This window comes from Bufo bufo, chromosome 1 (genome assembly GCF_905171765.1).
Source record: "Bufo bufo chromosome 1, aBufBuf1.1, whole genome shotgun sequence".
Lineage (NCBI taxonomy): Eukaryota > Metazoa > Chordata > Amphibia > Anura > Bufonidae > Bufo > Bufo bufo.
This window is the reverse complement of record NC_053389.1, coordinates 176,419,840-176,708,197: the sequence shown is the minus strand read 5'-3', so window position 1 is coordinate 176,708,197 and position 288,358 is coordinate 176,419,840. Positions and strand designations below refer to the sequence as shown.

The 288,358-nt window shown below is 44.1% G+C and overlaps 1 protein-coding gene across 1 annotated transcript; it reads right to left on the bottom strand.

Annotated features, from left to right (window-relative positions):
- Positions 1-79,498: 79,498 nt before the first annotated feature.
- On the bottom strand, positions 79,499-279,978 carry PTPRH (protein tyrosine phosphatase receptor type H). Its single transcript, XM_040428959.1, has 23 exons — positions 279,718-279,978; positions 179,243-179,288; positions 177,239-177,496; positions 171,721-171,984; positions 151,185-151,448; positions 148,717-148,986; positions 146,012-146,275; positions 143,283-143,552; positions 141,164-141,427; positions 138,750-139,019; positions 135,806-136,075; positions 119,637-119,954; positions 118,007-118,267; positions 117,840-117,924; positions 116,701-116,751; positions 115,430-115,517; positions 113,649-113,739; positions 101,605-101,681; positions 101,272-101,406; positions 92,187-92,309; positions 90,170-90,330; positions 87,496-87,631; positions 79,499-85,277 (listed from the first exon to the last, which is right to left on the bottom strand). The coding sequence occupies exons 1-23, from the start codon at positions 279,769-279,771 to the stop codon at positions 85,134-85,136; spliced, it is 4,164 nt and encodes a 1,387-aa protein (XP_040284893.1). The 5' UTR covers positions 279,772-279,978; the 3' UTR covers positions 79,499-85,133.
- Between the last annotated feature and the right edge of the window lie 8,380 nt (positions 279,979-288,358).

Below are 288,358 nucleotides of genomic sequence, written 5' to 3'. Positions count from 1 at the left end.
TGGTAGATACTAACCGCAGCATACCAGGAACACCCCACAGGACCTGCCATTTTGGAGATGCCCTGACCCAGTCGTCTAGATATTCCTACTATTTATCAGTGGCTTTAATGTTAGGGCTGATCGGTTTATACTTCTTGTACGTCTAAGCACAAGCGCCTTCTATAAGATGACACAGTACTGCCTGAACAATACGTTTTATTGCCATCGACACAAAGATACAACATAACAGTCGGACTCTATTCTGTTCGGCTCCTCCAACATATGATTAATAAATTACATTCAGAGCGCATTGCAATTAGTGGGAGGGATAAAGTGAAGACTTCCTCACAATTAAAGAAGTGACATTTAAATTTTAATGAAATGCTGCCCAAGTGTCAGAACAGCAGGAAGAGGCGTCCTCCATTCCCCGCTGCAGCCAGAGCAGATAGTACAAGATGTTAATTACATCTACAGTAGGATGTCACCATTTACCGCGTGTTGGGTATTATTAAGAACTTAAAAGCCATTCTTAGCGAGCAGATCTGTCCATCCAACTTAACAGGTTGCTTCACTTGCTGTTCGAGATACAAAGGTCAGTGCAGGGCACACAGATGTGGTATACCCTGTATGGCTGTGAATGCATGGGCTCGATAGGGTAGGTTTCCATGCAGCCATGTACTAACATAGTTTATTTATTATATGCGACCAATACGTAGGCCGGAGTAAACCTCCTCCCTGCTATTTCCTACGTACACAATGGCAACTGTTTCCTACAACACTTGTGTAAGGTCCCGTGTGTCATGGAGTTGATATTGACTCACTGTCACAAAGACAAAGCGTTGACACCTTTCAGGGGACAGTACGCTCACCTTGCTTTTGTTATACAGCGTGCAGCTGACTACATGTGCCCTCTAGTGGTGATAGCTCGCAGCTGCAAAAACATTTGCCACGTAGCTGACTCTCTTGGTAGCATACAGTACATGAACTATCTCTGCAAGTAAATACAGCTCTAGGCTACTTGAGCACAGTACCTATCAATTAATCAGCTCAAGACCGGGCCATTTACCTTCCTGACCAGGTTAATTTTTTTAATTATTTTTTTGCTTTTTTTTTTTTTTAGCAAGTGTCTTTGAAAGCCATAACTTTATTTTTATTTTTTCTGTTTGGTTACATAAAAAATTCTTATGCCTTTTTTTCAGTGATACACAGGGCTGTCATTTTTATTTTTTTATTCTTATACCGATGAAAATGTAAAAACAAAGGAAACCATTGTTTTTGCATTAGTTAATTTTTTAATAGCACAAAGGGCAACTAGAATATTTTGTTAAAGTATGACACTTTTTCATAAGGGGCATATATTGTTTAAAGGGGTTGTGCTAAAATGGGGGAGGGGGGGTTGGTCGGGCCTGTAAAAGGAAGCTTACTCACCTGCTTCTGGGTGTCTCACCAGCGTTAGGAATTCCATTGTAATGTTCTGTTAAAAAAAAAAAAAACTAACCGTTATATGTACCCAGAGAAATATATTACGATGGAGCAAAACAGAATTGCCCTTAAAGGGTTCCATTTTTCATTCCTAATGAAAATCAGTCCTAAACTTCCATTATAACTCTGTTATAACGGAACACTATAACGGAATTTCATATCGCTCGTGAGAACCCGCCTGTCACGGTCTCTAACGTGACAGGTGTCAGAAGATCTAAGAGACTGGCAGCATGTGATGTGATCTGACAGCCTCTTTGATTTCATTTGTTTCAGTGTTGTTGCTGGTAATGACCACACCTCTTGTCTCAGGTGTGGCTTAGTGGTCATTCCAACTCCCCTATTTAGTCTGGCTTCACCCATTATGCTATGTGGTTGATAGCTTCAGTTTTGTATTGGAAGAGCTGGTGTGTGGTCCTCTTCTGAGTTCCTGCTCGTCTATTTACTTCAGAAGTTAAGTGTTTCTTCCCTTTTATATTTTGTTGTTTCCCCTCTGTCTTTTATTACTAGGCCTCAGGGAGACGCTTTTTTTCATATTGAAAGGAACAGGTCGTCTCAAGCCCTGACACTATTCCAGGGCAATTCAGGGTTTCCAGGGTCATAGGTTCCAGTGTATGAACATTCCTACCCTCAAGGTCCGTTCATACGGATAGGAGTCAGGGCTAGGATTATGGTTTACATAGGTGGTGTCCGTTTCCCTTTCTTTAGCTTGGGGGCCTAGTTCCTTTTCCCTTCCATTCTGTTGTCGGTGTGGTGTTTCCTCCCACATCACTTACGTGACACCGCCCTTAATGGGGCTGACATATAAGCCCCAATTATAGGGGGATTACAGCCCTCAGAAATGCTGTACAAAGATGTATACCCTCACTGCAGAGCTGATCTGGTTCTGCTAGAGGGGCGGCCTGGGAACTTAAAGTGGCCCTGGAAAAAAAACAAAAAGTGCACCCGATATTGTAGGGAAGTCCAAATGGGGGCAACGCAAGTAGGCGGGGTCAGCAATACCAAAGTGCAGTGCAAATTACTGCCTCAGCAGAACCAAATACCATAGTGAAGCACAAAATACTGCCCCAGAAGCTGCCCTTCTGTAGTGGCCAGCAACAGCTGCCACATTCTGTCCTCCTCCTCCAGTTGTATCTAATTAAGATATGGGGTTCAGGAGGTGAGATACAGGCCACAGCAACAAGCCAGCCCTACCATCAGCGAGATGTCTGGACTGCCTCTAGAAATTACCCACATATTGTCTGTAGTAGTATGCTCCACGAGTTTCACAGGAAAGAAAAACAACATATATACCTGAGTCCTATTGCAGGCCTCCTGTGTCCCAGCGCCATTTGTACAATGCCTCATATAGTGGCATGTGACCTATGAGGGTAAACAGCAGGTACTCATGGGTTCCCATGTTCTGCTGTAGTATTCAACTGTATCACCATCCTGAGGATGATGAAACAATTACATTTAGGAGACACTTGTGGCAGCCAGCCAGGTATTTAAGTACTTGATGCACAGATTATGTACCCAGTCAGGGGCAGTGGGGAAGGCTCATGTGGAACCCTGGGCATTGGCCCACTAAGAAATTTCCCTGTAAGATCTATGGCCAGCCCGCCATTGGTCTGCTAAGACCCAGCAGCTTGTGCAGTTACCAAGACCCAAGCAATCACATTATCACTAGGACTGGAGCAGGAATCATTGCCTGATCTATTTATACCATAATCATTGCGCCCCATGTATACAGCACATGCAGTAGTAGTTGTTGGTGGTGTATTCGCTGCCATACCACTTAGTGGATTCTGCTGCCTTTAGGGAACTGATGGTGTGCACTCAGCTTTGCTGGAAGATACCTAGACACCATTGATTCTCCAAAGAAGCCATTCCTGCCGTTTACACCTGTCACGTGGTGAAGAAAGTATTACCCTTACATGCCTTACCCTTTCCACATCCACACCATACAGCTGCTGCACACTTGTGTGTGTATAAATAGAGGCATTATATGGACTGTATACGGAACGCAAAAAATGGCCCGTATACGGAACGCAAAAAAAGTTCGCGTGACAACGAGCCATTATAAAGTAACTTGTCCTCATGTGAGATCAGGACAGGTTTTGTGTGAACTGATGGGACAGCGGCCATATTGTTTCCCCTGATGATTGCTCCCCAGACAAAACGAGCCATTATAAATAATTAAATGTATCTGAGGATATATTTATAATGAATGTAATATTTAAGTATTTTCATTTTCTTAATTCTCGGAGAACCCCTTTAAACACTCATTGTTAGTGGCGTCAACCATAAATTTACCCATAGCCATGTATGTCAGTATCACTCTGGCATCATTTTCTATTGCTGTCATTGTGTTAAAGAGCTTAAAAAGGGGATGGGGGCAGAAAAGCAAGCATTTGTAAAAAATAAGTAAAAAGACATTGAAAAGATATAAAGAGTCCTAGGAGACCTCAGTGTCATAAACCAATTTTCAGCCCAAATGAAGCATATTTGATTTGAGCTAAGTAGCTTTTATTCTATATTATGCCAGTCATGTTAGCTGTAGCATGTAGACTAATGTTGTGACATCAGCCCGTTGTTTCCATTTTGTAACCCGCACTGTATTATATGTGTAAGGGGTATGACATGTAGGGTATGCCTGGTCTAATAAGAGAATTTGGCAAGGCACTATAATTGCAAAATGAAGACATGCAAGGGATTAACATCAAAATAATTAAGAGCACTCAGTGGGAGTTATGGTTATCCTGACAGGTACTGAATAATTCAATCCATTCTTCACAAGGGGCCCCATCACTGCATCGTTGTTGCTAATTACTGTATGATTTATAATCTGAAGTAATACATGTAGATAAGATTACTCGACAAGGTAAATATGAAATCGACATGTATGATGCCTGCCACTGAATTCATTATGTATCCCGGGGAATGGCTGTAGGGGGTACAGGAGTAAAGGTTAGACCTTGAGGGGGCCCAGAGGTGTGTATGTCACAAGGAGACGCTGGTAGAATATATAAATGCCACATGGTAGATGGGGGTCTTGTTCCACATTTTTTTATTGCAGCCCACGAACTGCTTGCGATCATTTACATACAGGTTGCCAATGTTACACCTATCTATGATTTGGATTTGGTAGTACAGCTCTGCTCTATTGAAGTGAATGGGACTGAGATGCAATACCACACACAACCTGTAGACAGGTGTGGTGCTGTTTTTGGAAGAAAGCAGCATTGTTTTCCTAATAAACATAGTCAATTACTCCATTTAATAAGTAATTTGGGTTAACCTGGGCAATGTTGCCATCATGCCATACATTATTCTGTTCTATACAGTGACTTCTCCAAGCCCCATGGGTTCTATTAATTGTCTTGTCTCATTTGTATTACTTCTTTTATATTTTATATTGTATTTATATCTTTGGAAGGCACTGGGTTATTGATAGTAGCTAGAGCATCCATGGACGGTATCCCATATTTCACAAAACAGTGTCAATGCTAAATTGTGTAACATTCAGGGCTCATTCCCCCGTGCAGTGTCTAAACGCCATGTAAGGGCTCATGCACACGACCATTTTTTGCGGATCGGATGCAGACCCATTCACTTCAATGGGGCCACAAAACATGCAGACAGCACACTGTGTGTCCATTCCGCAGCCCCGCAAAAAATTAAATAGAACAGGTCTTATTCTTGTCCGTTTTATGGAAAAGGATCGGAAAGTTCTACAGGGGACAGGATGTTCTGTTCCCCAAAATGTTGAACACACACAGCCGGTATCTATGATTTGCGGACCGCAAAAACGGCAAAGCCGTTTGCATGAGCCCTGAGAGTACTGCTGGGAATATCAGTTCTAGTGTCAAGATATCAGAAATGCATGATGTGCTGCGAATGAGGAGGGGTAGGGGAATGGAGTGCACTGTTATCGGGGAACTAACCAATGAAGTATGCAAATCTGAATGTCTAAAAACTGTATTGACATGTATTGAATACCGATATCATACTCTTACTTGAACAATGCTTAAAGGGGTATTCCGGTAAAGTAACTTAATTTTTGAAAAACTGCATTAAGACTGCAAGCTGTGACCCAACCAGAACCCATACATATAACCAGAGTTTCAATTTACCTTGCAATCCATTTGTCTAGCTCCTGTGTGAGCCTGCAACACACAGAGTATCATGGCGCCTGATCTTCCCTCAATCCCCACAATCCCTAGTTTTCATGCTGTGAATGTTGGTGTTTATGAATTGGCTGCTAGTGATGTGTGGCAGGGGCAATATTTGAATTTGCAATATTTCTTGAATATTTGGTAGAATATTCATCATATCTTCGCGAATTCGAGATTATTTTATTGGTCGCGAAAAATCGGCAATGTAATATTCACATAATGAGTGCGAAATACAGGCGTGGGTCACTATAGCTCTATTTTTCAAGTTGCTAGAAGTTTCCTGAGACTGGAGAAAATGGTTGGCACGGCAGAACATTATAATAGCTTTATATGCACATAGAGTGCTCCAATTGGCACTAATAATGCGAATATTTTGGTGCAATACGTGCAACTTCACATTTTAACATGTCTGACTACTTATTAGAGATTGGTGCACTAAGTATTGTTGTGAACTTGTGACATCACAGCACTATGTATGTAGCAGGGGCGGACATACCGCCTGTGCAGCTGGTTCAGCTGCACAGGGGCCGAGCAAGGGAGGGGGCCCATCCCGGGAGGGGGCCCATCCCAGTGCCAGCAGAGGTGTTTAGGGAGGGGGCCCATCCCAGTGCCAGCAGAGGCGTTTATTTTTTTCTTATCATATTTTTCATTTCCTACTTCTGCCAACAGGGTAACCTGGGCACCTTGGTGTGGAGGTCGGGAGGGGGCAGAGTTTTGGGGGGGCCTGATTAGCACTTACTGCGAATCTGCTGCCCATTTGTGTCTACACTCCACAGCTGAAGGACCTTCGATGACATCATAGTCATATGATCTTTTCAGCAGTAGAAGTGGAGGTAGGACCTGTGATGAGGTCACCGTCATGTGACCAGTGCAGAAAGAGGCAGCGCTCAGCAGTGGAGACCTGTGATGTCATGGAATGAATGTAAGTGCCAGAGAAATGCTGGGAGATGTGGTTCTCCCCTATATACTTCCTCCCTGCTTAATGGGAGGGAAATATGTTATTTAACTGGGACTGTATGTTAGAGGAGCTGAAGGGAGGGGAGGGGTGTCAGTTACATAGGACTGTATGTTATAGAAAACTATAAGAAAGATATGTTTTTTTACATGGGACTGTATGTTATAGAAGATTGAAAGGAGATGACTAGTGTTATTTACATGGGACTGGATATTTTAGAAGACTGGAGAGTAAGGAGTGATGTTATTTATATGGGACTGTGTGTTGAAGGGGGGTAAAGGAGGGTATTTAAGTTATTTACATGGGATTGTATGTTATAGAGAACTGTAAGGAAGAGAAGTTATTTACATGGGACTGGAGGGAGAGGACTGGTATAGGGAGGCATTATTAGTACTGAGGGCACTGTAGGGAGCCTTATTACCACTGGGGATACTATTTGGGTGTGGCTTCCGCCTGGCAGTGAGCCCGGTGATGTCACTGGCACTAATGGACATGCTTTAGCGCGGCCTTAGCCTGTAAAATGGCTAGGGCAGCACTAAAGCCACCCATCAGTGCTGGTCTGTGTTGGGCCCATGTTCATATGTGCCAGCATTATTGAGAAAAAATATGGATATTTGAATATATGCAAATGATCCTCTAGGAGCAACAGGGGCGTTACCATTACACCTGCTCTGCTGTCTCTGCAACTGCCGCTCCCTGTCTACTTTGACAGGGCCTGGCAGTGAACATGTCATCCCACTGGGCCATGTTAAAGTGCAGAGGGTGCGGCAGTTACAGAGAGAGCAGAGCCTCTAGGTGTAATGATAACGCCCCCATTTGTATACAAACCAGATTCCAAAAAAGTTGGGACACTATACAAATCGTGAATAAAAACTGAATGCAATGATGTGGAGGTGCCAACTTCTAATATTTTATTCAGAATATAACATAAATCACGGAACAAAATTTTAAACTGAGAAAATGTACCATTTTAAGGGAAAAATATGTTGAATCAGAATATCATGGTGTCAACAAATCCCCAAAAAGTTGGGACAAGGCCATTTTCACCACTGTGTGGCATCTCCCCTTCTTCTTACAACACTCAACAGACATCTGGGGACCGAGGAGACCAGTTTCTCAAGTTTAGAAATAGGAATGCTCTCCCATTCTTGTCTAATACAGGCCTCTAACTGTTCAATCGTCTTGGGCCTTCTTTGTTGCACCTTCCTCTTTATGATGCGCCAAATGTTCTCTATAGGTGAAAGATCTGGACTGCAGACTGGCCATTTCAGTACCCGGATCCTTCTCCTACGCAGCCATGATGTTGTGATTGATGCAGAATGTGGTCTGGCATTATCTTGTTGAAAAATGCAGGGTCTTCCCTAAAAGAAATGACGTCTGGATGGGAGCATATGTTGTTCTAGAACCTGAATATATTTTTCTGTATTGATGGTGCCTTTCCAGACATGCAAGCTGCCCATGCCACACGCACTCATGCAACCCCATACCATCAGAGATGCAGGCTTCTGAACTGAGTGTTCATAACAACTTGGGTTGTCCTTGTCCTCTTTGGTCCGGATGACATGGCGTCCCAGATTTCCAAAAAGAACTTTGAATCGTGACTCGTCTGACCACAGAACAGTCTTCCATTTTGCCACACTCCATTTTAAATGATCCCTGGCCCAGTGAAAACGCCTGAGCTTGTGGATCTTGCTTAGAAATGGCTTCTTCTTTGCACTGTAGAGTTTCAGCTGGCAACGGCGGATGGCACGGTGGATTGTGTTCACTGACAATGGTTTCTGGAAGTATTCCTGAGCCCATTCTGTGATTTCCTTTACAGTAGCATTCCTGTTTGTGGTGCAGTGTCGTTTAAGTGCCCGGATATCACGGGCATCCAGTATGGTTTTATGGCCTTGACCCTTACGCACAGAGATTGTTCCAGATTCTCTGAATCTTCGGATGATGTTATGCACAGTTGATGAAGATAGATGCAAAGTCTTTGCAATTTTTCGCTGGGTAACACCTTTCTGATATTGCTCCACTATCTTTCTGCGCAACATTGGGAATTGGTGATCCTCTACCCATCTTGGCTTCTGAGAGACACTGCCACTCTGAGAAGCTCTTTTTATACCCAATCATGTTGCCAATTGACCTAATTAGTGTTAATTGGTCTTCCAGCTCTTCGTTATGCTCAAATTTACTTTTTCCAGTCTCTTATTGCTACTTGTCCCAACTTTTTTGGGATTTGTTGACACCGTGAAAATTGGAATCAACGTATTTTTCCTTTAAAATGATACATTTACTCGGCTTAAACGTTTGATCTGTCATCTACGTTCTATTACAAATAAAATATTGACATTTGCCATCTCCACATCAGTGCATTCAGTTTTTATTCACAATTTGTTTAGTGTCCCAACTTTTTTGGAATCCGGTTTGTATAATAAAACATCATTTTTCTCAGCAATGCTGCACATAAGAACATGGGACCAACACAGATGCCTTCAGCTGCCAAGTGCACATGTAACAGGTCAGTCCTTTAATTGTCCAAGTGTATGAGGGAGTCCAGAGGGATAGCTGAAGGCCTAGGGAGCATTTTACCATCAGCTATGGACTTCATTGGGGGGAGAAAGCTGGCACTAAAGTGCCTAGGGCAGCATCAAATCTAAATATGGACCTGGCTCCACAGCCGTAGCAGGATGTAGTGTCACACATTGCTCTGCTGGTCTGTGTATGAGGAGGAATGGTGCGGCCGGGAATCTGCTGTGCTCCTCCTCCTACACGGACCAGCAGAGCAATGTGTGACACTACATCCTGCTACTGCTGTGGAGTGCCAGCGGCTGAACTGTGGTCATGAGGAACTAGGTGAGTGTATTTTTTTACTTCCTGTGAAGGGGGCACATATCTGACCATTACTACTGTGAGGGGGCTCATATCTGGACATAACTACTATTTACTGGCCCAAAGGGGGAATAATTACTATGTGGGGGCATTAAGGGAACTGGGTGTGTATAGTTATGCTTTGGGCAGAGTTAGAGGCGTGACCTAGTATGAAAAGAATATATACATATTGTAAACATATTCACAAGAGGTTTTTTATTTGCACATACAGTCAGGTCCATAAATATTGGGACATGGACACAATTCTAACATTTTTGGCTCTATACACCACCACAATGGATTTGAAATGAAACAAACAAGATGTGCTTTAACTGCAGACTGTCAGCTTTAATTTGAGGGTATTTACATCCAAATCAGGTGAACGGTGTAGGAATTACAACAGTTTGCATATGTGCCTCCCACTTGTTAATGGACCAAAAGTAATGGGACAGAATAATAATCATAAATCAAACTTTCACTTTTTAATACTTGGTTGCAAATCCTTTGCAGTCAATTACAGCCGGAAGTCTGGAACGCATAGACATCACCAGACTCTGGGTTTCATCCCTGGTGATGCTCTGCCAGGGCTCTACTGCAACTGTCTTCAGTTCCTGCTTGTTCTTGGGGCGTTTTCACTTCAGTTTTGTCTTCAGCAAGTGAAATGCATGCTCAATCGGATTCACGTCAGGTGATTGACTTGGCCATTGCATAACATTCCACTTCTTTCCCTTAAAAAACTCTTTGGTTGCTTTTGCAGTATGCTTTGGGTCATTGTCCATCTGCACTGTCAAGCGCCGTCCAATGAGTTCTGAAACATTTGGCTGAATATGAGCAGATAATTTTGCCCAAAACACTTCAGAATTCATCCTGCTGCATTTGTCAGCAGTCACATCATCAATAAATACAAGAGAACCAGTTCCATTGGCAGCCATACATGCCCACGCTATGACACTACCACCACCATGCTTCACTGATGAGGTGGTATGCTTAGGATCATGAGCAGTTCCTTTCCTTCTCCATACTCTTCTCTTCCCATCACTCTGGTACAAGTTGATCTTGGTCTCATCTGTCCATAGGATGTTGTTCCAGAACTGTGAAGGCTTTTTTAGATGTCGTTTGGCAAACTCTAATCTGGCCTTCCTGTTTTTGAGGCTCACCAATGGTTTACATCTTGTGGTGAACCCTCTGTATTCACTCTGGTGAAGTCTTCTCTTGATTGTTGACTTTGACACACATACACCTACCTCCTGGAAAGTGTTCTTGATCTGGCCAACTGTTGTGAAGGGTGTTTTCTTCACCAGTGAAAGAATTCTTCGGTCATCCACCACAGTTATTTTCCGTGGTCTTCCGGGTCTTTTGGTGTTGCTGAGCTCACCGGTGCGTTCCTTCTTTTTAAGAATGTTCCAAACAGTTGTTTTGGCCACGCCTGATGTTTTTGCTATCTCTATGATGGGTTTGTTGTGCTTTTTCAGCCTAATGATGGCTTGCTTCACCGATAGTGACAGCTCTTTGGATCTCATCTTGAGAGTTGACAACAACAGATTCCAAATGCAAATAGCACACTTGAAATGAACTCTGGACCTTTTATCTGCTCATTGTAATTGGGATAATGAGGGAATAACACACACCTGGCCATGAAACAGCTGAGAAGCCAATTGTCCCATAACTTTTGGTCACTTAACAAGTGGGAGGCACATATGCAAACTGTTGTAGTTCCTACACCGTTCACCTGATTTGGATGTAAATACCCTCAAATTAAAGTTGACAGTCTGCAGGTAAAGCACATCTTGTTCGTTTCATTTCAAATCCATTGTGTTGGTGTATAGAGCCAAAAATGTTACAATTGTGTCAATGTCCCAATATTTATGGACCTGACTGTATATGTTTATATTTGTATGTGTGTATCAGCTACACTATATCACTATCTAACCTACACTGACTATCTCCCACTAACTATCTGTATTATTTATATAAGCTAACTAACTAACTAACTAACTAACTAACTAACTATTTAATGTAATGATACAGGAAAGCACAGAGCACAGCAATGACACTGCTGTCTCTCTCAGATCTGCAAAATACTGCATACAAGGGCTGCTGGGGAGGTTCTTATATAGTAAGGGGTAGGCAACTTTCCTATTGGTTGCTAGGGATGTTGCTAAGCTCAGACAAAGACATTGCAGCCTTCTCATTGGCCCACAAGCAAGAAGGTAGGTTACTGATGAAAAAAAAATCTAGAATATTCGAAATTACGAATATATACCACTATATTCTAAATATTCGCGATTAATATTTGCAATTCGAATATTCGCACCCAACACTATTGGCTGCTTGATCACAGTTCACACTAGGGCCCCTTGCAGACGAGCATGCATCCCGCAGCGAGTCCGCATCGCAGCACCCGGCCTGACCTCCCATCGCTGCCGGGAGTCACATAGCATTATATTGATTTATGATGCTATGTAACCCTTACAGTTTCGGAATGTATTGGAGAATAGTGACAGCATTATGCCAGTGTTATCCAAAACATTCCAGAACTGTAAGGGTTACATAGCATCATAAATCAATATAATGCTATGTGACTCCCGGCAGTGATGGGAGGTCAGGCCAGGTGCTGCGATGCGGACTCGCTACGGGAGGAACGCTTGTCTGCAAGGGGCCTAACAATTCTGACTAGTCAACCGTCAGATGGTCAGATAATAGAAAAGGGGAGTAAAGAAAAGAGGAATCACCGAGAAATCACCACTACAACTTAACTTTTAATAAAAGTATAATCAATTATAAAATCATTAAACGCCATTTACTACCATTGCTTGTTAGATGAGGCAGGATAGATTAGGAAAATAATTCCCTGTCTCTCACCCTATGTCTATTTAGGCCTTACCTATAAACGGTTAAACCTATACCTTACCTATAAAGGGTTCAAATCCAGATTGCAGATCGATTTTTGAGATGAGATTTCTTGCAGGTACTGTAAAATTCTGCAGCCCCTATTTCAAGGACTGGGCTGGATTTATGGTCCCTCCTGCAATGACTAAAGGGTAGGTAGCACATGACTGAACTAGGTTTCATGCAGTTCATTCAGGATTTTTTTTGTCAAGCACACAATTACATATGTCTAGAATCATGACATGGTCACCAGCAGCTTTTTACGTTATTAGTATTACCGGTGTGTTTAGATGTGGGTGTATATTCCTTTAAAACAGTCTAAACTAATTTTTCGGCAAAAGCAACGCTCATTTTTATTTTGAGCAAAAATAAAGCAAAAGGGAAAACGCTAAATTAATTATCTTCATGGGTATTTGCAACTACCTTGGTAGCAAGTAGCTCCCCCAGTGTCCAGCTAAGGCTACTTTCACGCTGGCGTTTTGGTTTCCGTTCGTGAGATCCGCTCAGGGCTCTCATAAGCGGTCCAAAACAGATGCATTCTGAATGGATATGGATCTGCTCAGAATGCATTAGTTTTGCTCCGTTCCGCCTCCATTCCGCTTTGCTTGCAGCGTTTTGGTGTCTGTCTGACGAAACTGAGCCAAACGGATCCGTCCTGACACACAATGTAAGTCAATGGAGGACGGATCCGTCCTGACACACAATGTAAAGCCCCTTTCACACGAGCGACTTTTCCGCGCGGATGCGTTGCGGGAGGTGAACGCACAGCATCCGCACGGAATCCTGACCCATTCATTTCTATGGGGCTGTTCACATGAGCGGTGATTTTCACGCATCACTTGTGCGTTGCGTGAAAATCGCAGCATGCTCCTCTTTGTGCGTTTTTCACATAACACAAGCCCCATAGAAATTAATGGGGTTGCGTGAAAATCGCAAGCATCCGCAAGCAAGTGCGGATGCGGTGCGATTTTCACGCATGGTTGCTAGGAGACGATCGGGATGGAGACCCAATCATTATTATTTTCCCTTAATAACATGGTTATAAGGGAAAATAATAGCATTCTGAATACAGAATGCATAGTAAAATAGCACTGGAGGGGTTAAAAAAACAAACAAAACATTTAACTCACCTTAGTCCACTAGTTCGCGATGCCGGCATCTCCTTCTGTCCCCTTTACTGAATAGGACCTGTGGTGAGCATTAATTATAGGTCAAGGACCTTTGATGACGTCACTCTGGTCATCACATGGTACGTCACATGATCTTTTACCATGGTGAATCACCATGGTAAAAGATCATGTGACGTACCATGTGATGACCGGAATGACGTCACCACAGGTCCTGTTGCTGCACAGAGATCAGATGAAGCCAGAAGGAGATGCCGGGCCGCGAACAAGTGGACTAAGGTGAGTTAAATTTTTATTTTATTTTTTTAACCACTCCAGCGATGTTTTACTATGCATTCTGTATTCAGAATGCTATTATTTTCCCTTATAACCATGTGAAGAAGTTCGGGTTTGGGTACCAAACACGCGTGATTTTTCTCACGCGAGTGCAAAACGCATTACAATGTTTTGCACTCGCGCGGAAAAAACGCGGGTGTTCCCGCAACGCACCCGCACATTTACCCGCAACGCCCGTGTCAAAGAGGCCTTAGTCAATGGAGGACGGATCCGTTTTCACTGACACAATAGAAAATGGATCCATCCTCCATTGACTTTCAATGGCAGTGATGGCCAGTTCGCAGTGTTCGCCAGCGAACACATGCGATCTGCCATCCTAACTCACAAGTCCGGCTATGCACAGGTAAGCCCTTACCTGTGCCTGTGTGCGAGCCGGTCTGAAACAAATGCGGTCACCGGGAGCAGGCAGTTCCGAGAACAGCCGCCGGGGGCCTTCATCTGGCTATTCTCCGAACTGCCTGCTCCCGGTGACCGCATTTGTTTCAGACCGGCTCGCTCACAGGCACAGGTAAGGACTTACCTGTGCATCGCCAGACTTGTGAGTCAAGATGGCAGCCCGCATGGGCGAACACTGCGAACTGGCCATCACTGTTCAATGGTGTTCAAGACGGATCTGTTTTGGCTATATTAAAGATAATACAAACGGATCCGTTCTGAACGGATGCAGACGGTTGTATTATCTGAACGGATCCATCTGTGCAGATCTATGACGGATCCGCACCAAACGCAAGTGTGAAAGTAGCCTAAGGCTGCGTTCACACGGGCGAGATTTTCGCGCGGGTGCAATGCGGTAGGCGAACGTATTGCACCCGCACTGAATCCCGACCCATTCATTTCAATGGGGCTGTTCAGATGAGCGGTGATTTTCATATGCAAATAAGCAAGTTGGAGCACCAAGGGGTGGGGCTGAATACTTGGAGCATTGCTTTTGCAACACCCCGTGTGCTCTGCACACTCCCACCTCCCCTTGATTGACAGGGTTAGGCATCAGCATGCTGAGGGCAGAGCTGTGCCATAGAGCTGTGTTATGCATGTTCATATCATATACACTACTTTCTGTAGCCTTATCACACTGAGATATACTTAGAAAGCTAATATACATATTACTGCTTTATTCACAGGCACAATAAAGCATCATGCTGACAGAGCCTCTTTAAGTTTAAGGCCCCTTTCACATGGGCATTGCGGGAAAATGTGCGGGAACACCCGCGATTTTTACGCACGAGTGCAAAACATTGTAATGCGTTTTGCACTCGCGTGAGAAAAATCGCGCGTGTTTGGTACCCAAACCCGAACTTCTTCACAGAAGTTCGGGCTTGGGATCGGTGTTCTGTAGATTGTATTATTTTCCCTTATAACATGGTTATAAGGGAAAATAATAGCATTCTGAATACAGAATGCATAGTAAAACAGCGCTGGAGGGGTTAAAAAAAATAAAAAAATAATTTAACTCACCTTAGTCCACTTGATCGCGTAGCCGGCATCTCCTTCTGTCTCCTTTGTTGAATAGGACCTGTGGTGAGCATTAATTACAGGAACAGGACCTTTGATGACGTCATTCCGGTCATCACATGATCCATCACCATGGTAAAAGATCATGTGATGGATCATGTGATGACTGGAATGACGTCACCAAAGATCCTGTTGCTGCACAGAGATCAGATGAAGACAGAAGGAGATGCCGGGCCGCGAACAAGTGGACTAAGGTGAGTTAAAAAAAAAAAAATTTAACCCCTCCAGCGATGTTTTACTATGCATTCTGTATTCAGAATGCTATTATTTTCCCTTATAGCCATGTTATAAGGGAAAATAATATAATGATCGGGTCTCCATCCCGATCGTCTCCTAGCAACCGTGCGTGAAAATCGCACCGCATAAACACTTGCTTGCGGATGCTTGCGATTTTCACACAAGCCCATTCATTTCTATAAGGCCTGCGTTACGTGAAAAACGCACAAAGAGGAGCATGCTGCGATTTTCACGCAACGCACAAGTGATGCGTGAAAATCACCGCTCATGTGAACAGCCCCATAGAAATGAATGGGTCGGAATTCAGTGCGGGTGCAATGCGTTCACCTCCCGCATTGCATCCGAGCGGAATACTTGCTCGTGTGAAAGGGGCCTAACTACATAAAAAAAAATAACTTTTTTAAAAGATTTGCTTTGGTTCACCATATTCTGACTCTCAGAATTATTATTTTTTTGACAGAGCTGTGTGAGGTTGTTTTTTACAGGGCAAGCTTTCATTTTTATTGATGCCATTTTGATAATTTTTTTAACCCTATTTTTTTGGGGGGGGAGACAAGGCGACCACAATCGGTGATTCTAGTTTTGGATTTATTTTTTTTTGCGCCATTCAGCATGTGGGATAAATAACAGGATATTTTCATAGTTCTGATATTTTCAGATGCGGTGAAACTTTTAAGCTCTTCTCTAACTTTTAATGTTTTGATATGTTGCCAACCCCACTAATCTTGCACTGGGTGACCGCTGTAAGTGGGGCATGGTAAGCACAGACTCAGCTCAGTGCCCTCGTGACACAAACATTTCATGTAGTTTCTTAGCAACTATTGCACAAGTCAACAAAGCTCATGGGTCCATTAAATGGATGTGCAGTGTACTCAAGTTGTGCGTAGTAGGTGTTTCTGAGTGTAGTAGTGCAATATACACTAACCTGATACAGCTGACTCTCTGCAAGGGCAGGTAGAGGTAGGAATAGTTCGTGACGCCAGTGCCAAGTAAACGGTGGCACGCCGTTTGCGGATGCAGGAATAAATTGAGGAAACGTAGGATTAAAACAGAACTCAAACTTTAGTAGGTTTTCCAAGCAGAGACAATAAAGGAAATGCAGTTCCTCAGCATACAGTCGATTTTGCAATTCGGTCGATGCAGGCAATTCAGTACAGCAGGGTAATTACAGAGTGTTGAACACAGGACTTGCAGCAAAGGAGCTTGCACTCTAACTCTGTCTGATCCTGGAATGTAGCAATTCTTCACCAAGGCCCATTAACCTAAGTCTGGCTTTATATCCTTGATTATGGCTTAAATAAGTACCTCCTCTGTTTCTCTCAGTACCTCTGGCTCCTCTGATCTTTGCCTCTGTCTCTCTCAGCTTCTGAATGGTTCCTCAGGCTCTTAGGCTAAGATATTCCTGCTTCTGCATGTGGGAATTCAGGAGGGAATCTTCTCCTGAACAGCAGGCTTCAGGCCTGGACTTGTCTCAGACATTGTCTAAACTCCAACTGTAGATTACAGACACTAGACTCCGTCTGCCTTGCACTTCCCTAACTGGCCTTATATAAACTAGGGCTCCCTAGCTCCCTCCATGGACCAGAAGTAGGAATGACACCCCTAGCAGGCCTGTACATGCAAGTTTCAATGACAGGGAAATACACACATTACATTACATTTTATAAAACTGACATACAACAACTCCCCATAATTAGGAGGGACGACAGCACACCAAGTGACACTTTGGTAGTGACGGGTATTACAACTCCCGTACACTACAGATGGATAAAGGCTGATGTTGAGGAGCGGGCAGGATAGGGTTAGGGTTATTGTATATTTTATAATCTATTCCTTTATTGTTTTATGGTGGATATGACTCATCAGACATTTTCCCTCATGCTTCAGCCCAAGCCAAAATGTTATGCGTTTCCATTCCGGTTCGTGAAAGGCCAGTGCACTGAGCGGAAACCAGGTTGCCCTGGGGAGTCTCTGCTCTTAGGATGGCCTCCGGTTTGTGGCAGCTAATTCCAAAGACTCTGATGCCAAGCAGAATCTCTGATGATTTTCTACTGCTCTGCGAGCCTGTCCAAAATAGTTAAGATCTTGATTATTTATTGTGTCTTACCACTGGCAAAAAAGAGAAGATTCATAAAATAAATCACAAATTATATTTATACCGCTTCTTCTGGGCTTAGCAAGAAAATGTGTGCAGCAGGCAGTTAAACAGTGAAGAGGCCACAGCACCCGCACTAGCGCCATGGCCTTTTATACAGCTGATCGGTGGGGGTCCCGGGAATCGAACCCCTGACGATCTGATATTCCTGACCCATCCTGAGGATAGGCTGACGAGTGAAATATGGAGCATATTAACTCATTTGCGACAAAATAGTATATAACTAGAGATGAGCACCGAATGCGAATTTCCTCGCGCTTTGTGGTAACGAATCGCATTTTTCCTAAAATGGCTGCTGCACATGTGAGGACATGGAGAAAGGAACTCTGGGAAGGTGGGATCACCCATACTGACATGCATGCAGCCAATCAGCAGCCAGCCAGCCCTGTGATGTCACAGCCAGGGGCGTAACTATAGGGGAAGCAGGGGAAGCGGCTGCTTTGGGGCCCTGACCCAGAAGGGGGCCCATCCAGGAGGAGGAGGACTAAAGGATTTGGTCAGGGCCCCCTCAACAGTATTACACAATGAAATTATATACAGTGACAGTATAGACAGTGTAGAAAACGGATGGAACAGCTGCCGGGCCTGGTCTGAGAGAGCATCTTTACTAGCCACAGGAATGGGGGCGGCATGAAAGGAAGGGGTTGTGAAAAAATTACTGGGGGAGGGGGGCCCCATTCAAAAATTTGCTGTGGGGCCCAGTCATTTCTAACTATGCCACTGGTCACAGCCGTATACGGCAGCCATCTAAGATTCTGCCATTCACCACCGTACTTAGTGCAAGGAGAGACGTGTCTGCAGGCGCTAGGGACAGTGATAGAAAAAACATCATTGTGCTAAGAAAAAATTATTTACAAGTACAGGGAAAGATTATTCAAGGTGTAGGGAAAGGATAGGGAGGAATCATTCCACAGCATTTATATAGAACAGGGTTCAGTAGGGAGGTTACAGCCTGGGTAATAGGAACAATCCTATTACACCTTGCTGCACTGACTGCGGATCCAAATTTACATTATACAGCTCTGTAATTCCAGCAAACCGTTCTTATTAGGCCTCTTGCACACAAACTTTTTTTTTTTGTTTACGCTCCGTTTTTTACGTTCGTATACGGACCGTATACGGAACCATTCATTTCAATGGATCTGCAAAAATTATGGAAGGTACTCTGTTTCCGTTCCGTTCAAAGATAGAACATGTCCTATTATTGTCCGTATAACGGACAAAGATAGTACTGTTCTATCAGGGGCCAGCTGTTCCGTTTTTTGCGGACCGCAATATACTGAAAAAGCCATACGGTCATGTGCAAGAGGCCTTAGGGTGCAAGTGCTGTTTGCTACAGGCATTAACAGGGGTTATTACAAGGAAATATTTTTTATTTGCCCTAGTGCGGTGCAGTTATATTTAAAGCATTTTTTAGCTTGTATTAGTGGGAAAAAGGGCTTATTAGCCATTGTGTGGTTAAGTGCGAAAATTACAGCCCCGTTTGGCATGTATTACTGGCGAAATACAAATATATTCGCCGTTCATCATTGCACTTATCTGTTGAAAAGCCTTTTGTGTAAAAATAGAAAAAAATTAGGGCCTAATTGCCGTTCAACGGTGCAGTGAGATATTTTACAGCCCAGTTTGAAGTGTATTACTGGCAAAATACAAATATATTCACCTTTCATCGTTGCACTTATCTGCTGAAAAGCCTTGAGTAAAAAAAATAAAAAAATGAGGGCCTAATTGCCGTTCAACGGTGCAGTGAGATATTTTACAACCCAGTTTGCCGTGTATTACTGGCTAAATACAAATATATTCACAGTTCATCGTTGCACTTATCTGTTGAAAAGCCTTTTGTGTAAAACTACTAAAAAATTAGGGCCTAATTGCTGTTCAGCGGTGCAGTTATATGTTCTGAAGCACTTTTCGCGGGATGGGCCGAATTACGTAGTAGTAACATTTTTTTATGGGAAACAGGCTTTTTTGGGGAAAATTAATGGGTGATAGTAGACTTTCTTCTGTATGAACCGAATTCCATTATCCTTTCTTTTTTATTTCAACCAATTTTTCTTCGGAAAAACTGATGGGTGATTGTACACCTCCTTTTGCGGTATGGACCAAATTACGTAGTGGTGAAATTCCATTCTCCTTTCTTTGGTGAAAATTTTTATATCAACCAAATTTTCTTCGGGGAAATTGATGGGTGAATGTACAACTCCTTTTGCGGTATGGAACAACTTACTTAGTGGTGACATTCTTTATGTGACACTGGATTTTTTTTCCAAAAATGTATGGGTGAATGTACACCTCCTTTTGCGGTATGGACTGAAGTACTTAGTGGTGAAATTCTTTTTTTTTTAATCAAATCTTTATTTTCCATTTTACAGCAATAGAAGTACAAATGAAAAAGGAAGTAGAGAACAATAACTACTCCATGAACAAAAACACCATTCTGGTCACATGAATCATTACACAAGTTATATGCAAAGGATACATTACTATAAGCAAATGTACATATCAAAAGCACAGGCCCCTACAATTTATGATTATATTTATCATCGGTACATGGCATGGTAATTTATTAATAAAGCTTTATTTCACATATTACACTTATGCATCCCCAGTTTCAAAATCATTATGCAAATATGATTTACCCAAACTATCTATAGATAACCTCTAGATTGTTAAGCTTGGTTCCCACAAAACATAGGCACATATAAAACAACCAACCTTCTACTCTCCATTAGAAATAGTGGTGAAATTCTTTATGTGACACTGGATCTTTTTCGGAAAATGTATGGGTGAATGTACACCTCCTTTTGCGGTATGGAACAACGAACTTTGTGGTGAAATTCTTTATGTGACACTGGTTCTTTTTCGGAAAATGCATGGGTGAATGTACACATACTTTTGCAATATGGAACGACTTACTTAGTGGTGAAATTCTTTTTGTGACACTGGATCTTTTTCGGAAAATGTATGGGTGAATGTACACCCCCTTTTTGCTGTATGGAACAACTTACTTAGTGGTGATATTCTTTATGTGACACTGGCTCTTTTTCGGAAAATGTATGGGTGAATGCACACCTCCTTTTTGCGGTATGGACTGAAGTACTTGGTGGTGAAATTCTTTATGTGACACTGACTCTTTTTTGGAAAATGTATGGGTGAATGTACACCCCCTTTTTGCGGTATAGAACGGCTTACTTAGTGTTGAAATTCTTTATGTGACACTGGCTTTTTTTCGGAAAATGTATGGGTGAATATACACCTCCTTTGGCGGTATGGACTGAAGTACTTAGTGGTGAAATTCTTTATGTGACACTGGCTCTTTTTCGGAAAATGTATGGGTGAATGTACACCCCCTTTTTGCGGTATGGAACGACTTACTTAGTGATGAAATTCTTTATGTGACACTGGCTTTTTTTCGGAAAATGTATGGGTGAATGCACACCTCCTTTTGCGGTATGGAACGACTAAGGCTCCATGTACACGACCGTAAGTGTTGGCCGCATCCGTTCCGCAATTGTGCGGAATGGGTGCGGACCCATTCATTCTCTATGGGGATGGAATGGATGCGGAGACCACACTATGTGCTCTCTGCATCCGCATTTCCAGAGGGCGGCCCCAATCTTCCGGTCTACGGCTCAGCAAAAAAATAGAACATGTCCTATTCTTGTCCACAATTGCGGACAAGAATAGGCAGTTCTATGGGGGTGCCGGCCGGGTGTATTGCGGATCCGCAATACACTACGGACGTGTGAGTGGACCCTAAGACCCTAAGGCCTTTCTGTTTACGTTCCGTTTTTGCATTCCGTATAAGGAACCATTTATTTCAATGGGTCCGCAAAGAAACGGAATGTACTGCATTCCGTTTCCGTATTTCCGAATAGCCAAAATTTTTATGGCATGGTGGGAGAGGGGCTTTCTCCTCATCGACACCCATCCATTTTGTGATTGTATAAGGTGGTATGGTCGCTACATCGATGATCTGTTATTTATTTGGTCTGGGGATGTGGCGGCCATACCGCCTTTCACCCAATACCTCAATTCCTGTTTGGAAACCATTTCCTTTAGTATCCACCATGAACCACATGAAGTGGTTTTTCTGGATTGGTGCCTGAGGGGGGACTCCTCCACCGCTACGATATGTACAACTACCTTCAGAAAACCTTTAGCAGGTAACACCATATGTAACATCCTGAAGTATGTCACTAAACTTCTGTTCCCCTGCTTCATAATGTTAAGTGTAAATGTGTATTACCATCTTGTGTGATTTAACTGTGTATTTGCCAATATATGTATTCCTATGCCTGTTTATATATACATATACAGTACAGACCAAAAGTTTGGACACACCTTCTCATTCAAAGAGTTTTCTTTATTTTCATGACTATGAAGGCATCAAAACTACGGTATGAATTAACACATGTGGAATTATATACGTAACAAACAAGTGTGAAACAACTGAAAATATGTCATATTCTAGGTTCTTCAAAGTAGCCACCTTTTGCTTTGATTACTGCTTTGCACACTCTTGGCATTCTCTTGATGAGCTTCAAGAGGTAGTCCCCTGAAATGGTTTTCACTTCACAGGTGTGCCCTGTCAGGTTTAATAAGTGTGATTTCTTGCCTTATAAATGGGGTTGGGACCATCAGTGGCATTGAGGAGAAGTCAGGTGGATACACAGCTGATAGTCCTACTGAATAGACTGTTAGAATTTGTATTATGGCAAGAAAAAAGCAGCTAAGTAAAGAAAAACGAGTGGCCATCATTACTTTAAGAAATGAAGGTCAGTCAGTCAGCCGAAAAATTGGGAAAACTTTGAAAGTAAGGGCTATTTGACCATGAAGGAGAGTGATGGGGTGCTGCGCCAGATGACCTGGCCTCCACAGTCACCGGACCTGAACCCATTCGAGATGGTTTGGGATGAGCTGGACCGCAGAGTGAAGGCAAAAGGGCCAACAAGTGCTAAGCATCTCTGGGAACTCCTTCAAGACTGTTGGAAGACCATTTCAGGTGACTACCTCTTGAAGCTCATCAAGAGAATGCCAAGAGTGTGCAAAGCAGTAATCAAAGCAAAAGGTGGCTACTTTGAAGAACCTAGAATATGACATATTTTCAGTTGTTTCACACTTGTTTGTTATGTATATAATTCCACATGTGTTAATTCATAGTTTTGATGCCTTCATAGTCATGAAAATAAAGAAAACTCTTTGAATGAGAAGGTGTGTCCAAACTTTTGGTCTGTACTGTATATATGCTGTAGTTCTCAATGTACACCAGCAGGTGGCAGCAGTATGTAACAGGATCATAGCTAGTTAAGTATATCTAGGCTGGAATAGACCATTCCAGGCTAGCTTCCCCCTTTCTGAGGAGGAGTGGACTGTTCCCATATCCTACTTCAGGGGGAGGAAGTAAAGTTCTAGAGAGAGTAGCCAGCGCCCCTGCTGGGGGAAGGCTGTGTTAGTAGGAGCTCCCAGAAACAGGGATCCCAACCTAGGACCCAAGCCTCGGCTGAGGCCCAAGATCAACCTTCCCAGCCTGAGTCCCTTACCTCAGCTGGTGGACAAAGAAAGCAGCCCTTCACAGACGTATAGATCTCCAGGAAGACAACGCCATTCCCTGCGAGCAATTCTGTAAGTACAGATCCAAAGACAAAGAGAAGATAAGTACCTCTTCAGCTAGTCAGGCCCAAAGCAAGCAGAATAAAGACAGAGCAGAAGATAGATACCTGCCAGATTCTACAAACCGGATTCCAAAAAAGTTGGGACACTAAACAAATTGTGAATAAAAACTGAATGCAATGATGTGGAGATGGCAAATGTCAATATTTTATTTGTAATAGAACGTAGATGACAGATCAAACGTTTAATCCGAGTAAATGTATCATTTTAAAGGAAAAATAAGTTGATTCAAAATTTCACGGTGTCAACAAATCCCAAAAAAGTTGGGACAAGTAGCAATAAGAGGCTGGAAAAAGTAAATTTGAACATAACGAAGAGCTGGAAGACCAATTAACACTAATTAGGTCAATTGGCAACATGATTGGGTATAAAAAGAGCTTCTCAGAGTGGCAGTGTTTCTCAGAAGCCAAGATGGGTAGAGGATCACCAATTCCCACAATGTTGCGCAGAAAGATAGTGGAGAAATATCAGAAAGGTGTTACCCAGCGAAAAATTGCAAAGACTTTGCATCTATCATCATCAACTGTGCATAACATCATCCGAAGATTCAGAGAATCTGGAACAATCTCTGTGCGTAAGGGTCAAGGCCGTAAAACCATACTGGATGCCCGTGATCTCCGGGCCCTTAAACGACACTGCACCACAAACAGGAATGCTACTGTAAAGGAAATCACAGAATGGGCTCAGGAATACTTCCAGAAACCGCCGTTGCCAGCTGAAACTCTACAGTGCAAAGAAGAAGCCATTTCTAAGCAAGATCCACAAGCTCAGGCGTTTTCACTGGGCCAGGGATAATTTAAAATGGAGTGTGGCAAAATGGAAGACTGTTCTGTGGTCAGACGAGTCACGATTCAAAGTTCTTTTTGGAAATCTGGGACGCCATGTCATCCAGACCAAAGAAGACAAGGACAACCCAAGTTGTTATCAACGCTCAGTTCAGAAGCCTGCATCTCTGATGGTATGGGGTTGCATGAGTGCGTGTGGCATTGGCAGCTTGCATGTCTGGAAAAGCACCATCAATGCAGAAAAATATATTCAGGTTCTAGAACAACATATGCTCCCATCCAGACATCATCTCTTTCAGGGAAGACCCTGCATTTTTCAACAAGATAATGCCAGACCACATTCTGCATCAATCACAACATCATGGCTGCGTAGGAGAAGGATCCGGGTACTGAAATGGCCAGTCTGCAGTCCAGATCTTTCACCTATAGAGAACATTTGGCACATCATAAAGAGGAAGGTGCAACAAAGAAGGCCCAAGACGATTGAACAGTTAGAGGCCTGTATTAGACAAGAATGGGAGAGCATTCCTATTTCTAAACTTGAGAAACTGGTCTCCTCGGTCCCCAGACGTCTGTTGAGTGTTGTAAGAAGAAGGGGAGATGCCACACAGTGATGAAAATGGCCTTGTCCCAACTTTTTGGGGATTTGTTGACACCATGAAATTCTGATTCAACATATTTTCCCCTTAAAATGGTACATTTTCTCAGTTTAAACTTTTGTTTTCCGTGATTTATGTTCTATTCTGAATAAAATATTAGAAGTTGGCACCTCCACATCATTGCATTCAGTTTTTATTCACGATTTGTATAGTGTCCCAACTTTTTTGGAATCCGGTTTGTACTAGGCGTATGTACAAGAAGCAGAATACATATAAATTCCTGCCACATATTGCCACTACCTGCTGGGACCCTAGACTATTGCTGTACACTGTATGGATCAAAGCTGCATAGCATCAAGTAAAGACAAGTTGGACCCTATTATCTGTGTGGATTTCCATCATTCCTCAATTACTCCTATTAACCACACTCAATTTGTTGCATGTGAGCCGGGATACAGAAGTCCAGCCGTACCAAGGTAGGAGACACCGTTGACACTACCATATCTGCTAGACAGAGACATTATCCCCCTCTGGCATTCCTCACCTGGTACGTGAGTTATAACATCTTAAAGGGCCCTGCTACAGTACCTGCGCATGCTGCAACTGGCGTCACGAACTTATACACATATAAACTGACCCACTTCATAGCATTCCCACTGACCCAGTGTCCTGCTCATTGCACATACTACACTGATCCTCTTGTCACCCATCACATACTTTACATAATATACCTAAGGGTGAGATGATCCGTGCCAGACGGAACTGCACAGATGTGGACTCTTTTGTATTAGAAGCAGGGGATATTACAAACAGATTCGTACAGAGGGCTTATTCCCGAAAACATATCACAAGTTGCATGCGACATGCACTGGATATAGATAGAGATCTTCTGGTCTATCCTAAAATAAAACAGGGATCTACTGAGCCACAAGCGTCGTTCGTAAAGATACCTTTGTGACACAATTTAGTGCTGAATATCCTGAAGTTTGTAAGATCGTTAGAAAGTACTTCCCAATTTTGGCATATGATAATCAATGGGCAACAATAGCAGCGGGCGGTATAAGGTATGCGGCTCGTAGAGCCCCCACTGTGGCGACTTATGTTAGCCCCAGCCTTTACCAGGACAAGAAAATGTTGCAGCCAAATTGGTTAATAACGAAAGGCAGCTATTGATGTGGACATGGTAAATGTATATGCTGCGATCATACTGTGGTGGCTAAATCATTCAGGTCTGCTGCAAATGGTAAAGATTTTATGATAAGGTCATACCTTAATTATAATACAACCTATGTGATATATCTGATTACATGTAGGATCTGCAACTTGCAGTATGTTGGCTGCACCACCAATGCTATTAAGGTGAGAATACGCAAACACATCTCGGACGTACCATGGGAGCCGCAGTGTGTCTGCGGCTAGCTTATACTTTGCGGTAACCCATGGTGGAGACACGTCCGGTATGCAAGTGCAGGGGATTGAGAGGGTTAAAGCACCAATCAGAGGAGGTGACCACAAGAGAAAACTTTATAACAGGGAATCTTTCTGGAATTTTCAGTTGGACAGCCGTCAGCCTGAGAGACTCAATAAAAGATTGGATTTGATACTACAGCAATAATGGGATGTGATATAGTGATGTACACTGCTCAAAAAAATAAAGGGAACACAAAAATAACACATCCTAGATCTGAGTTAATAAAATATTCTTCTGAAATACTTTGTTCTTTACATAGTTGAATGTGCTGACAACAAGATCACACAAAAATAAAAAAATGGAAATCTAATTTTTCAACCCATGGAGGTCTGGATTTGGAGTCACACTCAAAATTATAGTGGAAAAACACACTACAGGCTGATCCAACTTTCATGTAATGTCCTTAAAACAAGTCAAAATGAGGCTCAGTAGTGTGTGTGGCCTCCACGTGCCTGTATGACCTCCCTACAACGCCTGTGCATGCTCCTGATGAGGTGGCGGACGGTCTCCTGAGGGATCTCCTCCCAGACCTGGACTAAAGCATCTGCCAACTCCTGGACAGTCTGTGGTGCAACGTGACGTTGGTGGATAGAGCGAGACATGATGTCCCAGATGTGCTCAATTGGATTCAGGTCTGGGGAACGGGCGGGCCAGTCCATAGCATCAATGCCTTCGTCTTGCAGGAACTGCTGACACACTCCAGCCACATGAGGTCTAGCATTGTCTTGCATTAGGAGGAACCCAGGGCCAACCGCACCAGCATATGGTCTCACAAGGGGTCTGAGGATCTCATCTCGGTACCTAATGGCAGTCAGGCTACCTCTGGCGAGCACATGGAGGGCTGTGCGGCCCTCCAAAGAAATGCCACCCCACACCATTACTGACCCAATGCCAAACCGGTCATGCTGGAGGATGTTGCAGGCAGCAGAACGTTCTCCACGGCGTCTCCAGACTCTGTCACGTCTGTCACATGTGCTCAGTGTGAACCTGCTTTCATCTGTGAAGAGCACAGGGCGCCAGTGGCGAATTTGCCAATCTTGGTGTTCTCTGGCAAATGCCAAACGTCCTGCACGGTGTTGGGCTGTAAGCACAACCCCCACCTGTGGATGTCTGGCCCTCATATCACCCTCATGGAGTCTATTTCTGACCGTTTGAGCAGATACATGCACATTTGTGGCCTGCTGGAGGTCATTTTGCAGGGCTCTGGCAGTGCTCCTCCTGTTCCTCCTTGCACAAAGGCGGAGGTAGCGGTCCTGCTGCTGGGTTGTTGCCCTCCTACGGCCTCCTCTACGTCTCCTGATGTACTGGCCTGTCTCCTGGTAGCGCCTCCATGCTCTGGACACTACGCTGACAGACACAGCAAACCTTCTTGCCACAGTTCGCATTGATGTGCCATCCTGGATAAGCTGCACTACCTGAGCCACTTGTGTGGGTTGTAGACTCCGTCTCATGCTACCACTAGAGTGAAAGCACCACCAGCATTCAAAAGTGACCAAAACATCAGCCAGGAAGCATAGGAACTGAGAAGTGGTCTGTGGTAACCACCTGCAGAACCACTCCTTTATTGGGGGTGTCTTGCTAATTGCCTATAATTTCCACCTGTTGTCTATCCCATTTGCACAACAGCATGTGAAATTGATTGTCACTCAGTGTTGCTTCCTAAGTGGACAGTTTGATTTCACAGAAGTGTGATTGACTTGGAGTTACATTGTGTTGTTTAAGTGTTCCCTTTATTTTTTTGAGCAGTGTATATTTCCACACTCTAGATGTTCTTTTGTGTCGAACATTGATATGTTTTTAGCAGATGGATTGTATAACTTTTAAATTGAAGAGTTGATGCATGTGAATGGCAGCATCTTATTTGGGTCACATGATAGACCAGATAGACCAATCAGGGGCACAGGTGTTGACCCACTTTATATGCTGCATTTAGTTATGTCTTTAGCATGTAATGAGTAAGGGCTTATATACCTGATAGCCCGAAACGCGTAGACTAAGACTGGTTGCACTGGATGCATAATTTTTAACCGCACAAATAAAGTACTGTTGAACCTTTGCGAGATTGAGCTGGAAGTTACCCGCATCCAAGTGCGGTCTATCTTCTGTGCTCATAGCAGAGAAGGAGCAGGTGAGAACCGTGTTATTAACTTGTTTCACTTGGTTTCCGTATTTCCGTTCCGTTCAAAGATAGAACATGTCCTATTATTGTCCGCATAACGGTCAAGGATAGTACTATTCTATTAGGGGCCAGCTGTTCCGCAAAAAATGGAATGCACACGGATGTCATCCGTGTTTTTTGGGGATCCGTTTTTTGCAGACCGCAAAACACTAAAAAAGCCATGCGGTAGTGTGCAATAGGCCTAACTTTGTGGTGAAATTCTTTATGTAACAGGGGCTCTTTTTCTGAAAATGTATGGGTGACTGTACACCTCCTTTTGTGGAATGGGCTGAATTACGTAGTAGTCAAATGTCTTACGTGAAACTGGCTTTTTTGGGGAAAAATGATGGGTGACTGTACATCTCCTTTTGCTGTATGGGCTGAATTACGCAGTGTTGAAATTTTTAATTTCAAAGTAAACTCCGCTGCTCTGTATTTCTTGTGAAGTCAATGTCTCCAAAGCTGCCCCTCTCGTGATTTACACCAAATACGTTATTTTCATGTAGAGAGCCAAGAATTATGTTGGAGGCATGTAGTGTATGCAAGCCATGTGCGACCCCTCTCATCATTCTCACGCTGTTCTGCACCTGGTTTGCCTGGGCGAACGGAGTCACACATGGGAGGAACTGCTCCGTGTTCTTCAACAAGAAATCGAATCCTTGCTTTCTCTGCGAATCATGGTGACTGACAACTGGAAAAACATGGTGTCGACACTGCATCAAGGAGGGCTGAGCCATGCGCCCTGCATGGCACACGTGTTCAGTGTGGTTGTCAAGCGGTTCCTGAAGTCTTCCACCCATCTGCAAGACATCCTAAAAATGGCCAGGAAACTTTGCATGCACTTCAGCCACTCGTACACCACCAAGCACACCCTCCTCGAGCTGCAGCGGCAGAACGGCATCCCCCAACATAGGCTGATATGCGACGTTTCCACTCGTTGAAATTCTACCCTCCATATGTTGGACCGACTGTACGAACAGAGAAAGGCCATAAACAATTTCTTGATGATCCAAGCGGACAGGAGTTGTCCCCTGTGTAACTTTGATGTTAGCCAGTGGCAGCTCATGCATGACACCTGCCGTTTGCTCAGGCCCTTTGAGGAGGCCACGTTATTTGTCAGTCGCCAGGACTACGGGATGAACAATGTCATTCCATTGCTTCATGTCCTGGAACAGATGCTGATAAATCTGGCTGGTCAGGGTACTGGAGATGTGGCGCCTAGAAAGATGGCGGCAGAGGTTGATACTTTGGAGAGAGTTCAGAGAAGAGCTACTAAACTGGTACATGGATTGCAGGATAAAACTTACCAGGAAAGATTAAAGGACCTTAACATGTATAGCTTGGAAGAAAGACGAGACAGAGGGGATATGATAGAAACTTTTAAATACATAAAGGGAATCAACAAGGTAAAAGAGGAGAGAATATTTAAAGGAAGAAAAACTGCTACAAGAGGACATAGTTTTAAATTAGAGGGGCAAAGGTTTAAAAGTAATATCAGGAAGTATTACTTTACTGAGAGAGTAGTGGATGCATGGAATAGCCTTCCTGCAGAAGTGGTAGCTGCAAATACAGTGAAGGAGTTTAAGCATGCATGGGATAGGCATAAGGCCATCCTTCATATAAGATAGGGCCAGGGGCTATCCATAGTATTCAGTATATTGGGCAGACTAGATGGGCCAAATGGTTCTTATCTGCCGACACATTCTATGTTTCTATGATATGTTTGTCTGTCAATATCTCTGTTTACAGAACGGGAACATCATTTATTGCAAGGATATGCAAACACCAACCAATGGGGTGTTAACCGCCAAAAGTAGGTCATCGGCACGAAGGAGCAGTCATTTTCACAGCTCAAGGTATCCTCCTGGAAGCTTGACCTCTGCATGTCGTCGGTCTGCATTGCGAAGCTTGTCTAAAAGAAAAATCCCAGTGCACCCCATTGGAGGAAACTGGATCTGGCACAGGCTGCTTTGCTCCTTCAAAAACAATGGACTCTGTACAGCGTGACACCGATGTATAATTTCTCATACACCAGACTGAAAGAGTATTTCAAGCACCTGTCTGCCCACATAGTTGCCGAGAAGCAGAAGGGTCTTGCCATTGATGTGGGCTTACAGCTGAACCTAAAAGCCAAATCTTCCTGTTTACCCGGACTCAAAGGAAAGGACAGAGATCCACTGGCTGTGCTCATACAGATTTCATCAAAGCCTCCACTAGCAACGTGCCGGTCCGCAGGGGAGAACACGTGAGGTTCACGGTGGGCCGAAAGGGTACAACAGTTCATCGGGTACTCACGGTTAGCAGATGCCTCCCTGGGCCAGCAGTGCAGTGAAGGGGAGAACAGCACTGGATTCTTCGGGGCACACTCTGATATGAGGGACACAGGCCAGATGGTGGCTGAGGTGCCCTTGGTCGTAACTTGGCTTTATGTGTTTATGGCTAGGTCCCTTTAGTCGTGACTCCAGTACCGTTGTGGTACAACAATGGTGAGAGGAGTAGTTGAATTAAGAAGTAAGACAGCAGTTGTATCCAACTCACAACTTTTACTGTTTTGCTGGTTCTCCGTAGCAATGACATTTACAGATAACACAGTCTCTCTCTTGTATGCAGAGGTAATAAAATGTAATCCAAGGTAACAGGATTTTTTTAGATAAAAACTTCAGATTAAAGTTCAGTTACGTTAGTGGAAATCAAACTGGCTGGTATCTAGCTCCTTGCCTTATTCTAATCCCAGTAATGGTGGTTTCTGATCCTTCCTTCCACATAAGTGACATAACAGATTGGCCTTTCTGTCTTCTATATAACGGTGAGGCTGCCTGTAGCTAGATTGTCCTACACCTAATTCAAAGGAGCTCATAAGCCTTCCTTTGTCTTTTCTGTAGTCAAAACACAATTTTCCATGTGTCCTCCCGGAGGGATAGACTGCAGAAGGAGGTCTCACCTTAGCCTTACTTCTTGGCCTAAAACTTGGGAAAAGATCACTTGGCTCCTCTGGACCATGGGGCCTCAGAGAGAGAGCTCAGAGGAGGGGGACCTCTATTTCCCCCTTCTCCTACTCCAGCATCTACTCAACACACACTCCTTCCTAGTAGGCCTGACCTGTGGTGTATATATATCCTAGTGCTATCCCCATCTAGTGGTGGATGTGGTGTAGCCTGTTAACAGAGATTTAAGAAGCAAATATATGCAGTATACAATACAACAACTTGGCAGTGCCCACATTCACTAGTGGGACGCTGCACACTCACCATGGCAAGCACAGAGGACCTGATTGTGTGGACAAGTTGGTTCTGTGTTGATCGTACACAGAGGACGATCTATTAAGGTGTTAACAAAGACATTTACTTGCCTCCCGCTCTTCCTGTATAACGGCTCCGAGGCGCTCACGGCTATCGTAGGGACGTGGTTCCAAAGAAACTTTGACTGTTGTTTGGGTAAGCTGGTGATCAGCTCTCAGGACCTTACTTGGCTAGCAGCGATGTGGACCTGGTATGACGTGTCTGGATCAGTGTCGGCCACAGAGCTTGTTTTTCTCTGTGCCTGTCAAACCTCGCATGGATATTTCTTATGCCATTAGGGTGGCCACTTGCAGAACCCCAAAAAGGAGGACATCAAACCCTGAAAAGGAGGACATCGTACCGGGGACAGTGGCACACAATAGTTCAATATTACACCATGCAAGATACTACATTATACAGCTGGTATAAGTTATACATCTTCTTGTATATAGTAATATGGAGCATGCGGGTATAACCTGGGCATCTCCTGTATATAATAATATATGTACAGCTGGTATAAGTTATACATCTTCTTTAATAATGCCCCCAATGTAGGTCCCCATCTTTAATTATGTCCCTCATAGTGTAGTAATTATTTTTTAATGCCCCATCTTAAATAATGCCCCCATAATGGCCCACTGCTGTTTTTGTTTCGTTGATTTTACAAAAAAAAAAATCACATCATCCACTTGCTCGCGCAGCAGCAGTCTCTTCTATCTTCACTGAACAGGATCTGCAAATGTGCGCAATGCTGTCACTGCGCGCTCCCATGTGGTTACGTCACCATGCACATCGCAGGTCCTGCTCAATGAAGAAAGAGGCTGCTGCACCGCAAGCAAGTGGATGAGGTGAGTTTTATATATTTTTTTGCTGCGGGACACTATTGGGGCATTATTTAAACAATGGGGGACAATTTTTTTAACTCCTAATTAAAGTGTACCTGTTTTTAACGGCTGTTAGACGGGTGCGCTCCTGTCTATCGTAAAAAAACGGTCCCATTGATTTCAATGGGGTCCGCATGGCCGTGGAAACAGACAAAAATAGGACATGTCCTATTTTTGGACGGACGCTATTCACTGGCCGTTAAAAAGAGTGGCCATGTGAATAGCCCCATACACTTTCATTGGTGCTAAAAATGGCCGTGTGACGGGCGTTACACACGGCCATTAGTCACTGTCACGTGCATGCAGCCTTAGATACTCTCAATCAGCACCTGGTTGCTATGCAATAATGCATCATTTGATTTGTTTAGACCCTCAGCATCTTCCTCAGACAAGTAGCTGCTGCGTTAACACCTGGTTGCTATGCAATAATGCATCATTTAGACCCTCAGCATCTTCCTGAGACAAGTAGTTGCGTTTAACACAGGTAATTGTCTCAGGAAGATGCTGAGGGTCTAAATGATGCATTATTGCATAGCAACCAGGTGAGCAACCAACCAGGTGCTGATTGAGAATTTGAGAGTCACCACCAGCAGCTCCTCCTGCATTTATATGAATGACACAACCGCAGTACACAAGTGAAGAAGCTCCAACCTGGGGAGCTGTTTGACTGCAGGAGAAGGACAGGAAGGAGTTACTCACAGGACTATAATAAAATTCACCTCCGGGCGGCAGGCGGCTCAACACAAGACTACTGTCTAGACAACATGAGAGGAGGTGGACAGAGACTGGAGCTCCGACAAGCTGCTCTAACCTGTGCTGCTGCTGCGTGAGAGAGAGTGACTTCTAAGTGGCGCGAAGCAGGCAGCGCTGACGTCAGTGTGGGATGTGACAAATTGAAATGTGAGTGCAGGCCGATTTTTTTTTTTGTAGGGTTACTTAAAGTGCCAGTACCTGCCGTCTGCCACTCTGCCAATAACCTCAGAAAAGGAGGACTTCTGGCCGTCCGTCCTGGCCTGCGGCCGGACGGAGGACCAGGAGTCTAAAAACCGGACGGTCCGGCCTAAAACCGGACGTCTGGCCACCCTATATGCCATCCACGCAGAGGACTTCAAGACTTTATGAAATAATATTCATAAATAAAAGGTCACACGAGGTCACAGGGGAGGAAGTGGACAATTTATTCCTATGTCTTTACTCGCATTTCTTCAGACACTTTATAATCCACTTATCAGCAACACAGCTCGTCACGGAATGAGCTGGAGTCGGCTTGTTTGCTGGACTATCCTCCAGTTATCAGCCATAACCTCATACATTTCTTGATCCGTATGCATTACCCTCGTGCATGGGTGTAGGAACCCCAAAAGATCTGGGGGGGGACAGCATTTTTGCTCGCCGGGTATATTCTTATTCAGTAAACTGCGAGTTGTTTATATCGTTAAACTTTAAGTGTGTGTGTGTGAACCCCCCCCCCCCCCCACCCTCCCACACTTACAGTTCTGAAGACTCAGGGGTGCTGGCTGGCTTGCCTGAGGTGCTGGCTGGCTTGGCCGGGCAGAAGGAGTGTGGGAGACTGTGAGGCCTTTTTCTCCAAGCTGCTCCGGATCAGTGCTCTGGGCAGCTGGGCTCCGGGCTGGAAGTGGGCACAATAATAAAAAAATATTTTTCATTACACCTCAGGTCAGACCACCAATCAGACCCCCAATGTTAATCAGACCTCAGCTAACAGCCCCAATAAGATCCCCAATGTTAATAAGACCTCAGATCACACCTCAGCTCAGACCCCATTATGAATGACCCCCAATCAGACCTCAGATAAGAGCCCCAGTGCCTCTCATCAGCCCCTCCGTGCCTCTCATCAGCCAGTAATAACAGCCCCCCAATCATGTGCCAGTAATACCAGACCCCCCAATCATGTGCCAGTAATACCAGACCCCCCAATCATGTGCCAGTAATACCAGACCCCCCCAAATTCCCCAATCATGTGCCAGTATAATACCAGACCCCCCAATAATGTGCCAGTAATACCAGACGGTCCAGACCCCCCCCCCCAATCATGTGCCAGTAATACCAGACAGACCCTCCAATCATGTGGCAGTAATACCAGACACCCCCCCCCCAATCTATGCCAGTAATTCCAGGGCCCCCCCAAATTCCCCAATCATGTGCCAGCCCAGTATAATACCAGGGCCCCCCCAAATTCCCCAATCATGTGCCAGTATAATACCAGTGCCCCCCTTTTATGTGCCGGTTTAAAAAAAAACAAATTATTGTATATAATATAGTAAAAAAAAAAAAAAAAGAACACTTATACTTACCTCTTTGGAGCGATGCAATGCAGGCCTCTTCCAGCCTGTGTCCTGACTCCAGCGCTGTACGGCTAAGGCGGTGCGATGACATCATCGTGCCGCCTATGCCGGCCTCTGATAGGCTGCCGGCCTAGTAGTGCCGGCAGCCTATCAGAGGAACAGGAAAGGGACACACCTCCCTGCCCTGCTCCTCCGCAGCCTTCTGTTTGTATCGCTGTCCTGAGGACAGCGATATAAACAGATCACCATGGAGATGAGCACTTCGCTTCCACAATGGAAGCGCTCATCTCAGTGCCTGCCCCACCGCCGCCTACACTGCCTTCTGCAGCCGCACACTGCCTGCCCCGCCGCACACAGACACTGCCGCTGGCCTGGCTGGAGCCTGGGGAGGATTTAACCAAACCTGTCCCCCCCGCATTATTTCCTGGGGGGGATCCGTCCCCCCCGCTTCCTACGCCCATGCCCTCGTGGTCACCCTGACAATGGTCGTCATTCCATTCTTGTTGATGAAGCACTTTGTTTTTCCAGTTTGTCTTTTAAATCTTGTGGTTTTGCACCTTCTGTGTTGTATTTGATGTGTGTTAATATCCTGTTTTTTAAATAAATGTTTTTTCTCCCCCGTTCAAAAAAATAAAATAAATTGGTTTGTGGGAGTGGGAACAAAACACAGAAGACATGAAACTATTCCGTTCACGTGTCATTTCTGTTTTGGATCCACTCCTGTGTTTTCTTAGGCATTAGCAATACTAATGGATTACTGACCAAATGCTGACCGAGTGAAGGCGGATGCTCCACAGACATGATCCGTATTTTGGGGGGTTATTGTTCTGACGGATCAGAGAAAGGGCAAAATAATCAGTGACGTCAACACAAACTTACTGCTGACACCCTCTCCACTCTGTATGGGGGCTCTACTTGTATACGCGTTTAATAGAACAGGTTCTTCTTGGCGCTAACATCGACCTGTAAGGCTGAGTTCATATGTGAGTTATTTGGTCAGTTTTGACCCCGGTGACTGCCCAAATAAGTGAAGTGTGCAGTGATTCTAAGAGCGACGCCTGTCATCTGCATGTCATACTGACTCACAGTATTATTTCACTACCACAGCAGACTCACTATGCGTGTTACTGCAAGGCACAGTGTTCTACACCACTACAAAGGCTCTCTGCAGCCAGAAAATAGGCGTTTTTTAGCGTAATTCGCCACAATTTTATTGGATTCAACCGGCAAATTGAATTTTTGAAAAAGAATCGTTTTTTGGCATGGAAAATGGCTTAAATGCATGCAAGCATGGCGCAGAATTAAGGCTGTCGCAAAATAGTGGCGTCGCTAGGGGGGGGGCGAGGGGGGGCAATCGCCCCCCCCTATGTTGTCCTTTGCCCCCCCGGTTGCCCCCCCGCAGATTCCCCCAGGTGAATACTAATGAGCGCTTCCTATGGAAGCACTCATTAGAACCGAGAGACCAGGAAGTGGTGAACGCTCTGTACTCACCACTTCCTGGTCCTCGGCTGTCGGCTGTGCAGGGCTGCGCACAGCGTGAGGGCGCTCTGTGACCTCACGCTGTGCGCGCCAGTTCAGAGCACAGAGTCGACTGAGGAGAGGCAGGCGGCGTCCAGGAGCAGGAGAGGTAAGTGATTTTTTATTTTATAAAAAAATGTGGCTGCTGGGGGCATAAGGGGGCTAATGGAGAGGCATATGGGGCTAATGGAGAGGCATATGGGGGCTAATGGAGAGGCATATGGGGGCTAATGATGAGGCATATGGGGGCTAATGATGAGGCATATGGGGGCTAATGGAGAGGCATATGGGGGCTAATGGAGAGGCATATGGGGGCTAATGGAGAGGCATATGGGGGCTAATGATGAGGCATATGGGGGCTAATGATGAGGCATATGGGGGCTAATGATGAGGCATATGGGGGCTAATGATGAGGCATATGGGGGCTAATGGAGAGGCATATGGGGGCTAATGATGAGGCATATGGGGGCTAATGGAGAGGCATATGGGGGCTAATGGAGAGGCATATGGGGGCTAATGATGAGGCATATGGGGGCTAATGGAGAGGCATATGGGGGCTAATGGAGAGGCATATGGGGGCTAATGGAGAGGCATATGGGGGCTAATGGAGAGGCATATGGGGGCTAATGATGAGGCATATGGGGGCTAATGATGAGGCATATGGGGGCTAATGACGAGGCATATGGGGGCTAATGATGAGGCATATGGGGGCTAATGGAGAGGCATATGGGGGCTAATGATGAGGCATATGGGGGCTAATGGAGAGGCATATGGGGGCTAATGGAGAGGCATATGGGGGCTAATGATGAGGCATATGGGGGCTAATGGAGAGGCATATGGGGGCTAATGGAGAGGCATATGGGGGCTAATGATGAGGCATATGGGGGCTAATGGAGAGGCATATGGGGGCTAATGGAGAGGCATATGGGGGCTAATGGAGAGGCATATGGGGGCTAATGGAGAGGCATATGGGGGCTAATGGAGAGGCATATGGGGGCTAATGATGAGGCATATGGGGGCTAATGATGAGGCATATGGGGGCTAATGATGAGGCATATGGGGGCTAATGATGAGGCATATGGGGGCTAATGATGAGGCATATGGGGGCTAATGATGAGGCATATGGGGGCTAATGGAGAGGCATATGGGGGCTAATGGAGAGGCATATGGGGGCTAATGGAGAGGCATATGGGGGCTAATGATGAGGCATATGGGGGCTAATGATGAGAGGCATATGTGGGCTAATGATGAGAGGCATATGTGGGCTAATGATGAGAGGCATATGGGGGCTAATGATGAGGCATATGGGGGCTAATGATGAGGCATATGGGGGCTAATGATGAGGCATATGGGGGCTAATGATGAGAGGCATATGTGGGCTAATGATGAGAGGCATATGTGGGCTAATGATGAGAGGCATATGGGGGCTAATGATGAGGCATATGGGGGCTAATGATGAGGCATATGGGGGCTAATGATGAGGCATATGGGGGCTAATGAGGCATATGGGGGCTAATGATGAGGCATATGGGGGCTAATGATGAGGCATATGGGGGCTAATGATGAGGCATATGGGGGCTAATGATGAGAAGCATATGTGGGCTAATGATTAGAGGCATATGGGGGCTAATGATGAGAGGCATATGGGGGCTAATGATGAGAGGCATATGGGGGCTAATGATGAGAGGCATATGGGGGCTAATGATGAGAGGCATATGGGGGCTAATGATGAGAGGCATTTGGGGGGCTAATGATGAGAGGCATATAGGGGCTAATGATGAGAGGCAGCATATGGGGGCTAATGATGAGAGGCAGCATATGGGGGCTAATGAGAGGCATAATAACAGTGTCATCCACAGATGCCCCCATAACAGTGTGTCATCCACAGATCCACCATAACAGTGCTCCTGCGCACTGACGAGAGACAGAAAGAAGGGGAAAGAATCCGCGGAAGCAAGCAGAGGACGGCTCAGCAGACGACTGAACAGCTTCTTTTGTAAGTAAATAGTTTTATTATAAATGTATCCCTGCATACCACAATTCTCTCATATTTTGTAATCTTATTTATATATACTTATTTTGTTTTTGCCCCCCCCATTTTTGACGGTGGTATCTTTGTGCCCCCCCTATATATTATTCCTAGAGTCGCCACTGTCGCAAAACCTGGGCAAAGCTCCAAACCTGCATCTCTATATAACTTGGCAGCACAGAGGAAGTTAAGACTATCGTGAAAAATGCCAGTTGAAGAAATAAATACTTAAAGGTGGTGGGTGGTAGGTCTCCTTGGCCACAGGGCTCCTGTTCTCAGACTGCATATTTCATATCTGTTCTTAAAGCCTTTTTTGGCTTTAAAAAGTCGCAACATCCAGGTTTTGTCACTTTTTAAATGCTATTGGGGCTTTGCAACTGACATTTTTACAGCAGGGTAAGTGCTCTGGCACATTTATCATTATTTATGCCAGAATTTAGCATACACAATTTTATTTTAATTTTTTTATTAAATATTTTTATTTTTATTTTAAAAACCACAATATAGATAAACAGTGCATTATAGTAAACAAGACAGTCTACACAGGATAGCCATTGTCAACAACAATCAACTACCCTATAAAGAAAGATAGAACCCTGCCTAAATTATACAAATCACTATACATTCAAAGTTGATATACAGAGAATAGAATTATAAACTCCCCCCCCCACCCCTAGTCGTCAAAGTCGCTCAATCAAGTATACCCACAGTGACAATATTAATTATAGCTAAGCAGTCATACGTGCCACTCTCCGTTTCCTTTCACTATCCTCAAACATTCTAATTTGTTGAAGGTACAGGATCCATTCATTTATCGAGGGCGGGGAGACAGAGCCCCAGTGTTTAATTAAGATAACTTTTGCCACCATCAGGCCCCTCATCCAGATCTGTCTGGCCTGTCTGTATCCCAATATCTCTGTCAACATCCCAGGGTTATATATCGTAGAAGACTCCTTTTGTAGGGTTACAAAGACCTGCTCCCAGTACTTTTTTAGTTTGCTACAATTCCAAAGTAAATGGCCATAATCCGCATTCACATATCCACATTTAGGGGAGCAGCAATCCCGGCCTTTATTTTGGGGGAATTTCGCTTGCATTTTTGACGTATAATACAATCGGTGCAGGATCTTAAATTGAATTAATCTATGAGCATTGGAAACTGTAGCCTTTCTCACATTCCTGTAAATACTGGTCCACTGTAGTGGAGGGCAATTCAACTCTTGCTCCCACTTACTTGGGCTTTTAAAGAGTTTTACAGTTGCCAATGACTAGTTTATCGTATAATCTAGATATCTTAACCTTCTCATCTTTCTGGGCATAACATTAATCAAAAAATTAATTCTCTCGTGGAAAAATGTAGCCTTTATTCCTAGAGGTCTCATATGTATGTTTTAAATGTGAATACATAAACAAATCTAATGGTGAGCTATCAGTGAAATTAAATTCCCAAAACGATTTAAAATGTCCCGAATAAAAAAGGTGACTCACATTACTAACACCCTTACGTAGCCAATAAACAAAATCTGTAATTTTGAAGAATTCCACCAGGCACCTGTTCTCCCACAGAGGGGTGAAGGCAAAAGGACAAGAAATTTTGAGAATCTCCTTAAGCTTGTTCAAAACCCTCTGTAGGGACCAAGGTATCAGCAAAGACTTCCTCAATCCGATATATACCCAGACTCCAAACATGTGAAAATATTCTCTATTGGTTTACCCATAACCTTAGTCAAGTATCGTGGAAGTGAACTCTCTTTAAAGTTACAACAACGCTGAATCTGTGCACATAAATAATATCCTTGAAAAAAAGTAAATGTAACCCGCCGTCTGACTCCGACAGCCATAGATATCTCTGCTTTATACGCACCCTCTTCCTTCCCCAAATTAGATCATTAATAAGAACCTCCAATCTATGGAAAAATATGTAATTGATCCAAACAGGGGAAGCACACATCGGGTACATCACAATAGGCAAGATAATCATCTTAATCAATGCTATTCGATCTGTCTGTGCCAATATCAATTTTTGCCAAGCGCATATTTTGGACTTAACTTTATTCAAAACCGGGGCCAAATTAAGCTCATAAAACCTATTTATGGGAACCCCAATCTTAACCCCCAAATAATCCAATGTGTTATTCGGGGCAAGCACACAAACTCCACTCCCCTCATCTACGGCCTTACGGTTCAGGGGGAGGAGCGATGACTTTGTCCAAATCCTCTATTGCTTCTATCACATAGGGAAGGATTTTCCATCCCTGATCCAGGAACAGAATCACATCATCGGCATATAAGCTTATTTTATCGCGTACTCCCACCACCCCTAAGCCGTCTATACGATTATCTAAACGGATCTTACAGGCCAATGGTTCAATAAATAGGGCAAAAAGAAGGGGAGATAGGGGGTATCCCTGTCTCATCCCTCGCCACATCCTAACGAGAGAAGAACTAATTCCATTAATATTGATACATGCCACCGGCTGTTCATATAGCAATGTTCATTGAGTCATTTCCATAAATATATTCCCCAGACCAAATTGAGACATAGTAGCCCACAAAAAAGGCCACTCTATCCTGTCAAACGCCTTTGCGGCATCTAAAGACAGGACGGAGTGGTCTATGCTGCCCCTAACAGAAAGATTCAGATACACCCTATAAAGGCTCATCTGTATTTGCCGGCCCGGGATAAAACCCATCTGGTTGGGGTGTACCAGAGAGGCTATAACCCTCTTCAAGCGATTTAATTATATATTTTTTTTAAACAGATGTTTTTTTTTTATTGTGACATCTGCCTATATACAGAATGTTTCCATTGATCAACCATGATACATATCAAAAGTATACAGACATATAGGGTGGGATAAATAAGTTGCAAAATATCTCTGATTGTGACTAATGGATATCCATTAGTCACAATCAGAGATATTTTGCAACTTATTTATCCCACCCTTCCCTCATCCCAACTCCCCCCTACCCTTTCCCAACCCCACCCCTTCTCATTCTCATTTTGGTCTCAGGTGCCAGCGTCCATCCCTGTCTCCTCTGTCCGACATGTAAGTAACTCTCAGTGTACGAGTAGCCAGAGTGCTATTGGTTATCCATGGCAAATTAAATTTATCAAATTTAAACACCACTCCCCTCTTCTGGAATACCGCCTTTTCTTGTATGAGCATAGAGTTCACCTTCCTCACAAACTCAACTGTTAATGGTGGAGATGTTTGCATCCAGTGACACGTTAGCCTTGCATGTCGGTTGCCAAGGGCAATGTGTGGTTGTCAGCATGTATGTGCTTTGCTACCCTTCTCCTGGTTCTTCCCCTGTCTGGTGCCGTAAGGGTTAATTCCCTGGCTGGGTGTGGCCACTTGGGTTTTATTACCTGTGGCTTCCTGCCTAGAGTCAGTTGTACTTCAGCCGTCGTTGGTATTGGAGCTCTGCTCCAGTCCAGGGTGTTCTATCTGCCCAGTCCTTGAGGGCTACCTAGTAGGACATACTGTCACGGTGGGGGGTGGGGGAAACTTCCCACCGTACAATAAAGTGGGTACACAGGGCAGCAACTAGGCCTGGATGCTGGGATCAGGGAACTGGTCACCTCCTAATGCATCCCTAATACTCGCCCTGACTCCTATCCATATGAGCCAACCCAGATGGTAGGAGGGCTCATACTCAGGAATCTCGGGCCATACTATCCCTAAAAAGTCACTGGAATAGGAGCTGGGGTGAGACGACCGATGCTTCCAGTACACGGATGCACAGAAGTCTCCACCGGCCTAGCTGCAAAGACGGCCACACCCAGCCAGGGAGTTAACCCTTCTAGAACCAGACAGGGGAGGAACCAGATGAAAGGTAACAAAGCACATACATGCTGACAACCACGCGTTGCCCCTGGCAACTGACATGCACAGCTAACCTTTCCACGGCGCACAGCACCGAGGTCGTGACACTCCCACCCCTCAAAGCCCTCCCCAACTGAAAAAGGGGAAACTAAAAGGAACACCCAAACAACAACGGGGAAAAAAAGGAAAAAAAACAATGTCTTCAGTGATATCTTCAGCAATGTCACTATGATGTCTGTTACCTCTGTCCTCTACCCATCCTCACCTGGTGTCTTGTTTGGTGTGGTTTATGTTATGGGTGTTTTGTATAGTTTAGTTTGGTGTTCCATGTCTGGTATGTTTGGTGTTGTAGTCCAGCATGGTTGCTAGACATTTCCCCTGTCTGTTCCTCCGGAAGGAGGTCTGGTTCCCCGGAGGGGGAACCACAAGTCTAGTCAGTGAGCAGTTGCTGGAGTGCTTTGTGTGTCAGTACTTACTGAGTCCGGTATGGTGTTTGGATTGCAGTACGTTTGCATGGGTTCCAGTTAATACTGGTGTGGTCTTCTGTTTTCCATCGATAGAGTAGGGAGATGCGCCTTAGTCAAAAAGCCAGATATCTTCACATCAGAGCAGGAAACTTTAGAGGTGTATAATGTGGAGTAAAATCTGCCAGTATTGTCAAGACACCCTCCTGATTAGACACCACCATACCTGACTCTGTCCGGAGCGAGGGTATATAGTTTGATTCCTGCTGCTCCCTTACCATAGCAAGCATATGTCCCGTCCGTTCTCCCTCTTCAAAGGGTTGTTGCCTATAGAACTGTCGCTTCCTATTTGCCATTTCAAGTAAATGATCATTCCAGTCATCTTGAGCCACCTTTAATGTTCCTCCATTATCAGACGAGGGGAGCTGAACAAGGCCTCTTCTGCCTTACACAATGACTGTTGTAGTGCCCTATCATTTTCTCTGGACTTTGACTTTACTTTATGTATGGCGCTTATATACAGCCCTCTGAGATATGCCTTCATGGCATCCCACACCATATGGGGTGAGGCAGTTCCCTTGTTGGTTTGGAAAAACTCCACCAGGCCCTCCCTAATTCGATCCTCGCCCTGCACCATCTTTATCCACAAAGAATACAGCCGCTGTTTTGACAGACCACAGGGCTCCTGCTCTCCCACCGACAATCTCAAGCTCATAGGAGTATGATCCGACAGGGACCTAGGTAAGTATTCCATAGTCCGAACCATAGGTAGAAATCGCTGATTGGACAAGGCAAGGTCAATGCGGGACAAGGAAGAATACGTAGAGGAACAACAGGAGTACTGGTGTTTGTCACCATGCTTAGAACTCCAGAGATCTATTAAACCCACTTCAGCTACTAAACGTCCAAATGAGGTGAGCCCCGACGCCGACCCCACTGCCGCTACCCCGTGTCTGTCCAAGTGGGTGGTAATCACATCATTAAAGTCTCCCACAATCAGACAGGGTACCTCTGTATATTGAGCTATAAATGCCATCATCGTGTTATCTTGAAACAAAAGCCATTGAAAAGCAATTGAAGGTGTTTGCTTAGTTTAGATAACACCTCAGAAATCTCAGAAAGCATGAGTGTTAACTCTACTACATCGGTACCTTACTGCTTCTTACTTGTGGGCCAATGAGAAGGCTAAGAAATATCTTTGTCTGAGCTTAGCAACATCCCTAGCAACCAATAGAAACGTTGCCTACCCTTTACTAGTGTTGATCGCGAATATTCTAATCGTGAATTTTTATCGCAAATATATTACTTTGCCAATTTTCGCATTTAAGAAAATAATGACGGGAGATCACGAATTCTAGAATTCTAGAATTTATGGCGAATATTAGGCCAAAAATAAGGGATATATTGCGAATGCGAATATTACCTATGCTGCTCATCATTACTAAAGATGGCTAGCACGATAGGTGTTGTAGTGCTGCACACCTCCCCAGCAGTAATGTAAAACATCCAAAGTAACATAAAAGGATATGCTTTGTCCTTTTAGGTAGATTCCATGTCGGTGTCTAATCTGTGTCTCATGCTGATCCAACCATTACAGTGCCGACATTAGATCCTCGAAGAAATGTGTTCCACCCGACGCCACTATCCTCAGCTTGGTGGGAAAAAGCATGGAGGATTGTATCTGTAAGGCCCTCAGCTGCTTCTTGATGTCAAGAGATTTTGCCCGTCGCTTTTGCACCTCCGTGGAGTAGTCAGGATACACAGATATTTTACTGCCGTTGATAGTGAGATTAGGGTGATCACAAGCTTTCTGCAGGATAGTGTCCCAATCTCTGTAATGTAAAATCTTGGCCAGTATAGGCCGTGGTGGCCTTCCAGGTGGTATGGGGTGCATAGGCACATGGTGGGCGTTTCATTTTTTTTTTTTTTTTGCGAATGTTTTTATTTTCATTTTCAGCATATAAAAATTTGAGAAAACAGGAAAACAAACAGGAAAGCAGAAAACATAGGCAATGACAATTCAGGAATATACGCAGACATTTGTTACATAATTATCATTAATCATCGGGAATCTATCCTTATCCTGTTTCTTTTCTCATGTCATACATATATAATAGCAAATTATAACACCCCCTCCCCTCCCCACCCCCCCTTGGTTGTCTTGGTCGTTTCTATAGAAAAAAATTGATTTCATGATCTCATATCGGGGATTTCAATCATCCCTCATTCATTTGTTTATTGATTCTACATTTTAACCACCTCCGGACCGCCTAACGCAGGATCGCGTTCCGGAGGTGGCAGCGCTGCGCACAGTCACGCATATACGCGTCATCTCGCGATGGCCGAGATTTCCTGTGAACGCGCGCACACAGGCGCGCGCGCTCACAGGAACGGAAGGTAAGAGAGTTGATCTCCAGCCTGCCAGCGGCGATCGTTCGCTGGCAGGCTGGAGATGTGTTTTTTTTAACCCCTAACAGGTATATTAGACGCTGTTTTGATAACAGCGTCTAATATACCTGCTACCTGGTCCTCTGGTGGTCCCCTTTGTTTGGATCGACCACCAGAGGACACAGGTAGCTCAGTAAAGTACCACCAAGCACCACTACACTACACTACACCCCCCCCCCCCGTCACTTATTAACCCCTTATTAGCCCCTGATCACCCCTGATCACCCCATATAGACTCCCTGATCACCCCCCTGTCATTGATTACCCCCCTGTCATTGATCACCCCCCTGTAAAGCTCCATTCAGATGTCCGCATGATTTTTACGGATCCACTGATAGATGGATCGGATCCGCAAAACGCATCCGGACGTCTGAATGAAGCCTTACAGGGGCGTGATGAATGACTGTGGTGATCACCCCATATAGACTCCCTGATCACCCCCCTGTCATTGATTACCCCCCTGTCATTGATTACCCCCCTGTAAAGCTCCATTCAGACGTCCGCATGATTTTTACGGATCCACTGATAGATGGATCGGATCCGCAAAACGCATCCGGACGTCTGAATGAAGCCTTACAGGGGCATGATCAATGACTGTGGTGATCACCCCATATAGACTCCCTGATCACCCCCCTGTAAAGCTCCATTCAGATGTCCGCATGATTTTTACGGATGCACTGATAGATGGATCCGATCCGCAAAACGCATCCGGGACGTCTGAATGAAGCCTTACAGGGGCATGATCAATGACTGTGGTGATCACCCCATATAGACTCCCTGATCACCCCCCTGTAAAGCTCCATTCAGATGTCCGCATGATTTTTACGGATGCACTGATAGATGGATCCGATCCGCAAAACGCATCCGGACGTCTGAATGAAGCCTTACAGGGGCATGATCAATGACTGTGGTGATCACCCCATATAGACTCCCTGATCACCCCCCTGTAAAGCTCCATTCAGATGTCCGCATGATTTTTACGGATGCACTGATAGATGGATCCGATCCGCAAAACGCATCCGGACGTCTGAATGAAGCCTTACAGGGGCATGATCAATGACTGTGGTGATCACCCCATATAGACTCCCTGATCACCCCCCTGTAAAGCTCCATTCAGATGTCCGCATGATTTTTACGGATGCACTGATAGATGGATCCGATCCGCAAAACGCATCCGGACGTCTGAATGAAGCCTTACAGGGGCATGATCAATGACTGTGGTGATCACCCCATATAGACTCCCTGATCACCCCCCTGTAAAGCTCCATTCAGATGTCCGCATGATTTTTACGGATGCACTGATAGATGGATCCGATCCGCAAAACGCATCCGGACGTCTGAATGAAGCCTTACAGGGGCATGATCAATGACTGTGGTGATCACCCCATATAGACTCCCTGATCACCCCCCTGTAAAGCTCCATTCAGATGTCCGCATGATTTTTACGGATGCACTGATAGATGGATCGGATCCGCAAAACGCATCCGGACGTCTGAATGAAGCCTTACAGGGGCATGATCAATGACTGTGGTGATCAACCCATATAGACTCCCTGATCACCCCCCTGTCATTGATTACAGGGGGGTAATCAATGACAGGGGGGTAAAGCTCCATTCAGATGTCCGCATGATTTGTACGGATGCACTGATAGATGGATCCGATCCGCAAAACGCATCCGGACGTCTGAATGAAGCCTTACAGGGGCATGATCAATGACTGTGGTGATCACCCCATATAGACTCCCTGATTACCCCCCTGTAAAGCTCCATTCAGATGTCCGCATGATTTTTACGGATGCACTGATAGATGGATCGGATCCGCAAAACGCATACGGACGTCTGAATGAAGCCTTACAGGGGCATGATCAATGACTGTGGTGATCACCGCATGTAGACTCCCTGATCACCCCCCTGTCATTGATTACCCCCCTGTCATTGATTACCCCCCTGTAAAGCTCCATTCAGACGTCCGCATGATTTTTACGGATCCACTGATAGATGGATCGGATCCGCAAAACGCATACGGACGTCTGAATGAAGCCTTACACGGGCGTGATGATCAATGACTGTGGTTATCACCCCATATAGACTCCCTGATCACCCCCCTGTCATTGATCACACCCCTGTCATTGATCACACCCCTGTCATTGATCACCCCCCCTGTCATTGATCACCCCCCCTGTCATTGATCACCCCTCTGTAAGGCTCCATTCAGACATTTTTTTGGCCCAAGTTAGCGGAATTTTTTTATTTTTTTCTTACAAAGTCTCATATTCCACTAACTTGTGTCAAAAAATAAAATCTCACATGAACTCACCATACCCCTCACGGAAACCAAATGCGTAAAATTTTTTAGACATTTATATTCCAGACTTCTTCTCACGCTTTAGGGCCCCTAGAATGCCAGGGCAGTATAAATACCCCACATGTGACCCCATTTCGGAAAGAAGACACCCCCAGGTATTCCGTGAGGGGCATATTGAGTCCATGAAAGATTGAAATTTTTGTCCCAAGTTAGCGGAACGGGAGACTTTGTGAGAAAAAAATTAAAAATATCAATTTCCGCTAACTTGTGCCAAAAAAAAAAAATTTCTATGAACTCGCCATGCCCCTCATTGAATACCTTGGGGTGTCTTCTTTCCAAAATGGGGTCACATGTGGGGTATTTATACTGCCCTGGCATTCTAGGGGCCCCAAAGCGTGAGAAGAAGTCTGGTATCCAAATGTCTAAAAATGCCCTCCTAAAAGGAATTTGGGCACCTTTGCGCATCTAGGCTGCAAAAAAGTGTCACACATCTGGTATCGCCGTACTCAGGAGAAGGTGGGGAATGTGTTTTGGGGTGTCATTTTACATATACCCATGCTGGGTGAGAGAAATATCTTGGTCAAATGCCAACTTTGTATAAAAAAATGGGAAAAGTTGTCTTTTGCCAAGATATTTCTCTCACCCAGCAAGGGTATATGTAAAATGACACCCCAAAACACATTCCCCACCTTCTCCTGAGTACGGCGATACCAGATGTGTGACACTTTTTTGCAGCCTAGGTGGGCAAAGGGGCCCATATTCCAAAGAGTACCTTTAGGATTTCACAGGTCATTTACCTACTTACCACACATTAGGGCCCCTGGAAAATGCCAGGGCAGTATAACTACCCCACAAGTGACCCCATTTTGGAAAGAAGACACCCCAAGGTATTCCGTGAGGGGCATGGCAAGTTCCTAGAATTTTTTATTTTTTGTCACAAGTTAGTGGAAAATGATGATTTTTTTTTTTTTTTTTTTTTTTCATACAAAGTCTCATATTCCACTAACTTGTGACAAAAAATAAAAATTTTCATGAACTCACTATGCCCATCAGCGAATACCTTGGGGTCTCTTCTTTCCAAAATGGGGTCACTTGTGGGGTAGTTATACTGCCCTGGCATTCTAGGGGCCCAAATGTGTGGTAAGGAGTTTGAAATCAAATTCTGTAAAAAATGACGAGTGAAATCCGAAAGGTGCTCTTTGGAATATGGGCCCCTTTGCCCACCTAGGCTGCAAAAAAGTGTCACACATCTGGTATCTCCGTAATCGGGAGAAGTTGGGGAATGTGTTTTGGGGTGTCATTTTACATATACCCATGCTGGGTGAGAGAAATATCTTGGCAAAAGACAACTTTTCCCATTTTTTTATACAAAGTTGGCATTTGACCAAGATATTTATCTCACCCAGCATGGGTATATGTAAAAAGACACCCCAAAACACATTCCTCAACTTCTCCTGAGTACGGGGATACCACATGTGTGACACTTTTTTGCAGCCTAGGTGGGCAAAGGGGCCCACATTCCAAAGAGCACCTTTTGGATTTCATAGGTCATTTTTTACTGAATTTGATTTCAAACTCCTTACCACACATTTGGGCCCCTAGAATGCCAGGGCAGTATAACTACCCCACAAGTGACCCCATTTTGGAAAGAAGAGACCCCAAGGTATTCGCTGATGGGCATAGTGAGTTCATGGAAGTTTTTATTTTTTGTCACAAGTTAGTGGAATATGAGACTTTGTATGAAAAAAAAAAAAAAAAAAAATCATCATTTTCCACTAACTTGTGACAAAAAATAAAAAATTCTAGGAACTCGCCATGCCCCTCACGGAATACCTTTGGGTCTCTTCTTTCCAAAATGGGGTCACTTGTGGGGTAGTTATACTGCCCTGGCATTCTAGGGGCCCAAATGTGTGGTAAGGAGTTTGAAATCAAATTCTGAAAAAAATGACCTGTCAAATCCGAAAGGTGCTCTTTGGAATATGGGCCCCTTTGCCCACCTAGGCTGCAAAAAAGTGTCACACATCTGGTATCTCCGTACTCAGGAGAAGGTGGGGAATGTGTTTTGGGGTGTCATTTTATATATACCCATGCTGGGTGAGATAAATATCTTGGTCAAATGCCAACTTTGTATAAAAAAATGGGAAAAGTTGTCTTTTGCTAAGATATTTCTCTCACCCAGCAAGGGTATATGTAAAATGACACCCCAAAACACATTCCCCACCTTCTCCTGAGTACGGAGATACCAGATGTGTGACACTTTTTTGCAGCCTAGGTGGGCAAAGGGGCCCATATTCCAAAGAGCACCTTTCGGATTTGACAGGTCATTTTTTTCAGAATTTGATTTCAAACTCCTTACCACACATTTGGGCCCCTAGAATGCCAGGGCAGTATAACTACCCCACAAGTGACCCCATTTTGGAAAGAAGAGACCCAAAGGTATTTCGTGATGGGCATAGTGAGTTCATAGAAGTTTTTATTTTTTGTCACAAGTTAGTGGAATATGAGACTTTGTAAGAAAAAAAAAAAAAAAAAAAAAAATCATCATTTTCCGCTAACTTGTGACAAAAAATAAAAAGTTCTATGAACTCACTATGCCCATCAGCGAATACCTTAGGGTGTGTACTTTCCGAAATGGGGTCATTTGTGGGGTGTTTGTACTGTCTGGCCATTGTAGAACCTCAGGAAACATGACAGGTGCTCAGAAAGTCAGAGCTGCTTCAAAAAGCGGAAATTCACATTTTTGTACCATAGTTTGTAAACGCTATAACTTTTACCCAAACCATTTTTTTTTTACCCAAACATTTTTTTTTTATCAAAGACATGTAGAACTATAAATTTAGAGCAAAATTTCTATATGGATCTTGTTTTTTTTGCAAAATTTTACAACTGAAAGTGAAAAATGTCATTTTTTTGCAAAAAAATCGTTAAATTTCAATTAATAACAAAAAAAGTAAAAATGTCAGCAGCAATGAAATACCACCAAATGAAAGCTCTATTAGTGAGAAGAAAAGGAGGTAAAATTCATTTGGGTGGTAAGTTGCATGACCGAGCAATAAACGGTGAAAGTAGTGTAGGTCAGAAGTGTAAAAAGTGGCCTGGTCTTTCAGGGTGTTTAAGCACTGGGGGCTGAGGTGGTTAAACACTTCCTTCCTTCTCCTTATCTCCCCTCTTTCCTCCTATCCATTTACATTCCCTATTCATTTTATCTTGCAAGCATATTCGTATCTCTGCACCCTATCACATAGGTTCTTCCACTCTTCAATATTTGGTGGTGCGTCCGCCCCCCACTCTCTAGCCACTGCAACCTGCGCCAGCATTAATCCTTTTGCCCATTTCCTTTCATTTTTTCTGTCAAGGCCTATTTTCCTAATATATCCGAGCACCGCTATAGAGATCTCCAATGGCGCAATGCACCCAGTTGATCTGGTTAGCTCCTGAAACACCTGAATAGGAGTACAATACCAGATCAAGTGGATAAAATCTGCATTGTTCACTCTGCACTTCCAGCATCTAGAGTCCTTTGTTTTATACATCCTACTCAACACCCAGGGAGTGATATAGGTTCGGTGGAGAATGAAAAACTGTATCAGCCGGAAATTACTCGATAGTGTGCTTCTTTTTATACTTTTGTAAATGCATCTCCAATCTAGAGTATTAGGCTCCACTTCTAGTGCCCATTTTCCTTCACTGTTAAACTTAGTCACTCCCCCTAGCCCCCTTTTAATTTTTTTATATATCTGTGAAATTGATATTTTAGTCCCATTACTGTGATAACAGAATTCTGCGAATTCTGAGTGTTCAGTGACTAAATACTCTTTGTTCTCGGTTGAGTCAAATGCGTGCTTTAATCGGAAGTATCTAAACCGTGTGAGGGTGTCTAGTTCTATACTAAGCCCCAATTCCTCTAGTGTCCTAAGCTTTCCTTTCACCTCAATCTGTGAAATAAACTCAATACCATTTTTTTCCCCAAAATACATAATCATCTAACCTCTGAAACTCACCTAAATTTATATTCCCCCATATAGGAGTAATCTTTAATGAATAATTTATACCTAGTAATTTTTTAACATTAACCCATATCAAGTGCATCATATTACTAATTGGGCACTTCCTACCCTTTATTTTTATAATCCCAGTTTCCAGGACACTAATAATATTATATTGGAGACCTTCAAACTCGCCAGCCAGAAAATGACGCAGTCTGTCGTCCTCTGTCATTAACCACTGAAGCTGGGATGCATAATAATAGCCTCTAAAGCAGGGAACGGACAAACCACCATCTTCTTCATCTAACCATAAGTATTTTTGTTTCAGCCTAACCCTTTTTTTCCCCATATGAGATCATTTATCAATCCTTCCAATACATTAAAAAAGTGATCCCCTATCCACACGGGGCAGGGGGATATGGTGGGCGTTTCTACCGCATACAAGACCGATAGGCCGCACTCCTTAAACTTTTGCCCCAGCCATTTTTCAATAAAGTCTGTGGGATTATTCCCCTCCGTCTGCTCCGGTACCCCAACCAGACGCACATTGTTACGATGCGATCCGTTCTCTAGTCGAAATCATCCATTTTAAGGAAAAAGGCCTCTATATCCTGCTCTGCTCTCTTTGTTAACTTAGTTAGGGGGGTAATCGCATCCTCCATGTGCAATGAGCCAGACCGGGGTATGCACTCTGACACCAAATTATGCAATGGCTGGGTCAGGTGAAGGTGATAGTCTATAGTTTTGTTCATGACGCCAATTGCAGCATGCGCAGGGTACTAACACAAGGCCCTTTAAGATGTTGTAACTCACGTACTAGGTTAGGAATGCCAGAGTGGTGTAATGTTTCTGTATGGTAGTAGTAATTGTGTCAACGGTGTCTCCTACTTGGGTATGGCTGGACTCCTGGATCCTGGCTCACTTGCAATAAAATGAGTGTGGTGCTATTAGGAGTAATATAGGAATTTGCAGCAGAAATTGAGATCCAGACCATGGGTAAAGTTCAAACTTGTCTTTACTGGTTTTAGCTTTCATCCAAGCAAGATACAGCATTAGTCTTTGGTCCCAGCAGGTATTGGCAATGTGTGGCAGGAATATATCTTCTGCTCTATGTACCTGGAGCTTTGCAGGAAAAGGACGTCTGCTTGTAGCTCTATAATGTGGCAGGAATTTGGCTTCTGCACTGTCTATATTCTGCTGTGTGGGGACTGACTAGCTGAGGAGGAATTTGGCTTCTCCTGGGTCTCTGGACGGTACTCACAGCTATATTCACAGGGTATGCTTCTTCCTGGAACTGGAGTTTGTCTGCTTGCTTCTTCCAGCTGAGGCTGAAGGGCTCAGGCTGGGATGATGATCAATTGTCTCAGCCGAGACAAGATCCTGGCTTGGATCCCTATATCTGGGAGCTCCTACACTCACAGCCTTCCCCTAGCCAGGGTGTCTGGCACACTAACTTAACTTCCTTCCCGCCCCATGAGGCAGGATGTGGGCGCAGCCCACTTCTGCTCACTGAGGGGGGAGCCAAACTGGAATGAACTATTCCAGTTCAGAAACACTAAACTGGCTCAAACTCCTTGCTGATATAGAGGTTTGGCAGCACTACTGTCCCACATAAGGAGAAGCCATTAAGAAATACCTTGAGGGTAATGATGGTGCACGCAGATGAGGACCCTGGCTGATGATCGGTGGAGGAAGCACCGTAATGACCAGATCAAAGAAACCCCCTATGGGTCAGAACCGGACAAAATGAAAGAACAAGCCATGAACAGACCGAAATAGACACGCTTGTGGTAAATATCTCCTCGTTTACCTTTACCGAGTCCGAATTGACTTTACTCAATAAGGGCTTATCCTATTGCCCTACTATGTTTATAGACTGGTTCGAATATGAGGTTGATTTGTATATGTTTTTTAGACATTTAAGGCTCAAAGGTTTCTTTTCTGAAAAGGATGGTAACACTATTAATGAGGAGAGGGAAGATAGGGATAATATTATGACCCTTAAAGAGTTTAATCTCTCACTAAAAAGCAGGTTCCAACCCCCTCCAAATATAGACGTTATTGAGGCTTATATCTCATTGGTAAAGAAGGGTATACAAAAATTGAAAGAACAATCTCAGATTAGATTTAAATCGAACCTAACTAAGACAGAAAAAGAAACACTCAGTAAACTTAGCAATAGGGATGAAATAACCATCAAGCCCGCCGATAAGGGCGGAGCTATCGTCATCATGGATACGGTGAAGTATGAACAGGAGATAAAAAGGCAACTTGATGATACCTCAGTGTATCGTCGGATCGACCATGACCCGAAATTTGAGATTTCTCGAAAAATTAAGCTCCTGGTCGATGACGCATACGCTGAGGACATCATAGACAATTCATTACATGATTACCTTATTGTAATGTATCCCGTGACACCGGTTCTGTACACCCTGCCGAAGATTCATAAGGACAGAGTTGATCCACCAGGACGCCCCATAGTGTCCGGGATCAACTCTGTCCTTTCACGATCGGCCATCTTTTTAGATGGAGTGCTCCAGAAATATGCAACAAATGCAACGTCCTATGTGAGGGACACTACCCATTTCCTACTCAAGCTAAAAGAGTTGACATTTCAGCCAGGGGATACACTGGTCTCATTTGATGTGGTCAGTCTGTATACCAGCATTGACCATGACAAAGGACTGGAAGCAGTTAGGTATGTCTTACGCAACTCAGAGTATACACCTGCCATGGTGAATTTTATTCTGGCGCTGTTGGAGATCATACTAACGTGTAATTATTTTAAGTTTAAGGACCAATTTTTTGTGCAAAACAGGGGGACCGCGATGGGGTCTAATGCCGCACCGGTGTATGCTAACATCTACATGTCCTATGTAAAGAGTTCGTCTGTGTATCCATCCAGCTTCTTTAGTTTGGTGAGGGGCTGGATGAGATACATAGATGACATCTTTCTTATATGGACAGGCTCTGAATCTGAATTGGAGGCATTTAATGAGCATCTGAATAACATCCATCCAGCGCTAAAATTTACTAGAGTCAGTTCAAAGACCCAATTGCAATTTCTGGACACACTGGTGTGTGTACAGGGAAACACATTGGGTACTGATATTCATGTAAAAAATACCGATAAAAATAACATCTTACAATATGATAGCTTACACCCACGGGCAATGATAAAATCGCTCCCTTACAGTCAATTTCTGCGGGTCCGCAGAATTGTTAGTGATGAAGAAAGGGTGGAGGTCAGACTACAAGAAATGAATCAGAAATTTATCAAGAGAGGCTATCCCCCACAACTGACGAATAAACACCAGGATAGAGCTCGTAGGATGGAAAGGGAAACGCTACTTAAGAAAAATGAAAATAAAACAAAAACACAAACTAGAATCCCCTTTGTCTCCAGATATACAGCACTGAGCAGACAGGTTGCCACGGTGATCAGAAAAAACTGGACTTTGCTTACCCAGGCATTTCCAGACACCCCAGAATTCAAAAATCCTCCCTTGTTTTCGTACAGAAGAGGTCCTAATGTCAGGGATAAATTGGTACATGCTGACAAACCCCTGAATATACAACAGCATAAACAAACTGCTGCCACTGTAATAACATGACAAAAGGTAAAACCTTTGTACATCCCCATACAGGGAAAAGATATGAGATCAGGCAGTTTTATACCTGCAACTCAACTTATGTCGTCTATATCCTTCAGTGTCCATGTGGACTCCTTTATGTGGGGGAGACCACACAGGAGGTTAAAAAGAGGATTACACAGCAAGGAAGCCCTAGATCTCCCAGTACCGGAACATTTCCATAAACTGGGACACAACGTGTCACAATTGAGGTTCCAGGTAATAGATGGAGTACCACCTCTAAGGAGGGGAGGAGATCGAGAAACCCTTCTCAAACAATTGGAGCTCAAGTGGATATACAGGCTAAATTCACGTGAACCAAGGGGACTCAACAGGGACTTCAATTTGGGAGTCTTCCTATGAGGGGTCCATATTGTCTTTTTCTCACAGTTTCTTTAGTAACTAAGTTTTGTGCCCAACAAAGTTATTTGTTGTGAGGATCTTATATAGACGGGTTTCACTAAACACTTCTTTTTATATATTTATTTTTGTCTCCCCATAGGATAGACCTCACCGGGACCCTCCTTGATCCGCAAATTTGCCCATGTTGTCCCCATTGCAACACAGCCTGATTTTTCTATATTAGTATTTTGTGGTGTCCGGGTCTGGCTGGTGGGGGTAAGTCCACTTCTTTGGTCCGTGGCCTCTAAATATACATTAATGTACGAGTGGACAGTCGCGGTGGGCCACTTGGACTGTTGTCACTTTGTGGTGATCGGTCCGTGTGGCGCCCGTGGCGACTGGAAAGAAAACCCTGAAAAGTGTATACATGTCTCATCTGATGGTACGGATGGGGACATGGGCACTTTTAAAGGGGGAAGTATGTATGGGTATGTGATATCCTCAGGAAGGGGGGAGAACTGAGGGAAATCGGTATTCCACCTGGAGGAACCACATATAATATTTAGGAATTTGAACCCGTTGTTTAATGGGGTAGTCTGAAATACTATCGCCTAAGGATCGGAGTTATTGGGGTGGCCTTTCACCCACCGCCACTTGCCCTTGAGCCACCTATACACTGAGAGGGTAGTACGTGGGGTAACGCGGACGATCCATGACTTAGTTGTGTGTACAGCCGCGTCCCCATGGCAACTACCTACGTCATCATTATGCTACATGTTCATCTGATGCAGTGCCGTGGAGCGCTTTTTGCCTACGGACGCTGGCAACAGCTGACGTCATACTTGGGAAAATTTCTCTATTGGCTGATGGCAGGTGGGGACGCATGCGCAGTACAGCTTCCGGGACGCTGAGTTCAGCGCGCTTTTAGAACACTGCGGACATGGAGCAAAATCCCGGGGACGCCACCTTAGGGTAGGAGACAATGTTATTATGTAGGAGTGTCTACTTTTATATGTCACTTAGATTATTCACTGTACACTGTATTGGATCGGAAGTGATCCTTATTATTATGATGACCCATGAATGTATATGTATTTGGATATATCACCTCACCTGGTGGAAGGATAGCTCCACCCACTTTGTATGATATAAAGCACATGCAGACTAAATTCATTTTGTTGCTTGAGAAAGACCTGGTTAGGTCGAAACGTCGCATCACCTTGCTGTTTATGGAATAAACCACTTTGGATTTACTACACTGACGAGTGCTGCGGATTTTTTGTATTTCTATTCAAACTCCTTGCTGACACATTGCTGCCACCTGCTGGTGAACATGAAGAATTACAGCAATATACATCTAACAAGGCTTTCAATGCACAGTTGTGAGAATATTATGTGAAATTACATAAGATGACAATGTAAAGGCTCTTAACAGGTTGTAGCAGGGTAAAAGAGTTTCGCAACACAACTCTGAGGTGTTACACATGTCTGAGACCCTTTTCTCCACCTCCTTGGTGCGCTCTGCCACCTTGTGCAGATCATGTCGGATAAGAGACAAGTCCGCTTTCAACCCCCCCCCATCGGTGTAGTGAGTAGTGACAAGGAGGAATTACATGTTGTCAGCGCCGCCATTACATCTTTAAGCGTGGGCTCCTTACCAGTCCTTTCAACAGAAGCATGGCGCCGGGGATGCTGTGGCTGCGGTGAGGATCTGTTTTGGGAGGGTATAGCCTCCTCCTCAGATGAGTCCCCATTAGGGTCTACACTACTGCCACCCTGATCACGGTCTTCCTCAGTGTAAATGGTGCTTGGTTCCTTGGCCTTCCGGCCAGCCTGCTCTTGCCACGCTGTAATGTCGCTCCGTGCGCTTTCCATGGCTCCCTCTTCACCGGCACCATCTTGGGAGGAGGCCTTCCTCTCAGGCCGAAGAGATGTCTTTCCTTTTTTTTTGGCATTTGGACAGAGCGTCTGCTGTCTCTGAGGTATTGCCGGGTTGTAGTACCCGTTAGGGTTCTTTTCTGTTGTGTTACAGGTGCGTGCGTGCAGCACATCAGGATAAGTTCAGGATCATGTGCAGGAGCTCCGGGCACAGCGTCCTAATCCATTGCTCATCAGGCCACGGCCCTGGCATACATAATTGGTGAAATCTATGGCAGCTCCAAGCTCTCATACATTTCAGGCTCCCTACGCCTCCTCTGGCAGCGCAGGTCGGCAAAGGAAACGCTGGTCTTGATAATTCAGGGCCATCAGAGTGAGTTCCCAGTCTACTCCACCCTTGATTAGGACATTTCAAACCTTAAATTTAGCATGTTAAAGGGGTTCTCCAGCCCTACCTTAAAAATTATGCCCGAATTGAACCTGTGGAGAGAAGATTAGGACAGCCATACTTACCCCCAGCAGCAGCAGTGTTCCGAGTATCTTCGCCACATTACTGCTCCTATGGTGTTTTCTGGTCTTCCGGTCCACCAGCAGGAGATGGCATGTCATCACTGACATCACTGCTTCCTGCCTGCCTTCCCTGGTCCCAACGCCAGCACAGTACTGCGCATGCTCCGGGACCATCGGCCGTCTTCTGAGTGTATAGGCTGTACTGACTCATACACAGCACGATGTGCGCGAGTCATAGCATATCAATCAGCATGTGGATTTCACTGGAGGGCACTGTGGATAGCACTAGGGGCACTGGATGGCAATGGGGACACTGTGGATGGTAATGGGGGCACTGTGGATGGCACTAAGGACACTGGATGGCAATGGGGATAATGTGGATTGCAATGGGGGCACTGTGGATGGCACTAGGAGCACTGGATGGTAATGGGGACACTGTGGATGACAATGGGGGCACTGTGGATGGCATTCTGTCATCACTGACTTCACTGCCTCCTGATGGCCTTCTCTGGTCCCGATGCCTGCTGTCACGTAGTGATGTGGGAGGGAACACCACACCGATAACAGGAGGGAAGGGAAAAGGAACTAGGCCTCAAAGCTGATGAAAGGGAAACAGATACCACCTATGGAAACCCTAATCTTAGCCCTGACTCCTATTCGTATGAACGGACCTTGAGGGTAGGAATGTTCATACACTGGAACCTAAGACCCTGGAAACCCTGAATTGCCCTGGAGTAGTGTCTGGGCTTGAGACGGCCTGTTCCTTCTAATATGAAAGAACCAGCGTCTCCCTGAGGCCTAGTAATGAAAGACAGAGGGGAAAGAACTAAATATGAAAGGGAAGTAACATTTAACTTCTGCAGTAAATGGACGAGCAGGAACTCAGAAGAGGACAACATACTGTACCAGCACTTCCAATACCAAACTGAAGCTATGAACCGCATAGCATGATGGGTGAAGCCAGACTAAATAGAGGAGTTGTAATGACCACTAAGCTACACCTGGGACCAAAGGTGTGGTCATTACTAGCAACAACACTGAAAACAAGTGAAACCAAAAGAGGCTGTCAGATCACATCACGTGCAGCCAGTCTCTTAGATCTTCTGACACCTGTCACATTAGAGACCATACAGTGTACAGGCTTCTGTGGATTTCACTGGAGGGCATAGTGGATGGCACTTGGGGGGCACTGTGGATGGCATTAGAGGCACTGGATGGTAATGGGGACACTGTAAATGGCAATGAGGGCACTGTGGGGGTACTGTGGATGGCATTGTGTCATCACTGACGTCACGCCTCCTGCCGGCTTTCCCTGGTCCTAACACCTGCGCACTACTAAGCATGCACTGTTCATCTTCTGAGTGACAGGCTTCTGTGTGTAGCCTGTACTGACTCATGCACAATGCAATGTAAGCGCTGTGTATGAGTCATAGCAAAGTGATCAGCTACAAAGGCTAATCGGTCTGTTGTGGATTTCCCTGGGAGATACTGTAAATGGCACCTGGGGGGGCACTGTAGATGGCAATGGGGTATTGTGATTGGTACTAGGGCCACTGGATGGCAATAGGGACACTGTGGATGGCACTAGGGGCACTAGGGGCACTGAATGACAATGGGAACACTGTGGATGGCAATGGGAGCAGTGTGGATGGCACTAGGTGCACTGGATGGCAATGGTGGCACTGTGGATGGCACTAGGAGCACTGGATGGCAATAGGGGCACTGTGGATGTCAATGGGGGCACTGGGGATGTCAATGGGGGCACTGTGAATGGCATGGTGGCACTGATTGGCAATGGGGACACTGGATGGCACTAGGGGCACTGGATGGCAATGGGGACACTGTGGATGGCAATGGGGGCACTGCGGATGGCTCTAGGAGCAGTGGATAGAAATGGGGGCACTGTAGATGGCACTAGGGGCACTGGATAGTAATGGGGACACTGGATGACAATGGGGACACTGGATGGCAGTAGGGGCACTGTGGATGGCAATGGGGACACTGTGGATGATAATCGGGGTGCTGTGGATGTCACTGTTATGGGGGGTGCTTGGAATGTCACTGTTATAAGGGCACTGGATGTCACTTATGGGTACACTGTGGATATCACTTACGGGGACGATGTGGATGTTACTGTTATGGCGGCGCTGTAGATGTCACTGTTATGGGTGAACTGTAGATGTCACTTATGGGGGGCGCTGTGGATGTCGCTTATGGGGGACGCTGTGGATGTCACAGGGAATCCATCTCCCTGTCCATGTGTCAGCCACATTTTTCTGGCCGACCACAGCTTCCCTGACCCGATCTGACTGTATGATAGAAATGTATGATACAGCCAGTGTTTATCTGACTGCGGGCAGTTGTAGATCAGATAAAAGACTGGCTGTATCATATATTACTGTGATACAGTCAGTTCTGTTCAGGAGAGTCCGGTTGGTCTGGGAGATGCGGCCTGCACACTGACCATATTCCCCAGGCTGTTCATGGTCGTATCACACTTGTATCACACATGATAGGCCAAGATAAACCCTTTAGCAGGCAGGACCAAAAAAGATAGGATTAGGCATTATGCACATGGCCGTATCCGTTTTGAGGTCTGCAAGTTGCGGATCCGCTAAATAAGGATACTGTCCATTTGCGATCCGCTTTTTTTTTGCAGATCCATTGACTTCTATGGGTTTGAGGTCTGCGTTTTGAGGACTAGAACAGGACATATTTTATCTTTTGCAGAAGTGTTTTCCACATCTTTATGTTAGTTTTACAAAAGATATAATGTGGATGAGGTGGTGTGTATGAGGCTCTAGATACACACTTCACCAGGCAGTATCATACAAGATAGGATTAGATACACACTTCAGCAGGCAGAATCATTCAACATAGTATTAGATCATACACAGCTCAGCAGGCAGTATCACACATGAGAATCTTTTGATACAGGAACCGTAGACTGTATCGCAGATAATAGATTTATATACAGAGACACAGCAGACAGTATCTGACATGATAAGCTTAGATACATACCAGGCAGTATCATACAATATAGGATTAGATACACAGCACAGCAGGCAGTATCACACACAACAGGCTGTGTATCAGGCACAGCAGGCAGCATTGTACATGATTATTTGGTTATTTTAGACCAGGCATGCTCAACCTGTGGCCCTCCAGCTGTTGTAAAACTATAACTCCCACAATGCCCTGCTGTAGGCTGATAGCTGTAGGCTGTTCGGGCATGCTGGGAGTTGTAGTTTTGCAACAGCTGGAGGGCCGCAGATTGATCATGCCTGCTTTAGACTGCACAGTGTGGAGGCGGGGCCAGCCTGTGACTCATCACTGTGCATAGCAGCTATGTAAACAGAAAGCTCTGAATAAAAACAAATCTGCCAAGAAAGTCTGATGCCCATTAAGGGGGAAGGAAAGTTCAGACATGAAAAACAGGTATTGGGGGCATATAGACTACTCACAAAAAGGGATATTTGGCTTGTGAGTGAAATTTTAGGATGAACCTAAAAGGCACTCTGAAATTTACAGGCGAACTTAAATTAATGTGACCTTCTCTATACTTTTGAATGCACATGTCCATCTGTTCAATGTTTCAGTACATTTCCGGGTTCAATTAGAATTGGTATTTAAACAGTCCTCCTCATCATGCTGTTCACATTTTGACATCATGAGACCAAGACGACACCTAACAATTGATCAACAGTACCTTGTGAGGCTTAATGCAGGATGTTCACCATGACGAAAGTGGCCACTGAGCTTAGAGTGTCAGAGAGTGTCATCAGCAGGTTGCAACAGAGACACAGAGAGACTGTGAGAGTCACAGAAGTGGACGTCCTTTGGCCATATTCCACACTGATGACCACTTCATTGTGAACAATGCCCTGTGGAACCGGATAATGAATGCCACACAAATCCGGGCACTTTAAGGGAGGTGAGAGGCACCCAAGTGTCACACCAGACCATTTGAAACCATTTACATCAGAGTGATCTGCATGCTAGATGACCTGCAAGGGTACCTGACCACACCACCAGGCACAGGCGTCATCGTCTTGCATGGGTCAAGGAGCATCTACAGCAGGTGAGGGACCAGTGGGCCTCAATGCTGTCCACTGATAAAAGTGAATTCACACTGAGCAGAAATGATGGCCGCCAACAATGTTGGAGACGTCAAGGAGAGCGCTATGTATCAGCCACTGTTGTCACCAGATGTGCCTTTGGTGGTGGTGGTGTTACAGTGTGGGCAGGTGTATCTGGTCAATACAGAACTGCCCTACACTGTGTGAATGGTACAGTGACAAGCCCATACTACATGAATAACATAATTAATTCAGTCATTGTTCCTCTGCATGAACAACACAGGCCTAATTTCATCTTCATGGATGACAATGCTGCAGTTCATCGAGGTTGCAACATTAGGGAACGGCTGCTGGAGACTGGGGTACCTTAAATGGAGTGGCCTGCACTTTCTCTAGACCTGAATTCCATTGAAAACTTATGGGATCAGCTGAGTCGCCAAGTAGAGGCTCGTAACTCTGTATCCCAGAACCTCAATGACATGAGGGCCTCTCTTCAGCAGACAATAAGTTAACTTGTGAACAGCATGAGACATTGTCGTCAAGCAGTAATTGATGCTCAAGGCCGCATGACAAGTTATTGAGGCATTGAAATTTTTTGTGGGGGTATACTCACCGCTGTTGGCTTTTGTTTTAATAAATGGTTTGAGATGAGGAAATCACCATTGCTACTTCTACTTAAATTCCCTACTTTCATGATATAATATCACTGTAGTGTGAACTTTTTATGTTTTTCATAAATTTCACCCAGAAGCCAAATATCCCAAATTTTTTGTGAGTAGTGTATATGCATGGTGAGGGGTGTTAGGAGCACATAAAAAGAATTTTAATTTTGGAACCGGACAACCTCTGTAAATTTATATTTATTAGCCTGATTCCTGCAGAATTTCCATCTTTTCTAAATAAGAAAAAAAGATTTTTTAACTGAAGGAGTACAGAATAACAGGCATGGAAAATGTTGAGAAAAAAGGATAAAGGGAAGTTCTCCTTTTTACTAGAGCATATGCACTATATGTACCATAGTCTTATGGTGTCACCTACTGGTTATATTTAGATACACATATAAAATGGATGATTGTGTAGATCAGGAGAAGGCAACATTACATTTACTGTTGTAATACAAAAGATTCTAAAAACTCTACCATGAGAAAACAATAAAAAAATATAAAATAGTGACCATGTTTAGATTGCAGCTCGCACTTGTACAAGCTGGTAATCATTTGACTTTAACAAAAACTATCGGCCTGATTTACTAATCCTGTCTAAAATGTCCACAGTATAAACTTCGACAGGCAGTCTACAGATGTGCCAAATTTATCACAGTGGCTCAGGATGGATGCTAAATTTGGTGCAGGGATATGCACATTGGGGCTCATTTATTAAGACTGACGTTTTCCATGCTAGTCTTAAGTCTCTCTGTACTACCGGAGGAAGCGCCAAAGTTATGTGGAGGTGCAGGTCTCTACATAACTTTGGCGCTTCTTCCAGTAGGCTATGTGAAAGGCGTAAATCTACACCAGCTTCCTGGCTAGCGTAGATTTAAGTCATTTTCTATGCCAAAAAATTGCATAGAAAATAATGAATGAGATGTGCCTGACGCCCTTTTCCGACATGCTCTAGTAACAAGAAGCAGGAAAAAGTCGCAGATTTTGCTGTAAAACGGCGTGTGATAAAATCCGCGAATGATAAATGCCAAAAAAGTGTCATATATAAGTTAATAAATAAGCCCCTTTGGTCCTATCACCTATAGCTTTGTTTACTTTGTGATAGAAATTTGTGTTAAAAGTTTTGCACAAAATTGTGCATCCTAAGCTATTCACTTTCCTCTATAGGTCAGGCCTATTTCTCACTAAGCTATTCTTTATTGACAAGCAAGGTGCAGTGAGCTATTATTTTTTGCTTACTTGCTTCATAAATATGTATGAGATGTGCCAATTTGTGCCAAAATTATGTCAAACGTTACAGCGAATCACACTAGAAATCAGGAACATGCACAATAATACGTGTGCCAACGTCATATGATGACTAGAGATGAGAAAAGTTATAAAAAATTTGATTCAGCAGCTTCGCCGAAGTTCGAAAAAATAAATTTGATTTGTTACAAATTAATTTGTCGTGAATCGTGATAAAACAGGTATATCCAGGCCAATCTATATAATCATATTCTTCCAACTTGGCCCAATCTCAGTGTGAAGGCTTGGAAGTTAAACTGCAGGGGGAGTGTAGGAGACTGCTGAACTAAAGACTCTGATAAAATGTATCATTATATACAAAACAGTGCAGTTCAACAATATTCAATTAGTGGCAACATGACAGAGTGGGGAGGGTGGCAGCAGCAGTGGCGATAACAGTAACAATAGTGGCCCTATGACAAAGTGGGGAGGTTGGCAGCAGAAGCAGGGGCAGAAACAGTGACAATAGTGGCTCCATGACAGAGTGGTGAGGATAGCAGCAGCAATGGAAGTAAAAAGTGACAGTAGTGGCCCCATGGAAGAGTGGGGAGGGGGGCAGCAGTAACAGTGACAGTAGTGGCCCTATGACATAGTGGGGAGGGTAAGGAATAACACACAATGCAACAGCACTCTGCAAACACAAATAAAGTACAATAATGCCATAGTTATAGAAAATTTTCTGGTGCTAATGCTACGCTTATTTTATAAATTTGACATTCTTGGCAAATACATTTCGTACGAAATTATTTGGGCCCATCTGCCGGCGTCAAGGCGATCTCTATAAGACGGGAACCTAACACTAAATACTACCTGTGTTAGTGCCATACTTGCCACCATAAAATATAGGGAATGCAAGTTACACATGCATGCTGGGTCCACTCTGCCTTTTACCATTATCACTCTCCCCATTATTGCTACGGAGCCTGACCCTGGTGAGCGCGTCGGGGTAGCGCCATCCTGGTTTGGGTACACTGAGCTCTGTAGGTGAGTCTCTCCCTTGGTTCCTGGTTATTATCTTTTTGTCATCAGCAGTCTATATATTTTTTGTCCCTGTTTTATGGGCAGTACATCTTGTCGTGACACTCTTTTTTAAGACTGCTGGGAACATTTTTGGAGACTTTTTGTCCCTTATGCATATATTGCTGTAATATATGAGACTCAGCCACACGGATATATGTTTACAAATTGCTGTTTATTATAATACAATATGTAGCCAGTGTCCCACTGGGATGGTGTTTTATTTTGCTGCTACCTTTTTTAATTACAATGTCTTTTATGTATGTACAATTGTAATTCAATAAAGTATATTTTTGTATTGGTACCCGTGAGCTTCAATTTTTGTAGGTTCTGTATTATCTTGTGCGGTGTGATATACATTTGACTGTATATGTTGGAGAGGAGTAGTCTGTATTCATGTTTGTTTATGGATTATGCCATGTTTTAATGTTTTGTATATATTATAGTGTCCAATAATAAAGATTATTTATATTTGATCTGTGGTGTACCATTTGGTAATTTCTTGTTATATACTTGTACAGTATATAATTAATAGGCTACTTATTTTTTATTTTTATATTGGTGATGTGTTAGTATAGAGTCAGTGAAAAGTGTCTATACCTGCACCAGATTTGTCATCCACCCTGAACCCCTGTGATAAATCTGGTGCAGGTCTGGACAGACAGTCAAAGGTGACGCTATCTATAGGATTAGTAAATCTGAGCCATCATGTAAGCATCCACAGTGCAGCGGAGAGAAAGTCAGTGAAGGGATGCCGTGCATGTACAGCCCTCTTCAGATCATGCCACAGTATCTTGATTGAGGGAAAAGATCAGGACTCTGACTTAGCCATTCCAAAATCTTCTTCTATGCATATGTGTTAAAGAGTTCCACTTTTGTCTCGTCTGTACATAGAATGTTTTCCCAGAAATATTGTGGAACATCCAGGTCTCGGAATGCAATGTGTCGAGATGCTGAGGAGGGCTATGCATGCAAGGCATCCCAAAAACACTGAAGAACTCAAACATATTTGCAGGGAGAAATAGTCCAAAATTCCTCCTGAATGTTGTACAAACCTTATTTGTAGCTACAGGAAACATTTAGTGGAGGTAATTGCTGCTAAAAAGAGGATCTACAGGTTAAATTTGAGGATTCACTTATTTTTTTCTCAGTGCACTGTGGATATTTGCTGAATGTGTTCAATGAAAGATAAGAATGATACAACTGGTTGTTATAGATTGGATTGTGCTGGTCTATAATTGTGACCTAGATAACAACCAGACCACAGATTATTACTTATCAGCTGAAATCCAGGTAATTCCAAAATGTTCACTTACGTTTTCTTGCAAAAAGGAGCAAAGAAAACGTAAACTTTGCTCACAGAACTTCACCAAAGCAGAGGAAAGAAGGCCGTGTCGGCCAGTTTGGTATCAGAAACAAAAGAGAGACCATGAGCCAGTCCTCCTAGAACTAAAGACAGCTGCAGTGATTTTTACTTTCTATAAGGACTTCAACCACTTACTACTGTCAGTCACCCTTTTTACACGACATTAGAGTTGTTAGATACTTACTGCCCACAATACAGTCCTGTGAGAAATATGACTTTTTTCAGTTGTTGCGACATGCAGCATACTTACCAATCTATGAAAACTATAGTTTGAGACATTTAATAACCCTGACCCTCAGACCACCGACCAAACACCCTGAAAAGCCCATAAAATGCCAGCTTTGTGCTTATGTTGGTCCAGTACAGTAGGGTCGAGGGTGGCTGCATGTGGATGAAGAACATAAAGAGTTTATGGGCGCCCTTTCGCATGCAGATCCACCTCCCCATTCACAGCCACAGTTCCAAAAAGCAGTAAGTGACAAGTAACTATGAAGGAAAACCTACACAGGAACCAAAGACATCAAATGGTTGCTGTGGCTTGCATTATTCTTTTACCATTATACATTTAACAGTTCATCAGTAGGATCTTAAGACGTTCGTTACTTCTAGTTTTCTACTGAAAATAATTATCCCAGCTCTTCCACTGGAAATATTAGCTAAACTAATGCCTCTTATTGCCAATGAATGTGCTTAGTGTACCATATTAAAGTACATTATGGGCTTGTAGATAGGGCTTACCCCTGAGCTTTGTCATGTGTTCCTAGCACTGAGTGAGATCTAACAGATGGCGGATATATCAAATCAAATCTCATGGAATTGCTTGCAAATGGCCGTGAAGAGACAACATAATTAGACTGGATGATGCAATGGCTCTGTTCTGTTATACTGCACTAAATATTCTTGATTTGCCTTCCTTTGTAAAAACTGCAACCTTTAAAGGCTATGTACATCTTCGGAGGCATTTTTTTTAATGATTGCATGTTACTCATTTTTGGCTAATATTTATTTTTTTCAATTGGCCTTTACTAAAAAATATTGAGCTGTTCTGTCACAAAGGGTTAACTGTTTTTCTAGATGTGTGACTGGTACTAATAACTCTCATCTCTAAACTACTGAGAGGTCATAAACACTTATTAAAGCCACATGTTTTTCACTAAGATAAGAACTAAGCTATAATGTTTATAATGTCAGAGAGCAGAGATAAGAAGTCCGTCTGCTCCTGGTCTGATGGAAAAGACACAAAATCCAAAGGCTGCTACTAAAGCTTGTCAGCTCTGTAGAGAAAAAAGAACACCATATTTTTAATAAAGGCCAATTTAATAAATTATTTTTAGCTCAAAATGCAATAATGAAAAAACTGCCCCCAAAGATGTACATAGCCTTTAACATAAAAGTGGGACCTATAAGTACTATATCTATGGGTAACTCCAGAATGGTGTTTAGAGTATGCAAGGGCTTTGCTTTACAGAGTGCAGGGAAAGGAGCTGAAATTGTCTATAGGCTCCTCTGCCACAGAAACACTAGCAGTATAAATGGTGCATGGGGACCCGGTTACAGATTTTACATTGAGGCCCAGGAGCACCAGGTTACTCCAATGGTCAACTGAATGCTCTTAGCTCACTACAAGATATCAGACATTAAGAACTGCATTTACAAAAAGCTTCCTTAAAGTGCTTGTCATGTTCCAACTATATGCAATTTCAAAAAATAAAATAAAAAAATAGCTTACCAGTAAGATTTAAAGAATCATTGACATTTAATATATTTGCATATTATTCTACTGGGGTCAGCATACTTCATATATCATTTGGTATAACAGTGTTGCAGATTGTAGATTTTGCAAATCTATTCATTTTTATAGGATTCTCTGTAAATACATAAATCATAAATTTAATAATGAAATAGCAAAAGGCTACACAATACATCTTTTCCTAGGAAAGTTGGTATTGTAGCTGCTTACTTTTCTTGATCCCTAAATGCTTTATACATGGATGGGATCAGTCCACAGAGAACATGGACAAGCATACGTTTAAAGGGGTTTTCCTGCCTTTAACAATTACGTCCAAGCTTCTGGTGTCTATCACCTGCTTGTGTGATGTTCTGTACTGTGAATACATGGGAATCTCTCCCTCCCCTTTCCTGATGTACAGGACATAGCACATCACATGCCTCCTGTCTTCACTGTTCCCTGGCTCTCCTCCTTCCTGCTTGACTCTAGAAAGATCCTGTTTCACATGCTGGGCAGCAGATAATGCAGCGTCATTGGGAAAAAGAATAGCAAAGCAGACGGGAAATAAATACTGTACTACCTAGCAAACTGCATCTGGAAATAGAGGAAATGGTGGGAATTTATCATGAGGGTAACTTTTGAAGTCAGTTTTTGCCTGAGTCTGCATTGGAGTAGTTTAGGACAAATTTATTTAATGTCACACATGGTTTCATAAATTTGGTGCATCTTTAAACTTAAAATTTTTGTCTAGCTGATTTTATCCATCTTTGTTGGGTGTGCCCCAACTTAAAGACATTCTGGAGGGGAGTGACAACTTTACTATCTACTGTATTAGGGTGCACAGTGCCCAACAATAACCTGGCTTGTCTTTTGGGTTTTTTAGATGCGGTTCACTGGGATTTCCATGATCGAATGCTCTTACATAGGACCATATTTCTAGCCCAGAAGGCAATGGTGCTAAGGTGGATGGCAAGATGCTCCCCTTCCATCCCTCTGTGGAGTAAACTTGTAAACACTGTCATATCATATGAAAGCATCGTGTATAAGAATAGGACTAGACTACAGACCTTTCACAAAATATGGGATGTCTGGTGTGCCTCATGTATATTTACTTAGTGCTACACTGTTACTTTGTGCCACGTCACTTATTCACAATGGTGCCATTTGTCAACTAACCATACACTTTCACCACAGCAGCACATGGACAGTTCACAAACTACACAGTTTCAGAAATAATCCCACCCTTGGTCCGAAAGACAATAATCATCCCTTTTTGCGATCCTCATAAATCGTCCATTTTACCCAGGACAGGAACGAGGGATATGTGTGCACACTGCCTATTGTACACCTAAAATATCCACCAAGTCAGCTCACAAAAAGTGACTTTCATCAAGAGCAACGCACTGCCAATGTCAAAAGTAGGAAGTGGTCATAATAATGTGGCTGACAGGGACAGACAAGAGAGGTCTCTGATGGGGGTTGCTGCTGTAAGAACACTGACGACTGAAGACGAGAAGACAGTCACACAAAGAGGCCTGAGAAGGGAACTCTGGTCTACAACGTGATCCCCTCAGAACATTGAAATGGGCAATATACTGATTGATAAACTTTACTATATTAGTCATGTAATCAATCAACTTTTCTGAAAATAAATCTCTTTTTTTTTTTATAAAAAGTCCTTCTGGTAAATATCACATACACTACATTTGCAGAGAATATCCTATTTTATATTTTTCTGAATATTTTACACAGACCTCTTCTGAACAACAGGTTAGAGAACTCCTGACCTACATTATTGCCTCTCTGTGTGTCTATGGCTTCTAGTACTCAGACTGCCTTCTCAACATTGACCTTTCACCTATACATCCTCCCTACACCAAACCCGACATTGTCCACAGGGTGCTTGCCACCAATCAGTGACTACTCCAGTCATACCTTCCTGAGGGGGGTGAGGGTAAAGAAGAAGAAGGTTCCTTACACTCCCCACCTTGGTTTATTCTGGGGTTAAGTCACACTGGTTGTGAGATAGAGATGTAGGGGGTTATTTACAAATATGAATACGTCTATATTAGACGTATTTCTGGCTCAGGTTCTTTGCGCCGCAAATTGCGACTTTTCCCCGCTCATGCCAGGTCTACAAAAAGGGGTGTGGTGTCGGCAGGGAAATGCGTAGAAAATGGTCTAAATCTGGTGTAGATTTACTAGCGGTGGTGGATCCGCTAAAGTTATACAAAGTCCGGCACCTCTACATAACTTCGCAGAATCCGCCATCTAAAACGCTGGTCTTAATAAATGACCCCCCTGGAGGTACCACTATCGCAACTGAATCTTTCATTATTGGAAGAATAAGATCTTTAAAGTATATTGGTATGCAAAATTCTTTAAACTGTCATGTCCAAAAGACATATCTAAAGATAGTATTGATGGAGGTCTGGGAACTATCCCCCAGTAACAACTAAAATAGAGACTTATATCAGCCATTCTCAGCTTCATCTGGGGAAACTACAGATGTATTCACAAACCACCACTATTAAAACTTAGCTCTTATTCGGTATATATTAAAAAATACCCATCAGTGATATAAAAACAGAGGTCAGGGCGCTGGGAAGGAAAGGAAAACATCTGAACCTTAGTACTTCCCTATGCTCTGCCTAGAATGGAATGGCCGACCCCGATAGGGGCGATCCCGTATCAGGAACCTCCTATATCCCCTAGGGTGACCCCGACACAGGGAAAGAAAACCACCACCGTCGATATGTTACAAAAAACAAAGGGACCACTAGGCCCACAAATTGCCAAAACCCTATATATGGTCAAATGTAAAGGGTACAATAGATAATTGATATCAAACACGGGATGACCAGATCAAACTACAGATGTAGCAGAGTTAACAGTCACACTTGGTGAGTTATCACATCTAGTTGACGCATTATGACTAACTATTATCTCTGCCCATCCATAGGTTGGGGCTCTATAGGGTTTGGTCTGACAGTGTGTCTCCCATATAGAGTTGAGAGCTGAAGCCTTTCATTCTACTGAATAGTAAGGATTTGGAAGTGCGGACTGCCACCGATACGAGCTACTGACATGTCGCTATGATATTCATTTAAACAATTGCGAGTACACCTACGTACGTTACATATCTGCCCCCCTTAAAACTCAAATATCATTATTAAGATGTTTCATTATTACTGTTTTGTTTAGATAAATAATGGGTTTTATCTTGCGGTGATGCAATTCCCATATTTTTTCGCTGGTTGATTACATGTTTTCGGATTTTCTTTGCCAACCACTGTAATTTCAATGCTGGATGAGTTAAAACACAGCTGTTGCAGCATGACGTATGATATCATCTAGGACTATCCAGTGCTTGTATATTCCATGAATATGGCAGTTTATAATCTATCATTTTGCTTGTCCTGTTTTATATATATATGTTATAGTTCACCTATCTTGAAGGTATAAGTCCAAGACAGATTTTGTACAATTTCATTCCTGTACTATTATGGGTTCCCCCACATTTGTTTAATAGGCCTGTGGGTAAAAATAATCGACCACACTGTTCAATTAGTAAATGGAAGAAGCTGAGATTCAAATGCCACCGACTCCGGTTTCAATGAGCTGTCAATTAAGCAGTGTCACAGTGTGGGAGAGCGCGATGTGATTTGTCTTCACCACTGTGATTTTATGACTCAATCTAATATACTGTTGGACGTTTCACTAAATGCCTGTGAGGACTAGAATGGGGTCTATGGAATAAGCTCAATTCAAATGCAAATTCAGAGCATGACAGCCGAGCCGTGGTTGGGAAAATGATCCAGAGATGACACATTGACAATTCTGACACTTCTGCATCGCTCAGAAGATGTGTTTACTTCAGCCCATCAAGTCACACAAAAATGAACTCAGTCTGATGTCTTTATTTCTCAAGCAAATGTTCAGCGTGGTTCTTCACAGCTTTAAAGGGGAAATCTCATATTAGCAATATAAAGGGCAGTAACAATGGTAGAAGGATCAGCGTGTAATGAGGATGAACTGTGACCTCCATATGCAGCTCCTATGCACTTATATGGCTTGCAGCTGCCTTCTTTAAAGAGGACCTTTCATGGCATTATCGGTTACAAACTGGTATACTTACCAGATAGGGCGGCCCCTACAGATGCAAGCACTTTTTCTAAAATACCCCTCTGTTCCCGTGCTGTGTCCCCCACAGATTTTGGCGCCTGATATGTTAATTTAGAGTATCGTTACAGGGAGGAGGAGGAGACACCAGGGTTTCTCAATGGGAGTCTCCTTCTCCCTGGCTGTAGCACGATCCAATCGCAGTGGAGAGCGTCACAGGCAGGGAGAAGGTGAGCTGTTTTTTCTCCCTGGCTGTGACGCTTTCCGCTGTGATTGGATCGTGCTACAGCCAGGGAGAAGGAGACGTCCATTGAGAAACCCTGGTGTCTCCTCCTCCTCCCTGTAACGATACTCTAACATATTAAGCGCCAAAACAGAGGAGGACACAGCTCCAGAACGGAGGGGTATTCTAGGGGGGGAAAAAAAGTGCTGGCATCTGTAGGGGCCGCCCTATCTGGTAAGCATACCAGTTTGTAACCAGTGGCGTACATAGAGAAGTAAGGGGCCCATAGCAAGGATCAAACCAGGCCTCCCACACAGGACTGAAGGGTTTCCGCCTAAACCCCTTTCAATGACCTTTGGACCATTTTTCCACTGCCTCATTTGCTAAAAGTTGTTCCTTTAGAGGGTGGAGTCATGAACAAGTTTTCATCTCCAGTAGAAGAGGATATAATCCCAACTAAAACTGGGCCCCCTCTTGCCCCGGACCCCGTAGCAGTCGCATGGTCTGCCGCTATGGTAGTTACACCCTTGTTTGTAACCCATAATCCGATTAAAGGTCCTCTTTAAATGGACTAGAAGTTCTCTGAGGGACTACTCAGATGTAAATATATATATAATATATATACAGTATATATACACTGCTCAAAAAAATAAAGGGAACACTTAAACAACACAATGTAACTCAAAGTCAATCACACTTCTGTGAAATCAAACTGTCCACTTAGGAAGCAACACTGAGTGACAATCAATTTCACATGCTGTTGTGCAAATGGGATAGACAACAGGTGGAAATTATAGGCAATTAGTAAGACACTGCCAATAAAGGAGTGGTTCTGCAGGTGGTGACCACAGACCACTTCTCAGTTCCTATGCTTCCTGGCTGATGTTTTGGTCACTTTTGAATGCTGGCGGTGCTTTCACTCTAGTGGTAGCATGAGACGGAGTCTACAACCCACACAAGTGGCTCAGGTAGTGCAGCTTATCCAGGATGGCACATCAATGCAAGCTGTGGCAAGAAGGTTTGCTGTGTCTGTCAGCGTAGTGTCCAGAGAATGGAGGCGCTACCAGGAGACAGGCCAGTACATCAGGAGACGTGGAGGAGGCCATAGGAGGGCAACAACCCAGCAGCAGGACCGCTACCTCCGCCTTTGTGCAAGGAGGAACAGGAGGAGCACTGCCAGAGCCCTGCAAAATGACCTCCAGCAGGCCACAAATGTGCATGTGTCTGCTCAAACTGTCAGAAACAGACTCCATGAGGGTGATATGAGGGCCCGACATCCACAGGTGGGGGTTGTGCTTACAGCCTAACACCGTGCAGGACGTTTGGCATTTGCCAGAGAACACCAAGATTGGCAAATTCGCCACTGGCGCACTGTGCTCTTCACAGATGAAAGCAGGTTCACACTGAGCACATGTGACAGACGTGACAGAGTCTGGAGACGCCGTGGAGAACGTTCTGCTGCCTGCAACATCCTCCAGCATGACCGGTTTGGCATTGGGTCAGTAATGGTGTGGGGTGGCATTTCTTTGGAGGGCCGCACAGCCCTCCATGTGCTCGCCAGAGGTAGCCTGACTGCCATTAGGTACCGAGATGAGATCCTCAGACCCCTTGTGAGACCATATGCTGGTGCGGTTGGCCCTGGCTTCCTCCTAATGCAAGACAATGCTAGACCTCATGTGGCTGGAGTGTGTCAGCAGTTCCTGCAAGACGAAGGCATTGATGCTATGGACTGGCCCGCCTGTTCCCCAGACCTGAATCCAATTGAGCACATCTGGGACATCATGTCTCGCTCTATCCACCAACGTCACGTTGCACCACAGACTGTCCAGGAGTTGTCAGATGCTTTAGTCCAGGTCTGGGAGGAGATCCCTCAGGAGACCGTCCACCACCTCATCAGGAGCATGCACAGGCATTGTAGGGAGGTCACACACACACTACTGAGCCTCATTTTGACTTGTTTTAAGGACATTACATCAAAGTTGGATCAGCCTGTAGTGTGTTTTTCCACTTTAATTTTGAGTGTGACTCCAAATCCAGACCTCCATGGGTTAAAAAATTTGATTTCCATTTTTTAATTTTTGTGATTTTGTTGTCAGCACATTCAACTATGTAAAGAACAAAGTATTTCAGAAGAATATTTAATCAATTCAGATCTAGGATGTGTTATTTTTGTGTTCCCTTTATTTTTTTGAGCAGTGTATATATATCTCCTGTGTTGGCTGGAAGACAGGCTATGGTGCCCTGTGCTGCCATCGTATGTGTGATGCATGAGCTGGACAGAGAATGAGACTCTTCTGGGTCACAGTTGCTGGGGAGGCATGGATGACTGTCTAGGCCCAGTGGTATTGGGTGCATCTTAGAGAGGATGTATAAGTGGACAAGACCCTTGAGATGCACGGTCTGTGACAAAGTGACAGTCTTAGAGAGATAGCAGGATCTGTGAATAAAAGAGATAATTTGTTAAGAGGGATCAAAACTGGTGTAAAGGAAAACTGTCTTAGTTGCCCATAGCAACCAGATTCCATCTTTCATATTCCAAAGGAGCTCTGAAAAATGAAAGGTGGAATCTGATTGGTTGCTATGGGCAACTAAGCCAGTTCTATTTTACAGCAGTAAGGATACGTTTATTGGGCAAAACTGTACAATTTCATTTTTGCAGACAGGCCTAGTAACAAAACATAATAAAGTCAGGGATGGAAATGTCCCATTGGGCCATGCATCACTGACAGACAGGGCTCCCTCGGATTATATTTATTTTAGCTAGAGCCAAGAGCCACATGTAGCTCTATGCTCTAGTGGGCAGTATTTATCTATTAAAAATTACAACCACAGCAATTGTCCTATCCAAACCAGATAATCTCTTTAACCTACTCCTACACTCCCACCAATACCACCAGCTATACTGATATTCTTTTTCTCAAACATAAGAAATCTAAAAGTTAAAAGGATTTTCCCATCTGGACATTTAAGGCATATTGATTGGATTTTCCATAAATGGCCGATAGGTGGTGGATCCTACTTATTTGGCCTACTTCAATCTCAAGAATGGGGCCCTATCATGAATGGAGAGCATGGGAAACACAAAAGGGGTTGGTCAGCACATCCCAATGCGCAGGTGCACGTTGCTATGACTGAAAACACAAAACAACACAACATATAATGCAACAGCTCTCTGCGAACCAAATAAAGTACAAAACATATTGTAATGCTAATGCTATGCTAATAAAGTAGAGATGCTTGGCAAATACATTTTGTACAAAATTATTTGAGCCAGTCTGCCGCACGTCAAGGTGATCTCTGTAAGACGGGAACCTAACACTAAGTTCTACCTGTTAAGTGCCATGACAGCGACCATGAAGCCTGCTCCTCCCCACTCACTGGAAGCCCCTGACACCAGGAGAGGTATGAAGTGGATAGTGGACTCGGCATGCATGTTGGTACTTGCATCCCCTGTATTCAATGGAGGCCATTTTGGCACCAAAAATAATAAAAACCAAAGGGGACCCAGCATGCATGTGGAAGCTACACCCCCTGAATTTCATGGTCTCTGTCATGGCACTTAACAGGTAGAACTTAGTGTTAGGTTCCCGTCTTACAGAGATCGCCTTGACATGCGGCAGACGGGCTCAAATAATTTTGTACAAAATGTATTTGCCAAGCATCTCTACTTTATTAGCATAGCATTAGCATTACAATATGTTTTTGTACTTTATTTGGTTCACAGAGAGCTGTTGCATTATATGTTGTGATGAATGGAGAGCATGCCATGCATGCATGGTGTCCACTCCATTCATTGCTGGTGGAATTCTGCAAATAGATTAACTCTTGAAGGCTACCGTGGGGCTCTGTTGAGAGAGGAGCAGGCCCAGAGGTGGGACATGCACCTATCTAACATTTATGCATATGGTATACTACCAATACTCTATGTCATAAATGCCCAGATGCAGGGGCGTAGCTAAAGGTTCATGAGCCCTGGTGCAAGAGTTCAGCTTGGGCCCCCCTTTCCTCAGTGCTTTGTGGCCAGGGGCAGGGAAGCACATAGCCTTCATGCTGCCTGAGGCAAAAATTGAAATGCCCCCCCCCCCCCCATCCCATGGCAAATTCATGACCTAACCCCTTTCCTACAGCCAGGGCACAAGTCTTTTTGGGCCCCCTAAGGCTCCTGGGCCCGGTAGCGACTGCTACCTCTGCACCCCTTATAGCTACGCCCCTGCCCAGATGGAACAACCTCCTTGGTTGCACTAGATTAGAAACAGGTTTTACTGGATTAGAAACTGTGCCAAACCTCTGTATGGGTTTTCACTGGTATTGCAATTTGTCTCCATTAAATTAAATGTGGCTGAGCTGCAACCCCGCACCTAACCTATGGAGAGGGATGGTAAACTGTTTTGGCTAAAAAAGACAATGCTTTTTAATGCTGTACAACCCAAGGTCAAGTGAAAAGGATGTTTTTCCAATATCGCCTACGGTCGTACAATTTATTATGTCCTGGATTATTCAGTTGATACTTGAAGAGTTGAACATGGTGGACATGGTTTTTGCAATCTAAGTATCTATGTAAGGCCTCATGCACACGACCGTTGTGTGCATCCATGGCCGTTGTTCCGTTTTCCGTGATTTTCTGCGGACCCATTGACTTTCAATGGGTCCGTTGAAAACTCGGAAAATGCACCGTTGTTCATCCGCGGCCGTGATCCGTGTTTCCTGTTCGTCAAAAAAATATGAACTGTCCTATTTTTTTGACGGACAACGGTTCACGGACCCATTCAAGTCAATGGGTCCGTGAAAAGACACAGATGCACACAAGATTGGAATCCGCCTCCGTGATCCGTGGCCGTAGGCTACTTTCACACAGACTGATCGCAGATCTGTCTGAATAAAAGCTTTTTCAGAGCTGAGTTTTCACTTAGTGAAAACTCAGATCCGACAGTATATTCTAACACAGAGGTGTTCCCATACTGATGGGGATGCTTCAAGTTAGAATATACTAAGAACTGTGTACATGACTGCCCCCTGCTGCCTGGCAGCACCCGATCTCTTACAGGGGGCTGGGATCCGCACAATTAACCCCTCAGGTGCCGCACCTGAGGGGTTAATTGTGCGTATCATAGCCCCCTGTAAGAGATCAGGTGCTGCCAGGCAGGAGGGGGCACACCCCCCTCCCTCCCCAGTTTTAAATTCATTGGTGGCCAGTGTGCCCCCCCTCCCCTGTATTACATTCATTGGTGGCCAGTGCGGCCCCCCTCCCTCCCCTGTATTACTGTACATTCATTGGTGGCCAGTGGGCCCCCCTCCCTCCCCTGTATTACTGTACATTCATTGGTGGCCAGTGGGCCCCCCTCCCTCCCCTGTATTACTGTACATTCATTGGTGGCCAGTGGGCCCCCCTCCCTCCCCTGTATTACTGTACATTCATTGGTGGCCAGTGGGCCCCCCTCCCTCCCCTGTATTACTGTACATTCATTGGTGGCCAGTGGGCCCCCCTTCCTCCCCTGTATTACTGTACATTCATTGGTGGCCAGTACGGCCCCCCCTCCCTCCCCCTCCTAATTAAACCCCCCCCCCCCCATCATTGGTGGCAGCGGAGAGTTCCGATCGGAGTCCCAGTTTAATCGCTGGGGCTCCGATCGGTAACCATGGCAACCAGGATGCTACTGCAGTCCTGGTTGCCATGGTTACTTAGCAATTTTTAGAAGCATTATACTTACCTGCGATGTCTGTGACCGGCCGGGCGCTCCTCCTACTGGTAAGTGACAGGTCTGTGCTATAAGCAATGCACCGCACAGACCTTTCACTTACCAGTAGGAGGAGCGCCCGGCCGGTCACAGACAGCGATGGTAAGTATAATGCTTCTAAAATTGCTAAGTAACCATGGCAACCAGGACTGCAGTAGCGTCCTGGTTGCCATGGTTACCGATCGGAGTCCCAGCGATTAAACTGTGACTCCGATCGGAACTCTCCGCTGCCACCAATGATGGGGGGGGATTTTAATTAGGAGGGGGAGGGAGGGGGGGCCCACTGGCCACCAATGAATGTACAGTAATACAGGGGAGGGAGGGGGGCCCACTGGCCACCAATGAATGTACAGTAATACAGGGGAGGGAGGGGGGCCGCACTGGCCACCAATGAATGTACAGTAATACAGGGGAGGGAGGGGGGGCCCACTGGCCACCAATGAATGTACAGTAATACAGGGGAGGGAGGGGGGGGCCCACTGGCCACCAATGAATGTACAGTAATACAGGGGAGGGAGGGGGGCCGCACTGGCCACCAATGAATGTACAGTAATACAGGGGAGGGAGGGGGGGCCCACTGGCCACCAATGAATGTACAGTAATACAGGGGAGGGAGGGGGGGGCCGCACTGGTCACCAATGAATGTACAGTAATACAGGGGAGGGAGGGGGGGGCCCACTGGCCACCAATAAATGTACAGTAATACAGGGGAGGGAGGAGGGGCCGAACTGGCCACCAATGAATGTAATACAGGGGAGGGAGGGAGGGGGGCACACTGGCCACCAATAAATTTAAAACTGGGGAGGGAGGGGGGTGTGCCCCCTCCTGCCTGGCAGCACCTGATCTCTTACAGGGGGCTATGATATGCACAATAAACCACTCAGGTGCGGCACCTGAGGGGTTAATTGTGCGGATCACAGCCCCCTGTAAGAGATCGGGTGCTGCCAGGCAGCAGGGGTCAGTCATGTACACAGTTCGTAGTATATTCTAACTTGAAGCGTCCCCATCACTATGGGAATGCCTCTGTGTTAGAATATACTGTCGGATATGAGTTTTCACGCTCTAACTCAAATCCGATGGTATATTCTAACATAGAGGCGTTCCCATGTTGATGGGGACGCTTCAAGTTAAAATATACCATCGGATGGGAGAAAACTCCGATCCGATGGTATAATAGGGACTCCTGACTTTATATTGAAAGTCAATGGGGGATGGATCCGTTTGCAATTGCACCATATTGTGTCAACGTCAAACGGATCTGTCCCCATTGACTTGCATTGTAAATCAGGACAGATCCGTTTGGCTCCGCACGGCCAGGCGGACACCAAAACGACTTTTTCCTTCATGTCCGTGGATCCTCCAAAAATCAAGGAAGACCCACAGAAGAAAAAACGGACACGGATCACGGACCTACGGACCCCATTTTTGCGGACCGCAAAAAAAACCTGTTGTGTGCATGAGGCCTAAATCTGAGTATTCTCTAGTAGGACATCTAGCCTACAAAAATACCATTGTACACCCAACTGTGGTGGCAGAATGAAGACAACAGTTTATCCTACATAGATTTATTTATATCTTCAACCTACAAACACAGTTCAGGGGTACCTGCAAAAATGTCTGTGGCACCAACAGTGGTGAATATTTTTCAAAACATGAGACTTGTTCATTGAACAGAATTTGAAATTAAAGATGTTTTTGACATACAAAAAATATACAGATATGTTACAAATTTGTATTTAATTAAATAAATTGCACAGTTAAAACATAATAATTTTACATGACACAGATCAGATCGAGATTTCATACTCCAGGCAAAGCTTGTATGCTGTATTATGTCTGGTTCAGAGCCTGAGGAGGTGGAGCATGACACAGGGACTCTCTCTTTGGTGTTCTATAGATCATGTACAAGGCATAACACCACATACAGTATATGCTTTACCTGGAGTGTTCTTTCATGGAATGACAGTAGTATAAATAAGAGAAATAACAATATACTATATATTACATGAACGCTTTGCGGTCCATAGTCTTTAACGCACTGGATTCATTCGTGTTTACAACAGGAAAAAAAAGTTTTTTCTAGACTAATAATGAAACACTTGGCTGTTACCGATCAGCAATTTGATTGCTTAGATAAACAAAGCCACATAATTTATAATATGGACATCGTAGAAGGGTTTCTCCATAGGACTCTCCTGTCTGAGCCCTAGAACAGATCCCAAGAAGAAAGATTCTAGCTCCAGTCCATTTGAATGACCTGCATTTAATACTAAATTTTTCCTGAATCTATGAAAAATATGGCTGAATTCAGTTACCTGAAGCATAATCCATCCAATGCGTTGATATGACTTCAAAAGATTAGACTAAACATCGAGTTAAGTCCCAAATTTTCTAACTTGAAAAAAATATACATTATGCTCCCCCTAGTGGTGACTGCAGTCAGCCTGAATTTTATTATCTATACTAAATGGCAGTGTGAAGGAAGCAGAAGATTGGGAATTCGGTTTCAAAAAATTAATCTCTTATTCTATGAAGATATGATACATAAAGGAATGAGTACAGAATGTTGGACCTATAAATGAAATTATGTTTGAGGTACTCTTTAAATTTGGAGATCTGCTCTATACAATGGAGACATACTACACAGAGAGAACATCTATATGCTAGACTTACAGTGAATTTTTCCCCACTGTCAGCATTGGACTGCTGCGCTAACATAATAGGGGATCTACTGTGCGCATATGCACAGCAGTCCTGACAATGCATTTCAGTGCAGCTTTGAGCATTAACAGACAGGAATGTGGGCAGTAGGAAAATAATTAAATTGTGATTTGGACTCCTTATGGACAGCATTACTCATGTATCAGTGCAGATAATATTCCAAGATTGTGGTGACAGATTCCCTTTAATTTATGGTTGTCCACCATTTTTTCCTGGAGTGCAACGCTTTACAGTTAAGTCAATGTAGTCCAGAACTTGAGATGGTAGGAACATGTTAAAACAAAAATTTGGGAATTTAAGCCCCAGCCCTCGCACTGCCTAGAAATGCACAGCACAACTGCCTGGAACACACACAGCTGCCCATTGGGAGGTGGGGCTTGTATTATGCCCCATCCCTTTTGTGGGCTGGTTCCCTTGATTGTCCTAGTAAAATTGGAAATGTTGGCAAGTATGGGAGTAATATCATCAGTCTCCAGGAAAACGTGACCCTATACTCTGTTGTTTCTGCCATCTACACTGTTCCTTGTGAGATGTATCCTATGAAGTATGATAGTCTGATAATTCTGTTATAATTCTGCTGCCTTCTTGAGATGATGAATGGAAATGTCATTTCACTGTAGGCTGTAAAACGAGATGTTATTTTCTGGATCAGTCTGTAGTGTAGCCTGTATGGCCACCCGACGTCATCACATGTAATAGCCCCAATATTCCATATTTATTCTTTACATTGATAAACAGAAGAAAAAATTAATTATACTGCCAAAAATAAAAATATATAGTTAAAGGATATGTCCCTTTCTGATGATCATGTCCCTTTAAAGGAGTGGTCAAAAACCCTCTCAAGGGGCGCTGCTGTATGCCAGATAACTGTGATGCCCACCAAGTATCAGGCACATGCTCTATTCTAATTAATTGGACATATGCACAATACTTGACAGGCAACTCTCCCACCCGGCATACAGCAGCATCTCTCCAAGTCTGATTTCAGATCGGGAGGGAGAGACGGGCTGAACAACCCCTTTAAACAAGACTTCCAGTTTTATAGAAAAGGTTTATTCATTATATCATGAAAACAGAGCTTTCTAATTGGCATTTCAATTCCTTACAGTTTTTAAGATCTGTGCTTGATGTCAGTGAATAGAGACATTCTTGTATCCATCCAGAGGCTAAACCTATCCCAATAATGTGCTGCTCACACAGGTACATCTAGAGTAGGACTTGGGGGACTAGAGCCAGGGGTGCACCACCAATGAACGCAGGTGATGCAATCGCCTCAGGCAGCACCAGGTAGGGGCAAGAGGGGGGCAGTGGAAGGGCCATGGGCAATGAGCACTGTCATTGTGGCAAAGGGGTTAGGTTAAGAAATAGGCATTGGGTGGGCGCCATTTCAGTTTTCGCCTCAGGCAGCAGAAAGGCTAGGTGCACCCCTGCCTAGGGCCCAGTAGTAAAATTCGTTCTGGGGAGCCAGTGTACCACTACATGCAAATACAACCTGCTTACGTAGTTGTAGGCAGCAATAGGAAGCTCAGGATTTTGGTGGTCCCTGCAGCGACTTCGAGAAGGGGAAGAAGATACTGGCTGGCTTGCCTCTAGAAGTCATCTCAGCCACCCGATGCATCTATAACAATAGACTTATAGGTTTTAAAATAATCTACCCAGTTTTCTATATGGGTATAGGCTGGATGAGATGCTGTGCTGGGGGACTGGGTGCCTACCTTTGACAGGGGCCCACCCGGGATTCACTTGTTCCTCTGTGGGCCAGTTCGAGCGTGAGTAGGTCATTAGAGCTCAGATTTCCTTCCTTTGTTAACATGAGTAGATATGCTGCTGACACATGAGCATAAAAGATGTGAACAATCAACAAAGAGGATTGTACGTTGGTTGGGTTATCGGCAGGATGATTACATGTGACAATGATCAGAAATCAACGTTCATTTGCCCATCATCAGCCCATGTAAAAGGGCCCTAAGACTGTGCTGATGCCTAGTAAATGGCAGGCATAGCTGGTGACACCAGCATCTGCCTTCCCACTCTATTCTGAAGCTGTGTGATGGAAGGCAACCTGCAAGCAGTGGAGTCAAGATGATGTTCATTTATAGTTTTAACCCACCACTATATTATCTGCTCAACGGGGAGCCCATATTGACTGTCAGGGAACTGAACTGTCTTTTGAAAGAGCCATGCATCTGTCAGCAGCACATTATCAGGACAAGCTTTCCATCTCTTGAAGACGGTAATAATGTTTCTATTCAGACATGAAGCAGGGATGTCAAATTTTAAAAGATTTATAAAAATTAAAAAAAAGTTTATTACAAAGTTGCATAACTTTTCATGATAGCAAGAATATGTATAGCCTGTATTATTATGCAAGACACCAACTCACTTGCACGCAAATCTTAAAGAGGTTGTCCAAGATTAGCAGAACGTGGCTGATTAATTCCAGAAAGCCCATCGCACCTGTCCATGGAGGTGTCTGATATTGTAGCTCAGCACCATTAAAATGAATAGATCTAAGCAACAGCAGACACGACCTGAGGCCAGGTGTGGCACAAGCTTTGGAAGAAGGCAGCCATGTTTTCCTTTCAGGTGAGTCTGTCACCTATATAATAACTACGTGCTGCTGCGCACTGCAGTATCATTCACACCATAGTTTTGGTACTTTTATTGCTATTTCCAATCCCCAGAAAAAGAACTTTGACGGATACGCAAATGAAGCATCAACTGCCCAGCTGGGCGTTTTCAATCTTTCAGCAAGCCCAAGCATGGCTTTTCTCTTGGTCCCAGTTCCTCCCTCTTGCTCTCCCAAGCCCATTCCTTCTGCCTGCGACATCATCGAGTTACTGCATCCAAATCTGGCACGCTAAAGATGTCAGTATGTACTGTAATGTGCAGTGTGAAGTCACTGGCAGAAGGGTAAGAGATCAGTGATGTCACAAGCAGAAGGGATGGACTTGGAAGTGCAAGAGAGAGGAACTGGGACAGAGAGAAGAGGCGACTTAGGCCTGGGCACATGGTTCCTCATTTGCATATCCATGAAAGTTATTTTTCTAGAAACCTGAAATGAAATCAATAGTCCCAAGGGGACAGTATGATTTGAATGATTTTGTGATGCAGTACATTAGCATTAGGCAGCATTCACATGACCACAGGACAGCCGTGGCCGTGTTACGGACCTCAGTCCGCAATACACGGGCACCGGCTATGTGCACCCCTCCTGGCTGTGCAGACCCTTTGACTTTAATCTGCAAGATGCGAACAAAGATAGGACATCTACTATCTTTGGCATGGAGACACGGACCTGGAAACACATGGAAGGACTTCCGGATCTGTGTCTCGGCACTGCAAAAGACAGAACATGTCCTATCTTTTGCGCATCTTGCAGATCGCAGACCCATTGAAGTCAATGGGTCCGCACTGTGATGTGGGGTTCACAAGGCCCCTGCCCATGTTTTGCGGATCCGCGGTTTGCAGTCCTCAAAACAGGCACAGCTGTCCCACGGTCATGTGAATGTACCCTCACTTCTATATGCTAAATGTAGGTGACCGACTCTCTTTACACCCATAAGAGATATAGCACAAAAGACAGCAAAAAATGTAATCAATACAAAAAATATAATGTACAGCTGCACTAGGGAAATGGTAAGGCTTATTATTTCTTCAGTGCATCATAGAAAAATACATTCTGCATATTAATTATTAAATTACAGCATTTCTTAAAATCAGCTCTCCAAAAATGAGCTTTTATGTTATTGCTTGAATCAAGAACAAAATTCATTAGGATATTATATATAAAAGTGCAAATTACGAAACTGCCGACGGATTTGCTTTCTCTCAAGAATTACACAAATACATTTTGATCTTTACATTTTGATCTTCAAACTGCTTAAAGCTAAATATATATGTATACAACGTTGGCCAGTGTTACAGCAACTCGTTCCTGCAAATTCTATCAGCAACTAGCAAAGAGACAGACTGTGGATTTCACACATTGTGAGAAGGAAAGTGATTTTTTCCCCCTCTAAATTAAAAACATATATAAAAATCAATAAAAGATTGTGCCGTATACTTCATAGACTCTTCCTTTATCCTGTTCGAAAGGCGTTTGAGCAGTCTTCATTTTATGGCACATTTTCCAGTACTAGAAAACGTCAGGAATCTCTCGTAACATTGTCAGTCTATAGTCTATGGTTGTGTCAACATATTCCGGGGGTGAAGTACAGCAGCCATATAATGAAAGGACCTAAGCACGTATAGATGCTCAGGATCTCACTATGGACAAGTGCATAGGCTTAATACACAAAGTACGTCACAATAGAGCAGAAGAAACTGTCCGGAGAAAGGCACACAAGATGTGAATGTCCTTATACATGTCCGTGAGGAGTCTTCCAGCTCCAGTGGTAGCCAACCCTCAGCTAAGCATTTTCTCTTTGGAAATCTCTAATGGCATTGACGTTCTCATAGACAAGTTCAGGCCCCGTGTGATTCTCATAAATATGTTCATCATTGGGTTCAAGAATCAAGTCGACCATACATTTGTTGAGGAATATATACTGTTCCTAGAAATTGAATAAAGTCAATTACAAAATGACAGATTAGTATGTTCAGGGACTACATGAGATGTTCAATATGTATGTAAAGAGAAATATATGAATGAAGGTTATTGGGACACAAAGTTGGTCACAGACTCACGAGAAATCCCCAAATAATCCTGTGTACACTTTATCCAAGGTTGTCCTAAAGGATGCACTAATCTACATAGGAATACCTGCCAAGAGTCCTACAAACGAGACTGAAGGGCTCTGACGGTTATGCTAATGGTATTAAAGGGGTTGTTCCACAAAAAATATTCTAAATTTTTCAAACCATGAAACCAGCACTTGGATCTGAATACTTTTGTAAATGCATATAATTAAAAATGTTGTATACACACACTGAGATATCACATAAACTGCATCCGAGTAGTGTCACCTGCTGTTTGCTATTTTTCTAATTTCTTTGTCCACTTCCTGAGGTGGACACACATGCTCAGTTCCATCCTTCAAAAAAATCTAGTAGAGCCATAGGAGCAGTGAATGGAGGGAGCTCTGGATCCATGTGAGGTACAGGGCTGTTTCTGAACTATGTGATGTCTAATGATCAATTTTTACATTTATCATGGGATAACCCCTTTGAATAGAGTCATTTCTGGTTGTTTTGTGACCATTCTCAGGTGGAACATAAATTGTCTAGTGGCTTGGGATTTAAATGTCAGCCAGTATGCTTGGGGTAATGACACAAAAAGGTTTTATTTTCCTTCCTTGTACTGTACCATCGTTTTACTATTCACTCCCAACCCCACAAATTAAGTTACACTGGAAATGTCAGGCATTGGTCCACCCAAAGTCTGCAAGTTATCGGGGATATATTTGATAACAACAGTTGGTCAAAATGATTGTACAGCCAACAAAGAACAGGTTAACGATTCCCATCGCGACTGCTAAATTGTTCCTATGACCATTGCACCCAGGCACTGTCACCATAATGGGAAACAGCCACATCAATGTCCAAAAGAGCTTGTGTTAAGAGTAAAATGGAGCAGATGTTAAGAGTAAAATGGATGACCTGCTAACGGGTTTATTGCTTGTTTTCAGTCACTAAAAGCTATGAGTTGCATGGTCTGTTAGTTATAGAGAACATAGAGGAATTAGGCTACTTTCACACTAGCGGTAATATTTTCCGTTATTGAGATCCATCATAGGGTCTCAATACCGGAAAAAAGACGCTTCCGTTTTGTCCCCATTCATTGTTAACTGAACAGAATGGAATGCTCCAAAATGCATTCCGTTCTGTTCTCATCCCGTCCTGAGATGCAGAGCAAGACAATGCAAGTCAATGGGGACTGATCCGTTTTCTCTGACACAATAAAAAACGGTTCCGTCCCCCATTGACTTTCAATGGAGTTCATGATGGATCTGTCTTGGGTATGTTAAAGATAATACAACAGGATACGTTCATAATGGATGCAGATGGTTGTATTATCAGTAACGGAAGCGTTTTTATTTTTGCTAGTGTGAAAGTAGCCTAAGAAAGCTAATTTTGATCACTCTCATGATGCACTACAAGAGTATTAAAAAGGCAAGTAAAACAGTAAGTGAAATGCCCTCGTGAAACACCCAATTCCAAATCTTAAATATGCAATAGCCTCATCAAAAACCCAGAAATGGAAAAGAGTGAATAGATTCTAAACTAATGAAATTTGTTATGAATTTCCCAAAAACTTTAGGTTTCCAACGAATCAGAATTCCTTGGAATTTGCCCTGTATGAATTGCTCAAAATGTCGCCCATTTCACAGGTCAGAAGACTAGAAGGCATCTGCCACCAAAAAGGGATAGTTTTTGGACTGCTTTTTATTTAAAAATCCCAACAGTGTGTTACTACACAGGCTGTCCGTTACCACCGCTACCATCCGTTCACCCGTGGCCATATATGTGGCTGTACTTTAAAACCACTTAGTGTTAAAGTATTTGAAAGGGGTTGGATACAGTCCTAAGACACCTCAGAATGTCATACTTGATTTTTCATGGCAATTGGAGCACTTTTGATTCAGACTATAGACGATTTGACTATGCATATATAAAGGACTATGCATATATACAGGACATTATATATAATATATATATATATATATATATATACACATATACATATACAGTCTACAGAGCAGTAAAATACTGTCCTGTAGTCAGGAAAGTACCACCTACCACATTATGCAGTAGATATTTAGACTTGCTTACCTCTGTCTGTACCATTAAGTTACGATGTATTCTCATCTTCTCTACAAAGCTATATATTCCTATGCATTGTTCCTTCTCGATCTGCTGCATTAGATAATCCAAAGCAATAAGGGTTCCAGTTCGGCCCACTCCCGCACTGTAGAAGACATGCATAAAGGTTCAGGCAAAAGTACAACAAAACTATTCAGCAACATTACGTGGGGGAAAACAATAATGAGACAATGGTTACCAACAATTCAAAAAAACACAGAAGAAGTCCCAACAGCCGTGACTGTTTTTTACTGAAATAATCAGCGTAAAATAAAGAAGATTTATGTACACTAAAATATGATTAATTTCTATAGTAAGACAGCTGTCTGCAGTTATTTCACTGTTAAAAGGGTTTTCTAAGACTTTTCTACTGATGACCTATCCAGAGAATAGTATCTGATCGCCAGTGCCTTCTCAAACAGCTGATCGGAATGGGTCACGGATGTCAGACCCCCACCGATGATATAATGATCACCTATCCAGAGAATAGGTCATCAGTATAAAAGTCTCTGAAAACCCCTTTAAGCAATTATTAAGCTCCATTATACCTTTAGCAGGGGTTTAACCTAGTCGCTAGGTTAAAACATTCAGGGCCTGGGCCCCAGATGATTTGTCCCAGGCTCCGAATGTACTGCCTGTAGGACATATACAACTGTATTGAATCCCTGCTGCGGAATTGCCCAGGGCTCCATCTGTAAAAGGGTCCCCTGCTCAGCTGGTCCACAGCCACTGAAATAACAGTGGTGACTACGGACCAGGACACACTGCAGGAGCTGAAGGACTTCTGATGACATCACAGTCATGTGATCAGTGGTAGAGACAAAACTCAGTGGTGGAGAAGGACCTGCGATGATGTCACCATCATGTGATCAGTGCAGAAGAGGACGAAGTTCAGGTATGAAGAGCAGAAGTAGTGGTGACAAACCTGTGTGATGACCTCTGTGAGATGAAGATTGGTAAATTAAGGGATGGATTCAATGCGAGAGACAGAGTAATGCTGGGTATTGTAGTTCTCCCCTCCTACACCCCCTCCCTGCTTGGTTGAAGGAATTATGCTATTTGCCTGGCAATGTATGTTAGGGTCTGTAGGTGAATGCAAGGCAGTGATGTTATATAGGCTATATGTTGCTTCTTTTTGTTTTTTGGCTACCAAAAGAAAATACTGGGGGCCACTATGCGGGACGTTATTAATGCTGGGGGCCACTATGGGAAACCATTTATACTGGGGGCCATTATGGGGAATATGATTTATGCTGGGGACCATTATGGGGAACATGATTTATGCTGGGGACCATTATGGGGAACATGATTTATGCTGGGGACCACTATGGGGGACATTATTAATCCTGGGGGCCACTATAGGGGACATTATTATTGCTGGGGGCCACTATGGGGGACATTATTATTGTTGGGGGCCACTATGGGGGACATTATTATTGCTGGGGGACATTATTATTGCTGGGGGCCATTATGGGGGACATTATTATTGCTGGGGGCCACTGTGGGGAACATCATTAATGCTGGGACCCACAATGGAGACATTATTTACAATGGGGGCATTAGTTACAATGGGGGCCGTTATAGGAGGTTGGGATAAGATAATGAAATTCATCCAGGGGTTAAAAACAGATGCAATGGCAAGAAAATGAATGCACAAAGGGTTAAAAAAAAAAAGGCCATAAAAACTGACAGTGTTTCAGTTTATTTATTTTTTTACATTTGTGTGCATGCAGCTTTACATGTAACTGTATGATGGAGGCGGCTTGGGGAGAGAGTGATGTTACTTACATGGGACTGTGAGAAGCAGGAAAATAATTCCAAATGGGGTGGAATTGGAAAAAAACTCAATTCCTCCACCGTTTTACTGATTTTGTCCCTACAGCATTCCCTTTGTGGCAGTACAACTCTGGGGCAGTACAATTACAATGATACCACATATGTATAGATTTGTTATGTCTAAATAGTGAAAAATTAATTTGAACTTTGAAAAAATAGTCTGACCTCCATAACATTTTTATAGTTCTATCTACTGATCTGTAGTTTTTATTGATACAATTTTGGAGTGTGTGTGACTTTTTGATCACATTCTATAAAAAAAATTGTGGAAAGAAGCAATGAAAAAATGGCAAATCGGCCATTTTGACCCTTTTTTCTGTTACGCCATTCGCCGTATGAGCTGAGCGCTGTTACGCCAGGCTATGAGCTGAGCGCTGTGATTGGCCAGCGCTACAGCATAGGAGAAAGAGACGCTGTCAGGTTCCCCTGGGTGGAGCCTAACTATGAAGATACCGGAGGCTATACCGGGCGAACGGAGCGGCGCCCAGGTATAACAGTAAGTGCAGGGGGACCCCTGGGCGCCGCTCTACACGTCTGTATAGTCAGTTTAGAGGTTTTATTCTGGTGAAAGGTCCTCTTTAAATATCAGTGGGAGTGCCAGGAATCGGACCCCCGCCAATCTCATATTCATAGCCTATCCTGAGAATAGGCCATCAATATGAAAATCCAGGAAAACACCTTTAATACTAGAATTAATAAAGTCTCCTCCAAGCTTGATTTGGCATTCGACTAGAAACAGTGTTTTCCGGTCATGCCAAAAGGATTTGTCTTTAAAACAGCATATAATCTTTTTATACTTTGTTCTCACCTGCAATGTACAACTGTTGGCCCACTGCTCTTTCGCTCGTCCATGTACTCTCGAACAAGATTGCGGAACTGTATAATGGATGAGGTGGAATCTGGCACGCCGTGGTCAGGCCATGCAGTAAAATGAAAGTGGCGCACATATTTTATGCCTGGTTCCTTAGCCTGGAATAAAGAAATATCAATCACAAAGAGTTACTACAAGTAACTTTACTCATTAAAGGGGTTATGCCATTAAATATTAGTTTAATATACCGTAATTCAATATAAAAAACTAATTTTATAATTCCTTTCTGATATACAGTAAACATGCTCCAGGCAGGAGATATTCTCTTTAGTTCATTATATTTGTGCCCCCTGGTGTTTATTCTGTATAGTATTGTATACGTCCACCTACTGACTGGCCACTCATGCTCGGCAGTGATGGCCAGTTCGCTGTGTTCGCCCGCGAACACATGCGAGCTGCCATCTTAAATCCCGGTGACCGCATTTGTTTTAGACCGGCTTGCGGCGCAGGCACAGGTAAGGACATACCTGTGCCTCGCCAGACTTGTGATTTAAGATGGCAGCTCGCATGTGTTCGCGGGCGAACACGGCAAACTGGCCATCACTGATGCTCAGTTCTATCCTTCAACTGCACCAGCCATATCTACTGTTATAGAGTAGTAACAGTTAGGGCTCATGCACACAAACGGTTTTTTTTCCCGTGTTCGTTACGATTTTTTGTCGCCCGTATGCGGAATCATTCACTTCAATGGGTCCGCAAAAAAATGGAAATGACTCTGTGTGCATTCCGTTTCCATTTATCCACATGGCCGTTCTGCAAAAAGATAGCACATATCCTATTTTTGTCAATTTTGCGGATAAGGATAGGCATTGTTACAATGGATATGCAAAAAAACTGATGCAATATGGTTGTCACACACACGTCATCCGTATTTTTTGCGAATCTGTGTTCTGCAGACCTCAAAATACATACGGTTGTGTGCATGAGCCATTACAGAGAATCTAGAAGAGCAATGAATGGGGAAATCTCTGGATCCATGTGAGGTACAGGGCTGGTTCTAGCTTTGTTATACATAGATTATCATCCATTATTTAATGTCTGATTTTCATTTTTACATCATTCATGGGATAACCCCTTGAAATGCAGTACCAAGAAAAAAATGTATACTTGGGGTTATTTAATTTGGGAAAAATTACAGTTTGTGGATGATAAAATTACTATAAAAAACTATTGTATACCAATAGACAGTACATAGATCTGTCTAATGACATTTTTAAAGATAGTCCTGCAACCATGATGGGTGACATCCTCTTCCTCAACATAGAAGGGGTTCTTTATTGTAAGAGCAGTGAGACTATGGAGGTTATCATGGTGAATCAAGTATCCTAGACGCCTTTCTTTTATGCAGTAATGTGACCTGCAATGGATATTAGACTTCTGGGGATAGGTTGTTTATTTAAAGAGTACATGTCAGCAGGGTCAACCCTGTTAATGGGTTTATCCTACTGAATAAAATGATACCCATCTTGTGCAAATCAGTTGAGGTGTTCCCGGAAAGAAAATGATTTTCACAACACAGGTATCATTTTAATCAGCAAGATCAACCCTACCAGGCAGTTTGCTTGGTTAAGGGTTGTTGATCCTGCTGACAGATCTTCTTTGATTGCTTTAGTTTAACTTTTTACAACATGCATTAAGGCATATAGAACAGTTATATCATGGGAATTCCGATCTGGAACATTTATTGCATACAGTGTCATAAATAGGTGTGGGTCCCACTTCTAGGGTTCAATCCAATTTCCAGAACTGGGTCCTGACAGTCAACTTTGGGAATGAAATGCTGCCAGGCATGCACAACTCCATTCACTTAAGGAGCACTTATGAAAATAGTCGAGTGATTAAATAGACCCGCACCTATCTGACATTTATGATGTATACCGTGCATAAATGTCCCAGATGGGACAACCACTTTAACCTTCTAGTGGATGTACTAAACAATGACCACTTCACATACATGTTTAATAGAGAAGTCTCCTATTGTCCATTCAGATAAGATGGTTTCTGATGTAACAGTGACTGTTATGTCTCCATAAGTACATGGGGTATAATCCAGAGGCCAGTAATGTTCACATTTTACCTAGAAAAGGAAAAAAGATTAAGAGAATCCATGACAATGGATTACAGACAGAATTAATGTGTACAGTATGTGACATAATACGCCATTAAGGCTACTTAAAGAAATATTCCCACCATAGACATTTATGGTATATCTACAGGATATGGCATAAATGTCTGACAGATGTGGGTCTCACCTCTACTACCCACACCTATCCTCATATTGGAGGAACCCCAGCCCCTGTCCCACAAGGTATAGAGGTAGCTGGCTGCCACATAAAGGTCAAAAATACATGGAGATGTTCTCTCCATTCACTTCCATTGGAGTCACAAAAACAGTTAAGCACACTTTCTCTGCTAACACCCATAGAAGTGAAGGAAGACAGCTTCACACTTCGCCATTCATTCTCTGCCTGGTGGTAGCGCCACCTCACTGGGATGGATGTGGGTTAGAGACCCCAGTTCTGGAGATAGGTGCAGGTCCCAATGTTGAGATCTGCATCTATTAGATATGTATGGCATATCCTGTGGATATGCAATAAATGATAAGATTAGACACCCCTTTAACACTGGAACAATTGACCTACTTGAGTTTGCAAACCGTGGGTCTCCAGCTATTGCATTACTATAACCCTGGCATGGCCTGCACTACCTTGTGCTTTTTGTGCAGCTATGTTGCATCAAACTGCCCATCATTTGGGGTGCAAAGGTTGCCATCAGGCCCTGCTGTCTTGTGGTAAAGTGACCCAACAGCTCCGTACCACATAGGAGAACAACAGAACTATAAATGAGATATGATGATTTGAGTGGTGGGGTACTTAATGCAAAAAAATAGAAAATGGGCCTTCTAAGCGGCAGTAGTTCATGGTACAGTACTACTACACCAATGGCAAAGAATGAAAACCGGTTCCCCTGCCCAGTAGAGGTTTAGGATAGTACCCCATTTAGGGACAGGAAAAAATAGAGTTTGTTTGCACCATAAATAATGGACATGGGACAATCAGAGGTGCTGACTATGTTATATACCAAGAGTCCGAGTCGGTAGAAATGTACCGACTCCGACTCCAGCTTCAAACTTTAATATAAATGTAGAAAAGTTTAGAAATCTTAATCATAAATATATGTTCTGTTCTATCAATTTAAGGCCCTTATTTATGAAAAACAGTGATAAGCAGGATGTTCTAGATAAATATTCAGTTCTCACCTCCCCTTTGTCCTCTCCTGTCCTTATACTATAAACAGTGATAAGCAGAGTGTTATAGTGGTGATAGATATCAGTTCTCATCTCTGTGTTCTCTCCGCTCCTTATACTATAAACAGTGATAAGCAGGGTGTTCTAGTGGTGATAGGTAATCAGTTCTTACCTCTCCTGTGTTCTCTCCTGTTTATACTATAAACAGTGACATGCAGGGTGTTCTAGTGGTGATAGATAATCAGTTCTCATCTCTACTGTGTTCTCTCCGGTCCTTATACTATAAACAGTGGTAAGCAGGTTGTTCTAGTGACAATACATAATCATTTCTCATCTCTCCTGTGTTCTCTCTGGTCCTTATACTATAAACAGTGATAAGCAGGCTGTTCTAGTGGTGATAGATAATAAGTTCTCACCTCTCCGGTGTTCTCTCCTATCCCTTATACTATAAACAGAGATAAGCATAGTGTTCTAGTGGTGATAGGTAATCAGTTCTCACCTCTCCTATGTTCTCTCCTGTCCTTATACTAAAATCTGAGATACGCAGGGTGTTCTAGAGGTTATAGATAATCAGTTCTCACCTCTCCTGTCTTTATATTATAAACAGTGATAAGCAGGGCATTAAAAAGGAGTTGTCTGGGAATAAGTAGCTTTTCACAGGAGTCCACTGCCTGCCTCTGTTATAGAAAGATTCATACTTACCTGCAACCCGCAGCTCTGGTCCTGCGTACAGACTCCCTTGTGTCCATTTTCTGGTCCATGGCTTGTTTAATTTGTTTCCGGCACAGAGCTGATCATCTATTCTGCCGCAGCCAATAACTGGCTTCAGTGGTGTGTCTATTGAGACATGTCACTGCTGAATCTAGTCACTGGCTGCAGTGGAACAGATGATCATGGCTGTGCCAGAGAGGAAATAAACAAGCTGCGGACCGGGAGATAGACAGCTAGTACACATCAACATAGCTGCGGATAGCAGGTAAGTATAAATAATTCCATAGCGGAGGCAGACTGTGGGCACCTGTGAAAGGTTATTCATTCCTGGACAACCCTTTCATGGCAAGCACTGAATATAGAAGCTGCATTTTTTAAAAAAAAATTTATTATTCCCATTTAGGCTTGCTCGTGATTCTCTGCATTTTTAGGACATGTCTAACTTTTTCTGAGGACAAACTCATAGATTTCTTACAATTATTAAGTTTATGGTTCAATCAGTTTTTATTGAGTTATCCAAGCAGTTTAGCAATAATAATTACCAAGCATTGTAAGAGGTAATTGTGAAAAGCACATGAGAAATGTGATATAACCAAAGATATAAGACACTAGTAATGTTGATTAGTATCAATTATTAAGTTTATAACACTGTTTTCCAGTTTACCATAATTCATTACACAGTATACTTTCTTACGGGAATTCAGAAAATTCATAGTAAGAAAAAGCCTGATGTTACCATTTTATTAAAGGAAATCTGTTATTACTAAATTATTTGTCATTTACGAAGGTGTCTAAGCTGGAGTTGGAGAGTGAAAAAATGCAGGAATCATAGTCAAAACTCCACAGCCCTGTTATCTACTCCTTTGACTGAAAAAATAAAAAAGTTGCCCAAAACGCATTCAATCATGACTAGAGTTGAGCGAACACCTGGATGTTCGGGTTCGAGAAGTTCGGCCGAACTTCCCGGAAATGTTCGGGTTCGGGATCCGAACCCGACCCGAACTTCGTCCCGAAACCCGAACCCCATTGAAGTCAATGGGGACCCGAACTTTTGGGCACTAAAAAGGCTGTAAAACAGCCCAGGAAAGAGCTAGAGGGCTGCAAAAGGCAGCAACATGTAGGTAAATCCCCTGCAAACAAATGTGGATAGGGAAATGAATTAAAATAAAAATAAAAAAAAATAAAAATGAACCAATATCAATTGGACAGAGGTCCCATAGCAGAGAATCTGGCTTCACGTCAGCAGAGAATCAGTCTCTTCATGCCATAGCAGAGAATCTGGCTTCATGTCAGCGCAGAATCTGTCTTCATGTCATAGCAGAGAATCAGGCTTCACATCACCCACCACTGGAACAGGCCACTGTCACACATTTAGGCCCCGGCACCCAGACAGAGGAGAGCGGTCCCGTAACAGAGAATCTGGCCTTATGTCAGCACAGAATCTGTCTTCATGTCATAGCAGAGAATCAGGCATCACGTCACCCACCACTGGAACAGGCCACTGTCACACATTTAGGCCCAGGCACCCAGGCAGAGGAGAGAGGTCCCGTAACAGAGAATCTGGCCTTATGTCAGCGCAGAATCAGTCTTCATGTCATAGCAGAGAATCAGGCTTCACGTCACCCACCACTGGAACAGGCCACTGTCACACATTTAGGCCCAGGCAGAAGAGAGAGGTCCCGTAACAGAGAATCTGGCCTTATGTCAGCGCAGAATCTGTCTTCATGTCATAGCAGAGAATCAGGCTTCACGTCACCCACCACTGGAACAGGCCACTGTCACACATTTAGGCCCAGGCACCCAGGCAGAGGAGAGAGGTCCCGTAACAGAGAATCTGGCCTTATGTCAGGACAGAATCTGTCTTCATGTCATAGCAGAGAATCAGGCATCACGTCACCCACCACTGGAACAGGCCACTGTCACACATTTAGGCCCAGGCACCCAGGCAGAGGAGAGAGGTCCCGTAACAGAGAATCTGGCCTTATGTCAGTGCAGAATCAGTCTTCATGTCATAGCAGAGAATCAGGCTTCACGTCACCCATCACTGGAACAGGCCAATGTCACACAGTTAGGCCCAGGCACCCAGGCAGAGGAGAGAGGTCCCGTAACAGAGAATCTGGCCTTATGTCAGCACAGAATAAGTCTTCATGTCATAGCAGAGAATCAGGCTTCACGTCACCCACCACTGGAACAGGCCACTGTCACACATTTAGGCCCCGGCACCCAGACAGAGGAGAGGTTCATTCAACTTTGGGTTGCCCCGCAATATAATGGTAAAATGAAATTAAAAATAGTATTGAATGAGGAAGTGCCCTGGAGTAGAATAATATATTGTTAAGGGGAGGTAGTTAATATCTAATGTGCACAAGGGATGGACAGGTCCTGTGGGATCCATGCCTGGTTCATTTTTATGAACGTCAGCTTGTACACATTGGCTGTAGACAGGCGGCTGCGTTTGTCTGTAATGACGCCCCCTGCCGTGCTGAATACACGTTCAGACAAAACGCTGGCCGCCGGGCAGGCCAGCACCTCCAAGGCATAAAAGGCTAGCTCTGGCCACGTGGACAATTTGGAGACCCAGAAGTTGAATGGGGCCGAACCATCAGTCAGTACGTGGAGGGGTGTGCACAGGTACTGTTCCACCATGTTAGTGAAATGTTGCCTCCTGCTAACACGTTCCATATCAGGTGGTGGTGCACTTAGCTGTGGCGTGTTGACAAAACTTTTCCACATCTCTGCCATGCTAACCCTGCCCTCAGAGGAGCTGGGCGTGACACAGCTGCGTTGGCGACCTCTTGCTCCTCCTCTGCCTTCACCTTGGGCTTCCACTGGTTCCCCTGTGACATTTGGGAATGCTCTCAGTAGCGCGTCTACCAACGTGCGCTTGTACTCGCGCATCTTCCTATCACGCTCCAGTGTAGGAAGTAAGGTGGGCACATTGTCTTTGTACCGGGGATCCAGCAGGGTGGCAACCCAGTAGTCCGCACACGTTAAAATGTGGGCAACTCTGCTGTCGTTGCGCAGGCACTGCAGCATGTAGTCGCTCATGTGTGCCAGGCTGCCCAGAGTTAAGGACAAGCTGTCCTCTGTGGGAGGCGTATCGTCATCGTCCTGTGTTTCCCCCCAGCCACGCACCAGTGATGGGCCCGAGCTGCTTTGGGTGCCACCCCGCTGTGAACATGCTTCATCCTCATCCTCCTCCACCTCCTCCTCATCCTCGTCCTCCTCGTCCTCCAGTAGTGGGCCCTGTCTGGCCACATTTGTACCTGGCCTCTGGTGTTGCAAAAAACCTCCCTCTGAGTCACTTCGAAGAGACTGGCCTGAAAGTGCTAAAAAATGACCCCTCTTCCTCCTGGGCCACCTCCTCTTCCATCATCGCCCTAAGTGTTTTCTCAAGGAGACATAGAAGTGGTATTGTAACGCTGATAACGGCGTCATCGCCACTGGCCATGTTGGTGGAGTACTCGAAACAGCGCAACAGGGCACACAGGTCTCGCATGGAGGCCCAGTCATTGGTGGTGAAGTGTGTCTGATCCACAGTGCGACTGACCCGTGCGTGCTGCAGCTGAAACTCCACTATGGCCTGCTGCTGCTCGCACAGTCTGTCCAGCATATGCAAGGTGGAGTTCCACCTGGTGGGTACGTCGCATATGAGGCGGTGAGCGGGAAGGCGGAAGTTATGCTGTAGCGCAGACAGGCGAGCAGCGGCAGGGTGTGAACGCCGGAAGCGCGAACAGACGGCCCGCACTTTATGCAGCAGGGGTAGTTGCGAATGAACTTCTGCACCACCAAATTCAGCACATGCACCAGGCAAGGGATGTGCGTCAAACCGGCTAGTCCCAGAGCTGCAACGAGATTTCGCCCATTATCGCACACCACCAGGCCGGGCTTGAGGCTCACTGGCAGCAACCACTCGTCGGTCTGTTGTTCTATACCCCGCCACAACTCCTGTGCGGTGTGGGGCCTGTCCCCCAAACATATGAGTTTCAGAATGGCCTGCTGACGTTTACCCCGTGCTGTGCTGAAGTTGGTGGTGAAGGTGTGTGGCTGACTGGATGAGCAGGTGGAAGAAGAGAAGGAGGAAGCTGAGTAGGAGGAGGAGGAGACAGGAGGCAAAGAATGTTGTCCTGCGATCCTTGGCGGCGGAAGGACGTGCGCCAAACAGCTCTCCGCCTGGGGCCCAGCCGCCACTACATTTACCCAGTGTGCAGTTAGGGAGATATAGCGTCCCTGGCCGTGCTTACTGGTCCACGTATCTGTGGTTAGGTGGACCTTGCCACAGATGGCGTTGCGCAGTGCACACTTGATTTTATCGGACACTTGTTTGTGCAGGGAAGGCACGGCTCTTTTGGAGAAGTAGTGGCGGCTGGGAACAACATACTGTGGGACAGCAAGTGACATGAGCTGTTTGAAGCTGTGTGTGTCCACCAGCCTAAATGACAGCATTTCATAGGCCAGTAGTTTAGAAATGCTGGCATTGAGGGCCAGGGTACGAGGGTGGCTAGGTGGGAATTTACGCTTTCTCTCAAATGTTTGTGAGATGGAGAGCTGAACGCTGCCGTGTGACATGGTTGAGATGCTTGGTGACGCAGGTGGTGGTGTTGGTGGTACATCCCATGTTTGCTGGGCGGCAGGTGCCAATGTTCCTCCAGAGGCAGAGGAAGAGGCCGAGGCGGCGGCAGCAGCAGCAGAAGAGGCCGAGGCGGCGGCAGCAGCAGAAGAGGCCGAGGCGGCAGCAGCAGAAGAGGCAGCAGGGGGAGCCTGAGTGACTTCCTTGTTTTTAAGGTGTTTACTCCACTGCAGTTCATGCTTTGCATGCAGGTGCCTGGTCATGCAGGTTGTGCTAAGGTTCAGAACGTTAATGCCTCGCTTCAGGCTCTGATGGCACAGCGTGCAAACCACTCGGGTCTTGTCGTCAGCACATTGTTTGAAGAAGTGCCATGCCAGGGAACTCCTTGAAGCTGCCTTTGGGGTGCTCGGTCCCAGATGGCGGCGGTCAGTAGCAGGCGGAGTCTCTTGGCGGCGGGTGTTCTGATTTTGCCCACTGCTCCCTCTTTTGCTACGCTGTTGGCTCGGTCTCACCACTGCCTCTTCCTCCGAACTCTGAAAGTCAGTGGCACGACCTTCATTCCATGTGGGGTCTAGGACCTCATCGTCCCCTGCATCGTCTTCCACCCAGTCTTGACCCCTGACCTCCTGTTCAGTCTGCACACTGCAGAAAGACGCAGCAGTTGGCACCTGTGTTTCGTCATCATCAGAGACGTGCTGAGGTGGTATTCCCATGTCCTCATCATCAGGAAACATAAGTGGTTGTGCGTTAGTGCATTCTATCTCTTCCACCCCTGGTGAAGAGCTAGGTGGATGCCCTTGGGAAACCCTGGCAGCAGAGTCTTCAAACAGCATAAGAGACTGCTGCATAACTTGAGGCTCAGACAGTTTCCCTGATATGCATGGGGGTGATGTGACAGACTGATGGGCTTGGTTTTCATGCGCCATCTGTGCGCTTTCTGCAGAAGACTGGGTGGGAGATAATGTGAACGTGCTGGATGCACTGTCGGCCACCCAATTGACTAATGCCTGTACCTGCTCAGGCCTTACCATCCTTAGAACGGCATTGGGCCCCACCAAATATGGCTGTAAATTCTGGCGGCTACTGGGACCTGAGGTAGTTGGTGCACTAGGACGTGTGGCTGTGGCAGAACGGCCACGTCCTCTCCCAGCACCAGAGGGTCCACTAACACCACCACGACCATGTCCACGTCCGCGTCCGCGTCCCTTATTAGATGTTTTCCTCATTGTTCCCTTTCACCACAATTTTGAGAATGGCAAATTTGGGAATAGTTTTTCAACCCAGAAAAAAAAATAGGGCTTTTACGGTCGCTACAAATAACTTGACCAGCTAAAACAGTACAGATTTGCTTGAATAGAAATGTGAGACCTGTTTTTTTTTGCACTGTGTGACAGGTTAAGGTTTAATCTCAGAATCAGACTTCTATCTGCACGGTAGCGTGTGTCTTAGGTTTTTCTGAATGACACTATCAGTACCTTCAATGTAAGATATCCTTTTTGGGATAGATTTCAAGTAGGCCTCATATACCAGAAACTACTTATTTTGAGAATGGCAAATTTGGGAATAGTTTTTCAACCCAGAACAAAAAGTGTGCTTTTACGGTCACTACAAATAATTTGACCAGCTAAAAAAGTACAGATTTGGTTGAATAGAAATGTCAGGTCTATTTTTTAGGCGCTGGGTGACAGGCTCAACTTGCCCCTGATGTAGTATATGGCCAAAAAATAACCACACTGTTGATGGTTAAATGCACTTGGGTGACACAGGCTCAGCCTGCACCAGATGTAGTATATGGCCAAAAAATAACCAGACTGTTGATGGTTAAATGCACTTCGGTGACACAGGCTCAGCCTGCAGCTGATGTAGGATATAGCACAAAATAACCACACTATTGATGGTTAAATACACTTGGTGATAGCTTGTGCTGGCGCACCACAAGTCACAAAATGGTCGCCGATCACCCCAGAAAAAAAGTGATCTAAAAACGCTCTGGGCAGCCTCAAAAAAGTGAGCAAGTCAATATTAGCACTTCAATGATCCACAGCTGCAGATCGATCACAGAATGAAGTCTTTTGGAGGAGTTAATCACTGCCTAATCTCGCCCTAACGTCGCAGCTGCAACCTCTCCCTATGCTTGAATCAGCAGAGTGACGTGCAGCGCAACGTGACCCAAGCTTATATAGAGGCTGGGTCACATGCTGCACTGGCCAATCACAGCCATGCCAATAGTAGGCAAGGCTGTGATGGCCTCTTGGGGCAAGTAGTATGATGCTTGTTGATTGGCTGCTTTGCAGCCTTTCAAAAAGCGCCAAGAAAGCGCCGAACACCGAACCCGAACTTTTACGAAAATGTTCGGGTTCGGGTCCGTGTCACGGACACCCCAAAATTCGGTACGAACCCGAACTATACAGTTCGGGTTCGCTCATCCCTAATCATGACATCTACTTGTATTGCATTGTGTCTTGCACAAGGTAATATAGGATGGCGAATGTTTAGTGGACAATAACCTACCCGACCATTCTCCATACAGTTGGTCAGCATTACAATTGTGTTGACTTGATGCTCCCAAATCATCCTCCAGAAATCAGAAGTAGTATTTGGTAATGGACCTTGGCTGGCTATAAATTCTTTAGTTGAATTATAACCCTGCAGATAAAGAAACATATTTGCTAAATGATGTTCGCAAGAGAAGGCATCATCTTATCTGATGTAAGAGAATAAGACATGAATAAAGGAACATGTAGTATAGTATTAAAAAGCCATCACAGTGTATTATCCCAAACACATACAAATACATGGCAATGGAGGTTGTTAGAGCAAAACAAATCTAAAGCTGGTACTCACTGGCATGTAGTTGGCATTGATGTAATCAGAAGTGGATATTCCATTCATAATAGACAATTTAACTCTTGAATGGTCGTCTTGAAATAAAATGCAAATGATACAATTATAAATGAAGATTGTAATACACAACTCTTAGGAACCAAATGTAAAGTGTAACGAAATTGTAAGGGTTTCAAACTCATTGCCCCTATCCTTTCTGTTAGAGCAGTGATGGCTCACCCCCAGCACTCCAGTGGTGGTGAAACTATGACTCCCAGCATGGTCCATTCATTTCACAGAACAGCCAAGTTTACATCTTGGGAGTCATAGTTTTACGACAACTGGAGTGCCGCACAACTGTTCTGACCTTTTCTGTTAAAGGGTTTTCTGAAACTGCGAAACATTTTTCAGATAGCCAGGCAGGGTGCAAGAGTTAAAAAAAATTGTTACAAGTGCTCTGACTCCAGTACCAAGCTCCCTTCTCTGCTGCTTCCGGTCCCTGCTGTGCCAGATGTCTACATCTACTGTACATGCATGTTACTACTGCCAGTCAATCAAAGGCCTCAGGACCAGAAATGGAGGAAATAGCTTGGCACTGGATCTGGAGTGCTGGTGACAGGTGAGACTTTATTGTTAACATTTGCACCCTGCTTAGCAAACTGAACAGCAGTTTCTGGTCTCAGAGAACCTTTTACAGGGCTGTCACACCATGCCAGTGCCACTGGGAACCAAGAAAACAACTTTTTCAGTAAGAAGTGCAGAGTCCAACACTGAAGCGTTTTGGCATTCAGAGTTGTGCCAAGATTCTGATGGAGGAGGAGGCAGGAGAGGTGTTAAAGGGCATATTTTGGCACTAGAGAGTAGAATATAGCAGCAACCATGTGTGGTGCCTGAATGACCTGCTGAGAGTGAGTCACAGCAGCAAGCCTGTGCCCAGTTGCCATGAGATTGGCTGGTGGTCTGGATGCAGAGTCTAAGGGTAAGGCAAGAGTCAAGTACTGCTTATGTGAGAGTACAGCTGTGCAGAGATGCAGTTGCCATGAAATAAGTCAGAGAGAGTCTATGGAAGTCACTACTGAGACAGTGTGTGCTAGGTGTGTGCCACTGCAGAGTTGTGGTCTACAGCAGATGGTGAACGTTTGGCTACACTGAGTCGTAAGGCTTGTCCATCCAAGTCTAATAGAGTGAGTGGACTTGTGAGACCAGGAGGGAGAGTAGTAGGCCAAGTGTTTATTGGGAAAGTTTAAGTGAGTCATTCCTCCTCCACAGTTACAAGTGAAGTCTAAAGTGTTTTCCTGTATTGTGCAAGCCAGACAAGTCATATTGAGTAGTGTCCTTTACTACTAAGTACTTGGACTGGAACTGTGTAAACCACATGCAAGGTGCATGATACAGACACAGGTAGTTTGGTTTCCATGAAAGGTAGTGGCTTAGCGGGCACATGAACCCACAGAGACAGTGGTCTTTGCAAATTATTAGTGACTGGTGCAGCCCAGTGAGTTGCATATGTGGCAGAGAGTAGCCTTTCAGAGACCCACAGCACTAGCTGTCAGTAACTGTGGCCCACCCAACTAGTGGAACTTCTAGAGAGGCTTGAGGTCTTCATGAAGTATCCTGCTCCAGAGTAGCAGTACTCTGCAAAGTGGAAAAGGAAGAGTTGAAAATGTGTTTATTTTAATATGTACCCATTTCTTGTGTTTGGGGACTACTTATTCAGCCACCATTAGATGAGGCGTGGTGTGAACTTCTATATATAGAGACAGAGAAACATTCCAGAGCCAGTAAGAGTGTGTAAGGGATTAGTGAGTCATTCTCAGTTTAGGCTCAGTAGTATGCTAATAAGCCAGATTGGACCTGGATCCATCCAGAGCTGAGCCAGAGAGTAAGCCAGATGTAACATGGAGGTGTACAGAAAGATTAGTAGAGATAACCTATCTAAAAGGACTTATTGGCTTTACGGCATATGTGTTCAGGAGTGTGCTTCCAGTGCCTGAATGCACATTTAAGCAGATTGATAACCTGTTTGGGACTATCCCTATCCCACAGTGGATTTTGTGGATGTGTACTGTAAGTACGCAACCTGTCCAAAAAGGAGCTAAAACGTTTGCCTGCTGTTAGGGGGAACCACCCTGTGGTTGCATTTCATTATCTAAAGTAACGTTTTTACCCCATGCCTTGATGCTTATGTGTAGAAGTCACAAGTAAGGAAGACGAATTTAAAGGGGTTCACTGGAAATTAAGAAAATTAAAATACTTAAATATTAGTTTATTATAAATATATTCCCTTGGTTTTCCTTGGTTATAATGGCACTTTTCGTCCAGGGAGCAATTATTAGGAGAAATAAAATGGCTGCCGTCCTATTAGTACACACAAAACCTGTACTAATCACACAGGAGGACAAGTTACTTCACAACACTGAGCTAAAGAAATACCTCATCCTCCTCTCCTACTTGTCAGGGATTGTGATCCTGAATACACTGCGTGTAGAATTATTAGGCAAATGAGTATTTTGACCACATCATCCTCTTTATGCATGTTGTCTTACTCCAAGCTGTATAGGCTCGAAAGCCTACTACCAATTAAGCATATTAGGTGATGTGCATCTCTGTAATGAGAAGGGGTGTGGTCTAATGACATCAACACCCTATATCAGGTGTGCATAATTATTAGGCAACTTCCTTTCCTTTGGCAAAATGGCTCAAAAGAAGGACTTGACAGGCTCAGAAAAGTCAAAAATAGTGAGATATCTTGCAGAGGGATGCAGCACTCTTAAAATTGCAAAGCTTCTGAAGCGTGATCATCAAACAATCAAGCGTTTCATTCAAAATAGTCAACAGGGTCGCAAGAAGCGTGTGGAAAAACCAAGGCGCAAAATAACTGCCCATGAACTGAGAAAAGTCAAGCGTGCAGCTGCCAAGATGCCACTTGCCACCAGTTTGGCCATATTTCAGAGCTGCAACATCACTGGAGTGCCCAAAAGCACAAGGTGTTTAATACTCAGAGACATGGCCAAGGTAAGAAAGGCTGAAAGACGACCACCACTGAACAAGACACACAAGCTGAAACGTCAAGACTGGGCCAAGAAATATCTCAAGACTGATTTTTCTAAGGTTTTATGGACTGATGAAATGAGAGTGAGTCTTGATGGGCCAGATGGATGGGCCCGTGGCTGGATTGGTAAAGGGCAGAGAGCTCCAGTCCGACTCAGACGCCAGCAAGGTGGAGGTGGAGTACTGGTTTGGGCTGGTATCATCAAAGATGAGCTTGTGGGGCCTTTTCGGGTTGAGGATGGAGTCAAGCTCAACTCCCAGTCCTACTGCCAGTTTCTGGAAGACACCTTCTTCAAGCAGTGGTACAGGAAGAAGTCTGCATCCTTCAAGAAAAACATGATTTTCATGCAGGACAATGCTCCATCACACACGTCCAAGTACTCCACAGCGTGGCTGGCAAGAAAGGGTATAAAAGAAGAAAATCTAATGACATGGCCTCCTTGTTCACCTGATCTGAACCCCATTGAGAACCTGTGGTCCATCATCAAATGTGAGATTTACAAGGAGGGAAAACAGTACAATGTTGATGGTGAACAGATCAAAACACTGACAGAATCCATGGATGGCAGGCTTTTGAGTGTCCTTGCAAAGAAAGGTGGCTATATTGGTCACTGATTTGTTTTTGTTTTGTTTTTGAATGTCAGAAATGTATATTTGTGAATGTTGAGATGTTATATTGCAGTGATGGCTAACCTTGGCTGTCATGTTACATGATATTATTTTTATTATGTACTGTCTCTTTAATGCCTATCTAGTTTGTCTCTTGTGGCATTCCTTAGTTTGCATGCTGCTCTGTCTCCTCCCCCTCTTTGCTGCATCAGTCATTTTAATGCTGTAACTCATCTGACCTGTGTCTATTCTCTATACCTGCATGGAAGAATCGTTCTTTTACCTGTTGTAACTTGCATTCTACGGATCATACGACGAATAAACATCGCCAGATCTTCTTTCATGTGAGTTGTGACTGAGTAAGCTATCTGGAAAGGTGATTTGGGATGAATAATCTCTTCAGGGCAATGAGCTCCATGTGCTACTGAAAACCACATTCATAGCCTTTGCAGCCGATTCAGAATAGTAAAAGAACGTATCCAGCAGCCTGCACAGAGATAACTGCGTCACAGGACAGATCATAGTGAAGTGTAACTGTGTGTATTGCATGAGAATTCTGCATACAACCCCAGCACAGCTTGTTACAGCTCCTCACAGTATACAGACACTCTTCACTGCTACAGTCAAGCCTGTGTACTGCAGGCCATCATGAGTGGAAAGGGCTCAGTGTGTGATGAAACACCACAGCATGCTTCACACAGAGAAAGTCAGGATGAGGACCCAGAGTTCACTGCATCGACCAAACGCTCTGTGAAACCCACTTGGAAGGTTAAAGAGAACTATGAATCCATGAGAACTGAACTAGCAACCAGTTTGAAGCAGATTTGGGATAAAATCCTCACCCACATTGATGTGATTTCATGTCCCAGCCATGAGGTACTGCAACTAGAGGGCGCCATAAAGCATCTCTCTGCTTCATACGAACTGTACCAGACTACAAGCAACAAATATAAAACTATTCTGCAAAGCATCAACACTGAGGAGTCCTTAGAGCAACTTAACAATGCCCAGCTTCTTAATGAGGAAAGAGAAAGCTTTATCCAGCGAACTAAAGCAAAGTCAGAAGCAAAATTAATGCTGCCACGGGACACTGTATCTCACAAATCTGTATCCACCAGACGCTCTAAAGGTTCCTCTAGATCCCGAAGTTCAAGGCACTCAACGCTTAGTGAACAGCTAATGAATGCCCGCGCCGAAGCAGAGGCTATCAAGGTACGGGCCGCATATGCAAAAAAGAGAGCAGACATGGAGGCCGAGGTTGCAGTAATGGAAGCCGAGGCAGCGCATCAAAAGGCAGTAAGGGAAGCCGAGGCAGCGCATCAAAAGGCAGCAATAGAAGCTCAAACGGCACGTCAAAGGGCAGCAATTGAAGCTTTAAAGGAACAGAGCAACTACGAGGCAGCTGCAGCAAAACTAAAGGTTTTGGAACAAGCTATCGGTGCAGATGAAAATGCTAGCGAAAGGGTCAGCGTCAAGGCAGATGTAGAAGATCCTTTTGAACGCACTAAGAACTATGTTCTAAACCACAGCAGTGAACACTCAATTACCTCCACGTTTCACGGCAACGCAAGGACTTCACCACATCATCAGGTAAAAGCCGTTCCAGCCACTTCCTACATGCAAACCCACCCCAGTGCAGCTCCCGACTGTCATGCTGATCCCGCATATGTCACAAAACGGCACACTAATCCGCAAGCAAGTCGCCAGCCTCCTGCTAACAGTACTGTTCCAGACCTTCACCCAACAATTCAGCTGAATGCCCTTGCTGCACCATATCTTCCCACGTCTCTTTGCAACGATACCATAAACAATGCAATCCACAACAATCAACCAGCAACCTCCTATGTAAAGTCAGAGGCAACCGATACAACAGAGGTAGTAAAGTACTTACTTCGACATGAGCTCGCCAAGTCAGGCCTAGTAAACTTCGACGACCAGCCTGAAAATTATAGAAGCTGGAAAGCCGCTTTCAAAACTACATTAGACGGTATCGGTTTTACTGCCGATCGTGAGCTGGATCTGCTGATCGGGTTGCTTGGCCCACAGTCAACAGAACGTGTCAAGAGCCTCAGGTCAGTTTACATCGACAATCCAACTGCAGGTCTCACCGCAGCATGGGAGCGTCTAGAACAGACTTACGGTAGTCCTGAAGCCATAGAGAATGCATTGCTCAAACGATTGGAAAATTTCCCAAGGATATCTGGTAAGGACAATATAGAGTTCCAGAGACTCAGCGACCTTCTTCTCGAAGTCCAGCTTGCCAAAACTGACCCTAAGCTACCTGGCCTCAGTTACCTGGACACTGCTCGAGGAGTTAACCCTATCGTTTGCAAGCTTCCGCATGGCCTACAAGAAAAGTGGATCCAAGTTGGGTCATCATACAAACGGGAAAACAAGGTTTCCTTTCCCCCGTTCTCCTACTTCTGCAATTTCGTCAGGAACATTGCTGACACCAAGAACGATCCTAGTTTTGCATTCAGCGAGTTCAATACTCCCTCACCTAAAGGTGACAACCTACATACTAGCTACAGGAACCGCAGAGGTCCCGTGTCCGTTAGGAAGACAGACATTATTCCCACTCCCGCCCCAAACAAGAGCGGCAAGATCGAAAACCCAAACCGATTATGTCCCATCCACAAGAAGCCTCATCCCCTCAAAAAATGTATCGGTTTCAGAAAAAAGCCCCTACAAGAACGAAAGGAACTTCTAAAGACTTTTGGGGTATGTTATAGATGCTGTGCTTCCACCGATCACTTTGCCAAGGAATGTAAAACTCCTATCAAGTGCATAGAGTGCGGTTCCGAGGACCATGTGCAAGCACTCCATCCCCTTGAGTCCAATCCTTCACAACATGCAGACCTTCCTCCTGGGCAGAACCACAGCGGGAAGAGTACAGATCACGTACCTAATTCCACCATGGTATTTTCTTCGTGCACTGAAGTCTGTGGGGAAGACCACTGTGACAAATCTTGCGCTAAAATATGCCTAGTGAATATTCATCACAAGGATCAGCCAGAAAAGACTTTAAGGGTGTATGCTATCTTAGACGATCAGAGCAATCGATCGCTTGCACGATCCGAACTGTTCGATCTATTTTGCACAAAAGGAGAGGTTCACCCTTACACCTTAGGCACTTGTAGTGGAACTACAGAGGTTTTTGGAAGAAGGGCTCATGGATTTATTGTGTCCTCCCTAGAAAATAACCTACAATTACCCTTACCTACACTTGTAGAGTGTAACCAGATACCAGCCAACAAAGAAGAAATACCTACACCAGAAGTTGCCTTCTACCACCCTCATCTAAGGTCAATAGCCAGTGAAATCCCACCACTTGACAAAGATGCTAAAATCCTTCTTCTGCTGGGAAGAGATATTCTAAGGATCCACAAGGTACACAGGCAGGTCAGCGGACCTCCAGAGGCCCCATTCGCCCAGTACCTGGACTTAGGCTGGGTCATCATAGGCAACGTCTGTATAGGCAAAATGAAAAGGCCTACTAACATTTCTTCATTCAAGACAAATGTATTGCCAAATGGTCGTAATACTCACTTTGAGCCATGCCCACATCACTACTGGGTGAAGGAGAAGGTAACTAGCTGCAAGTTGCAACATCGCAACACAAACCTTTCCCGCACCTACGATGACAGCTTTGGTTCTACAGTTTTCAATGTAAGCAGTGAAGACGACAAGTTGGCTCCTTCGGCAGAAGACAAAGAATTCCTTAAAGTAATGGACAATGAGTTCTTTCAGAAAGATTCCAATAGCTGGGTAGCACCCCTACCCTTTCGCCTCCCGAGAGAGAAGCTACCAAACAATCTACATCAAGCAGTCAAAAGATTCTCCTCCTTAAAGCGTACCTTAAGCAGGAAGCCAGAGATGGAAAGACATTTTGTGGACTTCATACAGAATATCTTTGACAGGGGTCATGCCGAACCCGCACCCCCATTGAAAGAAGGAGAAGAATGCTGGTACCTCCCTTCCTTCGGTGTGTATCACCCACGAAAGCCAGACCAAATCAGAGTTGTCTTTGACTCCAGTGCCCAACATGAAGGCTTCTCACTTAACGACATGCTCCTCACAGGGCCCAACTTGAACAACAACCTCATTGGAGTCCTAATTCGCTTTCGTCAAGAACCTGTAGCGGTGATGGCCGACATTCAACAAATGTTCCACTGCTTCATCGTCAAGGAAGATAACAGGAATTACCTCAGGTTTCTATGGCACAAGGACAACGACATCAACAAAGAGGTAATTGATTACCGAATGAGGGTACATGTCTTTGGGAACAGCCCTTCCCCAGCTGTAGCAATCTATGGACTAAAAAAGACAGCTCAGCTTGGAGAAGCTGAGTATGGATCCGATGCTCGTCAATTTGTTGAAAGGAACTTTTACGTAGATGACGGGCTCAAATCCTTTCCTACTGCTAAAGAAGCAATTAATCTTCTTACCAGAACAAAAGAGATGCTAGCTGTAGCAAACTTGAGACTTCACAAAATTATATCTAACAGCCAAGAGCTAATGAATGCATTTCACCCTGAGGACTATGCTGCCAGTGTGAAAGACCTTGACCTTGGGTCAGACACACCCCCTATGCAGAGAAGTCTAGGTCTGCTGTGGAACATCAAAGTAGACACATTCACCTTCCAGGTGTCAACCTGTGACAAACCCTTCACCAAGAGAGGAGTCTTGTCCGTAGTGAACAGCATCTACGACCCACTGGGATTTATAGCCCCAGTCACCATCCAAGGTAAGATGTTATTACGACAGCTTACTACTGATAACATAGATTGGGACACTCCGTTACCTATTGAGAAACAACAAAGATGGGAGAAATGGAGAGGTTCTCTGAAGACATTAGAACAGCTCCAAATTCCACGTTGCTATGCCCCAGTCTCCATCTCAGCCGCTGTCCAGAGGGAAATCCATATTTTCTCTGATGCATCAGTTGAAGCTATAGCTGCAGTGGCCTATTTGAAGATCTATAGGCGTCAATGGAAACGGGTGCAACACCTAGCCAATGTGTTTTGGCACCGCTGGAGAAAGGAGTACCTGCATACCCTTCAAAGCCGTTCCAAATGGCAAACACCCAAGCCTAACCTCAAAGTAGGAGACCTTGTTCTTCTGAAAGATAGAGAAGTCTGTCGCAATGAGTGGCCTATGGGTCTTGTAACAAGCGTAATGCTCAGCGATGACGGAAAGGTTCGAAAGGTTGAAATTAAGATAACTAAAGGAGGTTCTGTTCGGACTTTCTCACGACCAATCACGGAATTGGTGCTTCTTCTCCCAAGTGAGTGACTTAGGCAGGAGTACCGGCTATACCTGTTATGGCGGGGAGAATATCACTATCACTATTGACTGTGCTACTGTTGAAGTCCCACGATTACAACTAGGGTTGTCCCGATACCGATACTAGTATCGGTATCGGGACCGATTCCGAGTTTTCTCGGCGGTACTCAGCCGCCGATACCCCGCCCCGATACATAAATAGAATACTATGGGCGTAACTATGGGCGGGGCCCGGTGCAGTCACTGTACTCTTACACCGGGCCCCGCCGCTCACCAAAGTATTTATAAACGTGAATCCTTATCCTGTTTACTAACGCTGCCCTCTCCCATGTTCCCATGTCCCCCCTGTATCCCCACAGCACTTACTTAAGCTTCCATAGCAGGCAGAGCGGACGGCACCAGTAACGTCACTCACTGACGTAGAGCGCCTGCTCCGCCCACTGACGTCGCGCGTGAGTGACGTTACTGGTGCCGTCCGCTCTGCCTGCTATGGAAGCTTAAGTAAGTGCTGTGGGGATACAGGGGGATACAGGGGAACATGGGAGAGGGCAGCGTTAGTTCAACTTAATAACAGGATAAGGATTCACGTTTATAAATACTTCGGTGAGCGGCGGGGCCCGGTGTATTGGGGGACACTGTTATGAGGGGGATCTGTGGATGACATATAGCAGTGTCATCCACAGATCCTCCCCATAACAGTTCCATCCACAGATCCCCTATAACAGCACCATCCACAGATCCCCCACCAAATAACAATGCCATCCTCAGATCCCCCCAGCCCATAACAATGCCATCCTCAGATCCCCCCACCCCATAACAATGCCATCCACAGATATCCCACCCCATAGCAGTACCATCCACAGATCCCCATAACAGTGCCATCCACAGATCCCCCATAACAGCACCATCCACAGATCCCCATAACAGTGCCATCCACAGATCCCCCATAACAGTGCCATCCACAGATCCCCCACATGACAGTGCGTCATCCACAGATCCCCCAAAACGGTCACATGACATTTAAAAAAAGTATCGGTATTCGGTATCGGTGACTACTTGAAAAAAAGTATCGGTACTTGTACTCGGTCCTAAAAAAGTGGTATCGGGACAACCCTAATTACAACTATAGACCGCAGGACTCAAGCCATCTGTTTTTTGGACGTCATGTTTCATTGTTCATTTACTGCATATCTTCTTGTTGCGGGTATCTCGTATCTATGGTTTACACACCAGTTTTACCTTTAACGTTTCTTCCCCTACAGGTTCAAGTTGGACTTATCTTTATATATGTAATAGACTTTGAAATCTAAAGATTTCAGGCGGGGAGTGTCATGTTACATGATATTATTTTTATTATGTACTGTCTCTTTAATGCCTATCTAGTTTGTCTCTTGTGGCATTCCTTAGTTTGCATGCTGCTCTGTCTCCTCCCCCTCTTTGCTGCATCAGTCATTTTAATGCTGTAACTCATCTGACCTGTGTCTATTCTCTATACCTGCATGGAAGAATCGTTCTTTTACCTGTTGTAACTTGCATTCTACGGATCATACGACGAATAAACATCGCCAGATCTTCTTTCATGTGAGTTGTGACTGAGTAAGCTATCTGGAAAGGTGATTTGGGATGAATAATCTCTTCAGGGCAATGAGCTCCATGTGCTACTGAAAACCACATTCATAGCCTTTGCAGCCGATTCAGAATATTGGCACTCCAGCTGTGGTGAAACTACGACTCCCAGCATGCTCCATTTATTTCTATAGAGTTCTGAGAGCAGCCAAGCAAGCGGGGCATCTTGGGAGTTTTAGTTTTACCACAGCTGGAGTGCCAAGGTTAGCCATCACTGTTATATTGGTTTCACTGGTAAAAATAAATAATTGAAATGGGTATATATTTGTTTTTTGTTAAGTTGCCTAATAATTATGCACAGTAATAGTCACCTGCACACACAGATATCCCCCTAAAATAGCTAAAACTAAAAACAAACTAAAAACTACTTCCAAAAATATTCAGCTTTGATATTAATGAGTTTTTTGGGTTCATTGAGAACATGGTTGTTGTTCAATAATAAAATTAATCCTCAAAAATACAACTTGCCTAATAATTCTGCACTCCCTGTACAGCTGATCTTTAGCTTAATCTCTGTAGGAATTGAGTTCATGAGGAGATGTGAAGTACAGAGAGGATGGACAGGACAGGCTGTGGCAATGTGCTGCTGTGGTAATGGAGACTGCATACAAGTGCTGCTGCTCATTATCCCCACCCTAACCCTCCTCTCTGTATTTCATGTCTCCTCATTAACTCCATTTCTACAGAGATTCAGCTTAAGATCTGATTCAGGTATTCAGGATCATAATCTCTGACAAGTACAGCAGAAAAGAGGCTAAGGCAGCTCTGTAGCTGTATCCTGTCTTGCTGTAGGATTAGGACAGGTATTGTCTGTACTAATAGGACAGCAGCCATTTTATTTCTCCTAATCATTGCTCCCCAGACAAAATGAACCATTATACCTAATGAAAAGTAATTGGCAATGCATTTATAATAAAGTAATATTTAAGTATTTTCATTTTCTTAATTCCGGGACAACCCCTTTAAAGGAGACACTTCGCATTATTAACTACCTGTGCAGCCATGAAACCTGTACATCTGTGGAAAGTACATTTCTGAACATCTGCCCGTCCATTGCATGCTAAAGAACTGGCATGATCTGTTTGCATTTGAATCTTCATTAAAGAACTGTTCGGCTGCACTACTGCCTCATCATTGCTTCCCAAGACCCTGCCTTGCACCACAAAACCTTCAAAACCAAGGGCACCTTGACCGTCGTCAAACAGTACAGCTTCTGAAACAGAAAGGAAAAACTGGTGCGCCCTTCCACAGGACAGCACAACCCTAGGGAGCGTCGGAACCATGGGTACCACTACTACTCCCAACTGGCCACACAATCAAGATTGCCCCTGCACTACGCTGCATTCAGCTGTGCTGAAGGTCTGCTCAGAACTAGTTATGGCATTTACTGTAACCCTTTAATTAACTACTTGTTTCTTTCTATGCAGTATGTACTGCTTGCTGATCACTAAGATGGTATACATACTGTACTGGTATACTTTATATTTACTTACATGGTAGAACATTGATAAAACGGTTCTTAGTTCTGTTTTCCGGCAGCTCAGCTACTCTTTTTGACTGCGTGGTTCCAACCGAGCTTAGCTCCTAGTGGTACAAAAATAAGAAGTTAGACAGAAATCAAAGCATATTACATCCCCTTAGGGAGCCTACAGACAGAGCAATGGTGGACAAAGAGGGCCATAGTTGGCCAACATCTAATCTGTTGAGAGGGAGGTTCTCATTGTGGACATCCTCTCAAGCCTTTACCACCATGCCAGCAAATTGTGAGCCATGTCAATCATGAAACACAGTTTCCTATATCTAGTAAACAGCAGCATGTGCTGTTATTTCATTGTTAAGGTGGATACGGGCTCCTTGACATACAGGGCCATTATGTAACTATGGCCTGCTACTGATTCATAGTCCTTTTACGACAACATAAACAGTTATAAATAGGCTAGCAATATAATTATTCTGAAAGTTGTGATAACCCCTGATGGTGAAATTTCTGGTGGTCTCCTAAGAATATATCTAGATGCAAATACCTGCAGGGGAGTATAGCATAGGGGTTATGCCAGTGGCTATGTAGCACCTTACAGTATGTCTAGGTGTTTTAGAACCCACAGGAAGCAGCATGCAAACATACTGGAGACAAGCTAACGTGGGAGGAAGTGACAAAATGTTGTGAAAAATAAATGCTCAGAATGCACATTATATAGTAGTGTGAAATGTTTAGTAGGAATCACATTCAATGACAGATAACTCCATGTCAATTGTAAGTCCAATATGCTGTATAAATTTATTATACAGAAATTGGAGTTTCATTTAAAAGAAGTTTTCCAGGACTAGAATATTGATTACCTATCCTCAGAATGTGACGAGAGGACATCCTCTGCGTCTGGAGGAAAGAAGGTTTGTACACAAACATAGAAGAGGATTCTTTACGGTAAGAGCAGTAAGACTAAGGAACTCTCTGCCTGAGGAGGTGGTGATGTTGAGTACAATAAAGGAATTCAAGAGGGGCCTGGATGTATTTCTGGAGCGTAATAATATTACAGGCTATAGTTATTAGAGAGGGGTCGTTGATCCAGGGAGTTATTCTGATTGCCTGATTGGAGTCGGGATTTTTTGCTTTCCTCTGGATCAACTTGCAGGATAACAGGCCGAACTGGATGGACAGATGTCCTTTTTTAGCCTTGTAAACTATATTACTATGTTAATTAATATCTGAACAGTAGGGGTCTGACACCCAACGCCCCCGCCGATCAGTTGTTTGTGGAGGCCACAGCCAGCGGCCTCCTCACAGCATACCAAGCACAGTGCCATACATTGTATAACAGATGTGCATCATTTTGCAGCTGGTCTCATTCTCTTGAATGGGACTGAGCTACGTTGAGGGCACGTGACAGATTAATGTGATGTCACTGGCCTAGGAAGTTGGCGCAACGTTCACCAGACTGCCACAGCACTTCAAACTACTGACCCGCAGGAGTGCTGGAACCCCCACTAATCAGATATTGATAAACTATCCTTAGGATAATTCTTTCACAACCATTTTAATAAAAAAAGAAATTCATTCTTTCTTAGGAACATTCTTTCACAACTCCTTTAAGCAATAAAGAAATTCAAATCGACTATAATTTATATTACTTCCTGGCATAATTTATAGCAAATGTGTCAGGCCGCGGGCTGGCCAGTAGTAATGTTATAATGGACCACTTTCCATCGCTACAGTCATACTATTCCAAACAAGGCAGGAGAGAGAAATGCTAAATCTACCGTAAATAAACTATACCTGATACTCTTCTGCAAATCCGAAATCACTGTCTGCATGGTTAGTTTCATAATGCAGCTTGAACTTGTCTTTTGGAATAGTGTGAACTCTAAACGCAACCCAAGACAAAACGAGAAATCAGCAATGATAAGGATGCTAAGAGGTTACTTCTGCTGATCACATTGCGATTATGGTTGGATTTTCTGTTACATCTGCAGTCTTGTAAATGGGCAATGCTAAAAATCACATTGAAATATGAGCATGCAACTATCTCTGACATTATTAGATATTAAACTAAGGATGTATTTTCTATTTCCTTGAAGGAACGTGTGAAAGGTACTTCATGGGGCTTGTTTTGGCAGCCCTTAAGGAGAACCTGTCGCGTTGACTATGGTGTCTGATCTAGAGCACCATGTTATGGAGCAGCAGGATATATAGTTTTATGGGAAAAGATTCAGTAAAACTTGTAATTTACTCATTTTGTTTATTGCTCTATGTGTAAAGGGTCATGGAGTTATAGCATGCACATACGGATGTAGCAGGGTTAACACACATGCTTTATGAAACATGTTATTTAAACTAAATGCATCTAAATTCGTTAAGCAATTGCTTTTCAGTGGCTTTTGTTTCAAGATAACGCTATGAGTTAAGGAATTGGAGTTAAGAGTGTGTGTGTTACCCCTGCTACATCTGTAGGATGTTCTCTCTCCTCACCACAAGAGATGGAAGAGAGATGAGCCCATCGAATTTCTACTGAGTCAGTCTCCTACAGCGAGGAGAGAGAGCAATATGTCCAAGGACTTCTCTATCTTAGGTTTTGCATTCAATGGGGGTCGCAGCTCTATGCCCCCCACTGATCAAAACATTTGGTAAGTCTCTATGACATATTCAAAGTTATCAGATAACTCAGACCCTTTAAGAGTCCAGTGGGCGGTCCTATCAGTGATTAAAAGCTATCTCTTCAGACACACAGGGAAAGCCGTCAATCACTGAGTAGGACTGCCCCCCTGGACTCCTCAACATAGAAAAAGCAGGGATTTAAATGAATAAGATACAAGTTATAATGAATGGTATTCCACAAAACTATGTAGCAATCTGCTAAGCTCCTCCTCCTGCAGTGTGAACCTACATAGAGCTAAAGATAGGTAGGGGTTTGAAGTACTGAGCTGTGCCATAAGAGAAGGTGTTATGGTGCAAACCAACTCAAAAAAGAAGACCTTTTCAGCCCTCCGTATGTCCCGGGTTTAAAAATAAGCAAAAATAAGCAACACAAACTGTGAAGCTCTAGATACCTTCTTGTATTAAAAGTAGCAGTAGTCATGTTTTCACCGGTCTCCTTTTGACTAAGAAAAAAAAGAAAAAGTGTTAGAGTTTTGTACAACATTTTAAGAAAAAACTGTTTCTACAAAAAGATGAAAAACGATATTACCAATACAATCACAGTTCTCCATTAGATGTTTTTTCTAATTATTTAATATTTAGTGAAAACTCTCCAAAAGACCAAAGAAAGAACAAAAGGAGGTTTTACTGCATTGTCTTTTTTATCAAAAACACTTCATGAATAGATCCATCCAAATTTACGAACATCATCACCACCCTCCAAAGGCATGCACAGCTGGTTTTATAGCAGTCCTTAAAGGGGTTGTTTCACTTCAGCAAATGACATTTATCATGTAGAGAAAGTTAACACAAGGCACTTACTAATGTATTGTGATTTTCCATATTGCCTCCATTGCTGTCATTTTTCCATTATACCCTGGTTATGACCACCATGCAATCCAGTTTGCACACTATAGGAAAAAGCGCTGGCATTTCGAGTGACTGGGACTGCACCGTGCGCATAGGTTAGCGCTTTTTCCTGTAGTGTGCAAGCACGACCACCACTAATGGACTGCAGGGTGGTCGTGACGCCCTGGAAACAAGCAGTGTATAATGTGTTGGAAGGGATTAATATTGATAGCCTATCCATACTATCAGACTAACATACCTTGTTGAAACCCAATTTATTTATATGTTTCCAGGAGTAATAACAGAACAATACAAAGTTCTGATAAATGATGCTCCAGCATTGTCAGGACAGCAGACAGTCCTACAGTAATGGACTCAAGGGAGGTTCATTTCCTATGCCCCCCTATGCCTGAAACTGGTGTAAAAAAGTCACAAACTGCGACTAGCTGGCACAGTTTTCATTATAGGCGCACGGACAAGCCATATGCCTCCTCATAAATTAAGCACATCATCCCACCAGGGCAAGGGATATCAAGACGGGCATAGAAAACACTGATCCCGATAAATGGCCCCCAAGGGTCTCTTTAATGGACATCCCAATGTTGTATAATAATACCCCATACATGATACTTCATTACACAATACCTCCAACTGTGAAATCTGTAATGGAAATAATAAAATAAGACGTAAAACAATATCTTACCGTCTCCTCTTCTGAACAAAGTAAACTATAAGTGCAATGAGGAGGAAGAATAGTAAGATGCCAAATATTGAGCCCACAATAACTCCTGCCAAGAAATAAAGATTTGGTCAAAAACACCATCCAGGCGACCCTGATAAGGATGGTGTAGGTGGCAGCTGGTGGCTTACCTATGTTGTCGGTCGAGCAGATTATTTCACGGGTGACAGCAGTGGTATTTGTTGCCACAGTCATCACCCTAATTTTGTAACTGGCGGCAGGTTGAAGATTGGGTATTATGACATCATCTGGGCAGGTGTCAACTTTTTTCATGGCGCCATTGTCCACCAACACCTTAAATGCAGAATAATTCCCAGCCGGACAAACAAAATAAACTGTTATCTGGTATGCTTCCGATTTAGAGCACTTGAAGTCAGTGACTTGGTCAGGGACTGAAAAAAGGGAAAAAAGTTTAATTTGTAAACTGTGGCTCGTCTATGTTCCTCATATCATATAAGCAAATGGTATACATACAGTGATACCGTTGTGATACAATATTTTCAACATACAATGGTCTTTTCTGACCCATCGTAAGTTGAAACTAGACTCAACATACAATGTCTCAGACTCAGATCCAACCAATCAAGGCGCCTTCTCTAGTAAAATAGCTGGATTATTTGCCAGTTAGCAGCTATTCCTGAGTGTTATATGTAAGGACTTGTTTTATCTGTCTTAGTTATCTGCTTATTTTTCTTACATCTTCATATTCTCTTATCTTTGATGACATTTTGGGGCTTTGGAACTAACTCCTCAAGTTACAATGGTTTCAACATACAATGGTCGTCCTGGAACCAAATAATATTGTAACTTGAGGGACCACTGTACATCAAAGCAAGATTTTGGGTCAAAAATCACAACTAATCACATCACAGCTTTCATCTTACCAGAGCTGTGATTGGTTTCTTTTGGGCACCCCAGACTTCCTCTGTTAGACAGTTTCAACTGCCCCAATATTTTAATAGAGACGGGGTAAGATTAGTAATATTGTGGGAACGGAAGGGGGTAATTTTTAGAGGATAAAACTGAAACGCATGGGTGACCTTTGTATTATTTTGGTGAAGGCTTCATATGGTATCTACTTTATATTATGGACAATATACTGATGTAGCAGAGCTTTACTTGGCAAGAATAAATCACTGAGCTCATTTGAAGTTGATTTAAAAAAAATATTTTTCGAGAAAAATGCTTGTTAACAATAAAAAGAGGTGAGGCCAGAGGGAGGTGACAAGTGTATTGGCTCTGGATGCCATCAGGGCGAGCCGACAAGTCACTCTGCTTTGGCCAGGTATTTTGATTAGGGGCTAAGGAGGATGCCACTAGGTTTTTGGGGTCTTTTTAAAAAAATGCCATGACATCTATAAGTTTTTCAAAAATGTTTTTTTAGTGTGGCATTTTTTTGTCAGATGTTTTACTCCTGTTTTCTTCGTCTCATAAGAAACGTTTGAAAAAAGCATGCTTTACAATTTAAAACAAATAACACCAGGGGATAAAAATGTGCAAGGAAAGTGTTGTAAAATGCCACCATAACAATGCAATAGTTGTATAATTTTATGCATGTAACATCTGGCCATGCCATTTTTTTTGCTCCCACAAAAATGGAGACAAAAAAGCAAAAGAAAGAATCACCCTCAAACAAAAAACGGAGTGTTTGTCCCAGGTGAAGAAACATTTCACTGCTCCTCTGAACAGATCATGTTACGACACATAACGAATCTTGTGATGCCAGCTACAGATATACTAATCGGCTCTGCCATAACGTACCTGTTTCATCAGTGATGGTGCTTGGCGTGCTGTATGAAATAATTAACCCTTTTGCTTCAGCCATACGATTGGCGGATCCGGAAATCGGATATTTTGCGTAACTTTCAACTTTGAAGGTGTAGATGGTTCCAGGGATCAAACCATCCAAAACACACGCTTCTTCTGTTACATACTTCTCTGATGTATTGTTGCCATCTACATAGACAGTGACCCGATATCCTGACACAATACTCCCAGGAGTATTCGGGAGAGTCCACTTTATTGTGGCGCTGTTGTTGTTTATGCTGCTAACAGTTACCTTTTCTGCAGAAAGTGGCTCTGAAACAAAAAAGAAATTGCATTTAACCCCTTAAGGACCGGGCTCATTTTCACCTTAAGGACCAGGCCATTTTTTGGAAATCTGACCAGTGTCACTTTAAGTGCTAATAACTTTAAAACGCTTTGACTTATCCAGGCCATTCTGAGATTGTTTTTTCGTCACATATTGTACTTCATGACACTGGTAAAATGAAGTCAAAAAAATTATTTTTTTTGCACAAAAAAATACCTAATTTACCAAAAATTTGGAAAAATTTGCAAATTTCAAAGTTTCAGTTTCTCTACTTCTGTAATACATAGTAATACCCCAAAAAATTGTGATGACTTTACATTCCCCATATGTCTACTTCATGCTTGAATTGTTTTGGGAATGATATTTTATTTTTTGGGGATGTTATAAGGCTTAGAAGTTTAGAAGCAAATCTTGAAATTTTTCCGAAATTTACAAAAACTCAATTTTTAGGGACCAGTTCAGGTTTGAAGTCACTTTGCGAGGCTTACATAATAGAAACCACCCAAAAATGACCCCATCTAAGAAACTACACCCCTCAAGGTATTCAAAACTGATTTTGCATACATTGTTAACCCTTTAGGTGTTGCACAAGAGTTATTGGCAAATGGGGAGGAAATTTGAGAATTTGATTTTTTTGTCTAATTTTTCATTTTAACCCATTTTTTCCACTAACAAAGCAAGGGTTAACAGCCAAACAAAACTGTATCTTTATTGCCCTGACTCTGCTGTTCACAGAAACACCCAATATGTGGCTGTAAACTACTGTACGGCCACACAGCGGGGCGTAGAGTGAAAGGTGCGCCGACTGTTTTTTTGACACCATGTCCCATTTGAAGCCCCCCTGATGCACCCCTAGAGTAGAAACTCCATAAAAGTGACCCCATCTAAGAAACTACACCCCTCAAGGTATTCAAAACTGATTTTACAAACTTTGTTAACCCTTTAGGTTAAGATTTAATGGAAAATAGAGACACAATTTCAAAATTTCACATTTTTGGCAGATTTTCCATTTTAATATTTTTTTTCCAGTTACAAAGCAAGGGTTAACAGCCAAACAAAACTCAATATTTATGGCCCTTATTCTGTAGTTTACAGAAACACCCCATATGTGGTCGTAAACCGCTGTACGGGCACACGGCAGGGCGCAGAAGGAAAGGAATGCCATACGGTTTTTGGAAGGCAGGTTTTGCTGGACTGTTTTTTTTACACCATGTCCCATTTGAAGCCCCCCTGATGCACCCCTAGAGTAGAAACTCCAGAAAAGTGACCCCATTTTAGAAACTACGGGATAGGGTGGCAGTATTGTTGGTACTAGTTTAGGGTACATATGATTTTTGGTTGCTCTATATTACACTTTTTGTGCGGCAAGGTAACAAGAATTAGCTTTTTTGGCACCGTTTTTTTTTTTGTTATTTACAACATTCATCTGACAGGTTAGATCATGTGGTAATTTCATAGAGCAGGTTGTCACGGACGCGGTGATACCTAATATGTATTACATTTTTTTAATTTATGTAAGTTTTACCCAATCATTTTTAAAACAAAAAAAAGTTTTAGTGTCTCCATAGTCTAAGAGTCATAGTTTTTTCAGTTTTTGGGCGATTATCTTAAGTAGGGTCTCATTTTTTGCGGGAGGAGATGACGGTTTGATTGGCACTATTTTGGGGTGCATAAGACTTTTTGATCGCTTGCTATTACACTTTTTGTGACGTAAGATGACAAAAAATTGCTTTTTTTACACAGTTTTTTTTTTTTTTTTTACGGTGGTCACCTGAGGGGTTAGGTCATGTGATATTTTTATAGAGTCGGTCGATACGGACGCGGCAATACCTAATATGTATACTTTTTTTTTATTTATGTAAGTTTTACACAATGATTTCATTTTTGAAACAAAAAAAAATAATGTTTTAGTGTCTCCATAGTCTAAGAGCCATAGTTTTTTCAGTTTTTGGGTGATTATCTTAAGTAGGGTCTCATTTTTTGCGGGATGAGATGACGGTTTGATTGCTACAATTTTGGCGTACATGCGACTTTTTTGATCACTTTTATTACCTTTTTTTGGGAAGTAAGGTGAGCAAAATTTCAATTTCATCATAGTTTTTTATTTTTTATTTTTATGGCGTTCACCGTTCGGGTAAAGTAACATGACCGTTTTATAGATCAGGTCGTTACGGACGCGGCGATACCAAACATGTGTAGGGAATGTTATTTTTTTAATTTTTAATCGGTGATAAATGTGTTTTTTGATTTTTACTTTTTTTTCACTTTTTTTCACTTTTTTTTTTACCCAGACCCACTTGGTTCTTGAAGATCCAGTGGGTCTGATGTCTGTATAATACAGTACAGTACAATATATATTGTTCTGTACTGTATTTTACTTACACTGAACAGATCTATGCTTTCAGCACAGATCTATTCAGCACCATGGACAGCAGGACGGCTGAGAGGCGTCCTGTTGCCATGGGAACCTTCCCCGTCTGCTCAGAACTGCGCAGACGGGGAAGGGTAAGGATGGGATCTGGCGGGGGGCTGTCTGGGAGCTCTCTCCCTCTCCATCGGGGGGCTGCAAAGGCACAGCAGCCCCCCGATCGGAGAGGGAGGGAGCTCCCTGAGCTGTTAACTTTTTCCATACAGCGGTCCGTACGGACCGCTGTATGGAAAGGGTTAAACGGCTGACATCGCATCACTGATGTCAGCCGTTTATACCAGGGTGTCAGCAATGTGCTGGCACCCTGGTATACCCACTCTACACCAACGATTATTCATTGGGAGGCGGGCGGGGGATCGCGATCCCGCCTGCCGCACCGCCCGCCTCCCGCACCGCCCCCACCGCCCGCAACACCCCCCCTGCACCTCCCACCGGGCTAAAATCATTCAGAGGTGCAGGGGGGGGTGATAAAAATATATTTTCGGCACACTAAAGTTTCTGATCGCCGCGGTCAGGGACCGCAGCGATCAGAAACTGCAGAAAGCGCAACAAACCGCAGGTCTGAATTGACCTGCGGTTTGTTGCGATCGCGGACATGGGGGGGTCACGGGACCCCCCCGCGCATTTAGCCGAGGTGCCTGCTCAATGATTTGAGCAGGCACCTTGTTCCGATCACAGCCGGCCGGGCGGCAGTGATCGGAACAACACATGACGTACCGGTACGTCATGTGTCCTTAAGGACTCGGGAAACATGCCGTACCGATACGTCATGTGTCCTTAAGGGGTTAAAACTAAGAGATAAAACATACAACGCATCTGAAGCCGATTTTTGTCCAGAAACAGCACCACTCTAGTTCTTAGGCTGTATCTGGTATTGCAACTAAATTCAAGTCATTGAGGGTCCATTCACACGTCCGTTGTTTCTTTCCTGATCTGTTCCGTTTTTTGCGGAACAGATCTGGACCCATTCATTTTCAATGGGTCCTGAAAAAAAATCAGACATTGAGCTGAACGGAACAGATCAGGAAAGAAACAACGGACGTGTGAATGGACCCTTAGCTGCCATGCCAGACATAAAACAGAGTAGACTCTTTTTCCTCCAAGCTCATATCATGTTACAGGTTAAAGGTTTATACCATTTTGAATGCAAAAATGTAAAATCAGACTTCATATAGTATATGACAATATCTCTCTAACTTTCTGTACTTCACATGGATCCAGAGATCTCCCCATTCTGCTAGATTTTCTTCAGGATGGCAGCTCAGGGGGCGTGTCTTTTTATCAGGGGGTGTGTCTTTTGTGCTGCAGCTCTCTCCCTATAACAGCTCAGGGGTGTGTCCTCTCTGCTGTAGCTTTTTCCCAATCACAGCTCAGGGGACATGTTCTTTCTGCTGCAGCTCTCTCCCTGTAACTGCCACAGCTTCTAATAGAAGATACGGCTGGTAGCAGTTGAGGATTTAAAGGGAACCTGTCACCTCCCAAAAGCATCCCAAGCCGCCAGCAATACCTGTGTGTAGCCAGCAGTGTGTTTCTGATGATGCCTCTCTTCCTGAAGGCAGATGCAGCAAAAGCTCAGAAAACGTTGTTTTATCCCCTGCCCGGCACGCTCCTCCACACATGTTTGAAGTCAAGGAGGCAGTGGCCTCCTTGCTTCAAGTCACGGTAACGGCGCCCCCTTCCCTGCCCCTTCGCTCTGACTGACAGCGCTTATGCAGAGAGTTTGGCAAAGCCAACCGAACTGCCGGCTGTCAGTCACAGCAAAGAGGCAGGGAAGGGGGCGTGGTTACCGTGACTTGAAGCAAGGAGGCCGCTGCCTCCTTGACTTCAAACATGTGTGATAAATAGCAGGGGATAAAACAACGTTTTCATTACTTTTGCTGCATCTGCCTTCAGGAAGAAAGGCATAATCAGAAACACACTGAGGGCTACACGCAGGTACTGCTGGTGGCTTGTGATGGTTTTGGGAGGTGACAGGTTCCCTTTAAACTCAATGCGTGCGAACATCTCAGCGAGGTGGATGGAGAAATAAGGAAAAGAAAAAACAGCAGGTGGCGCTATACAGATACATTTTATTGAATAGCTCACTGGCTATATGAATTACATGCAATTACAACAGTATTCAGATCCAGGAGAGGGTTGAAAAAATGTAGAACATTTTTTGTGGGACAACCCCTTTAAGATAGGCACATGATTTGGAGTAAGTGAACTCTGCCATGTGGTTTCATAGTCACCATCCTCCGGTGCTTACATCGCAGGCACAAGGACACCAGTTTTCTTACAAGTGGGAAGGGCGTGAGGAGCTGCGTTGGGACAGGGCTTAACAGATTTAAGATTACTTACACTTGAAACCATCCCCAGCGACTATCTGGCATGGATTTCACATACTGGTGGATGTACCTCCCAAGATATGAGAATATAATTAAGAGGCAATTTTTTTTTTTGCAAATATCGTGCCTCTCATGATAGGGCAAACTAGATCAAAACTAGTATAAGAAATACTATTTTTGATAAATTCCTCTCATAGTTTACAGCACATAACTGAAGCCATGCCCTCTTTCTAGAGATGAGCGAATCGAAGTTGACGAAGTGGAATTCGATACACATCTCAGGAAAAATTTGATTCGTACCGAATCAGAATTTCCTCATCTTCGTGGTAACGAATCGCATTTTTTCCGAAAATGGTTACTGCACGTGTTAGGACATGGAGCAAGGAACTCTGGGAACGAGGAATCACCCACAATGACATGGATGCAGCCAATCCGCAGCCAGCCAGCCCTGTGATGTCACAGCCCTATAAAATAGCCTCAGCCATCTTGGATTCAGCCATTTTCCAGTGTACTTAGTGCAGGGAGAGACATCAGCAGGTGCTGGGAACATCGCTAGGAAAGACTTTAAAACTTTTATTTTGCTGTATAGAAGTTCAGGTAAAAAAATAGAGAGGAATCATTTTACAGTATTGCAGCAGAACAGGGTTCAGTAGGGGAGGTTACAGCCTGGGTAATAAGAACAATCCTATTACACCTTGCTGCACTGACTGCGGATCCAAATTACCATTATACAGCTCTGTAATTCCAGCAAACCATTCTTGTTATTGGGGTGCAAGTGCTGTTTGATACAGCCATTAACAGGATTTATTACAAGGAAAAATTTCTACGTCTTATTTGCCCTTGTGCAGTGCAGTTATATGTTCTAAAGCATTTTTTGGCTTGTATTAGTGGGGGAAAAAAGGGCTTATTAGCCGTTGAGTGGTGAAGTGAGAAAATTACAGCCCTTTTTGGCGTGTATTAATGGCACAAAATATATATATTTTGCCGTTCAGCGGTGCATTATATGTTCTAAAGTACTTTTTGGTGTGTATTAGTGGCAAAAAAAATATACTGTATATTATTTGCCGATCAGCGGTGCAGTTATATGTTCCGAAGCCTTTTATGGCGTGTATAAGTGGAAAATAAATAAGGGCCTACTTGCAGTTCAGCAGTGCAGTTATATGTTCTAAAGCCCTTTTTGGCGTGTATTAGCAGCAAAAAATATATACACTGCTCAAAAAAATAAAGGGAACACAAAAAAAACACATCCTAGATCTGAATTAATTAAATATTCTTCTGAAATACTTTGTTCTTTACATAGTTGAATGTGCTGACAACAAAATCACAAAAAAAAAAATGGAAATTAAATTTTTTAACCCATGGAGGTCTGGATTTGGAGTCACCCTCAAAATTAAAGTGGAAAAACACACTACAGGCTGATCCAACTTTGATGTAATGTCCTTAAAACAAGTCAAAATGAGGCTCAGTAGTGTGTGTGGCCTCCACGTGCCTGTATGACCTCCCTACAACGCCTGTGCATGCTCCTGATGAGGTGGCGGACGGTCTCCTGAGGGATCTCCTCCCAGACCTGGACTAAAGCATCTGCCAACTCCTGGACAGTCTGTGGTGCAACGTGACGTTGGTGGATAGAGCGAGACGTGATGTCCCAGATGTGCTCAATTGGATTCAGGTCCGGGGAACGGGCGGGCCAGTCCATAGCATCAATGCCTTTGTCTTGCAGGAACTGCTGACACACTCCAGCCACATGAGGTCTAGCATTGTCTTGCATTAGGAGGAACCCAGGGCCAACCGCACCAGCATATGGTCTCACAAGGGGTCTGAGGATCTCATCTCGGTACCTAATGGCAGTCAGGCTACCTCTGGCGAGTACATGGAGGGCTGTGCGGCCCTCCAAAGAAATGCCACCCCACACCATTACTGACCCAATGCCAAACCGGTCATGCTGGAGGATGTTGCAGGCACCAGAACGTTCTCCACGGCGTCTCCAGACACTGTCAGGTCTGTCACATGTGCTCAGTGTGAACCTGCTTTCATCTGTGAAGAGCACAGGGCGCCAGTGGCGAATTTCCAATCTTGGTGTTTTCTGGCAAATGCCAAACGTCCTGCACGGTGTTGGGCTGTAAGCACAACCCCCACCTGTGGACGTCGGGCCCTCATATCACCCTCATGGAGTCTGTTTCTGACCGTTTGAGCAGACACATGCACATTTGTGGCCTGCTGGAGGTCATTTTGCAGGGCTCTGGCAGTGCTCCTCCTGTTCCTCCTTGCACAAAGGCGGAGGTAGCGGTCCTGCTGCTGGGTTGTTGCCCTCCTACGGCCTCCTCCACGTCTCCTGATGTACTGGCATGTCTCCTGGTAGCGCCTCCATGCTCTGGACACTACGCTAACAGACACAGCAAACCTTCTTGCCACAGCTCGCATTGATGTGCCATCCTGGATAAGCTGCACTACCTGAGCCACTTGTGTGGGTTGTAGACTCCGTCTCATGCTACCACTAGAGTGAAAGCACCGGCAGCATTCAAAAGTGACCAAAACATAAGCCAGGAAGCATAGGAACTGAGAAGTGGTCAGGTCACCACCTGCAGAACCACTCCTTTATTGGGGGTGTCTTGCTAATTGCCTATAATTTCCACCTGTTGTCTATCCCATTTGCACAACAGCATGTGAAATTGATTGTCACTCAGTGTTGCTTCCTAAGTGGACAGTTTGATTTCACAGAAGTGTGATTGACTTGGAGTCACATTGTGTTGTTTAAGTGTTCCCTTTATTTTTTTGAGCAGTGTATTATTTGCCGTTCAGCGGTGCAGTTATACACTCACCTAAAGAATTATTAGGAACACCTGTTCTATTTCTCCTTAATGCAATTATCTAGTCAACCAATCACATGGCAGTTGTTTCAATGCATTTAGGGGGGTTGTCCTGGTCAAGACAATCTCCTGAACTCCAAACTGAATGTCAGAATGGGAAAGAAAGGTGATTTAAGCAATTTTGAGCGTGGGATGGTTGTTGGTGCCAGACGGGCCGGTCTGAGTATTTCACAATCTGCTCAGTTACTGGGATTTTCACGCACAACCATTTCTAGGGTTTACAAAAGAATGGTGTGAAAAGGGAAAAACATCCAGTATGGGGCAGTCCTGTGGGCAAAAATGCCTTGTGGATGCTAGAGGTCAGAGGAGAATGGGCCGACTGATTCAAGCTGATAGAAGAGCAACGTTGACTGAAATAACCACTCGTTACAACCGAGGTATGCAGCAAAGCATTTGTGAAGCCACAACACGCACAACCTTGAGGCGGATGGGCTACAACAGCAGAAGACCCCACCGGGTACAACTCATCTCCACTACAAATAGGAAAAAGAGGCTACAATTTGCACGAGCTCACCAAAATTGGACTGTTGAAGACTGGAAAAATTTTGCCTGGTCTGATGAGTCTCGATTTCTGTTGAGACATTCAAATGGTAGAGTCCGAATTTGGCGTAAACAGAATGAGAACATGTATCCATCCTCTGATGGCTACTTCCAGCAGGATAATGCACCATGTCACAAAGCTCAAATCATTTCAAATTGGTTTCTTGAACATGACAATGAGTTCACTGTACTAAAATGGCCCCCACAGTCACCAGATCTCAACCCAATAGAGCATCTTTGGGATGTGGTGGAACGGGAGCTTCGTGCCCTGGATGTGCATCCCTCAAATCTCCATCAACTGCAAGATGCTATCCTATCAATATGGGCCAACATTCCTAAAGAATGCTATCAGCACCTTGTTGAATCAATGCCACGTAGAATTAAGGCAGTTCTGAAGGCAAAAGGGGGTCCAACACCGTATTAGTATGGTGTTCCTAATAATTCTTTAGGTGAGTGTATGTTCTAAAGCCTTTTGTGGAGTGTATAAGTGGAAAAATATAAGGGCCTATTTGCCGTTCAGCGGTGCAGTTCTATGTTCTAAAGCCCTTTTTGGTGTGTATTAGTGGCAAAAAAATATATATTTGTCGTTCAGCGGTGCAGTGATATGTTCTAAAGCCTTTTGTGGTGTGTATAAGTGGAAAAAAATAAGGGCCTATTTGCCGTTCAGTGGTGCAGTTATATGTTCTAAACCCCTATTTGGCGTGTATTAGTGGGGGGGGGGGGGGAGGGCTTATTAGCCGTTTTGTGGTGAAGTGAGAAAATTACTGACTTTTTTGGGGTGTTTTCATTTCCTTTTTATTTATTTATTTATTTGATCTAACAGTATGTCAGACAGAGAAGTGCCAGGCCCTGCACAGGGAAGTGGCAGAGGCCTAAATGTTTCTGGCACAGGCAAAGGTCGCAGCAGAGTAAGGCTACTTTCACACTGGCGTTTCTGGGCCCGCTTGTAAGATCCGTTTCAGGGCTCTCACAAGCGTCCCAAAATGGATCAATTTAGCCCCAATGCATTCTGAATGGATAAGGATCCGTTCAGAATGCATCAGTTTGCCTCCGTTCAGCCTCCATTCCGCTCTGGAGGCGCACACCAAAACGCTGCTTGCAGCGTTTTGATATCTGCCTGACGATGCGGAGCCAAACGGATCCGTCCTGACTTACATTGTAAGTCAATGGTGACGGATCCGTTTTCACTGACACAATATGGTGCAATTGAAAACGGATCCGCCTCCCATTGACTTTCAGTGTAAGTCAAAACGGATCCGTTTGCATTATCATGAACAAAAAAACTATTTTTTATTTTTTTTTGTTCATGGTAATGCAAACGGATCCGTTCTGAAAGTATAAAAGCGTTTGCATTATAGGTGCAGATCCGTCTGTGCAGATACCATACGGATCCGCACCTAACGCAGGTGTGAAAGTAGCCTAAGAGGGCGTTGCAGCAGGAGTCGCAGTGAGAGGCCTGAGTTCTCAGTGTCATCTAGCGGTCGTGTCTTAACCAGCAACCCAGCGGTTCTTGAATGGCTCACTCGGTCATCCACTTCGTCCCTAGTGACATCAGACACCCCCAGCCAAGAGTCGGTGGGTTAGTCAGACACAACCCTTAGTTGTCATGGCCCGGGAGCAGGCCCTGTGCCCTCACCTGTCCTTAACCTGCCTCTGTCCTTTTCTGTTCCCTCAGCCAGAGAAGTATTATATGCTGTGTGCTCAGCTCCACTATACAGCGAGGACGAGCAACTAGAGGACAGTCAGCAGCTACTGGCCAGCCAAGATGTGAAGAAGACATCTGCCGCTTCCTCTGGTAGGCGGGCAAGTAATGATGAGGAGAGTGGCGTGGGAGCTGGTGTTGCGAGCGGTCAGGCTCCTGACCCAGAGACCATTGAGGCGGACATCAGTGACGTGCACACAGTACTCGATGATGATGATGATGTAGCTGATAGCACTTGGGAGTCGGGTGAATTAGGGGCTTCATCATCATTGGGAGAAGAGGGTGGTAGCTTGCTCGTGAAACAGCAAGTCGCTAGCATGGCCGGGAGTCAGCAGGGTGGCAGCAGTGGGAGGTCGGGAGCCAAACATGCTCGGGGTAGACCACTCGCTTCACAGGGGCCTACCCGGAAAGTAGTGGTGCAGGTGCAGCGTCCCACTCCTGTAAGTGGGCCCTACAAATCTTGTTATATTATATGTTGTACCATGTTGTATTGCACTTTTGTATAAAGATTCCTGTTAACAGGCTGTTAGGTGCACTACGCATATTCCACCACTAGATGGGGATATCACCACAGTATATATACCACAGTTCAGGCCTAGTTAGAGGAGTTTAGAGTGTGGGAATTGGAGGATATGGAGTGAGAAGCAAGGGGGAAGGAGAGGACCCCTCTTAGCTCTCTCTTGGGCTCCACGACCCAGAGGAGCCAATTTGTTTGTGTCAGTGTCAAGCTAGGAAAGCAGGCAGAGGTGAAACCTTTATTCTACCGTCTACTCTTCCGGAGTGCCAAGTGGATTTTACCATTTTCTATGTGGAGACAATAGCCATTATTCTAGGCTTTAGGCGCCTTTGTATCAAGGTGAAGGATTTATTAGCTTCCGGCAGCGTCACCGTTACTTCAAGGACAGACATGCCATCTGTTGCATCACTTGTGTGTAGAAGATAAGGACATGAACCACCTTTACTGAGATCAGAACAAGGCAAAGAGCTGACTACCAGTGAGTACACAATCTCCTACTATAGCCTGAGATATAGCCACATATACATACCACATCCAACCTCCATGTTCATAAGAGACTGTTTATATCTGGATGTAAATTGCTGTCAAGACCCTGTTTACAGTAAAGTTTTTAGTTGGATTCAAACCCTGCCTCATTCTTCCATCTCCATACTACAACCACTCTCATCATTTTGCACCACCAAGGTGCTGGCGTCACGACATTGCCTAATTCAGGGGCCCAGCTACACAAGCATCTAGAAAATTCAATCACCATCAAGGGCACCTCGATCACCACCTGGCCGGTGTCCCCTGTAATAGAGTGTGCCCCGGAGAATTTGGTGCTGTTCTCCCCTACACTGCAGCCTGGCCCAGGGAGCGTCAAAACTGTGAGTAAAGAACTAACTGTTTATTATTCCTTGGTACACCGTCAACCTCACAATTTATTCCACTGTGGTCCCGGCTCGCTGCACAGGGGTTCACGGAAGCAGCGGCGGTAGCAGTCAGTCAGTGCGGAGTGTTGGGGGCAAAATCATCTACTCAGAGGTATGCCGGACAGTCCGGTATTCTGGCTCCCTGTCCTCCGTCTGGCGCAGTGCCTAGACTGACACAGGGATGTCCATCCTTTCAGTAGCTCACGCTCAGACAGCAGCATTGCACTGTCTGAGCGTGAGCTGCAGCAACTGATTGAGGCTTCTCTCACCCCCAGTCAGTCACGAGAGGCACAGACATGGCTCCCTGTGGCTGACTGAGGGGGAGAGAAGCCCCACGGGCTGCCCCCAGCTCACCTTCCGGTCTGAAAGTTTTACCCTCTCCTCCCCCGTGTTTTTTCGGCCGGCGGTGGGGGCGTGGCTTCACAGAGGCAGGGCGCTGCTTCACGTGGTTTGGAGGCATGGTTTGGGGCATTGTGGGCATGGTTTGGGCCTGGGAGAACCGGTGCTTCGATGTGGTGGTCCAGCCTGCCGCAGCAACCGCTGCATCACCCAGTGGAATGCACCTGATTTCAGGCAGTCAAGGCTCCACCACCTCAACCGAAGGGAGCTGCCTGTCCTTTTCATCATCTGCTGGTCCTGATGCTCCTGCTCCTCCTCTTACTCCTCGTCAGTCATTCTGTCAGCATTCGATCACCGAAGCGATTGCTAAGAGATAACAGTATGCATGCACTTATCCAACGGCGCAGAAGCTGAAAGTGCTCTTGGCCAAGTTGCTGGTGCTGCAGTCCCTCCCTTTCCAAGTGGTGGACTCTGCACGTTTCAGAGAACTGATGGCTTGTGCCGAGCCGAGGTGGAGAGTCCCAAGCCATCATTTCTTTGTCAAAAAAGCAATACCAGCCCTGCACACGTATGTAGAACAGAAGGTGGGTCAGTCCTTAAGCCTGTCGGTGTCAGCCAAAGTGCACAGCAGCGCCGACGTGTGGAGCTTTAACTACGGTCAGGGACAATACATGTCCTTTACGGCCCACTGGGTGAATGTGGTTCCTGCACAGCCACACCAGCAACTTGACCAGGTGACGCCGCCTCCACGTTCTCACACCGTTGGTCCTGCAACAATGTCCGCCTCTGCCTCCTCATCCTCCACCGTGTCCTCAGCCTCCACTGCAGGGACAATTCACAGTGCCCCTCCAGCATACCACATGTGCAGGGCACGGCGGTGTCATGCTGTTCTGCACCTCATTTCCCTGGGCGAACAGAGTCACACAGGGGAGGAACTGCTTGATGTCCTTCATCAAGAAATCGAATCCTGGCTTTCTCCGCGACAACTCAAAATCGGAACCATGGTTACCGACAATGGGAAGAACATGGTGTCGGCGCTGCGTCAAGGAGGGCTGAGCCATGCACCCTGCATGGCACAAGTGTTCAATCTGGTTGTCAAATGGTTCCTGAAGTCTTCTACTCATCTGCAAGACATCCTAAAAATGGCCAGGAAACATTGCACACCCTCCTAGAGCTGCAGCGGCAGAACGGCATCCCACAACATAGGCTGATATGCAACGTTTCCACCCGTTGGAATTCCACCCTCCATATGTTGGACCGACTATACAAACAGAGAAAGGCCATAAACGATTTCTTGATGATCCAAGCGGATGGGAGTACTCCACTGTGTAACTTCGATATCAGCCAGTGGCAGCTCATGCGTGACACCTGTCGTTTGCTCAGACCCTTGGAGGCCACGTTATTTGTCAGTCGCCAGGACTACGGGATGAACAACATCATTCCACTGCTTCATGTCCTGTTACAGATGCTGGTAAATCTGGCTGGTCAGGGGACTGGGGATGTGGCGCCTAGATCTCACGTCCACATGGGCCCTGTGGGGGCTGAACTGGAGGAGCAGGAGGACATTGGAGCACAAGCAATGTGTAGCGAAATGGGTGGTTTTTCTACACAGGAAACAGGAGAGGAGGAGCAGGAGCAGCCAAAGGAGCTAAAGGGCGATGAGGAAGACGAGGCAGAGGACCCAGACACACCGTGGCAGTATGCAGTAGAGATGGAGACAGGGAGTCCCTCCGAGTCACTTGCACAAATGGCCCGATGCATGCTCACTTGCTTGCGTAGTGACAGCCAGATGACATCTGGCTCTCCACCTTGTTGGACCCTCACTAACGGTCCAAAATGGGGGCCTTTTTTACACCCACTGAGAGGGAGGTCAAACTGAACTACCATAGAGACATCCTATGTAGTCAGTTGGCCGCTGCCTATCTGCGCCATCGTCCATCCTTTCACAGGTCTGACCGGGGGGGGGCCCTCTGCGCTCACGTTCCTTTGCCATGACAGTTCCAGCTCCATCAGCAGCAACTTGAGTCCAGAGTCGCTGATGAGCAGCTTTCTTCACCCGCCTAGTGAAGAAACTACTCACCAGCAGCAGCAGCAGCTAGACCTAGAGCAGGACCTGAACCAGTAGGTGTTGGGATACTTGGACAGCACCCTGCCACCCCACATTAAAGATCTGCTGGACTACCAAACTGGATTTGTGGCCACAACTGGCAGAGTTTGCCTTGGAAAAGCCGTCCTGCCCGGCCAGTAGTGTGGCATCAGAGCGGGTGTTTAGTGCGGCGGGCGCCATAGTTACCCCAAGAAGAACTCGCCTGTCCACCCAAAATGTGGAGAGATTGACCTTTGTCAAGATGAATCAGGTGTGAATCAGCCAGGATTTCCACCCACCAATACCTGATGCATCAGATTAGATCATCCATGGTGCCACACCAACACTTAGACAAAAGAGACAGTTTTTTTTCGGCTACCTGCCTCAGCTACTATTCTGATGCTGCCACCTGACTGATGCCACACATCTGATACCAAGTGCTCCTTCTTTCACCCACCATCTTCAGCTGGTACTGATATTGCCACCCACCTCCCCACTCTGTGGTCTCCTGATGCTGGTGACACCTCTACACTATGTCACCTTGCCACTCTGTGGTCTCCTGATGCTGCTGCTACCTCCACACTATCTCACCTTGCCACTCTGTGGTCTCCTGATGCTGCTGCTGCCACCTCCATACTGTCATTGTGCCACTCTGTGGCCTCCTCCTGATGCTGCTGCCGCCACCTTCACACTCTGTCATTGTGCCATCTGTGGTCACCTCATGCTGCTGTTGTTGTTGCTGCCACCTCCACACTGTCACTGTGCCACCTTGTGGCCTCCTTCTGATTCTGCTGCTGCCGCCACCTCCACACTCTGTCATTGTGCCACTCTGTGGTCTCCTCATGCTGCTTCCACCTCACCACTATGTCATAGGGCCACTCTGTGGACTTCTCATGGTGTTCCCACCCTCCCCACTTCATGACTGGGACACTATTTTGCCTTTTGGCCTGGCTGACATCATCATTTATTTGACCCTTCTTCTGATCTGTCAGAAGGAAGGAAAAATGAGACGTACAACGGATTCTGTCTATTTAACAGCTGTAAGGCCTGCATGACATGGTCTCTATTTTGCATCAGAATTGGCTTATGATTTGGTAGCCAAAAGCACGAGTGGGTACAAAATACAGAAGACATGCAAATATTCCATTCATGTGTCATCTCTGTTTTGGATCCACTCCTGTTTTTTTTGGCTTTAGCAATACTGATGGATTACTAACCAAATGCTGACCGAGTGAAGGCGGATGCTCCACAGACAGGATCCGTTTTTTGGGGGTTATTGTTCTGATGGATCAGAGGAATGGCAAAATAATCAGGGGGGCTCTACTTGTATAAGCGTATAATGGAACAGGTTCTGTAGACATCTATGTGGAATCAGCTGCCAACGGTTTAAAAGGAGTGCGTTTATTCTTTACGCTAACATTGACCTGTTAGGCTGAGTTCACACTTGAGTTATTTGGTCAGTTTTGACCCGGTGACTGCCCAAATAAGTGAAGTGTGCAGTGATTCTAAGAACGACACCTGTCATCTGCATGTCATACTGACTCACAGTATAATTTCACTACCACAGCAGACTCTCTATGAGTGTTACTGCAAGGCACAGTGTTCTACACCACTACAAAGGCTCTCTGCAGCCAGGAAATAGCCGTTTTTAACAGGATTCACCATGAATAAATGTGGATCGAGAAATTCACTCATCTCTACCCCTTTCTGCTAAATCTGTGATGTAAATCTGCCCAATTATTTATATCATGTATGTATAGACATAAACCAGACCAGTAGATATGGTATAATTTTGTCAGAGAGGACATGTCCAGTTTAGTAACTAGTTGCATCTCCTTGAAATAACAATTCTGGAGCATATTTCTTATAACTCATTGTGCCATTCCTTTGTTATTCCTCCTGGAATGTATTAAAAAATCTAGGCGTTATGATTTCCTGTGTCAATGAGATGCGTTTCAACACAGTCTCACACTTGGGAGTACTGTGACAACTCTGCATGGACATTTCCCGCTGACAAGGGGAATGCGGACGCCAGGTTGTGAATTCATTCATATATTTCCAGGAAGAGTAACAGAGCAGCACAATCCCTTTAAAAATGTAAAATAGAAAAAACAATCTTACTGGTCACTGTGTAGATTACAGCCTCAACACTTAGGATTTTCTTGATCACAGACGTGACGGTGATGTTGTAGCTATGTCCTGGCAGAAGGTCCTTTATGTTAAGATGGGTGTCATTAGTATAAGCTGAATGGTTCCCTGATGTCATTGTATCTATCCATATCACTTGGTAGTCATAATACTCTTCATTAGGATCTGCTGGGGCTGACCAGTTAACATATATTTTGGAGACATCGATTGCACTCCACTTAAGATTTTCTGGTGCGTTGGGCACTAAAATAAAGGGAAGAAACCACATTTCTTTTAAATTTGACCTTTTAATTATACGTTTTATGGAAACATTAAAGGGCTCTTCTGGGATTTTACATTTTCTGTATTTGTGCTCAAAAGAAATTGTATAATATGCATATTTAACAGATTCCACTGCAGACCAGCTTCACAGGTTTTGTCCCGCACTGATTAGATGTCATGGCAGGTTTTCAGGGTAGCCAATGGCTGCTCGTCCCATCTACAGTTACAATGCCTCCTCCAGTGATTGGCTGTAATAGTGTTAACAGGGATGGGCCATCATTATAGTTGAATGTCTAGACATGCCATGAACCCTTGACCACTCCAAAACCACCTTCTTCTAATTAGGTGGGTTCACCATTCCAGGAAAGTGCGCTGCAGCCCCATCCAAGTGAATGGGACCAGCTGGAGTTCCCTGCATAGCTGGGGAGCAGGTGAGTATGCTTTTGAAACAGGTACAATAGGCTGGGGTTGAAAGTTAAAAAATTCTGATGCCCTAGATCAGGCATGCTCAACCTGCGGCCCTCTAGCTGTTGTAAAACTACAACTCCCACAATGCCCTGCTGTAGGCTGATAGCTGTAGGCTGTTCGTGCGTGCTGGGAGTTGTAGTTTTGCAACAGCTGGAGGGCCGCAGTTTGAGGATGCCTGCCCTAGATGAACAGGAGGGGAGGCACTTCTGATGGCTCTATTTCACCCTCGAATGGAGCTAGAGCTGTGATCTTGGTCTTGTTTTAAAGCTAATAATCTAGTCTGAATTAGGTTGAAGTGAGAGCTGCATATACTGTTCTTGCAGCTAATACTGCTTATGACCACTGGAAAACATTAAGAAGAAAAGGTTACTGGTCCTTAAAAGGGTTGAATGACTTATGTAAATTACATTTATCATGTAGACAAAGTTAATACAAGGCACTTACTAATGTATTGTGATTGTCCACATTGCCTCTTCTGCTGGCCTGATTCATTTTTCCATCACATTATACACTGTTCATATCCAGGGGTTATGACTACATTGCAATCCAGCAGTGTTGGCCGTGCTTGCACACTACCTCTCCGGTGACCATGACTGCAGGAGTGCGCATAGGCTTGTACTTTTTCCTGTTGTGTGTAAGCACAGCCACCTCTGCTGGATTGCAGGGTGGTTGTAACCCCTGGAAATGAGCAGTGTATAATGTAGTGGAAAAATGAATCCAGACAGCCAAGGAGGCAATATGGACAATCACAATACATTAGTAAGTGCCTTGTGTTAACTTTCTCCACATGATAAATGCGATTTGCTGAAGTCAGACAACCACTTTAAGGCCAAAATTAGTTATGTCACTAAGTAGTTAAAATTAATTTAAGGAACCAGTTGTGTGCCAATTATATTTACTTGAGTCATACATTCAAAATCTGTAAAAATTCAAAAAGTGACAGATAGAGGGTTAATACGGTTGTTCCTCCTAGCTATTTAAAGGTGTATTCCCATCACAAGCAATGGGGGCATACCGCTAGGATATACCCCCTTTGTCTGATAGGTATGGGTCCTATCTCTGGGACCCGCACCTACGCTGAGCATGAAGCAGGGAGAGCCGTGGTTGAAGACCCAGGGTCTAGCCACCTCCAAGTGCTCTCCCAATACAAGTGAATGGGAGCGCACAGCGCTTGAGGGGCGACCGCTCCCATTCATTTCTATGGGGCCAACGTCGGCTATTTTCAGCGGCCCCATAGAAATAAATGGAGGGCGGCTGCTCCCACCTTGGTATAGGTTTCTGGTATAGGTGTGGGTCCGCTCCGTTTTTTGGTATAGGTGCGGGTCCCAGAGGCAGGTCCCTATCAGACAATGGGGGCATATCCTAGCGATATGCCCCCATTGTCTGTGATGGGAAAACCCCTTTAAGGCATATCTGCAAAATATGCCATAAATATTTGATAGATGCAGGTCCCACCCCTGGGACCCAGTCCTATCTCAAGAATGGGGCACCGGGGCGCCTGCATAGCTTTCTCTATTCACTGCTATGGTATTTCTGAACATAGCCCCTTCACACATGTGCAGCTTTCTCCATTCATGGCTAAGTTTCTTCTAAAAGTGGCTGTTTAAATCTAATAGCAATGAATGGAAAAAAACACGCATAAATGGCATCCTCTCCATTTACAGCAGAGCCCTGTCCTTGAGATAGGAGCAGGTCCCAGTTGTGGGAACTGCACCTATAGGACATTTATAGCATACCCTGTGGATATGATATTAATGTGAAACGAGGCAACACTTTTAAGTCGTTTTCTCCTCTCTTCTGTACTGAAATCTGATGATGTGTTCTTCACACTGCTACTTCAGCACATGGTACAATACTTTATGTATAACACATAGGGGGTCAATTACTAAGTGATATATGCCAGTTTTCTGGAGTATATGTGCCTCAGATTGCGGCGCAAATAACCTTTGCGCCGCATGAGCCAGGTCTAAAAAAAAGGGGGAGTGGGTGGAGAAGTCACCTGGCTTAAATTTAGACCAATGGTGGATGCGCCGAAGTTATGTAGAAGCCAGTGCCTCTACATCACTCCAGTGGATCCATTGCCAGTGCAAGGGGTTATTAAGACCGGCGTCTAAAACGGCGGTCTTAATAAATAACCCCAATAATTTATTAAGGGATATACATAATCGCTATGTAATTGCGAACTTACTTGTTGTTAAGGATACAGTATTGGATGATTGACTGTAAATCCCATTCTCAGTAACTGCAAAGACAGTGAGGTTGTAGTCTTCTCCTGGCTTTAGATTCTCTACAGCTACAGAGTTGTTCTTTAGAGAGGAAATCCTGAAGGAAGGTGAGCCTTGACAATCCACAGTGTAAGTATATGTTTTATTATTAATGTCCTGGGAGAAATCCCACTGAAGAGTCACCGTGGTATTTGATACCTCAGATTCTTGCACTCCTTGGACTATGCTTGGTTCTTGAAATAGAAAATATTTTTTTAAGCAAATGAATCATATCTCTTCTAATCCAATATCTAACACTGTTCTCAACACACAATACCTAGATATTAGCTTCCACAAGAACAGACAGAGCTATTTGGTGGCTTTCTGTGGGTGCCATAATTTACTGGTTCCAATTTCTGGTTGCTCCTCAAGCCTTGGCTCACAGAATTATGAGCACTGGTGCGGACTTACAAGCTTGAAAGATGTATGTACGTGGTGGGTACCACCAATTTAGGGCTTATGCACATGGCCGTAGCCATTGTTGCAGTCTGCAAATTGCCAATCTGCAAAACACAGATACTGGCCATGTGCGTTCTGCAGTTTTTCATCCGGCCCTCTATAGAACTGTTCTATCCTTGTGCAGCATACGGGTATATTATAATGTGTATCTCCCTTTAAGAAAGTTAGGCCTGTAGCAGGCAATTCATATTCCAGCCAGCAGAGGGAGCCCCCAGTTTAGTATAAATAGGCCAGGGCCTAGCCTGGAAGGGGGGGGGGGGGGGGGGGGGGGAGTTGGAAGTTTCTAGTTCAGAGTGAGTTCTGAGAGATTCAGGACTTAGTAACTAGTGCAAAAATTGCACCACTGGTGTGGAGGATCATTCCCACCCAGTTTTCCAGGTTAATTATACCTGAGGTACTCTAAAGATAGAGCCTGCCATCAGGAGAGAAGAAAACCTCTACAAAACCTCTGCTCAAGGGTTATCACCGTGATTTGGGTGTCTGGACCTTGAGGGTATTGCCTACAGCCAGGAACTAAAGCAGGAGAAGAAATAAGTATACCCCTGCAGAGAGAATAGTTGCCTGAAGGGTATTGCTGCATTTAGCGTAAGAGGAAATCCCTGATCCTAGGAGGCCTGTCTTGAAGTTAGTCCTTTTGCGACGTTGCGTAAAAGCCTGAACCACTTCTGTAACTGTATGTAACGTGTGGAATAACTCTGGAACTGTATTCACTGACTGTTCATCCATCTTCAAATTCGTTCAGTAAAGTTAACCTGTTATATAAATATCAGGATTGCTCAATTATTCCACCTATCACTACACGGTGTGTCACCGTTCAATTGGCACTGGCGTCACGACATTTATCAACTGCCTGTTCCAGTGTTGACCCGACTGAAGACGACAGTGAATCCCAGGTTAGTGGGTTGCCCTGCACTACAAAGCCCTGCATACCTAAAGCTACACTACTGACCCCCTGGGATACTGCACTTGTCCATAATGCAGACAAGAATAGAACAGGTTTTTTGCAGGTGATGCGGAATGGACGTATGGATGCGGACAGAACACAGTGTGCTGTCCGCATCTTTTGCAGCTTTGCAGCCCCATTGAACTGAATGGGTCCGCATCCATTTCACGAAAAATGCGCATTGGATGTGGGAAAAAAAAAATCAATGGTCGTGTGCATGAGCCCTAAAGGGAACCTATCAGGAGCTTGAACAAGCCATAAGCAGAGGAAAGATACATGAATAGCTTTCTGACTGCTTTTCCATGCCCATTCTGCTTGGATGGCAGGTTCCTTCCTATTTGTATATTGCAAAATAGTTGTTTGTACCCAAAGAGCTTGTTGAGATCTTCTTGCTGCCCATGGTTAGGGCAGTATGAAGCACCTGACATGTTACTTTAAGCCTAAATCCCATGTTCTCTGCAAATACATATTTGGGGTGATTTATCAAACTGGTGTAAGGTAGAACTGGCTTAGTTGCCCATAGCAACCAATCAGATTCACCTTTCATTTTTGACAGCTCCTTTGGAAAATGAAAGGTGGTATCTGGTTGGTTGCTATGGGCAACTAAGCCAGTACTTCTTTACACCATTTTGATAAATGACCCCAACTGTGTTCCTTAGGTTCCTCTGAGGAAGAAGACCCTACAAGGGTGGATTACCAGTGTCCCCTTATCACCGTAGCTTTGAAAGACCTATATGTGCTCTGGCATCTGCCTGGGCAGCATCCTGAGCATACCCCAACCGTTCTACAGTAGGTGGAGCCAGGTGTTCAAGGTGGGTGAGGAACCAGAAGGCACAAACCTCTTCTACATCATTGGGAGGGACACTGTAAGACCCTCTTTACCAAACATGTATATTAGCTGATAAAAGATGAAAATTTTGTATTACATGAACTTACGTGTTGTTGCGTTAGCAACATTAGATGATTTACTATATCTTCCATTTGAGGTGACTGCAAAGACTGTGAAATTGTAGTTCACTCCCGCCTGTAGATTTGTCATTACTACAGTGTTTGTCTTAATATTTGTCTTTTTGTTTTCTCCTCCACCATCCACAGTATAAGTGTATGAATGGTTATTGGGGTCAGGAGAGAAAGTCCACATGAGGGTCACAGAATTGTCTGACTTAGAAATTACAGTCAAGTTCTCGACAGGAGAGGGCACTGGGGAGATATAAATGCCAAATATTATAGATAACGTGCTCTTTATTGTAATTTGATGTAAAGTTACTGTAGGTTTTGAAGTGCATGTGAACCTACAATAAGAAGCCACTTTACCAAAAACATTCCTTTTACTGCAATTTTCAGAATAATTTCAGAGGCATTTTTCACTTTGCCAAATATAGGAACAACCATAGCCTTTTTCTATACCAGGGATGCCCAACCTGTGGCCCTCCAGCTGTTGCAAAACTACAACTCCCAGCATGCCCGGACAGCCTAAAGATATAAGGGGCATGCTGGGAGTTGTAGTTTTGCAACTGCTGGAGGCACACAGGTTGGGCATCCCTGGTCTATACAGAAATTTTAGATTACAGAAGAAAATATCAATGTCATAAAGGTAGATCATGCAGCTTCTATGGATCCATGGAGTAAGGGGGCACAGCCCTTTTGTTTCCATCCCCTTTGCTACTGATAGGGGAGAAACTGAAGAAATCCCCTCTCTAGACATGCTGGACAGACAAAGGATCCATGCTGGACAGTCAATGGAGCAGGAAGAAAACATCAAGTCCTTTTGTCCTAACCAGCACCATAACATGGGCTTATTTCTGATCCTTGCCCTCTATTTCTGTGTACACCATTAATAGCAGGCAATCCTGCCTCACGTTATGGTATGGGTTTGAATGTCAGAACAAAAGTTTCCATGCAAAACTGGTGCATAGATGTATGAAAATATCATGAGAGTTTCCGGTTTACTTAAAACGGCCCAATCTTTTACTTTAAATGTCCTAATCTGTAATTTCAGAAGAACATGCACTGCAAATGTCACTGCTTGAGTACAACTCATTCCACTTAGTGTATAGAATATAGCATATGGCGACAAATTTATTTCAGATCCTTTTCATCCTTTCCTCGCAGAGGAAGACCTCTGAAAACCACATCCCTTCACCAAAAGGGATAAATTTGATTATGTTCATAGGTGATAACAACCATAGGCCAAAGGCTATTGTAGCTGCCTATGGACTTTTTACTAGAAACCAGCTCAAAATAAGACACCATGGCCACCACTTCTTTTCATTGTGGTGTTTCTATGTAGCAGGCAGCGCCTGTACAGCTTTCTTTATTCACTGCTATGGAATTTCTGAACATAGCCCCTTCACACATGTGCAGCTTTCTCCATTCATCGCTATGGTTCTTCTAAAAGTGGCTGCTTAGGTCCAATAGCAGTGAATGGAAAAAAACACGCATAAACGGCATCCTGTCCATTTACAGCAGAGCCCTGTCCTTGAGATAGGAGCAGGTCCCAGTTGTGGGAACTGCACCTATAGGACATTTATAGCATATCCTGTGGATATGATATTAATGTGAAATAAGGCAACACTTTTAAGTAGTTTTTTCCTCTCTTCTGTACAGAAATCTGATGATGTGTTCTTCACACTGCTACTTCAGCACATGGTACAATACTTTATGTATAAACTCTCCAAAACACATAGGGGGTCAATTACTAATTGATATCTGTTAGTTTTCTGGAGTATATGTGCAGCAGATTGCAGCGCAAATAACCTTTGCGCAGCACACGCCAGGTCTAAAAAAGGGGGCGTGGGTGGGGAAGTTATTTTATACGCATGTTTTAGGCGCAGAAAATGGTCTAGATTTAAGCCAGCAAGGAAGCTGGCTTAAATTTAGACTAAATGGTGGATGCGCCAAAGTTATGAAGAAGCCAGTGCCTCTACATAACTCCGGTGGATCAATTGTCAGTGCAAAGGGTTATTAAGACCGGCGTCTAAAACGGCGGTCTTAATAAATAACCTCAATAATTTATTAAGGGATATACATCATCGCTATGTAATTGCGAACTTACTTGTTGTTACAGATACAGTTTTGGATGATTGACTGTAAATCCCATTCTCAGTAACTGCAAAGACAGTGAGGTTGTAGTCTTCTCCTGGCTTTAGATTCTCTACAGCTACAGAGTTGTTCTTTAGAGAGGAAATCCTGAAGGAAGGTGAGCCTTGGCAATCCACAGTGTAAGTATATGTTTTATTATTAATGTCCTGGGAGAAATCCCACTGAAGAGTCACCGTGGTTTCTGATACATCAGATTCTTGCACTCCTTGGACTATGCTTGGTTCTTGAAATCGAAAAAAAAAATTTAAGCAAATGAATCATATCTTTTCTAATCCAATATCTAACACTGTTCTCAACACACAATACCTAGATATGAGCTTCCACAAGAACAGACAGAGCGATTTGGTGGCTTTCTGTGGGTGCCATAATTTATAGTGTTGAGCGCGAATATTCGAATAACGAATTTTTATCTCGAATATCGCAACTTCGAGATTTCACGAATATTTTGAATATAGTTCCATATATTCGCGAAATCGAATATCATTTTTATTTATTTTTTTCATCTGAAAATATAGGATTCCTCCCTGCTTCTTGCTTGTGGGTCAATGAGCCATTTGCCCACAAGCAACTGAATTGAAGCTGGAAGGAATCACGTTTTCAGATGGACTAAATATGACGAATATTCTAAATAAAGAATATATTGCTGTATATTCGATTTTAGAATATTCGTCCTATTCTAATTTAAACCAATAATCTCGGCTATAATATTCGAGTTCACGAATATTACAACAGAAAAATCGTAATCGTTAATACGTGTGCCCGAGCTCATGACAAAATCGTTATTTAAATCAACTTCAGCATACACCTCCCCGACAAGCGTCCCCGTCACCATGGTAACGCCTGTGGGTTAGAAAATACCATCGGATCTGAGTTTTCCCTGAGATCGTAAAATCTCAGATCCGATGGTATATTCTAACCCACAGGTGTTCCCATGGTGACGGGGACGCTTGTCGGGGAGCAGTATGCCAAAGTGGAATATTATTGCTCTAACTTCGTCTTTTAGAATATTCGTAATATTGCTCTAACTTCGTCTTTTAGAATATTACGAATATTCTAAAAGATGAAGTTAGAGCAATATTATAAATATTCGTAAAATACACATAGATTGTAATTTAGCTAATATAGTGCTATAATCCTTTTTTTTTTGTCAAATTTTTTTTGCCTCTTCTGAACTTCAGTTTTGGAAAATATGTACACTATTAAAAAAAATTACTATAGCAGTATATTAGCTAAAATACAATCTATTTGTGTATTTTACGAATATTCTTAATATTGCTCTAACTTCGTCTTTTAGAATATTCGTAATATTCTAAAAGACGAAAGATAGAGCAATATTACGAATATTCTAAAAGACGAACTTAGAGCAATATTAAGAATATTCGTAAAATACACATATAGATTGTAATTTAGCTAATATACTGCTATAGTATTTTTTTTAATAGTGTACATATTTTCCAAAACTGAAGTTCAGAAGAGGCAAAAAAAAATGAGAAAAAAAAAAGGATTATAGCACTATATTAGCTAAATTACAATCTATATGTGTATTTTACAAAAATTCGTAATATTGCTCTAACTTCGTCTTTTAGAATATTACGAATATTCTAAAAGACGAAGTTAGAGCAATATTAAGAATATTCGTAAAATACACATATTAGCCTAGCCATAGTCAATTAGTCATAGGAACGTTGGTTTATACTGTCAAAAGAAAAATCGCAATACGCGAATAATTAAATCGCATATTATTCGCGATAAATGGAATAATTACGAATATTCGATTTAGACGAATATAACACGAATATTCGCGAAATATCGCGAAATCGAATATGGCACCTCCCGCTCATCACTAATAATTTACTGGTTCCAATCTCTGGTTGCTACTTAAGCCCTGGCTCGCAGAATGATGAGCACTGGTGCGGACTTACAAGCTTGAAAGATGTATGTATATGGTGGGTACCACCGATTTAGGGATTATGCACATGGCCATAGCCGTTGTTGCAGTCTGCAAATTGCCAATCTGCAAAACACAGATACTGGCCATGTGCGTTCTGCATTTGTAACGCCCCAGAGCGGCCTTACCACCTTTGTCTGGCCCCCACTATCTTTAATGGTGCATCCTGTGTCATATCATATACATTTTTGCCATATCCTGCATAATGTGCATGTATTTTCTATGAAACTGTTGTGTTAAAATGTAATGTGCCTGGTTTACCAGCAGATGGTGGCAACATTGGCAGAGTTAGTTTCCATGGAGATGGACCGCCTAGTTCCATTCCAGCCCTCTTTAGAAGTGGAAGAGTTAGTTCAGTCTAGCTAGTGAGAGTTAATTCCAGCCTACCACCTTATGGGGAGAGGTTGAGGTCCAGCTTGTCCCCTGCTGGGGTAGGAAGCAGGCCCAGTCCTGTCTGGACAGGCCCTGCCTGTGAGTTCTAATGGTTGCATGTCCCCTCCTGGGCTTGCATTGCCTTATCGGGAAGACCGATATGTGCTCTGGCATCTGCCTGGGCAGCATCCTGAGCATACCCCAACCGTTCTACAGTAGGTGGAGCCAGGTGTTCAAGGTGGGTGAGGAACCAGAAGGCACAAACCTCTTCTACATCATTGGGAGGGACACTGTAAGACACTCTTTACCAAACATGTATATTAGCTGATAAAAGATGAAAATTTTGTATTACATTAACTTACGTGTTGTTACGTTAACAACATTAGATGATTTACTATATCTTCCATTCGAGGTGACTGCAAAGACTGTGAAATTGTAGTTCACTCCCGCCTGTAGATTTGTCATTACTACAGTGTTTGTCTTAATATTTGTCATTTTGTTTTCTCCTCCACCATCCACAGTATAAGTGTATGAATGGTTATTGGGGTCAGGAGAGAAAGTCCACATCAGGGTCACAGAATTGTCTGACTTAGAAATTACAGTCAAGTTCTCGGCAGGAGAGGGCACTGGGGAGACATAAATGCCAAATATTATAGATAACGTGCTCTTTTTATTGTAATTTGATGTAAAGTTACTGTAGGTTTTGAAGTGCATGTGAACCTACAATAAGAAGCCACTTTACCAAAAACATTCCTTTTACTGCAATTTTCTGAATAATTTCAGAGGCATTTTTAACTTTGCCAAATATAGGAACAACCATAGCCTTTTTCTATACCAGGGATGCCCAACCTGTGGCCCTCCAGCTGTTGCAAAACTACAACTCCAAGCATGCCCGGACAGCCTACAGATATAAGGGGCATGCTGGGAGTTGCAGTTTTGCAACTGCTGGAGGGACACAGGTTGGGCATCCCTGGTCTATACAGAAATTTCAGATTACAGAAGAAAATATCAATGTCATAAAGGTAGACCATGCAGCTTCTATGGATCCATGGAGTAAGGGGGCACAGCCCTTTTGTTTCCATCCCCTTTGCTACTGGTAAGGGAGAAACTGAAGAAATCCCCTCTCTAGACATGCTGGTTTGTGGGAAATCAGACAAAGGATCCATGCTGGACAGTCAATGGAGCAGGAAGAAAACATCAATTTCTTTTGTCCTATGTCCTAACCAGCACCATAACATGGGCTTATTTCTGATCCTTGCCCTCTATTTCTGTGTACACCATTAATAGCAGGCAATCCTGCCTCATGTTATGGTATGGGTTTGAATGTCAGAACAAAAGTTTCCATGCAAAACTGGTGCATAGATGTATGAAAATATCATGAGAGTTTCCGGTTTACTTAAAACGCCCCAATCTGTAATTTCAGAAGAACATGCACTGCAAATGTCACTGCTTGAGTACAACTCATTCCATTTAGTGTAGAGAATATAGCATATGGCGACAAATTTATTTCAGATCCTTTTTATCCTTTCTTCACAGAGGAAGACCTCTGAAAACCACATCCCTTCACCAAAAGGAATATACAGGTGAAACTCGAAAAATTTGAATATTGTGCAAAAGTCCATTGATTTCAGTAATGCAAATTAAAAGGAATTGCATTAATGCAGCTTAAAATTAGAATTTTGTGAAAAGGTTCAATATTCTAGGCTCAAAGTGTCACACTCTAGTCAGCTAATTAATCCATACCCCCTGAGCAAAGGGTACCTCCAAATTGTAACTTTGGGGTTTCATAAGCTGTAAGCCATAATCATCCAAATTATAACAAATAAAGGCTTGAAATATCTCGCTTTGCATATGAGTCTATCTCATATGTTAGTTTCAGCTTTTAAGTTGCATTACTAAAATAAATGAACTTTGCACAATATTCAAATTTTTCGAGTTTCACCTGTATTTGATTATGTTCATAGGTGATAACAACCATAGGCCAAAGGCTATTGTAGCTGCCTATGGACTTACACATTTTACTAGAAACCAGTTCAAAATAAGACACCATGGCCACCACTTCTTTTCACTGTGGTGTTTCTATGTAGCAGGCAGCGCCTGTACAGCTTTCTCTATTCACTGCTATGGAATTTCTGAACATAGCCCCTTCACACATGTGCAGCTTTCTCCATTCATGGCTATGGTTCTTCTAAAAATGGCTGTTTAAGTCCAATAGCAGTGAATGGAAAAAAAACACGCATAAACGGCATCCTCTCCATTTACAGCAGAGCCCTGTCCTTTAAATAGGAGCAGGTCCCAGTTGTGGGAACTGCACCTATAGGACATTTATAGCATATCCTGTGGATATGATATTAATGTGAAATAAGGCAACACTTTTTAGTAGTTTTCTCCTCTCTTCTGTACTTAAATCTGATGATGTGTTCTTCACACTGCTACTTCAGCAAATGGTACAATACTTTATGTATAAACTCTCCAAAACACATAGGGGGTCAATTACTAAGTAAAGTGATATCTGCCAGTTTTCTGGAGTATATGTGCAGCAGATTGCGGAGCAAATAACCTTTGCGCCGCACACACCAGGTCTAAAAAAAGGGGGCGTGGGTGGGGAAGTCATTTTATACGCATGTTTTAGGCGCAGAAAATGGTCAAAATGTAAGCCAGCAAGGAAGCTGGCTTAAATTTTGACCAAATGGTGGATGCGCCGAATTTATGTAGAAGCCAGTGCCTCTACATAAGGCCTCGTTCACACTTCAGAGTTTGGGCGGTGATTTACATCAGTGATTTGCGAGCCAAAACCCGGTGCGGGTCAAAACCACAGAACAGGTGCAGATCTTTCCGTTATATCTTATCTCTGAGTAGGCTTCACTCCTGGTTTTGGCTCACAAATCACTGATGGAAATCACGGACCAAACACTGAAGTGTGAACGAGGCCTAACTCCGGTGGATCCATTGCCAGTGCAAGGGGTTATTGGGTTATTAAGACCGGCTTCTAAAACGGCGGTCTTAATAAATAACCCCAATAATTTATTAACGAATATACATCATTGCTATGTGATTGCGAACTTACTTGTTGTTACAGGTACGATTTTGGATGATTGACTGTAAATCAAATTCTCAGTAACTGCAAAGACTGTGAGGTTGTAGTCTTCTCCTGGCTTTAGATTCTCTACAGCTACAGAGTTGTTCTTTACAGAGGAAATCCTGAAGGAAGGTGAGCCTTGGCAATCCACAGTGTAAGTATATGTTTTATTATTAATGTCCTGGGAGAAATCCCACTGAAGAGTCACCGTGGTTTCTGATACATCAGATTCTTTCACTCCTTGGACTATGCTTGGTTCTTGAAATAGAAAATAATTTTTTAAGCAAATGAATCATATCTCTTCTAATCCAATATCTAACACTGTTCTCAACACACAATACCTAGATATGAGCTTCCACAAGAACAGACAGAGCGATTTGGTGGCTTTCTGTGGGTGCCATAATTTACTGGTTCCAATTTCTGGTTGCTCCTCAAGCCCTGGCTCACAGAATCATGAGCACTGGTGCGGACTTACAAGCTGGAAAGATGTATGTACGTGGTGGGTACCACCAATTTAGGGCAATCTGCAAAACACAGATACTGGCCATGTGCGTTCTGCAGTTTTGCATCCAGCCCTCTATAGAACTGTTCTATCCTTGTCCATAATACAGACAAGAATAGGACAGTTTTTTGCAGTTGCCGCGGAATGGAATGGAATGGAATACAATGTGCTGTCCGCATCTTTTTCAGCCTTGCAGCCCCATTGAACGGAATAGGTGTCACGGCTGAGGATGGGGGAAATCCTCAGCCGTGTGGAGCCAGGTGATGTTATGGCTGCTTGACCAAGAAGACAGGATTAGGGAGCAGGTCACCTCCTAAACGCATCCCTAACCTGACCCTGACTCCTAGCTACATGAGCCAACCTTGATGGTAGGAGGGCTCATGCTCCGGAACCTAGAAGTCCCTGCTAGCCCTCAAGATGGCCCTAAGCTAGGAGCTGAGTAAGACAACCCACTCCTCCTAAGCACGGAGGAGCAGGAGTCTCAACGGCCAAGCTGCTGGAAAAGGGGAAACATAAACAGCCTATGTATATGGCAGGTGCTGCACTAGTTCCAGCCACAGCCCTGCTGACTGGATCCGTGTGCAGGAAAGCTGAAGTCCACAAATAGCAGACAGACGTCAGCACAAACTCATCCACACACCGGAACCCAGATACATGGCAGCACTAAATAGTACAGGAAAACATAAACATAAACTTATGACCACAGTGGTGGCTCTCACAGGCGGATGGAAAACACAGGAGGCTGCTCCAGCTAGCAAGACTGAAGCAACCTACTGAGCCCTGCTAGAGAGAGGGTCTATATAGGCCCAAGTGGCCACACCCAAGGGTTGAACACACCCAGTGACATCACACACACACTGGGAAGGAAGTTAACCCTTCCAGTACCACAGAAGGGAAAGACACATAAATGGGAAGTGCACACAAAACATACAACGTGCATAACATACACACACCTAACATAAAGGTAGCTAGGTGTGACCGCATGCCAGGGCAGCAAGCTGCCTAGCGACGCTCAGGCTGCTCTGCTGCAAAATACAACACTGGTTGCCCGCGGCAACCACAAGTGAGGCCACAGACAAGCGGCCCTCACCCGTGGTTGAACACCCATACAAAACCGCAGGCAACTGCATGCGGTAAAGGAGTCACGGTCATGGGCATGGCCGTGACAATAGGTGTGCACCCAATCCACGAAAAATGCATATTGGATGCGGTAAAAAAATCAATGGTCGTGTGCATGAGCCCTAAAGAGAACCTATCAGGAGCTTGAACAAGCCACGAACAGAGGAAAGATACATGAATAGCTTTCTGACTGCTTTTCCATGCCCATTCTGCTTGGATGGCAGGTTCCTTCCTATTTGTGTATAGCAAAATAGTTGTTTGTACCCAGAGAGCTTGTTGAGATCTTTTTGCTGCCCATGGTTATGACAGTATGAAGCACCTGACATGTTCATTTAAGCCTAAATAAAAAAGTTCTCTGCAAAAACAAACTTGGGATCATTTATCAAACTGGTGTAAGGTAGAACCGGTTTAGTTACCCATAGCAACCAATCAGATATACCTTTCATTTTTGACGGCTCCTTTGGAAAATGAAAGGTGGTATCTGGTCGGTTGCTATGGGCAACTAAGCCAGTACTTCTTTACACCATTTTGATTAATGACCCCAACTGTGTTCCTTAGGTCCCTCTGAGGAAGAAGACCCTACAAGGGTGGATTAGCAGTGTCCCCTTATCGCCGTAACTTGGGAAGACCAATATGTGCTCTGGCATCTGCCTGGGCAGCATCCTGAGCATACCCCAACCGTTCTACAGTAGGTGGAGCCAGGTGTTCAAGGTGGGTGAGGAACCAGAAGGCACAAACCTCTTCTACATCATTGGGAGGGACACTGTAAGACCCTCTTTACCAAACATGTATATTAGCTGATAAAATATGACAATTTTGTATTACATGAACTTACGTGTTGTTACGTTAACAACATTAGATGATTTACTATATCTTCCATTCGAGGTGACTGCAAAGACTGTGAAATTGTAGTTCACTCCCGCCTGTAGATTTGTCATTACTACAGTGTTTGTCTTAATATTTGTCTTTTTGTTTTCTCCTCCACCATCCACAGTATAAATGTATGAATGGTTATTGGGTTCAGGAGAGAGAGTCCACATCAGGGTCACAGAATTGTCTGACTTAGAAATTACAGTCAAGTTCTTGACAGGAGAGGGCACTGGGGAGACATAAATACTAGTGTTGATCGAACACCAAAGTGCTCAGGTGTTCGGGTCAAACACCTCGGGATGCTCGGGTGCTCTACCGAGCACCCGAGCACAAATGAAGTCAATGGAAGAACCTGAGCATTAAATCAGGCACCCCCCTGCTCTGAAGAGGAGAGGGTGTCTAGTTCATACGAAAAGGTCAGAAATTGATGGAAACGCCACCGAAATGTTTCGGAAAGAGCATGGGGAGGATGTCTGGATGCATCTTGGACTCCCAGGTTGCTGCTGGGAACGATGTTGTCCGAGTAGTTCGACACTTTTACAGACTGAAACTAATACAAGAAGATAAAATCGATTTTAGAGGAAAAATTGTTAGGAAACATTCTTTCTTGTATATGAAGTGCAAGTGCTGGCAAAAATTACAAGGAAGACGCACTCCGATACAACCTGTATATAACATAATGGAGGGCCTCATTCACATTGTGGTACAATTGTTCAGGTAGTGGGACTCTTACACTCAAAGCCTATGCACTAAGTGAAAGGGCTGCCAAAAATTACAAGGAACCGGCACTCCAATACACCCTTTATTATATATAAAGGAGGGCATCATACACCCTTGAAAAATTATGATTGATGGCCTGCTGGTGACCCTCTAAAACATTACGGGCGAGGGCCTGCTGCTGAGCTGACCATCTAAAACATTAGGAGCGAGGGCAGACTAATAAGCATGTTGATATGATGGAAGAGGAGGAGGACGAGAAAAGGAAGATTGAACCATATACCCTTATTTGTGTTGGAAGGGGTGCATGGGAATACAGTGTATTCAGTACATTAGAAAAAAACACATTTAAAGTGCCTTTATGTTCAGCCGCTTTCCTCTGGTGGAGTAGAGAAGTCAGGGGCAATCCAGGCCTTGGTCATTTTTATAAGAGTCAACCTGTCAGCATTTTCAGTTGACAGGCAGATGCGCTTATCAGTTATTATGCCCCCAGCAGCACTAAATACCCGCTCTGACAAAATGCTGGCGGCAGGGCAGGCCAGCACCTCCAAGGTGTAGAGCGCCAGTTCGTGCCACGTGTCCAGCTTGAACACCCAGTAGTTGTAAGGCACAGAGGGATCATTAAAGGGCTTCTGTCACCCCCAAAACCCTTTTTTTTTGGCTTGTTAAAATCCTTTTATAACGACTATTCCCTACATAGGGCTCTTACCTTTGGCTGTGGCTTCTTTTCCTTAAAAAACAATCTTTTAAAATATGCAAATCACTTCACTACCAGCAAGTAGGGCGTCTACTTGCTGGTAGCCGCCACAAAAAACCGCCCCCTCGTCCTGTTGATTGACAGGGCCAGCGAGTGCTCTCCTCCTCCGGCTGGCCCTGTCAGCATTTCAAATCCCGCGCCTGTCTTCATTCGGTGCAGGCGCTCTGAGAGAAGGAGGCGCCGATGACGTCACTGAAAGAGAAGACGTCATCGGCGCAGGCACACTGAGGGAGTGCTGAGGAGGCGAGCCTCCTTCTCTCAGAGCGCCTGCGCCGAATGAAGACAGGCGCGGGATTTTGAAATGCAGACAGGGCCAGCCGGAGGAGGAGAGCACTCGCTGGCCCTGTCAATCAACAGGACGAGGGGGCGTTTTTTTGCGGTGGCTACCAGCAAGTAGACGCCCTACTTGCTGGTAGTGAAGTGATTTGCATATTTTAAAAGATCGTTTTTTAAGGAAAAGAAGCCACAGCCAAACGTAAGAGCCCTATGTAGGGAATAGTCGTTATAAAAGGATTTTAACAAGCTCAAAAAAGAAAAAGGGTTTTGGGGGTGACAGAAGCCCTTTAAGGACGCTGACACGGTCTGCTACGTACTCCTTCACCATCTTCCAAAGCTTTTCTCTCCTTGTGACACTAGGGTGTCACATCAGGGTGAGGGTGCTGACGGGGTGTCATGAAACTGTCCCAGGCCTTGGAGAGTGTTGCCTTGCTTCTGTTGGAACTGCTGTGTGTTCCCCTCGTCTCCCCTCCTCGGATGCCCAAGGAACTACGTACTCTGCTGTCAGCGTTGTCAGCTGGACATTTTTGGAGCAATTTTTCCACAAGGACTTTCTGGTATTGCACCATTTTGCCTGTCCTCTCCACCACAGGAATGAGGGATGAGAAGTTGTCTTTGTAGCGAGGGTCGAGAAGGGTGAACAACCAGTAATCGGTGTTGTCCAAAATGCGTAAAACGTGTGGGTCACGGGAAAGGCAGCCTAACGTAACGTCAGCCATGTGTGCCAGAATCCCAACAGGCAAGACTTCACTGTCGCCATCAGGAGGATGACTCTCAATCTCCTCATCCTCTTTCTCCTCTTCTGCCCATTAACGCTGAACAGATTTAATTAAACTTCCATGGGTACTACCCTCTGTAGCGGAGGCAACCGTCTCCTGCTCCTCCTCCTCCTCCTCATCCAATTTGCGCTGAGAAGACGAACTGAGGGGGGTCTGGCTATCACCCTGTGTAATGTCTTCCCCCATTTCCCCCTCTTTCACATGCAAAGCGTCGGCCTTAATTGTGAGCAGCGAGTGTTTGAGTAGACACAGAAGTGGGATGGTGATGCTGATAATTGACGACCATGTTGCAGCTAGTATTCCACTACTGCCCTCTTCTACTCACAAAGCCTGGCCAACATATGGAATGTGGAGTTCCAGCGCGTGCTCACGTTGCAAAACAGTCGGTGAGCTGGTAATTGTAAGCACTGCTGCAGTGTTCACAGACCGGCGGAAGCCGTCGATGACTTGCGGAAATGGGCATACACGCGGCGCACCTTCGCCAGTAGCTCAGGCAAATTGGGGTAGGTTTTGAGAAACCGCTAAACCACTAAGTTGAAGACGTGGGCTAGGCATGGGATGTGTGTGAGCTTCCCAAGCTCCAAAGCTGCCACCAAGTTACGGCCATTATCAGACACAACCATGCCTGGTTCTAGGTTGAGTGGTGAGAGCCAAAGCTCAGTCTGGTCTCTTATCCCCTGCCACAGCTCTGCGGCAGTGTGCTGTTTGTCACTTAAGCAGATCAGCTTAAGCACAGCCTGTTGACGCTTCCCCACTGCAGTGCTACACTGCTTCCAGCTACCGACTGATGGCTGACTGGTGCTGCAAGAGAATAATTCTGAGGTGGAAGTGGAGGAGGAGGCGGAGCAGGAGAAGTAGGGGCACTAACGTAGGTGGTGGCGGAAACCCTGATGGAATAGGGGCCACAATCCTTGGCGTCGGTAGCACCTGTGCCATCCCAGGGTACGACTCGCTCCTGGCCTCCACAACGTTCACCCAGTGTGCAGTCAGGAAAATGTAGTGTCCCTGGCCACAAGCACTTGTCCATGTGTCAGTGGTTAAGTGGACCTTCCCAGTAACTGCGTTGGTCAGGGCATGGTTGATGTTACGGGACACATGCTGGTGTAAGGCGGGCACGGCACACCGTGAAAAATAGTGGCGGCTGGGGACTGAGTAACGAGGGATGGCCGACGACATCAGGCTGCGGAAGGCCTCAGTGTCCACAAGCCTAAATGGCAACATTTCCAGGGCCAGTAATTTGGAAAGTTGCGTATTTAGTGCTATGGCCTGTGGGTGGGTGGCTGGGTATTTGCGCTTGCGTTCAAATGCCTGGGGTAAGGACATTTGTACGCTGCGCTGGAACATGGAAGTGGATGTGGTCGCTGATGGTGCTTGCGAAGGTCCAGGTGCAGGGCAGGAGGCATCCGGGCCTGTGCCTTCGATAGGGGATTGGCCAGCACGTAACACAGGAGAAGAGGAGGCAGTGGGGTGACTCGCAGACACAGATTGAGGACCCAGGCGTTCGGCCCACCTATTACGGTGCTTTGATGCCATGTGGCGGATCATGCTGGTGGTGGTGAGGTTGCTAGTGTTCACGCCCCTGCTCATTTTTGTATGGTACAGGTTGCAAATTACAATTCTTTTTTTGTCCGCACTTTCCTCAAAAAAGCACCAGACCAGGGAGATATCCGCAAGAGTGTGCTCCGGGGAACAGTTGTGGGCGTGTTTGGTGTGGCCCGCCTTCTCCCTTTTGCGACACCACTGCCTCTTCCAGCCTATTGCGGTGCTGCAGATCCCTCCCCCTCTGTACTGCTGTCCTCGCTCGGCTTGCCACCTTCCCAGGTTGGGTCAGTGACTTCATCATCCACCACCTTCTCTTCCACTTCCTCACTCTGCTCATCCTCCTGACTTGTTGACCTAACAACAACCTCAGTTATTGACAACTGTGTCTCATCATCATCATCAACCTCTTGAGACACGAATTGCCGTTTGTCACGATCTTGCAGACCAGGATCAGGTACCAGCAGTCAATCGGGACAAGTACTGACACTACACACACTATCGACTTTGATCACCCTGCTTCCTACAATCTATCAGATTGCACGGGAGATCAAATTGTTGCCGGTTCCTTCTAACAACTACTAAACTTCTGAGATTTGCATTTTAAAGTAAACAGGTAGCTGAAAATTAGGAACTCTAATTGCCTTGAAAAATATTGCCCGTGCTACGTTAAATAATTGGTTTTAATAAAAATTAAAAGATGTAAAAAAACAGAAGCATACAAATATACACAGAACAGTTTTTAAAATGAAAGGGATGAAAGAAAACTGATGCCTACTTTACTCACACAGAGACTTGCAGCTATCAGGTCCTGAGGCAAGACAGAAAGACACAGATCCTCATTCAATCCGATTGGCCTCAAAATGTGGAACCCGGTACAATCTGCTCTGTCCAATTTATAAGAATTGGTCCAGGCAGTCTGTAAACCCGCCTTTAGGGCGTGACATATAGGTTGGCTGTGACTTTTATGACCGGTCAGTCACGCTGACATCTGGTCTAAATTGGATTTTTGCCCATAACTAGGGATGAGCGAACCCGAACTGTATAGTTCGGGTTCGTACCGACTTTTGGGGTGTCCGTGACACGGACCCGAACATTTTCGTAAAAGTCCGGGTTCGGTGTTCGGCGCTTTCTTGGCGCTTTTTGAAAGGCTGCAAAGCAGCCAATCAACAAGCGTCATACTACTTGCCCCAAGAGGCCATCACAGCCTTGCCTACTATTGGCATGGCTGTGATTGGCCAGTGCAGCATGTGACCCAGCCTCTATATAAGCTTGGGTCACGTTGCGCTGCACGTCACTCTGCTGATTCAAGCATAGGGAGAGGTTGCAGCTGCGACGTTAGGGCGAGATTAGGCAGTGATTAACTCCTCCAAAAGACTTAATTCAGTGATCGATCTCCAGCTGTGGATCATTGAAGTGCTGATATTGAATTGCTCACTTTTTTTAGGCTGCCCAGAGCGTTTTTATATCACTTTTTTCTGGGGTGATCGGCGGCCATTTTGTGGCTTGTGGTGCGCCAGCACAAGCTAACACCAAGTGCATTTAACCATCAATAGTGTGGTTATTTTTTGGCCATATACTACATCAGGTGCAGGCTGAGCCTGTGTCACCCAAGTGCATTTAACCATCAATAGTGTGGTTATTTTTTGGCCATATACTACATCAGGTGCAGGCTGAGCCTGTGTCACCCAAGTGCATTTAACCATCAATAGTGTGGTTATTTTTTGGCCATATACTACATCAGGGGCAAGTTGAGCCTGTCACCCAGCGCCTAAAAAATAGGCCTGACATTTCTATTCCTCCAAATCAGTACTGTTTTAGCTGGTCAAATTATTTGTAGTGACCGTAAAAGCACAGTTTTTGTTCTGGGTTGAGTATTCCCAAATTTGTCATTTTCAAAATTGTGGTGAACGGGAACAATGAGGAAAACATCTAGTAAGGGACGCGGACGTGGACATGGTCGTGGTGGTGTTAGTGGACCCTCTGGTGCTGGGAGAGGACGTGGCCGTTCTGCCACAGCCACACGTCCTAGTGTACCAACTACCTCAGGTCCCAGTAGCCGCCAGAATTTACAGCCATATTTGGTGGGGCCCAATGCCGTTCTAAGGATGGTAAGGCCTGAGCAGGTACAGGCATTAGTCAATTGGGTGGCCGACAGTGCATCCAGCACGTTCACATTATCTCCCACCCAGTCTTCTGCAGAAAGCGCACAGATGGCGCATGAAAACCAAGCCCATCAGTCTGTCACATCACCCCCATGCATATCAGGGAAACTGTCTGAGCCTCAAGTTATGCAGCAGTCTCTTATGCTGTTTGAAGACTCTGCTGCCAGGGTTTCCCAAGGGCATCCACTTAGCCCTTCCCCAGGGGTGGAAGAGATAGAATGCACTAACGCACAACCACTTATGTTTCCTGATGATGAGGTCATGGGAATACCACCTCAGTACGTCTCTGATGATGACGAAACACAGGTGCCAACTGCTGCGTCTTTCTGCCGTGTGCAGACTGAACAGGAGGTCAGGGATCAAGACTGGGTGGAAGACGATGCAGGGGACGATGAGGTCCTAGACCCCACATGGAATGAAGGTCGTGCCACTGACTTTCACAGTTCGGAGGAAGAGGCAGTGGTGAGACCGAGCCAACAGCGTAGCAAAAGACAAAGAGGGAGCAGTGGGCAAAATCAGAACACCCGCCGCCAAGAGACTCCGCCTGCTACTGACCGCCACCATCTGGGACCGAGCACCCCAAAGGCAGCTTCAAGGAGTTCCCTGGCATGGCACTTCTTCAAACAATGTGCTGACGACAAGACCCGAGTGGTTTGCACGCTGTGCCATCAGAGCCTGAAGCGAGGCATTAACGTTCTGAACCTTAGCACAACCTGCATGACCAGGCACCTGCATGCAAAGCATGAACTGCAGTGGAGTAAACACCTTAAAAACAAGGAAGTCACTCAGGCTCCCCCTGCTACCTCTTCTGCTGCTGCCGCCTCAGCCTCTTCCTCCGCCTCTGGAGGAACGTTGGCACCTGCCGCCCAGCAAACATGGGATGTACCACCAACACCACCACCTGCGTCACCAAGCATCTCAACCATGTCACACGGCAGCGTTCAGCTCTCCATCTCACAAACATTTGAGAGAAAGCGTAAATTCCCACCTAGCCACCCTCGATCCCTGGCCTTGAGTGCCAGCATGAAATGTTGTCATTTAGGCTGGTGGACACAGACAGCTTCAAACAACTCATGTTGCTTGCTGTCCCACAGTATGTTGTTCCCAGCCGCCACTACTTCTCCAAGAGAGCCGTGCCTTCCCTGCACAACCAAGTGTCCGATAAAATCAAGTGTGCACTGCGCAACGCCATCTGTGGCAAGTTCCACCTAACCACAGATACGTGGACCAGTAAGCACGGCCAGGGACTCTATATCTCACTAACTGCACACTGGGTAAATGTAGTGGCGGCTGGGCCCCAGGCGGAGAGCTGTTTGGCACACGTCCTTCCGCCGCCAAGGATCGCAGGGCAACATTCTTTGCCTCCTGTCTCCTCCTCCTCCTACTCAGCTTCCTCCTCCTCTTCTTCTACCTGCTCATCCAGTCAGCCACACACCTTCACCACCAACTTCAGCACAGCCCGGGGTAAACGTCAGCAGGCCGTTCTGAAACTCATATGTTTGGGGGACAGGCCCCACACTGCACAGGAGTTGTGGCGGGGTATAGAACAACAGACCGACGAGTGGTTGCTGCCGGTGAGCCTCAAGCCCGGCCTGGTGGTGTGCGATAATGGGCGAAATCTCGTTGCAGCTCTGGGACTAGCCGGTTTGATGCACATCCCTTGCCTGGCGCATGTGCTGAATTTGGTGGTGCAGAAGTTCATTCGCAACTACCCCGACATGTCAGAGCTGCTGCATAAAGTGCGGGACGTCTGTTCGCGCTTCCGACGTTCACACCCTGCCGCTGCTCGCCTGTCTGCGCTACAGCGTAACTTCGGCCTTCCCGCTCACCACCTCATATGCGACGTGCCCACCAGGTGGAACTCCACCTTGCACATGCTGGACAGACTGTGCGAGCAACAGCAGGCCATAGTGGAGTTTCAGCTGCAGCACGCACGGGTCAGTCGCACTGCGGAACAGCACCACTTCACCACCAATGACTGGGCCTCCATGCAAGACCTGTGTGCCCTGTTGCGCTGTTTCGAGTACTCCACCAACATGGCCAGTGGCGATGACGCCGTTATCAGCGTTACAATACCACTTCTATGTCTCCTTGAGAAAACACTTAGGGCGATGATGGAAGAGGAGGTGGCCCAGGAGGAAGAGGGGTAATTTTTAGCACTTTCAGGCCAGTCTCTTCGAAGTGACTCAGAGGGAGGTTTTTTGCAACAGCAGAGGCCAGGTACAAATGTGGCCAGACAGGGCCCACTACTGGAGGACGAGGATGAGGAGGAGGAGGATGAGGATGAAGCATGTTCACAGCGGGGTGGCACCCAAAGCAGCTCGGGCCCATCACTGGTGCGTGGCTGGGGGGAAACACAGGACGATGACGATACGCCTCCCACAGAGGACAGCTTGTCCTTACCTCTGGGCAGCCTGGCACACATGAGCGACTACATGCTGCAGTGCCTGCGCAATGACAGCAGAGTTGCCCACATTTTAACGTGTGCGGACTACTGGGTTGCCACCCTGCTGGATCCCCGGTACAAAGACAATGTGCCCACCTTACTTCCTACACTGGAGCGTGATAGGAAGATGCGCGAGTACAAGCGCACGTTGGTAGACGCGCTACTGAGAGCATTCCCAAATGTCACAGGGGAACCAGTGGAAGCCCAAGGCGAAGGCAGAGGAGGAGCAAGAGGTCGCCAACGCAGCTGTGTCACGGCCAGCTCCTCTGAGGGCAGGGTTAGCATGGCAGAGATGTGGAAAAGTTTTGTCACCACGCCATAGCTAACTGCACCACCACCTGATACGGAACGTGTTAGCAGGAGGCAACATTTCACTAACATGGTGGAACAGTACCTGTGCACACCCCTCCATGTACTGACTGATGGTTCGGCCCCATTCAACTTCTGGGTCTCCAAATTGTCCACGTGGCCAGAGCTAGCCTTTTATGCCTTGGAGGTGCTGGCCTGCCCGGCGGCCAGCGTTTTGTCTGAACCTGTATTCAGCACGGCAGGGGGCGTCATTACAGACAAACGCAGCCGCCTGTCTACAGCCAATGTGGACAAGCTGACGTTCATAAAAATGAACCAGGCATGGATCCCACAGGACCTGTCCATCCCTTGTGCAGATTAGACATTAACTACCTCCCCTTAACCATATATTATTGTACTCCAGGGCACTTCCTCATTCAATCCTATTTTTATTTTCATTTTACCATTATATTGCGGGGCAACCCAAAGTTGAATGAACCTCTCCTCTGTCTCGGTGCCAGGGCCTAAATATGTGACAGTGGCCTGTTCCAGTGGTGGGTGACGTGAAGCCTGATTCTCTGCTATGACATGAAGACTGATTCTCTGCTGACATGAAGCCAGATTCTCTGCTATGGCATGAAGAGACTGATTCTCTGCTGACATGAAGCCAGATTCTCTGCTATGGCATGAAGAGACTGATTCTCTGCTGACGTGAAGCCCGATTCTCTGCTATGGGACCTCTGTCCAATTGATATTGGTTAATTTTAATTTTTTTTATTTTTATTTTAATTCATTTCCCTATCCACATTTGTTTGCAGGGGATTTACCTACAGGTTGCTGCCTTTTTCAGCCCTCTAGCTCTTTCCTGGGCTGTTTTACAGCCTTTTTAGTGCCGAAAAGTTCGGGTCCCCATTGACTTCAATGGGGTTCAGGACGAAGTTCGGGTCGGGTTCGGATCCCGAACCCGAACATTTCCGGGAAGTTCGGCCGAACTTCTCGAACCCGAACATCCAGGTGTTCGCTCAACTCTACCCATAACTCTACACAGGAGAATGCCCGCCAGATAATTGTGGGCTCATTTTTCAGCTCTCAGTATTGGGGTCACAGGGGCACCAAACACGGGGTGTCCACGTGACCCCAATCAGAAGAACTGATTTTCTGAATAAGTGAATGGTTTTTGGTATGTGTGGCACAGTCACCTCCTGACCGTTAAAATGGCGTACCTTAATAATCTCTATTGAGCTGTATTTTCGAGTTATGACCGTAGTAAGATTTTGGGATTTTCCCGATGTTATTTGTTTGAATAAGGGGGCGCTCCTAGTCAGAGAAGGGACAGTTATTTGTTTGAATAAGGTGGAGCTCTCAGTCCCCAGAACACAGGCCAAGCACTCATGCTCGGTGTGCCACACCTCCCCCTTTTAGAAGGTGCCTGGGGAGGATGACTCACAGGTCATTCTCCATGGCACCTGTCACTGTGGGTTCAGCAGCCCTAGACAGTCTATCCGCATTCCCATGGTCGCTTCCCTTCTTGTGCTGGATGGTGAAATCATACTGCGGCAGAGCCAAACTCCATCGCAGCAGTTTTTCGTTGTCACCGGCTACACGGTTCAGCCTGCTCAAGGGGTTATGGTCAGTGATCACTGTAAAGTTGCGCCCATAGAGGTATGGCTCTAATTTCTTAAGAGACCAAACTATGGCAAGACACTCCTTCTCAATGGTGGAATATGCCACCTCCCTGGGTAGCAACTTCCGGCTAAGGTACAGAAATAGGTGCTCCTCCCTAGCCAGGTCCACCTGGCTGAGGACATCTCCTAGGCCATAGGTAGAGGCATCTGTTTGTACCACAAACCTGCGGGTGAAATCAGGGGCCTGAAGAACGGGAGAGTGGGATAGAGCGTATTTCAAGGCATTGAAAGACGTCTCGCAGTCATGGGTCCAAGTGACCAGCTTGGGGAGTTTTTTCTTAGTGAGGTCTGTCAGGGGCTTTTGCCAAGGCACTGTAATTGGACACAAATTTCCGATAATATCCGCAAGTACCCAGATAAGACATTACTTGTTTTTTGGTCTGCGGGGTGGGCTAGGTAGTAATAGCTTCCACTTTGCCAGTCTCAGGTTTAATGGTGCCTCCACCTACCAGGTGTCCCAGGTAGCAGACTTCAGTCATGCCCACCTGGCACTTTTCAGGTTTGATAGTCAGCCCTGCGAAGCAGATTTTCTCGAGAACCTGTGTCAGGTGGGTGAGATGCTCCTCCCACGTGTTGCTGAAGACAGCGATGTCATCAAGATAAGCCACCGTGCAATGTTCCAACCCCCCCAGCAAGTCATTCACCACTCGCTGAAAGGTGGCTGGGGCATTTTTCATGCCAAAAGGCATCACTAGAAACTCAAAAAGCCCAAAGGGGGTGATGAAGGCCAACCTTTCACGAGCTTCCGGGATCAGGGGTATCTGCCAGTACTCTCGGCTCAGATCCATGACTGTTATAAACTGGGCTGCTGCCAGTTTGTCTAACAGTTCATCAATCCTAGGCATTGGATAGGCATCAAAGACCGTCACGGCATTTAACTTCCGGTAATCTACACAGAACCGGGTTGTCCGGTCCTTTTTTGGGACAAGGACGACAGGAGAAGCCCAGGCACTGTGGGATTTTTTGGTAATCTTTAAGCCTAGCATCTCCCCTACTTCTTGCTTCATATTCTCTAGGACTTCCCAGGTAATCCGGTAGGCCGACTGCCGAATCGGGCGGTGACTGCCGGTATCTACATGGTGCTCTGTCAAGTGTGTCCTACCTGGTTTCCCCGTAAAAAGATCCTGCTGCACAGAAAGGACTGCTGCATGTTCACTTTGTTGCTCCCCAGTAAGCTGCGGGTTGATTTGTAAAGCTTGCATAGATCCGCAGCCCTTGCTGGCTGCCAGCAGATCAATCAGGAGATCCTCTTCTCCATTCTCGGGTAGGCTACACACTGGCAGGGCCCATGTAGCCCTGTCCTGGTGGGCTTTAAGCATATTCACATAGAAGGTCCTTTCCCTCTTTCCCCCCCATCATCCAAGGCCACTACATATGTCACTTCATTCACCTGTTTTGTAACGGTATATGGCCCTTCCAAGGCTGCCTGGAGTTTATTCTGGAGCAAGGGAATCAGGGCCCACACCTTCTGCCCAATTTCATAAGCTCTTTCTCGGGCATGCCAGTCATACCATCTTTTCTGGTTGGCCTGGGCCTTGGTAAGATTCTCCCGGACCTGACCAACCAGAGTCTCCATTTTCTCACGGAGGGTTAACACGTAATCCACCACGGATGTCCCAGCACCCGCAGTCTCTCCCTCCCAGGCTTCACAAATGAGATCCAGGTGTCCACGGACCCATCTCCCATACAGAAGCTCAAAGGGGGAGAAGCCTGTGGATGCCTGGGGTACCTCCCGGTATGCGAACAACAGGTAAGGAAGATAGCGTTCCAAGTCCCGGCCTTGGTTCTCCACAAACATCTTAAGCATCTGCTTTAGGGTTCTGCATTCACAGAGACAGTTTGTTTGCGGATGGTAGGGGCTGGCAACTATATGCTCCTCCTGCATTTTCTTGCACAAGCAATGCATTAAGTTAGACATGAATTGTCCCCCATGATCAGCGAGCATCTCCTGTGGGAACCCTACGCGAGAAAATATACCTAACAGAGCATCTGCCACTTTGTCTGCGCGAATGGAAGACAAAGCAACAGCCTCTGGGTATCGGGTGGCATAGTCTACCACAGTGAGTATAAACCTTTTGCCAGAAGAGCTGGGAATGGCCAAGGGTCTGATGATATCCACTGCCACCCTCTGGAAGGGCTCATCAATATTGGGCAGAGGGATCAGCGGAGCCTTACTTACATCCCCATGTTTTCCGATTTGTTGGCAAGTAACACAGGAACGACAATAGTTGGCAATGTCTGTTCCCATGTTAGGCCTATAGAATCGGCAGGACAGCCTGGCTTTAGTTTTCCGTACCTCCAAATGCCCAGACCAGGGGACTTTATGAGCTAGTCTGAATAGCTGAGCCCGTTACCTTTGGGGTATAATCGACACACTCTCAGCAACCTGTGATTGACTGGGGTCAGGGAAAACCGGCTCTCTATATAGTTTCCCCTGTTCCCAGTAAACTTTTACCTTGTCAGACTCTCCAGGGGGCCTGGAGGCAGAGGCCCTTAGATCTTCCAAAGTGGCATCTGTAGCCAGGACCTCATCGAACTCTAAGTTTGTGGCGGGTGCCTGCTGCACTGCCCAGGTAATTTCAGGAAGAGGAGGTGGGGGAGCGGTATCCCCCAGATGCTCCCCCTGGGCAATCAAGTTCCCCGTATCCTCCTCAGCAGCACTCTGGGCACTCTTCTGTCGAGTCACAACTGCTATGGAGGGTACGGGGGAGCCCCGGTCAAGGGTACCTTTTAACTCAATTACATCACCATCATCATTCATCTGGGAAGCCGGTGGGGGACAGACAGGTGTCTGTCCGGCATTCCCCTCTGTGGAAAAAACGTGGTTAGGCAATACACAATGGTTCACCCCCAATCCTTGCCCAAAGTCCTCTTCCAAGGGTCCCTGGTCCACTGGCAGGGGGGGGGGGGGGAGTGAGGCAGGTTCATACTGGGAAATCATGCGGCCCAAGTCAGTACCCAGCAGCACGTTAGCAGGGATGGAGTCTGACAACCCCCACTTCTCTCAGGCCGCACCCTACACCCCAGTCTAGGTACACACTAGCCATGGGGACAGTAGGTCTAACTCCCCCAATCCCTGTGACCATCATGGTCTTTCCGGGAAGGATGTCTTGGGGGTCCACCAGCTCGGGACGCACAAGGGTCAGCTGTGCGCCGGTATCCCGCAGCCCAACTGTAACCTTTTCTCCGATTTTAACAGGTTGCAGGTTGTCAGCATGGGGATTTGGCTGGGTGGCCACACAATACACAGCAGGGGCTGAACTGGAGGGTTTCCCCGGTGGCCCGGATTTCCTCTTGTCCGGGCAGGTGAGGCTGATATGGCCGGTCTTGTTGCATACATAGCAGTGCCGGACATCTGTGGTTGCGGGTTTCCCGCCAGACGGGTGGGTGTTTGCCCCAGCGGGCATTCGGTTGGCGGCAGACAGGGGAGGAAAGCTGGACTTGGGTCTCCTCCAGCTAGGACTCGACTAGCGGTGGTCGGGCACCCTGCTTGTCACATACAGGTCAGCAAGCTCGGCGGTTTCCTCTGCTGTTTTGGGCTGTAGCGTTAGGACAAATTGCTTGACCTCAGGGGGGCAGATGTGAAGTAGCTGGTCTTGGATGGTGAGGTCAGCAAGACCCTCAAAGGTGGTAATGTCCAGGCCCTTGACCCACTGGTTAAAGGCAGATCTCATGCCACCCAGGACATCAGTGTAGCTGTCAGTGGGGCCACGCTGCAGAGTCCTGAACTGTTTCCGGTACATGTCAGGGGTGAGGTTGTAGCTTTTGATTATGGCCGCTTTGATTTTAGCATAGTCCCCATCACAGTCCATAGGCAGGTCAGCAAAAACATCCAGTGCCTTCCCTCTCAGGCCTGGAGTGAGATATTTTGCCCACTGGGTGTCGGGGAGCTGATACTGGCGACACACCTTTTTAAAGCTCCTGAAGAATCCATCAACCCCTGACCTCTCATCCATCACTGGGAACTTGTCAAAAGATGGCATTGGTTGACGTACCTCTCTGGTTTCTGTGGGGGCTGGTGATGCAAGACCCCGGTTGAGCCGCGCTAACTCCAGCTTCAGTTGGCGCTCAGCTTGGCTCTCAGCGGCTTTCTGGTACTCTAGGATGAGTTGCAAACAAGGTTCGGTATCCGAGTCACCTAGGCAGGCCAGCGCAGCCTGTATTGCACATTGTGTAACACTGGACTAGGAAGCACCTCTAGTGGCCGTCTGATGAGTGACCACTAGAGGTGTTCCTTGGCAGTAATGTAAATACTGCCTTTTTTTCTGAAAAGGCAGTGTTTACATTAAAAAGCTTGCAGAGACATGCTATAGACACCAGTACTACTACGTTTAGCTGTTGTTGTTCTGGCGACTATAGTCTCCCTTAATATAGAGAAGAAGAAAAAGAATCAGCACAAAAGTATCAAATAAAATGGCTGTATCATTATGCTAAAAATTAAAAAAGCACAACTTCTGACACAAATATATAGTATTTTGCAGATTACTTTTTTTTTTACAATGTGCAGATAGTACAGATAGTACTGTACTACTAACCCCTCCATCCAGTCATACGTAACACCACCGATAACACAGTGATAACTCTCTGAGTACAGATAATGTAGTAGATGGGTGTGAGCCCCCAGAATTCAGAACACGCATAGTGTGACCTGAAGTCTGTGCCCAGGCTGCTACAGTGATGGCCAAATTCTATATTCTACCCCCCCCCCCCATCACTACAGAATATACAGGGTAATACAGCGCCACATACCTCTGTCTCCTTTGATGTAGATGTTCTCTTTCCTCATCTTCTCCTTTCAGACCTTCAGACCAGATCACCATTTTTCAGCTATTTCTCTTCTTTGCAGTTTGACCAAAAAAATCTTAGTTTACTACTTTTCCATTATCCTCCCATCTTCTGGACAAATCATCCTACCACCCCCAATACTGTGCCGCTGTGCTCCCCAATATTATACTGCAGAAACCGATAAACCCCCTGACAATACCAGTACCACACAGATAATGCCCTCTTCAATAATTATTGGCACACAGTGTCCTAAAATAACTGCACCTAGAAAATAGTGCCCCTAACACTAATAGTATAAACATAAAGTCCCCAAAAAATAATTTTGGTAAGCTGATACTGTGCCAAGGTGCCCTCCACAGTAATATTGCTCCCAAAAGTCCCACCAATAGTAATAATTCTCTGCTAGAGCACACATGGTAGTAATAGTGCTCTTTACAGTGCCCCCAACATGTCCCAACTGTGCCGCAGAAGTAATAATGCTCCCATAGTGCCCATACTAGTAATCATGTTCCACATAGACCTCCAGTAGTAATAAAGCCCATCATAAATGCCCCCCAGTAGTAATAATTTTCCTTATGTTCCAGTGTAAAAAATACCCCCTTTTAATGCCCCCACTTGAGCTAATGTCCCCATAATGTGCCAGTATAAAATACCCCTAAATAGTGCCCCCAGCAAATGCCCCCATAGTGCTCCTCTCCCCCGTTCCTCCTAGTGCCCCCCATAATGTACCAGTATAAAATTCCCCATATATAGTGCCCCAGTAGATGCCCTCAGTTTCCCCCATAATTTGCAAGTAGAAAATACCCCTTCTTAGTGACCCCCATAGCACTCCTCTCTCCCCTTCCCCATAGTACCTACCATAATGTGTCCCAGTATAAAATGCCCCTATACAGAGCCCTCCATATAAAATACCCCCATAGATGCCCCCAATCATGTGCCAGTAACAAGTGCCCCATAGATGCCCCCATAGTGCCACCCAATAATGTGCCAGTAATAAGTGCCCCCATAGATGCCCCCACAGTGCCCCCCAATAGTGTGCCAGTAAGGAGTGCCCCCATAGATGCCCCCCAATTATGTGCCAGTAACAAGTGCCCCCATAGATGCCCCCCCAATCATGTGCCAGTAACAAGTGCCCACATAGATGCACCCAATAATGTGCCAGTAAGAAGTGCCACCCCATAGATGCCCCCTCAGTGCCCCCATAGCGCTCCTCTACTGTACTGTACCATATAAATAAATTAAAAAAACTCACATACTTACCTCCATCAGGCTGGCAGCGATGTGATGCAGGCCTCTTCCGGCCTGTGTCCCGCGCTGTACGACTGCACAGGCCTCTGATAGGCTGCAGGCATCAGAGGAACGGGGAATACAGATGAGCACTATCACAATTGAAGCGCTCATCTCCCTGTTCCCTGCTGCCGCCCACCACTTGTCACCAGGGCCGAGCCGCCTGAGCATCACTTTGTCTAATTGGCGGTGCGGCCCTGCTAGCACCCCCTGGCGCCCCCACTGGCCAGCGGGGCTCAACAGGCAGCTGCCTTGGGCCCCCCAGGAGCAACTGGGCCCAGGGCAGCTGCCCCTTTTGCCCCGCGTTAAAGACGGCCCTGATTACAATGAAGGGCAGTACTTAACTGCACGTTTATTGGCTGCGTAGGAGACTTGCAGGGAGGAGACTCGAGCACTGCGCTCGAGCACATGCAGTATTTCGCCGAATACTGCCATGTGCCGAGCATCGAGATGCTCGAGCCGAACTGGTGTTCGGCCGAGCATGCTCAATCAACACTAATAAATACCAAATATTATAGATAACGTACTCTTTTTATTGTAATTTGATGTAAAGTTACTGTAGGTTTTGAAGTGCAATAAGAAGCCACTTTACTGAAAACATTCCTTTTACTGCAATTTTCTGAATAATTTCAGAGGCATTTTTAACTTTGCCAAATATAGGAACAACCATAGCCTTTTTCTATACCAGGGATGCCCAACCTGTGGCCCTCCAGCTGTTGCAAAACTACAACTCCCAAGCATGCCCGGACAGCCTACAGATATAAGGGCATGTTGGGAGTTGTAGTTTTGCAACGGCTGGAGGGACACAGGTTGGGCATCCCTGGTCTATACAGAAATTTTAGATTACAGAAGAAAACATAAATGTCATAAAGGTAGACCATGCAGCTACTATGGATCCATGGAGTAAGGGGGCACAGCTAGTGGCGACTCTAGGATCAATATATAGGGGGGGCACAGAAGATACACAGTCAAAAATGGGGGGACACTAATAATTTTCACCAGCTAATCATACTACTGAAAAATACTAAAGCAGCCGCTTCCCCTGCAGCTACGCCCCTGACGCTGGGGTAATATAATTAAGGGGTATCAGGGTAATTGGGTGTAATATAACTGAGGAGGGCTATCAGACATTATAAAGGGGTAATATAGCTTACATTACCCCTGTATTACGTCCCTGATAGGATAGAACTCCTTAGTTATGTTACCCCTGTATAATGCACCCTGATACCCCTTAGTTATATTATATAACTAAGGGATATCAGGGTGCATTACACAGGGGTAATATAACTGAGGGGTATCAGGGTACATTATACAAGGGTAATATAACTGAGGAGGGCTATCATAGGACATTATACAGGGGTAATGTAAGCTATATTACCACCGTATAATGCCTGATAGGCCTCCTGAGTTATATTACCCCTGTATAATAATGTACCCTGATACCCCTTAGTTATATGACCCCGCCGGAATCATATAACTAAGGGGTATCCGGGTACATAATTATACAAGGGTAATATAAGTTACTCAGGAGGCCTATCAGCCATTATACGGTGGTAATATAAGTTATATTACCCCCTGTATAATGTACCCTGATACCCCTTGGTTATATTACCCCCTGTATAATGTACCCTGATTACCCTCAGTTATATAACTGAGGGGTATCAGGGGACATTATGGGTAATATTATAACTAAGGGGTATCAGGGTACATTATACAAGGGTAATATAACTGAGGAGGACTCAGTGCTATCAGGGGACATTATACAGGGGTCCTTAGTTATATTACCCCTGTATAATGTACCCTGATACCCCTAAGTTATAGGGATATCAGGGTTGAGGAGGGGCTGGGCGCAAGCAGGCAGGCCATGAGGCGAGGTAGTGGGGGTACATACTTTTATTAAAACGTTTTATTCTTACTTTGTTTTCTTCTTAGCTTGCCTAGGGGCCGGCCAGGGCAGGGCCAGGCAGAGTTCTTGGGAAGTTGCCACACACAGTCCTCCTCTGGACCTCTCCTGTCCGAAGCTGGGGCCTGGGCTGGGCACAGACAGGCTCACTGACACTAGCAGACGCAGTAGCAGAGCTGCAGAACAGAAGCAAGCGTTCGCGCGGGCGGGCAGGCGCGCAGCTTTACGTGGTGACGTCAACTCTGCGGCTGCCGCACTCCCAGCCTGCGCCCGCCCTGCACGCTCTGCCTCCGCTGGGTCTGAACGCCGCCCCCACCCCCATCTGTCATGTCTGTGTATGTTGTCTGTGTTGTTATTTGTGAATCACTCACTCAGTAGTGCGGGCTAGAGATGGGAAGTTCGGGTCTTTCACATGAACCGATTCATGAATCGAATCTTCGGTTCACTCGCTGACTCTGCTGAGCTGAGACGCAAGTGAACCGAAGAGCTTAGGTGGTGCGCATGCGCGGATGCTTCGATTCACTTGCTGACTCGCTGAGTCGGCTCTTGGCACTTGGTCTGAGCTCTGACTGAGTGAGGAAGGGAAGGGAAGCGGACAGGACTCAGGACAGAATGCATTGTCACCCACAGTGACAGTCTGACAGTACAACCAAGTGACGTGAATGCACAGGGAAAACTGTATGTGCTAAGTTGGGGGGGGGCAAGGAATGACCTGGGGGGGGCAATTGCCCCCCTGTAGCGACGCCACTGGGCACAGCCAATTTGTTTCCATCCCCTTTGCTACTGGTAGGGGAAAAAAACTGCAGAAATCCCCTCTCTAGACATGCTGGTTTGTGGGAAATCAGACAAAGGATCCATGCTGGACAGTCAATGGAGCAGGAAGAAAACATCAAGTTCTTTTGTCCTATGTCCTAACCAGCACCATAACATGGGCTTATTTCTGATCCTTGCCCTCTATTTCTGTGTACACCATTAATAGCAGGCAATCCTGCCTCATGTTATGGTATGGGTTTGAATGTCAGAACAAAAGTTTCCATGCAAAACTGGTGCATAGATGTACGAAAATATCATGAGAGTTTCCGGTTTACTTAAAACGCCCCAATCTTTTACTTTAAATGTCCTAATCTGTAATGTCAGAAGAACATGCACTGCAAATGTCACTGCTTGAGTACAACTCATTCCATTTAGTGTATAGAATATAGCATATGGCGACAAATTTATTTCAGATCCTTTTCATCATTTCCTCACAGACTTGCAGGCATAATGAAGGAAAGACACTCACTGGCTGCTGACTTCCTTACTGCGCCTGTGCTGAATACTGAATGGCACGACGCAGGCACGAGATTTACCATGCCCTCAGGGCCGGCAGGAGGATGCGAAGGCTGCCTGGCTCTGTCAATCAAGACTTGGATGGAGGTGACAGAGGTGGGAGAACGGAGCCTCTATGAGCTCCTAGAGGCTAATTTGCATATTATAAAGTTACATTTATGGAGTAACTGGGACATGGATAAAAGTAGGAATAGGCTAGTTAGGTTCAGCTGACATTAGCACATCGCTAGTGTCAGCCAGTTTAATTTAGGTATTTCTGGTGACAGAAACCCTTTAATAAAGAGAGCAATTATTTACTTTACCCCCCATCAAAATATGTACACCCCCCCTTCAAATGTCTCCATCTATCATGAACCTCTACAAAATAATATGTTAATACAATTTACAACAGAAATTAAGTAAATGCCTAATTCCATAACAAAATCTTCAGTCTTCACTAGAACAGACATGTGATGCGGTTTGCTGCTCTTCTACCGCAATTGCAGTATTTACCGTAAAACTGAAGAGAAGAAAATAAATTTTAAAATACATAGACATGAACTTACGGGTTGTCGCATTTACGATGTTAGATTTTTCACTATATATTCTGTTTGAGGTGACTGCATAGACGGTGAAGGTATAATCTGTTCCCGGCTGCAGCGCTGTCATCTCTATGGTGTTTGTCTTTATATCTGTCTTTCTGTTACTTCCTCCACCATCCCCAGTATAGGTGTATGTACCGGCATTGGGGTCAGTTGACAACGCCCACACGAGGGTCACAGAATTGTCTGATGTATCTGTTACATTCAAGTCCTCGACAGGAGAGGGCACTGGGGAGACACAAATACCAAAAATTATAAATAATGCGTCAGTAGTTCGATTTTAAAATCAACTTATACATTATATGAAAGTCAATTAAATCCACCAATTTTGACAGCACCAACTGGTTATCTAATGTGTTTGGTGATGCCCTGACCTCCACGGCAGGTGTCAGAAGAAAGAAGGAACCGACATGCTGAATTTTTGAGAGGAGTCTTGAATTCTTACAGTGTACCTGTACTTTTTTTTTTCATTTTTGAGGTCATAGTGATGTAAAATGAAATAGTCTTTTTTTTCATGCTGTACTGGATGACAGAGTGCCTGTCAAAAAATGATGTTTGACACAGGCATAGATCAGAACTGGTATAAAGACAGCCAAAGATATTCCATAATTATTATTCCAGACAGGCATAGATAACAACTACTGGTATAAGGACAAACAAAGATGTTCCAAACTTATTATTCCGATGCACAAATTCCCCCGAAAACTATGCCTGCTATAAACAGTCAGCGGTCTGCACCAAAATGTGAGCCATTTTCTGGCTCTGGTATCTAGAAAACTATCTGACAGGCTTATCCACGTCCCCTTGTTGTAAACCATGACCACTTTTTTAGCGTTTCAATGCAGGGCATGAAAAGCAAACATTTTTCATGCACAAATTGCAACTTTTGTTGTGACTTTTTTAAGCGTAAAAATACAATGGTCAAATGGTGTCTTTGACATTAATATTATTTCTTATGGATCCGTTGGTCTTTAGTCCAGTTGGTGCTCCCAGCCGGTCTTTGTAAGACAGGGGTTTGGGTGGAGGTACCCCTTCGGGGTTCCCTTTTCCCCCCGCTATTTGTTTTTACCCATGTATATGTTTGTTTATGTTTAATAAACTTATAGTAACATAGTAACATAACATAGTAACATAGTACATAAGGCCGAAAAAAGACATTTGTCCATCCAGTTCGGCCTGTCATCCTGCAAGTTGATCCAGAGGAAAGCAAAAAAAATAAAACCGGTGAGGTAGAAGCCAATTTTCCTCACTTTAGGGGAATAAAAAATTCCTTCCCGACTCCAATCAGGCAATCAGAATAACTCCCTGGATCAACGACCCCTCTCTAGTAGCTATATCCTGTAATATTATTACACTCCAGAAATACATCCAGGCCCCTCTTGAATTCCTTTATTGTACTCACCATCACCACCTCCTCAGGCAGAGAGTTCCATAGTCTCACTGCTCTTACCGTAAAGAACCCTTTTCTATGTTTGTGTACAAACCTTCTTTCCTCCAAACGCAGAGGATGTCCCCTCGTCACAGTCACAGTCCTGGGGATAAATAGATGATGGGATAGATCTCTGTACTGCCCCCTGATATATTTATACATAGTAATTAGATCTCCCCTCAGTCGTCTTTTTTCTAACGTGAATAACCCTAATTTTGATAATCTTTCAGGGTACTGTAGTTGCCCCATTCCAGTTATTACTTTAGTTGCCCTCCTCTGGACCCTCTCCAGCTCTGCTATGTCTGCCTTGTTCACAGGAGCCCAGAACTGTACACAGTACTCCATGTGTGGTCTGACCAGTGATTTGTAAAGTAGTAGGAATATGTTCTCATCACGGGCATCTATGCCCCTTTTGATGCAACCCATTATCTTATTGGCCTTGGCAGCAGCTGCCTGACACTGTTTTTTGCAGCTTAGTTTGCTGTTTATTAAAATTCCTAGATCCTTTTCCATGTCAGTGTTACCGAGTGTTTTACCATTTAGTTTGTACGGGTGACTTGCATTATTCCTTCCCATGTGCATAACTTTACATTTGTCAGTGTTAAACCTCATCTGCCACTTATCTGCCCAAGCCTCCAATCTATCCAGATCCCTCTGTAGTAGTATACTGTCCTCTTCAGTGTTAATTACTTTACACAGTTTAGTGTCATCTGCAAAAATTGATATTTTACTATGCAAGCCTTCTACAAGATCATTAATATATATATTGAAGAGAATAGGGCCCAATACTGACCCCTGAGGTACTCCACTAGTGACAGTGACCCAATCTGAGTATGTACCGTTAATAACCACCCTCTGTTTTCTATCATTGAGCCAGTTACTTACCCACTTACAGACGTTTTCTCCGAGTCCGAGCATTCTCATTTTATATACTAACCTTTTATGCGGTACAGTGTCAAATGCTTTGGAGAAGTCCAGATACACGACATCCATTGATTCGCCGCTGTCAAGTCTAGAACTTACCTCCTCATAGAAACTGATTAAATTAGTTTGACATGACCGATCCCTCATGAAGCCATGCTGATATGGCGTTATTTGCTTATTTCCGTTGAGATGCTCTAAGATAGCATCTCTCAGAAAACCTTCAAACAGTTTATCCACAACAGATGTTAAACTTACCGGCCTATAGTTTCCAGGCTCTGTTTTTGGCCCCTTTTTGAATATTGGCACCACATTTGCCATGCGCCAATCCTGTGGGACATTCCCTGTCAGTAAAGAGTCCGCAAATATCAGAAATAAGGGTCTGGCTATGACATTACTTAATTCCCTTAGGATACGGGGGTGTATGCCATCCGGTCCTGGCGATTTGTCTATTTTGATCTTTTTAAGTCGCTGTTGTACTTCTTCTTGGGTCAGACAGGACACTTTTAATGGCAAATTTATTTCAACATTGAGCATTTCATTTGACAGTTTATTTTCCTCAGTGAATACATTGGAGAAAAAAATATTTAACAGCTTTGCTTTCTCCTCGTCGCTCTCTGCGACTCCCCCCTCATTACTCTTTAAAGGGCCGACACCTTCAGATTTATACTTTTTAACATTTATATAATTGAAGAACATTTTAGGGTTAGTTTTACTCTCTTTGGCAATTAATCTCTCGGTCTCTAGTTTGGCCGCTTTTATTTGTTTTTTACATGTTCTGTTTTTTTCCTTATAGTTTTTCAGTGCTTCCGTGCTACCCTCCTGTTTTAGTGTTTTATATGCTTTCTTTTTGTCATTTATTGCTTTCTTTACAGTTCTGTTTATCCACATTGGTTTATTTTTGTTCCTTAACCTTTTATTCCCATACGGTATGTACCTCTCACAATGAGATTTTTGGATGTTTTTAAAGATATCCCATTTTTTGGCTGTATTTTTATTTTTGAGGACTTTGTCCCAGTTAGTTAGGCCTATGGCCTCTCTTAGGTGGCTAAATTTAGCTTTTTTGAAGTTCGGTATTTTTGTTCCTCCCTGTAGAAATGCTCTTTTGAATGATAATTGGAAGGTTATTACTTTATGGTCACTATTTCCCAGGTGTCCCCCAACCTGCACGTCTGTTGTTCTGTCAGGCCTATTTGTTAATACTAAGCCAGTATGGCCGTCCCTCTAGTCGGGTCCTGAACCAGTTGGGAGAGATAATTGTCTTTGGTTATTGCCAAGAACCTGTTTCCCTTATGAGATATACAAGATTCAGTTTCCCAGTTTATATCTGGGTAGTTGAAGTCCCCCATAATAACCACCTCGTTATGATTTGCCGACTTGTCTATCTCGTTTAGTAGTAGATTTTATGTGGACTCTGGTATATTAGGTGGTTTATAGTAAACTCCTATTAGTAATTTGTTGTTGTTTTTAGCTCCATGTATCTCTACCCACAGTGACTCCACATGTTCATGTCCCTCACTTATATCTTCACGGAGTGTGGGCTTTAGACAGGACTTTACATAAAGGCAGACCCCTCCCCCTCTCCGGTTTTGACTATCCTTTCTAAACAGACTGTAACCTTGTACATTAACTGCCCAGTCATAGCTATCATCCAGCCATGTCTCAGTTATTCCCACTATGTCATAGTCCTCCTCACACATCACTAATTCCAGTTCACCAGTTTTATGTATTATATTTTACATACTTTTTCATGTGTATTTTTGTGGGCTTATTGGTTGGTTCTATAGGTTTTGTAGCATGATTTACTAGACCTCTTAGGATTATGATTATTGTGGTTTGAGGAACTGGTTGGCTCTAACTGTGCATCTGTCTATAGATCACTCTATGGGAATGAAAGTAGGAAAGCATGCAGGATACTCTGAGACATAATTGTAACAAAGTATATTATTAGCAATGAAATTGGTAGACAACATTCACACGCAGACAGTGGTGTACCTTGTGTGGAGGCAGACCATGTAACTACTGTGGAGCCATGGTTGGAATATGGGCCCGGCAGCTTTTATTGCTTCCTGACATAGTCAAGTGAACTTCCTGCAGCTGCCACTAGATGGAGTAGCTTTATAAATTCACATGTACTGCGCTCCCCCTAGTGGTGGTTGCAGGCAGCTAGAGCCTCATCATTCACTACAGGGTATAGAGCTCACTGTGGAGATTACTCAGTGTATTTATGGCAGTTAAATAGTGTAAGTACATTGGAAAAATATAAAATTTGGGATAAACACCATACTTTTTCTGATGTGTAACTGTGTTAACAGTATGAGAGAGAATTATCAAAACTGGTGTAAAGGAAAAATGGCTTAGTTGCCCATAACAACCAATCAGATTCCACATTCCATTTTTTAGAGCTCCTTTGGAAAATGAAAGGATCAATCTCATTGGTTGCTATGGTCAACTAAGCCAGTTTTCCGCTACTTCAGTTCTGATAAATCTCCTGTCACTATAACGGTGGTTTAACACAACATTTTTTTAAACTTTTTTACTGCATACTTTTCATAATTTTTTTTTTTTTTAAACAGCTGTAGTCATATCAAAAGTACTACAAGTGGTGTTTTTGAAGCATTTTTTCAACCTTCTGAACTTTTTTGGGGTCACTGTCGTTTTTTTCCCCAAAGAGCAGCATGTTCTATGTGTGGCTTAAAAAAAAAAAGAACTGTGAAGGAACCCTTAAAAAACTGGCAAAAATCAACCAGGCCCCATTATCAGACATTACTTTCCATGTCACTTATTCACCTTTTGTCCACTCACCATACACTTTCACCACAGCAGCACATGAACAGTTCACAAACTGCACAGTTTCAGAAATACTGCCACCCTTGGTTTGAAAGACGATAATCATCCTTTACAACTCTGATAAATCGCACCTTTTACCCATAACAGTAACGAGGTATTTGGGTGCAGACAGCCTATAGTACAGCTTATATCCCCACCGAGCCAGCTTACTACACATGACTTCCTTCAGGAGCTACGCGCTGCCGACGTCGAAAGTAGGAAGTGGTCAGAATAATGGGACTGGACTGTGCATTATGTTAGACAGGGCCTTTCCAGGCCTACACACCGAAATCATCCACTTACATGTTGTTACATTGTGGAGGAAACCGCTGCTGGTGCCATTTTCATTGAATGTGTATATTGTTATATTATAGGTGATTCCAGGAGACAAACCAGTTTCTCTATATGACATACTCGTAGTCGTCCTATTTGTTAAGATCGTTCCATTACTGATAATTATTCTGTAGTCTGTAATATTCCCAGTAGTAGGGGCCTCCCAAGACACCGTGAAGGAGTTCTCCGAGACGTTGGCTGTTGTCAAATTTAAAACCTCAGGTGGGGCTAAAAAATAAGAAAAAATATAATTAATTATTGTAGCAATACACAACATAAATAGGATCATCTAGACACTCAAGACAAGTAAATTAATGCAGATCTTTCCTTGAAGGGTTAGGTCTGCTTCACACAGCTATAGGGATATGTCCACACAAATTTCTGCAGTAGGTTAGCTGAGAAACCTGCACCAAATTTTGTGGATTTTGGGCCAGATTTGCTTGCGGACTTTACCTTTGGAAAACAGCAGAGCGACAAAAAAAACAAACAAACAAACAAACACTATAATGACCCCTTGTCCCCTGTATGGGTCCGTGCTCTCAGTCTTCTACATTGACAGCTCCTTCTAGGTGTCCACTGCAGCCTGCGGTTGGACAAGGACCAGACAAGGGAACCACAGAACTGCCAGGGGAGAGGAGTATACTGATTTTTTTTTTCTGTTAAACTTTGTGGAAAAAGTTTTTTTTAATTATTATTATTTAGGACTTGCATCCATGGTCAATCTGCACCAAAATCTGTGAACAAACCTTAATTTTCAAAATGGAAATCTGCTGTAATTCAGTAGGTGTAGCTTTCTGGTATAACCTACACAAGTTTTCTGGTGCAGATTATAATAAATGTTCATGGTCACCAATGCGCCACCTACGGTCTAAACCTCCCAAAAGATGCAAAATTTTGTACAAGCATGCACTAAAACTATGCAACTTTTTGATGCCTATTTTCTGGTGCACAAGGGTTAATGTCCCTCTTAAAGGCTTAATTCCATGATTAGTGTAAAAAAGTAAAATCAGACATCATACGGTGCATGACAACCTCTTTCTAACAAAGCTAGAACCAGCCCTTTACCTCACATGGATCCAGAGCTCCCCCCATTCATTTCTGCAATTCTTCTGCTAAATTTATTTCAAGCTGGCAGCTCAGGGGGCGTGACCTTTCTCAGGGGCTTTCTGCTGCAGCTCTCTCCATGTAACTGTCATAGCTTCTAACAGTAGATACAGCAGGTGGCAGTTGAAGGATGGAACGGAGCATGTGCAACCACCTTACCAGGTGGACAGAGAGATGAGGAAAATAAACAGCAGGGGTCGCTATATATATATATGTTCTATTGAATAACTCAGTGGCCATACCAAATTTTTAATTACATACAATTATAAAAGTACTCAGATCCTGATGCTGGTTTGAAAGATTTAGAATATTTTTTGTGGGGCAGCCCTTTTAATACTAAGATCCGAGTCCCAATATCTACCTCCAAAATCTTGCGCCTGCGCATTGAACACTGTGCTTCCTCCTCGCTCGCACATACATACACCTCAACTTCAACAGCTCACTATATATGCGAGCGAGCAGGAAGCACAGTGTTCACTGTGCAGGCGCAAGATTTTGGAGGAGCTTGTGCTGATGTCAGGAAGCTAAGAGAATGTCAATCAGAGAGAGGTGGAAAGGCTGGCAGCGTGACTCTGGGATTCCAGTTATGTGCCCCAATGGCTCTTGGTCCTACAATGACATCAGATTAGAATAAAATACTATCTTTTTTCAGCAAAATAGCTTTATAGTTAGTTTTGAGAAAACGAAGGTTTGCCGTTAGTTGCCGTTAGTCCAATTGTTTTTTAAATGGAGAAGTCCTGGTTAGTCTCACCAGTCTGTAGTTGGAGGATGGAGGTAATTACATGTCTACGGTAGCTAGGTAAGTATGAAAGAACCACAGCCAACAAAACCTATGCCACCATGATAAAAATATAGTAAAATTATACTCACCAGTGACAGCAATAATCCTATGTGCTCCAAGGCAAAGGAGAACAGTCTAAGCAAAGAAAAAGAAAAGCATAAATGTAAATATATCCCATCATCCCTACCTTACAGGCATTATCAGATAGCATTCATATGACTAAAGGGCTGGAACATGGCGTATATAAAAAGCATAATACCGTAACTAAAAGTATGTAAGATTTAGGGGGTATGGAGAGAATATCATAAAGTCATCCTAAATGCTTCATTCATTCCCAGGCTAAAGGTACTATAACACTGACAGATCAGCCAGGCGATTCTCCCGTCAATCGCCTGCTCGCTATTACATGCAACGATCTCCTCCTTAATATAGGAACGAGCGATCGTTAATGCCATCGCTTGTCCCTATACTTATTTTTAAACATGTTAAAGGATCCCGATTACCCGAGGAACAAGCGTTTGTGCAGTCATTGGGTAATCGGCGTCAGTATTACACTGCCAGATGACCGCTAACAAGAATTATTCCGAACACTCATTAGCGATCATCTTAGCGATTATCTATTTGTGTAGTAGGGCTTTAAGTTTTTTCTGTTCTGACTAAAGGCCCTATTACACAGGCAAACAGAGCAGACGATTGTCTGGAAGGAAGCGTTCCCTCCCGTCAATCGCCTGCTCGCTAGAGGAGGAGACCGCTGCAGCGATCTCCTCCTCAGTATAATGCCATCACTCGTCCTTATACTGTCTCATTGTTTACCGGCAGCAGAGAGCCTATTACACAGAGCGATCTGTAGCCGGCAAACCAGGATTTTTTTAACATGTTAAAAGATCCTGATTACCTGATGGACAAGCGTTTCCTTGTTCATCGGGTAATCGGCAGCAGTATTACACTGCCAGTTGATCGCTAACGAGCGTTCATACGAATGCGCGTTAGCTATCAGCTTAACAATCATCTGCCCGTGTATGAGGAACTTTACAGAGGAAATTTGTATGGAATTTTCCAATATAAAATAAATTCTAAAGAACAAAACATAACTCTTCTATATGTTCTCTAGTTCATAAACACCCATGAAATACTTTTACATTCCTGTAACTTTACTAAACGGACCACAAGGTGGCAGCGTTACTCAAATCATTGAGAACACGGTCAGTGACGCTACAACGCAGATTTCCTAACCGGGAACTTCAGCTTGGAATAGACCAGACATGCCCAACCTGCGGCCCTCCAGCTGTTGCAAAACTATAACTCCCATCATTCCCAGACAGCCTACAGCTATCAGCCTAAAGAAGGGCATAGTGGGAGTTGTCGTTTTACAACAGCTGGAGGGCCGCAGGTTGAGCATCCCTGGGATAGACTAAGACTTCTCGGAGGCTGGAATGGAATTAGGAGTTCAGTGGGCGTGGAAACATTTTATGGGGCTCCTCTGTGGTAATAAGGTTGGGAATCTTATGATATCCCAATTGTATATAAATGTTTAGTCATTTTAAAAATTTTACATTGCAATGAAAAGTTCCCTCAGTCATAAAGCCATTAATGATACAAGGTTCCATCGAGGAGAATGCATTACCATAGCTAAACTATAATCTATGACAATTTCTGCACAGTAATGTCACAGCGGGAAATTGGGAGCTGGAGGTTTTCTTAGCAAATGCCACAGATTTTCTGCTACTAAATTGGCACACCCTATTGCACTGTATCTATGCCTACATAGTTAGGCATACAGCTCTAGGAACTCACTTTATTGAAGACTTTCACACAGGCATCCTTTTTTCCCTTTTGGCTGCCATGACACTAAAACACTTTATTCTCCTATTCCCATAAAGGACATGACAATCATAAAACTAGCAGCCATAGGACCATGTGTTCGTAAAACGAGGACCCCAAAACAGTGCCTGCCACAAGATCACCATAACATTACCTGCTCCAGGGCTAGGGTGGCCAGATATCCGGCTTTAGGCCAGACAGTCCAGATTCCCGGCTCCCTGTCCTCCGTCCGGTGGGCACAGGGCCTGGACGGACACTTGGATGTACTCATTTTCTGTGGCTCCACCCTCAGAAGACAGCATTGCACTGTATGAGCGTACGCTTCAGCTACAAACTGACTGACTGAGGCCTTTCTCACCCCCCAGTCAGTCACTAAAGCCGGCAGACATGTCATTCTGTGACTGACTCAGGGTGAGAGAAGCACTCCAGCCCCGCACGCAGCTCACATTAAGGCCTAATGCACACCACCATTGTTTTGGTCCGCATCGGAGCCGCAGTTTTTTGCGGCTTGGATGCGGACCCATTCACTTCAATGGGGCCGCAAAAGTGTGCTGTCCGCATCCGTTGCTCCGTTCCGTGGTCCGCCAAAAAAATATAACCTGTCCTAGGCAGAATAGGCAGTTATATTAATGGCTGTCCGCACCATTCCGCAAATTGCGGAACGCACACGGACGCCTTCTGTGTTTTGCGGATCCGCAGTGTGCATGAGGCCTAAGGTGTTCGAGTCTTTTTTTTTCTTTTGCTGTTACTGGGAAAGGGGAGTGGGTTAGTGGGGTTGGGGGCACGGCTTTTTGGGGTGAAGCAAGAAGACACACTATCCAGTACCCCCATAATAGATAGCACCACAACCACTATAACAGTGGAATGAAAAGTATCTTTACGGTTGTTGCCTCTCAGCGCTGTGACAGTGCAGTCCATGTAGTGGTGCTCTCTGCATCTCCCAGAAACACAAGCGCTGCTCAATTTCCTGTCCTCACCACTCCCCTGCAGTCCTGGCTTTCCCTTGCTGAACCATATGCCATAAACTTCTCATTTGTGCTCCTTTTACCACAGGTGCTATGGGATCACCACCTCAGGCTCTGTCCTGCACTTCCTTGGCTCATTTGCATTGCATTTAAAGGTAACCTGAGGCTGTCACCATGAAAATGAAAATGCAATGTAATCTGCAGGCAGCATGTTATAAAGCAGGAGGAGCTGAGCAGATTGATGTATAGATTTATGGGAAAAGATTCAGTAAAACCTGTAGTTTATTAATTTAAATCTCTGCTCATTCGGGGCTTTGAAGTCCAGGAGGCGGTCCTACCTATCAGTGATTGACAGCCTTCCCTCTATGGCTATGTATACATAGCTAGCAGTCAATCACTCATAGGACCGCCTCCTGGACTTCAAAGCCCCGAATGAGCAGAGATTTAAATTAATAAACTACAGATTTTACTGAATCTTTTCCCATAAATCTATACATCAATCTGCTCAGCTCCTCCTGCTTTATAACACGCTGCCTGCATCTCAGACATCATATTCACAATTTTAAGCAATTAAAGATTACTGAACCATGAACAGAATTAGAAACCCTTCTGTAAAATGTGCAGCAATTATAAGGAAGTGACTTTTCACAGCATCAGATTATAGGGAAGCTATTGTTGGGAATACATTGTGGCAAATATCAGATCTGAGAACGTATTTTGTCCTTTGACCTTATTCGTTAAGGACATTACTTATTCTGAAACTGGGAATTTGTCACTCAAGCATTTTTTGTTCTGTACTTCCTTATAGTTTTATTTATTGAGCGAGCTTAGGCAGGGTACTGGGTCTCCTTAACCAGCTGTGTATGGAGACTTACTGTATTGGAAGTGTGCTATGGGTAAAGAATATGCAAAGAGGCATCTCCCAAGGAAAGAGAATCATCTCGCTAATGACACCTTGTTCAAGTGGCTTCATATGAGTAGATATCCATCCATAGACAGCTGGAGGCATTGCATTCAGGCAACCAGAATCCCACTCCATACTGACGAGGGGCAAGCACTCCAAAACAGCTGTCTATGGATGGATATTTGGGTTGGCTGTATTCCCTTGTCATATCCCAAGGCTTGTTAAAAACTCAGACTTTGACTCTGACTCATAGGGAATCACTTCCACAAAGTGGCGCTAGCGAGATGGTTGTACTTCCTTGGAAGATACCTCTTTGCATATTTACTGAGCAAAAAACATAGGTTATGTCCTCTACAATAACATAAAATGCATATAAAGACAGTACATGGCCCCTTCTGTCATACTCAAAAATTAGAACATCTCTAAAATCTTTCCATAGGTTCTGAAAGAGCATTTCTAATATAAATCAAGGACTATCGTGAGTGCCAAAAAAAAAAAAACTGTCTGCAGATGGCATCATTCATGAGACACGGTTAGGACATTTTCTCAGGGTACACTATTCATAAGAAAGTGATGATGTCACCTCAAGATGTTCATGAGGCAAGGTGGACACAGCAGGTGTCCAGTCATTTTCTCATAGAAAAGACTAGATCATGTCATCAAAAATCTTTGCCTTGAAAAAAATATAAGGGAGTGGTCTAAGAGTACAAAAAAAGATATTTTTCGAACAGCCCGACTTTTGCCTATGTACATCTAGTATTGCAGATTCAGCAGATGGATAAGAGCGGCACTGTTTTAGTGAGAAAAAAGAGTGGACTAATCTAGTCAGTGCAGGGTAAACAGTAGATCATTTCTGTTTCATTGACTATACAGCACTTCTGCTTTGGATTATAGAGTGTGGAAACTCCTAGTTTTCTGTTATCTGCATGGTATGATTATTGTGGTTACCAGTAGTGAGAAGTAATGTCTGAATATATATAGGGACCACTGCAACAGAAACTATTGTGACACTTTAATTGCATTTTAGGTGAGGCAACCCAGCATCCCAATTGTAGCTGTGAGTTTAAAAATATTAATTTCTATTCTAGAAATGCATTTAGTTGAGGCTTACTATCTCCCAAAACTTTCATGCTACATGTTTGTCATTTTTCTGTGTTTTTCTATCTATAGATCCCAATAATAATAATCACACATAAAAGCATAGCTCTAGCTCCCGCTTGTGGTATCTTTTGGCAGACAGACTTTCCTCAATTAACTCCACAACTATAGAGCACTGTACAGTTGCAAGAAAAGTATGTGAACCCTTTGGAATGATATGGATTTCTGCACAAATTGGTCATAAAATGTGATCTGATCTTCATCTAAGTCACAACAATAGACAATCACAGTCTGCTTAAACTAATAACACACAAAGAATTAAATGTTACCATGTTTTTTATTGAACACACCATGTAAACATTCACAGTGCAGGTGGAAAAAGTATGTGAACCCTTAGACTAATGACATCTCTAAGAGCTAATTGGAGTGAGTTGTCAGTCCAATCAATGAGATGAGATTGGAGGTGTTGGTTACAGCTGCCCTGCCCTATAAAAACACACCAGTTCTGGGTTTGCTTTTCACAAGAAGCATTGCCTGATGTTAATGATGCCTCGCACAAAAGAGCTCTCAGAAGACCTACGATTAAGAATTGTTGACTTGCATAAAGCTGGTAAAGGGTTATAAAAGTATCTCCAAAAGCCTTGCTGTTCATCAGTCCATGGTAAGACAAATTGTCTATAAATGGAGAAAGTTCAGCACTGCTGCTACTCTCCCTAGGAGTGGCCGTCCTGTAAAGATGACTGCAAGAGCACAGCGCAGACTGCTCAATGAGGTGAAGAAGAATCCTGGAGTGTCAGCTAAAGACTTACAAAAGTCTCTGGCATATGCTTACATCCCTGTTAGCGAATCTATGATACTTAAAACACAAAACAAGAATGGATTTCATGGGAGGATACCACAGAGGAAGCCACTGCTGTCCAAACAAAAACATTGCTGCACGTTTACAGTTTGCACAAGAGCACCTGGATGTTTCACAGCAGTACTGGCAAAAAATATTCTGTGGACAGATGAAACCAAAGTTGAGTTGTTTGGAAGAAACACACAACACTATGTGTGGAGAAAAAGAGGCACAGCACACCAACATCAAAACATCATCCCAACTGTGAAGTATGGTGGTGAGGGGCATCATGGTTTGGGGCTGCTTTGCTGCGTCAGGGCCTGGAAGGATTTCTATCATCGAAGGAAAAATGAATTCCCAAGTTTATCAAGACATTTTGCAGGAGAACTTAAGGCCATCTGTCCACCAGCTGAAGCTTAACAGAAGATGGGTGTTGCAACAGGACAATGATCCAAAGCGTAGAAGTAAATCAACAACAGAATGGCTTAAACAGAAGAAAATACACCTTCTGGAGTGGCCCAGTCAGAGTCCTGACCTCAACCCGATTGAATGCTGTGGCATGACCTCAAGAAAGCGATTCACACCAGACATCCTAAGAATATTGCTGAACTGAAACAGTTCTGTAAAGAGGAATGGTCAAGAATTACTCCTGACCGTTGTGCCTGTCTGATCTGCAACTACAGGAAACGTTTGGTTGAAGTTATTGCTGCCAAAGGAGGTTCAACCAGTTATTAAATCCAAGGGTTCACATACTTTTTCCACCTGCACTGTGAATGTTTACATGGTGTGTGCAATAAAAACATGGTGACATTTAATTCTTTGTGTGTTATTAGTTTAAGCAGACTGTGATTGTCTATTGTTGTGACTTAGATGAAGATCAGATCACATTTTATGACCAATTTGTACAGAAATCCATATCATTCCAAAGGGTTTACAAACCTTTTCTTGCAACTGTATGTTAAAGAATGGCTCTACAACCCTGCTAAAGGCTGCATTATATTATGACATTGAGCATTAAATGGTATTCAAAAGGCTGATAAGACTTCCAAAGACCATTGTTTATCTACTTGCCCAATTTAAAGAGGACCTATCTTTTTTTATTCAAGATAAATACCTTTACAGCTGATGCTGCACCCCGTCTGTTTTTTTAAATATCGCTCCTGCGCCCCGCTGTCCCCCCTTGTAGTTTTCCCACTCAGTATGCTAATACTGAGCATTGGTACAAAGAGGAGGAGATGCCAGGGTTTCTCAATAGGCATCTCCTTCTCCCTGGCTGTGCCACGATCCAATCACAGTGGAGAGTATTAACATACTGAGCGGGGAAAAATACAGGGGGGCAGAGGAGCGATATTAAGAAAAAAACAGGCAGGGTGGCAGCATCAGCGGGGGCTACCCTGCGGGCAAAGGTATTTATCTTGAATTTAAAAAAAAGTGAGAGGTCCTCTTTAAACCCGCTTAAAGCTGATTTTGGGTGATCTTGTTAATTAGCTCAAAGGCTAATGAAGCTAGGATTAGGGCACCTAAACATGGTGTGATCTGGCACAGGATTCACATGTGGATTATCCTTAATTACCCCTTCCTCTGTCGCCAGATCCCCACACTCTTACAGAGTGGTTGTCATGGCAACTGAGGTCCTTGTGAAATGTGTAGTAGAATGTCAGTAAAATGGCTATTCACAGCAATACAGAAGTACAGAAGTATTGCAGTGCATGGCACAAGCAATCACATGTTCAAGTCCTCCCCCCTAAGGGGCACAAAAAAAGTAAAAATTTAAAGTAGCTCCCCATTTACCGTAAAAAATATCCAAAACAGTCAAACTGTAAGAATTATTGGTATTACAGTGCCTGAAAATGGTGAGGAAAAGTACGTTATCCGTGTCAGAATATAGCGACACAAGGCAGCAAAACGTGATAAAAATATTAATTTGTTATTGTGGTAATCATACTTCCCTCCAGAATTAGGTAGTTGTGTCATTTTTACTGCATAATGGACACCGTAAAAAAATTTTAAAATGGCGGAAAAGCATAGCACCCCACAAATAATTTTTTTACATTAGATTTTTGAGCCTAGTCCTGAAGAGGTTAAGAAATCTTATCAATACTGCACAACAATTCAGCACTGACCTGTGGTGTTGACCTGCACATCATTTTATGATGCAGATTTCCACTATGGAAATCCTTTGCATAGTGTGAAATCTGTGACACATCCACAGTGAGAATTCCACCGCAGAAAATAGCCTTAAAGTGCATTCACATGGCAGATCCGTCCACCGGAAAAATCTGCCACAGAAATCCTAGGCTGACTCTCCAGTTTGTGGTACATTTTGAATTAAGAATACAGCTGATCCGCCTCATGGCTTTAAAGAGGACCTTTCACTTGTAAAAACAATGTGAACTAAGTATGCTGACATATAGAGTGGCACCCGGGGATCTCACTGCACTTACTATTATCCCTGGGCGCCGCTCCGTTCTTCCGTTATGCCCTCCGGTATCTTCTCTCACTAAGTTATAGTAGGCGGTGTCTTCCCTTGTCCTGTGGGCATCTCCTTCTCCTAGGCTGCAGCGGTGGCCAATCGCAGCGCACAGCTCACAGCCTGGGAGAAAAAAAACTCCCAGGCTGTGAGCTGTGCGCTGCGATTGGCCAGCGCTGCAGCCTAGGAGAAGGAGACGCCCACAGGACAAGGGAAGACACCGCCTACTATAACTTAGTGAGAGAAGATACCGGAGGGCATAACGGAAGAACGGAGCGGCGCCCAGGGATAATAGTAAGTGCAGTGAGATCCCCGGGTGCCACTCTATATGTCAGCATACTTAGTTCACATTGTTTTTACAAGTGAAAGGTCCTCTTTAAGGTAAAAATACACATTAGACTACAGTTGATCAACTTGACGATTTCAACCAAATCGTACGGTTAGGTGGATGAAAATTAACAAGGGACGATCGTCTTAGCCGACTGACCAATATCATTTGAAATGAAGTCGGCCGTGTTTAATATTTTCATCCGATAGTCGGAAAACAGATCTTCTATTCAAAGAAAGATCGTTCACGAATGAAGGATCTTTCTTTAAAAGAATGTTCCCAGAAGATATTTAGTTCATCTCCTGGTTTCCTTCAACGTGTTGGAGCAACTGTAATGGCAAATATGGACTAAAATGTGTATGACCGTGTCCAATGAACGTTCACCAGATTGTTCTACTGCTGTTCAACCATCAACCAAGTTCTTTCTAATGTGTTTGGCCAGCTTTAGACCCATTCAGTGAGGCTTATCCAAGAGCAGACAGTGTCAGCAGTGTCAGCATAGTCTGGAAATCCATGCTGGAATAACCCACAGAACTGTCTCCCATTGACACCAGTTCTGCTGTGTGAATGAAGCCTTACATTTTTTGATTAAATTATTTGGTGTCCATTGATTATAGAGGGGGTCCGTGCTTTTCAAATTCAGACTTGACAGTCCTGTTCCTGGACCTACACATAGCAAGGAGTTGCTAAAACTAAACACCACCTTGAACCAGCGTCCTCCAACACATGGTTCTCCATTTTTCATGTCACTACTTTCATGCCTTCTGATTACTGCCTGAAATCATAAAACCTTCATGAACAGTCATCAGTAACAGTAATAAAAAGTGTCAAATCTTATGTTCTTTATATCTTTCCACACAAGCATGTATATGCGTGTGAGTGCTCTATTCGTATTCTGAAAATTCCTGGTTGTCAGTAAAGGAAAAATTACAGCGGTACAAAGTGAAAAGGTTGAAATTAAGTAACATAATAAACTAATCAAATTCACTATTAGATAAAGTAATCCTTCAACCCCTGAATGGGAATGTCCACTTATTAACATCCTGGCATTTTTAGGGCCACATTCTATGTGCATGAATTTCTTTATATATGGAGCGTCATTGTTCTTATACCAAGCTACACATGCCCTACAAATTATAACAATTTAGCTTCCTGCAGCCACCACCAGGGGGAGCTTAGGAGCTAAATGAATATTGTGCATACAATGATATCAATAGCATAAGAGTATGAAGGAAGGTCCCTCTAGTGGTGACTACAGGCAGACAAAGGCTTGTCCATGCAGACAGTTTGGAGCTCTAGACACAGAAAATCCTAATCACTTTATGCCATAACTTGATTGTATGTATTAGTACACGGAAGATATTAAATATGCATTTTACCTTTGAGGGCTCTTTTATTTAATAATTTATTTTTTTTTAAATAGTGAATTATATATTTTTAAACTTTTTAAATTATCAGTAACTTTAATTTTAACTCCTTCCCGACGCTCCACAGTTGTGATGGTATTTAAAGATGGTGCCCGCTCGAAAGCACAGTGGTCACCAGAGCCGCCGGGTACCTGCTGGGAGGTGCGCATTCCCAGCTGTGCTCCAGCATCTTTAGTGAGGATCAGGAGAGCCAGGTTGTAGCGTACAACAGCCTCAGTACTCCTGAGTGATACGAGGCAGCCAGTGACGTAGTAATAGGGGTTGCAGCGTCTGCCAGTGACGCTGCATTTTTTCCTTTATAATACACAGTGCATCTTATAAAGGGAATATTATTGATCGCTTCCATTATGGAAGTGCTCACTAGTATGCAGGAAGCAGGGGAGTGAAGCACTGAACGCTGTACTTATCTCTCCCTGCTTGTACTTCTCGGGGCCGGGGAGACTGCTGGACCTGGAGAGTGGCAGCAGAGCTGGAGAGATTAGTTACTTTATTTAAAGTCTGATCTAAAGTCTGATACATGGGGATCTGAGAGGTCTAATGGCAGTCTGGTCTGAGGTCTGATATAGGGGTCTGAGAGGTCTAATGGGGATCTGATCTGAGGTCTGATACATGGGTGGTCTGAAAGGTCTAATGGGAGTGTGATCTGAGGTCTGATACATTATAAGGAGAATTATTACTACTGGGGCCTATGGGGGACATGATTACTAATATGGGCACAACAGGGCATTATTACTATTGGGGGAGGCTGTTAACACTAAGTGCACTCTGGCAGATAATTATTTATATTTGTGGGACTTTGAAGACCCTGGCACAGTATCAGTTTAGCACAATTAGGCCTCATGCACACGACCGTTGTGTGCATCCGTGGCCGTTGTGCCGTTTTCCGTTTTTTTTCGCGGACCCATTGACTTTCAATGGGTCCGTGGAAAAATCGGAAAATGCACCGTTTTGCAGCCGCATCTGTGATCCGTGTTTCCTGTCCGTCAAAAAAATTACAATATTAGAAGCATCATACTTACCTGCTGCAATGTCTGTGACCGGCCGGGGGCTCCTCCTACTGGTAAGTGACAGGTCTGTGCGGCGCATTGCTTAATGATCTGTCACTTACCGTTGTAATCATACTGACCCGTAGAATGAAAGTAACAGGTCAGTTTTACTGTAAGGAAATGCTGTAAAAATAAAACCCATTAAACCATTTGGAATTTTTCCTGCTTCCCACTACACACTATGCAACCATGAATGGTGCTATTAGAAAGTACAATTTGTCCTGCAAAAAAACAAGCTATTCATGTGAATGGAAAAATTAAAAAAAGTAAATGAAAAAATGGAAAATCATCTGGTCCAGAAAGGGTCATTATTATGTAATATTACATATACCTATATGACACTATATTAATTTGATGTCTGTGCATCATTCCCATCCCCCTTCTACTAGAGACGTAGAGAGCAACCTGGTAACATACTCGGCATCTGTAACCTGGTAAATGAAGGTCATCTGTGATATCCAGTACCAGATTTCATTGCTTTGGACCTCCGGTCATGTTCAGTCATTGTATTTTCTCGAAGACAAGCTCTACTTTAAAACATTCTTTTGGTATTTCCCTTTGAAAGGGTTGTGCCATTAAAAACATTCTATATTTTTCTACTTTTTGCAAATTTTCAAGTGAATGGAAGGACTACTTGTAATTACACTACATTGTCAAGACTTCCAAGAAAACAGCAGTGTAATGAAGAGGAAGCAGAGATGGCATGGAGTGCCTCCACCTCTTCAAACAACTGATTGATGGGGGTGCCAGGTGTCAGGCCCCCGCATATCAACTATTGATGACCTATCCGAGAATAAGTCATCAATATAGACTGCCTGCACAACCCCTTTAAGGCCTCATGCACACAACAGTATTTTTTCACAGTTCGCAAAACGGGGTTCCGTTGTTCCGTGATCAGTGTCCGGTTTTTTTCCGTGTGTCTTCCTTGATTTTTGGAGGATCACCAGACATGAAAAGTGAAAAAAAAATCTAAGTCAAGTTTGCCTTGAAAATGATAGGAAAAAAACGGACACGGATCACGGATGACAATCTTGTGTGCCTCCGTGTTTTTTCACGGACCCATTGACTTGAATGGGTCCGCGAACCGTTGTCCGTGAAAAAAATAGGACAGGTCATATTTTTTGACGGAGTGGAAACACAAATCACGGACGCGGATGACAAACGGTGCATTTTCTGAGTTTTCAACGGACCCATTGAAAGTCAATGGGTCCGCAGAAAATCATGGAAAACGGAACAACGGACACGGAACCCAACAACGGTCGTGTGCATGAGGCCTAAGTCGTAGGTAGAGATGAGTGAAAAGACTTCAGATGACTCATCTGAAGTCGCTTCATTAAAAAAATTTGTTATAATACTGTACAGAGATTTGTCTCCGTACAGTATTAGAATGTATGAGTTCCGATGAGCCAAAGTCCGTTAATCGCGCAGCTCCGCTTCCAAGGTACCACTGGAAAACAAGAGTTCGGTTCCAAGTTTTGAAGTGGTTTTTCACTGTAATAATCAATTATTGAAGTTATTTAACGAGGTCTCGCGCAACTTTGTGAATAACTTACTTCGGCTCATCAGAGCCCATACATTCTAATACTACATTCGAGGACGAATCTCCATACAGTATTTTAACAAATTATTTTGCGAAGCTGCTTCTGATGTAACATCCGAAGCTTGATTCGTTCATCTCTAATCGTAGGAGCATCATACACAAATTTTCAAGCCAATTGGAGCACTTTCAATTTGGGGTAAAATCAATTCAGACCCCAAATAAATTTTGTTTTGCTCATCTCTGTCATCTGTACATGTCTATAGCACAGAAAATGTCCCAGTGTGAGGACTGAAGTGACATTAAATGGCTGCAGACGCACCCACTGACTTCTCTTGAACATTTTAGAGAAGGCTTTATGTTTTTCTAGTGAGAAGCCTTTTGGTATATTCACCAACAAAAGCAGAAGGTTAAATATTTTCTTTCTTTTTGTACATTTGCAAGCATTACTAAGGCTGTGTGAACAATAATCATCATCAAAAGATGTGGAAAGATATGTGACCACTCCTTGAAGCAGTATGCATGTGTACCTCAAGGTGTGTCTGCATTCCTAAAGTTGTGTGCTTGAGATGTCCAATCATATTATTCATGCATGGAATTCATAATTTGCTGTGCTTTTAGTGACATTTGTAAATCTGTTTGTGCTTTGTGAGGTTGTGCCAAATTTATGAAATGATACACAGTGATGCTATCAATCACTGATACCATTTACCGTGCGTACAGCTATCAGTGACTGTCAGCTATATCTGTATACACACTTACTCAGAGAATGCTATCAATCACTGATAACACCTCCCCATGTACAGCTATCAGTGACTGACAGCTATCGCTGTATGCACACTTACACAGAGAATGCTATAAATCACTGATAACACCTCCCACATGTACAACTATCAGTGACTGATAGCCATCTTTGTATACACACTTACACAGAGAATGCTATTAATAACTGATAACACCTCCCGATGTACAACCATCAGAGACTGACAGTTATATATGTATACACACTTACACAAAAAATGCTATCAATAAGTGATAACACCTCTCCTGTGTACAGCTATCAGTTACTGACAGTTATCTCTGTATACACACTTACATAGAGAATGCTATCAATCACTGATAACACCTGCCATGTGTACATCTATCAGTGACTGACAGCTATGTATACACACTTACACAGAGAATGCTATCAATCTCTGATAACACCTCCCATGTATAACTATCAGTGACTGACAGCTATCTATGTATATGTCGCAGGGAAATGATGAAAATAGAGATTTGATCAAATCCCTAAGATGAAAATGGAGATTTGATCAAATCCCTAAGGGAGATTATCAATTCACGGAAGATGATGTTCCCTAAAGAAAGTAAGTGATTTGATCATCAAATCCCTTAACTGTTTTAGTGAAAAGTTTAATATGGATTTGATCAAATCTCCTTTTTCATCATTTCCCTGCGACATATACACACTTACACAGAGAATGCTATCAATCACTGATAACACCTCCCACATGTACAACCATCAGTGACTGACAGCTATCTACAGTCAGGTCCATAAATATTGGGACATCGACACAATTCTAACATTTTTGGCTCTATACACCACCACAATGGATTTGAAATGAAACGAACAAGATGTGCTTTAAATGCAGACTGTCAGCTTTAATTTGAGGGTATTTACATCCAAATCAGGTGAACGGTGTAAGAATTACAACAGTTTGCATATGTGCCTCTCACTTGTTAAGGAACCAAAAGTAATGGGACAATTGGCTTCTCGGCTGTTCCATGGCCAGGTGTGTGTTATTCCCTCATTATCCCAATTATAATGAGCAGATAAAAGGTCCAGAGTTCATTTCAAGTGTGCTATTTGCATTTGGAATCTGTTGCTGTCAACTCTCAAGATGAGATCCAAAGAGCTGTCACTATCAGTGAAGCAAGCCATCATTAGGCTGAAAAAACAAAACAAACCCATCAGAGACATAGCAAAAACATTAGGCATGGCAAACTGTTGTAATTCCTACACCGTTCACCTGATTCATTCAAATCCATTGTGGTGGTGTATAGAGCCAAAAATGTTAGAATTGTGTTGATGTTCCAATATTTATGGACCCGACTGTATGGATACACACTTACACAGAGAATGCCATCAATAACTAATAACACCTCCCTCCCCATGTACAACCATCAGTAACTGACAGCTTTATACTCTATGTATACACACTTACACCTAAAATGATATCAATAACTGATAACACCTCTCCTGTGTACAGCTATCAGTGACTGACAGCCATCTCTGTATACAAACTTACACAGGGCAAGGGCGTAACTACCATAGCTGCAGACCATGCGACTGCTATGGGGCCCAGGGCAAGAGGCGGCCCAGTCTTACTAGGGATTATCTCTTCTTCTACTGGAGCTGAAAACTTGGTTAGGGCTCTACCCTCTAAAGCAGGGGTGCACAACCCATGGCCAACCCACCGCACAAATGCAGGATTACAGCTCCTGCTCCTGCACTGTAGCAGGAGCAGGATGGTCCCCAGCTGTCAGAGACAGCAGGGGTGCCGAGAAGAAGGCAAAAGAGGTTTATCAGGTCTTCTGCCTTCTCCTCAGATAGGTGAGCGGCGTGCTGAGCAGTTTACACCCGGTGATCACGTGATCGCCATGTGTCAGGGACAGAGGAGTGCAGAGCCTGATCAGCCCTGCCCTGTAGAAAGCCACCCTCAGCAGACTGGTTTTCCCTGTAACTGGGGCTCCTTTGGATGCTCCAGTTGCAGTGGAAATAGTGTTAAAAAAAAGTTGGTCTTCATCAAAGGTTTTCTATGAACCTTTTGGGGAGAAATTATGGGGCAAATACAGGTCCTTCTCAAAAAATTTGCATATTGTGATAAAGTTCATTATTTTCTGTAATGTACTGATAAACATTAGACTTTCATATATTTTAGATTCATTACACACAACTGAAGTAGTTCAAGCCTTTTCTTGTTTTAATATTGATGATTTTGGCATACAGCTCATGAAAACCCAAAATTCCTATCTCAAAAAATTAGCATATTTCATCCGACCAATAAAAGAAAACAGTTTTTAATACAAAAAAAGTCAACCTTCAAATAATTAAGTTCAGTTATGCACTCAATACTTGGTCGGGAATCCTTTTGCAGAAATGACTGCTTCAATGCGGCGTGGCATGGAGGCAATCAGCCTGTGGCACTGCTGAGGTGTTATGGAGGCCCAGGATGCTTCGATAGCGGCCTTAAGCTCATCCAGAGTGTTGGGTCTTGCGTCTCTCAACTTTCTCTTCCCAATATCCCACAGATTCTCTATGGGGTTCAGGTCAGGAGAGTTGGCAGGCCAATTGAGCACAGTAATACCATGGTCAGTAAACCATTTCCCAGTGGTTTTGGCACTGTGAGCAGGTGCCAGGTCGTGCTGAAAAATGAAATCTTAATCTCCATAAAGCTTTTCAGCAGATGGGAGCACTCAATGATGGCCTTCTGGACAGCAGTCAGGTCGGCAGTCTTACCCATGTTTGCGGTTTTGAGTAATGAACCAGGCTGGGAGTTTTTAAAAGCCTCAGGAATCTTTTGCAGGTGTTTAGAGTTAATTAGTTGATTCAGATGATTAGGTTTAATAGCTCGTTTAGAGAACCTTTTCATGATATGCTAATTTTTTGAGATAGGAATTTTGGGTTTTCATGAGCTGTATGCCAAAATCATCAATATTAAAACAAGAAAAGGCTTGAACTACTTCAGTTGTGTGTAATAAATCTAAAATATATGAAAGTCTAATGTTTATCAGTACATTACAGAAAATAATGAACTTTATCACAATATGCTAATTTTTTGAGAAGGACCTGTATATAAAAAAAAGTGCAAAATATATATACAACTAAAAAGGAAAAAAAAAGTGCAAAATAATAATAATAAAAAAAAGGGACATACAGTGCTGCAAAAATATATTAAAAGAAAAGAAAAGAATATTTTAGAAAACAAAAATTAAAAAGTGCAAAATAAAATTGTTCACTGTCCTTCAACAGTCTTTTTATGACTTCTTGGGAGACATGTGGCAAAAATATATTTTTTAAATAAATAAAGTGATTATAAAAAAGTTAAAATAATAAAAGTCAGTGTTTCTCAAAGGTCTTTTTGTAGCAGAAATATATTTTAAAAAATAAGTTAAAAAAAGAAAAAATAATAAAATGCATAAAAGAAAAAAGCCCACACCAACCAAAACCATTACAATTATCACCCCATTCATGTGAAACTATACATATTATATAATAAAACGATCCAACACATATAGCGGACTAATTATAATAATTAGCATATTTAAATAATGAGCTATAGTTTGAATAAAAGTTACTTAAAAAAATATTTGTACAGTTTCCCCCTAATAATACTAAAAATATATATATATTAAAAATCCCTGCGTCATTTCATAAAAAGCTGCAAAATTTATTTTGGTAATCCAACAGATAAAAAAGGTACAAGTGTTGGAACCTCGTGCGCTAAATCACAAAACAGTGACTGGTCATAAAAGGTCTTTTCAGGCCTGGTCATTAAAGGGTTGACCAACAAGTGCTAGTAGGGCCGCATACACACGACCGTGTTGTGTTTTGCGGTCCGCAAAACATGGATACCAGCCATGTGTGTTCTGCATTTTGCAGAACAGAGTAACGGATGCGGACAGCACACGGAGTGCTGTCCGCATCTTTTGTGGCCCCGTTGAAGTGAATGGGTCCGCATCCAAGCAGCAAAAAAATGCGGATCAGATGCGGACCAAAACAATGGCCGCGTGTGTGCAGTGAAGTAAAGCGCTTCTTTGTGAATAGGAGGCAGGAAGGAAACGTCGCCACTTAAAGGAATTTCCTAGTTAAAATGATTTTTAACAAGTTCCTGCACCATAGTCCCTGACACAGAAGATTCCTATTTTCCTGCCCCGTGCTGCTCTCGCTGACTCCATCTTCTGGTCCTGGAGCACCTCTCCAGCGAATGACTGACTTTAGCGGTAAAACGCTGCTTGTGGCCACATCACCACTGAAGCCAGTCATTGGCTGGAGAGGTACAAGTGACTATGCCCATATCCAACCGGATGTAAACAGAACCAGAAGATGGAGACAGGGGGAGTGGCAGGGAGCAGGAAAGTATGAAAGTATGAATCTTCTGTTTCAGGCTTATGCTGCAGGAACGTGTTCAAAATAATTTTTTATCGGGAAATCTCTAAGTTCGTATGCACTGCACGATATTCAGGACAATTAGTGGGAACAAGTGTTCATAGGAGCGCTCATTCCTAATATGTGGCCGGTATAATCATGCCGCTGATCAGTCAATGAACAAGGAATCACTAGTTTGCATATTTTATCAGGATGAAAGATGTAAGATAATCGTCAGCACATCTCCCTGTGTGATCAGGAATGAGCTACCGATAATCAATAGAACTTTTTGCAGCCCCTTGAAATAGCGTGATGTGACAATGCGGCCCCCAGACAAAAAAACTTTTAGCAAATGAAGCAGTGTAAAAATGGCCCAAGGGTCATTGAAAAGGGTTTCCTGTGTTGGGGGCCTGGTTTTATCCTTGCTTACTTCTCTATGTATACCACTGACACAGGGAATGCTGTCAATCACTGATAACACCTCTCCATCTACAACTAAGCTCAGAAAGAGCAGAGATATAAATGCATAGATTACAAGAATGATTGAATCTTTTCCCAGAAAACTATATATCAGTCTGCTCAGAAACTCCTGCTCTATCACATACTGCTTGTAGGTTGCACTGCATTTCATAGTGACCAATATCTGCAGTAAACCAAAATACCCCTAGAGACGGCTGCAGGCTGAATTGTATCATTTAACTTAGCACATTTAACACATAGCTGCAGGGTGATAATAAAAAAAAAATGGAGCTCCAGACCGCGTAGCACAGAGATTCAATTCTAGTTTGATGAAAAAAAAAAAAAAAAAAATTATATATATATATATATATATATATATATATATATATATATATATATATAATAAACACAGAACAATTTATACAGATACAGATGTAGCCGAGCTGAAAGTAATGGTTATCGCATTAAGTAAACAATAGAAAGAAATGTTAATTGACTTTTTCAGTGGCTTTTGTCACAAGATAACACTGTGACGTGTTATCACAGTTCCTTTCAGTTCTTCTACAGTAAATGTACCTCCCGAAAGGTACATATTGTCATAGCTCTAAACAAGGAAATAAAGTGCAATAACAAGCCTTATGTAGTCCACTGGAATTGTTAGCTCTATTGGGAAGTTAATGAATTTTGGAAGAAGTTTGATGACTTTACTGTGTCATAAAGCATTATCTTGAATCCATTTATAACTGTAGAGAGTGAAATACAGAACTGTCCTGTAATAAACGCTATCAGTCCTGTCAGGGATGAAGCTCATTTTCACTCAACAGTTCCCGAGAATTTAAGGAAATGAAAGCAAATTACTAGAAATGTATGTGGTCAAGGTCAGTTATACTGTAGGTAAGTCCTGATGCCTTGCTATACAGCCACACCGTCAGGTTTTTTTTAATGCAAGTTTGGAAGCCAAAACCAGGAATGAATTCACAGAATACTTTCCTTTTATGATCCACTCCTGAGTTTGGACTCCAAAACTGTATCAAGAAACCTGGCTGTGTGGCCGTACTATTAGAGTCCTTTGATACAGGTCAATGATTGGTAATGAAGAACGTTCCTTCCTGATCATTGCTCTGTGTAAATGTAACACCCCAGAGTGATGTTACCACTCCTACACCCTGCTACTATCTTTATTGGTCTAACCTAAATGCTATCTTGTGTATTTTTGTCCAGGTCCTCTACACTGTGCATTCCTAATCTTGTTATGCAACTGTTTTATTACATGTAATGTGCCTGGTTTACCAGCAGGTGGCAGTGCAAATGGCAGAGCTATAGTGAGAGAGAATGGAACTTACTATTCCATTCTCCACCCTTTGAGCAGAAGTGGGCCAGTCATGGGGCAGAAGTTTCCAGTTGGTTCTGGTTCTAAGCTAGACAGGAGAGAAGCAAGGTGGGGCACACTCAGACGTACCTATACCAGCCAGAGCACCCTAAGCTCTGCTGGCCATGAAGAAATATGTCTAGAAGCCATAGGGGCCAGAGGAAAAATTATTCGGCCAACATAAAACAAATCAGCAAGAGAAATAGTTCTTCGGCTGAAGATAAGTTTTACTGAATGTCAGGAAGGGATTAACAGTCGACGTCACCCGATCCAAGGATACCAGAACATATCTAAAGTACAGAAATCAGATTTAAGCAGAGTTAAGTGCAGCACCGAGCAAGAAAGCAAAGCATTTGAGTAAGCCTGTCAGTACATCGGAGAGAGAAAGCAGAGTTGAGTTTGCCTGCCAGTTAATGCTAAAGCCTGCTGAAACCAAGACAAAGCCTGCAAATCATTTGGATGAACGTTTATTCAAGTAAAGCGGCCATTGACTTTCACCAGAACATCTGGATTCAAGTTATTTTTCCTTTATCCCTCAATTATTTCCCCTTTATTTTGCTTCGGCGCCAAATCCTGTGGTCTAACGGTATCCAGGTAGGAGCACTGTGACACATAAAGAGACATTTAGGCCGCACTACACCACTCTGCATTCCTATTAAAGCTGGGACACGATAGGGCCCTGGGGGGTGCCGCCAATCATATGACAAAGGGCAAACATATTTCTGCACAACTGGGTTATTTGCCCTGTGTTTTCTCAGCACATTGCATAAGGGCCCTTGCACACGAACGTATGCCCTCCAAGACATACGGTCCGTGAGTGGGCCATATGTCCTGGAGTGGCATTGATCGTGCGCCTGGGAGTATGAAAGCGGGCCACCCGCGGGACTATTGTCCTGCACTCATATGATCTTATGAAAGCAGGACAATAGCCCCGCGGGTGGCCTGATGTGCACAGCATCATTGTAATCTATGATGCTGTGTACTCCTATGCGCACGATCGATGCCGCTCCCGGACATATGGCCCGCTCACGGACCGTATGCCTCGGAGGGCATACTGTTGTGAGCAAGGGCCCTAAGACTGTTGAGAGGACCTTGGTTCAGTTCTTGCATCATACAGCCTTGGGGTACTTTGATATCATTTATTTGAGTAGGGGATACTCAAATAGGGGAGTTGTAAAAATTCACAACTCAGCCTTGTTTCCCCCAACAGGGAGCATTAGGTGGTCATTATAGACTGCAGATCCAGTCTAAATCTGAGGAAACCACAGAGAAACATTGGGGTTCATTTGTTAGGATGAAATATGCCCATATTAGGCATATTTCAGGCACAGATTCTGGCACAACGGTTAGTTGCACCACAATCTGCGACTTCTCCCCGCTCACGTCAGGTTTAAAAAAAATGGGCTTCATGTGGGCAGGGAAGGGGACTGGTCGGCTGGCCCATCTCATTTATAATTTTTTTAGAAAAAGGTCTAAATGTAAGACAGCTAGAAAGCGGTCTTACATTTAGAACTGGCGGAGGATCTGCCAAAGTTATGAAGAGGCCCGTGCCTCTTCATAACTATGGCGGATCCACCGCCAGCTTAGGGATTTATTAAGGCCGGCATTTAAAATGCCGCTAGTCTTTATAAATGTGAGTCCATCTGAGGTATTTGTCATCCTCTGTTTCTTGTGTAATAATTTACAGAACATCCAGTAAAGGTTATTCGCAGTCTGAGCTATATGCCGATTTCATGGTCTAGGTTGAACACAATTATACAAACACAGAAGGTGTCTACATGTACATAAGGGACTGTGTGCAGCCAACAACACAGGTGGATCGCCACTGTGCACAGATAGTGGATTTTTCTATAATGAGTCATAGAATTCCTTTTCTGAGCCATGAAGTTTTTTTTTCTTTATACTGTATAAGAGCAATCTCAAATTTAGTTTTGTCATTTTTATTTAGTAAGTGATCTAGATTGTTGAAAATTGAAACATAAAATTCTATCAGTTTGCATCAGTGTTGAAAAGTTGTTTGTATTTTTGTTTTTTATTCTGTCAGTCAAGTCAAGACCCTAAAACATACTGTAGTTTGGGTCTAGTTGCATCTGTAAGGATTCCATTTGGATAGAAATATATGATATAACAACACATTCTAGGGCAGGGCCAGAGCAAGATTTAAAGATTCCACATAACAGTATTGTAGTAGATAAACCATGCGGTGTGATGTGATATCAGTCATTTTCTGGTGTGATGCCCCCTTCTAATCAAATTACATCACTTTGTGATTCACATAGGCTCATTTCAGACTTAAAGTGGTATTCCCATCACAGACAATGGGGGCATTTTGCTAGGATATGCCCCCATTGTCTGATAGGTCTGGGTCCCACCTCTGGGACCCGTACCTATGCCGAGAACTAAGCACAGAGAGCGGTGGCTGGAGGACCCCAGGGGTCCGGTCACCGCCAAGCGCTCTCCCCATACAAGTGAATGGAAGCGCACCGCGCTTGTGTGGCCACCGCTCCCATTCATTTCTACGGGGCCGACAGAAATAACCGAGCCAGAGCTCAGCTTTTTTCGGCGGCCCCATAGAAATGAATGGAGGGCGGCTGCGCATGCGCAGTGTGCCCTCCGCCACTTTCAAGCTCCGTTCTTGGTGTAGGTGTGGGTTCCCGAAATGTATCACATTGGCTCAGTCTGGATGATAAATCTGATGCATATTTACACACTTTAGACACTGGTGGGTGTATCTAAACCCCTTTCTCCTTCCCACAAAGCCACACAATTCCCCAATAAGCCTCACCCTCTTGTCAAGCCAGGTGACAAAAATGTCTAAGGCCACCTGCAGTGGCGTACATAGAGAAGTAAGGGCCCCAAAGCAGGGATCAAACCAGGCCCCCCACACAGGACAGAAGAGTTTCCGCCTAAACCCCTTTCAATGACCCTTGGATCATTTTTCCACTGCCTCATTTGCTAAAAGTTGTTCCTTTAGATGGTAGAGTCCTGCCCAAGTTTTCAGCTCCAGTAGAAGAGGAGATAATCCCAACTAAGACTGGGCCCCCTCCTGCCCTGGGCCCCATAGCAGTTGCATGGTCTGCCACTATGGTAGTTACACCCCTGGCCACCTGCACACATTGCGGAATACATGCGGGTTTTTCCACGTGGATTCCCGTGCACAAAAACCGTTGGATAGTACAGTACCAGCAAAGTATATGACATTACACAAATCTCATTTACACTTTGCAGATTGCTTCTGTGCAGAAATCGACCTGCCATGTGGATTTCCAAATCCACAGTATGTCAATTATGTTCGCGTTTTTGCTGCGGATTTCACCCTTTTCCAATGAAGGGTGAGATCTTCAGCAAAACCGCACCAAATCTTCACCAAAAACCACTGTTAGGCCCCTTTCACACGGGCGTTGCGGATTGGGGCCGGATACGTTCAGGGTGCGTTCAGTGAAACTCGCACTATTTTGCAAGTAAGTTCAGTCAGTTTTGTCTGCGATTGCGTTTAGTTGTTCAGTTTTTTCCGAGCGGGTGCAATGCGTTTTGGTGCGTTTTTCACGCGCGTGATAAAAAACTGAAGGTTTACAAACAACATCTCTTAGCAACCATCAGTGAAAAACGCATCGCACCCGCACTTGCTTGCGGATGCAATGCGTTTTTCATGCAGCCCCATTCACTTCTATGGGGCCAGGGCTGCGTGAAAAACACAGAATATAGAACATGCTGCGATTTTCACGCAACGCAGAACTGATGCGTGAAAAAAAAACGCTCATGTACACAGCCCCATTGAAATGAATGGGTCAGGATTCAGTGCGGATGCTATGCGTTCATGTCACGCATTGCACCCGCCCGGAAAACTCGCTCGTGTAAAAGGGACCTTAGAGATTGCAGATTTTGGGGTGAATATGGTGCAGAAATGCGCATAAATCCGAAATTAATGCGGACCTTATGTGCGTTCACCTGCACTCATGTTCAGGCAGCCTAAAACAAATAATAAATATGGTGCAAAACAAGTGTGGCATATTAGATTAGTAAGAGTAAAACCACATGGCACCGTAATTGGAATCTGTCTGCGCATTTGACCACCAGAGATCTCCAGCCATGTACTGCACATGTGCCAAACATGCTGGCGCATGACTTCTGGGCCAGGCGTGGGTACATCTTCACTGTCTGGCCCAGTCAGTCAAAGCGGTTGGGGTTCAGCCTGGAAAGAAAATGAGCAGAGCCTTGGGTGCAATGAGATGTAACAGCAATGTACTCGTTGCACCAAGGTGCTTATTTGCATAACACTTAAAAGCTTATATCTCCGAATTGGGGGCTTGTATCAAGATGGGAAAAAGACCATTAGAATCTACTATCAAGCACATATCTCCACATGCAGATGATTTTATTTAGAGATATGTGGTGACAGATTCCCTATAACAATGCAGACTGACTAAAAGGTGTAGTCGCTATTATTGGTTCAACTAGGGCTCGCTGTGACCTATACAGTTGGGTGGTTACTGCACCATGTGGCCGTACCCTAAATCCTTTACGATTTTTAAAATAGAAGCATGTAGACAAACAGGACAGGAGACTTGACTCCAACCCTTTAAAATCTTTTTTGTATCTTACTGCTGGAAATAACTAGGTTGTGGAGTCCCCTAGGTAAATGCTTCCTTTGCCCTTGCATGGACCAGCCCTGGTTTAGCCGCCTAAAGAGGCAGTTACAGGCCTTCCAATCCTAAGCTAAACTTGGACAAAGGCCAATATGGCCTGCCTGGTTACTTGCCATTTAATTTGTCAGTGCTTGCACCTTGGCTGTCCATTAAGGCAAAGCCCTGATCTATGACTACAGTTTGGCAACGGAGTCAGCTAAAGTCTGAGACATCCCCCAAAGTCTTAGCATTTTCTCAAGCTGCTGCTCTCTCCCACAGGATTCCCTTTACAAATTACAGGTAAATTATCTTCACTAATGTAATATGTATCGAAACTATGGAAAATCCTCAAGACATGACCTGTTGGGATTCCAAGAGGACAGATTTGAGGAATGTATTGAGAATACATTCTGTCTGCTGACAGCATTGCTTTATATTCTGAACTGCATCACATCAGATGTTTTATTTGAAATTCCATTCCCAATGGCTAGAGGAGCCAGGAGCACTTCTGGGAAATGCACACAAAGAGCTACAAGAACATATAAACACTGGTGTAAAGAGCCAAAGCACAGGTGGAGGTTTACTGGATGGAAGCCAAGCTAGATAAAAATTGGTATAGGACCTGTATTATTTTCTTTTCTTAACATTGTCTAGATTAGTCAGACATTTTCCTGGTTCACCCCGTATTGGCTGTTGGGTATGCCCATAACATTACCAATGTCACCTGCAAAGGACAACATGAGCTGAACTTGTAGACAGATATGGGAAAAGAGATCTCAATGACATAATGTTGTGCACAAATCACTGTCACTTCAACTCTTTTCTGTAATCATCCTCATGTAGAGCACAGATGCACACAGATGTGCAGTTACCAACCAGGCAAACAATTTCCGGGGGAAATATAGAAAATTAATAAAATGAAATCTATTGATGACTTGCAAATAGGGACATTTCACTAGCAAAGGTTATTCATGCCAAAATAGAGACTGTCCCTTGAAATGAGAGACACTTGGGAGATACACTACACACGAAAAGTTAGGGATATTTGGCTTTCGGGTGAAATTTATGGAAAATGTAAAAAGTTCACGCTACAGTGATATTATATCATGAAAGTAGGGCATTTAAGTAGAAGCAGCAATGGTGATTTCCCCATCTCAAACAATTTATTGAAACAAAAGCCAACAGTGGTGGGTATATACCCCCACAAAAAATGTCAATGTCTCAATAACTTGTCATGTGGTCTTGAGCATCAATTACAGCTTGACAACGACGTCTCATGATGTTCAGAAGTCGACTTATTGTCTGCTAAGGCATGGCATCCCACTCTTCTTGAAAGGTGGCCCTCAGGTCATTGAGGTTCTGGGGCATAGGGTTACAAGCCTCTACATGGCGACTCAACTGATCCCATAGGTTTTAAATGGGATTCAAGTCTGGAGAAAGACCAGGCCACTCCATTGGTGGTACCCCAGTCTCCAGCAGCTGTTCCCTAATGATGCGACCTCGATGAGCTGGCGCATTATCGTCCATGAAGATGAAATTAGGCCTGTGTTGTTCATGCAGAGGCACGATGACTGGATTAATTATGTTATTCATGTAGTATGGGCTTGTCACTGTACCATTCACACAGTGTAGGGCAGTTCTATATTGACTAGATACACTGCCCTCACAATGAAGCGGTCATCAGCATGGGATGACTTTTCTCCACATTACATACATTCACACTTTTCCTATTTTTCTAACCCCCTGGTGCTCCTATAGCAATCCTATTTCTCCATATAATCTTCATAGTTTTCTATTCAGAGCATATTGTACATCACGTCACTATACTAGATAGGCAAAGCGCTTGCCCGTTCAGCTTCTAGTACACTCTGCGCATGCGCGATAACGTCATTCCCCACACGCGCCTCCTGGGAGACAATATATTCTAAAGTAGGAGAGGATAATAAGGCAGCACTCACCCAGCAGTGTTCTGTAAAATCCTTTATTTCCTCTGGGATGCGAGTCACAAATAATTAGCAGAATGTGCGGGGGCGGACAGCGAGTCTTCCATACATGGCGGCGATGGCCGTTTTGCGCAAACAATGCACCTCTTCAGGCCGCTGACGCACATTCTCCCTCTTTGACAGGCTACAATCTGGCTTCCAACCCCCCCACTCGACTGAGACTGCCCCTACCAAAGTCACCAATGACCTACTAACAGCCAAAACCAAGAAACAATACTCTGTCCTCCTTCTCCTTGACCTGTCCTCTGCCTTCGACACTGTTGACCACTCCCTTCTGTTGCAAACTCTCTCATCTCTTGGCATCACTGACCTGGCCCTCTTCTGGATCACATATCTCACAGACCAGACGTTTAGCGTCTCCCACTCCCGCACCACCTCCTCGTCTAATTTCCTCTCTGTTGGTGTCCCGCAAGGCTCTTTTCTATCTACACTTTTGGCCTGGGACAGCTCAGAAGTGTCCCATGGCTTTCAATATCACTCTTATGCTGATGACACACAAATCTACCTCTCTGGTCCAGACATCACCACCTTACTATCAAGAATCCCACAATGTCTATCTTCTATATCATCCTTCTTCGCCTTTCTCTTTCTAAAACTTAACATGGATAAAACAGAGCTCCTCATCTTTCCCCCCATCTTGCTCAAGCCCCCCATCAGAACTATCTATCATGATCAATGACTGCACACTATCCCCGGTCAACCAAGTCCGCTGCCTTGGAGTGACCTTGGATTCTGCCCTTTCCTTCCGACCGCACATCCACGCCCTTTCCACCACCTGCCGCCTCCAACTGAAAAACATCTCCCGCATCCGCTCTTTCCTCAACTTTGAATCTGCGAAAATGCTTGTACATACCCTTATCATCTCCCGCCTAGACTACTGCAACATTCTCCTCTGTGGCCTTCCATCTAGCACTCTTACACCCCTCCAATCTATCCTCAACTCTGCTGCCCGACTAATCCACCTCTCACCCTATTACTCCTCTGCCTCTCCCCTCTGCCAATCCCTTCACTGGCTCCCCATTGCCCAGCGAATTCACTTCAAAGTACTAACAAATACATACAAGGCCGTCCATAACCTGTCCCCTCCCTACATCTCTGAGCTACTTTCCCGATACATCCCCACACGCACTCTCCGATCCTCACAAGACCTCCTTCTCTCCTCTTATCACCTATTCCCACAATCGCCTCCAAGATTTCTCTGGATAAAGCATGAATACAGAATGATGTAATTGCACATTATACAGTCCTGATCAAAAGTTTAATACCACTTGAAAAATTGCAAAAAATCATTTAGCATGGCTGGATCTTAACAAGGTTCCAAGTAGAGCTTCAACATGCAACAAGAAGAAATGGGAGTGAGACAAAACATTTTTTGAGCATTCAATTTAATGAAAACAACGAATAAACTGAAACAGGCTGTTTTTCAGCTGATCAAAAGTTTAGGACCACACCTCCAAAAAAAAACTAAACCCCCCCCAAAACAGAAATCCAACTTCCAAACATGAACTCAGTAATGAGTAGCTCTGCCGTTATTGTTCATCACTTCCAAAATTCGTTTCGGCATGCTTGATGTAAGCGTTTCCATCAGGTGAGTGGGAACATTTCTCCAAGTGGTGAAGACGGCCGCACGAAGGCCATCTACTGTCTGGAACCGTTGTCCATTTTTGTAAACTTCCCTTGCCATCCATCCCCAAAGGTTCTCAATTGGATTTAGATCATGGGAACACGCAGGATGGGCCAAAAGAGTGATGTTATTCTCCTGGAAGAACTCCCTTGTCCAGCGGGCATTGTGTACTGTAGCGTTGTCCTGTTGAAAAACCCAGTCTTTACCACACAGATGAGGGCCCTTAGTCATGAGGAATGCTCTCTGTAACATCTGGACCTAGCCAGCGGCCGTTTGACGCCCCTGCACTTCCTGAAGCTCCATTGTTCCACTGAAGGAAAGAGCACCCCAGACCATTATGGCGCCCCCTCCCCTGTGGCGTGTAGAAAACATCTCAGGTGGGATCTGCTTGTCATGACAGTAACGTTGGAAACCATCAAAGTTAAATTTTTTCTCATCAGAGAATAATACTTTCTTCCACCTTTGAATGTCCCATGTTTGGTACTCTCTTGCAAAGTCCAAACGAGCAGTTCTGTGGCATTCAAGGAGATGAGGTCTTTGAAGATGTTTTTTGTTTTTGAAGCCCTTCAGTCTCAGATGCCGTCTGATGGTTACGAGGCTGCAGTCAGCACCAGTAAGGGCCTTAATTTGGGTCGAGGATCAGCCAGTGTCTTGACGGACAGCCAATTGGATCCTCCGACTCAGTGCTGATGAAATTTTTTGGGGTCTTCCACTTGACTTTTTTGTTCCATAACCCTCAAGATCATTTAATAAATTCCAAATGACTGCCTTACTGCATTCCATCTCAGCAGCTATGGCGCGCTGTAATAGACCCTGCTTATGCAGTTCAACAACCCGACCACGTTCAAAAAGGGAGAGTTTTTTTGCCTTTGCCAACACAATGTGTGACTACCTGACAGAAAATGACAATTAATCCACATCTTTGCACAGATTTGGCCTTTTAAAGGCATGTGGTCCTAAAATTTGGATCAGCTGAAAAACAGCCTGTTTCAGTTTAATCGTTATTTTCAATTAATTGAATGCTCAAAAAATGTTTTGTCTCACTCTCATTTCTTCTTGTTGCATGTTGAAGCTCTACTTGGAACCTTGTTAAGATCCAACAATGTAAAATATGATTTCTTTGCCATTTTTCAAGTGGTCTTAAACTTTTGATCTGGACTGTATATTAAAAGCATCACTTAAAAAAAAACGCTGGTGTGCCATAGATTCCTCTATTGATCAGTATGGGACGTGGCCAAAGGATGTCTACTTCTATGCCTTTCTGTATCTCTGTTGTAACTTGCTGATGACACTCTGTGACACTCTAAGCTCAGTGGCCACTTCAGTCTCAGAACTTCCTGCTTAAAGCCTCGCAATGGCGAGGTACTGTTGATCAATTGGTCTTATGATGTAAAAATGTGAACAGCATGATGAGGAGGACTGTTTAAATACCCATTCTAATTGGACCAGGAAATGTATTGTGCGATTCATGGATCAAACACCTGATATGAATCTTGCCGTCAAGTTGTGCAAAAAGTTCTGAAACATTGAACAGTTGGACATGTGCATTCAAAAGTTTAGAGAAGGTCACATTAAGTTCACCTGTAAAGGTTATACAGTATATGGTAACCTTGCATCATTTCTGTCAGGTATTGTTTTTATCCTGTGAAAATGGTGATTCACAGGCAGAAAAAACTCCCTCATCACAAAAAGACTATTATCTGTAGGGAGAGAAATCTTCCATGACAAGCTCTCTAAAAAGACATATCTGAGTTGGCAGGTGAGCTTCCTCCTGGAAATTTTTGAAATGTTATCTAGTGAAAATATAATACTATTTATTAGCTCTTTGAGGTTTACAGCTTCCCTCATATATAAAATACACTAGGGTTCATTTATGAAAATGATGAAACAGAAAAATTTACTCACATGTAACTAATTCTCTTCTGTCCATGTTTTAATAGAACATTAGCAAAGTCATTAATAGTACCAAAATGTATATTTGATATATAAAATGTGGTTCTAAGTACAAATATACCAGGGGTATACACAGATCTTACAGGGCCCCATAGCAAAACGTAATTTCCCAGTATGCGTGGCTCAAACACTCCCAGGCAATGTGGAATGTAAAGAATTATTCCCCAGATTTTTTTTTTAAAGGAAGACATTTTTAATAAAAACATAATAAGAAAAGTCACATGTCTTACTGCACTTTATCCAACATCTATGTCAGAAAATTGGAACAGGTGCTTTATAAATAAGGTGCTCGTCCTGAAAAGCATATACACTCAATGTATTTAACACCAAACAAGTGCTATAAATGCACTGATAACTCTCCTGCTTCCCTTCACACTGTATATTATAAGCTTGGCTGTCTGCAGTCACCACTAGGGGGAGCTCAGTGCATACAAGTTTTATACAGTTACTGTTGAAATCAATGAAAGCTGTAAAATCTCTATGCACTAAGCCCCCTCCCTCTAGAATACTGTAGATATTGCAGTAAAGCCCCATACATACTACTAAAATCTACTCTGCATGCAGATTTAAAAGGGACCATAGCATTTCCCTAGCTGGATTGATTATTAAGACAGGTATATTAAATTTGTTTTTGCATCTTTCAGTCTTTAGTAAGCTCTATATCACTAGATTCATAGTCAATTAATAAGTCCATTAAAGAATGATTAAAAATACATAACTGCTTTCCATGGGGTGCATCTGGCATTGCAGCTCAGCTTCATAAAAGTGAACAAGATACAATCTGTGGACAAGTATGGAATGTTTTTTGAACAAAACAGCCATGCTTTTCTAATTCTGTGCAACCCCTTTAAAATGAACTTGTCACTCGAACCATACTTCATTGATAGACAGATAGATAAAATGACAGTGCAGTACCAGTACAGGGTCATTGCAAAGGTTTAATTGACGTAGTGTTGTATTGTTAAGTGTAATGTCCAGATTTATTGTATTTGAAAGCCTAATAGCATTGTATAGACAATTTAGGGTTAACAATCTGGCTTATCCCCTTGCCAGGGAATGGACCTGTGTTCGCTCCATGGTGAGTCAGAGAGTCTGTTCTTAGTTGTGTTACAATGAAAACCTACACGTGCAAGCTCCTCCAAGCTAGGCCCGAGCTCAGAGAACCTTTACCTCTGAGACTTTTACAGTCAAGGAAGCCGCTTTACCACCAACGTGCTTGAGAGAAAAGAAAGTTGAAGATTGCCACTATGAGCTGTGAGTAGTACAAGCACAGAAAGATAGATGGATAGACAGAGAGATAGAGAAGTTGCAGACAGGGATACACCAGCCATGCAAGCTGAGCGTGACCAGAAGAGTGACTGGAAACCTGTGCCAGCTTCTGAGAGAAAGCATCATTGAAATTTTAAGAAGGATGTACTTCCCTGCCCCTGGCCACAAAGCAATGAGGGATGGGGGGCCCAAGCTAAACTCTTGCACCAGGGCCCATGAGCCTTTAGCTACGCCTCTGACTACACCCCACAGTTGGCTATTGTAGTACTATAGTGACAGTGAGAATTTAGTGTGAGAGAGCATTTGCTCCCCTTGGCCGGATTGGGAAGTTTGGGATTAGCTGGAAAGAGACTATATCCTCATAAATATCCATGGGAAAACTGTGCATGCAATCTGAAGAGACTGAGCTCACTCTGCAAGTGACTGTGTGTATAATCTGTCTAAATTGCTTTAGTAATGTACAGTGGAAAGGTTACCCCAAATACAGCCTCATAATTTCCTGGCACTACCACTCATCATTCCTCTCCAGTATACTTAGGGAGCTGTGACTTGCACCTCAAAACCCACCAACACCAAATGTACCCCAGCTACCACCAGGCAGAAGACCCTAAACTAGGGGAAGAAAGAGTGTGCCTCTGCCATCACTGCAAGGCCCAGGGAATGCCAGAGTGATGACTGCTACTGTGACGACTACTACTCCTCTGAGACATTACCACCACTCCCGCCTCTCCCTCTACCCTTCCAGCTTGCGAAAGACGGACAGATAGATGGGAAGTTATCGCCTCTCTGTGTAAATAACACTCATACTTTTTCTTTCTCCGATATGAAGTGTGTGAAAGAACCCTTCTGTCTACATCATTTGGCAGATAAAGTGGAATCACTGGTTCTAACGGACTGTGAAGAATGAGTGGAGAGACACATATTAATGCACATTACCAATTCATTTTTGGCCTCATTTCTTTTTTAAAGTCACCTGTTGTAATGCACACCAGAGACCAGTGTTTTGTAAGAAGCTTTAACATTGTAATATTTATAAGTTCAAAGCATAAACCATTATAAGAGAGACTCAAAACTTCTCACCTTCTCTTGTCCTCAAACATTCCCAAAAGGTGAAATGTAATTAAACGTTCATTCCTTTTTCTGTCTGTAATGACTAGGAGTGCACTAGAGCAGAAGCTGCACAAGATTGGTGCTCCTTCTACAGAACTAGCTTCATCTCATGAAGACAAACCTCCATGTGCAGAGGACAGATGTGTTTGGGTGGACTTTATTACTTGGAATGTAATACCACATTCACCTAAAGCAACTTCTGTAGATTTTATTACAAATAACCAAATTTCCAGAATGTCTTGATGACATATGATGCAAAAAAAAGTATAAAGACATTATGGAAACCCCTACATGTAAGACTCTCTCTGCAAGTTCCTGAAAGTGTCTTAAAAATCATATTACTATCTTCTTTTGTCTATTGCATCATCAACTATGGAGAAGCAGTGGGGTGCAGCTGAAATAAAGGGCCTAGTCTTAGTTTTACAGGTCTCCATTGCAGAAAGAGCATAGGGGACGATAGGCTTGCTGCCGCAAAAGAGACAAAGTAATCATCATGTTAAAATTGTAAGTATTAACCTTATTATTCTATATTATCTAATAGAGATCACTAATAACTAAAAAACATACGGTTCATAATGAATGCTTTGCCTTCATTCACTTCATGTACACTGGACTTTGAGTGAGATAGAACCATTTGTTTATACTCATCATAACAAAAAGGATGCATTCATACGGAAGTATCCAGTCTATATGGTGATGATGAGATAGACAAACCATTATTTGTACTGCAATATAGGTTAGGCTACCTTCACACTAGCGTTTTAGTTTTCTGGTATTGAGATCCGTCATAGGGGCTCAATATAGGAAAAAAATGCTTCAGTTTTGTCCTCATTTATTGACAATGGGGACAAAACTGAATTGAACAGAACAGAGTGCTTCAAAATGCATTCCGTTCCGTTTAGTTGCGTTCCCATACCGGAGAGCAAACCACAACATGTGGAATGTGGAGCAAGACGGACCCGGCATTAGAGATGGCCTTGCGGTTCGCCCAGCGGTCGTTTCGCGGCGAACTTTGCTTGTTTGCGGTTTGCCGAACATGCGAACATATGGCGATGTCCCCCGGCGCCATATTCTTTTGCATTGTGCCAAAATTTGACCCATGAGACATCCATCAGGTGGGACAGGACAGCCAATTCAGACATTTCAGCACATGGACACACCCCCTACCTTATAAATAAACCCGATCTGGCCGCCATTTTACATTCTGTGTTTTGCCAGTGTAGGGAGAAGTTGCTGTGTGGAGCAGGGACAGACTGTTAGAGACACCAAACGCTAATAGGGCCACAAAAGTCCTTTTAAGGACTGGTATAGGTGTGCTATCGATAGGTGTGACATACTGAGGGGTGTGAAATACTTATAATATACTTTCTAACATCGAAAGTATATTATAGTGCATTTGTATTGTGCAGCATTTGTGTGCAGTTCTGCTGCGATACTGCAGCTATATAGAGTGACAAAAGCTATTGGAACAACTAATTGGAACTGGTGTGATATACCAGTTGCCCCCCCAGAAAAACTGATTGAGGCAGGGGTGTGATATATCTAGAATATACTTTCTATATAGTGCAGCATTTGAGTGCGGTTCTGCTGAGATACCACAGCTATACAGAGGGACAAACGCAATTGAAATAACTAATTGCAACTGGTGTGATATACCTGTTGCCCCAAAATAAACTGATTAAGGGGTTTGATATACCTGCTTCCAGCAAATACTCATTAAGGGGTTCTATATACATGCTTCCACAAATACTGCTCTTTTATAGGGACTTTGTCACAGGGTCAGTTTGAAAATGAAAGGCAGAGGAAGAGGCAGGCCATTCCGCAGGGGTGGTAGGGGTGGGGCAGGTGCACCAGGCCGGAGCCTAAGTGGGAAGTTGGAGAAGGTGCGTGCGATTACGTCAAAGGATGCACCAGAGTTGGTTGAGTGGCTTACTCAGCCTTTCGCTTCTGCACCCTCCTCATCCTCTGTATCAGCACCCTCCTCACGCTCTGCTGTGTGCACCCCCAAAGACACCACCAGGATTCTGAAGAGGAGTCAGAGGAGGATGGTGCCTGGGGGGGAGAAGGAGGAGGAGGAGCAAAAAGAGCAGGCTTTAAACTTTTCTGGGATCCCTGGTGTTGTCCATGGATGGGGAGAGGAGACCGAGGACGACATTCTCCTGGGCAATGAGCAGGAGCCAGGGCGCTCAACCACTTCCAATTTAGTGCAAATGGGGGCCTTCATGTTCCAGTGTTTGAAGAGGGACTCCCGTATAAAAAGCATAAAGGGCAAGGACCAGTACTGGGTGGCAACGTACTTAGACCCCAGGTACAAACAAAAAATGTTACCAGCATCACAAAGGGCTGTCAGAATGCAGCATTTCCAGTCCTTCCTGCGAGAGATGCTGCATTCTGTTGTTGTAGGCACAGGCAGAATTTCCACCCACAGAGAAACAGTTGCGAGTACCAATCCTACAGCGCATGCAAGAAGAGGGCGGTTTGAAGATGTGTTGGTCACTTCAGATATGAGATCATTCTTGCAGCCAACCCATCGACAGCTGCCCTCCGGATCCAGCCTCAGGGAACGCCTAGACCGACAGGTGTCCGACTACATTGGGTTAACGGCCGATGTGGACGCTCTGAAAAGCAAGGAACCCCTTGACTACTGGGTGTGCAGGCTTGACCTGTGGCCAGAGCTGGCACAATTTGCCATGGAACTCTTAGCTTGCCCCTCGTCGAGTGTCCTGTTCGAAAGGACGTTCAGCACAGCAGGGGGGATCGTGACCGATAAGCGCACTCACCTAGCTCACGACAGTGTGGACTACCTCACACTTCTAAAAATGAATGAGGCATAGATCTGAGGAATACAACACCTGTGACGACCACGTTCAATTGAATTTCCTCATGCCAGCCCACACATATCCGCCACCATCCAGAACAAATAATGGTCCCTGTCTTATGTAAATACAGCAGCATAAAAGGCCTTTTCTGTCCAGTGAATGCCTAATGTTTGGGACCTCGGAGGAATTCAACACCTGCGACGACCACGTGTTATCGAATTTCAACTATTATCATTTGGGGTTTTTTCAAGAGGGAGGATTTTGTTTGCCATGTTTTTAATCCAATTTTATATTTTTTGTTCTTTTAAACATATGTATTTGACATGTATTTGTACTGGCCTGCAGTAAAATTGATATCCATTGACAGTTTAATATACCTCAAGCCACATAATCACTTGATGTTTTCTGTCCAAATCTGATCTTTTGCCATTCACTTCGGACAGATCAAAATGGAGGCCACCATTTTACAGGTCAGAGGATAGAGAAGAAGACCTCTACCACCAAAAAGGGATAATTTGTGGACTATGGGGCTCACCTATCTTCTGTGCTGCTTAATTGTCTCTGTGCTGCTGGAGGTAGTGCCAAGGTGCAGGCCTCTACATAACTTTGGCGCTTCCTTCAGTAGGACATGCAACAATCAGAAAAATCTACACCAGCTCCTTGCCTGGTGTAGATTTAAATCATTTTGTTCGCCAAAAACTGGCGTAGAAAATGATGAATGAGATTGGGCTGCTGGCCTGCCCCAAGTTATTCATTTATTTTATGCACTTATATAGCACAGACCTTTACAGACATTAGCATCAACCTGTCCCCAATGGGGCTCACAATCTAAGGTCCCTATCAGTATGTCTTTGGAGCATGGGAGGAACCCAGAGTATCTGGAGGAAACCCACAAAAACATGGGGAGAACATACAAACTCCATGCAGGTGTTGTCCATGGTCGGATTTCAACCTGGGATAACATGAACAGTTAACAAAACATGGAAGTAAATACGAGAAGCATGAAAGCCTTGGCAGGCTGATTAGATTTCTGCAAAAACATTTTTAATGCTGTCATAGTATGGACGTTGTAAATAAAGTAGACGGCAGACTGAACATAGTTTAGGTACAGTCAACCGAACATCCTTCCTAGAGTTGTAATTTTAAGTTCCTTGGTCCAGGTGCAAAAACTGTTGTGTGGCCCCTAACCAATCTAGCAATGGCAGGGCTAGCTTATTTGGTACCAAAGCAGAGGTATCAGAATGCGCCTCTCCAGAATCTGACCATCCAACCTCATTACCATTTTCAGGGACTATCATTTAACTGTTCTTTGCCACCAATCTCCAACAGTCCCTGTTCTTATATGTACATACTTCTCCACCAGTCTACAGTTCAACGCAGAGTTGCCCTCATATCCCATTTCAATGACACCCTGGTTGCTGCTTACTCTGCCCTTTTGTTCTTTTATTCTCAGGGCTAAGTCCCCATAGTTACACCTCTCATACTTTTATAATTCTGAATGAAACTGAATGACACCCTCTGTGGTCTATTGCAGTATTCAGATTTACTTCCCAAATGTGGTTTTGTGGCTGCGTAAAATAAGATTTCCGGTAAAGAAACCTTACACCATTGAACAACTTAAGCTGACAGCAGTATTCAGCCAGAAAGTACTACATATTTATTACTACAGAAACTTGAAGGGGGTTGTCTCCAATCTTAAAGGGAACCTGTCATGTGGATATTTGATTATAATCTAACTAATTATATACAATCATTAACTACTAAAAAGTACCTTAGATGTATTCACTTACTGGTGTGACAGATGGTTATCTCATAATATACACACACAAAGATGCCGCATGCTAATGAGCTGATTTGAGTCCAGCGTGATGTCATTGAGTCCAGCGTATATTTAATTCAGAGCTATAGCCACTCCCCTGCCCACCTGCTGCTGGTTCATATGGAAACAAACTGTCATTCAGCAGCAGGTGGGCGGGGAGAGTCAGGAGCTCATGAATATTCATGACTCATCATTATCAGCTGGAGCTTTTCAATACAAGATGTTGGCAGATTGACTGCGTCAATTAAAGAAAGTGACCCAGCATTGTGCTAAGAGAATCAGTCACTTATTTATGTTGCCCTTAGTTAGGACACCATAAAACTGGTGACAGGTTCCCTTTAAGTGTTCCCCCATTGCATCGCATATGCCATATAAAGAATTTTTGCCAATTCCTAACCAGTAAAAAGTGCTCACCCCTGCCTAGATGCCGCCCAAAGCTGTTATTTCTTGAGTGTGTAGCTATGTCCTCTAGTAGTTCTGACAGTAACGGGACGAGCATGTGCAGTTCATCTTCACTCATCTTTCTCTATGTATGTCGCCACAGTCTTTGTCACAACCAGACAGCTGAGAAGCTCTGACAGAAACCGTTCAGAACCTCCTCCTTGAGTTTTCTTTGTTTTGGTTTCAGTTCCTCATCTCGTTAGCCTATCTCAGCTTTCATGCAGTTGGACTGATTGCTTCCCTTTAAATTCCTCCCCATAATGCAGTAGTGTGCGGCTTATACAACTTCCTGGAGTGTGTGTGCATGCCTGCTGTTCCTAGTTCCCAGTCGTCTGCAAGATAAGTGCTGTATATGTATTTGTGATTTTCTGTCTGCTGGATCCAGGTGACCCTGACTCCCTCCGTGTCTGTGTAGGGAGCCGGTGGTCGTGTCCCCTCACTATTGTAGGGTCTTCAGGTGTTAGATAGTCGAGGTACGTGGATATGCGACCATTCACCTTTGGGGTGTTCGCATAGGCTGAGCAGTCAGGGAGAGTCTGCCAGGTCCATGCAGGGCTCTCCCTTTTGTTCCTTAGTTGTGGATCCAGTGAGTCATTGATTATATTGCATTGTCTTGTTTCATGTACACCATCCGTGACATTATAAGCCGCCAAAACCGTCTCAAGCATGGATCCGGTTTCACTTTTGGCTGAACGCTTACAGGGTCTTTTATTGGAGGTAGCTGATCTCCGTAAGACTTTTTCTCAGTTTCAAGTGACCGGTTCAGCTTGCGTTCATGGAATTTGTTCTGAGCCTAAGATCTCACTCCCGGATACGTTCTCCGGGGGTAGTGAGAATTTTGTGCGTTTTAGAGAGGCTTGCAAACTCCATTTTCGCCTTCTTCCCCATTCCTCTGGTGATGAGGAACGGAGGGTGGGGATCATTATATCGCTGCTCAGGGGTAACGCTCAGTCCTGGGCCTTTTCGCTGCCGGAGGGGGCACGGCCCCTCCGTTCAGTGGATGAATTCTTTTTAGCCCTGGGTCAGATATATGATGATCCGGATCGGATTGCTCTGGCTGAGTCTAGACTACGTCTGTTATGCCAGGGTAAACAATCCGCAGAGATATACTGCTCAGAATTTCGGAGATGGGCAGCTGATACTGGTTGGAATGATGCTGCACTCCGAAGTCAATTTTGCCATGGTCTTTCAGAGGGATTGAAAGATGCATTTTCCTTTCATGAGAGGCCTATCTCCTTGGACTCTGCTATGTCTCAGGCCGTTCGTATTGACAGGCGTCTTAGAGAGAGAGGAGAGATCTCTCCTTCCTGTCATACTCAGTCCCGGGACAGTGCAGCGGTCTCATTCTGTGCGCACGGGTCTCAGTCGCTGTTAGCCCCTTCTGAGAAGGAGCCCATGCAGCTGGGGTTGATTGCCTCTGACAATAGAAGATTCAGCTCGCATGGGAGGGTTTGTTTTTGTTGTGGAGGTATAAATCATTTGGCAAATGTTTGTCCCTCTAGGAGATACAGGCAGTTTTCTGGGAGTAATAAAGAAACAAAAAGGAAAAAATCTTTTAAAAATGTTCCGTCTGTTACTATTGGCAGGGTTGAGGCGGAAATTGAAGGTTTTCCGTTTGCTTGTAGTTCCCGTTTTGTCCTGCCTGCTAGGGTGGCGCTAGAGAGCAAGAGCATTTTTTGTGAGATTTTTGTGGATAGTGGAGCAGCTGTCAATCTCATTGATAATCAATTTGCAATAACTCATGGTTTCCAGGTATGCACTTTGGGAAAGGATATTCCTGTTTTTGCTATTGATTCCGCTCCACTTTCTCAGAAATCATTAAAGGGCATAGTTCACAATATCCGTTTAATTGTGAGTGATGCTCATGTTGAGGATGTGTCATGTTTCGTCCTTAGCGGTTTGCCTACTCCTCTAGTGTTGGGGCTACCCTGGCTCACTAAACATAACCCCACCATTGATTGGCAAGCGAGGCAAATAAATGGTTGGAGTGACTTTTGCAGAGAGAATTGCCTCACAACATCTGTTTCAGAGGTTTCTACTAAGACTGTACCACCTTTCCTCTCTGAATTTTCGGATGTCTTCTCTGAGAGTGGAGTTCAGGATTTGCCCCCGCACAGGGAGTACGATTGCCCTATTAATCTCATCCCAGGTGCCAAGCTGCCTAAATCTCGTTTATACAATCTTTCCCAACCTGAGAGGGTCGCTATGCGTGCTTATATCTCTGAGAGTCTGAGAAAAGGACACATACGACCCTCGAAGTCACCTGTTGCCGCTGGTTTTTTCTTTGTTAAGAAAAAAGATGGTTCTTTAAGACCTTGTCTGGATTTCAGGGAGCTGAACAGTATCACTATTCGTGACCCTTATCCGCTTCCTCTGATACCGGACCTGTTTAACCAGGTTGTTGGGGCTAAAGTCTTTTCCAAATTAGATCTAAGAGGGGCATACAACCTGGTCAGGGTCAGAGAAGGAGACGAATGGAAGACGACCTTTAATACCCCTGAGGGCCATTTTGAGAATTTGGTTATGCCTTTTGGTTTGATGAATGCCCCAGCCGTTTTTCAGCATTTCGTCAACAGCATTTTTTATCATTTAATGGGAAAATTTGTATTAGTGTATTTGGATGACATTTTGATTTTTTCTCCTGATTTCAAAACTCATAAGGAACACTTACGTCAGGTCTTGCTCATCCTGCGGGAGAATAAATTATATGCGAAACTGGAAAAATGTGTGTTTGCGGTTCCAGAAATTCAATTTCTGGGGTTTCTTCTCTCCGCTTCTGGTTTTTGCATGGACCCCGAGAAGGTCCGCGGTGTGCTTGAGTGGGAGCTTCCTGAGAATCAGAAGGCGCTGATGCGTTTTTTGGGCTTTGGCAATTATTACAGGAAGTTTATTTTGAATTATTCCTCTGTTGTTAAACCACTCACTGATATGACCAGAAAGGGGGTAGATTTTTCTTCCTGGTCGGTAGAGGCGCGTAAGGCCTTTTCTAATATCAAGGAGAGTTTTGCTTCCGCTCCCATCCTGGTACAACCTGATATTTCTTTACCCTTGATAGTTGAGGTTGATGCTTCTGAGGTAGGGGTGGGTGCGGTCTTGTCTCAGGGTTCCTCTCCTGCACGTGTGCCTTTTTCTCGAAGAAACTCTCCTCCGCAGAGAGAAATTATGATGTGGGAGATAGGGAATTGTTGGCCATCAAGTTGGCTTTTGAGGAATGGCGCCATTGGCTAGAGGGAGCCAGACACCCTATTACCGTGTTTACTGACCATAAAAATCTGGCCTACTTGGAGTCAGCCAAGCATCTGAACCCGAGACAGGCCAGATGGTCTTTGTTCTTTTCAAGGTTTAATTTTGTTGTCACGTTCCGCCCTGGGGTTAAGAATGTGAAGGCAGATGCCCTGTCACGTTGTTTTCCGGGAGGTGGAAATTTTGAAGACCCGGGTCCCATTTTGGCTGAAGGTGTGGTGGTCTCTGCTCTTTTTCCTGAATTGGAGGCAGAGGTGCAGGCAGCCCAGTCAGAGGCTCCTGATCTTTGTCCTCCTGGGAGGTTGTTTGTGCCTCTCGCTTTGAGACACAAGATTTTTAAGGAACACCATGATACGGTCCTTGCTGGGCACCCGGGGGCAAGAGCCACACTGGATCTCATCGCTCGGAGATTCTGGTGGCCTGCGCTTCGTAAGTCGGTTGAGGGTTTTGTGGCAGCCTGCGAGACTTGCGCTCGTGCCAAAGTCCCTCATTCACGGCCATCAGGTCCTCTCCTTCCTTTACCCATTCCTTCCCGTCCTTGGACACATCTGTCCATGGACTTCATAACGGACCTGCCTCGTTCCTCGGGGAAGACTGTGATTCTGGTGGTGGTGGACCGTTTTAGCAAAATGGTGCATTTCATCCCTTTTCCTGGTTTGCCCAATGCTAAGACGCTGGCGCAGGCATTTATTGACCATATTGTCAAATTGCATGGTATTCCTTCAGACATAGTCTCTGATAGGGGCACGCAGTTTGTTTCCAGATTCTGGAAGGCTTTCTGTTCTCGCTTGGGGGTTCGGTTGTCATTCTCTTCTGCTTTCCACCCGCAGTCGAATGGCCAGACAGAGCGCGTCAATCAGAATCTGGAGACATATCTGCGCTGTTTTGTGGCGGAAAAGCAGGAGGATTGGTGTTCTTTTTTGTCCCTTGCTGAGTTTGCTTTAAATAACCGTCGTCAGGAGTCCTCTGATAAGTCACCATTTTTGGTGCATATGGGTTTCATCCGCAGTTTGGGACTTTCTCGGGAGAGGGGTCTTCTGGTTTACCTGATGAGGACAGATTCTCCTCGTCTTTGTCATCTATTTGGCAAAAGATTCAGGATAATCTAAAGAGCATGAGTGAGAGATATAAGCGTGTGGCAGATAAGAGACGTGTGCCTGGTCCGGACCTGAATGTTGGTGATCTGGTGTGGTTGTCTACCAAGAATATCAAATTGAAGGTTCCCTCCTGGAAGTTGGGTCCTAGGTTTATTGGGCCTTACAAGATCCTGTCTGTCATCAATCCTGTTGCCTACCGTCTTGATCTTCCTCAGACTTGGAAGATACATAATGTTTTTCATAAGTCCTTATTGAAACCTTATGTTCAACCCATTGTACCCTCGCCTTTGCCTCCTCCTCCGATTATGGTTGATGGGAATCTTGAATTTCAGGTCTCTAGGATTGTGGATTCTCGTCTTGTCCGCGGTTCTCTCCAGTACCTCGTTCATTGGGAAGGTTATGGTCCTGAGGAGAGGATGTGGGTCCCAGTGACGGACATTAAGGCCACTCGTCTCATCAGGGCTTTACATAGGTCCCATCCTGAGAAGGTGGGCTCTGAGTGTCCGGAGTCCACTCGTAGAGAGAGGGGTACTGTCACAACCAGACAGCTGAGAAGCTCTGACAGAAGCCTTTCAGAACCTCCTCCTTGAGTTTTATTTGTTTTGGTTTCAGTTCCTCATCTTGTTAGCCTATCTCAGCTTTCATGCAGTTGGACTGATTGCTTCCCTTTAAATTCCTCCCCATAATGCAGTAGTGTGCGGCTTATACAACTTCCTGGAGTGTGTGTGCATGCCTGCTGTTCCTAGTTCCCAGTCGTCTGCAAGATAAGTGCTGTATATGTATTTGTGATTTTCTGTCTGCTGGATCCAGGTGACCCTGACTCCCTCCGTGTCTGTGTAGGGAGCCGGTGGTCGTGTCCCCTCACTATTGTAGGGTCTTCAGGTGTTAGATGGTCGAGGTACAAGGATATGCGACCATTCACCTTTGGGGTGTTCGCATAGGCTGAGCAGTCAGGGAGAGTCTGCCAGGTCCATGCAGGGCTCTCCCTTTTGTTCCTTAGTTGTGGAGCCAATGAGTCATTGATTATATTGCATTGTCTTGTTTCCTGTACACCATCCGTGACAGTCTTTTTCTACCTTGACAGTGACTTGCTCTATACAGCTTCAATCCCTGAGTTAGTACAGCCAAGCTTGTGCAACCATGCAGGGAGCTCATGGAAGATATGAGTATAGGAGGAATTTATCATTTGTGGAGTTTTTTTGTGTCAGTTTTAAGTCTGTCTTTGGTTTGTGTTGCTGCACCAAATGTATGAAGTGGAGTGCAATAAACATAAATTAGGTGCAAGTGGGAGGTGGTATTGAGTCTGTCAGAAAAAGTACGGCAGGGGATTGCCTGGTATGGAGATGCGACTTTTTTGTGACTTCTTAAAATGTAACACATCACACATGATGTAGTTTTATTTATCGTAGTTTTTTTCTGGCCGCCTCTCGGCATGTTTGCCGTGCTGCCGCCGGAACTCCGGCCCACCCCCATTGTAGTCAATGGGGCCGAAGTGGTAGTCTGGGGGCACGCGTGCACTAGCGGCAGCACAGATCCCGACAGGCTGTTCACCCGCCGGAACAGCCTGCCGGAGTTCCTTGACGCTACTGTGAAACTAGCCTTACACATTTTTGACAATTTTGGAGGCCCTGAATGGAGATGTGAACAAGCCCTTACTATGTCAATGTGAATCACATGCAGGAAGAGACTGAAGAGGTACCGTAATGAATGCGCAGTTATTGTCTATATAGAGTATTGTGATGATTCCTCCCAGTTACCTGCAAAACTACACCTTGGTAATAACCCTTTAACAATACAAAAACAAATCCGTGGGTAGCCAAATAGAAGGCTTACAAATATATGGTATAGAACTTTAGACTATTGTATTCTATCATGTACGAAAAGATTTCTCAAACAGACTATTTGTCTTGAATGGGAATGAACTGCGTTTAGCTGCAATGCCAGGCACAGATCGAACCACATGTATGTGTCTGGTAATCAATGAAGATGATGTGGTGCTCCCACAGACCAGGTATTGATGTCCTGTTCTAAGGACAGACTATGAATGACATATGACATGAATAGACAGGCCCAGAAAACCTCTTTAGTGATTTCTAACTTCTGCCAAAAAGGACCCCACATTTTAAACTAGGGGAAGACACAGACAAGAGAATCCTCACCTAAACCTAAGAAGTATGGATAAATTGATAATTGGGTGTTACCATTCCCTTGTCAAAGGGTTGTGCCTAGGGATGATCGAAGCAAGCTTTGGATCCTAGATCCGAAGTCGCTACGCTCCAAACTTCATTTTAATGCTGAACGGAGATCCAGCTTCATACAGCATTCAAACATATAGGCTGCAGTGAGGCGAAAAATTAATTCCTGAAGTTTTTCACCTAAGTCCCGTGAGACTTTGGTGATAATGAATTTTGCCTCGCTGGAGCACATACATTTGAATACTGTACAGAGACGGATCTCCATACAGCATTAAAACAAAGTCTAGAGCGAAGCGACTTCGGATCTAAGATCTGAAGCTGGCTTCGCTCATCCCTAGTTGTGCCCCAACACATTCTGAGGGTACACGCTGCAACGAGAACCATGTGGCCCGACTAGCTGTGTCTATGCTCATGTACTCATTAAAACTGATTGGTTTTTCACAGTCCATTACCGCTCAATCATTAACAATGCATAGTGAAAAAGCTTTATTTATTTTTTTACAGGGTATGTTCACACGGCAATATACAGTGGATATAAAAAGTCTACACACCCCTGTTAAAATGTCAGGTTTCTGTGATGTAAAAAAATTAGACACAGCCAGTACTTGCCAGATATTCCTATAGCTCCTTTAATTTTGCTGTAGGCCTCTTGGTAGCCTACCAGACTAGTTTTCTTCTCGTCTTTTCATCAATTTTGGAGGGACGTCCAGTTCTTGGTAATGTCACTGTTGTGCCATATTTTCTCCACTTGATGATGACTGTCTTCACAGTGTTCCATGGTATATCTAATGCCTTGGAAATTCTTTTGTACCCTTCTCCTGACTGATACCTTTTAACAATGAGATCCCTCTGATGCTTTGGGAGCTCTCTGTGGACCATGGCTTTTGCTGTGGGATCCGACTAAGAGAATTTCAGGAAAGACCAACTAGAGCAGCTGAACTTTATTTGGGGTTAATCAGAGGCACTTTAAATGATGGCAGGTGTATGCTGGCTCCTATTTAACATGACTTTGAATGTGATTGCTTAATTCTGAACACAGCTACATCCCCAGTGTGCACACTTATGCAACCAAATTATTTGAGTTTTTTTGTCTTCTTCCCTCCACCTAAAAGATTTCAGTTTGTTTTTCAATTGAGTGGTACAGTTTACAGGTCACATTAAAGGTGGAAAAAGTTCTGAAATGATTTATCTTTGTCAAATTTTTTTCCATCACAGAAACCTGACATTTTAACAGGGGTGTGTAGACTTTTTATATCCACTGTATGCGACAGAAAATTTGGTAGCAGATCAGCAGCTGATAACAGGTCGCTTTTGGTGGCAGATTTGTAATTTGGTGGCTGTTTTAGTGGAATTTTTACAAGAAGAAGAGTTTTTAGTTTAGGTTTTCTTGCTTCCCCATTGACTTCTATGAAATTCACAATCAAATCTGTTTCCACTCGTAACATGTCACTTCTCAAGCGGTTTTCAAATTGGCTTCTGAAAAATCCTCTACTATTTTACACTTTGCACAAGGTGGAGTTTTTAACATTAAAGTCAACGGGGAAACTTTTAGCGAGTTTTGAATGTGGATTTAGTGACTGAACATGTCCGTCTTCCACTGCTGAATCAGTGGCAGATTTTTGCCGTCTGAATATATCCTAAGAGGGCTGCATGGTTCTCATTGCTGCATAGATGCTTCTCAGCTGCTGCACGGTCACACCATGTGGTCATACTCTGGCACCGTCAACACTGATTGGGCAGTGCCAGACGGTGAAGGTACTCACCCCAAATGGTAACACCCTGCCTTCACTTTAGACATACATTTCTCTGACAAATAGCAGAAGAATGTCACAACGCCGAGGCACTCTAGAATTATTTAGTAAAAAAAAGACATGTCCTTCAAGTTCATTCAAGGGATGGGAGAGGACATGGATGAAGGGAATCAGTTGAGGAAAACAAGAATTCTATACATTTCCATAAGCGCAAATGTAAGCCTTTCATAAAGCGGTTCCTGCAGTCACCATGTCCTGAGGTAGACTGCTCCACAGATTTATAGTTCTTATGGCGAAGAACACTTCTTACTTCTGGAGACTGAACTTTATTGTCTCCAGATGGAGGCACTGCCCTTCGTTTGAGGGGATTTTACATAGAACAGTATCCCCCATACTTTTTTACGGGCTCAGAATGATTTTTGTCAGGTGCTGGATTGTCATGATTTGCTGTTCAGTCTTCAATAGGTCACATTGGACTTTGGGTTTTAAATGTAGTTTCCAGGAGCTGATAATGGGCTGTGTGACTCATGATTTATATGTTCCAGATTAAAACTTTAAAGAGTGTGTCACCAGTTTTATGCTGTGCTATCTGAGGGCAGCATTAACTGGTGACGCAAACTGAACACTGGGTCGGTTACTAGAAATAAACCTGTTGTTTTGCTAAAATCAGTATTCAGCAGCACCAGTGTAAGCAGGGTGCTGGCACCCACTCACTACGGAGCACTGGTTAGGGAGTCCTCATATTCATCTAGGCTTCCCAGTTCCCGGCACTGCTGAGTGACAACTCTCTTCCTGTAGAAATCAGCGCCAGGGAGACGGGGGGAGAATCGGGAGCTTGTGAAGATGAGGACTCTAGTTTAAAATGTGGGGTCCTTTTTGGCAGAAGTTAGAAATCACTAAAGAGGTTTTCTGGGCTGTCAAACCAGTGCCCTATATTGAGTGGACGCCAGCACTCAGATTGCACTGGCGCTGCTAAATACTGATTTTAGCTAAACGACAGGGTTAGTTCTAGTAACTGATGCAACATTTTGCTCAGGATCTCTGCCATCAGTATATGCTGCCTTCAGATAGGACAGTAGTATAAAACTGATGACATTCCCTTTAAAGTTACACAGCCCAGTATCTGCTTCTGGAAACGACAATATTTAAAACCCACAGTCCAATGTGACCTATTGAATGCTGAACAGCAAATCATGACAATCCAGCATCTGACAAAAATCAACCTGAAGTACTCTGCAGTTTAAAGGGCATCTGTCAGCAGATTTGTACCTATGACACTGGCTGACCTGTTACATGTGCGCTTGGCAGCTGAAGGCATCTGTGTTGGTCCCATGTTCATATGTGCCCGCATTGCTAAGAAAAATTGTGGTTTAATATATGCAAATGAGCGTCTAGGATGTTGCCATTACACCTCGAGGCTCTGCTCTCTCTGCAACTGCCACACCCTCTGCACTTTGACTGACAGGCAGGGCCGGTTCTAGGTGGATTGGGGCCCTGGGGCGGAAAACAATAAGGGCCCCCCCCCCCCACATGACACTTGCTGACTTTAACGTCCCTTATTGTAAACAAATGCAAGTGGCAAAGCAAGATGTACAAGTAAAAATCCCCCCAAATGCACATTTCTCCAGTCCAACTGACTCCAAACAGAACCAGGGCGGGCTAGTACACTGGCACGGGTGAGATGGTGCCTGGGATGGATCCGACCCAGTTTAATCAACCAACCTACCAGACTGGGATGGATCCCGATCCATTTTAATCAACCAGTTACTGGTAGGTTGGTTGATTAAACTGGGTCGGATCCATCCATCCCAGGCACCATCTCACCCGCCCCAGTGCCAGTATGCCCCGCCCACCCTGGCTCCCGGCGGTGTTCAGCATATATTGACAAGAATCTGGGGCATTACATGATGTGATACCACCCAACTATCCTGCTGTCCAGCATTGCACATGCGCAGAGACATGAGAAAAGTGTGAGGAAGTGAGTGCCCCCCTTCCCCCCATCCTCTGTGTCATGCAGGACAGCTGGGAGACACTGACATTACTCGCTATCCTGCATGACACATGTGCAGAGACATGAGTCTCTGGGAAAGCTGGGTGACCCCCTCCCCTCTGCCTTTCCATGTTCTTATTATCTGCATTTATGCCTTGCAGGATTGCAGGAAATCTGAGTGACATTACATGATGTAATAGCACCCAGCTTTTCTGCTCTCCTGCATGGCACATGTGGAGAGACATGAGAATAGTCTGAGAAAGCTGAGTATAAAGGCTACTTTCACACTTGCGTTCAGAGCGGGTCCGTCTGATGTCTGCACAGATGGATCCGCTCATATAATGCAGACGATGGGATCCGTTCAGAACGGATCCGTCTGCATTGTATTTCAGAAAAAAATCTAAGTGTGAAAGTTAATCAGACGGATCCGTCCAGACTTTACATTGAAAGTCAATGGGGGACGGATCCGTTTGAAATTGCACCATATTGTGTCATCTTCAAACGGATCCGTCCCCATTGACTTACATTGTAAGTCTGGACGGATCCGTTTGCCTCCGCACGGCCAGGCGGACACCCGAACGCTGCAAGCAGTGTTAGGGTGTCCGCCTGCTGAGCGGAGCAGAGGCTGAACGCTGGCAGACGGATGCATTCTGAGCGGATCCGCGTCCACTCAGAATGCATCAGGGCAGTACGGATGCGTTCGGGGCCGCTTGTGAGCCCCTTCAAACGGAGCCCCGAACGCAGGTGTGAAAGTAGCCTAACACAACTCCCACCTCCCCTTATATCTTCTCCTACCTCTGCACTTGTGCCATACAGGACATCAGGAAAGCTGAGTCACATTACATAATAGCACCCAGCTTTCCTCCTGTTCTGAATGGCATATGTGCAGAGGAATAGCCTGGGAAAGCTGAGTGACCCCCCCTCCCTCCACACATACACCTCTGCACTGTCCTCACCTACAAGTCGTCACTTCATTACTGGTGGGGTTGTGGCAATCCAGAGGAATCAGGCGGGAGACGGAGCTAGGAGGCAGGAGGCGGGGCTAGCAGACGGGAGAAAGTTAGGAAGATAGATGGGGGGGGGGACTCTCCTCCACTGGGGGCCCCCCTTCCTCACGGGCCCCATAGCAGCTGCGTGGTCTGCCTATGGTAGGTACGCCACTGCTTTGCTTCTCCTTCAATCCAAGTTCTCTGCTCTGGGCAGGGGGGGCGGAGCCTGTGGCAACATAACATACGTCAGCCAGACGCTAGACGTGCCTGTGCTGTGCATGCCGCTGCTCCAGTCTCGGATCTCTTAAAGAGACAAGCAGCGCAGCCACAGCGGCCGCCGGCGTCCGGCGGGGGGCCCCTCCACTCCAGACTCCAGCCCAGTTTTAATTACATTACTGCGGCACGGCGCCACACAATAGAATTATAGATATAGTAGTGGTTGCGGCTGGGCCGACGCTGGGGGCCCCTAAGGAGTCGGGGGCCCGGGGGCAATTGCCCCCCTTGCCTCTATGGTAGCGCCGGCCCTGCTGACAGGGCCAGGCAGTGTAAACATGATCATGCCTGGTCCTGTCAATCAAAGTGCAGAAGGCACAATCATTGCAGAGTCTTTAGGTGTAACGGCAACGCCCTCATTCCTTCTAGAGGCTAATTTGCGTATATTAAAATAAATTTTTCTCAGCAACACCACACATATGAACATGGGACCAACACAGGAGCCTTCAGCTGCCAAGTAAAGCAAACATCTGTAAACTGTTGTGCGGCGTCTTCTCCTGCTCAGAGATGAAAGTATAAAAAATAAAAAAAAATAACATGGTTCACATGGCTGTACAATCTGAACCTTCCCCTTTAAAGGGAGTGTGTCAGTGTATCAGTTTCAAAGTCAGCATACCGCCATGTAAGGAACATAACCATATCTTTGTTGTGAAAATCTGGTCCTATATTCGGTAGAAATGCATTATTTTTATTTTTATGCAAATAGGATTTTCATGCACCATAGGCAGGGCTATTCTGTTTGGTATACTATCAGTGGCGGTCTTTACCACCACGCAAACTATGCAGCTGCCTGGGGCCTCTGTTTGTCAGCTATCCCTACAACCCGAGGGCTGTGCTGGTGCAACACATTGCGCATGACGCCAAAATGTCACAAAGAGACATTGCACAGTCCAGCAGAGGGCTGGGACGGGAAGCAGAAAGGCGGGTGTACTTGACTCTTCCTCGTTCTGCATCTGTAAATGTAGAGTCTGTGGATGGTGGACCACAGCTACAAGTCTAATGCCCGGATGCCCCACAGAATAAACCAGTTTGAATATTTAATAGAGACACTGACCAAGAGGCTGCTGTGGGCCTCCTATTTAGAGTTGAGCAAACCCGAACTGTAAAGTTCGGGTTCGTACCGAACTTTAGGGTTTTCGGCTTCCGGACCCGAACATTTACGTAAAAGTTCGGGTTCGGTGTTCGGCGATTTTTATGGCGCCTTTTGAAAGGCTGCAAAGCAGCCAATCAACAAGCGTCATGCTACTTGCCCCAAAAGGCCATCACAGCCATGCCTACTATTGGCATGGCTGTGATTGGCCAACAGCAGCATGGGACCCAGCCTCTATTTAAGCTGGAGTCACGTAGCGCCGCCCGTCACTCTGCTCGGATTAGTGTAGGGAGAGGCTGCAGCTGCTGTGAGGGAGAGATCAGGGAGAAATCCTATCAAGAACTGGTTTATGTACTCAGCGATCTACAGAAAAAGTGTTTTGTGGGTGCAGTGCACAATTTTTTTAAGCCTGCCCTGAGCCAACTGCTGCTGAAAATGAACTTTTTTTTCTTCAGTCAATATCAATACATGATCGGCAGCCATTTTATGCAACGATAGTGCACCAGCATAGGCTATCTGCAAGTCCAGAAATACAGCTTTGGCATACTGGGGTGAAAAAACCCTCTAATATACTGCACATCTGGGATTAGACAAGCATAAGTGACTGTCACATTTAGGACAGAAATACAGCTTTTTGGTTAGGGTGAAAAAACCCTCTAATATACTGCACATCTGGGATTACACGTGCATAATTGACTGTCACATTTAGGCCATAAATACGGCTTTGGCATACTGGGGTAAAAAACCCTCTAATATACTGCACATCTGGGATTACACGTGCGTAAGTGACTGTCACATTTAGGCCATAAATATGGCTTTTTGGTTACTGGGGTGAAAAAAGCCTCTAATATATTGCACATCTGGGATTAGACAAGCATAAGGGTCTGTCACATTTAGGACAGAAATACAGCTTTTTGGTTAGGGTGAAAAAAACCTCTAATATATTGCACATCTGGGATTAGACAAGCATAAGTGTCTGTCACATTTAGGACAGAAATACAGCTTTTTGGTTAGGGTGAAAAAACCCTCTAATATACTGCACATCTGGGATTAGACAAGCATAAGTGACTAACATTTAGGCCATAAATAAGGCTTTTTGGTTACTGGGGTGAAAAAAGCCTCTGATATACTGCACATCTGGGATAAGACGTGCATAAGTGAGTGTCACATTTAGGCCACAAATATCGCTGTCGTATAGAGTTTAAAAAAAAAATAGAGTGCAATACCCGACATCAGGGTTTATATTTGCGGCTAATTATTTTTAACACACTTAACCACTTTTTACTTTGCTTTGTGAATGCTAACTATGAGGCAAACATCTAATAAGGGACACGGTCATGGTCGTGGTGGTGTTGGTGGAGCCTCTGGTGCAGGGAGAGGACGTGGCCGTTCTGCCACAGCTACACGTCCTACTGAACCTACTACCTCAGGTCCCAGTAGCCGCCAGAATATACAGCGATATTTGGTCGGGCCTAATGCCGTTCTAAGGATAGTAAGGCCTGAGCAAGTACAGGAGCTAGTCAATTGGGTGGCCGACAGTGGATCCAGCACGTTCACATTATCTCCCACCCAGTCTTCTGCAGAAAGCGCACAGGTGGCGCCTGAAACCCATGCCCATCAGTCTGTCACATCAGCTGCAGCAAGCACGGGTCAGTCGCACTGCGGAACAGCACCACTTCACCACCAATGACTGGGCCTCCATGCGAGACCTGTGTGCCCTGTTTCGAGTACTCCACCAACATGGCCAGTGGCGATGACGCAGTTATCAGCGTTACAATACCACTTCTATGTCTCCTTGAGAAAACACTTAGGGCGATGATGGAAGAGGATGTGGCCCAGGACGAGGAGAAGGAAGAGGGGTCATCTCTAACACTTTCAGATTTAGTCTTTTAGAAGTGGCTCAGAAAGAGGATTTTTGCAACAGCAGAGGCCAAGTACAAATTTGGCCAGCCAGGGCCCACTACTGGAGGAGGAGGAGGATGAGGAGGATGGGGATGAAGCATGTTCACAGCAGGGTGGTATCCAACACAGCTCGGGCCCATCACTGGTGCGTGGCTGGGGGGATACGGAGGACGCAGACGATACGCCTCCCACAGAGGACAGCTTGTCCTTACCACTGGGCAGCCTAGCACACATGAGCGACTACATGCTGCAGTGCCTGCGCAACGACTGCAGAGTTGCCCACCTTTTAACATGTGCTGACTACTGGGTGGCCACCCTGCTGGATCCCCGTTACAAAGACAATGTGCCGTCCTTAATTCCCTCACTGGAGCGTGATCGGAAGATGCGCGACTACAGGCGCACGCTGGTAGACGCGCTCCTGAGAGCATTCCTGACTGACGCTGGGGGACAAATGAAAGCACAAGGCGAAGGCAGGGGAGGAGGAAGAGGTCGCCAATACAGCTGTGTCAGCACCAGCACCTCAGAAGGCAGGGTTAGCATGCCCGACATGTGGAAAAGCTTTGTCACCTCGCCGCAACAACCGGCCCCAACTGCTGAGCGTGTTAGCAGGAGGCAGCATTTGAACAACATGGTGGAACAGTACCTGTGCACACGCCTACACGTACTGACTGATGGTTCTGCCCCATTCATCTTCTGGGTCTCCAAATTGTCCACATGGCCAGAGCTTGCCCTGTATGCCTTGGAAGTGCTGGCCTTCCCTGCAGCCAGTGTACTCTCTGAACGTGTATTTAGCACGGCAGGAGGAGTCATTACAGACAGACGCAGCCGCCTGTCCACAGCCAACGTGGACAAGCTCACGTTCATTAAAATTAACCAGGCTTGGATCCCACAAGACTTGTCTGTACCTTGTGCAGAATAGACATTTATACCACCATCAAACATACACTCTTGTACTCAAGTCAAGTGCAATGATTCTTTGTTTTCTTTTTTTTTTATTTGTCCCAATATTTTGGGGGCTACCTACCCCAATAAAAAAAAATAAAAAAAATAAAAACATTGTTGTCTACCTGTTCCTCCTCCATTGCTGCCTCCACCTACAGCACCACATTCACCGCCTCCTCAACCTCCGACTCCATATCCACCTCCTTCTCTGAGTTGCAGGTTAATAATTTTTTGATATTTTTTCATTTTAAGTTATTTCCCTATCCACATTTGTTTGCAGAGCAGTTGCCATGCTCTTAAGCACATTTTACTGCCTTTTACATCCCTCTAGCCCTTTCAAGGACTATTTTAGAGCCATTTTAATTTTTAAAAAAAGTGCCAATTTTAGTGCCCTAAATTGAAAAAATTCTTATTTTCAATTGTCGGGTGACATTTTACCATTTTTGGCGTATACAAACCCCTGCTGTGCCTGGGTGACAAGGGCCTAAATCTCTCAAAATCCTCTGTTCTATTGCTGGGTGACATGAACCCCCTTTTGCCGTGAATGAACCCCTGCTCTGCATTGCTGACAGGGGCCTAAATCTCTCAAAATCCTCTGTTCTATTGCTGGGTGACATGAACCCCCTTTTGCCGTGAATGAACCCCTGATCTGCATTGCTGACAGGGGCTTAAATCTCTCAAAATCCTCTGTTCTATTGCTGGGTGACATGAACCCCCTGCTGTGCCTGGGTGACAGGGGCCTAAATCTCTCAAAATCCTCTGTTCTATTGCTGGGTGACATGAACCCCTTTTGCCGTGAATGAACCCCTGCTGTGCCTGGGTGACAGGGGCCTAAATCTCTCAAAATCCTCTGTTCTATTACTGGGTGACATGAACCCCTTTTGCCGTGAATGAACCCCTGCTCTGCATTGCTGACAGGGAACTAAATTTAATGAAAACATCTGTTACTGATCGGAAGATGGGCGACTACAAGCGCACGCTGATGATAGCATTGTAAAGGTCAGCCCCTAGAATACTGTTCTTTGCACAGATATCTACAATATGGTGCTACATAGACTGTAATGACTTATTTCAGCCACTAGAGGCCACTGTGGCTCTGAGAAAGAGGAAGCTGAACTGTTTCCGAGATACACAAGAGGTAGGAGGAGCCAGAAGTTCCTGGGGTTTGAGTCCTGGCTAGAGGTGGAAGTGCCCTGAGAGCTGGGAGAGGATGGCTGCCATTTAGGAGCCAAGTAAAGGCTAGTGATGGGACATAGAGCCTGACTGATGGAGTCCTGAGAAGCTGGCTGTGCTGGAGACAGGCCAAGATAGACTCTGAACTGAAGTGCTGCAGCTGTGACCCAGAGAAAGAGACTGCACAGTGTGTTACATAGGAGTGGGAAAGTGTGTAGAGACCAGCCGGATCTTTCCTGCCAGAGCTGAAGATCTGCATCTGCTGTAACCAGAGAGAGAAAGACAGACAAGCAAGCAACCGGACCTGGAGCCAGACTGCATCTTATTGGATCCAAGAGAATCTGCAGAACTGTGAGGGGCACCGGTGCTTATCTGTGATAGGTAATAGAGTCAGGGACTTAGTCAGTGCGCTGCAGAAGCATCCCCTGGGTAGCAGGGCTAGATAGGAGTATACTAGCTGAGTGTAGCCTGGACTCTGATGTGTATACTGTGGAACGCATTTATTCTAACTCGTGTTCATGTAATCTGTGTAAACCTGTTTATACTGTTAATCATCTCGTTAATCATCTTAAGTTACATCTGGTTCTTTAATAAAGCTGGTTTTTGCTTCAGTCTCCTTGTCTGCTGTACTGTACTTGAATCCTGCTTTGCGGTCTCTCCCTCTGACCACTACAGCATTCCCACCTGAAAGCGGGGGCACAGTGGAAGCACAAGGCAGAGGAGGAGGAAGAGGTCGCCAACGCAGCTGGGGCACCACCAGCACCTGAGAAGGCAGGGTTAGCATGGCCAAAATGTGGAAAAGCTTTGTCAGCCTTGGAGGTGCTGCAGCCAGTGTATAGTGTGAATGTGTGTTTAGCACGGCAGAGAGCATTATCACAGGCCGCAGCCAATGTGGACAAGCTTACATTTATTAAAATGAACCAGGCATGGATCCCACAGGACTTGTTCGTACCTTGTGCAGAATAGACATTTATACCAGCCTCAACCATCCAGTCTTGTACTCAAGTGCACTTATTCTTTGTTTTATTTTGTTATATATGTCCCAATATTTTGGGGGATACCCCAATTTAAAAATAAAAAATAACACAAATCAGTGTTGGCTACCTATTCCTCCTTCACCGCCGCTTCCACCTACACCGCCACGTCAACCTACACCGCCACATCCACCCATCCACCGCCTCCTCAACCTCCTACTCTATTTTAAGTCATTTCCCTATCCACATTTGTTTGCAGAACAGTTGTCATGCTCTTAAGCACATTTTGATGCCTTTTGCAGCCCTCTACCCCTTTCCAGGACTATTTTAGAGCCATTTTAGTGTCCAAAAATTCGGGTCCCCATTGACTTCAATGGGATTCGGGTTCGGGGTCAAGTTCGGGTCCCGAACCCGAACTTTTTTTTCAAGTGTCCGCTCAACTCTACTCCTATTCCCTTCGACCCTCAGGAGCGGCACAGTGCCTGAGTGATCTTGCAATCCATGTGTTATCTGTGGTGTTACATAGGACTGCAGGTAAAATCTACTACATTATCTGCACTCTGTTCATAAAAGTTACAAGACAAATATGATATTTATCATACAGCTTCATGAACAGAGTGCAGTCCATTGTAACACCACAGATAACACAGTGATAACTTTCTGAGTACAGATAATGTAGTAGATGTACTATTACTAATAAGGGTGCTCTGGGAGAGAATTATTACTATTGGTGGGACTTTTGGGAGAACTTTGGGAACTATCTGTATGCTACTGTTATTTTGTAGGTATAGTATTTGGGGACATTGGGGAGCCCAGCGGGCACAGTATTGGGGGTAGCAGCAGGATAACACTGTTGGGACATCACTAAAGGGAGGATGCTGGAAAAGTAAAAACCTAAGATGTCTGTGTGGCAAACTCTATAGGCAAGGCATGGCTGAAAGCAGCCATCATGAAGGTCTGGTCCAAATGGAGAAGATAAGAAAAAAAAAAGAATGTCTACATCAGAAGAGACATCACTAGATGTAAGAGGTATGTACGTAGTGCTAAACGTAATGTACAATTTAAATATGCGTTTAGTAAGAAGGCTGGGGGGCAGGGGTTGGATTGAGAATTTTAATTTTCACTTCAGAAAGCTAGAATCGGCCCTGGCCATAACTTTTAGTTGTGGACAAATCGGCAACTGATGCCAGGAATAGTGATTCCTGGCTTGTTGTCAAGATTAGGGCCCCCAGACATAAAACTTTGCTTAGGGCCCCAGAAATTCCAAACCCACCCCTACATACCACTACTCCACCATAACATACTATCCGCATTTATTAGGATTAGAGGATTGAATTTTCACTAGAAAGTTATGGTTATATTTTGGAGCACATACATAGTGGTATGCTTACCTTGAAACTGATTTTGAAGTAGACCGTGTAGCTGGCCAGCTAGGACATGTCCTAGGTTGCTAGTATAGCTTATATGTGTATACAGCCAGACCTGCCAATAACCCAAATACAGTTCCTATGTTTATGTGTTAAAGACAAAAGCAGAGTTATTTATTTACTGTGACATCATAAATAAATAAGTTATTTCAAGCATTTGGTGTGCTCTTTAAACCTACTGTTTCCATAGAACGGCGCTAGAGGAATTACAGAGTAACCGACAGTCTGGTTAGACTAAAAGTCAGAGATATCAAAATTCTTCTAATGCCACAGCGCAAATGGCACTTGATAGTGCTGCGCCTGCCACAGACAGACTCCGTTAAACAGCAATCTGGAACTCCCACTATAATAGAAGTCTGGATATACAGTCTGGACCTTCCCTGTCTCCTTATAACAGTCTGTCTGTATAATTCGAATCTCCCCCTACCCTTATAAAAGTAGTATGACTGTGTAGTGTGGGCCTCCCTTATAACAGTAGTCTGGCTGTATGGTCCAGATCCCCCCTCCCCGTATAACAGTAGCCTGGCTGTTAAATCTATTTTAAAGCACCCCAATCACAGCGGTTTTCCCCTACAGCAGTCTGGCTGTATATTCTGGACCACCTATATACTGTAAGTGACAACCTCATTGCCAACCTCATAGACACAGTCACACCTTTCTATGGGTTGTATCTAGTATTGCAGCTTTACTTCATTTGCTTCCAATGAAGCAGAGCTGCAATACCAGACACAACTCTTTGACCGTTGCAGCACTGATAATTTTCAGAAATCATCCATTTCTGAACAACCTATTTACAAAAGCAGTTATCTGGTTGTCACCTTTTTTCAGAAAAGTTAATGAAGAAATAGATTAAAGGGTCACTGAGTTTTGAGAAACATGTTGAATCTTATAGAGATATATGAAAAGTTTTGATCTGTGGTTGTCTGGGTGTGGAGACCCCTACTGATCGGTTGAGCAAGAAGACAGAAGTATATAAGTAATAAAAATTCTAAGCAACTAGACTTCTATTATTTTGTAAGAAGTTCCAAGAATTGTACATTGGGGAAACAAAACAGCAGCGTAAGGCAGAGCACAGAAGAGCCAACACCTGCGGTCAGGACTCTGTGTACCTACATCTTAAGGAGAAAGGAGACTTATTGGATGACACAGAGGTTAGATACAGAAGAGGACTGGTTCACAAGAGGTATGAAACAAGGTACTTATGTTAAATTAGAGAAGCCAAGCTTGAACAGAAGTGGAGGGGTGCAACATCTATTGTCTGCCACTGACAATGCTGCTTTAACACCTCTCCTGAGACAGTTAACCCCTTCCTGACTCCTACTGGATATATACGTCCTATCTGCACATACACCGTGTGTATAGCACGTATATAAACGGTCAGGCAGCGCTTTAATCCCAGCCCTGTACAGCTCCTGCTCCTGCAATCTAGCAGGAGCAGGTCAGGTCCCAGCTGTCAGACACAGCGGAGACCCTGAGGAGAAGACAGGAGCGGTTTATTATCGCTTCTGATTTCTCTTGTGCCGGCAGGAGATCGTGGAGTAGCGCAGGGAGGGACAGCAGGAAGCGGCCAAGCCACTTCCTCTATTTTCCCGTTGGTCACGTGACCGCTGGGTGTGTCAGGGCAGGAGCAGAGCAGCAGGGTCTACAGAGACCCTGATCAGCTCTGCCTGTGTGTAATGCCCCCACAGAGTGCTATTTTCCCCTATAACTGGGGCTACTGTGGATGCCCTAGTTACAGTGGAAATGGTGAAAAAAAATGTTTAAATAAAAAATAAAAATGCCATCGCTAAGGAAATCCGTCACCATAGTCACCCCGGTCACTCAAACCTATAAATGTTATATATCAAAACGATCATCACAAAATAGGGAACCCATTGTAATAATTAATGTTGTGTCAGTTTTAATATTTAAGAAATAAAAAGTTATAAAGTAATTTTTTAAATTATAAGAATTAGCAGTTTCCCCCCCAAATTAAACCTAAAAAAAGGGGGTGGGGGGGGAATCTCTAAAACAAACATGCTAATAAAAAGTTCTAAGTGTCAAGTAAAAAACATTGCAAAAATTATTTTGGTAAAAAACTAATAAAAATGTTAGGGTCACTAAACCACCACGTGCATGAAAGGCCCGGTAATAAAAGGGTTAATCACACCTAACAGCGTCAGTTATACAAATGCAGGTAACATCTTACCTTCATGACTGATGCAAGAATCCCCGGTATTTAATGCTAGACAATTCTCATACGAGCCATTCTAATTGAGAAATCCAGTCAGATGAATAGCCAAACCTCTTCAAGAAAAAAAATTAACCACAAGTCCATTTACTCTGACCTATACCTGACTCATATAGCCATGACCTGGATGAATGGGAATCTTCACAGGCAAGAAGAGACAAGCTCTCACATATTGCATCTCTCCTCGCTGCAGGAGAAGTTCTGTCTATGGGCCCGTCTCGATTCCGTCCTCTGCAGTGAGGAGAGAGAGCAAGATATGCGAGCGCTTCTCTCTCCTCGCTCTAGCGATTGGTGGGGGTCTCAGCCCTCAGATCCCCACCAATCAAAACATTTGATAAGTCATTATGACATATCAAAAGTCTCCAAAAAATTCAGTGACCCTTCAACAGAATGTAAAAAACATCGAAGGGAATGTGTCATCAGAAAATGACCTGCTGTATAAATCACTTTTTTATGTTATACAGATTTTGAAAGAATTTTTGATTATGTTATATATTTTTTTTTTCATGTATTCCATATATTTAAACAAAAAAGATAAAATCCTGCAGTTTTCACACTGGCCATTATATCTAATAATAGGTGTCACTTCTTGGTCTGTATAGATCACTTTACTGCAGTTACCTTCTTATCTGTCATTCTAATCCTGCCTGTAATGATACTACCTCTGTGTACAGATAAGACAGGATCCACCATTCACAGTAGACGAATGTCAGAGCTTCTCTATTCCTTCCTTGTTCAATGACCTCTGCACTGGTCACAGAGCATGTCTAGGGAACTCTGCCATAGAAGTCAATGAGGTCCTCTCCTGAGTCCTGACCATTGTGTCTATGGACCATGGGGCTACAGTAAAGCTATATTCTTAATGCTTTTGAAATGCTTCTAAGAACAGCTCATACAAGATGGCCGCCCCCATAGTCATGTTCATGAAACAGAATAAAAAACAATTAGAAAAAAAGGATGTGTGTTGTTATCTGGTTAACATTTTTGGTGACACATTTTCTTTAAATAAAAACAAAAAAAATGCATTTTCTGGCTTTAGTTAGACATTTAGATAATGTTGGGGAAGACACACCTCAGACAGACTGGTCTCCCCACATTCGTGATCTAAAAGCAGATCCTGAATAGTGAACACCATGAAATGTTCCTCAGCGCTGACGTTGCCATTGTTCTGCACTGTATTATACCGTAGACTGCACATCAAGGCACAGCTTTCAGGTTCTAGTAAAGGTCACAGTTAATCCATTTGATAAAAATAGCAGTTAATGCACAAAACACTATTTACTAAACAGACAGCATCCCACGGCCAACGGCCCAACTCTTCCTGTCCTCAATTGAGTATTGCCGAAACGGAGACAACAAAGCATTGCGGAGACAAAACCAGCACACGTCTGGTGTTCTTAAAGAGGACCTGTCACCTCTCCTGATATGTACCCCCATGTAATAACAATTCTGGAGCATTTATTCTTATAATTATATGATTGTTGTTCTTCCATTAGTCCTATTAAAAGTTTATGGATAAATTACCTACTGTACATTACATATCCTCTTATCAAAGAGGATGTCCGTGGACCGTCTAGACCTGGCAGCACTGATTAGACAGTGTCAGACTGTGCAGGGACACCCACTCCCCACTGGTAGCACCCAATTGGCAAAATGGTAACTTTTAGTAGGAATAATAGAGGAATGGCATAACATACAGAATTGTCATTTCAAGTGGACTACAATTATTTACTATAACAGACAGACATGTCAGAAGTGGTGACAGTTTCTCTTTCAAGGACACTCCCACTACAAATCACACGTTAAAGGTGCTGTCTCACTTCAGAAAATTACATTTATCATGTGAAGAAAGTTAGTACAAGCCACTTACTAATGTATTGTGATTGTCCATATTGCCTCCTTTGCTGGCTGGATTCATTTTTCCATCCCATGATAAACTGCTTGTTTCCATGGTTACGACCACCCTGCAATCCATCAGCAGTTTTTTTTTTTGGTTGGTGAGGCCTCGCGCTGGTGGGGGCCTCGCTCTGGCTCCAGGAAGGGGGCCTGCGGCGGCGGCAGCTCACAGAGAGAGATGAACACTTCCATTGTGGAAGCGTTCATCTCCATAGTCATCTGTATCGCCGTCCTCAGGACAGCGATACAGATGCCTGTGCTGTGGGGCAGGGGAGGGAGAGGCGTCCCCCTTCCCCGTTCCTTTGATAGGCTTCCGGCACAGCGCGGGACACAGGCCGGAAGAGGCCTGCATCGCATCGCTGTGTGATAAGTGGTTTTGTTTTGTTTTTATGCCGGACTTTTACTGCCACATGGGTGGAGTGGTGAGGGTTTGGCACTTAATACTGGCACATGGGGCGGGGGGTTGGCACTTGATCCTGGCACATGGGGGGTTGGCAATTGATCCTGGCACATGGGGGGGTTGGCACTTGATACTGGCACATTGGGGGGCTGGCACTTGATACTGGCACATGGGGGGGAGAGGCACTTGTTACTGGCACATGGGGGGGGAGAGGCACTTGTTACTGGCACATGGAGGGGTTTGGAACTTGTTACTGGCACATGGAGGGGTTTGGAACTTGTTACTAGCACATGAGGGGCATGGAGAGGCACTTGCTACTGGCACATGGGGGGATGAAGAGAGGCACTTGATACTGGCACATGGGGTGGGGGGTTGGCACTTGATCCTGGCACATGGGGGGTTGGCAATTGATCCTGGCACATGGGGGGTTGGCAATTGATCCTGGCACATGGGGGGGTTGGCACTTGATACTGGCACATTGGGGGGCTGGCACTTGATACTGGCACATGGGGGGGGGGAGGCACTTGTTACTGGCACATGGGGGTTGGCACTTGTTACTAGCACATGAGGGGCATGGAGAGGCACTTGCTACTGGCACATGGGGGGAGGAAGAGAGGCACTTGATACTGGCACATTATTATGGGGCACTATGGGGGCTTCTACTGAGGCCACAAAGAAGGGGGCTCTGTGTGGTACTAGTATTATCAGGGGTATTATCTGTTTCTGCAGTATAGTATTGGGGAGCACAGCGGCACAGTATTGGGGGTAGTAGGATGATTTGTCCAGAAGATGGGAGGATGATGGAAAAGTAGTAAACTAAGATTTTTTTGTTTGTTGTCAAACTGCAGAGATGGAAAATGGCGACAAAATGGTGCTCTGGTCTAAAAGGAGAAAACGAGGACAGAGACCATCTACATCAAAGGAGACGTCACTGGATGTAAGAGGTATGGGGCGCTATATTTCTGTAGTAGTGGGGGGGATGTTAAAGTCAGCAAGTGTCATGTGGGGGGGGGGGGGGCCTTATTGTTTTTTGCCGCAGGGCCCCATTTCACATAAAACCAGCCCTGGGCAAAGCACTAACCTATGCGCACTCCCAAAGTCCCAGCCACCAGAGAGGCTGGTGCTTTTTCCTATAGTGTGCAAGCACGGCCACCACTGATAGATTTCAGGGTGGTCGTAACCATGGAAACGAGCAGTGTATAATGTGATGGAAAAATGAATCTAGTAAGTGCCTTGTATTAACTTTCTCAGCTGATGTGGAACAACCCCTGTGTTAGGTTCTTACAATTTGTCAACATTTTTCTTAGTTATAACTGTTTCAAGACAACCTGGTTGACAACAAATATACACCACATGACTAAAATTACACGGACACCTGACCTTCACACCTACAGTCGTGGCCAAAAGTTTTGAGAATGACAAAAATATTCGTTTTCACAAAGTTTGCTGCTAAACTGCTTTTAGATCTTTATTTCAGTTGCTTCTGTGATGTAGTGAAATATAATTACACGCACTTCATACGTTTCAAAGGCTTTTATCGACAATTACATGACATTTATGCAAAGAGTCAGTATTTGCAGTGTTGGCCCTTCTTTTTCAGGACCTCTGCAATTCGACTGGGCATGCTCTCAATCAACTTCTGGGCCAATTCCTGACTGATAGCAACCCATTCTTTCATAATCACTTCTTGGAGTTTATCAGAATTAGTGGGTTTTTGTTTGTCCACCCGCCTCTTGAGGATTGACCACAAGTTCTCAATGGGATTAAGATCTGGGGAGTTTCCAGGCCATGGACCCAAAATGTCAACGTTTTGGTCCCCCAGCCACTTAGTTATCACTTTTGCCTTATGGCACGGTGCTCCATCGTGCTGGAAATGCATTGTTCTTCACCAAACTGTTGTTGGATTGTTGGAAGAAGTTGCTGTTGGAGGGTGTTTCGGTACCATTCTTTATTCATGGCTGTGTTTTTGGGCAAAATTGTGAGTGAGCCCACTCCCTTGGATGAGAAGCAACCCCACACATGAATGGTCTCAGGATGCTTTACTGTTGGCATGACACAGGACTGATGGTAGCGCTCACCTTTTCTTCTCCGGACAAGCCTTTTTCCAGATGCCTCAAACAATCGGAAAGAGGCTTCATCAGAGAATATGACTTTGCCCCAGTCCTCAGCAGTCCATTCACCATACTTTCTGCAGAAGATCAATCTGTCCCTGATGTTTTTTTTTGGAGAGAAGTGGCTTCTTTGCTGGCCTTCTTGACACCAGGCCATCTTCCAAAAGTCTTCGCCTCACTGTGCGTGCAGATGCGCTCACACCTGCCTGCTGCCATTCCTGAGCAAGCTCTGCACTGGTGGCACTCCGATCCCGCAGCTGAATCCTCTTTAGGAGACGATCCTGGCACTTTCTGGACTTTCTTGGATGCCCTGAAGCCTTCTTAACAAGAATTGAACCTCTTTCCTTGAAGTTCTTGATGATCCTATAAATTGTTGATTGAGGTGCAATCTTAGTAGCCACAATATCCTTGCCTGTGAAGCCATTTTTATGCAACGCAATGATGGCTGCACGCGTTTCTTTGCAGGTCACCATGGTTAACAATGGAAGAACAATAATTTCAAGCATCACCCTCCTTTTAACATGTCAAGTCTGCCATTTTAACCCAATCAGCCTGACATAATGATCTCCAGCCTTGTGCTCGTCAACATTTTCACCTGAGTTAACAAGACGATTACTGAAATAATCTCAGCAGGTCCTTTAATGACAGCAATGAAATGCAGTGGAAAGGTTTTTTGGGGATAAAGTTAATTTTCATGGCAAAGAAAGACTGCAATTCATCTGATCACTCTTCATAACATTCTGGAGTATATGCAAATTGCTATTATAAGAACTTAAGCAGCAACTTTTCCAATTTCCAATATTTAGGTAATTCTCAAAACTTTTGGCCACGACTTGTACAGTCCACAAGCTGTTAGACATGTCATTTTAAAACCATGTAGCATTGGACCCCTTTTGCGCACATAACAGCCTATTCTCTTCTGGGAAGGCCTCTCTCAAAATTTTGGATTGTCCATTCAGTCAACACATCATTTTTGAGGTCACGCAATTATGTTGGATGAGAAAGTGTGGCTCACAATTGACACTACAATTTATTCAATGGGGTTGAAACCACTCAAGGTCCTCCACATCAAACTTGTCAAACCATGCTCACTTTGTGCATAAGGGTACAGTCATGCTTGAAAAGGGTCTTTTCCAAACCGATGCAACAAGATTGTTGTCCCATTTCCGTTATCCGTTTTGCAGCCCATAGACTTCTGTTATGACGGAATGCCTTTAAAGGCATTTTGTTATGCATTCCATCATAGAATTGCGTTATAGTCCGTGGTAACGGAATCCATAACGCAATTCACCTTTTACCACCAAATGAAGTGTGAACGAATTTCATAAGCGGAAATTCGCTCATCTCTAATCCCTATGTATTGATGAGTTTGCACAAACATTTGGCCATATAGTGTAGATATCGATACAGTACTACATTGCCCAAGGAATCTAGGAGAGGGAGAGGGAGAGGGAGAGGGAGAGAGAGAGAGAGAGGGAGAGAGAGAATTTTTGGTCCACGTCCAATCTGATTTTTTTGTGGATTGCACATGGACCCATTAATTTCTATGAAGCTGCAAAAATGTGGACAACACATGCACAAATTAGAGAACATGTCATATTCTTGTCTGTTTTGTGGACAAAAATAGGCAGTTCTGCAACAGGACCCCAACTGGTAACACCTATCTGAACCTTCATTCCAAACTGCTGAGTGCTGGCAATTCAGTCATAACTTCGAGCAGGAATAATAAAGGAACGGCACAACATAGAGTCATAAGAATAGATGCTCCAGAATTACACGTGGAATGCATGTAGTTACTAAGGTTAATTTCACATCTGTTTCGGTATAGAATTTGTTGCGTGCTGAGGTTTATAGTCAATGGGGTCCAGCAGGCAGGTGGCAGTATCCGGCAATGTCGGATCTGGGGAACTCCGCTAGAGCAGGCTGCCGGAGAGCTCTGCCGCAGATTTGAAACTAGCCGTTATATATCAGAAGTGATAGGTCATTTTTAAGTCTGTGGTGCATCAGTATGAAGAACTAGTATGGCCTATTCTCATACTTGCCAAGTTTTGGAGACACTAATGCTAAAGGGAGAGGTCGGGGTGCATGCAGCAGTGCTTGTGTGGGCACCAGGACTGCCTTTGGTGGCGTAAGTACTGATTGTACACACAATTAGAGCAGCTCTCCGTAAGATGTGTGGAGGCTTTTCCACCACCTGGGAGATTTGCCAAGGAGGTCTCTCCTTTTTCCCCAATAATGCAGACGCTACTGAACAACTAAATTGAGTTGAGAGGACTTCTTAAAAGGGTTGTGGCATATAGTTTAGTTTCACTAAAAGTATCTTGATGATAACTGATGTTTGGGTTTTGTTTTTAATGTTGAAACAATTATTTTTTTATCCATAAAACCTTCAACGGGAACTGCCATATTGGAAACACATGACCGGGGTTACATGATATAAGACTCTAGTTTCAAACGTCTCATGTTGCATCCTGGGTACGGACGTGGGGACTGAGGAACATCAGCAGTTCTTCAAAGTAGCTGGGGCCCAAGTTGTTTACGGCTCATGGGTGTATAGTCATTAACCACCCACCTTCTAATAATAAGAGCAAAGCTGAGAAGTGTGCCGCGCATAATGGGAAAGCATCAGGCTTATTGTGACTGCTCTAGTGGGCAATGTGGAAAGTGCAGCATTTCAAGATATTTTCTTTCGTGTAGATTACAAAATTAAAATGATGTTGAATGCCATTTTCATCAATTCCAGCAGATGACTGTCAACTGTCTCATGGCGTTCTTAGGATTGCCATGATCTTGCCCTATAGAGCAAACTGACGGCTGTCACATTCTGAACAAAATAAATTTTGTGCAAAAAAAGGTCATCTGTTATTAAATATTTATGGCCCTGTTTGTTACTAAAATGTATAAAAATAAAAAAAATACCTGCCCCTAAATGTTTTTTTTTTTTTTAAGTGATAACTATCCATATGTTTGTCTCCAAACATGACCAGTCATAGACCTCTTTGTCTTGTCTCGGAAGGAGCAGGTTGTTTTCCTTCTTCATCTGTTCATCATCACATAACAAAATATGGTGACCTGCCAGATGCATTGTATTGTCCACCCCTCACTCTGTGTGAAGTTTACAAAATCATCTTCATTTCATAATACATTTTGGTCTGTTTACTCATCCTTGATTAAGACATGTTCTTTCCGTGCAGAGGAATGATGCCAGCATTGCATAGTGCATTTCTAGGAGATATGGCAATAAAGGAAGCTCCCTGTTATCAGCCATTATAGGCTGGGGAGAGGTTGACTGCGGTGTCTTCTTTTATGGGATTAGTAACAGCATAATCCAGCCAAGTGTACCAAGTAGTAACCGAGGCTAAATATTTATCAGATAAGGATAAAGGAAGGTGTGAAAGGCGGATGGAGTAGTATTTTATAGTCCTTATAAATGGTAAAAGGGTATTCATTGCATTAAAAAAGCTTTCCAATAGACTGCACATGTTGTAAAAAAATACCAAAGCTTACACTTATATCACCAATCTGAGTGAAAAGAAGCTCTCACAACTGGAACAGAAAGCAAAACAAGAAAAAGTGACTAGTTTTTCATGTAGAATTTCATGTTGAGTTTTTCAGATGCCCTTCAGAATGCCTGCCACAAATGCAGGTTACAGTGAAGAGACCAATGAAGCTGGCCACAAGTCTTAAGTGGTATTTGGATTTTCCTGATTTTAGCCAATTGGCTAAATTGAAATACAGTACATCTTTAAATGAAGCACTAGGATATCCGGTACTATAAACCTAAAATACTCTGAGTATACCCATTTTGATGCCAGAGTATAGATTGGAGGCTAGATATATTGTACATCCTATGCATAGCTAGTAGAAAATAAATATTAATAGGAAAATATAGGAATATTGTTCTCAGATACGGAAATGGAATAAAATTAGAGGGCAGACAATTAGCTTTTTTTTTGCCAAAAAACAGCACATGGATGTGATCTATGTACTGTCCACACAGAACATGTACTAAGAACATCTATTTCTATTAATGGAACGGAGAAAAATTCAGGTTGCACAGAGAAGGCATCTGTATTTTGCGGATCCACAAAACGGATACATTTGTGTGTAAATAACCCAACTCAGAGGTTTTTGCTAGCTTTATTTCTTAATCATACAGATAAAGCAATTCACATCAACAGTACAAGAAAAATCCTAGGCCTTCTGGCTACTAACTATACAGATTCCTAAGCTATCAAAGCCTACTTTTTTGCAAACAAACACACCAGTATCATGACTCCCACAGACTAGCCTCTCCTGTTCTACTTCAGGGGCCCTGTGTGAGTAGTTCACACCTCTCTTAAAGAGCCCTCACTGCCGGCAAATAATGAGACTCAGACATCCCAAACCATGGAGTGTTCCAAGGCTAAAGTGGAACCTTGTCTTCTCTTTCCATTTTAACAACCCATCAAATGAAGAGAAAGGTCACTTTTTCTAGCAAAATGTGTCCTAATAATGACACTTGGTGACAAAACCCTGCCTGCACTGCTTCAATACACAGTGTATACAAAGGTGTGATATCTAATATGAATATCTTATAAGGAATTGTCTAATCCGGCTCCCTCCACCTCTGGCATCAACTGATTTTGCCACAAGTCATGTTCCCTGCATGAGGGTGTTTGTTTTGGCACAAATAGGGTGCTCGTGAGTGGCAGGAGCCCCACTGTGTAACGTTCATATATCCTAATATGAGAAACTTTTAAAGTCATTTCTGTCTTTAAAATGTCTGCTGCCTTTCCCTTGTCCTTGTCTCATTTCCACACCACTAGGATTACCTAATGCATAATGAATATATTTGCCTTGTCCATAGGAACAAAATAGAACAAATATAGAATGCTGTACCATACCAAATCTGAGTAACATCCACCATACCGATCCCTACTCCCCCACCTGTCTATGTGTCCTGGTCTCCGGTGATGGCGTTTTGACATGGACATGTGCCAACTGCAGCCAGTGAATGGTAAGGATTACTTCGCTTCTATTATTTTATAGTATTCTAAGCTTTTGGTAATTTCAAGTGGCTAGATGACAATTTAATGTAGAATTCTGTTTGTACAATTAAATATTTCAGTTCAGAGTAAATTATTTGTGTGGGTTGTTAATGAACTCCAGAGGATACACACCATTTCTGTGTACAGAGCCGTGGTTTTATCCGTTTTAGAAAAATTCACAGTGACTAGCAAGATCTCTGTATTTTAGGACATGTGTAAAAAAATGAGTTAATAAGTGTCCATGTCCCAGCAGGCACAGTCGTGAGAACCTTCATCTGCCTTCCTAGTGGTCCATGCCCACCGGTATCTATCTGCTTCTTTCCGGCAGGCACGGGCACCGGTAAAGCACTACTTCATCCACTTCATGCTGGATGAGGCCTGCAGTGCCTTCCTCTGCCCATAGGGCATGTTCTCCCCCCGGTTCTTTAAAGAACAGTGCATGCATCAGCCTAGGTCTGAGCATTCCCAGCGTAGTTAAGTTTTGTTAACTAGATTTGACCCTTTGCTACCTGCCCTGACCTCCATCTGACTCTTGTATTGACCCTGCAGTGCCTGCCTTGACCTTTGGCCTGTTAACCAGATTGTACAAAGTTTGCCCTGACCTCGGCTTGTCCCTGACTACAGTCTTGCCTTATCCCTCCATGCTCCGCACCGGTGTCTCTTGACTGCCATGGATCAGCAGACACTGAACAGAGACTACTCCAAGAGGTAGCTACCTGGTGGATCCCCTGTAGTGGAGTCCAGATCTCTGTACAGGAGTAAAAGGACGAAGACTAAGGATTCACCAGGAGTACCCCCAAGCCAAATCCTGTTCATTGACACCAGTGATCCATATTCATTTTTGTTACAGTTTCCCACAATGTATGCAAATGTGGGCATCTAAGATCACTCTTGCCTCTTGATGGGCTCATGTATGATAAGTAGAATCCTATGCTCTATGTTCTAGGAAATGGTGAAATGTCCATGACTTCTACAGGTAAATAGTGATTATAAGACTGATGAGAAACTGGAAAAAATTGCTTTCCACTGGGTGGCAAATGAGATTTATGATTGAAAGAAGAATATCTTCTCTGTTGTCATGCGTTGTTCTTATGAAAAACTAAGGTAAGATGGGCATTGCGCCATTGGTTTGAACACTAAAAATGTTATTGTTTCCCACCAATGGTTGGGGTAAATTGAAATCTGATGAACAAATTGTGATGAATGACAATTTTACTATTGAGTGTCAGTGCAGAGCAGAGTACTGGTTTGGCTGGATGAGAGGTCATTGATGTGGATCTGGAGAAATAGGTTTCTGCTTGTGAATACCGCCAAGTTGGTGTAGGGAGCCTTATTGCCTAGGTAATGCTCCTTCGGACAAAGGAAATGCATATAATCTCTCATCCAGGACCCACGTTAAAGGCACATGCCAAAAGTATAAGGTGCAAAAATCAGGATGTGAGCTGAGCCCAAGTAGTATTTTAGAGCATATTTAAAATACACTTGATAGGTAAAAGGTTTTCATTTTCCAAGGTTCTAGAGCAGGGGTCAGCAACCGGCACTTCATGTGTTGTGAAACTACAACTCCCGGAATGCTCCATTCACGTCTATAAGAATTCCAAGAACAAAACCTAGCAAGCTTTTATGCTAGGAGTTGTAGTTTCACAACAGCTGGAGTGCCAGAGGCTGCTGATCCCTGTCCTAGAGCATAAAATAGAAAGTTCTGCTCAATAAGGTGGACCTGGGAAGTGTTTCCATAGTATTGACGTGAATGGAGTTATTATCTACCAAGTCATCTAGAAAACTGGCAGTTTTGTGACTATTATGTGCTATAATGAATTCACATGTCAGGTATCTGTAAATACTTTGTTCTCTCCCTTCCTCAACAAAGGCCCAGCAGAGTGACATTTATAGAGCATAATCCTGAAAGCGAACACAGTGACTTCCTCTTTCAGCTAGAGATACTGGCACCCAGAAATAAGTATACTATTGTGGTATGCAAAAGACTAAGGTGCATTTGCACAGTAAACTGTTAACAATACAGAGAAAAAAAATATAGCAGTACATATTTTCTATTAAATTGTTTTACATTTTATTTGGCCATTACTTAGTTATATCCATTTCTAGGAAATCTGGGCAACAATATCTAGTTTATTCATTTAAAGGGATTCTGTCATCAGAAATGAGCCCTATAAAGCTAAACATATGGCGATGTCCCTTGTAAAACACAGAATCCTAAAGTGAGTTTATCAAATGCCCCTGTGGCTCTATATTCCTAAAAAAGTGGTTTATATCACCTGTCAATCACTTAAAAATGTGTCCAAGGGGAAGTCTCATGGTGAAAGGTGCCCAGCTGCAGCCATGTCGTTTAGGTGCCCAGCGCCGCCTTCTCAGCTGAAATCGCCGCCCTCCCTTTCATGCGATCCGCCTACCTCACGTCATCACTGCCTCTCTAACCACCGCTCACTTCATCCAGATCCTGCGAGCTTTGAACCAGGCTGTAGGAGGTTGGATGGCTGGGATGGGCAGTCAGTGGAGGTTCGAGTGAAGTGCGCCGGCCGGCGCATGCGCACTTCGCTATACGAGGCCGCTGCCAGTAGTCCGCACAGGCGCATCAGGATATACCTAGTGCGCACGCGTGGGATCTGGATGAAGCGAGCGGTGGTTAGAGAGGCAGTGATGACGTGAGGTAGGCGGATCGCATGAAAGGCAGGGCGGCGATTTCAGCTGAGAAGGCGGCGCTGGGCACCTAAACGACATGGCTGCAGCTGGGCACCTTTCACCATGAGACGTCCCCTTGGACACATTTTTAAGAGATTGACAGGTGATATAAACCGCTTTTTTTAGGAATATAGAGCCACAGGAGCATTTGATAAACTCACTTTAGGATTCTGTGTTTTACAAGGGACATCGCCATATGTTTAGCTTATTGGGCTCATTTCTGATGACAGAATCCCTTTAAATATCTGATCATTCTGGGCTTTGGAGTCTAGAAGACGGTCCTAATCATTGACAGCTCTTTCTATATACACACGACAACAAAGATGAAGACTGACAACCAAACATTTATCACCAGACACATAAGCCTATAAAAAGCTGAAATCTTAATTAATAATTTGAAGTTATACTAAATCTCTACTGATAAATCTGCATATCAATCTACATAGAAACATAGAATGTGTCAGCAGATAAGAACCATTTGGCCCATCTAGTCTGCCCAATATACTGAATACTATGGATAGCCCCTGGCCCTATCTTATATGAAGGATGGCCTTATGCCTATCTCATGCATGCTTAAACTCCTTCACTGTATTTGCAGCTACCACTTCTGCAGGAAGGCTATTCCATGCATCCACTACTCTCTCAGTAAAGTAATACTTCCTGATATTACTTTTAAACCTTTGCCCCTCTAATTTAAAACGATGTTCTCTTGTAGCAGTTTTTCTTCTTTTAAATATTTTCTCCTCTTTTACCTTGTTGATTCCCTTTATGTATTTAAAAGTACTACTTAGCTCCTGTTCATCTATAGCATGCTGCCTGCAGTTTGAACAGCATGTTCCAGCTCACAGGATTCCCTTAGGACCATCTCTGGTAATATCTAGTATATTTACTGTGCCATCAACATATGACAATAGATCGGAAGAGAGGTGGACATAGAATTGTACTCCATGGCTAGAGACATATGTGAGCCCCATAGTTTGCTTAAAAGAATACTTCCATCAATTTTTAAATTACATTTTTACAATGTTTATGTGATTATTATGTGTCATTTTTTAATTAAAAAAGAAACGGTGGATGGTTCTCTGGATATAATTTTTTTAGGTCACGCCATGTATTCTACTTCCTATCCTGGCTGTTTGACTTCTTCTTTGCTTGGACTTTTAGCATGGTAAACAGTCTTGCTTAACTGCTTTCAGTCAGGCCATCGCTGTCAGAGAGGGAAGTGGGGTGTGAGGCAATCAATTAGTGCATCACACTTATGAGCACAATGCTCTTCTGTGGACATTTTTTCCATCTAGGCCTATCAAAAGAACAATACTACATCTACTGTTATCATGAGGATTGCCTTGCAGATAGCAATGAATTAATTATTTCAGAGGTCTTAGCATAGTACTCTTCAAATAAAAAAGAAAATCCCAAAAAAAAAAAAAAATTGATTCTATGATTGAGTCTTAATAAATACCCATTTCTGATGGAAGTGTTCCTTTAAAGTGCGCTAGTCATAGAGCTCCTGACAAGTGTGCCAGTTTCTCTGGTAGATTACATGCCACCAGTAATTATGTCATTAACTTGCAGTTTGTTAGTAGGAAGCTGATTTTCAATCACGGTAAGCCCCCCTTGCCTATAGTATATGTACCCACAAATTTTAACATTCCCTTATAAATATTGTAGCCAGAAACACCAAACCCATCATTTAGCTCTGAGCTCTGCTAAAAAAAAAAAAAAATACCAAAAATAAATATGAAATGTCAATTTTAATATCATTAAATCTGTAGAAGTTCTCTAAAGGCTGTATTAGAGTGGCCGATGGTCAGCCAGATAATTGCTAATGAACATTCGTAGGATCTGGCTGGGTAATACTGCCACCGATTACCTGATGGGGTAAGCAGGTTTAAAAATCATTGTTTGCCAGCAGCAGATCGTGCAATCTAATCACCAGGCAAACAATGTTTCAGTATGGGGATAAGCAATGGCATAGTGATCGCTCCTCCCCATACAGTAGAGGATATCACTGAATGTAATAGCAGTGGTCTCCTCCACTAACCAGCAGGCAATTGCCGGGAAGGAACGTTTGCTTCCCGACAATCGCCTGTAAAAATATTTATACTTTTCGGATTTTTCAGTTTTGTTTGTTCTGTTTTCTTTGTGTCTATTTGCATATGGGACATGGTTTTATCGGGACTTCATTCATGAGTGGCTTCTAAAGTACTGGGGATTTTGTGTCTCAACGGTCCTAAGACGTAAATCGAGAAGGGAAGACAGTATAGAAAAACGCATCTTATATGATTGCAAGAAATCAAAACCAAAACCACCTTCAACAAGAATAGAAAACAAATTAAATAGGAGGAGAAGTCAAAAGAATTGAAAGGAAGAATGAGAAGAATACAGGTCCTTGTTAGAGATGAGCAAATCTATTTGCTCATTTTTTAGGCACCGAATCGAACCCAAATCTTTTCTGGTTCGATTCGGACAAATCTTGTAAAACAGCGCCCAGCGCATAACCAATCAAGAGTGTTATGTCACCACCAGGAGGTAATTGCAGTCAAGCAATAACCTCAAATTTGCAGCGGCAATGATAAAAGTAGAAACAGTTGCACTTGATGTTGTATCAGACCGAGGGGACAGACGAGGGAAAGAGAAAAAAAATAAAATCGTTAAAAAATTAACGAAACGAGATAGGAGCTTTTCATAAAAAAAATAAATAAAATATCTGTGCTTTAGAGGATTAGAGGGGGTTATATACCAATTTCCAGGGCAATTGAAGCAACTTTGGTTCGAAACGAATAGATTCAGTCCTGAACCAAACTTTTAGAAAAATTGGGCGAAAATGTACATATTTATCAAAGATGTTTGTGGTTAATTATTATGTGGTTTAAGAAGTATATCAAGTCATATATCCACTTCTAAAAAACTGCAGTGATTTTATTCATAGCTCAAATAACATCACAGCCGCATATGCAATTTTTATAGTTTATTAAAGGGGAATACCTGCAGTGAGAGAGTTTAGGGGCATAGTTACAGCACAGTATAGATGTAGCAGTTGCCTCCAGCCCTGGTACCCTATGGGGCTCAAGGTATTATAAATGACACATGGTCGTGGGGTCTGTATTATAAATGTTGCACTGGGACCTAGTCTGATGGAGAACAGCAATACTAAATAATAATCTTATTATTCCGCTGACTACAGAACACAGCATTAGAATATTCATACATTAATAGTGCATGCCCTCTGCTTGCCAGTGATACAATGTATTCTATTGTGACCCACAAGTAAACCACATAGATTAGAAGCTAAACAGCAGTTTCCAGTGGAAACTTATCGGGGAGGAAATAGTTGCTGGGCAGAACAGGCTGAGTGCGCTGAAGTGTGGCTACACCAAGTTTCATTTTTCTCTGCACTTGAGGCTATGAAACACAAGGAGGGTACAGGAAAGGGCTTGGTAATTTTGTTCTCTTCATTTCTAATCTTTGTGCCGCAAGAAAAACTTTCACATCCCACTGCCCAGAGGCTGTTATTTTAGTATAAAGTCACACTTTAAACAGCAAACACTCCCGTCTACTGATCTGTTTCAATTGCTTCCTATGTTAAACCCCAGTTTACTTTGTATGTTTTATTTAAAGAGAACCTATCACCATGAAAATACAAATTAATCTGCAGGCAGCATATTATAGAGCAGGAGGAGCTGAGCAGATTGATATAAAGTTTCATGAGAAAATATTCATTAAAACGTATCATTTACTCATTTATATCCCTGCTCATTCTGGGCTTTGAAGTCCAGGAGGCGGTCCTATCAGTGATTGACAGTGATACACAGTCATAGAGGGAAGGCTGTCAGTCACTGATAGGACCGCCTCCTGGACTCCAAAGCCCAGAATGTAAATGATTAAATTATAAGTTATACTGAATCTTTTCCCATAAAACTATATACAGTTGCAAGAAAAAGTATGTGAACCCTTTAGAATGATATGGATTTCTGCACAAATTGGTCATAAAATGTGATCTGATCTTCATCTAAGTCACAACAATAGACAATCACAGTCTGCTTAAACTAATAACACACAATGAATTAAATGTTACCATGTTTTTATTGAACACACCATGTAAACATTCACAGTGCAGGTGGAAAAAGTATGTGAACCCCTTGACTAATGACATCTCCAAGAGCTAATTGGAGTGAGGTGTCAGCCAACTGGAGTCCAATCAATGAGATGAGATTGGAGGTGTTGGTTACAGCTGCCCTATAAAAAACACACACCAGTTCTGGGTTTGCTTTTCACAAGAAGCATTGCCTGATGTGAATGATGCCTCGCACAAAAGAGCTCTCAGAAGACCTACGATTAAGAATTGTTGACTTGCATAAAGCTGGAAAGGGTTATAAAAGTATCTCCAAAAGCCTTGCTGTTCACAAGTCCACGGTAAGACAAATTGTCTATAAATGGAGAACGTTCAGCACTGCTGCTACTCTCCCTAGGAGTGGCCGTCCTGTAAAGATGACTGCAAGAGCACAGCGCAGACTTCTCAATGAGGTGAAGAAGAATCCTAGAGTGTCAGCTAAAGACTTACAAAAGTCTCTGGCATATGGCACATCCCTGTTAGCGAATCTACGATACGTAAAACACTAAACAAGAATGGATTTCATGGGAGGATACCACAGAGGAAGCCACTGCTGTCCAAACAAAAACATTGCTGCACGTTTACAGTTTGTACAAGAGCACCTGAATGTTCCACAGCAGTACTGGCAAAATATTCTGTGGACAGATGAAACCAAAGTTGAGTTGTTTTGAAGAAACACACAACACTGTGTGGAGAAAAAGAGGCACAGCACACCAACATCAAAACCTCATCCAAACTGTGAAGTATGGTGGTGGGGGCATCATGGATTGGGGCTGCTTTGCTGCGTCAGGGCCTGGACGGATTGCTATTATCAAAGGAAAAATGAATTCCCAAGTTTATCAAGACATTTTGCAGGAGAACTTAAAGGGGTTATCTCATCATAATGATCACTGTTAAATCAGTTAATGATTTGACAGTGATCATTTTTGTAAATATACTTGATTAACAAATTCCCACTGTTTAGGATAAAATTCATCCCCACTTACCTTATTGTTGTGACTCGGTCTCCCCTGGTTATGGCCACCGCTCTTCTCCAGAATCCCGATGGTCGCTCTTGCTCAGAAGACTCCTTCTTTTCTCCCGGCCGGGCCGCTCGCTGTCCTGAACGCGCACGCTGCCGCGCATGCGCGACGGTGACTTCTTCCCGGCCAGAATAGTACAGAGCTGAAAACGCGCACGCCGGCTCTGTACTATACTGGCCAGAAATAAGTCACATGGCGCATGCGCGGCAGCGTGTGCATTCAGTCCAGCGCGTGGCCCGGCCGGGAGAAGACTTCAATCAAGATGAAGCCCGCCCCCAGCCAGAATCCAGGAAGTGAACGGCGCGGTGGCAGCAGGTAAGTATAAAAAGGCGAAGTGGGATAACCCCTTTAAGGCCATCTGTCCACCAGCTGAAGCTCAACAGAAGATGGGTGTTGCAACAGGACAATGATCCAAAGCATAGAAGTAAATCAACAACAGAATGGCTTAAACAGAAGAAAATACATCTTCTGGAGTGGCCCAGTCAGAGTCCTGACCTCAACCCGATTGAGATGCTGTGGCATGACCTCAAGAAAGCGATTCACACCAGACATCCCAAGAATATTGCTGAACTGAAACAGTTCTGTAAAGAGGAATGGTCAAGAATTACTCCTGACCGTTGTGCACATCTGATCTGCAACTACAGGAAACGTTTGGTTGAAGTTATTGCTGCCAAAGGAGGTTCAACCAGTTATTAAATCCAAGGGTTCACATACTTTTTCCACCTGCACTGTGAATGTTTACATGGTGTGTGCAATAAAAACATGGTAACATTTAATTATTTGTGTGTTATTAGTTTAAGCAGACTGTGATTGTCTATTGTTGTGACTTAGATGAAGATCAGATCACATTTTATGATCAATTTGTGCAGAAATCCATATAATTACAAAGGGTTCACATACTTTTTCTTGCAACTGTATCAGCTCATCCTATAACATGTTGCCTTCAGCAAAAAACACCATGTTCAATGTGACAGGCTCCCTTTCATTATGATGTTCTATGTTGCTTCACATGTCCCTATGGTGATAATTAGTGTGGAGCGAATCGAAGTATCTAAAGTGGAGTTTGATCTGAATTTCAGGGAAAATTTCATATGCCACGGAGCCGAATTTCCTCTTGTTTTGTGATAACAAATCAATTTTCACTGAAATAGCGATAAAAAAATAAATAGCACCATTTGAGCGCGACATCTTGATTAAAGATCCCGTGCGATATCTCGTGTGCGGTGAGATATGACGTCACCATGCCAGCCAGCGTGATGATGTCATCACACACCGACCGGTATCTTCAGTCAAGATTGCCGTGGTGGTCTCTTTGCTCTCAAATGGACACAGTGAGTTTTTTTAACCCCTGAAAGCCCTCAATTTTCATCCCAGATGCTGCGATCAGCAGTGAACGTGGCATCTGAGGGTTTCAACGACGGTGGGCAGCGCAAACGCCCCCCCATCATTGCGTCCACTACTTACAAAGAAATGCACCTTGTGATGAAGTAATTAGTTATGAAGCAAATTTCTTTGTGAAATTTGGCGAAGCAGCCGAATCAAATTTTTGTAAACTTTGCTTATCTTTAGTTATAACTAAAAGTAAAAACCATATAATATCATATAAACACATCTAAAAATAAAAGACAGAATGAATTGAGTATGTGGAGGCATTGTTAAAGGTGTAGAAAGTACAATGACCAGCTGCCGTTGCAGCTCACCTGAATTAGGGTCATGTGTCACAGAAGGTGCAAGGGTAATGGTCCATAAGATTTTCCAGCACCACGACTGGTAATAAGATTAGAGTTTATCTGAAACACTTTAAAATGGCATACAGCAAGTCATGACGCTTTTTGAGCCTCAAACTGGACTCTTAGTCACGGACATTATTAGAGCGAAGTTATGCAAAATTTGATTCGGCTGTTTTGCAGAATTTCACAAAGAAAGTGCATTTCTTTGTATGTAGCAGGAGCAATAATGGCAAACGGCGTTTGGTCCCCTCCCCAGGGGTTTAAAAAATACATACAATTGAATGCGATTCCTTACAAAGTACTTCGTAACGAATCCAAATTTCTTGTTGGAGTTCAACAAAGCAGCTGAATCTAAATTTTTTAAAACTTCGCTCATCGCTACTTGTGAATACTCAAATGCAGCCTAACCTTCATTAGAAAGTTACAGTCTGCGTCATTTCTCATTTCCACCAAGATGAAAGTTATTTTAAGATAAAGTACCCACAAGCTGACCTTGAATTTTAGGTCAATGCACCTTATCTAAGGTGGCTAGTCACGAAACGCACAATATATGTATATTATGATAACGCTTTTGTGAAATCATGACCGGGGTAACACTGAGACTTACTAAAACATTTGCAGACTGTCCTGATTTTAGGCACTTGGGCAGAACTTTAGTATGGCCTAATACAATAAGTAGAAACACAAAATGATACAAACATGCCAAATAAATCCAGCACTATATTGAACATTGCAGTATTGAATACTACTTTATAAGATATATTGTATAGCACAATATAGTATACAGCGGTGTGGCAGATGTTGTTACTTCAGAAGAAGCACCAACATAATCACATTAAAGGGCATCTGTCAGCAGTTTTGTACCTATGAAACTGACTGACCTGTTGCATGTGCGCTTGGCAGCTGAAGGCATCTGTGTTGGTCTCATGTTCATATGTGCCGACATTGCAAATGAGCCTCGAGTAGCAAAGGGGGTGTTGCCTTTACACCTAGAGGCTCAGCTCTCTCTGCAACTGCTGCATATCTGAAAACATCATTTTTCTCAGCAATGCGGGCACATATGGACATGGGACCAACACAGATGTCTTCAGCTACCAAGTGCACATGTAACAGGTCAGCCAGTGTTATAGGTACAAATCTGCTGACAGATGCCCTTTAAATTCTGACACATTGCATTCTAGGGATATTTGGAAAAGACAGGATATCCTCTCAGTAGTATAATAAGGTGGCACAGAAATTACACCCATCCGATATGTGAATACTTGATATAATCTTTTTCAATTAGAGAAGTTTTTCTTGTAAACATTACAGAATATATCTGCCCAAAGGCCTTCTCTGGGAGTTCCTGAGTCATCACTGGATATCTTCCAAGTCTCACCTGCAGTCTAACCTGAATTATGTATCACTTTTGTATATATATGATCATCATGAACACAGGAACACATAAAAATAATAATTATGATCGCCATGAGCTGCTGAGGCTGCAATCACTATAGGGTACACATCCAGATGTACTGAAGTTTAAATGGGCACTTTTTTTTGGAACCAAAAATGTTGCCCTACTAATTACAAAAACTCTAATAAAATCTACATTTTATAAAATTAATTGTACATTTCATAGGAATGCATTGAAACAAAATGATTTGGCTGCAACTGCCCTGCAATTAAATATAGAGAGGTGTATGGGATAACAAAAGGAAGAGGATTCATAGGTCACATAGGCTTCTAATATACAGTACCTCTCGTGTGAGTTATCCTGAACAGTCAAACCTTATATAGAGCTCAACTTAAAGAGCAACTCTGCTATTTGGAGAACAATTTACAATATTCCACTGTTTAAAGGAATTAAAAAAATATGGCTGCTTTCCTGCTTCCTGACGATGGCTCCCAAGTCCGGCGCTGTCCAGCCTCCACTTGGGTCTCTGGAGGTGAACTTCTGATTAGTCACTGCTGTAGCCAATCAGTGGCCGCAGTGGTGATTTGCTCCTGTTGCATCATGTCAAAATGGTCATGTGACGCAAAGGGAGCTGGTCACTGCTGTGGGCAGGAATTGGCTGTAGCGGCATAACTTAAAGATGACATCCAGTAAACCTGAGAGGAGCCGGGAGCCAACATCAGGTATAGTTTCATGTAAGTATGCTTCTGTTCGCAGAGCGAAACCCCCCAAACGTGCACAACCCCTTTAAAAAGAGGACTTTAAAACTTTGAAATCACTGTGTGTCCCTCACTCAGCAGCCCTCCACTAATTCATCCAGCGGAATTGTGTCCCCCCCCCCCCCGCTTCCCAACTCTGTGACCATGAGCTGCAAACAGAAAACAAGGTGGTCTTGAGAAATAAGGAATATCTCGCAGTATTAGGCCTTATACACACAGTGTTCGGTCAGTGATTTCCATCAGTGATTGTGAGCCAAAACCAGGTGCGGCTCTAAAACACAGAACAGGTGCCGATTTTTCCCTTAGACCTTATGTCTGTGGAGGCTCCAATCCTGGTTTTGGCTCACAATCACTGATGGAAATCACTGACCAAACACTGAGGTGTGAACGAGGCTTAACATTGCAATTGCCACTTAGTGTCCACCGATTGGACATTGTCAGCTGAGTGACGTTCACTCCCTTTTGAGCACTGAGTGGTGGAGACGCCCTCTTGGCTATGCGCAGCTACATCTGCATACTGGAAATATCGAGCCGATAATTTAAGAATGAGCAAAGGGGATCCTGAGAGAAAAATGAGTGGAGTGGCTTGAGGGAGGGAGTCACAGACATTGTAAAGTTTTAGTAGAGGGTGAATCCCTGACTCATAAAATGCCTCCTCTTGTCATAACATCGCATATCAGTTTTCTTGACATTGTTCCTTTAAGTAGCTTTGCAAGTCTTCTCCATTACTTATTTTGTAATGATTTTGGACCGTTTTGTTGTCTAAACTGGTTTCCTGTTACAGACCGTAGTGCACTGTGGGAGCGTAGAGGACAGATCCATAATTAGAGGGGAGCTCCTGGGTTACGTCTCACAGCAGAAACAGCCGAATTGTGGATAAAGCTAATTATGCGCTTTTTTTATATATTTCAAGTAAAATGGTACAGTGGAATCCCAATTTAGAGCGTTTTATTGTGCGCTTTTTTAACCAGTGGGTGTTCACTTCAATGCAAAGCTGAATTTCAGCTTGAGGTTTTTGAAGCAGATCGGCGCCAAAAAATACATTGAAAACACACAAAATGTATAGACTAGAGCTGTTTTTTTCAGCTTCCCATTCATTTCAGTGGGAGATTTAGCTCCGATTCCACCCCAAGATAGGGCATGCTGCTTCTTATTTAGGGCGCATGCACACGACCGTATTTTGTTTCAGTGTCCGTTCCGTTTTCTTGGGGGAGGATGGGACACAGACCAGTTCATTTAAATTTCCGCATCTGTATGTCCATCTGTAGCCCCGCAAAAAAGATAGAACATGTCCTATTCTCGTCTGTTTGGCGGACAAGGATAGGCATTGGTGCAATACAGATGTGTTTCGCGGACCGCAAAATACATACGGTCGTGTGCATGAGCCCTTACACGTAAAAAAAAGCAAGTGCTGCTTCCCATTGTTACGAATAAGAGGCTGTTTTGAGGCATTTTTTGGAGATAATTTTGAGGCAGAAACACTCCAAAATCAGCACCATAAAACTCCATGCATCCCTGCAAAACTGCAATGTGAACAGAGCCTATAGCGGTGTACTACAGTAATCCACAACTCGTCAAAGAAGTCCTGGTGTTATCATCCATTTAGGTCTGCAGCATTTCTGTTAGACGTTCAGTTAAATGCAATCACTTGTCCCCGATGCATAAAACCAGATTATTCCATTTTAAGGAATAGGTCATAAAGGGTGGTAGATAGCAGTTTACAACTGAACATACATTATGTTATTTTTGGTCAATGGAAAATACAGTACGTTCACCCTTCAGTTCACATTAAAAAGTGGAACACACCTGGGTTTCGCACAGCGGCATCGAGTGAAATACAAATATAATATGAATATCTATCAGCTGTCCTCTTTTGATTGCCAATACTTTGTTTCTTTTATATGGAATGATTACAATATATATATATATATATATATATATATATATATATATATACACATATACACACACACACACACACACACACCTCAAAAAAATAAAGGGAACACTTAAACAACACAATGTAACTCCAAGTCAATCACACTTCTGTGAAATCAAACTGTCCACTTAGGAAGCAACACTGAGTGACAATCAATTTCACATGCTGTTGTGCAAATGGGATAGACAACAGGTGGAAATTATAGGCAATTAGCAAGACACCCCCAATAAAGGAGTGGTTCTGCAGGTGGTAACCACAGACCACTTCTCAGTTCCTATGCTTCCTGGCTGATGTTTTGGTCACTTTTGAATGCTGGCGGTGCTTTCACTCTAGTGGTAGCATGAGACGGAGTCTACAACCCACACAAGTGGCTCAGGTAGTGCAGCTTATCCAGGATGGCACATCAATGCGAGCTGTGGCAAGAAGGTTTGCTGTGTTTGTCAGCGAAGTGTCTAGACCATGGAGGCGCTACCAGGAGACAGGCCAGTACATCAGGAGACGTGGAGGAGGCCGTAGGAGGGCTACAACCCAGCAGCAAAACCGCTACCTCCGCCTTTGTGCAAGGAGGAACAGGAGGAGCACTGCCAGAGCCCTGCAAAATGACCTCCAGCAGGCCACAAATGTGCATGTGTCTGCTCAAACGGTCAGAAACAGACTCCATGAGGGCCCGACGTCCACAGGTGGGGGTTGTGCTTACAGCCCAACACTGTGCAGGACGTTTGGCATTTGCCAGAGAACACCAAGATTGGCAAATTCGCCACTGGAGCCCTGTGCTCTTCACAGATGAAAGCAGGTTCACACTGAGCACATGTGACAGACGTGACAGAGTCTGTACTGTGTGTATATATAATATACACACTGCTCAAAAAAATAAAGGGAACACAAAAATAACACATCCTACATCTGAGTTAATTAAATATTCTTCTGAAATACTTTGTTCTTTACATAGTTGAATGTGCTGACAACAAAATCACACAAAAATATAAAAAAATGGAAATCAAATTTTTCAACCCATGGAGGTCTGGATTTGGAGTCACACTCAAAATTAAAGTGGAAAAACACACTACAGGCTGATCCAACTTTGATGTAATGTCCTTAAAACAAGTCAAAATGAGGCTCAGTAGTGTGTGTGGCCTCCACGTGCCTGTATGACCTCCCTACAACGCCTGTGCATGCTCCTGATGAGGTGGCGGACGGTCTCCTGAGGGATCTCCTCCCAGACCTGGACTAAAGCATCTGCCAACTCCTGGACAGTCTGTGGTGCAACGTGACGTTGGTGGATAGAGCGAGACCTGATGTCCCAGATGTGCTCAATTGGATTCAGGACTGGGGAACGGGCGGGCCAGTCCATAGCATCAATGCCTTCATCTTGCAGGAACTGCTGACACACTCCAGCCACATGAGGTCTAGCATTGTCTTGCATTAGGAGGAACCCAGGGCCAACCGCACCAGCATATGGTCTCACAAGGGGTCTGAGGATCTCATCTCGGTACCTAATGGCAGTCAGGCTACCTCTGGCGAGCACGTGGAGGGCTGTGCGGCCCTCCAAAGAAATGCCACTCCACACCATTACTGACCCAATGCCAAACCGGTCATGCTGGAGGATGTTGCAGGCAGAAGAACGTATTCCACAGCGTCTCCAGACTCTGTCACGTCTGTCACATGTGCTCAGTGTGAACCTGCTTTCATCTGTGAAGAGCACAGGGCGCCAGTGGCGAATTTGCCAATCTTGGTGTTCTCTGGCAAATGTCAAACGTCCTGCACGGTGTTGGGCTGTAAGCACAGCCCCACCTGTGGACGTCGGGCCCTCATATCACCCACATGGAGTCTGTTTCTGACCGTTTGAGCAGACACATGCACATTTGTGGCCTGCTGGAGGTCATTTTGCAGGGCTCTGGCAGTGCACAAAGGCGGAGGTAGGTAGCAGTCCTGCTGCTGGGTTGTTGCCCTCCTACACGTCTCCTGATGTACTGGCCTGTCTCCTGGTAGCGCCTCCATGCTCTGGACTCTACGCTGACAGACACAGCAAACCTTCTTGCCACAGCTCGCATTGATGTGCCATCCTGGATAAGCTGCACTACCTGAGCCACTTGTGTGGGTTGTAGACTCCGTCTCATGCTACCACTAGAGTGAAAGCACCGGCAGCATTCAAAAGTGACCAAAACATCAGCCAGGAAGCATAGGAACTGAGAAGTGGTCTGTGGTCACCACCTGCAGAACCACTCCATGCAGTTAATCCGCCCCTGCTTGTTAGCGATCATCTTGCAGTGTAATACTGCCCATTCATCGGGCAAGCCAAATCTTTTGACATGTTAAAAAACAATTGTTTGCAGGCGGCAGATTGTGGTGTCTAATCAAACGAAGCAAACCACTATATAGCATGGGGACGAGCGATGGCATAGCAATTACTCTTCCTAATGCTGTGGAGGAGATCGCTAGATGTAATAGCTGCAGTCTCCACCGCTAACGAGCTGGTGATTGCCGAGATGGAACGCTTCCCTCTCGACAATTGTCTGCCACATCGGCCTTGTACTACAGCCTTAAAGAGGACCTTTCACCTCTCCTGACTTGTCTGTTTTAATAGCTACATGCATTCCCCCTGTAATAACAATTTTAGATCATCTATTCTTATGTCTTTATGATGTGCTATTCTTTATTATTTCTACTTGAAGTTATGAATGAACCGCTAGCAGTCTGCAGTAAGGCTACAGAGGGGAGGTAATAAGTTGGGGGGGGGGGGGGTGTATCTGCACAGTCTGAAAATAGCAGCACTAATTGAATAGAGTGAGTCTGTGCAGGTACACCCCCCCAACTGGTTACATCCCCTCTGTACCCTTACTACAGACTGCTAGTAATTCATTCATAACATCTAGTAGAAATAATAAAAGGAATGGCACAACATAGAGACATAAGAATAGATGCTCCAGAATTGTTATAACATGGGGAATGCATGAAGCTATTAAAACAGGCATGTCAGGAGTGGTGACAAGTCCTCTTTAACCCATTCACTACCAGCACCGTACATGTAAGGAAACAGAAATGCGGGACAGAAGTCTCCAGCACAGTTCAGGTATGACATGCTGATCAGGCGGTTGCAGGAGCTGCTTCCGCCCGATCAGAGGCAGGGGCCCGGCTGTCACTGATGCTGGCGCATTAACACTTGCACGGCCGCTGTCAGCGCTGACCGCGGCAGGTGCGGTATCCTCACGGGTGCGCTGCTGTGACGGGGACCCCATGGCAGGGAAGGCATCGTGGCTGCCTTCCGGGAGAGCCTGTGAGATCCAGCCCCCTGGATCTCACAGGCAAGCAGGCTGTAAGCGTATTACAGTGGTAATACACTTACAGCCAATGCATTACAATACAGAAGTATTGTAATGCATTGTAAAGGGGATCAGACCCCAAAAAGTTGAAGCCCCAGAGTGGGACAAAAAATAGTTTTCAAAAAAAGTAAAAAAAAAAAAAGTTTAAAAAAAAAACTGTAAAGTTTCATCCGAGCGGCTCGGATGCGGACCCTTTCACTTCAATGGGGCCGCAAAAGATGCCCGCATCTGTTGCTCCATTCCGTGGCCCCGCAAAAAAAATAGAACATGTCCTATTCTTGTCTTTTTTGCGGACAAGAATAGGCATTTCTACAATGGGCTGCCCGTTCCGTTAATTTCGGAAGGCACACGGGCGGCTTCCGTTTTTTGCGGCTCTGCGGTTTGCGGACCGCAAAAAACGCAACGGTCGTGTGCATAAGGCCTAAAGTAAAAAAATAAAAAATACAAAAAAATACATATTAGGTATCGCCGTGTCCGTATCGACTGGATCTATAAAAATATCACATGACCTAACCCCTCAAGTGAACACCGTCCAAAAAAAAAAACAGTGCTAAAATTTTTTTATTTTTTTTGTCACCTTACATCACTAAAAGTGCAACACCAAGCGATCAAAAAGGCGTATGCCCCCCAAAATAGTACCAATCTAACCATCAACTCATCCCGCAAAAAATGAGCCCCTACCTAAGACAATTTCCCCAAAAAATAAAAAAAACTATTGCTCTCAGACTATGGAGACACTAAAATCCGATTTTTTTTTTTGTTTCAAAAATGCTTTTATTGTGTTAAATGTTAAAAAAAAAAAAAAAAAAAAGTAGACATATTAGGTATCGCCGCATCCGTAACAACCTACTCTATAAAAATTACCTAACCCCTCGGGTGAACACCGTAAAAAAATAAAATAAAAAAAGCCATTTTTTGTCACCTTACATCACAAAAAGTGTAATACCAAGCAATCAAAAAGTCATATGCACCCCAAAATAGTACCAATCAAACCGTCTTCTCATGCCACAAAAAAATTAAACCCTACCTAAGACCATAGCCCAAAAAAAAAAAAAACTATGGCTGTCAGAATATGGAGACACTGAGACATGATTTTTTAAAATAAAAAAAAATGCTGTTATTGTGTAAAACATAAATAAAAAGTATACATATTAGGTATCGCCGCATCCATAAGAACCTGCTGTATAAAAATATCACATGAACAAACCCCTCAGATAAACACCATAAAAAATAAAAACGGTGCAAAAAGCCATTTTTCTCACCTTACATTACAAAAAGTGCAATAGCAAGCGATCAAAAAGTCATATGCACCTTAAAATAGTACCAATCAAACTGTCATCTCATCCTGCAAAAAATGAGCCCAAAAAATTAAAAATAAACTATGGCTTTTAGAATATAGAGACACTAAAAAAATATAATAAAAAAAAAATATGCTTTATTATGTAAAACTAAAAACAACCAAAATTTTTTGGGTATTGTCGCATCCATAACAACCTGATCTATAAAAATAGCACATGATCTAACCTGTCAGATGAACACTGTAAATAACAAAAAATCTAAATGGTGCCAAAAACAGCTATTTTTTGTTACATTGCCTCACAAAAAGTGTAATATAGAGCAACCAAAAATCCCTAAAATAGTACCCAAAAAAAAAACTCTAGGGGTGCATCAGGGGGGGTCTTCAAATGGGACATGGCAGCTTAAAATTATCCCAGTGAAATCTGCTTTCCAAAAACCATATGGTGTTCCTTTCCTTCTGCGCAATGCTGTATGCCCGTACAGCAGTTTACAACCACATATGGGGTGTTTCTGTAAACTACAGAATAAGGGCAATAAATATTGAGTTTTGTTTGGCTGTTAACCCTTGCTTTGTTAGTGGAAAAATATTGATTAAAACGGAAAATCTGCCAAAAAAGTAAAATTCTGAAATTTCACCTCCATTTTCCATTAATTCTTGTGGAACACCTAAAGGGTTAACAAAGTTTGTAAAATCAGTTTTGAATACCTTGAGGGTGAAATTTCTAAAATGGGGTCATTTTGGGGTGGTTTCTATTATTTAAGCCTCACACAGTGACTTCAGACCTGAACTGGTCCTTAAAAAGTGGGTTTTGGAAATTTTTTGAAAAATTTCAAGATTTGCTTCTAAACTTCTAAGCCTTCTAACGTCCCCAAAAAATAAAATGGCATTCCCAAAATGATCCAAACATGAAGTAGACATATGGGGAATGTAAAGTAGTAACTATTTTTGGCGTTATTACTATTATAACAGTAGAGAAATTGAAATTTGAAAATTTGCAAATTTTTTTAAAAATTTGGAAAATTTTTGTATTTTTTTATAAATAAAAATGAAATTTTATTACTCAATTTTACCACTGTCATGAAGTACAATAGGTGATGAGAAAACAATCTCAGAATGGCCTGAATAAGTAAAAGTGTTTTACCACATAAACTGACACGTCAGATTTAGGCCCCCTGCACACGAACGTGTGCTTCCCGTTGCCATATTGCAGACCGCATTTGCGGATCCACAATACACAGGTGACGTTCCGTGGGCATTCCGCATCATGGATGCGGAGCAATTCACTTAAATGGGTCCGCAAATCCGGAGATGCGGAATGGTACGGAACGGAAGCACGGAACGGAACCCTACGGAAGCACTATCTTTTTGCGGAACGGCCGGATCGCGGACCCATTCAAGTGAATGGGTCAGCGATCCGCTGTGGCTGTCCCACGGAATGTGTTTGTGAATTGCGGCCCGCATTTTGCAGCCTGCAGCACGACCACGGGGTGCACAAGTTCGTGTGCAGGGCGCCTTACAAAAATCGGCCTGCAATTTAAGGTGAAAAGTGGCTTGGTAGTGAAGGGGTTAAGGGTGCTGATTAGTTGACATGTTTCGGATGCATCTTATCAAAACATGCCTGTTTGTATTTTTTTCACTTGGCTGATTTTTAACATGCTTGAATAAATCTTGGATGTTTTTATGGCAATCGGAGGCTGGATTTTTCTACATTTGCTTGATGTGGGTGCTGTCCTGCATTTTCCATGCCCCGAGTTCCTCTTTGTGAGCTAGCTATTTGGATCTTTGGATTCATCGTCTGCCATGTCTCATTGATCTTCAGTAGTTGTCTCCTGTTATATAAGTGGTCTTACAAAAAATGCCTTATTGGCCAAAGCATCCAATAAAGGTTTGGCTTAAAGGGGTTATCCAAGATTATTAAATCACCCACGATGCCCCAGACTGCCATTGGCCGCCCCAACCCCCCCAACCCCTTCCGACACCGGATGTTTTCATCCGCGCACAAGGAGAAGCAGCAGCGGCGGCGGTGCGGGGACCAGGAGCAGTGCGAGGTAAGTATATTCAGTGTGAGGGGCACAGGCATATGGGAGGATTTTATAGTCTTGGATAACCCCTTTAATTGTATTGGAGACATTATAAGTTGTTTCAAACCAATTACAATGGCCAGCAGGGACAATGTTTCTCCTAGATCCTTTAGGAGCACTGGTCCATTGTTTTTATCATTTGTACCGTGTGCAAATAAAAACCAGAGGTTTAAGGCAAAGTCAAGGATAAAGTTTTATTTAATAAAATATAAAAAAAAAATCCCTTTAACATAGAAGCAAATGACTTTAATACCCTCAGCTAAATTTGCAACCACAGAAACAAAAAGTGTGGTGCATGGTGTGTTTCCAAAGTTGTTGACGCTGTTGAATAACGCTTCCGACCGCATTCCATTCTCTTTCCACTTTGTGCACCCCATTCAGGGCTCCTCCCTGATCCCCGTTTAACAATGTAGTCAGTGATCATAGCTGTGACTTACTGGAACTGAATAGCAAGCGACACAGAATCCTTACACAGATGTACCAGCCAGCATATACTGAATAGGCTTAAGTCTATGGTAACGAGATGGTGGATATTCCCTTTAGGTTTCAGTTCCTTATATCGCAAATTGTGATAAAATTGTCAACTTTCCTTTTCTCTTTCAGTTCTATTGAAAGTAGCTTATATTTTAGTTCCCCCCCCCCCCACCCCTTTTCTTTAATGTCCCTTTCTTATTGCAAAAAAGGACTTTACCCACCGTGCCACCCACGCTGGCAGCTGCCTTCTAGGATCCTTCTTCTGACACTTTTTTTTGCCCTTCCTTGAGGAATATTCCTTCTATGTAATTAAACCTTTTAGAACAGGCATGCTCAACCTGCGGCCCTCCAGCTGTTGCAAAACTACAACTCCCAGCATGCCCAAACATCAGCCTACAGCAGAACATTGTGGGAGTTGTAGTTTTACAACAGCTGGAGGGCCGCAGGTTGAGCATGCCTGTTTTAAAATAATGGGAGCAGTAGAGCAAAAGTTGTCAAAGGAGAGATGTTAGCAAATGGATAATCAGAACATCTGAATTTAAAGGGGCTTTACAGTGTCTTCATATCAATGACTAAAGATGGGCGAATTTCTTGAAATTTGTTTTGGGTCAGATTCATTGTCAGTGTCGATTCAGGTACAAATAAATTCGATCCAAATCGAAAGTGCCACAATTGCCATAAAAAGTCATGTATGACACTCTGGGGTATCCTAGCACTGTATTCAACCCCTTTCAAACTCTTTAATGCCAAGACACCATTAATAATGTCACCAGTGATACTGTATATGGTTATGGGTGAATGGATCATAGCGGGTGGTAACAGCCTGTTTAATAACAAACCACACTGTAAATAAAATGTAAAATTAAAAGTGATCCCGATATGGTGGCAGATCCGTTCTTCTGTGTTCTCTAATCTGTAAAAGAGTGGCCACGGCTTTGAGTGATTCATCTGAAGCTAATTGCAAAAGTATGGGATTCACTAGAATTTGTAAGAAATTTGCTCCTCTCTATTGATGACCTATCCTCAAGAGAAGTCATCTTAAGTCCAGCACCTGTCACCATCACCGATAAGGCTACATGCACACGACCATGCCGTGTTTTGCGGTCCGCAAATTGTGTGTCTGCAAAACACGGATGCCGTCCATGTGCATTCTGCAATTTGCGGAACGGAAGGGGCCACCCATTATAGAAATGCCTATTCTTGTCCGCAAAACAGACAAGAATAGGACATGTTCTATTCTTTTTGCGGTGCCAAGGAACGGAGGGAGGGATGTAGACAGCACACAAAGTGTAGTGCGCATCTTTTGCGGCCCCGTTGAAGTGAATGGATCTGCATCTGAGCTGCAAAAAATGCGTCTCGGATGCGGACCAAGACAACAGTCCTGTGCATGAGGCCTAAAGCTGTAATCTTCCACCGCCGCCACCAACACAGTAGACGCAGCGGGAAGCAGAAAGCTCCATCCACTGTGCGGTGTCCGTGCTTACTGCGGCTCATCTCCCATACAACATGTCTATATGGACCAGAGTGAATTGGTTCTTGGAAAAAAAATATAGACATTTTGTTCTCACCCTAGACAACTCTTTCAGTATAAAATAAAAGAGCGAGACTGGTATTTCCAGTCATAGTTTGGACATGCCCTTACCCCCTCTGTGAGCTGAGGAATCTTGTTTGTGCGGTACTATTATTAGAAGGACTCTACATATATACCCGTGTAGTATGGCAAGTGTCATTAATCGTACTTCCTTTCACTTTTTCACTGTCTTTACTATTTTACCCTAAGGTTACTCTGGTCTGTAAACCGGTAATTCCAGTTTACCACTTCTGTTAACAATGTATTCTCCTTGAAACGACACAGACTTAAAAAAACAAAAAAGAAAGAACTTCTCAAATTCCTGAACGTGGATTAATTAACTTGTACATCAGCAGGAAGAACTCCAATTCACTGCAGTGTCACTAGCATGTAAAGCTGCGAAGCAGTTACATAGACAGATGTAATGGATAAGTTCATTATGGATAATATTAATCTAGATTATAAAACCGATGTTGAATTAAGGGCATAACATATTATAAAACTCTATCATTAATTGAATCTTACAAAAACATATATATATATATATATATATATATATATATATAGATAGATAGATAGAGAGAGAGAGAGCTGTACGGCTATGCTGTTGTCTATTTGAGGTGTTCGGTTCGTCCTGAAGGAAATGAAGCCTGTGATTTGAAGTACAATGCTAATGAATAGGATTGTACACTTTTCCTTACACACATTGGGGGGGGAATAAAAAAAAATGCAAAAAGTCGCAAAATTTTGCACAAGTGAGTGCAAAAAAGCCGCAAGATTTTGCGCAGTCGCTTAGATTTTGCACAAGCGAGTGCAAAATATTGTAAAAGCCCTATTTTTGTGACTTTTTGACACCAGAATTCTGGAGTGAAGGTATGATAAATCAGGGCCATTGTGTTTGTTAATGGAAAGGTTTTGTTGTTCTTTTTGCCTTCTTTCCATTTTAAGGAGTTCTCCACATTTCCTATACTAAAAAAAGAATAGGTTTCACTGTATGGCTTTGCCCAATTTTTTCAGCAGCAAAACCCAGGAAAAAAAAATTGCAATATGGGCTGGTTTCACACACAGGGGCACATTTGTTAAGACCGGCGTCTAAAGCCCTGAACTGGCGGTGGATCCGCCACAGTTATGTAGAGATGCCAGACTTCCTAGAAGTCTTACATTTAGACCATTTTCTACTCCTAAAACAAGCAGGTAAATGACCGTCCACATCACGCCCATTTTTTTAGATCTGGTGTGAGTGGGAAAAGTATTAGATTGTTTTGCTGAAAAAAAGAACATTTTTTTGTGGTGTTCTTTAGGTTTTTTTAACAGCATTTTTCTTTTGCATGATTTTATTGTTCCCAGGTGTTACTTTAAAGTCCATAATATATACTACATACAATGCATTTTGGTTCATGATTTTTGGCAGTCTTTTTTTTTTTGGGGGGGGGGGGGGGGGGGGAGGGGGAAGGGGGGGGGGGTCAGTGTCGTTTTTTCTCGTGCTTTAAATATAGTGGTTTGCCCATAGGCTTTTCTAAAGGACTTGGACAACATCACAAAAATGCTGATGTCTAATTGTAATCATCTGTAATATGGCCCCATGCTCATCATAAAATATCTATATATGTACAGCATATTGTGGAAAGGGGGGTAAGCTCTTTAATCTGTGGCAGATGAGGATCTAGTCCTGTGTGGGTAAAATGATGACAGACACACACACACAATACTACTGTAGTGCACGGTCACACACAAGCCTCAGTAGTCAGTATGAAAACGGCCTTTGTCTTTTTCTGCCTTATTCTGCTCCATTTCCCCTTGTGACATGAGATCTCTGTGCTCCATTTCTGAAGAATGATCTTAAAACTGTACTTCTGCTGCCATGTGACTTACGGCACATATATATGTTTTTTTTGTTCTTTCAGAAAAGCACAATATGAATTTCCAATTTCATTTAAATATTGCCAATAACTAGCTATTTTGTTGTTCCACGTATAATATACTGACATACATTACAGATGAACAATCCGTCCATCAATATGCCAGACTAAACTCGCAGATCAGGGACATAGCTCAAGTCCACTGTGCACCAGTGCAGTAACTAGAATCCAATGAGTTCCTGAGCAAATTTTGACCCCCCACCCCACCCCACCCGTGCACTATACACCCCCCCCCCCCCCCCCCCCAAGCACTATACACAAAAATATAAGGTCACCTACAATTTTTAAACGTTGCAATTTGTTGGCATTTTAGATGGTTGGCTAAGTGGAAATATTTGATGAGCCACATTTATTGAAGTCTAGTGTATATACTGCCACCAGTTAGACCATAGCCTGTTCAGTATCACAGCACTTTTTTAAATCTTGATCAATGAATTTAAATCAGCCATGGAACATACAGAAATGGCTACAATGCAGGTAGTTAAAGGGGTCATCAGTATCTGATCTGTGGGGGTCCAACACCTGGCTTAAAGAGATTGCAGCACTTTTCCTAGGCCAGTAACCTCATGTTCATGGGTTTGCTTATTGTCATCTAGTACCAGAGACCTTCCCCTGTCAAAGATCTTCCTAGTAGTCAATTGCAGTGTGAACCCTCCCATTTCTCCCACTATGTATGGAATGCTTTATGATTTGGTATGAAGCAGAAGGCTATTCATACAAATCTTTTAGATTTGTCAGCTCATGGTAGAACTTCTTAAGAGCTGTTCCTTGCAGTGGCTCTCCATTCAGGCTCTAGACTGAAGACTAATAGAATATATGGACTTGGGGTTGTACAGGAATGAATAGGGAAAGACTGTTTGAATTGTAGAATATTACAGAATAAATTACATTACTTACTACATCAGTGTTTAGTAACTGTAGAAATAGACATATAGTACCAACCATATGAACACTGAATATTTACCATTGTTTCTAGGAACAAGGACCATCATGGAGGATAAAAGGTAGAAATTTCTCACTAATTAATTTAAATTTGATTAAAAGCAAATAATACCATAAATTCTCCATTACTGCATCACCTTATAGGCTGATGAACACTGGCACGGAGACTATTCGGCAATGCATGGGGCCAGTACGGCTCCTTTAGCACAGAGCTTCTAGCCTGTATGCAATGCTGTACAGACTCTGTTGGACTCCATATGAACGAAGATATTTTTCCATAGAAGTAATAATTCTAGGGTAGATTACCTCCTTATACACTCACCTAAAGAATTATTAGGAACACCATACTAATACGGTGTTGGACCCCCTTTTGCCTTCAGAACTGCCTTAATTCTACGTGGCATTGATTCCACAAGGTGCTGATAGCATTCTTTAGAAATGTTGGCCCATATTGATAGGATAGCATCTTGCAGTTGATGGAGATTTGAGGGATGCACATCCAGGGCACGAAGCTCCCGTTCCACCACATCCCAAAGATGCTCTATTGGGTTGAGATCTGGTGACTGTGGGGGCCATTTTAGTACAGTGAACTCATTGTCATGTTCAAGAAACCAATTTGAAATGATTTGAGCTTTGTGACATGGTGCATTATCCTGCTGGAAGTAGCCATCAGAGGATGGGTACATGGTGGTCATGAAGAGATGGACATGGTCAGAAACAATGCTCAGGTAGCCCGTGGCATTTAAACGATGCCCAATTGGCACTAAGTGTGCCCAGAAAACATCCTCCACACCATTACACCACCACCACCAGCCTGCACAGTGGTAACAAGGCATGATGGATACATGTTCTCATTTTGTTTACGCCAAATTCGGACTCTACCATTTGAATGTCTCAACAGAAATTGAGACTCATCAGACCAGGCAACATTTTTCCAGTCTTCAACAGTCCAATTTTGGTGAGCTCGTGCAAATTGTAGCCTCTTTTTCCTATTTGTAGTGGAGATGAGTGGTACCCGGTGGGGTCTTCTGCTGTGGTAGCCCATCCGCCTCAAGGTTGTGCGTGTTGTGGCTTCACAAATGCTTTGTTGCATACCTCGGTTGTAACGAGTGGTTATTTCAGTCAACGTTGCTCTTCTATCAGCTTGAATCAGTCGGCCCATTCTCCTCTGACCTCTAGCATCCACAAGGCATTTTTGCCCACAGGACTGCTGCATACTGGATGTTTTTCCCTTTTCACACCATTCTTTGTAAACCCTAGATATGGTTGTGCGTGAAAATCCCAGTAACTGAGCAGATTGTGAAATACTCAGACCGGCCCGTCTGGCACCAACAACCATGCCACGCTCAAAATTGCTTAAATCACCTTTCTTTCCCATTCTGACATTCAGTTTGGAGTTCAGGAGATTGTCTTTACCAGGACCACACCCCTAAATGCATTGAAGCAACTGCCATGTGATTGGTTGACTAGATAATTGCATTAATGAGAAATAGAACAGGTGTTCCTAATAATTCTTTAGGTGAGTGTATATTGAGTCTGATGGTGCATGCCATGACTTTGAAGCCTCATTTTTGAAATTGGAGACATGTGGAGGGCTTGTGCTCCTCAATGGGTGTCCAATTAAGGTTTTGTACAAAACAGAGTCATAATACCATCATGTAATATGTTATATGAGTCCAAAAACTGTGATCAAAGAGGAGGTCTTACTAGCATGATCTAAATCAGTGATTCCCCAAATTATTCCAAGCTAGGGGAACCCCTAATGCCATTCCGAAACGAAGCTTGGTATAGAAAGAGTAAGCATTACAGTATGTCATTCTGAATTTGGCATCTATGATTAGGTTCACAATCAGATTCCATTCCCTATAGAAGAGGGACAGGTCTTGTTGTTGGGGTGTTCTGGGAAACCCCTGATTAGGATTCAAGGAACCCCAGGATTACTGCGAACCCTATATGGGAAGTCCTGAGCTAAACGTAGGGTAGCCTTACACAATTCTGACAGCAGTGTATTTCAATCACTTTAGATGCTACTATAAAGAAATAAAAGTTACAGGGCTGCCACAATATTGGGGCTGGGCTAAAATTGTTACCTTTACAACCTCTAACGCGTTTCATCCATATTTATCAAACAGCTAACACATATTTGAAGCTGCTTATGAGACTCCTTGGATGACCATTTAGAATTATTTATTTCTAAGAGCTCATTCACGCTATGTTTTTTGTGCTGTCATATTACATGGATTATACAATGCATAGGAATCAGGTCTGAAAAAACACGTGGGAAATAGAAAATCTGCATCCAAACTGACTGCGGATATTCAAAAGATTTCACTCTGTAATTGTATGCAGCGTCTGATCCCGGCCCAAGACATATTAACAGTTTTGTCCATATCTAGAGTTTCAGTGTATTCATAACAGTATGCAATGAGGAAGGCCATGTTCAGCCTGAAACGTGTAAGCATAAGTGTCTTGACTGATGGATTTTAATAGGAACTTGTCATCAAAGCTGCTAATTTTAACTACTTTCCTTTGTATTCATGTAAGTAAAGGGCTATGTCACTAAAAGATGTGGGAAACGTACAACAGGTGAGTGGGAGTGCAGAGCTTATTACAGAAGGTTGCATTATTAGAGGCATTCATTATGAGGCATGTATAAGAAGGATAACTCTCAGACGGTGTTTAAAATAAAGACCATTTTTATGCACAAGTATTTATAAATCTGCCCCAAGATGTTCTCTGTAACGCTTAATTCACACAAGCGAGTTTTCCATCCGCATGGACTTTAATTATAACACTGAACGCAGTCACAGACAAGACCAATTCAAGTTTCATGTAAAACCAGTTTTTCACTGAACAGACTCTGACACATTCTGTATCGCTCATGTGAAACAGGCTATGGCTTTCTTCACACACTTTGGCAATTTTTGCAGGGCTTGTAAAAAAAATAAAATAATGAATTTGGTCTCACACACAGCTTTTTATGGCAGTGTTTTGACCCAAAGTAAGAAGTGGATCCAGCAGGAAGGAGAAGTATAGGTGTAGTGTCCCACTTATGTGTGTATGGGCCACTCCAAATTGCTATATGCCCTTTCAGGTCATCTTGCACTAATCATTGTATTTTCCTTTGTTAATGCTGCTAAATTCCTATTTCAGGCTGGTGAAATGCATTACACACTACCAACAGGTCACTATAACACCATTTATATAGGTCAACCACAGGAAGTTAGGGAGGAGATTAGGAGTTAGGAGAAAGGAGAAGAGACAGACTTTGCTCTGTTCACCTGGGCCTTGCCCAGGGAGGTAAGCTACTTGAACTTTTGGAATCCAGAAGCAGGATTTAGTAATCCTACATTGTAGAGTCAAGGCCAGGCACTACTTGGACTATAGTTCAGACAACCTTTTCAAAGAATGGAGCAGAGAGTTTGCCTGCCATGATGGAGACCACCCTTGGGTTGCATACTATTAGTACTAGAGGATCCATATTATTGCAAGACTGAATAGCCAGAGCAAGATCAGGAACCAAGTAAAGTATCATCATCACTCCTGCATAAGTTAACCTGGAACCTACATACATCACCTCACAGAGCCTGCTAATTGGGATTTGCAGCTTTATCATCTATACCAAATTCATGTAAGACAAAGTACTGTTATTGAATGCTATACTTATTGCAAGATTACAAACTACAAGAAAAGTTAATGTTTGGTTCAACTACTGCCTCTCTCATCATTCAACTCTACCTCCAAATTACACTTAACAGTGCTGGCGTCATGAACACAGGGGCCCAGCCCCAAAGCACCTTAAACACCTATACCATCAAGGGCACCTCAACTTCCATCTGGCTGGTGTTCCCTGCAATAAAGAGTGCCCCAGAGGATTTAGTGTTGTCATCCCCTCCACTGCACGCCGGCCCAGGGAGCTACAGAAAAGTGAGTACAGCTACTGCACCCATTCAGCACACCACCACTCTCACCGTGCACTCTCACTACACCCCTGTGGCTCGGACGTCGTACAAGTCCTTCTTTCTATATTTTTAATTCTCTTCGAACCCACTTCTGACTCAAAAAACGGCATCAACAACTGCCGCAAAAGCTGTTGTGTACCCTTAGGCCCCTTTCACACAAACGAGTATTCAGCGTGGGTGCAAAGCGTGATGCGAATGCATTGCGACCGCACGGAATCCGGACCCATTAATTTTTAATGGGGCTGTGTACATGAGCGTTGGTTTTCACGCATCACTTGTGCGTTGTGTGAAAATCGCAGCATGTTCTATATTCTGCGTTTTTCACGCAACGCTGGCCCCGTAGAAGTGAATGGGTCTGCGTGAAAATCACATCGCATCCGCACTTGCTTGCAAGCATTCTTCACGGATGGTTGCAAAGAGATGCTGTTTGTATACCTTCAGTTTTTTATCACGCGCATGCAAAATGCATTAAATCACATTGCACCCGCATGATAAAAACTGAACAACTGAACGTGATCGCAATCAAAACTGAATTAACTTGTTTGCAAAATCGCACATTTTTCACTGAACGCATTCGCAATGCATCCGGACCTAATCCTAGATCTTGGTGTTTTTCATGAATTTTTACATCACCTTTTCTAAGTTGAAAAATGCCATGGAGAAATCGGTGCGGCAAAAACCACAGGAAGCCAAAAAAGAAAATGGAATCAGTTATCCTGGCCTTTTTTTAGTAGTAAATAAACACCAGTGCCAAATTTATGTATGTAGAGACTCTAACCAGCCGGCATCCGTGTTTTGCGGATCTGCAATTTGCAGACCACAAAACACGGCACGGTCGTGTGCATGTAACTTTAGACAGGAGTGCCCCCGTCTAATGGTCATTAAAAATGGGTACACTATAAAAAGGGCCATTCGGTGATTTAAAAGTTAAAAAATAATACTTACCTCATCCACTTCCACGCCAAGGTACACTTGCTCCTTACTAGAGACAGTAGAAACTGACGCACACAGTGCGTTGACGTCACAACACTGGGAATGTCAGGTCCTGGTGCCTCCATTGAGGAGTGAGAGTGTCCCTGCACGTTCAAGTTGATGAGGCGAGGTTAGGAGCTCAGAAAGCTGGACTATCCGGCCCAAAACCGGACCTCTGGCCACCCTACACACGGACCAAACACCGATCTTTCACAGACATCCTCACAGATGAACCACTGACTGTTTTATCACAGATGTCATCACGGACGTGTGAAAGAGGCCTTAGGCCTCGTTTACATTTCCATGTCTGTTTGATTCCATGGAAAATCTGTCCATGTTTCATCCGAGGAGATATCCGTACGAATCAGAGTTTGGTCTGTGGGTCTGCTTTTTGCCCTTTGTGTGTCATCCATATTCCATGGACATTGCCCAGCTAAAAATTTATTTCTAGAGCATCTCCTACTAATGGTCCGCGAAAAACCACTGAAAGAACATGAATGCCATATGTGTTGCGTCAGTGTTTTTTTTACGGACACATAGGCTTCAATGGGTGTGTTTAGTCCCCATCACAGACTAAAGAAGTGCATGCTCTCTTGATTTTTCAGTGGAAAACTACTAATGTGTGAACAAACACATTAAAATCAATGGGTACATGTGCTCTCCAAGGAAAATCTGGACGAAACCCGTCCATGAAAAAGAAAATGTGAATGAGGTATAAGGACATTTTCACACGGTCAGGCCTTGTTCACATTTCTGTTTTTCCCCGACGTGTGTTGTCTGCATTTTCTACGGACAGCACACGTACCCATTGATTTTAATATGTTTGTTCACACATCAGTATTTTTTTACTGACCGTGGGTCAGTGAAAAAACCACAGAGACATCCACTAGTCTGGTCTGTGATGTGGACCAAACACCCCCATTGAACCCTATGGTTCTGTGAAAATCGTGGACACAACACAGATGGCATCGGTGTTTGGTCCGTTTTTAACTGACCATTGATAGGAGATGCTTTCTAAATAAATTTTCAGCCTAGCATCGCCCGTGGAATTTGGATGATACTTGGAGGGCAAAAAACTGACACATGGCCCAAACATGGATCCTTTACGGACATGAAATATGGACTTATTTTTTCATGGACGTCAAACAGACATGGAACTAGGCCTCAGTGTTTGATCAGTGATTGTCAGCCAAAGGCAGGTGCAGGTGAAAAACACAGAACAAGTGCAAATCCTGATGACACCTTACATCTGTGTAGCCTCCACTCCTGGTTTTGACTCACAATCAATGATAACAGTTAACATCTGATCATTGCCTGCAAGGAAAAAAAAATAAAAGATAAAAATAAAAAATAATTGTGTGAAACCACCCTAGTTCCATTTCCGGAGTATTACGTGAATATACAAATAGCATCCACACCTCAGTCTTATTTGCACATCTTATAACCACAGAGTTTCCACATACTACATTCTTACCTATACAACATTACATTATAATAGATTCATATGGTAACTAGACGGACGGGTTTTCTCCATGAACTTTAGCATTAAAAATGAAGAACTGAAGACGCAAACGAAACTAAAGGCATTAGACAAAATTCATAGAAAGATTTTAAAAACTGGATCTGCGGACATTACTTGAGGCGACTCATTTTTATGTCACTTCGGATAGAAGAAAACAGCCTACGACCCCACACGCCATTACAATAGGTCTCGTCCTTATTCATATACAGGGACTGTAATTGTAGTCCCATATAAACAATGGGGGTCATTTACTCTGCACATCTCGGTGCTGGTTTTAGGCATAAAAAAGCTGCAAGACCCATTTTGCTACTTTTTAAATGACAGCATGACAATATTTTGTCACATGGGCATTTTTACTACCGGAAAACACTGTGCGTCGTCATAAATTAGGCGCGTCCTCCAGAGTAAAATGCCAGCCTTTAAAGAATTACCCCCAATATCTGTTGGACGTCATGGTCTCAGAAAAGTGCCTTATGCAGAAAACGTCTCTAAAGGTTCATTGCAGATCTGCAAAACACGGATGCCGCCCGTGTGCCTTCCGCAATTTGCATAACAGAACAGATGGCCCATTATAAAAATGCCTATTCTTGTCCACAAAATGGACAAGAATAGGACATGATCTATAATTTTTGCGGGGCCACGGAATGGAGCAACGGATGCGGACAGCACATGGAGTCCGCTGTCTGCATCTTTTGCGGACCCATTGAAGTGAACGGGTCCACACCTGAGCCGCAAAAAATGCGGCTCTGATGGGGAACTAAACCACGGTCGTGTGAAAAAGGCCATAATGTGGACATTTGTGTCCCTGGATAGTACACAACATTTCAGCATGTGCCGCACAATGGCAGATTGTGCCTTGTCAACGGGACTTAAACGTCTCACGTTGCTTCTGCGTGTATGGCGCCACTATATATACCATTTTAGAGACCGTTCTCTGTCGGCAGTTTGTATACATCAGCTCCCCATGCTCCAGTCCTTATCATCCTTATTGAGAAGTTGCTGTGAAACTACAAGTCCCAGCTGGTCATACACCTGCCATGATTACCCAGTACTTACCAGCAGCAGAGACGGTAGGTGGCATCGCCCTTGGGTGATGTAGTGAAAGGCCATTGGGGCATTGAGATTCTTGTCCAAACACGACACCTGAGAGGCTCGGATCCCCAGAGCCCTCCAGCTACACCTGCTGTGCTAGGATTCCGGATGTCCCCTGCTCCTGTCACTCTCTCATTGTCACGCAGAATGAAGCTGGGACTTTGTACTTCTAGAGCAACAGGGAAGTGAGACAGTGAAATGTCTAATAGCAGTGGCAGCAGCCGTCACACAATTCCCCTCCTCTCTGCAAGGCAGGACTTTAACCTTTTATTCCTCTATGTGAATGGCCACCTCCCTTTGCACAGTAGGAAGTTGCATCCTACTACACAAAGTTAATAACTGAGTCCAGATAGCAAACAGAGCTCTGCTACATATAGTGCCTGCCCTGAGTGAGGAAATCAAGGTGTGAGCTGATCTAGCACGCCCGGGTGCAGGTGTCTCATGTTCTTACTGAAACACGCAACACACAAAACAGGGGGAGATTTACCTAAACTGGTGCAAAAGAAACGTGGCTTAGTTACCCATAGCAACCAATCAGATTCCACCTTTCATTTTCCAAAGGAGCTCTGAAAAATGAAAGGTGGAATCCAATTGGTTGCTATAGGCAACTAAGCCAGTATTCCTTTGCATCAATTTTGATACATCTCCCAAACAGGTTCGCCCCTGGTGTTTTTTGGGCTGAAAAAATGGGGGTCATTTACAAAGACCGGCTTTTTACGTGGTCTTTCTTTAACTTTTGTGTTGGTGGATAATGTGCATAATTTATGACGACACGTGCGCCTCATTAAACATTAGGCGCACCTCCAGTAGTCCGTATGCCAGTCGTAAAAACTAATACAGGCCCTAAATGGAGTAGTTTTTCACCAACATTTACACCTGTTTCCAGACGTAAATAATGGTAAATTTGTCGGCGGACGATATCCCAGCCCCTGTTCTGCCCCTGGCACTCCCAAGTGTCAAACGCAGCGTAAAAATGCCCGTGAGATAATGTTTTGTCACATAGGCATTTTGGCCCGGTGTTCGACATTGTCGCACAGGATTCTAAAAAGTCATAAAAAAGGTTTTTTTTATGCCAAAGCCTGGAATACCACCGTTCATAAACGACTCCCAAAGCCTCAGGCACCTGACTTGATCAGCATTTTTTGTAGCTTTTTTTTTTTAGATCTGTTTTAGCACCCGGCATTTTTAAAGTATGTGCTGCAAACCCCAGAGGAGCAGAGCGGAGGATGGAAGTGGTAGTGCCTCTAGCTGCAGCTGTTATTCACAGTGGCAATCCTCACACCAATGCTACCTGGGGCTAGGCAGTGAGAGGAGAGGGCACCCTTTCATTCCTCGGGACACACCCTAATGTCGGGGCTCCTGTCTGATGGTAGTTGGAGTCCTATTGGTGTTACAAGTATTGTATAGGTTCAAGGCAAGAGATTTAGGTGCTGTGGCTGGAAGATAATGCTGGAGTCAGTAACCAGGTCAGTTGTAGAAAATAGACATGTCTCTCTCAACTGAAGTACAGAATTCTGGACTTTCTAGTTCTTCCTTTTCTCTCTGGAGTACTGTGAAGTAGAGATGGTTTTCGGTTTGTGAATCTCTCTGAGATTTTGATCCTTTGTGATGTAGGCCTAGTCCTCTGAGGAGTGAGCACATGTAGCTTCTCCCATTTCCTCAGCTGTCCAACTCCTAGTTTCCTACAGGGGCAGAGTCAGGATTGTTAACCCTGACTGATCCATACAAAGTTATATGGGTTACAAAACATCAAATAATAATACTAATTTGCAAGTACCAAATTCTGGGGTACTGCATATGTGCCTTCCTGTAATGTCATTTACTCTGTAGAGATGTATGGGGAAAAAATATTGGTTAAAAAAATAAAAAATTACATTAACAAACTCCAACAGTATGTACATGCATTTTTTTTTTGCAGCAAAAAAAAAAAACACCACTAGAGGTCTATGGGGAAAAAAACACCTGGCAATGATGGAAAAATCACCAGACCTACAGATGCAGCAGGGGTAACACACAAACTCTTAACTCAAATTTCTTAACTCATCGCGTTATCTTAAATCAAAAGCCATTGAAAAGCAATTGAAGGTGTTTTTCCTAATTCATTTAGTTTAAATAACACGTCTCATAAAGCATGTGTGTTAACTCTACTATATCTGTAGATCATACTGCGATTTGAAAAAAAACACCATTGACACAAAAAAGCACCTCCTATAAACATGGTGGTGGCTACAAATGAGGCAGGGGGTCTTCGACCTGACGAGGACAGCTGAAGGGGGCAGCATGGGTGGCGACCACAGGCGGCAAGCAGGATACGGGGAGGTGCTTAATGGCTGTAGCCCAATGTAAACCAGGCAGTGCAGCCAGGGCAGGCCCTCCCCTTTCTGTATGATGTGTAGAGCCGGGATCCTCCCATCCGGACCTACACACCTTAAAGGGGTTGACCACTTTCTGGCTACTGTTGATCAATGTGTTTGTGAGATTTTATATTCTGCACCATTTTCTATAGTTCATAAGGTATGTGTCACGGATGTTCCCGCAACAGGTGGCAGGAGATCGATGAGACTGCCAACACGTTGTATGATCTGACAGGTTTTCCTTGTGGATCAATAGGCGTCTGTGTTGTTTCTGGTAATGGCCACACCCCTTGCCTCAGGTGTTGCTAATGTGGTCATTTAACCTTCCTCATTTATTGTTGCTTCTCCCACAATGCTGTGCGGTTTATAGCTTCAGTTTCAGTTGTGGATTGCTGGTGTGTGGATCTTGGCTGAGTTCCTGGTGCTTCCATTGCACCTTTGAAGTTAAGTCTTTCCTTTCCCTTTTTGTATTTTGTTTGGGTTCTGTGTGTTGCATTTCCCTATTGTTTGTATTAGGCCTGAAGGAGACTCCTGTTCGTTCTTCCTTTTGGAAGAACAGGTAGTCTCGTCCCTGCCATTATTACCAGGGGCTAGATACAACTCTAGGTATTCCTGCGTATGAACTCGCCTACCTCTGGGGTCTGTTCATACTGGTAGTCAAGTCAGGATTTTGGTTAGGGTTTTACTAGGAGGTGTCCATCTTCCTTCCCTAGTTCTAAGGCCTGATTCTCTGTTCCCCCCTTCCCTCTTATACTCTGTGTGATGTTTCCCTCCCACACCAAAGCGTGACAGTATGCCCCCTTGTTTACAAAGTCTTTTGTGCTGTCCACCCAGAAGTCCTGTCCATAAGATCGCTGCTGATGAAGGGTCATGTGACCAGGCAAATCACCTCAATCACATTCAAAAACACTACACCTGCACTAAACTCCCAGCAGAACAAGTACAGATGGCAGGTGTAATATTTTTTTACAGTTTTTTAATATGTGATCATCTGATCGCTTCTACCTTAAATTGCAAAGAATAATCTTTGCAATAAATGGCAAATCACAACTGTACAGTAGTTCTTATGGAGGTCTGCAGGTGGCAAGCCTTCATAAGAACTACAGCTGTAATAACATGGGTTCCTTCAGAAAAACCCAGGCTACTGCAGACAATGAACAGCTTCCCCGATCTCAGCGCTAGGAAGCCATTTGGGAAACGCTGCCTCAAATGCCGTGACATTTGTCACAGTTTTCTTGTGGTCTTGAATTTAATTACAATCAAATTTTGTCCATTTAACATTTTGCCATCCTGCACAGTTAATGCACCATACATTTACTGTAGTGTCAACCCAGTTATTTTTATGGAATAAAATTATGACTTTTAATCTAATTGCAGTGACCAGGAACCAGGGACCAGGTTCGCTGACGCCACTTTAATGCAGTGGCAGGTTCAGGTGGATAATATATCTTGTATTTGTTGTGACGCCAATTGCAGCCTGCGCAGGGGACTATCCCAGGGCCCTTCCAAGGTGTTATAACGCACGTCCCAGTTTAGGAATGCCAGAGTGCTGTAATGGCCTATAATGTCTCTATAGCTTGATGTTAGTTGTGTCACGGTGTCTCCTACCTGGGTACAGCCAGACTCCTGGCTCACTTGCAATAAATTTGAGTGTAGTGATAGTAGGAGTAATAGAGGAATTTTGCAGAAGAAATGATATCCAGACCTTTAGATAAAGTTCAAATGTTTCTTTACTTAAGGTAACTTTCATCCAAGCAATATACAGCTTTGGTCTCTTGGTCCCAGCAGGTTTTCGCAATCATTGGCAGGAATGAGAACTTCTGCTTTAAATGTGGAGCTTGCAGGATAAAACGTCTGCTTGGTAGCTCTGTAACTATGGCAGTGTTAGCTTCTGCACTTATCTGGTACCTTCTGCTTTGTGGGGACAGACTAGCTGAGGAGGAAATAGCTTCTCCTAGGCACCGGACTTATCTCACAGATGGATTCTCAGGGAATTCTTTCTTCCTGTAACTCTGGAGGTTGTCTGTAGGTTCTGCTTTCCTCATCCAGCTGAGCTGAAGGTGCTCAAGCTGGGTATATGGTGCAGTACGCCAGTCCTTCAGGGTGAGCAAATGTGAGGTCACGGGTTAATAGGCAGACCGAGGGTTGCTCTTAGTACTCACAGTTTGTAGAAGACCCTGGGCAGACGTACAGCAGTTATGGAGAGGCTGGCACACAGATCCTCTGGGGCACTCTCTGAATATAGGGACCAGGCCGGGTGGTAGGTGAGGTGCCCTGGGTGTTGGAAGTTTAGCGTGCCTGTGGCAAGATCCCTTACAGTTCGTGACACCAGTGCCGGTAACGGTGGCACACCGATTTGTTGGAGGAATAATTGAGGTACACACGATTATGGTGAACTAGAACTCCTCTTTACTGAACAGTTCAACTATATACAGGCTTCAAACAGTTCCATATGAAGTAGATTTGGTAACAGGCAGGCTTCACATAAATGGCAGGTAGAATCCTAGCAAGATAACTCAGAGGGAATAAATTCACAGATCAGGCTGTACTTTCTGCAGAATCCTGTCTGACTTTCTCCAAGGCCTGAATGCCTAATAGCTGGCTTTATCCTTGGGTAGGGAAACCTTCCTCTGGTATAAATCCTCTTGCTGCAAATAAACTTCTGCCCTTCAGCTTTCTACTTGGCTGGATACAATTAGCTCTGCTCTGTACTTTGCTTGATGCAAGATAACTTCAGGAGGAAACTTCTTCTCCTAGAAGCAGGTTAGGATCCTGGGCTATCTAGCTGCATGTTAGAAGCTGGACCTCAGCTCCTGCCTGGCTGAAGTCAATCTTGGCTTCTCACCACACACTCTCCCTGGACTGGACCTGACTATATATACTAGGGGGTTCCCTAGCTCCCTCTACAGCTTGGGAGGAGAAACTACACCCCTAGCAGGCCTGGTACACAGGAAACAACATGAAAATATGCATTACAATGTAATGCAAAACACAATAGCAATTTCCCACAGGAGGTGGGGTCACATGACCCTTAGTAGTGCCCACCCTTACGTAGTGGGACACTACATACCCCGCTACTTTGAGGTTGCCCGTCCTCGGTGCAACACAGGGGGCCCACCCAGCTGGAAACTGTAACCTGAAAGACAAAAATGCAAAGCAGGCATATACGACAATCACTAAATTTGCGATGAAATTAGCAGGCAGCTCCGCTGGCAAAGGACAAGTGCGGTGAAAAGGGGCGTCATTCTCTTCATAAGTTGGTACATGGAACGGGGGCGCTGACCTGGTACAGCGTATCAGGAGTAACCAGGATAGTCCATAATGATAAGAATGCCATAGTAACAAAAGTTCCTGGAGGCTCGAAAGAAAAACATGAGTCCGTACCCGGGTCTTGTAGACAGTTAAACAGGAGTTTCCCGGGGAGAGTTACTCTGGTCAACAACATAGTCTCCAAATCTCACAGGTGGGTGCCCCTTAGTGGGCCGCGTGGACCTCCTTACTGGCAGAGACTCTTCTTGCCTTGGCTCAAGGGAGCCAGAGGGATCCACAGGCTCTGGAGCCCTTTCTGGTACACCCTGGGACAGGTCATCCTGGGGTCGAGGACTAGCAGGAACTGGAGCCGGTACCACCAAGTTCAACCAGGGTGTGAGGAACCAATGAAGTGGCTCCTTGTCATGTAACAGGTTCTCAACAGCCTGCATAGGATCAACAGGTTGGGCCGACGACACTGGCTCAGGAGACTCTGGTTTAACGTCCCCTGCTGCAGTTTCTCCTTCTATGCAGGGCTTTAAACTATTCCTGTGTACGATCTGGGAGCCTTTACCTTCCCTGGAAATTTGGTAAACGTGGGTCTCAGCATTAGGAATAGCAGTTATGACGTAGGGAGTCCTCTCCCACTTACTGTCCAGCTTGCTGGTTCGTGGTTATTCCTCAACCACACCACGTCTCCTATGGCAAGAGGTTCCGCATGAGCAGCCAGGTCATAGTCTCTCTGCTGCCGCTCTCGGGCACTTTCCATGCGTTCTTGAACAATCTCTTTGGCATTAAGAAGACATCTTTGATGCTCCACCACCCAATCAGTCTTTGGTAGTGGGTTGATGACATTGGGTACTTGCACGTCCAGGGAGTGGTCGGCAGGCAGCCTCCCCTGACGGCCGAACATCAAATAGAAAGGCGTGTACCCGGTGGAGCAGTGAATTGTATTGTTGTACGTGTACATAAGCTGTGGCAGCAGAGTAGGCCAATTACCCCTCGTCTCAGGGGGTACTGCTCTCAACATTTCGATGAGAGTTTGATTAATTTTTTCACAGAGTCCGTTACCTTGCGGATGATAGGCTGTGGTCCGGACCTTCTGGCAATTATGTAGCAGGCAAAACTCCTGATTTGAAAGCAGACCCCTGGTCGGTGAGGATTCTCTCTGGGCAGCCGTAGGGCAGGAGGAAATGCTTCCAGAATGCTTCCGCCGCAGTCTTGGCTGTCAGGTCCTTCACAGGCACTGTTACAACAAACTTAGTGAAGTGATCAATAATGGTCATGGCATAAGTATAACCTGAGCGACTTGGCTCCAACTTCACATGATCAATGGCAACAAGCTCCAGGGGAGTTTTACTCACAATAGGATGGAGAGGCGCTCTCTCGTTATGGCGCTCACTTCTCCCGATGGCACAGGCAGTACATTCCCGGCACCATTTTTCAATGTCTTCCCTCATCCCAATCCAATAGAACCTTCTGCGAATGGTGGCCTCAGTTTTCTGCACGCCGAAGTGTCCGGACCGGTTATGATACATCTCCAACACAAGACCGGCGTCTCGACGTGGTATGAGGATCTGGTACACCCTATCGCAGGACACTTGATCCAGGCTCCTTCTTAGCAACAAGCCTTTTTGAAGGAAGAGTTGGTGGCGATGTCTCCACAATTTCAATAGTTCTGGGTCTGCACCCTTCCTGCGGACTCTTTCAGGAGTTCTTCCACTAGTAAGGAAGTCGAGCAGTTCACCGAGGACTCTACTTTCTGACTGGAGCTTAATCCACCTTTCTTGTTCACCCCTGGACTCAGGATTATTCGGTGGAGAGGGATTAGTAGCTGATCTATTTTCAGTGTTAACATGTTAACATTATCTTGCTGAGCAAACTTGTTGTAAAACGCCGGTATCTCCACTTCTTCCCAGGCATCCTTTGGTTCATCTGGTGCTTCTGTAGTGGGAAGCCGAGACAGGGCATCAGCATTCTCATTTGAGCGGCCTGCCCGGTATTTCACAGTGAAGTCATAGTTGTCAAGGCGGGAGGCCCATCTTTGTATCAGAGCCCCTAACTTGGCTGTATTCAGATGCGCCAGGGGATTGTTGTCAGTGAAGGCGACAAACGGAGTGGCAGCAAGGTAGTCCTTGAATTTTTCAGTCACAGCCCACACTAAAGCAAGGAATTCCAGCTTGAAGGAACTATAATTCTGATCGTTTTTCTCAGCTCCCCTCAGGGATCTGCTGGCGTAGGCAATCACTCTCTCTTTGTTGTCTTGCACCTGGGCCAACACGGCTCCCAGGCCTCTTTTACTGGCATCCGTATAGAGGTGGAACGGCTTCTGATAATCCGGGTAACCCAGGACAGGGGGTTCGGTCAGCTTCTTCTTTAGGAGCTGGAAGGCAATCTCCCGTTCCTCATTCCATTCAACTGGAATAGGAGTCTTTGGACTCTTTTTGGGATGCCCCCTCAGGAGTTCCTGGATCAGATCCGCAATCTGTGCAAAATGCGGGATGAAGCGTCTGTAATATCCTGCAAAACTGAGGAAACTTCTCACCTCCTTCACGGTGGTAGGAATAGGCCAATTACGGACAGCAGTAAGTTTATCAGGATCAGGCTGGACTCCTTCTGCACTAACAACATGGCCCAGGTACTTTACAGCTGGTTTCAGCAGATGGCACTTGGACGGCTTGACTTTAAGGCCATATTTAATGAGGACTTGAAACACTTTGACCAGATGCTTTAAATGATCCTCATATGTCTTGGAGTAGATAATGACGTCATCCAAGTATAGCAATACAGTCTCAAAGTTCTTATGGCCTAAACAACGCTCCATTAACCGCTGGAACGTCCCTGGAGCATTACACAGTCCAAAAGGCATGTAGTTGAATTCGAACAGGCCCATTGGCGTGGTGAAAGCGGTCTTTTCCCGGTCTTCCGGGGCCATAGGCACCTGCCAGTATCCACTGGTTAAGTCAAGAGTTGAGAAGCAGGCTGATGACCCTAGGGCAGTT

Bases quoted from the DNA above. Each gene is read 5' to 3' on its own strand.
- PTPRH (XM_040428959.1), bottom strand. From the start codon at position 279,771: ATGGCCTTTCACTACATCACCCAAGGGCGATGCCACCTACCGTCTCTG. The intron at 115,518-116,700 runs GTATCTAGAGCT...GGTTGCGTTTAG, and splicing joins GCTACTTTTAATACAAGAAG to AGTTCACACTATTCCAAAAG. The intron at 113,740-115,429 runs GTATAGTTTATT...TTGTACCACTAG, and splicing joins GATTTGCAGAAGAGTATCAG to GAGCTAAGCTCGGTTGGAAC.